Source organism: Cavia porcellus, unplaced genomic scaffold (assembly GCF_034190915.1).
Source record: "Cavia porcellus strain 051 isolate PalLab524CR breed Dunkin Hartley unplaced genomic scaffold, mCavPor4.1 scaffold_8, whole genome shotgun sequence".
Taxonomy (NCBI): Eukaryota; Metazoa; Chordata; class Mammalia; order Rodentia; family Caviidae; genus Cavia; species Cavia porcellus.
Window position 1 is genome coordinate 60,496,459 of NW_026947491.1, and position 271,928 is coordinate 60,768,386.

At 36.8% G+C, this 271,928-nt stretch overlaps 1 protein-coding gene and 1 long non-coding RNA gene across 2 annotated transcripts; one reads left to right on the forward strand and one right to left on the reverse strand.

Moving 5' to 3' along the window:
- Positions 1 to 67,224: 67,224 nt before the first annotated feature.
- On the forward strand, positions 67,225 to 191,007 carry LOC134477354 (uncharacterized). Its single transcript, XR_010049356.1, has 5 exons — positions 67,225 to 67,776; positions 84,729 to 84,928; positions 126,711 to 126,844; positions 168,134 to 168,218; positions 190,654 to 191,007. It is a non-coding gene; the product is annotated as an uncharacterized LOC134477354 (long non-coding RNA).
- Positions 191,008 to 224,871: 33,864 nt separating this feature from the next.
- Positions 224,872 to 228,792, reverse strand: Ifng (interferon gamma). The gene is given in 4 exon segments (NM_001172874.1): positions 224,872 to 225,559; positions 227,027 to 227,215; positions 227,310 to 227,378; positions 228,611 to 228,792. Coding segments are annotated over 4 exon segments (501 nt in total). The 5' UTR covers positions 228,725 to 228,792; the 3' UTR covers positions 224,872 to 225,430.
- Between the last annotated feature and the right edge of the window lie 43,136 nt (positions 228,793 to 271,928).

Sequence of the window (271,928 nt, forward strand, 5' to 3'; positions counted from 1 at the left end):
AAGTGCTCTAAACTATATAACTGCATGTATATTTAAGTGTATAAGATAGAAAATGATATCACAGAGTTTTATTGGATCATTGAACAGAACTGTTTGCAGTATCATTGTTGGAATGTCCACTCTACAAGCTTTAATTTTGTGACTTGAACAATTATTTCTAAGATGGCAATATGTAATCCATTAAGTAGTGATTTCCTACTGCGCATTTTTTTCTTCTGTAAATCTGTATAACTTGTACCCCTTCACTGTTTTTTTTCTTTTCTCCTTAAATAAAAAAAAAAAGAAAAGAAAAAAAAAAGATCACTGGGACTATTAGATACCAAATCATTAAGTCGCACCTGAAAATACCATATTCCATTGCACCAGCTCCCAGAATTTTGAGCCCCAGTTGTTTTGGGATATACATGCAGAAATGTGTGATGGTTCACATATTCTGTGTTCTCTGCCCCAATATATTCATCACCTTCCAAGCACTTTCTCTAAATGTAAACCTTTCATTTTTAGTCCTCGAACTTCTTGCAATCTCGATGTGTGCACTGCTTTCCTCCTCCTGCATGACTTATTATCTTCTTCCTGTCAAACCATCATTGCATCATCAAGAGCAGAAATGAGAAGTTACGGTACAGCCTACAGCAGAAGCAAGAGTAAGGACATTTTCAGGATTGTGACAAAATTACATTAAAACTGTGCTTCAAAGCTCTTTTTCCCTTAAAAAATATTTATGCTATAATAGTGTTGTCCTATAGAAAATAATATGGGTGACATATGCAATTTAAGATTTTGTAGTTTCTATAATTTTAAAAGCAAAAAGAAGCTATTAAAGTTAATTTTAGTAATATATTCTGCTTAATCCAATTTTCCTGAAGTGCTACTATTTTTTCATGTATCCCAAATCATAAAGCGTTACTGAGAAAATTCAAAGCACAGTGATTATTCTATGCTTACAGCACTTTATTACACTACAATGTCATACATGCCACAGGAATTTTTTTAGGTATTCTTTAGTATATTGTCCTGAAAGGTATTTTGAATGGCAGTGCTATTGTTATGGAGTCAATATTTACATTTTAAGAAATATATAGCATGAAATTACTTAGATAAGATTAAATTACTGATTGATTATATTATTCATCAGCAAATATGTATAGAGTCCTTAAATATGCTGTGCAGTTTAAGAAGTTTGTAGAGCCTCTAAAGGGTAGATTTAAATAAAAGGGTATTAAAGGGTGTTTATAATTTGTTTTTGCAAAATAGCTATCATCTTTGCCTCCTCTAGTAGTCTCCCTTGTCCATGGAGGATACGCTGTTAGCCCCCGGTAGAACCCTGAAGTTACAGACACTTCTGATCACTACATATGTTATGTTTTTTCCTATGCATACTTACAATAACATTTAATTTATAAATTAGACACAGTAGGAGATAAATAACTAACGATAAAATAGAATAATTATAAACTGCACTGTAGTAAAATGATGTGACTATGCTCTTCCTCTTCTTAAAATATATTACAATATTGCACTCATCCTCCGTGTGATGGTGTGAGGTGAAGAGTGCCCACCAGAGATGAATATGGTGAATGACACAGACATTCTGATGTAGCATTAGACTATTGCGTACGGGTTATTTGATCCCAGTGCTGGAATACTGCAACAGTCAATCTGGTAACAGAAAAAGCTCCTAAGTGTCTGACAAACAGGCAACAACAACAACAACAAAAAAGCCCAGGTGGGGCTGGGTGGATCGGCAAAAGACATCATCATGCTACTCAGAATGGCGCGCAACTTAAAATTTAAGAATTTTTATTTAATTTCTAGAATTCCATTTAATATTTTCAGACTTCTGTTGAATAGTGATAACCAAATCCTTGGCAAGTGACGTTGCTGTTAAAGGGAAGGGGCACTGGGTGCAGATATGATACCGTTTAGTCTCCATTATTCTTCTTTTGTAGAAAGAGAGCAACAAAACTTCAAATGAGCTTGAGTTTTCTCAGCACATATCCTGAGAAAAGAAAAGGAAAAATTCCGTGAGCTGAAATCCTAGGAAAACCTGTGAATACACTTTGATTAAACACTACCTTTAATGCTGACACTAAATATGAAAATAAATTTTATAGCATGCTGATATTTTTAATTGTGAAAGAAATTGTACGTGACTTTGAAATTACAGGGAAAAAAACAGAAAAAAGAAAGCATTCATAATTCAATAATTTATATGCACTTCCATTCTACATTTTAATGCATTTCCTTTCATCCAGTCTTTTTTAATACATGGCTAGTCTCACCACTTGTCCCAGATTTCAAAAGTATGAGGCCTGACAGAAGGCTGTGCTGGCCAACTTGTCAGGGTGTGAGCTCCCCAGCTCGGGGCACCAGCCTGATTTCCAGGACTTAGCTAACCCGCTTTCCCATGCAGACCCCTACTCTCTCAGGTGTGCTTCACTCCCACCAGCCTCTCCACACAGTGACATCCTGCTGCACCTCACTGTCCTCCATTCTCACCCCTGCTCTTCCAGGGAAACCAGTGTGTAGGTGGTATGTCCTTACAGTAGCCTGGCCGAGGACCTTCCTTCAGAAGTTCCACACTCCAGCTGCAACCAGACGCAGCAACTCAGGCTTTACGGACTTTCTTACAGCTAAGCACCCTCCTGGTGGCAGCGAAGAGCCAGCTCTCAGCCACCAGAGCTCCTTGGCATTTCACAGCTCAGCGCACAGAACCATCTTTACGCTCTAAAGGAGGCTGCCTCAGGTCAGCTCCAGAGTTAGCTCTTCCCATGGTGACTGGCGATTAGAAATCAGGTTTGTTTGTGGAAATGTCACTGTCACAGAAGGTTATGGACTGTTCTGAGGCCTCAACAAGAGAGTCACAGAAGTTCAAAAATCTAATGGTTCTCATGACTTACACTAGAGCATTTTTGTTTTTTCTTTTTCTGGTTTCTTTTCTTCCTATTTTTTATTTGCTTACCTAAAGATGGAATCTCCAAAACACTTTTTCTGTTGTAAAAGTATATATTTCCCTTGTGAGCCCTGAGAAAACCCAAATTAACAAAAAGCAAAGACAAATTCTCATGAATTTAGTGTTTTAGTGCTAACTGTGTAACTAATAACTTTCTATATCTTAAAAAAGAATCTTTAAGCTAAGGAAACCTCAAGTATTAGTGTCCTATGCTAACTCAGCAATCTGAAAGTTGGAACATAAATTAAACTGTGGCCTTGTTATAAGTTACTGTTATCCCAGTAAGTTTCAAGTATAAGAATGCATTTGTATAGCATAATAATTTTAAAATTACTTTTTTGTTATAATAACTATATTTGCTACTTTATTGAAAGAATTTAAAATGTTACTAACACTACATTAGGCTACCAAACCTGTGGCCAGAAAATTACCTAAAGGTGGAGAAAAATCCAAACTTGAACTCCTAAATTACACATTACTACCAGAAACATCATGTCACACTCAGTAAATGTAGACGTCTATTTGAACTTTCTCACCAACTATGGAGTTAAGGTTTCACCCTCCCACTTTCCTTTTGTGAGTTACTAAAAGTAATACAAATTGATAATTAAAAAATGTATAGTCCTAGTTGCTTACCTAGAATCCATTTTCTAGATGTCAAATGAGAATGAGAAAACCCACTTTAGAATACATATGAGGATAACATGAAATATTTGATGTTAAATCATACAATCATTTATATGAAATATGGTGCTATAATTTTTATACAGGTATGTTACCGGTTAAGAACTGGTGGTCAACTTAACGCCAGCTGGATTACATCAGCAAGGCATTGAGTGAAGATGCTCCACCTGAGGAGGGTTGCCAGGATAAATAGGTGGAGAAGAAAGGAGTTGAGAGGGTTGAGGCATGTGGGTTCTCCTACGAGTTGCTGTCTGAGCTGTTGGTTCTCCTGGAGAATCTCTGGTCTTCACATCGAGCATTGCTTCCTGGCTCCGGAGGGGAAGACATGTGCCCCTTGGTCTCCAGGATGAACTCGTCATGCTGCTTCCTGGCATGTACCCGACTGTGCTTGTTGTTGGAGGAGCTCGTGGCCTCCGTGTCACTGAGGATGGCTGTGGTGCCTTTCAGAGTAGCCTTGGTCTTTGTTGAGAGTGTGACTTCTCGGCTCCAGCCCAGAACCCTCATCCCACTAGCACAGCTCCTTCATCCTGCTGGCATAGACTTTCTGGCTTCCACCGCTGACCCTTGGGTCTTCTTGGCAGGAATCCATAAAAGAGACTGGCGTGAGTCCTTCTTGTGGGCTCTGGGCCTCCAGTTGGACTCGTGGGAGGCATTGTCCTGAGCTCTGGAGCTCATGTGGGACATTACCGTGGGGTTTAATCTGTGTCTTTGGTGTTGTGGATAGATTTCCTGCATTTTCCCGTGTTAACTTCCGGTGACCATTATAAAAATATTATAAACTCCATGTCCTAATCCTAGTTGTTCTCTGTGTACAACCCCTGACTACACCAACGTGCTTTTCAAGGGGCTTATTTTTTTACATGGTTGCTACCTTCACTAGAAAAATTTTGGTGAAAAATGACTCCAAATAGGAAACAATTATTTCGCATTGCTCTATTTTTGAGGACTGGGTTTTGAGAGTGAAGACATTCCAGTGACAAGCTTTGTTCTTCCCAACAACACCTTAATTCTAGACTTCCAATTTTAATCTGATACCATTAGCTTGGTTTTAGCTATCGTGCTTTTTAAATGACAAAATTCTGTTTTTGTAAGTAACCTAGACAGAATGCAACACTAACATTGGCATCACTGCCATAGTTAGACCTAGAGACATTTACCAGAACTTTAATTATAAAACTTCATGAAAAACTAGCAAATAAAAATTTGTTTTCCATTATTTCAAATGAAGTAGATTTTATGCTTTATAAACTTTACAGGGAACTTGACTAAGGAGCTAATGACCTCCTCATGGAAGGCACTGGCATATTAAAAATTTATCTGAGTGTATATAACAAAATCCTGTGCAACTCTAACTTTTGGAAAACAACTTGTTTCCTATGATGCATAGGACACACATGTCACTGACTGTCAAGGAATACGTGTGATTAACAGATTCATAAATATTATTTCTTCTGGTGTCTCAGATCCAAGGAACAAGCAACAACAGATATACAGCTGAAGCCATGTGGAATTGTGTGTGTGTGTGTGTGTGTGTCTCAGGGGTGAGGTCTTCACACTGCCAACAAACGCAGATGTTTTCTAGTTTTTGTATTTCTCCACTATTTTCACGACTCTCCATTTACCTTGTTAAAATAGCACCTGGCTAGTACCTTCCCAGAATGGCTCCTAAAATTCAGTTGCCCAGTGATAGCTACTGTACAATGTGAAGGATGCCAAAACCCTTCGACTTCACCATATTTTTTTTACTCTGCATCTCTCTGTCTTTGTCTATGTCTCTGCCTGCCTGCCTGTCTGTCTGTCCATCTGTCTGTCTGTCTGTCTGTCTGTCTCTCTCTCTCTCTCTCTTTCACACACACACACACACACACATACAATTTGTCTGAATAGAATGTATCATACTACGTTCTTCTTCTTGGAGTTAACTAAGATTCCTATGCTAAATACACATTTAAGGAAAGTCATTATTATCCCTTTTGTTTTGAATGAATTTATCAGACTACCCATTTAATCTGACTAAAGAAGATGAATCTGTACAGCCGTGAGGACACACTGAAGACAGGTATGAAGTACAGGGCACCTCCAGGGATATGTTAAGGATGCTACTCATTGATCTTGCCATGGCCAGGGGCTGAATGCAGTTTTAGACCAATGGGCAACTTGAGATGGGAGAGAAGCTAGGAAAGAGCAATCAAACCCGAGTGTTTAACCAGCAGACAGATGTTTGACCAGCATCCCTGTGAAGGCAAATCAGGTCAGAGGCTTAAGGTAGTCTAGATTTTACTCACTTCGCATTTTCTTTATGAAAGAAACTTCTCAGTAATGCACTAAGACTGTAAATATCAATGACTCATTAATTCAGTACTTTAAAACAGATTGTCAGAGAAACAAAAGAAAGACAAAAACCTGAACCAAAAGATGGTTTGAATTTCTTCCAGGGGAACTGCACTGAACACAGGGCAGTGAGTAAAAAAATAGAATCAGAAGAGAGGGAAGGATGCACAAATTATGTTATATATCTTCCTTTGTCTTTCTCCAAGGTCGTTCATTCAAATAATGGAAGTAATAAAGACTATCAACTGCTAAGAGAAACACTAAAAAGCAAAGGAAGCCAGAAAGTCAGTATATAGTCTGAGGATTTTGTGGCTCAGAGTTATGCTTCACTCACTTGCTTCAGTGATTAATGTCTGTGGGCTGGTTGTAGCTATCGAAACTCCCGATCTGTTTTTAAGACAATGCCCCTTCCTTTCTCCACTCATGGTTGTTAAGCTATCATTCAGTGTCTTGCTCAGCCTTCCCCTGCTTTCCCCATCCAAACACGCTTGCACACACACATCCATACACATGCAAGCACATGTCTAGACAAAGACACACAGCACAGCTCTTGGGGTGCTTGCCTTAGCTAACATCTCTTCACAGACAGTTCTGTGCTGAGAACCTGGTAGTCCACAGTGTGGAAAACAAACTAAATGGAGCCTTTCTGCCTCCCATGGGAAGAAAATCACAGGATCCCAAATCAGGAACGATGTATGGGCCTATAACACCAAGAACTATAATGGACTTTCAAGAGCATTTCAGTAGAACTTTCAAAAAACAAGGTACATGAGAGGTAACTTAGCCTGTCAACAAAACAAAATGCAACTGACTTGAAGCAATAGCAAGACAAATCAGATGGAAAAACACCACGCATCTCCTTCCTTTCCCCTGCACACATCTTGCGTTTAGAGTAAGGGATAATTGTCAGGGAAGATTGTGCTGGGAAAACATGAGAGAAGACAAAAGACAGCTGTTCCAGGGGGGTAAATTATCTGGCAGATACAAAAGTGGTTGCATGTCTTACTTGGGCACACAATGCACCATGAAAGTTTTTGAGGTTTCCATCTACTGCTTTGGTGCTAGGTTATTCTCAAATAAGAACTTGATGTTCGTTGTTTGTAGATGAACCTGTGTCAGATACCTCTAAGTTATGAATCAGAGGTATTTCTACGCTGAAGGAATTCACAGTCCAGAAGGAAGCTGAGCAGATACACAAGCTAATGAGGTATAAAGTAAAAAGTGCTATGGATGCTAGGGAAGAGCTCCCCAGGGAGCAGTTTCTTAGAAGAACTAGGCTGAGCCCTGAGAGACATGAGGCTCTGCTTTCCATGCAGAAGGAAGACAGTAATCAAATATGCGGCATAGTACAGGTGTCTATGGAAAGGCAGCTTCACATGGAAGGATCTCAAGAAACAAGAGCTTGTGGGCATTCATTTGAACACACCTTTGAAAGACCTTGAATGATATGTAAAGAACTTTGGGCTTTTTCTGGGAGCTATGGAAACCCATAAGGATCCAGAAATTCAAGGTCAATGTAGGCCTTGAGATTTACGGTTAACGAAGATGTTGACATGGAAGAGAGACATTTTAGAAGCCAATGAAGGAGTCAGGTAAGTAGGAGAAGCAGTGGAGAGTGAGGCTAAGAAAACAGCAGGAGATAGAAGAAATAAATGCATACTTATTGGCCTGATGGACCATGACTTAGGAAACTCCTCACCTAAACAAGCCAAGAATGGAAGGTTTTTTTCATGCATCATGGTCTCCAACACAGACAAGCTGGAGCTATAATGTGGTAACTGGAGATGATAGGAAGCGCCTGGGAATTTTCCTTTGTTCCAAACAGGCATTTTATATATAAGCTTAAAGACCTGAGGGTAAGCAATGTAAAAGGACACATTTAATCTCATTTTTAAAAAAGGGTCAGGATTGATAGGAAATAGAGTAAAGCTGCTTTGAGAGCAAAGACAAAAAATGGCATTGGGTACTGCATCTCACAAACAGGCAGACAATGAGCTGGCTTGGAATATTTGTGTCTTTCAGAAACACTATTTAAATAGATTTCACCTGAAAGAATAACAGTCTTTTTCAGGACTCCCTAGAGAACATCAGCAAACCCAGCATGGTGGCTCATGCCTGGAATCCCAGCACTTGGGAGGCTAAGGCAGGATTGTTGCAAGTTCGAGATCAGCCTGGGCTACAACGTGAACTCAAGGACAGCCTGAACTGCAGAGTGAGACCCTGTCTCAAAAAGACAAACAAATAAACAAGCAAACAAATAAAGAAAGACCATCAGGAAAGTTTTACTAATCCAAGGGAGCAGAGACTGGGGAAGTTTAAAAAATATAAACCTTGATCTGGGGCACTGTTTTGGCTTAATCCTACGAGCCATAATGTGTATGCTCATTTCAAGCATCATTCGAATGTGCCATGAATGTGATAATATATTTCTAAAAGAGTTTACATGGTGTCTAAAGTAGTTCTTATCTATGGCAAAGGAAAAACGGTCACTATGCCGAATGAAGGACTTTGCCATATCTTGGGTGGTAAAAAAATGGAAGAAGTAATTTATCTCTTAACTACTTGAATAGCTGGACACATGGGGAAAGGCAAGCTTTCGTTTGGCTCTCTTGGGCAGATCAGTTACCACACTGGACCCACACCAAGCACCTAGAAGAAAAAGATTCATGAGGTGTCAAATCTGAGTTGAATTTCCAGGAAGCATAAGAAGAGAATGTTTTGAAATCCTGCTTCATTGCCATAATTCACATTCTTTGTGCTTATGCATTTCCATAGATCTTTGCACACATGAAGCAAGTATGGAATTTTAAAAGTCCTACACATGGTGGGAGGCAAAAGAAGCCTCCCACAGTATCACCTTTTTATGATATTGCATATGTAAGGAGCAGAGCAATGCCTGTGTAGAACACGTTTGGAACTGAGTAACACATGCACATTAAAGATGTCAGTGTTGTCTGACTAAACCCAGTTTCTCATGCTAATATTGTTAAGTGCCTACTGTGTGCTTAGAGTTTATGTACATAATCACATTTAATCCCCACAGAAACCCATTAGAAGTAGTCATACTACTATCACTGTTTTGCAACTGAGAAAAAAAAGAAAGACACAGAAAATGAAGTGCAAGAAGCACATGTTGGGTTTGCTGCCTACCCTTAGTTGGGCTCTGAGAGCAGTCCAGCGCCTGTCCTGCTCATCCCTGAGACTGCAGTCTCTTCCTATTTTTATGCTTGAGTCTTCTTTCATTATTTCTTTTTAGCTATTATTTAAATGCATGTAGTTATGGGTAATATTGTCCCACCAAAATTTCTATGATGAAGTCCTAATCCCCACTCTCTCAGAATGTGACTTCATAAGACCTTTACACAGTTCAGGAAGTAAAAATATGGTTGTTAGTGTAGTCTCTAACCCAGAATATTTGATATGTTTCACAAAAGTGGAAATTAGGGGCATGTACTCACACAAAGAACTACAGTAGGAACATTAATTCAGAGATCAGGGTAGCAGTTCTACAAGCTGAGACATGACAGAAATTGCTAGCCAACCACCAGAAGCTAGGAGAGAGGAATGGGAGGTCATTCTTACACATGCCTTAAAATCAATACTGTCCACACCTTGATCTTGAGCTTCTAGCCTCCAGAACTGAGACAATATGTCTGTTGCTTTAGTCAGTCAGCTTGCGCTGCAAAAAAAAAAAAAAAAAAAACCTTAAAAATGAATCCAGTTATTCTTCATGGCAAAAGACCTCTATTCATCAAGCTTACCTCCCTTCCTCTCAAATGATACCTCTCACTTGCACACTGCCCACTAGTTAGCTAGTTACAATTGAATAGGCAGTTCAAACCATTTTTAAAGGGTTTTCCATTAGTCTTTCCTCTTTTGGGAACACCTCCACTAGTGCTGCAGATCAGCATCAGCTCTTACAGGAAGCTTCCCTTAATTTCCTGTTATACCCGATAACCAAGAGGAGTCAATCACATTGTTCTCTGTGCTATAGCTGCATCTTGTAGCTGATCCTGCATTTTCTCACACATTGCGCTGGCAATCTAGATATGTGGAAACCTAGATAGTTTGCTTACTTGTGTCCCATGCAAGGCTGTAAGTCAGTCCCTGGAGGGCAAGTGCCTTATTCCTATTACCCAACAATAATATGGTGCCAGGTAATACAGTGCCTTGAAACCTTTAAAAATGCCTTTTAAATTTTCCATTTCTAACCAAGGGAAATATAAGGTTGGTACTTACAGGAGGAAAGAAAATGATAGCTTCATAATCTAGTTATATTTCAAAAGCCCCACCTATGAATGCTCTGAGGTGAGGGACATCTCAATATAAACCAAAACACCTCTTGAAAAGATTCCAACACTTCTCAACACAGCTCCAATGGAGCTAAATTTAAACATGAGTTTTGGAGAGAACAACATACATCCCAATCATAACCCTGGATTTCATCAAAGTGTTGACTGATAAGGAACTTTAGTTATCAGGTTCACAATTATTTTTTGATCATACTGGAGATGCGATCTCAAGAGGTGGATACTTCAAAATTTCTTATATATTTGTTGTAAGGTCCTAGTTCCAGCCAGCTCCCCTTGTTCTGGTTTCATGCTTCCTAAATAGCTTCTCATTCTTCTCTGAGAAGTCCTTCTTTAAAAAATATGAGGAATGTATGAATTTCACATTTTTCCAGTCCCTGTTCTGTAAGTTCATTACTAGCAAATGAAGTGTTTTTCAATTCTGTATGGCTTTCAGCGCATAGAGAATGCCTGGATCATGTCAGTGTGAAAATTTCTGTATATGACAGTTACACCTGTCAAATTGAGTTAATAAATTATCATTCTGATAGTTACCCCAATCTCCCACTGGTTTTGATCAGCATGAGATAGTGAGTCAAATCAATCTTGGTTTGTATTAATTAGGTAAATAATAATATGAGCTGTTGAAACCATTTCTTTACCCTATAAATACTCATGATTTTAAAATAAAGTGATATTTTTCTCACTTATATCCTTTTATTGTCATCTTTGCAGGTTGGTATGGCTGAGAACTCTGCCCACATAGTAAGTAATTTAATCCTAGCTTCTCAATTTGTCTTCTTTATGAACCTAGATGCTGTGGGAAGAAATAATTTTGTTTTTATGCAGAAGAGAAAACAGGGACTTAATGACATATGGGTCTACACTGCGAGTGACCTGCATTACAAAAGTCTGTCCATGTCACTGGACAGAGTTTGGACTCATGGCCATCCTAATGCCAGGCAGACTGAAAATCATGATCAAACCAAGTATCTCGGCATAAAGAGAACTTGGCCACTGACCAGCCCAAGTGAATGCTGCTCAAAGGGCCCAACGTAGATCTTTTTTGGAGAAATACCACAGTGATTCTAGACTTGACCTTCTTTCTTCTGAATTCCACTCCTGTACCAAAACAGGAGTGGTGTATTTTCATCGAATAAATAAATGAATTTAACCTTAACCACTTTCCCTTCTCTGTCTACCACGTGGCTTTAGTGCTCACTTCAAAGTGGATGAATTCTCAGATATCTTCATCTTTCTCCCCTCTTCTGTGCACCATTCTTACATCTACAACTCTTGGCTGAATATCTTTGCATGAGACTCAGACAGCCTTCAGTTCAGCACATCACACTTTAGCTCAGCAATCACTTCGTTTACTGGGCTTACCTTTTCTTTCCTCAAGACCTAAGTATCACCTTGGCTGACTCACTTTCTATTCTTTTAAGTATCTTGTACATTTTTCATGCTGTTGCTTACCAGTAGTCATCTTTTGAGGGAATATTTCTGTAATGGACATATAAGTTTAAATCACATTGTGCTCCAATATGTAAAAAATATATATTTATATATGTTGTATGGCTCATTTGGTCTTCCTTACAAAGCTCTACTCCTTTGATAATCTAGTCTGGTTATAAAGTCACTTGCATAAGAAAATTAAGTCTATGCAGTGTGCTATCAGGCTACTTTGATTATTGTTGTTTTGTTTGTTATTTTTAATTCAGCCCTCAGGTGCTTTCTTCCTTTTCTCCCTGCTAGAGGGATCTGTGACTTGCCAAACCTAGCTGAGGCAGCCCAGCCTGCAAATTTTGGCTATCAGGTCTGTCTGTTTAATATAATCACAATCACTTCCTCAGTAAACCTGCCTTTACACTGTCTGCATGTGCCTCCACATGGTACCAGAATTTGAGAACGCTCAAGGGGAGCAGAGGGAGGACTTGGGGAATCTCATGCAGACTTCTACTGGCCTAATCATGCACTAGTACTAAGTCTACTCTGATGGGCCAAGCAGAGTTTTTATATAGGGGAGGAAGTATCTGTGACAGGGATTCTTCCCACAGTACCCACTTGGAAATGAGGAAGAAACTGTTCTGCTCTCTGCTTTTCCTGTAGCCTGACGCCCCAGCCCCTTCTGGAATATTCTTCTGGGTGTACTCATATGTGAGGGAGGAGAAAGCCGTAACATGCAAATCCACGCCTGCTTCCTTTTGTTCCTTCTGCAGTGCAGCAGTGCCTGCTTCTTCTCAGTGTGCTCCACTGCCCCTGTGCCATGTCACTGCTTTCTCCTGGGGATACTGGCTTGCCAACTTTCCCTGAGATGCACCGTGGGATGACTGCTGATAACTGTGACGTGAACAAGACAAAGTGAAAACCGTATTGAAAATATATTTTCAAATACAATAAACATTAATTATCTATCAGCTACTATTTTAATATGTTTTCAAATATGAACTCATTGAATTCTGTGACAACTTGACACGAGTTCTATAATAAATAACTTGTCTCAGGGCAAAAAGCTTAGTTTTAAACTCAGGAGGGATGGTCTGCAGTCTCGATTCTTAATCATTATGCTAAGTTGCTTCTACATGCATTTCATATATTTACTCCTAATTCAGCTTTACAGACAAAAGGATATTTCTTTATCACATTTTTCCAGGTGCAGTAAACTAAAATATCAAGTGAAGACTTCTCTCTGTTATAGGGCAAAACTCTGTATAATCAAATCCTAGTGTCCATGACCTACGATCATTTGAAAATGTGGTAAAACACGTTGCAGAGAGCTTCAAAGATATGGTAGTCTCTGAAATTTGTACTAGCTTTGAAGAGTTGAGGAAGTGTGACTTGTTTTTCCTTTTCTGGAGTTTCCTCTGAGCAACCCAATCCTGCATTTGTACACGTTTGTCATCTTACACACACACACACACACACACACACACACACACAGAGTCTTTAATGGCTTAAGCCCATGAGAAGTCTAAAGCCCTATTTTAGGATATCCAAGATCACCAGTTAGCACTGACAAGGCCATTTTGGGGTGCAGTGTCCAAGTAAAAGACGTCAACAATGAAATGCTAACATTTTTGAGTTTTCATTTCACATTTTAGAGATACTTGTGAGTTCTGCTCTGTCATAATATCACTATTTGCCACTTTTACTCTTTCACAAATAGGAGAAAAGGGAGAAAATCTATGTAGTGAGGTAGAAATTACACAAGCCTTGCTGTCCATCTTTGCTAAAGCCCCAAATGACTTTGATCCTATTGTCAGGATAGCCCGTGTTTCTTAAAAATTTGGTTTTTATAAGACACGCCCTTTGTATATGACACTAATGGGTTAATTGATGGGAATTATTCTTTTCCACAATACGTGCTTCGCAAAATTACATAGACCCATAACAGGTTTCTGTGAAGTAAGTTCAGGAAATTGTATTTTCTTTTTCCCATAAAGTCTCACATTGTACATCATCTTATGGAAGGCTCCAAAAGCCCTATGAAAAGAAACCTGATTAATTACATAGTGTGGTGTTCTCCAAGATAAGATTTTACCATGAAAATGTTCAACTTTTCACTGTATGCATTATCATGCTCCAGAAGTAGTGCTCCACTGAGCATTAGGGAATCTTGCTATTGATATTTGAAGCACATTCTTTTATTCTGAGAATTATTTCAGGTTTTTACAAGAGTCACCTTCTCATTGTATGAACATAGAGACACAATTAATGCTTGTTTTTTAGGTTGTTAGGCTGGAAATGACCCAGCCCATGGAAGAAAATGAAACTATGCATATGGACTTTGGTGTCTTCTGTGAGCAACATGCCTAAAGAAATGGAAGTTTCTCTGTACCTTTCCATCATTCAAAAATTCATAAAATAAAATAGGTGATTCTATGTGCAGATCTCAGCCCATTATGTTTACATTTATTCTGCACCCTCCTTCTTCAAGGCAATTGATTTCTGCTGTTACTAATGACATTCCAGGGAATAAAAAAGCATGCCTGCCACTTCTCACTACAAAGCTGTGTAGCATCAAATAAAATGAAGTATCACTGAAACTGACAGTTGGAGAAAACCTTGTCACTACAGTGACAATGTCAAGTGCATTGTGACACTTCTGTGTATGTGTGTGTGTCCTTTAAACCTAAGAACTCCTTTGCCAAAACAGACATAAATAATGAAAGAAAAGCAGCTTTTGCCAGCACAGAGGATTAGCTGTACTGCTGAGAAATCTTCAGGAATATTTGGCATGAGGTTGCAATTGTTAATTTTTTCCCCCAAGGATTATACATGATGTGTTTCTCTACAAAGCATTTAAATAGTTACTTTTCCTCACATTGGTCTTGGAGAGCATTGGAACATTCACTGTTGGCTCCGATTAATACTGCCATTTGATCCCAGAAGTGCAGGACTTGGTTAGTCATGGAAAATAGCTTCTGCCAAATTAAACACTCTCAAGGCCAAAGTCATATAATTCTGACATTACATATTCTGTTTTGACCCCTTTCAGTTTGCTCTTAGATTGTCATGAACTTAGAGTGTCATGGTCCACAACGAGACCATCCACCATGCAGCCTCACCTCTTGCTTTGAGAATTAGTATTTACTCTACTTATGTTGCTGCAAGTACTTTCTTCATGAAGCTCCTCTCAAGTGGACTCAGGATTCTCATCTGGATTATTTTCCATCTTTTTCCTATTTATTCACATCTTGGAACCAAAATAGAAAACTGAACTCTGAATCAAAGAAAACTGATACCAAGTGGTTTTTGGCATACTGTAACTTTCAGTTCTTATTTGTGAATAAGGGGTGTGTGCATGCGTGCTTGCATGCGTGTGTGTGTGTGTGTGTGTGTGTGTGTGTGTGTGTGTTTGTGTGTAATGCTTACATGTTTTTTCAGTCTTTTTTCCCCTTGGTATTCAAGATTGGACCTAGAACCTTTGCACTGAGTTATATTCCCATCCCTTTTCAATTTTACAGTTTTATAATTAGAGACAGAGTCCCTCTTATGGTTTATATCTTAAGATCCACCCAGAGCCTCACGGGCTCAGAGGCAGGACTTATAGAAGGTGACTGAATGTGGGTGTGCTATGGTGGCTTGCTGTTATGTGGTGGAATCTGGTTGGAAGAGGTAGGTCAGTGAAGTTCTTTCTCTCCATGGGTCCAACCTTGTCTGCTTCCTGTTTGCATGCTGCAAAAAACCCTCCTCTGCTATGCCCTCCTGCCTAGGAGTCAGCAGATTATGAACTGAAATGTGACCCAAAACAAACTTTTCAGCATTTGATTGTGGGTGCCAGATATTGGGGATTTTGTCTCAGTGAAGACAGAGTGATTAGAGCGGTCTCCCAAAGTTCTCTAGGCTGGCTTCAAGCTTTTGATCCTTCTGCCATGATCTCCTGAGCTACTGCAATATTCAGTTATTTATATCCAAGAAATGTCCTTCTTTGTGAAATGCTGTAGGTGTTATTTCAGATTAAATATTCTTGGAGGACTGGTTAGATATCTTCAAAACTAACAGGCACTAAAACACACTTCCCAAACTGTGTGTCCTAAAACATTAGTAGACAAGAACATTAGAAGTTTTATGATAAAAGTAACCACTTTGAAATAAGGTTGAGGGGCATTTTATTTTCAGTCCACTCTCAAAATTCTTTAGTGCTGAAAACAACTATAATAAAGAATTATGTTTAACTTCAACTCAGTGTGTTTGTAATTTACTTGGCTATGGAATGCAACATTCTTGTAAGAATCCATAAGCCAGATAAGTCTTAAAGATTTGCCAACATTCAACATCTTTGAAAAATAACACATAATTGGATAGCTAGCTAATCTCTAGACATGCACAGATCTCTGGCACTCTTGTACATTTAACTCTGTGGTCAAATAGTATAAGCTATTCTGATAAATTTCTGTGTCCTAAATTAAGTCTGTTCTCTTGCAGATACTGACTAATAGGAGGTGCCACCCACACCAAGGGTGGAGATTCTGTCTTCAGTAAATCCATTCAGCCACACCCAGAACTATGCTAATTTAATCAGTGAACTAATTTAATATCTCACAATTTAATTCCTATATCACACACCCCAGATGCAGCATCCCACACCATGATCTGAGGCAACTCTCAAATGCCCCACCTCTGAGGGCATGAGGATTTGGGGGACCACTAGATACAAATCATAGCAGCAGGTGTGTCCAACCTGTAGCCTGTTGGTCTCATGGGCTCTGGTCATCTAGAAATGCTTTCCAACAAGACTGAAAACTTTTAACATTATTATGTGATTTTTAGTGATATTTTTCATTACTCCACCTTACAGTACTCAAGATGGGATTCTTAGGCAATAGTGGGTCACTGAGTAGGGGAGGGGAGCAGGGCGGTGCTGACTTTACTTCTTGTGCTCCCCATAGTCAATAGAAGGAAACCTCATGTATCAAATGTTATATGAACTTGTGCAACTTGACAAATAAAAGGCAGCGATTTTCAACAATATTATTTTAACCTATCTATATGTGTATGTTTTTATAAATAGGTGCTTGTTGTTGTTAAGAAGCATATGAGTTTTTAATTTAATTATTAAACTTGGGCATTATCTCATTAATTAAATAATTAAAAGATAAAGGTGCTGTTTTACTTATATATGTATACTTAACTATATTATATATTATATATTAAACCTAAGAGAATGCCTTCTTAAAAGGTAGTCTAAGCAAGCCAAACGTATAGATACTTTGGTCTGTGGCAGTGTAGGATTTGAATGATAACTCTAAAAAGAAAGAAGCTATAGGCTCCTTTATATGGTGTTTTTTTAACCAAATGTGAAATGTCTATCGTAGTAATCTCAATTATCAGTTTGATGGCATTAAGAGAGGCCTAGAAAGGTGATTAGATTGTAAATGTACTAACCTCATAAACAGATTATCTACTTGATGGGCTCCTCGTTGAATGGGCTATTAATAGATAGACCCTGGTTGGAGGAAGTACGTCCCTGGAGCATGATATTGAAGGATATGATTTTTCTCATTCTTTCTCTGTCATTTTACCTCCTTGCTGCCATGATGTTTCTGTCTTGTAATCAGTCAACCATAGATTAAAGCCATAAGGCAAAAATAAACCTTTTGAGTACCTGCCTACATGTTGGAGCACAGTGAAGTGATTCACTGAGAACCAATTCCTTGGGCAGCCCTTCTTAACAGGTGGAATGGGGTTCTCCTATCAAATGAAAAGTTTACACTTTTGCACCTTTGAGCCTGAGATGGGTGAGGTCTTCTTGATTCCTGAGATACCTTCGAGCTATCTTTCTTCTTGTCCCTGTGCAAAATATTTGGTTCATTGTTAATGGCACTGACATCTTTAGCACCACACCTCCACTGACTCAGACTTTACACATGGTTTCTTTTGAGCCAAAATTTAAGTTTTTCAAATTTTTCTATTCTGCTTCTTATTTGCCCTGATTGTTTCTATTAATCTGGCTAAAAGCAGCTATCAGCACCCATGCCTTACCTTGAATATTAGGTTTTATTGAAATTCCTTCACCACACAAGTTAGTTCCCTGCTCTCAATTTCAGACTCCTGCAAAGTTTCAGGACATAGGCAAAACGCAGACACATTTTTTGACAAAATGTAACATGTCCTCTACTGTAGTTGCCAGTGTAGTCCTCGTTTCTTCCTGAACCCTCTTGAGCCTTGTCTTTACTATCCACATTCCCATCAACATACTCATGTTTTGAGCTCCAACAGAAATCAATAACCCATTGGACTCTGCTTGCAGCACAACGTTTTCTGTAGCCTGCATCTCCAAAACTTTCCAAACTCTTCCCACAAACCAGTTACAGAGACTTCTAAATCATTTGGTCAGGTACAATCACAGCGATGACTCCTCTTTTCTCTGATATGAAGTTTCTGTATTGGTCACTTTCTTATTGCTGGGACACAATGCTTGACACCCATAATTTAAAAGAAGAGAAGAGGAAGGGGCCAGGGACCAGACTTCAAGGTTATGCCTCTATGACCCACCCAGACACGTTCAGAAATGCATTTCACCAGTTTTTTGGATGATATCAAGCCAACCAAGTTGACACTTGATTACTTAATCATCAAACTTCTCTACCAGTATATAAACTCTGACTTCAGAAATTCACCTGTCCTACTCATTATTATAATCCTGCAACCTAAAACTGTCAGCCTCACATCATTTTCTAGGAACAAAACGTTCTACAATGTCTTAAGAATATTGTTAGGTCACTGAAATGATTCCACACTAAGGTTGAGGTGAGTTAAATGGCAGTAGCACTACTATTGGACATTTAGTCTCTAATCCTCACTATCTATGCTCCACTGCTGACTTCATCTGTGCCCCATTTACTGCTCCTCCGTGGTCTTGATGGCTAAGGCATCCTGCACCAGCAAATAGTTTCAGTGCCTTCTCCCAAAATTGTCTTCTGGTCACATAACTATTCTGCTTCTTGGGCACTCAGTATTTAGTTGTATCTTCAGAATGCACTCCATCTGTGGGACCCATAGCTTCAAGGACACCATGCTCTTCCCATGGTGCTTAGCCTTTTATTTATGGCTCATTCTCACATGGGAAGGAGATGAATATCAAATTCCCTCTCACTTGTCCCTTACTTTTCTACTTCTTCTTGTGATCTACTCTCAAATATGTTCATTGAATCTTTCCTCTGAATCCTTTGAGAAACTTTGTTGAGTGTTCCAACACTGCTCCCTACAACAAAGTGGTCTGATATACTGGGATCAAATTTTTTTGTAAGATGCATCAATACTCATTTTATTCATTACTCATTCACTTCCTAAAGTTCTGTGAAGCATAAAAATGTCAATATTGAACAACTGAAAACTAGGAAAATCCCTTTTGGGGAAATAATTTGTTTAATACTAACAAATATTAATATCAGCAGGAAATCGGAGTATGCGAGGAATACCCAGAGGGAAACTGCTGGTATATTTCTTTTTTAAGGCACCATTGATTCAAATATATTAGAATAGTAGAGATTTGTATGACAGACTATATCTAAAATATAATTGTGTAAGTATCAAGTATTTTCCCTCTTTTATTGATAAAGAAGTTAACCAAAACTGGGGATGGTGGTGCACACCTGTAAGTCAAACACTTCAGAGACTGAGGCAGGAGGATTGTCATGAGTGTGAGGCCAACCTGAGGTACAGGTTAAGCCAAAAAACTTACCTAGTGAAAATACTTACCATTAAAAGCAAGCCAATGATAGATCTTGGATTCTATCAGGTATTCTGACTCCATTTCTACTATAGCCTTACATTTTTTTTGCCTGAGACCCCCATTCCAGAATTGAGAAAGATTAGTGCAAGGCACAGCTGGTTGGGTTAGCAGGCATTGCGTGTTATGACAAGATCCTAGACACACGCACAGAACAATTCCCAAAGGACTGCATGTGGATTTCTTGTGTGAACTTGAGCAGGTTTTCAATAGGACAGCCTGGACCTGACATTAGCCTGAAACGTGAGATCCCAGCATCAGGACCCATATATAGAACCATGTGTTTCCTCCAGATGGGACAATATAAGGGACACCTGATGCCGTGAAGAGCTTGCTGTCATGACGCAGCGTTTACTTTCAATTTTGCTTTTACCTTCTTTTTTCCCTTTACTCAGCCCAAGCTTGATCCACAGAGTCACTTTCTCCTTCACGTTTCACTTTTACTTTCTCAAATAAACTTGGCCACTGATTTTTGCTTGTTTTGTTCAATTCTTTGTTGAGATAAGAAGAACATGGAATCCGGTTCCAGAGGGAGAGGCGAGAAACTCAGGCCTAGTAATTTTTAGTTGGCAAGTTGCTTTGAGAAGCAGACTATCCAATAACAGTATCAATAAATCAGAAACTGGAAAAGTTGAAAACAGAGCCTGTGAAGCTATGCCCAAGCTTGGGAAACTGAGAGACAGGAAAAAACAGTACAGATTCGGACAGATGAGATATATTTTGTGTAATTTAACAAGAAATACAGCACTGATTCAAAGTTGAACATATCCAAATGTCTCAGTCACTGAGACATGTATATGCCAGTTAAAAATTCTAAGTTGAAAACAATTTATGTCCATTTATTTTAGTACTGTACCAATCATGAGTCATCCAAATATCAATCATACATATCTTATTTCAAGTAGAGAGTGTCCAAAAAAACACCCAATAAAAGAAGCACATTTACCCTTACATGTTTCTGTGAACTAGAGTTAAAGGGAAGTATTTTAAAAATTAAATACATTTTAATCGTGCTGCATTGTAAACATACATCGAAACATCACATTGTAGCACATCCATATGCATATACACATTACCTACCAATTAAAAACTGTTTCAAATGTAAAAATAGAAAAGGAGAAATGAGTTAAAACCTGATTTCAATAAAATCAATGGATTCATTTATTGTGTTTGTCTGTGTGATGAATAGAATCTTATTCTTTACAACATTTGGGAAGAACAGTTCTCAGGGGTTGACTTTATTACAGTGTTAATTAAACTTAATTTTCCATTATTTCCTACAGTTATCCTTTACTTTTCCATTAAGATTTTAAACACATTCTCCTTCCCCAACTCTCTCCTTCCATAAGAAATGTAAGAATTTTTTGTTTTTAACTTTCATTATAACCTAACATTTAAAAAATGGCCAATTTATAGCATTGCATCTAGAAAGGATGTAATTATGAGAAGAAAAAGCCAGGGTCTCATGTCATGCAAATAAAATGCATGATCATGGCTGTATTAGATACCCCATCTCTGTTTGATGTACTTGAAAGGATTAAGATATTGTGATAGGAAAAGGGAGAAAAAGAATTTAAGGTCATGTGTTCTTATGTTTTAAACTAAGAAAATCTGTAATTATATATATTTTATGTTAAGCAAAACTACCCCAAATTTTAAAAGATCCTTAACTTTTTATTTTGAATGGATCATTGAAATTTGCATTCTCCTTTAATGGAACTCTAGCATAAAAATTTAGGGCCCACTTTAATATTGTTTCTGAATATTCTAATAACACATTTTACAAACCAGTAAAATCCTAGAATGTGCCATAGAAGGATATTCTGTGGTGAGAGTCATCTTCCCCTCAGTATGGAGTGATGATGCTGGATTTTGTCTTATAGCCAAGAAAAAAAAAAGTGCTGGATTGTGTGTATGTGGTTAGACTTGATCATATTTAACAGGCATACCAAGAAATTATCCCAAACCTGCTATGACCCAATGGATAGGACCACACTTAAAACCACCAGGACAAAAATTTCCAAACTTATTTTGCAGTTATTAAAAAAAATCTGAAGAAAACCATCTCTGGAGACTGAACTGACCTCATAGAATAATTAACATTATAATTAAACAAAACTAAGTAATCATAGGCCTATTTAGCCCTACAGTTCTCTCTGGATTACTCTGCCATTGGGAGATAGAGGAAAAAGAAATTATTTTGCAGGGTTTACCAGCATAAGGGAATTCCGTAGGGTTTCAGAGGTGTGAAGGGGCCAAAGAAAACCACAGCCATGTTCCACATAAATGATATTTCAGTCAACAATGGAGTCCACTGCAGTGGTGGCCCCATACATTTAGAATGGGGCTGAAAATTTCCTATCGCCTAGTGACATCTTAGGTGTTGCAATGACCTGCTACAATACTTTACTGATATGTTTGTGGAGGTGCTGGTGTGAATAAATCTAGTAAGCTTTTATAAAAATATAGCGGTTTTATAAAAATATGGCAGTTACATACAGTACCTAGTATTTGATGACAATTAATAACCACATTACTGGTTTACTATCTTTTCATCATTGTTTTAGAATGTACTCTTCCTCCTTATATATAAAAATGTTTACTATATGACATCAAAGTTATGTTTACTATGTTTACTATATGACCCAAGTTGCATTATGCAGTGTAACATGATGTATCTCTTGGAATCAAGAGGCTGTACTGAGCAACTGGCATAAACAATTCCATCTAGATTTGTTCAAACTCACTGTTTAGTGTTTACACAAGGATAAGATTAGCTAGCAACACATTTCTCAGAATATGTCCAAACATGTCTCCACTGTTAAGGGACAGGTCTGTAAAAACCAGAGGAGATGAGACCAAAATAATACCTTCTCCAATCTGTTTTACCGTCTTTGGCTATGTGGTCAAGGAAACTGAGCTCACCCCTCTTATCTTCAATTTCTTCCATCTCCAGACTTTCTAGATCAAAACAAGATGCATCACGAAGTTGTTTTAACCATGTACAATGAGTGCTACAAGCATATTTGACTCATTAACTTTTAATATGAGTGACACATGAAATGGGGAAATGAGTATTCTAGAAATGTTGAATAGGGTTAGTAAATACACAAAGTTAGGGTCTGATGGTAGAAGAGAATCTATGAAGAGTTGGAAATTAAATTGAAAAGCCTTTTTATAAACTGAGTAAGGTACTTTGGGAATGCAGAATGGCTTCCTCTATATATCACAAGTCACAGACAGCAGAAAGCCTGTCACAAATAAACCATAAGGTAATGAATCCTTTTCCATGGTCAAGTAGTATACTCTCCCACTTTAGAAAGTGCCCTAAGTCTCTAGCTTCATATCTTTTAAAAATTATTACTATGTTTTAAAAATCAGTAGCATTACATTGACTAAGGTGGTTAATATCACAATGCTAGAAAATAATAAGTATTGGCTAAGATGTGGAGAAACAGAACCCTTATACTCTGCTGGGAATGTAAAATAGTACAGCCTCTTGATAAAGAAACTTTGTTATTCCTCAAAAAAGTTAAAGACAGCTTTATGATATAACTCAACAATTCCACTCTAGGAATATGCCCAGAAAAACTGAAAACACGTATCTACACAAAAATTTGAAAACATTCACAGAAGCATGACTTATTTGTTTTAAATCAAGTATAGTACACAAATAAGATCCTTTAAGTTTGTAATCTAAGGTACTTTTACAAACATCTATATGTTAGTAACAACTGTAAAGTTATAGAATTTTCTTAAATTCAAGAGTTGTGGCTTTATAAGAGCCTTTCCACAGTAGCCTCAAACTGAACCCCAAATGTGTCTCAATAAGTACACAGATTAAAGACTTCCCTGTCACTCCTCCGTCTGTCACCCTAACCTGGACTCCAAACCTTAAGCCACCACCATCTGCTTTTTATCAAATCAAATTTTTAAAACAAATTTCATATAATATATACACTTTTGTATTTGATGTATCTTTTGGTATAATACTTGAGGGATCTAAAAGCATTATTGCAAAAGCTTTATTTATGTAGACTAAAAATGAAAACAAAGCTTTTGTAAATCAGGATGGGAAGATGGATTGAAAGAATAGGCAAATGGGAAGAAAATGAATCAAGATATATCATGTACAGATAGAAATTCCCTATGTTGAATATGATCATTAGGTATACTAAAATGTATCAACAAACTTAATTAATTAAAAATAGAAATAACCCAAAAGTCCATCAACTAATGTGGTATATAAATATGGTACAACTATTATGCAGTCATAAAAGAAATATTCTCCTTGAAAACATTATGCTAAGTGACAGAATCCAGACACAAAAGATCATATATTGCATGACTCATTTGTGTCAAATGCCCAAAATAGACAAATTTATAGAGCTAGAAAATAGATTAGTGGTTTCCAGAGGCTAAGAAAAGAAAGGGGCAAAGATTGGTCACCAGTGTATAAAGGACTATTTTTTTGAGGTCATAAGAATACTCGAAGTAGATAGTGATCTGTGTTCACTACTTTTTGTATGTAATAAAAAAGACTGATTTGTATCTTTAAAAAGTGAATTTATGCTATATGACTCAGATCTCAGCACAAAAAAAACTGTGTGAGAAAAAATTTGTACCCTCTTTAACACATTACATTAAACTAAATCAAAGGCAAATGGGAACCCAAGTTTTACAAATGTTTTGTGATCCTCACTGAATCACTTAATCACTTAATCAGTTTCTATTTCCTCACTTTCCTAAACTATAGGAAAAATAGAAAGACACTTGCCACCCTCATTGATGATAAGATCTGGATCTATTTTTGAACTACTTGTGATTTCCAGCATAAAGTTTACAAAAAGACAAGGCTTTGTCATTATGAAACAGGCAACACTGAACATTTGAGGGCTGTATATAGAACCACTGTGGCAGTTGAGCCTTAAACATACATGCAGGTACTCATTTCTTACAGTAAGGAGGGAATCCATTTGATGCACGTGGCTCTGTGTGGGTCATCCATGAAGACAAACCCTGGGAAACCCAGACAGACAGATAGACAGACACATTCACAGACTCATACACATATGTGTATACACTGCTTTAAGATTCAAACTCCGGGGCATTACCCATTATTCCAGTGGCTTGAATACTAAATTCTGTTTTCCAAATAGCCTACAAATAATCAACTCCCGTGACCCTTTTAGAAAATGAGGCGGTACTTAGTTACCTTACTAAGCAGAACAGAGGTGCTGGCAAAATTACTTTTGGTGAAATAAGAAGGATCTTAATCTTTCTTTAGTTTTTAAAGCGAGGTCTAAAAGATTAAGACTATGAAATGTGGAAAGGCAGAGTACTCCACTTAGTTCATAACAATCGTTAGTTCAGTCTTCCTTGCAAGGGAGGAAACACAGCAAATCCTCAGTTCCAGAGCACCCTGTAAATTGTGCCTACTCACAAAACAACTGCACTTCTCATCACAAAATAAATGCGCTTCTACCCAAATAACATTCCTTCCACTTCTCATTCATAAAGTACAAAAAAACCATCCAGGATTCACACAGTGTGGAAGCCAGAATTATAGCATCGTCCTTGGAACACTTTCTGGTTCCAACCTTGCCCCTTACTGCTGAGCAGCTGTGCGGAGCACAGGAGCCATGTGTTATCCTATTGTGGAGGACGAGTGCTTGCTGTCTGCACCCTAGTCTCCCTTCAGAGCAAGCTGTCAAAGGAAAGGTGAAGCTGAGATGCTCGCTCAGCTGTGAGGCTCAGGATCTGGTTTGAAGATAGGCAAGACAGGACAGCTAAAGTGGTCCACAATCACCAAGGATGGAATCTTTCTGCCAACTACACATACTTGGCCTGTAGCTTACATTTTCAGGGTCACCTCAAGATTTCAAGATATCCACTGCAGCTCCAGATAAGGCATTCACATTCTAGGCAGAGCAAAAAAAAAAAAAAAAAAAAGAAGGGACCAATACAAGAACATGCCTTCCAGCTGACTGACTGAGTGTTCCCCTGGGCACCCCACCCTGCACTCCTGCTTGCTCTTACTGGCTTCCTCCTGCTGCCTGGGAGGTTAGGAAGTATAGCCTACTATCTGAACATAGTGCTGGCCTGGAAGGGATCACACAAGGTCACAGTACGTCACGCAGGAAGAAGTAGACAATGACTGGTCAGTCTCCGGGAACTCTCATATTAGTCTCTTCTGCTCCTATGAGGACAGAATAGAAGATAGAAGTTAAGACTCACTTTGCAATATAGCCATAACAGTAAAAAAAAAAAAAAAACTGGCCAACACACCCTCTCATGATCTAAATAATGCCAAGTACAAAATGATGAATTCTCAAGTATAATAGAATCATCACTCTGTTTCAAACACACACACACACACACACACACACACACACACCAGTTATACCCATTTTTTCTGAACAAATACAAAGAAATTAGTAAGTTCTTTTCTTAAGTTTCCATATTTACAATCTCTTCTAGGTCAAATATTGTTATGTAGTAGTGTGCATATATGTGCCCATGAGTTAATGAGTGGTGGTCTTATTTTATTTAGAAGAAACCTTCACCTTTCCATTTACTTTCTTCTTTTCAAAAGGTCACCAGGGATCAAACTCCTGATTTTGCATTTGCCAGGCAGGCACTTACGCCACTCAGCTAAATCCCAGGTCCTGCCTCTCCATTTACTTTTACTTGTGTAAATTCAGTCTAACCTTACTGAGGTCTCATTTCAAAAGTTAATGATCCAAGTTAGGACACAGTGTGTTCCTATACAAGAACTTTTCTAAAGAACTGATGGAGATAACATTTCCTCTGAGTTCTATCACTATGTTACTTATACAAACGAATACAAACCCATAACAGGGTAAGACATCACCATGGAGGCAAGCTGAGCTTTAGTGAACAATGAGATAAAGACAGACCAGATAGGACTGGCCATCTAGAGCACCGCCCAGAAAATTCCCACCACCCCTGCCAACTCCAAACTGCCCATGTGAGGGATTCCTGCCGTTCCACAATCAGCTGGTTTATCTCCCCATGCAACGTGGTGAGAGAAGCCTGTCAGGGGCCCGGCTAAATCAAGTTCTTCAGTTGCCAAAACGGAAGCTTCTTGAAATATAGAGCTGAAAAACTAATATTAATGCTTATGCTGCCAGACATTATTTTCAGAAAAATGATGATCATATCATACACAAAGAATAATAAGGATTTCTGAGAGGAAATAGAGAAATTGTCAAGGCACCCTTTGGAGAAGTAAAGGGGCTTTCACGTTATCTTTGCCTCCAGTTGAAGAAAGATTACTTCATCACTCTATTAATACAGACACACTAGTGTGTCATTTCTGGAACTAAAATGTGTCCACACATATACACGTGCAAAAACTGATCTGTTTTAAAACAGGCAAATGCAAGAGCTGAAAAAGCTTGCTTATAAATCCAGGAAATGATACTGATTTTTTAATGATATGAACACTTGAATCTATGTCACAATGATTTCATTTGACACAAACTTAGGTGATGAATTTTAAAGTTGCATTTATTACTCCTCTTGAGTTATGTTTTGTTTTTTAGAACAGAAACTCACTATGTAGTTTAGGCTGTCCTTGAATGAATTATACAACCCAGGTGGGCCTTGAAATTGTGACAATCCTCCTACCTCCTTCCCACTGGTTTTTGATAACTATTTTACAATGTCAGCCCTTGAATTCAAGATTCTTATTGAAGATATGGTACTAAAATTTTTCTTTTCATGTACCTCAGGGAACTGAGGTTACAACTGCTAATATACATTAAAAAAAACTATGTCATCTGTTTCTGATAATAAATACTGTATGAAAATCTACTTGTAAAATTCTGGTTTGCAGATACTTCCTCTGCAGTATTTTATGACAGGTAGCTGTCTTTTGAGCTGCTCAGTAAAGGGAAGAAGAAATGCATGGTTCTCACTGAGCCAGCACTCAATGACCATAATGGTGTTCCGCCTAATGGAGCTTTGACTGTCCTGTAGGTAAGCATGAAATATTTTGCATCATTAGTTTCTGGGATCATCTCAGGTGCCAAGGACTGACTTATCCCAAGCACTGTTATTCTTTTGACCCTTCTAGACATCAGCAAGAGCAGTGACCACAAATTCAGGTTCATCCTGGTATTCCCAAGATTATCTTCAGGCATAAGTGCACTAGCACAAGTATAAAGATTGAGTATGTCACAGGCTTCCTTCTCTGCCCTTGGTGAAGCCCCAACTGCCCATTTGTTAAAGGAATGATTTGTGCCAAGAAAACCAATGCATTATATCAGCGAATTGATTTCTTTTAAGAGCTGCTCCACCTTTAAAGCGCCTGCTAAGGGAACTCAGGAACACCAGCTAAGGGGTGTGGTGAGTGCTAGGCATTAGATGTGTCCACAACTGATTTAAAATTGTCTACATTTGCTTCTGCTACAGGAATGCCAGGAAGAGGCCTATGGGCTGGATGAAGTCAGAGGAGATAGTTAGCAGCAGAGGAAGTATCCTTCTGCCTGCCAATTGAGTTGTCACCCGACAGTTCAGAGCACACTAGTGACAAATTCACATCTTTGTCTTTTAATTGGAATGGTTTAAGATATCCAAGAAATGTGTTTTAAAAATTCTTTGTGCATGAGATAAGTTGGCTTTACTTAAATGGGTAGGCGTTAGGACCCCAGCTAATTTATGGCTGATTTCACTTCTTATTCACAGTTGACCCTGACCAAATTTCTTAACCTCTCTAAATCTTAGTTTTTCCCATCCCTAGAATGGGAGTCTTGTAGGTATGGCAGTTTCTAATAAAACTCTATGTGTATATACTAAGAAAGAGAAAATAGAGTGCCCGATAAATGTTATATTTCCTCATCTCCCCTCAGGAGGAATATTTGTTAGTAGATTAGAACATAATACCATTAGCAAGCAGAGCATGCCTGAGAAAGCCAAGTTTTACCTCACACTTATCAAATTGCTTGTGTAATCTTTCTTAAATCAAAATCACTTGGAAACCTCATTAAAATCATATTGCATCACATCCCTAAAAATTTGAGTTCAGTAAGTTTTAGGAGGAAATCTGTATCTTAGCAATCCTACTGATGATTTTTGAAGTGTGCAAAACTTTGAAACTAACTAATATAGAGGCATAAGAAAAAAATAGTCATTTGGATTTACTGAAACGACTACCACTTAGATTAAAAGGTGCAGCTGGAGAGTTAATAAAATTTTATAACTGTAGATACTGCCTGATTTGTGCTTTCACTTAGCTAAGACATCAAGTATAAAACTTGTTAACTTCATAGATGCTAAAATTCTAGTTTGAATGTCAGGATGTTCAATGAAACCTGCCCAACAATCACATAGCCTCTTGTTAAGTTCATTAAGTCTTTGGTTGCTGGCTCTTAGCAAAGTGAACTTAAATTCATTGCATTATGCCTCCTCCATTTGTGATCTTCTTAAGGTCACAAATCTAGACATGAGACTAGCATAGTACCCAGTCTGCAGTAAATACTACATGAATGTATGGTGGTTTCAGTATGTTGTATGTTTCCCAAAGTAATTTATACTTATTTTAAAAATTAAGGACACAGAAAATTTAAATGTAACTACTGATAACATATTGAAATAATTATTTGACTCTGGAAGGATATTAAAGTAATTACAGAAATATATTACTTAATCTCAAGTTATTTCTCTCAAGAAGGAAAGTACAGTAATTTGTTTAGAAATTTACTCTTAAGTGTTTATTTAGCATCTTTTATAATCACAACTCCTCCTTTGCTGCACAACTGTTTTTAAATGAATTGGCAGTGGATGAATAATAAGCAGCTCCTTGTACAAACATTTGAAGACACTGTTCAAATAGGCATAACACAAACAAAACAAAACAAAACAAAACAAAAATCTTTCTACATCAATTTAGTGAGTAGTTATTCTTTCTAAGAGCACAAAATTTTAAAACACAAAACACACAATTAGGTAATCTCCTGCTGACAGGACTTGAGACTCGAGAGGGTTCTCATGAAATGCTTACAGGAATTACCATTGTGGGCAGACCGGCAGAGGACTGCAGGAGTGAAGGAGGCATAAACACCATGCTAAGTGCAGCAAGAGCTGCCCAGGGACTTCTGAACTGGCCTTTGTCCTTTGGGAACCCAGAGTGGTGGGGAAAACAGATACATGAGAATTAATTACCGTGTCAGAAGGGAGATGCCATGTGGGATAATACGCAGCTGTTTGTGAATGCGGAACTTCCTATGGGCAAGTTTGGCAGACTATCATAGAAAGCATTGGATGTGACTCTTGAAGGATGAATAGGAGTTTACTCAAACATATTTCTATTTGCTAGGCTTTTCCAGCCTATTTTTCAGGTAGTTCAAATCAGCACTGTTAAAATAGACACTGAAAAATTTAGCAATAAAATATAAGAAGCAATGAAGGGTTAGAGTAGGACTAAAGATGCTAACATCCCAGCCAGGACAATAGACCACTTAAAAATCCAGTTATGTTCATGAAAATGCAAGCAGCAGGATGCTCAGTTTAATGGAGGGAAAAAATAGGGGAGGGGGACGGAAGGACATGTAAAACAGCATTTATTAATTTTTTCCTATAAAGATTAAGACACTAAATGTGCTCTTGTTAATTTATGAACTTTCCAATTCATATTCCAAGGACTCATCTTGCTGTTTTGGAATAGCTATTACAGAAAATCTGCAGGATTTCATTTGGGCCACATGATCTTAAATTTTATTTCTGCTTCATTCATTTCCTTGTCTACTCATTTGGTGGAGCCATCAATTGGCCATTCAGTTAGATTACTTACCGACACCTAGTGGCAAAGCTTGGAACCAAGGGCTATTTCAGTTGTGTGTGCCTCTGACTTCATATAACCTTCATATTTTAGGTTCTATTTTCAACTTACCTTATCCTAATGATACTGAAGCAAATATATGCAAGCTGAACAACAACTGATGGGAGAGAAGGAAAGAACAACAGAGGAAGAGAGGCAAAGAGATAGCGGGCGAGGGATAAAATCATAGAAGAAACCAGGTTGGCAATAAGGGCTTTTATTTCTATTTATTGATTTGGCCATGTGCATGTCACTGTCTTTTCCATTTAGAGTTGAGAAATTAAAATAAATACATTCTCAATGACTTTGACATCTAAGACATATGCAGATTTAAAATTTTAACATAAAAGGAGATAATTTTGTCACACATTATAGAATACCCTTTCCATTTCTCAGTTTCTGTCCCCACCCTCCCTGCCCTACGTACCTTATCATATCAAATCATTTTCCATCTAGTTGGATGTCCTAAGATGGGAACATTAGTCTACAAGTTAATGCTGCTCTCCAAATACGGTGATGACCTGCTACCCTAGTATGCACTATCAAAGACCCAATCCACTAAAGTAACAGATAGAAAAAGAAATATTGCAATCAATACACTCATCTAAAAATATCCCAAGCATACTAGAAGACTGTAGGAGTGCATACCACAACTTTAAGTGAGTCCAAAGAACCAGTTCTAGACAAATTCCATGCAAGAATTCTAAGGGAAATCACATGAACCACTATTGCCATAAGTCTTTGACAAAGTACAGTGCAAAAGGATTGGACTCAAAAATAAAACAGACTTGTTATCACGCAGGCAAATGCAAGCAGACTTGTTAGCATGCAGCCACCTGCACTGTCACCAAGACACTGAGGTGGCTAATTAAGCCACGGTCTTTGCCTACATCTATGGTCCACCAACGGGTTCACCACTTACAAGCAGAACTCGTGTAAGGCTCTGAGCCTATTGAAACTTTCCCTGATACCAAAAGTTCTACTTGACCCTCGGATGTAGCTTTCACAGATGGTGTTATATTTAGCGGTCCTGATTCTTTGGCCTGAACACCCAGTAGACTCTGCTGCTAAGGTCCAAACATGACTCTTGCCAATCAATCCTTGCTCACCCATTTATTTATGTATTTATTTATTTATGGAAGTGTTTTCTCTTCAGTTGAAGTGACTATTTGATACATTGTTGTCTAACTGCAAGGTGCAAAGAAACTATTGCCTTCTTCAGGAATTTTATAACTTATCTTCCACTTAGTCATTCATTTTATTAATTATACTTCTGCAGAAATCTATGGATTTTGTTCATTCTACCACAATGCAATAATTTATTGACATCCTTCTTCTATTAAGCCATGAGTTTCATGGGCAGAGTCAGTCTTCAACTAGCTTACCTTGCTATTAATTGAATACTCATTGAACACCTATTATGCAATGATACAATAGTGAGTAAGATACAAATCCTACCCTCAAAGTGCTTATTACCTAGTTGAAAAGGCAAGCTAGACATTCTATCATCTTGGCATGTTCTGGAAAATTCTCAGATTGGGATAACACACTATTCTGGGGAACACAGAGTAAAGCCAGTCTGAGAAGCCTTTCCAAAAGAAAGCCTGGGGAAGAAGCATTGGAGGGCCCTCCAGGCAGCACAAAGGCACGAGTCGTGGTTCTTCATGATGACTGCCATTACACATAAGGTTTGGTGGTTTCTCTCTTGCTGGTCCTCATATTGTAACTAGAGTGGTCCTAACATGCAAATGTGAAGTCTCTCCATGATCAGATTTCTTTACTCATTCCTCATCACCTGTAGGAAAAATCTAGCTCATTCACAGAGCCTATAAATCCTATTTTTTCCCCACCCAGCTTCATGGAGTAGTGCCCAGTACATACTTTTTGAATGAATAAGTAAATGAATCAAGGGCTGAGTAAACGATTACTGAATTATAGGATGAAAAGAATAAGGAAATAATAAGGAAAGTTTCTTCCAGTTTTAAAGTCCGTAATCTTCCAAAGTGTGATGTTCTGAGTGATTTGTCAGGTAACTGAATACCATTAGGGTAGCAAAAGTTCCAAAAAGGTATCAGTGAGCAAAACTGTATTTTTAAATATTAGAACTAAATTTATTTTATAAATGGTGTATCAGAAAAATATTAATACATTTAATTTTTATACTTCTATTTCAACACTTATGGTATATAATAATATAATAATGATATAATAAGATTTTTCAATTTATCTTAGTAAAAAATCATACACATGCAATGAAAAATGTGCTATGGTAACCTCATTTTCCAACTGAAGAAACTGAGATTTAAAGAGTTGAAAGAACCAGCAAAATGTCACAGTTGATAATTGGCAGAGCCAAAATATGACTTGTCAGACTATAGCTCATGTTCTCAAATACTCAGGATGTGCTTAACAGATTGACTTTGTCTAGAGCTTTGCATGAATCAGAAGAAAAGGGAGAAACTAAAGCTATGAAATGAAAACTTATTCCAAGCAACCAGGCCTCTAACCTGCATCCCAAACTCAGGCTCCATTAAAGCAACTTCATTATCTATCTGCAAGGAATCAAATCAAGTAACTGCAGGGCAGTATGGGAGGCAGACTAAATATAAGGTTCCCTTAAGTTCATACTTATGTTTCAGAGATGACTTCTAGTTATTTATCTGTGTGAAGTGGCATCTGCAAAATAAACTGAGACAGCAGGACCCAGGTTCGAGACAAAGGAAAAGAAGTAAAGAAGAGAACTAGCACCACCCTCAGCACCCATCATCAAGCCAACTACAGATTCAATGAACTGCAGCAGGCAAAAAACAGATGAGTCAGAAAGCCCAGTACACTTACACACCAAGTACCTGGAAGCTGGCAAAAAGGCAGTTAGAGGGCTGAAGACTGATTTGTTTGAGCCTGTGTTTCTAACACACCAAAGCACCAAGCCTGTAGCAGCAAGACTCACCCACCGAGAAGATGTGTCATCTACTGGTCTCTTAGCCCCACAGAGTAAGACATGCTGACTTTGAATTATCAGCAAAGGATCCAATTTCTACAGCTGAGATGGACCAAGGAAAACAGGATTCTGGTGCTTTACCCATTTTCTCCCAAAAGAACATAAAGTTCAGCAGTGGGATTTTGGGCAGATTTGGGAAGTATTTTGAAAAGAGAACCATTGTATCCTGTTTTTAGACAATAGCTGTGCAAAAGATTCTTATTTAGGAAAACTTTTTGTTACTTGTATTTTCAAAATGTGATACTGAAAAAATGCCATATAATATCAACAGACACTACAAATTATGATGTGTTCCTTTATCATTTTTAAGAGCAAATCTTTTTAAAATTTATTTTATTTTGAGACAATAAAACCAAACAGAATAAAACTAATCAGAACAGAATAATCAAAGTGATATAGGACTTCAAAACAAGATAATAGGACATCAACAATGGCTACCATAACATCTCTTGTTTTCTTCAAAACAGCTGTCCATACCATCAGGCATAATAAAATCAAGCAAAGCAAAAAAGAATAAAATCAACCAAAGCAAAACAATTGTAAGTGTTACAGGACTTCAGCACCAGATAATAGGAAATCAACCATGGCTAACCATAATATATCTTGTTATCTTCAAAATAGCTGCCCATATCGTCAGACATAGTAAAATTGAACAAGACAAGACAGAATAAAAGCAAACCCAGCAAAACTATGAAAACTATACAGAAATTCAAAACAAGATAATAAGATATTAACAATGATTACCATTGTTCCTTTTTAGACATTTCCTTCCCTATCACTTTCACAATATCTATTGTACATTTTGCCTCACTACTTCGATTTTTAATGTGAAGAAGATGAATGAAATGATGTTCATTCATATGAATCTGAGCCATTTTACCCATGAGTACGATCTCAAGTGGCATCCATTTACTTGCAAGAGTCTCAAGATTATCCTTTATAATTGAGTAGCTTCCCATTGTAGAAAAATATCATCTTTCTTATCCATTTTGTGGTTGTTGGGCAAGCTACCCTTGCATTTTTCTGGTTCCCTGTTGCACGAAACAATCATTTTCTCTCCTTTGACTTTTGGTCTATCAATTTCCTTTTGAGTTAGATGTGTTTCCTTATACAGCATATTGGTGGGCCTTGTTTCCTGATAGACTCTCCCTGTGTTTCTTTTTACTGATGAATTGAGGCCATCTACATTAATGGTTACAACTGGCATGCACTGGCTCATCTCTGCAATGCTATCTTCCGGCTGTTGGCCTCCCACAGGAGAAACTCTGTTTAACCCGCTGCCCTGTTTGTTAATTCCCCTCTGCTGCTGTTCCTGAAACCATGGTCATCGTCATCTCTCTCTAGAATATCTTTTAATGTTCTTTGTAGGGTTGGTTTGGTGATCAAGAATTCCTTCAGTTGTTCTTTATAGTGGAAGTATCTTATTTTTTCATTAATTTTAAAAGACAGTTTGCTGAATACATCAATGTGGGTTGGAAGTTGTTTTATTTCAAGATATGAAACACTTCACTCCAAATTCTTTTTCACTTGATAGTTTGTGTTGAGAAGTCTATCATGATTCAAATGGGTTTTCCTTTATAGGTGATCTTTGTTTTTCTGTAATAGCCTTTAATATTCTGTTCTTGTACTGAATTTTTGGAATTTTGATTATTATATGTCTGGGTGTAGATTTATTTTTATTATGGGTAGTTGGAATTCTGTATGGCTTGCTTATATGTATGCCAGGTCATTTTCCCATGTTTGGGAAGTTTTCTGCTATTACTTTTATAAATAGTCTTTTTATGTCACTTGTGTTGACCCCTGATTTTTTGTTAACACTTATCACTCTTAAATTATTTTTCTTTGCTTCATCTTACAGACACTGAATTGTTATTTCCTGATTCTTTGTTATTTTAAGTAGGTCTTTCCTTTTGTGATCACTAGCGGCAGTCCTATCTTCAAAGTTTGAAAGTCTGCCTTTCGAGCAGTTTTGTCAGGTTTCAATGGAGTTTTTAATTTCCTGAATATCTTTTTGAATCTGTTTCATGCATCCTTCTTATATTGTTCATTCATGGTTTCCACCATTTTCCTATGCTCCTCTTTTTTTTAAAATCTATGTCTTCTTTAGATACTCTCAACAATTCTTTCATTATGTTTGTGATTTCTTTTTTCACCTGAGATATTATTTCTGATCTGATTACTTTTACAGCCACATGAAGTTGTTTCTTCACCTTAGCTGTTGTCCTTTCAGAAATTTCAGGTGTGAGACTTCTATCTTCTTCCATATCTATAGCTCCCAGACTTGTTCTGTGTGTGCCGGACATCTGAGGTTGTCTTTTGTTCCTTCATCTTGACATTTTCGTGGGTTCCTCCTGACAAGCCAATTGTGGTGTCCCAGGTGTTCTCACATTGGCTGCCCCTCTGTGGGGCCAGGGGATAGGCCAGGCACCTAGATTGCGGGGTATGGGGCATGTTTTCTAGACCCATGAGGCTACACTGAGGCTTCCTTGATGGCCATGGGTACATGGTGGCAGGGCTGTTTCTTCTCTCAGCCTGCATGGCTACACTGGGTCTCCCCAGGTGGTGGAAGTCACACAGGGGTGTGTTTGTCTGATTCTCCTGGCCCTCACTGGCTGCCTGCAGGAAGCAAGCATCTCCAGTGATGGTCTGTGGGTGCACAGGGTGTGTCTGGCTGTTTCTCTCTATCCACACTGGCTACCTGAGGGAAATAAGTGTCCTCATGGTGGCAGATATGCAGGGGTAGGTTTGGCTGTTTTTACCTGCTCACACTCTTAAAGAGCAATCCTTGGCACATGTGTTACTTTAATGTTTTCTATTCTTTGGCATAAATCTTGAATTTTAGGTATGCATGTTGTAATGACTTTTATTAATGCCATGATCACCTGTAAAATATAAACAGACCACAAATTTGTCCAGTTCAGTAAGTTTGCTTTATTAATTGAAAATAATTAGGTGATTGATACAAAGTTTTAAAAAAGCTAACTTAAAATGAATTTGTATTCTTTACTTTTTTGAGTATTCTAGAATAGAGACACCATTCATATTTTTGTTCCAGGTATACAACCCAACCATATGTAAGTCATATTATAAAATCATAAACAAGGTCAATAATCACATGCAAACTAATTCTCATTAGCCCGGCTTTAATAGACTGTTCCCAAATGATAATGGGCTAATAATTATAATTTATTAAATATTCTTTGCTTAAAGGTTTAATATTTTCAAGTTTAATTACATGAATGATTAAATATTTAAACAGAAATGCATTATATTATAGGGACAATTAATGTCAACCCTTAAATATCCATTCCTACAAAAGATTATATTGTTTTATTTCCTCAGGACAGAGCCTGACCTGAGTTGTCTTTTACTACAAAATTATTTTGATAATTTCTTAGTAAATGAATGATATGGAACAAAAACTTGTTTATCTGAACCACAATGTATACTTCAATATTGCATCATTATAAGCATTAATAATTTTTAATTTTTCATAGCCTGCTAAAAATGGAATGTGAAATAAAACATTATTCTTTAAAAAGCTAGAGCATAAGATTTTTCAAAATTATTTACTATATGTTTATTATCAATAATTTAAGCAAAACTCAAGAATGATTTCAAGGGATCTTTCACAGTCCTGAAAATAAAGGAACATGAAAAGTTCTTTTCAGTAAAGGACAAATTTACTTTAAATCTCAAAATAACTCAGGATATATACATAAAGTATATTACTTAAAGTTTTGAGATTATATATATATATATATATATGTACTCACTAAATTACCTTAAAACTTTATATATACATATACGTGTATGTTTTGTGCATCTATATAGGTACTAGAAGATGTAGAGAATGAAAGAAACTGAAAATACTTAGACAGCTGAGATTTGGTTTGGCTATTTTAAGTTAAAAATAAAACCAGAAAGCTTCTGCCTGAAATACATTGAAAAAAAGTCAGGATAGACTGTCTATATGCAGGATGAACCCCAGCATATACACTCTACATTTCTGCAAGAAAAACTTGCAGGGACTGATGGAGGAGCGGCCTTATATTCATTTGTTCTCCTTGGCTATGATTCAGGACTGCTGCTGAGGCTCTAAAAAGAGACAGACCACGAAGGATCCACCCATCAAAGATTTGATTCAGTAGGTCTGGGATGAGCTCTCTGAATCCAGAAGAGATTCTGTGCACAGCTGTTTCTGCTGACTGTTGCCTCCAAATGCAGACAGCAAATTGCTTCTTAGTCATGAAATCAGCAGACCTATAAATTTCTCCTTAAATTATTAGTCCTTGCCATGTTCTCCTCCCATTTTGTTCAGCTTTGTTGTGTTAGTGGAAAGGATGTTATTTTCTCCAAGGTTCCAATAAGCCATCATTTTACACTTGAAGAAAATGTATTTGAAAGACCTAATTGTTGCCCTTTCTGCTTTATTATTTGAAAGACTTAAAGTAGAGCAGAGTAAATTGTTTACAAAGAAGATGGACACAGGATGTACACAGGCAGGAAGAAGGGAAGAGAAGGACAGTGTCAGCTCATAAAACCCTTGAGAAATATTTACAGCTTGTATCATTTGGAAGAACTTTTCAAAGATTTGAGGTAAAATGTCATCAATCAGTTAGGTTCAGTAGGGGGGAGGACTGTCAAGAATTCCAGTGATTCAAAATTATTCTTACCATAATTTGTTAATGTCTTTTTTATTCTTAAAAAATGTCCTGGAGTTTAGATAAACTATATGACAGTCCTAAAGTGAAGAGAGCGCATTCTGAGTACCAGATTAAAAGTATAGATTTCACCAGTTTCTTAATCTCACTGCACCCTTTCATGTTCATTTGTAGATAATGACCTTGAAGTTCATAGCAAGGCTTAGATAAATTATCAGTGTGCCGTATTTGGTTGTGGATCTATTATGGTGTAGCGACTCAGTGAACAGTTGTGGTCAATATGCTTGCCAGTAGTGCAAGCTTGGAAGCTAACGACCCTGTTGTTAAATCAAGATGCCAATGTGCCTTAGCAGTGTCATCTGGAAAAACTCTCCTGCCATCTGTGTTCTCAGTTTCTTCTCTGTAAAATGTTTATAAGTAAGGCCTGCATAACAGCATGCTATAAGGATAAAGTGATCCACAGTACATGGTACACTGGCTAACACCTGACACATAATAAATAATAAGTATAATATTATTTTTAGTCCTAGAAATATTAGATCTTTACTCTCACCTAAAGGACAAAATGACATCTTAATGAAGATATCGTTTTGTGATGTAGAATAGGGTAATCCTAACACTCATGATGTCAGCTTTCATTTTTAACTTTACCATTTTCCCACTCTGTTATTTTACATTCATAAATTATAACTATTCTTTCACATTTCTGTTTCACATAAGTACTAGAACCTGTTCTGGTTCCTTTCTTTGGTGGCATTGTTGTCTTCATTTCCATTCTTGAAAACTGGATCCCAGGACTGCGTTTAGGCATCACCTGGGAGCTGCCTTCTCAGTGAGAGAAAGGTTGGACCTGGACCATCAGTTATGCATCTGTGTCTGGTAACCAAAGAGAAATTGACAGTCAAACACGTGTATCAACCAGAGCTTTCATCTAAAGGAGAGAAACAAAGCATCTAGGTACCAGGCTTAGCACACTAGGAAAGAGAGAGCAGAAAGCTCAACAGTTTGTAGGAAAATTCCCAAACTAATAGCTCATGATATTTCTGTCTCTTAAATATAAGATGGAAAGCTAATGTCACAGAATGAATTAATATTTATTTATGTAATTATATGAATCGAGAAGAAAATTAATAAAAATAAACATAGTACTATTGTCTGCATGTTTATATTCTCGCAAAATTCACATGTTAAAACTTAACTCCTCCTCCTCCCCCCCAAAAAACCTAATTCCCAAAGTGATGCTGTTTGGAAGTGAGATCACTGAGAGGTGATTAGAGCATGAGGGCAGTGTTCTTATCATCACTGGGGTTAGTGGCTTGTAAAAGAGCAATCAGAGAGCTGTCTTACCTTGTCCACCATGCCAGGACACAAAGAGAAGATCTACTTACAGACCAGGAAACAAGCTTTTGCTGCACACTGAATCTAGTGGTGTCTTGCGTTAGACTTCCTGGCTGCTAGAACTGTGAGCAATAATAATTGTTGTTTAAAGCCCCTCAATCTATGTACTTTGTTATAGTGACCCAAAAGAACTACAGTGTGTAGCATTGTTTAATTTGTCTAGTGACACAATTTTAAATTTTAAAATAACTTGAAATTTTTAAAATTTTAAATGTTTGAATTGTTTTGTGAATTACCCTAAATTATCAATATACGTATTTCTAGTGAATCCAAGAAACATATGTAAACTGTAACCAGCTATAAACTGTAGCCCTAATTAAAAGAGCTAAACTCTTATTAAGTAAATTTGTTTTTTAGCTATTCTCTCACTTGTTCTTCCCTGACCTGAGATGAAATTTTTACCATTCTCATTTAATTAGATCTTAAGTTTCTTTTTCAACACACACACACACACACACACACACACACACACACACACACATCTAGAAATGACATCATGAATGTTTTAAACTCTTATTCAATTTAAAATTTTCCTTTCCTTGGCCTGTATTGACTTTATCCCCAGGTACTTGCTGAAGAGGAGGTAAAGAGTATATTAGCTAAGGTTCTGTAACTGGTAAATCCTGAAATACAGTGGCGAAATACAATGGATATTTCGTTTTTTTCATAACAAATGGGGCTGGCTGTAGGGTGAGGGGCCATGGGGCGGGAGAAGGGAGTGGGAAGTACACTCAGCCTCACTCAGCAGTTCAAGGATTCAAGCTGTCAGAGGTTCAGTTGACCTTAATCATGTGGATTCCACAATTGCTCTGGCCTTAGCTAGGACTTCTCAAGAAACAGATCCTAAAATATGGATTTGAATAAGATGATTTTTGTTTGTGAGACAAATAGATAGTGAGGAAAATAAGCAAGGTAAATAAGACAATGAAGGTTACAGAGGAGAATGTGGGCTTTAATCTTACCTCACTCAGGGTCAAAGGATCTGAAATATTCATTCCCAACTTTAAGCAGGCATTGGCTTAAAGTTGTTCCAAATATTGGGAGACACTTATTTTCTGGTGTGCCCAGACTGCCATGTCTCTGGGTGAAGAAGACTCCAGTGGTAACAGAAAATCCTCAGGCAGAGAACACTAGGTGTTAGCAGTTGGAATATCAATTAGCATGTACTTAAATATTGAGGGCTGAGGGCACAGAGGAAGGAGGACATATACACTGTCTGCTACGCACTGGATATCAACACCAACTTATAGAATGGAGAAGACAAAATAAGGAAAATATTGTGGAGGTCGATGTTGGCCAGAATAGCAAATACCAGGCAACTGGAAATCCTTACTCCATGGTGCATAGCGGCTTTCCTAACTGATACACTTATGGAAGAGAAGCACAACTCATGGTAGACTTTTTTTTTTTTGTACAGAAAGATAACTTTTCAACTTAAAAATATGACAAAAGAATTTTATGTAGCAAATTGAAGACCAGAATTAGTAGCAAGTTTCTAAGGAAACATTCATTTGCCTTAGATAAGAAACAGCTTCCAGGTCTGGGAAAGTTACATCACAAACTTTGCAAGAACAGGGAACAATAACCATAACCGCAGAACTGTTCTGCTTTGAGAACTCTGCAGGAAGGCGACTTATCACGATTTTTGCATCCTAGTTGTAACAACTACTTGTATAACAATGTCCTCATTCAACTGTCTCACCCGGAACTGTCATTCCAGAGGCTCAGCTGGAAGAGTATTTTCTCTACTAGCTTGTCCTGGCTCTCAGGCTGATGGGGAAACCACTGCCGCATTCCTATTTACAATGCATTCAAAAGATTCATGACTAATCCAGCCTATAAAACAGCTGAAAGAAAACTTCACTTATTCCCTACTACAATCCTTAGGACTGAACCTTACCAAAACTATACTAAGTGCTGGGTAACTATTTATTGAGTTAATGAATCAACTACATCACTGTATCCTTCTTGATCTTTTCTCATAAGGCAAATTTTCCTGCTCCAACTCCAGAGCTACACAAGCCATTTTGTCCAGACATAGAGTTATTATTGTCTGGATGGGAGAATACTGAGATATCTTCAGGAGAGTATATGAGGTTTTTAAAAAAATTATTTTAAAAAATACTATATTTAGTCCAAAGCTCCAGCAACAATATCTAGAATATTCTTTTGTCACTCAATACTCCATCAAACAAATGCCACAATATGTCCCCTTAATTAATTCTTGATTTGGGGATTTATGCAAAAGATTTTTTAATTTTTCAAATAGACTTGAAGAGTATCAATTATTCTTTTCTATTTTCTAATTGGGGAAACAGGTTCTGAGAAGTAGGTTATCTTGCCCACAACCCCTTGGATGCTAGGTCCTAGGAGAGGCACTGAATTCCAGATCTGCACCTTCAATCCTTGCACATTGTGTTGGTATCCAAGGGCTCCAATAGCAAAGTACCACCCTGGGTAACATAAAAATTCGATTTTTTCCACTACAAGCTGGAGATCCAAAATTAAACTGTCTACAGTACGATATTCTCTCTGAGATTCCAAGTCAACCCCTTCCTTGTCTCTTCCTAGCTCCTGCTAGTGGCCATCCTGTTTAGCAGCATTTGCCCTGAAGTGCACCTTAAGCATCCACTTCTGTTACCTCAGACCTTTTTCCTGTGTGTCTCTCCTAACATTATCTCCCCATTTGAGCTCTAGTTCTATTGAATTAGAGCCTACCCTGTGGTCTCATTTTAATAAATGCATCTAAAATTATCTTACTTCCAAATTGGGTCACATTCAGAGATGCTAGGAGATAAGCCTCCAACATGTTTTTTGACAGATACGATTAAACCCATAACATACCTACCCACTATTATAATGCCTCTCTGAGAAACACGGGCACGCTTGAAGCTTGCTTTCATTAACGTTGGGAGCAGAGAGAACAAACTGTTCTTAAAAGGCACAACAGAGTAGCACAACAAATAGAAAGAACCCTAAAAATCACATCTAAATGATAAGGCATTATTTCTACTCTCTATCACAAGATTTCAGTCATAAAATATGCTCTCTAAACTATTACTATGTGTACAGAGCTGTTGTTGCCACGGTGAAGTTTAATAGAGGAAAAGCCTTACACTTTAAAAAGTGCTGATTTTTTCCATTAGGGATTTGACTTTACTATACAGAAAAATACTTTGACCAGTGTTAGGAAAAGAAGCAGAGAAGTGAGTCAAGTTTCATATGGTTGCTTGTCTAAGTTTAACCAAAATGTGGTGTAAATAGTAAGAGACAAAGCCAGTAAGAGAGAAAGTCGATAAAGGCCAAGGATAGGCAAATGAATGTTCCCTCAGAAATTTGCTACTAAAGCACAAGCTATCTGCGCCTCCTCCTCCATGGCGTGGACTACCACTCACCTAGGGTGTGTAAATGATGACTTCTAACCAGCAGGCTGTGGGCTAAGTGATATGTGCCCCTTACAGGTTTCAAGCTCTTGATTTCTTTATTTGATTGGATGTGAGGGCATCAAGGCTCTAAAGGCAGAAGATGGAAAATGTCTGGGGGACTGAATTACTATGGAGAGAAAATGATTTAGCGCTTAAGACACTTACTGGATCATAATGATTCGCAAAGTAACAGGTTAGAATTTATGTGTTATAGCAATTAGTGCTATTAACATGGAAAGTCATACTTCAAAACAGACTATTACTACAACTTTTAAAAATTACATTAACTTGTTGATTGAGTAAATGTAGGGAGTGAATACTTAGGCAACATAAACTAGAAAATGTAAATTGCTATAATTCACAGGAAAAATATTTGGTAATATTGACTCATCCTAACTGACATACCATATCTTCTGAGCATGTGGCCTGAGAGGAGATTGGAAAGAAGGTCAGTTTGCAATAGTCTTGCTACTACTTACAAGTATTATAAAACAAGCAAAAATGACTTTAAACAGAAATTGACTCACTTGAAATCATACTTGCAAGTGCATGACTTCACACGGCTGGAGAAGCTAACTCCTTGAGAATCTAGGAAGTAAAAGGCCAAAATCTAAAATCTCAAAGCCACTTTATTCACCATTTGAGTAACGTGATTTGTTCCATTGGCAAAAGTCAACACAAAGCTCTGGCAGTCCCATGCTTGTCTTTAAGTGTCTCTCCAAAGCAGCAGCCGTTAACAGAGAAAGACAGGGAGAGAGTAAACTGATAAACCAGTCACACAAGCCTACATTCAGGAGAGAAATTTAGGATGTGATTGTTGGTACATAGACTGATGAACAAACATGAGAGTGCTGCCGTGCGTCTGAGGAAGTCTACTGCCAAGAATACCATTAAAATAAACTGTCACCATTTAAATCGTAAAGCATTGGGAACCCTACAATTCCATAGATAATTCTAGATAGAAAACATGCTACAGACTCCTGCTAGAGCATATTTCCTAATGTCTACTTCAGATGAGCCATGGAAAACACAAGGAAAGGAAGAGAGATACTCAGAGACACAATCAGGTTTAATAGAGAACAAAGAGAAGAAAGTGTCTCTCAGACAGCAGATTCAGAGTCTAAAGCAGGAACTGCCCTCCCCTTGGGCTGGTTCTGATAGGCTTCTGGCATATCTTATTGTTAAAATCAGGTTCAGCTTTTCCTTTTTCATCTTGTGCTTTCCTGTCAGATAGCAAAATCAGCCCTAAAATCAGATATTAGTACAAGAAAACCAACTCCCTTGTCATGCAGAATAAAAACCCAGTAACCAAGATTTGGCAAGCCTCTGCAATCAGGATGTCTGTACTTCTAGACGCTTTCCTCAGACTAAACTAGAGTGGAATCACGGTGAGGGGGTATAGAAGAATTCTCTCTCTCTCTCTCTCTCTCTCTCTGTCTCTCTCTCTGTCTGTCTCTCTCTCTCTCTCTCTCTCTCTCTCTCTCTCTGTCTCTCTCTCTCTCTGTCTCTGTCTCTCTCTCTCTCTCTCTCTCTACTCTTTCTGTTTCTCTTTCTGTCTCTCTCTCTCTCCATACACACACACACACACACACACACACACACACACCTATTCAGCTACCTATAATCTCTATGTGTTTCTGTCATGTCCTAAAATCCATGAGTTTATTCTAAAACTTCCAATTGCACTCTAATTCCTCACATTTTAGTAAATGCTTCTGTCTAAAACAATAACTTCACATTTTTGCAATGTATTTATTCATTTATATTTTATGATGGTTATTTTTAAAATTTTGTTCAGATTTCAATCAGATTTCATTGGTACATTGTAAGTGTATAGAATGATCACATTCATTATGGGGAACTTGTACCTGTACATTATGTAATTTGATTCTTTTTTCCCATTCCTGTACCCTCCCTCAATCTTTCCTCCCTTCTCCATTTGAAAAAATTTTGTTTCCACTTTTCCTTTTTTTACTTTTCCCTTCTTTTCATTCCTGTTTCCCCTCTCTAGCTTCTCTACCCATTTGAACTTTTTTTTCCTTAAAGATAGTAAAATCCAATAAAACAAGGCAGAACAAAGCCAATCAAAACAGTGCAGCAGAATTGGTACAGAAATTCAAAGCAGGATACTGGGAAAACAATTGCTACCATAGTGCATCTTGTTATCTTCATAATAGTTGTCAATTCTATGAGGTATAGGAAAATCAAACCAAAAACAAAACTCTAAAAAACCAATCAAAACAGAATATTGAAGAAAGGAAAACAATCAGAACAAAGCAAAACAGGGAAAACAATATTTAATTTCAAAGACAAGACAGAAGGCAATCCCCCATACTTGTTATGTTGCATGCTGTCATCCTCCCAAGAGATGCCCAGATCTCTGATCCCAGGCCTGCATAATCAACCAACAATACAAACGTTGAGTTGCTTTATGTTCCTTAGTTGCTATCAACTCAGACTGACCTCAGAACCATTCATTTGCTTACAGGGAGGTGGGCCAGAATATAGACAACGTTTGATTCTCAGCCCACAGGCCAGCAGGTTCATGGCATGCATGCTCTGACTTTTCTTTCCCTGGAATATGCATCGCTTGCACAGCTTAGCAGGAAGGCTGGCTACTTGATTTTTTGGTTGGTCCCCTAAGGCCCAGGATGGCTGATTCATGTGAGAAGCTGACTTTTCTCTCCCCATTTGAACATTTTAATCCTGTTTCACAATACCTACTGTACATTTTGGTCCTTATTTTCATTTATGCTTTCTCACATCAGAGAAACAACGTAATATTTACACATATATGTTAGGTTTATTTCACTTAAGAGTATGGTCTCAAGCTGCATACACTTACCCAGAAATGTTTCAAGTCTAACTTTCTTTATGACAGAGTAGTACTCCATTGTAGAAAAAAAATCTCTATCCACTCACCAGTTGATAGGCATTTGGGCTGTTTCCAAGATTTGGCTATTACAAACCATGCTGTATAATCAGATGTATGCATGTATCACTGTGGCATGATGCTTTTAATTATTTTGGGAAGATACAAAGAAGGAGAATGGAACCTCTAGTCCTAATTTCTTGAGGATCTCCACATTGATTTCCACAGTGGTTACACTTGTCTACACCCACCAACAGTGGAGAAAGGTTCTTTTTCTCCCACAGCCCCACCACATTTGTTATTGGTTGATATCTTGATGCTAGTTGTTCTTTCTGGAATGAGATGGAACCTCAGCATTGTTTAAAATTGCATTTTAAAAATGCATGTTAAATGTATTTTTGTATACTTACTTGCCATTTCTATTTTTTCATCTGGGAAGTATCTATTCATTTCAGATGCACATGTTTGGATTGGGTCATTAAATCTGGGGAGTCTTTTTATTTTTTTTAGTTTGTTACATATTTTTGATGTTAGTCCTTTGTCTGAGGAACAGCTGGCATTTTTTTCCTGCACTGTAGATTGTCTCTTCACTCTGTTGGTGGTTTATCTTGCTGTTAAAAAGTTTTTTAAATAATATGAGATCCTAGCTGTTGATTCTTTATGATCTTTCCTGTGCAACTGAGATCTTGTTCATAAAGTCTTTGTCTACACCAGTGTCTTTGAGAATTCTACCCATTTTATATTCCAGCAGATTTAATGTTTCCACTAAGTTTTATATTTTTTACCCATTTCAATTTTTGTTTAGTGCATGGTGAAAGATATGGGTCTAATTTTAATCTTCAGCACATGGAAAGTCAGTTTCTCCAGGATCATTTATTAAATAGGCTATCTTTCTTCCAGTGAAAATGTTGGACCTTTGTCAAAGATAATGTGGCTGGTCTTTCCCAGTTCACAGCTCTGGTCTACACTTTATTCCCTTCCTCCATTTCCTCCCTCTGTCCTCTAATGCTTACTATGCAAATTAAAAGCATCAAAAAATATAATCAACTGATCTTATAAACAGGGCTAACTGCTTTAAGGACATTTATTCGTAACACTTTTAGCACTTAATAATGCTGCAGTTTGGTCTGCGAAGATAGTGGAACAGTAAGCAGCAGAGTGAATAGCCTCTCTGAGAGAAACAGTCCAGATCCTGGAATATAGCATGCTGGAGAAGACAAGAAGGAAAGAAGTGGGTCCCCTCAACCTAGGAAGAAACTAAAGTGAGAATTGAAGCTCACTGAGAGAATAAAAAAATGAAAAGAAAAACTTAAACAGAAGAAGGCAGTAGCTGGTGGTGCTTTCATGGGAGCCGGAACCACTACACCAGAAGCCCTGTTGGAACCTGGAAACACATGGGCACGGTGAAGGTGATGCTAGCAAGCCCAAAGGCCTTGGTGGGGAGTGGTGGTGGAGGGGAGCAGTGGACCAGAGAACTGTGCTGGCTGGTGGTGAGTGTGTGGGACTCAGTTCTCCCACAGAGGTGTGTGATTGGCAGGGCACCATTCTGTAGCTGGGCAGGATAAGCCTGGAGACAGAACTGCAGCTGGCTTTGTTCAGCCACTCCTAGCTTGAAGCAGATTGGTGACAATTGCTTGGACTGAGCTCCATCCCTCTGCACAGTCCAATAGCCACTGCCGAGGTTTCCCTAAAGCTTTCCCTAACCAAGCCCACCTGCCCAATGCACACTAACCTGGTGAAGACTCCCAAGGCTAACCAGTTCAGAAAGGAGGAGCCAGCCTGCCCTGCCCCTGCTTACACTCCAATAGCCACCAGCAGACTGGGGAAAGCAGCAAACAGCAGAAATCCCTGGCCAACACACTTCAGAGTAATTATAACCAATACAGGAAGTGCCGGTGACCCTGCCACCCACTTGTCCAGAAGAAACCAGGAACATGACAAGACAAAGAAGCAAAAGGCAGTCTCTGGCCTCCAACCCATGCAGTACTGGTCCAGGAGATGTAAATACAGAAGAGACAGGGAGTTACAAACCTGTAATTTTTGAAGCAACAGCAACTGAAATAAAGAAACAACTTCATGAAGCTAAAAAAGAACTTAAAATAGAAATACTATTACAGGTAAAAGAAGATATGAGAAACATAATAAAAGAATTGCTAAGCACCTCTAAAAAAGACACAGATGGAAGAATAGAGGAGCATAAAAAAGGGAGGGAAACCTTCAATGAAGAATATAAAAACAACTTAGAACACATGAAACAGATTCAAAGAGATTACCAGGAAATTAAAAACTCCATTGAAAGCTGGCAAAACTGCTTGAAAGAAACTAAAGATAGACTATGAGACCTTGAAGACAAGTTTGCAGCCTGTGATCGCAAATGTAAGATCTCTTTAAAATAACAAGGAACCAGGAGGTAACAATATAAAGGCTAGAAGATGACAAGAGGATCTACAACTTAAGAATAAAAAACACGAGAGAAGAAGCAGGGGTAAAAACAAATGAAATACAAAGGCTATTCACAGAAACAATTAAAAAGAACTTTCCAAGCATAAGAAAAGGAAATGATAGATATATGAGGCATACAGAACTCCAGCCAGCTATAACCAAAATAGATCTACACTCAGATGTATAATAACCAAGATGCCAGAAATTTAATACAAGAACAGAATATTAAAAGCCATCAGAGAAAAGAAACATAAAGGAAAACTCATCAGACTCATCAGAATCACAGTAGACTTCTTGACACAAACCATCAAAGCAAGTAGAACTTGAAGTAAAGTATTCTAGGTCCTTAAAGAAAATAACCTCCAACCCACATTGAGGTGTCCTGAAAAACTATCTCTCTGAATTAATTGAGAAACAAGATACTTCCATGACAAAGAGGAACTGGGGAAATTCTTGACCACCAAACCAACCCTACAAAAAATACTGAAGGACATTCTAGAGAGAGACAAAAGACACCATGGTTTCAGGAACAGTTGCAGAGGGGGCTCACTGGGTCAGACAGTGGAATGAAGGGAAAAAGTAAACAGCCAATGGCAGAAAAATAACATGGCAGAAATGAAGCAGAGAATGTTAGCTAAAATCCTTAACATGGATGACCTCAATTCACCAATAAAAAGAAACACAGGCAGAGTGGATCAGGAGGTAGGGTCTATCAATATGCTCTATATAAGAAACACAATAAATCCGAAAAAGGGTTTATAGACTGAAATTCAAAGATGAGAGAACAATGCTCTGTGTGACAGGGAACCAGATAAAAGTGGGAGTAGGTTGCCCATCAGCTGCAGATTGGCTAGAAAGCCATAACACTTTTATACAATGGAAAACTACTCAGCTATAAAGAAAGAAAACCCTGAAGCTCTTGTAGGTAAATGGATGCAACTTGAGATCAAGCTCAGGGTAAAAAGGTTCAGAATCGCTTAGGTGAATAGCAAGTTGCCTCCCTAATCTAAAAACTAAAGGAGTTAGTGGGATGCAAATTGTATAATACACCCTATGAAAGTGAAAGGGATGGAATTGTCTAAAAAGGGAAGGCAATGGCCATTGTTAATCTTTTACAATGACTTTAAACTCATATTTTTCTCATTGTTCTGTTTAGTTTGGTTTTATTCTGTTCCAGTTTGTCTATTTGTATTAGATTTGATGGCATGGACAGCTATTCCAAAGATAGCAGGATATATTATGGTAACCATTTTTGATTTCCTATTAACTTGATTTGAAGCCCTGTGTTGCTTCCACTGTCTTGTTTTGACTGATTTTACTAAATTTTGTTTTATTTGATGGTATCAAGTCTGAGGGTATTGGCAACTACTTTGAAGACAATAAGATCCACTATGATACCCATTCTGATTTGACTATTATCTTCTTTTGAAGTCCTGCAATGTCTTCAATATTTCATTTTTATTGGTTTTGTTGTACCTTTTTGTTCAAGTTTATTATACCTGATGATTATGGGCAATTCTTTTGAAGATAACAAAAGGCATTATGGTAACCATTGTTGATCACCTTGTATTTTGTTTTTACATCATATACTATGCCCATCTTTTTGTTTTGACTGACTCTATTTTATTTTGTCAGATTTCATTTTATTCTCTTCAGAATAAAAAAGTAATAAGAACTGTAGGAGTAATAAAACCCAAAATGTGTAATTGTTATTGTAAAAAGGAGAGGAAAAGGAAAGTGTTCTAAAGGATATAACTGCATGCATGTTTAAGTGTATAAGATAGATAACCATATTACTAAGTTTTTGTTGGATCATTGAACAGAACTGTTTGCAGTCTCACTGTTTGAATGTCCACTTTTTATGCTTTAATTCTGTAACCTGAACAACTATTGCTAAGATGACGATATGTAATCTATCAACAAGCAATTTCTTACTTTTTTTTTGAAATTCTGTATTACTTCTACCCTTTTTTCTGTTTTGCTTTTTTTCTCTTTAAATAAAAAATTTTTAAAAAGATAAGGTGGCTAAGTATGTCTGGAATTGTTTCTGCATCTTCTAATCTGTTCCATTCATCCTTGGGTCTGCTTTTTTTTTTCTCAATACTATGCTGCTTTTATCACAGTATCTTTGTAGTATAATTTCAGGTTTCGCAGTGTGATGCCCAATACCTGCCTTTGTTGCCCAGGATTGCCTTTACTATTCTAGGTCTCTTCTGCTTCCAAATGAATTTTAGGGTTATTTTCTCTAATTCTATGACATGCTGTTGGAATTTTGATCAGAATTTCATTAAATCTGTATAACAATTTTGAAGGTATCGGCATTTTCATTATGTTGGTTCTTTCTGTTTCCTGATATCATTTTCAGTATTCTTTTCTGAGTACCACAGTTTTCAACGTAGAGGTCTTTTACCTCCTTCATTATATTGACTCCTAAGTATTTCAGTTTTTGGATGCTTTCACAAAAAGTGTTGTTTCCATAATTTCTTTCTCAATAGTTTATTATTCATGCACAGGAAGGCTATTGTTTTTTGAGTGTTCACTTTGTTATTTGCTTATTAAATCTACAAGTCTTTTTGTGGATCTTCTATGTAGAGAATTGTGTCATCTGGAATAATTATAATTTAATTTATTTATTTCCTATCATTATCACTTGTATTTTTTTCTCTTGTCTAATTGCACTAGCTAAAGTTTCCAGAACTATATTGAATAAGACATGTGACAATGGACATGCTTGTCTTGTTCTTGATTTTAGAATGAAAGGCTTAAGTTTTTGTCTATTTGGTGTGATGTTGGCTTTTGTCAGATTAAGACCATATATTCCAATTTTCTGTAGGGTTTTTATCATGACTAGGTCTTGGACTTTGCCAAAACTTTTTCTTCATCTATTGAGACAATCATATGATTTTTGTCCTTGGCTCTGTTCATATGGTATGTTAAATTTGTTGATTTACCTATATAAAACCATACTGGAGCCCCTAAGATGCATCCTACTTGGTCAGAGAATATAACATTCTTGATCATTTGCTGCATTCTGTTTGCCAGTATCTTACTGAGGGTTTTTGCATCTGTGTACATTAGGGAGATTAGCCTATAGTCCTCTTGGTTAGTTGGGTCCTTCTCTGGTTTGGTATCAGGCTAATGCTTGATTCCATGAATGAATTAAGAAGTACTGTTTTGTTTTTTTTTTAATTTCGTACAGCTTAAGAAGTAGTGGTATTAGGTATTCTCTAAATTTCTTATAGAATTCAGCAGTAAATCTGTCAGGACCTGGGATTTCCTTTGTTGGTAGGTTTTTAATTATACATGCAGTTTCATGGCCTGATATTAGCTTATTTAGAATTTTTATATCTTCTTGATTCAGCTTTGGTAATTCATATGAATCTGTCCATTTCTACTGCATTTTCTATCTTCTTAAAACACAAGTTCTTAGCACTTGGGAGGCTAAGGCAGAAAGATCACCATGAGTTCGAGGCCAGGCTGGGCTGCACAGTGAATTCAAAGCCAGCCTGAACTACATAGCAAGACTATCTTTCAAAAAGTGTTATAATAATACAAGTTCTTTTTTAAAAATTTTATTTAAAAGGAAAAAGAGAAAAAAAAACAGTGTAAGGGTACAAGTAATACAGAACTACAAAAAAAAAAAAAAAACAGTGCGAAATCACCAGTTAATAGATTACACATTGTCATCTTACAAATAGTTGCTCAAGTCACAGGGTCAAAGCATACAAAGTGGACATTCAAACAGTGAGACTGCAAACAGTTGTGTTCAATGATCCAGCAAAAACTCAGTAATATGGTCATCTACCCTAGCACACCTAAACACACCTGCAGTTGTATCCTTTAGAGCACTTTTTTTCCTCTCTTTTTTACAACAAAATTTGCACATTTTGGGTTTTATTACTCCCATAGTTCTTATTACTTTTTTTTGAAGAGAATAAAACCAAATATGACAAAACAAAGCTGTCAGTCAAAACCAAGGATAGACACAGCACATGATATAAAAACAGAGTACAAGATTATCAACAGTGGTTACCATAATGACTCTTGCTTCCTTAAAAAGAATTGCCTATATCATTAGGTATTATAAAGTTGAACAAAACAGTACAGAACAAGACCAATAAAACCTCAACATTGTAAACATTACAAGGCTTCAAAAGAAGATAATAGTCAAACCAGAAGGGGCATCATAGTGAATCTTATTGCCTTCAAAGTAGTTGCCTATACCCTCAAACTTGATACTATCAAACAGAACGGAACAGAGTCTAATCAGTCAAAACAAGACAGTGGGAGTAATACAGGACTTCAAATCAAGTTAATAGGAAATAAAAAAGTTACTATAATATATCCTGCTAATTTTTTTATTTCCTCTTAATTAAAAAATAACAAAAATAAATAAGTGAATTGTTTTTAATGAATAAGGGAGAGATTGAGATAAAAGAGGACATAACAACATAACAATACAGGTCAAAGCATGACAATCTCAGCAACCCAGTGCTTCACCACCAAATAAGCTGACTTAATAGTAGTTACCATAGTGTCTTTTGTCTTGAAATATTTGAATATAACTTGGTATATATAGCATCAAACATATCAAGATAGTGTGAAACCATTCAAGTGGATGAAAGTATTACAGGGTATTGAGCACCAGCTAACAGAAAGTGAACAATCGTTTCTATACTATCTCTTTGCCTATAGCAATTTTTGTTTATACTATCACATATAATAAAATCCAGTAAGATACAACATGATAAAACCAATGGAGACAGAAGAGCAATAGTTTGGTGGTGCTTCAAAACAAGATGATATTAAATCAGCACTAGCTATTATGATGTCTTGTTTTCTTCAAAATAGCTGTTCATTTCATCACAGGCAATAATACCAAGCAGCCCAGAATAAAGCCATTCCAATTAATGAGTGAAAACTTTATAAGACTCCAACGCCACATAATGGGGAATCATGATTACCACATACTTTTATATATTTGAATCATTTCTTACACTAGGGAAACTATTTGTTATTCACACATGTGAGTTTGATTTATTTCACTTATGAGTATGGTCTCAAGCTGCGCCCACTTATTTAAAAATATCTCAATGTGATCCTTCTTTATAGCTGAGTAGTACTCCATTGTATAAAAATACCACAACTTTTTTATCCATTCCTCAGTTGATGGACACTTGAATTGTTTCCAAGATTTGGCGATTACAAGTTGTGCTGCTGTAAACATAGGTGTGCATATATCACTGTGGTATGATGCTTTCAGTTCTTCTGGGAAGATGCCTAGAAGTGGAATAGCTGGAACAAATGGGACTTCCAATCCCAGCTTTTTGAGAAATCTCCAGACTGACCTGGACAAAGTTTGTACCAGTCCACACTCCAACAAACAGTGCAGGAGAGTTCCTTTTTCCCACAGCCTCTCCAGCATTTGTTGTTGTTGGTTTTCTTGATCCTGGCCATTCTTTCAGGAGTGAGATGGAATCTCAGTGTGGTTTTAATTTGCATTTCCTTAATAATCAATGATGATGAGCATTTTTTCATGTATTTATTTGCCATTTGTATTTCTTCCTGTGAGAAGTGTGTTTCCATCTCAGATGCCAATTTTTGGATTGGGTCTTTGAATTTTGGGGGTCTGATTTTTTAAAATTCTTTATATGTTTTAGACAAAAGTCCTTTGTCTGAGGGGGAGTTCACTAAGATCTTTTCCCAATTTGTGGATTTTCTTTTCACTATGCTAGAGATTTATTTTTGACTTACCGAAACTTTTTTAATAAGAGGTGGTCCCAATAATTGATTCTGGGAAGTATTTCCTGTGAAATTTGAGTCCCGTTCATGAATTCTCTACCTACCCCTATGTCTTCAAGGTTTCTACCTAATTTATCTTCCAATAGATTTAGTGTTTCTGTTTTAATATTCAGATCTTTGATCCACTTAGATTTTAATTTAGTACACGGTGATAGACTTGGGTCGAGTTTTAGTTTTCGGCAAATGGAGAGCCAGTTTTTCCAACACCATTTATTAAAAAGACTGTCGTTTTTCCAGTGAACCTGCTTGGCTCCTTTATCAAAGATAAGGTGGTTGAGTGTGTTTGTAGTTGTGGTTGTATCTTCTAATCTATTCCATTGATCCTCTGCTCTGTTTTGATTCCAGTACCATGTTGATTTTACTACTGTTGCTTTGTAATATAACTTCAAGTCAGGGATTGTGATGCCTGCGGCCTTGCCTTTGCTGCTTAGAATTGCCTTTGATATTCTAGGTCTCTTCTGGTTCCAGAGGAACCTTAGGAGTGATTTCTTTAGATCTATAAGGTATGTTGATAGTATTTTTATTGGGATTGCGTTGAATTGGTATAACAGTTTTGGGAGAATGGCCATTTTCATAATGTTTATTCTTCCTATCCATGAACATGGGACGTCTTCCCATTTTCTGAGATCATCTTCAACTTCTTCTTTCAGTGTATTATAATTTTCCCTGTATAGGTCTTTCACTTCTTTCATAAGAATACTTCCTAAATATTTCATTTTTTTGCTTGCTAGTGTGAAGAGTGTGGCTTCTCTTATTTCCCTCTCTGTGATTTTGTTGTTGGTGTATAGAAATGCTATTGATTTATGAGTATTGATTTTGTATCCAGCTACATTACTGAATTTATTTATTATATCTAAGAGTCATTCAATGGAGTTTAGGGGGTCTTCTATGTAAAGTATTATGTCATCTGCAAATAATGTTAATCTAAATTCTTCTTTTCCTGTCTTTACCCCTTTTATTTCTCTCTCGTCTAATTGCTCTGGCTAGTACTTCCAGTAATATACTAAATAGGAGTGGTGATAAAAGACATCCTTCCCTTGTGCCAGATTTTAAAGTAAAGGCCTTCAATTTTTGGCCATTTAGTATGATACTGGCCTTTATTATGTTGAGGTAAAAACCATCTATCCCAATTTTCTGTAAAGTTCTTATCATGAATAAATGTTGGACCTTATCAAAAGCTTTTTCTGCATCTATAGAAATGATCATGTGATCCTTACTTTTGGCTTTATTGATATGGTGGATTACATTTATTGATTTACATATGTTGAACCATTCCTGCATGCCTGGGATGAATTCCACTTGGTCATGGTGTATAATCTTGTTGATGATTTGCTGCATCCTATTTGCCAATATTTTATTGAGGATTTTTGCATCAGCGTTCATTAGGGAGATTGGCCTGTAGTTCTCTTTTTTAGTTGGGTCTTTCTCAGGTTTTGGTACTAGAGTAATATTTCCTTCCAGGAATGACTTAGGAATGACTTACTTCCCTTTCAATTTCATTGAATAGTTTGAGGAGTGTCGGCATTAGCTCTTTTTGTATTTCTTGTAGAATTTTGCAGTGAATCCATCTGGGCTTGGGCTCTTCTTTGTAGGTAAAGACTTAATTACATTTTCAATTTCATTAATAGAGATTGGATTATTCAGCAGTTTTACATTCTCTTGATCTAGCTTTGGCACTTCATATTTTTCTAGGAATCTGTCTATTTCTTCTGTGTTATCAAACCTTTGAGAGTAGAGGTTTTTGAAATAGGTGTTGAAGATCTTTTGTATTTCTACAGTCTGTAGTGATTTCACCTTTTTCATTCCTTATTGCATGAATTTGAGCTTTTTCTTCCCTTTTTTAAAATAAGATTGGCTAGAGGCTTATCAATTTTATTTATTCTTTCAAAGAAGCAACTCTTTGATTCGTTGATTCTTTGGACTGTTTTCTTAGCCTCTATTGCTTTGATTTCTGCTCTGATTTTTATAATTTCCTCTCTTCTTTTGGCTTTGGGCTTGACTTGCTCTTCTTTTTCTAGCTGTTTGAGCTATAGCATCAGGTTTTTAATGTGTATTGGTTCTGTTTTCCTGATGTGGGAACTCAGTGCAATAAATTTTCCTCCGAGGACAGCTTTCATTGCATCGCACAGATTCCAGTAGGTTGTATCCGTATTTTCATTTTCTTGTAGGTATTGTTTAATTTCTTCTTTAATTTCCTCTGTGACCCACTGATTACTGAAGAGTGTGTTATTCCGTTTCCATGTGTTTGTGGGATTTTTGCAGTATCTTTTATCATTAATTTCTAATTTCAAGTGCTGTGATCCGATAACATGCAAGGGATGATTTCAACTCTTTTGCATTTATTTAAATATGTTCTGTGAGCTAATATATGGTCTATTTTAGAGAATGACCCATGTACTGCTGAGAAGAATGTGTATTCTGATGTTGTTGGGTGGAACATTCTGTGTATGTCTATCAAGTCCATTTGTTCACAGGTGTGATTCAGTTCTGTTATTTCTTTGCTGATTGATCTGTCCCTTGGTGTCAATGGTGTGTTAATGTCTCCTGTTAAACTGTGTTACTGATAATTTGAGTTTTCATTTCTGTTAATAGTTGTTTTATATAACTGGGTGCTCTGGGGTTTGGTGCATATATGTTTAAGATAGTTATCTCTTCCTCTTGGAGTTTTCCCCTAACAAGTATGTAGTGACCTTCTTTGTCTTTTCTGATCATTGTTGGTTTAAATTTCACATTGTCTGCAAACAGAATGGCTACTCCTGCTTTTTTTTTTTTTTTTTTTTTTTTTTGATTCCTGTTGCGTGAAGTATTGTTTTCCATCCTTTGACTTTCAGTCTGTGAGTATCCTTCTGGGTTAGATGGGTTTCCTGTAAACAGCATATGGTTGGATTTTGTTTCTTGATCCACTCTGCCAGTCTGTTTCTTTTAATTGGTGCATTGAGACCATTTACATTAATGGTTATAACTGTTATATGTTGGTTTATTGTTGACATGTTATCTTTCTGCTGTTGCATTTTTATCTTTCTGTTCTGTTTAATTATCTGCTTTGCTTAGTGATTTTTTTTCCTTTGTGTATCTAAACTGTCTTTCAATATTTTTTGCAGGGTGGCTTGGTGATCATGAAGTTCTTCAGCTCTTCTTTGTCATGAAAGTATCTTATTTCACCATTGATTTTGAATGATAGTTTTGCAGAGTACATCAGTCTAGGTTGGAAATCATTTTTCTTTAGGATCTGGAATACTTCACTCCATGCTCTTCTTGACTTTATTGTTTGTGCTGAGAAATCTGCTGTGATTCTGATAGGTTTTCCTTTATAAGTGATATGTCTTTTCTCTCTTTTAATAATCTATAGCTTTTAATAATCTATTCTTGTGTTGGATTTCTAGGATGGTGATTATTATATGTCTAGGTGTAGTTTTATTTTGGTTATGGCTATTTGGAGTTCTATATGCTTCACTGAACCTGATGTCGGTTTCTGATCTCATGCTTGGGAAGTTTTCAGCTATTACCTCTCTAAATATCCTCTTGATGTCCTTTATGTTGTCCCCTTCTTTTTCATTAATCCCTATCACACTTATGTTGTTTTTCTTTGTGTCATCTTGCAGTTGTTGAATTGCTATTTCCTGCTTCTTTGTTGTTTTTAAAAGATCTTTCCTTTCCTGTTCACTAGCTGCACTAGAAAGTGAAATTCTATCTTCACTTTCATTGAGGCAGTTTTTACAGCTTTCAGTGGAGTTTTTGATTTCCTGTATATCTCTGTGCATCTGCTTTATGTATTGTTTGTTTCTTATACTGCTCATCTAGGGATTCTGTCCTTTTGTTTAGTTCCTCCAATTTTTTAACTGTGTTTTCTTTAGATATGTTCAATATCTCTTTTATTTCTTTTATCATTTCTTCTTTTACCTGGGAGTTTATTTCGATTTTGAATTCCTTTAAAGCTTCTCGGAGTTGCTTGTTTATTTCAGTAGCTATTACATCTGATATTTGAGGTGTATGGCATATATTTTTTTTATATACATCTCTCCTAGGGTTTCTTCAGATGGGCTGGAGGTTTGAGGTTGTAATTTGGTCTTTCACTTTGTCATTTTCCTATATTTCTGTGTTTCAAGTGTTAGTTGAAAACTTCCTCAGGGTCTGTTGGAAATCCACTTCTATGTTCCCAGCTCCTGGGACTCTGGCACCCAGTTCCTACAGGCCACTGGGCCTCTGGAACCCGTGGTACTTGCCTGCTTGCTTAGAACTCCACAGTTCTCCTAGCGCAGCCCAAAGGGGGAGGCGGATGTAGGCGCCTCTGACCCGCCTAGCTGTTTCACTGAACCTGGAAGGATCGAGGATCCCGAACAAGCTGGGCTTGGGGGAAAGTACACGGGGCACTTACCCCAGGATGCTGGGCCTCTGGAAATGATGATGCTCACCTGCTTGCTTAGAAATCCACAGTCCTCCAGACACACAGGGAGGTGGATGCAGACGCCCCAGACCCACCCAGCTGTTCCACTGCACCCAGACGATGGGAGGGTCCCAAACAGCCTGGGCTCCACAGACCATAATACAAGTTCTTGAAGTAAGTATAGATGATCTGGACTTGTGCAGGATCTGTCCTGATTTTACCCTTTTCATTTCTAATTGCATGGATTTGAATCTTTTTTTGATCAAGTTAGCTAGGGTCTTGTTGATTTTATTTAATCTTTCAAAGAACCAAATCTTTGATTCATTGATTCTTGGCATCATTTTCTTAGTCTCCATTGCATTAATCTCTGCTCCAATCTTTATAATTTCCTCTCTCATACAAGTTTTGTGCTTTACCTCCTCTTCTTTTCCTAGAAGCTTGCGGTTCAGCATTAAGTTGTTTATTTGAACTTGCTCTATTTTCCTGATATGGGCATTCACTGCTATAAACTTTACTTGTAGGACTGAGAAACTTTTAGAATTAAAATTTCTTTACATTTCTGTTTGTTTTCCAACTGAAGATACAAAGTGATTGCACTATATTCATACATTGCTTATTCTTTCCTTTCACTGTAGTTTTGTTATAAATTTTTTACAATAAAGTTCATATTCTTCTATTTATAGTCTATTCTGAAGTTCTTTGTTCACAGCTTGGTTGATATGATTAGATACTGTGTTGTAGTATGTCCCAAAAGTCAAATTTAAATAATAAGGTACACTCAAAAGGCATCACCCTCTTCCCCATTTCATGTCTCCTACACTTTTCCTCTCCCACACCCCCATGGCAACCTATCTCACTTCTTTCTGGTCTCGCTTTCCTGTTTCCTTTTACAGAGAGTGTTGAACAGACACATCTGTACAATTGAGTACTCTGATGATATAAAAATCAATGAGAACTGTCTCTGTGAACTAATGATATATAGTACTCTGCTTTGCATGGCATGTTCAGAAGTGAAAATACAAAGTGCTAAAGAATATTAAGTGGATAATAAAATACAGTACATGCACCAAATGAAAAAGATTGTGTATTAACATTTATGTAAAGACCATAGATATATATTTCTACAAACAGAAAGGAATGATAAACCAACATCTGAGACTAACTTTCATAGAGTTATTCCTTTGACTACAGGTCTGCTTTTCTTATTTTTAATATGCCAGCTTCTTTGTTGCTAATGTTAGCAGTATATGTTTTTTCACTATTTTAGTTTTAGGTTTTCTGCCTGCAGCAACCATGGTGGCCACTCAGATTTTCCAGCCACAGTAACTGCCGCAGGCAGGTAGTTGACTGACAAATGTGGTTGTCACCTCTAGCCCATCATGATATATCCATGTAGGGCATGTCATACTTCGGGTACACTCATGCATTGACTGTTGACATTAGGAGTACTGGAACCAGGCCATTCACATTCAAGCTGGGAATACTCTAAGCCTAGTCTTTGCCATGCACCTTCCATTGGTCTGGCTGAGGCTCTCTCAGAACTACACTGTTTGAGGCTCTTTCCTCTTCCTGCCTCTCACTCCTGTCATATATGGTGGACTTATCTCATTGTCTGAAGATTCCTCGAACATCTATACACTTCCCCTAGAGCCTTCAAAGGAATTATTGGGTTATTTCATCCAAAAATCTCTTGTACATCTTAAGGCCTTCTCGCACTTGCTTTTCCAGAAACTCTGCAAGTGTATGAGCATGTTGTGTTCCTTGCAAAATAATTCAGATTTTACTAATTGACATGTAGTTAGACTTTAGCATTATTTCTGACTTCTCTTCTGACACAAATATTGTTATGTAACTATAAAACTTCAAAGTATAACAGTATATGTAAAGCTATGGTTTTTGACCAAAAGGTAGAAAAGTATAAAATGAAGCTTAATGCAGTTAGTTTTGTACATGAAATCCTATCTCAATAGAAAAAAAATGGCTATCATCAAGAAATCAACCCACAACAAATGATGATGGGACTTCAGAGAAAAAGGAACCCTTCCTCCCTGTTGGTGGGAATGTAAACTGGTGAGCCATGGTGGAAAACAACGTGAAAATTCCTCAAAAAACCAAAACTAGAGGCTGGAGATTTAGTTCAGCGGCATAAGCGCCTGCCTTGCAAGCAGGCAGTCATGAGTTCAATCCCCAGTACCGATAAAAAGGAAAAAGACCAAAAAACAAAAACAAACAAACAAACAAAAAAACCCAAAACTAGATGCTCCAATCAACCCAGTTATTCCTCTTCTTGGACTCTTCCTGAAAGATACCACAGCAATATATGCACATCCAGAACATAATTTATAATGGCTAAATCTTGGAAATAGCCCAGATGTCCATCATCAGATAAATGAATGAATGAAGTGTAGTTTTTTAAATACAACAGAGTACTACCTTGCCATAAAGAAGGTTAAACTTCAGACATTTCTAGGTACATGGGTAAACCTTGAAACCATACTTTTAAGTGAAATAAATTCAATACATGTTTAAATCACACATTTTTTCTCTTGTGTGAAAAACCAGCAGGGTAAATAAGGACCAAAATGGATGACAGATAATGAGAAGTAGGAAGATTATATTCAAATGGGGAGGGGAACAAGAGAGTAGGAAGGGAAAGAGAAAAAAGAGAATAGAAGAAAAAATGGAAACAAAGCTTTTGTCAATAAGGAGGGGAAGAATGGTTAATGGGAGGAAAGGAGAAGAAGGAAAAAAAAGAATCAAGATGTATATATGTACAGGTACAAATTCCCTATAAAGAGTGTGATTTATGTATATCAAAATTAAACTTTCAAAAAGCCACTTAAAAAACAGTAATCACACAGATTGGTACTATGCTATGCACGAGGCACTGTGTAGAGCACCAAGTGGTAAATTTACCACTACCAGTAAATTTAATCCTCATAAAACATGATTAATAACACTGTTGCTGGGTTATGTATGAGTAAGTTGAAAATAATTAAATGTACTCAAGGCCTACAGATAATAAATGGAGGAATGAGAAGTCAAAAAGAGACTGGGTAGCTCAGGCCATGATTCTTAGCCTGTAAGATATTTTATGTCTCTTGAATTTTTTCTTCTTTGTGTCTCAATATTCCTCCTTTGAAATCTGAAAATCTGTCTTTTTATTTATACAGTTCAAGAATTGTATTGTGATATGTTTGGTCACATGTTTTGTGGTTTTTTGTTTTGTTTTGTTTTTGTCACCAAACTTACTTGGAATCTATTGTCTACTTTTAAGCTACAAATTTCGGTTTAATTTAGAACAGTGGTGATCTCTTATCTGTACCATCAGTGCTCCTTACTCATTTTTGTGTACTTGTCTGTGAAAAAGGTATCACTTATAGCCCAATCAGCCCAACAGACAGGGTGGGAAATGGAGGCGAAGTAACATGCATTTATATTGCTCACTGTGTTTCCAGAATCTGTCATGCATACAAGGCAACTAAAGTAAGAGTAGGTAGCAATAATTGAATTCACACACATTCTAATATCTTTAGATTTTCCTTCATCAATTATTCACCTCATGAATTTGTATTGCTTTTATGCATATTTAATATATTAACTAATCAGAATATTCTAATTATAAAACCTCTGATATACATACCTTAGCATATACAATTGAACTGCAGACGACAATTATAAGAAAAAAAGGTTAAAGCCAAAAAGGGAAGGACAAGGGAAAGAGCATGCTTTCAGGAGTACCTTCATTCATACAGTTCTTTAACTACGGACCATTGGTGCAGCCATAACTCAGTCTATAAGAAGGGTCAAATTTGCTAGGTTTTTACAGAACAAAGCAAAGATTAAAATTCACGTGGAGCAAAAATCCTTCCTCTTTCTCCTTCTACTTTTTTAAGATCTCAAACTATTAGACATTATTTGGTAAATGCATCGTAATTTCTTCTTTTTTATTTAAAAGAAAAAAGATACAGAAAAGGAAGACAAAAAGCAAAACAAACAAACAACAAATCAAAACAGTAGCAGTATAGGTTTACAAAACAAGATGATAGGAATTTAACAATGGTTGTAGTATTGCATATTGTTACCTTCCAAAGCATTGCTTAGATTACCAGATATAAACATGTAAAATTGATCTAGTGAGTATTAACTGTTCTATTCCAAGAACTAATAAAATTAGTAGTATAGTCATTTTAGCTATCTTAGCTATCACACATTTATATCTTTTTCCTTTTCTCTTCCTTCTTTCATCTTTTCCCCTACCCCAGTTACTTTTTCTCTTTGAGCAGTTTCTTACCCTCACACAATATTTATTGTAGATTTCAGCTTCTACAAAAAGGTGAATTTAGCTTTATGTTGAGTTTATTTTTTAAAGGAGTTTCTTTTCTTCCTCTTGATATTTTTGTGAATGAATGATGTGCCAAGTCAGTCACTAAAGTAAAGATCTTCTTTATAATTTCCCAGGCTATGAGAGAAGTCAAGATGCTGATTCCTGGAGTAGGATGTAGAGTCTTGAATCCTGTTTGTCCCGTTAGTGATTCTACTTGAGAATATAGTTTGACTTTTCAGAATTTCCTTTTCTACTTCTGTTCAGTGGAGGTGGTAGCAGAAGCGTAGGTCTTAATGAATTGTTGAGGAGATTAATCTGTGTTGATCCATTTGAAGCATGGAGACTGTCTGGCACATATCAATGGAACACACTGTTTTTCTGGATTTTGTCTGGATTCCTAAGAGGAATCAAAAGGCTTTCTAAGCAAAAAATCTGGGATTATCAGAATTAACTGTATCTGCCTCAGAAAGCTTCACAAAGTAGAATAGATTCTAGTTCAGGTTAACTGGTTTTGGTGACTTATCAGTTACAATTAATTCCTTAATTGTTCTATAGCTCTTAGGAAGGCAGAAGTAACCTTTCAAGTTACCATGTGATTGAAAAAAACCCCATGTCTGGCCTTTAATGGAGTAGGTTCTGCTCAGAGCAAGAATGTTTTGTTCTTGTTGAAAGAAACTGTTTGGTGCAGTTTAAGATTAAATATCTTAATAGATTCATTGGTTTTTAAACTTCCCCTTCAGTCGGTGAAAAGAAAGTAAAAGTTTGAGATGTTTGTCTGCAAAAGAAAAGGTACATTTTTATTTCTTTAGAACTTTCAGATGTCACTTTGAATACACTTTTTTTAGACAACCAAAGGGCATGCAGTGTTTTACAATTAATGCTAGAAGGTCAGCTCATTTTCAGGAGATTCATTACAGACATCCTTGCAAGGAAATCTTTGTGGTAACTAAATAGACTCAGATTTTATTCTTGTGAGTGTTCTCCAATTTAATTTAACAAGTTTCCTCTAAATAGCTTTACTGTTTAGAATTCTGTCTTCTTTTCACCCAGTGTTCTTTGCCTAGGAGAGCCCTTTCTGCAAGCAATAGTTAATTAGTATGGCTTACACTTCTTTGGGCTACAGAAAGAATTTCACTTGCTGAAACTGAGTCAGAAGCATTTTTTTCTAAAGAGTTCTAGAACTCAGCAAGTGAGGAAACACAGTTATGAAACCTACCCACCTCCACGTTCATACTCCCATGCCTGTGAGTATGTTAGTCTGCTGATGGATCATTGTTTTGAAATAGATTGTGTGGAGACAGAAAGCTGATAATATATTTATTGTAACGCTAAAAAATAGATGTTGCTTACCCAAGCCATTTCTACCTCTTCTCTACAGATAGAATCCCCATTTCTTTAGATAGGTACATGTGCCAGAAGTGATCCAGAATTTAAAGCAGCTATTCTGAATCTCACACCCCTTGGGTTTCATTGGTCTGATGATGGCAGGTGACTTTGCTCAACCTATGAGATGTACAGAGTGGTTTTGTTTTCCTGACTAAAATGACAAAACACTAAAAAAATGGAAAGCTTTAACTTTCCCCCTTTCTTTATCCTTGGAATATGGCTCTCATGGTTGAAGAGTAGCAGATATTTTCAGTTATGAACAAAAAGCTGAAGAACAAAAACCAAAGCTGATGAAATCAAGGAGTAAGAAAGACCTCACTCCTCGATTCAATCAATGAGGAGTTGAATTTACTTTGGAAAATTAATCACCTATTCTTTTAAGTTACTGATATTAGGTTTGCTATTTTCGTAACTGAATGGGTGCTACAGGTGAGTTCTCCTGAGGTTTCCTGTGAGACTCTATTGCCAACTTCAATTATACCTTTTTATTATTACCTTTTATTATTATACCTAATTATTATACCTTTACTTAAATTGCCTCAGAAAAGTGTACCCTGAAATAAGAATTAAGGTAGTTTGTTTGAGAGATGAAGGAAATTTTGGGAAGGAGTTAGAGAAGTGAGACACAGAAAGTAACGAAGCTGATGCAAGGTGCCATGAAGCCAGCTAGTATTATGTAGACACTCTACAAAATCAATTGAGAACAAATTCTCAGGAATAAGAAAATGGGGACATTTTGTCATTTGCTATTTGAGGACTACTCCCAAGGAATAGTCATTGTTTGGCATATCCTTTATGACACCTAGGCTTGGTCTAGTCACCCTTGTCTTTTCCTAATAAATCCTCATAAATGTGCTTCCAAAGTCACTGACTCTTGTCTTCTTGTGCTTAAGACTGATGCTGAAATGAAAAAAAAATCATGTATTTAGTATAACCTTTAGCTATGACCTTGGCATAACGTGGCCAATGAAAGGAAAGGATTTAAACAATAGGTGAACAGACAATATATATCTTTCACCTATATATATGCACATAGTTCCTCTGTGACCTTCCTATCATAGTTTCATAAAGCACCACCCTACCAAGTTTGTTCTGTTTCCTCCTTTTTCTCTATCTCACCAAAATCTGCCTCCCACTGTAAAACCTAGCTCTCTTGTCTCATGATTTCTATCCCATACTAAATAAAAAACTACAATATGCTCCACTTCACAGTTATGTTGCACTACATTAATTTATGTTTTGTAAATAGCATGACATAGCTGGTAGAAGACGTACTGGACTAATTCTGAGGCTCAAACTCTTATACCAAATCGATGAATACACTAGCTAAATAAACACGTATAGTTCACTTACTTTTGCCTGAAGTTCAGTTTGCTGATAAAGAAAACTCAGAGTTTGGGGAAACCAGTTCTAGGGACCTTTCCAACTCTAACACTAATTTTTCAGTTGACTCAGGTCGTAGCTGTCTCTACATTCAGCTTGTTTTATTGGTTGTCACAGATTGTTCTCTTATAAAAGGCTCTTGATACAATTAGATTCAGAAGTCAAGTGGAAGCTAAAGGAATCCTTTCCTCAAATTCAAACCCTACTGCTTTGTACTCCACCAGAAAAAACTGTACTTTATCATGCTGTGAAGACTTGCCTATTTTACCATCATTTTGGAAAATTAGGCTTTTACTTTAATAAACAAATATCTTTTTAAGAGTTCATAAGATAGCAATAGATGGTGCGGGTAATGACAGAAGTTAGGAAAATGAAAAAGAACCAAGATGTGACATGAATATGTACTAATATCCCACTATATATTGCAAACATATACTAATAAATTGTTTTAAAAGTTGTATGAAGTGATGACCAGAAAAGAGAAATAATGACGCTGCTATCTATGGAGGAAGATATGGAAAAACAAACTGCTTAATTTGCTTTAATTGGGCTTTTTCTTTCATCTGAAATCTCCTTGACATGACACTTTTAGGGGATGGTGTTTATGAAAACCAGATGATAGGAATAACTATGAAATTAAGTTAAAATAGGTATTAAGTCCTTAATTTTTTGCAAAAAATAGCCTAATTACTTTCATTCTGAATAGATCTACATCCATATTTTGAATATACAATCACCATGAAATTTGAATATACAATCACCATGAAAACACTTGTGTTTAAAAAACATAACTTTCATAACAAATTCTGGAAGGACTGTGGTAAGGAAACTTTCTCTGCTGTTAGTAGGAGTGTAGACTGGTACAACCTCTTTGGAAATCAGTGTGGAGATGCCTCAAGAAACTAGGATTAGAGGTCCCATTTGACCCATCTATGCCCTTTCTAGGTGTCTTTCTGGAAGAATTAATGACATCATACCACAGTGATACATGCACACACATGCTTAGAGATTGTGCAATTTGTAACAGCTAAATCTTGGAAACAACCGAAATGACCATCAACTGAGGAATAGGTAAAAAAAGATGTGGTCTATTTATATAATTGAATACCACTCAGCCATAAAGAAGCATAAACTTGAGACATTTAAAGGTAAATGGATGCAATTTGAGACCATATTCATAAGTGAAATAAATCAAACTCATATGTTTAAAACTCGTATCATCTCCTTGGTGTGAGAAACTGAAAGAATAAATAACCAAAATGTACAATAAATACTGTGAAATGAGAAGAAACTGTTAAAAAGGAAAGAGAAATTAAGGTAGGAGAGGGAGAAAGAAAAGTAAAAGGGGAAAATGCAAAATAGTTATACTATTAGGTTGTTTTAGTTCACTGAAAAGAGAGTTGTGTTAATATCATTTGGAGAATTTTTTATGCCCATATTTTGTACTCTGTATAACTACTTTGATGATAACAATATGCAGTGTATTAACTATTGGCATTCTCCTATTATATTGTTATAACATTTTATTTTTCCCATAAGATTTAAAAAACACAACTTTCAGCAAAATATATACATTTATTAGTCTTGAAGTATTACTGCGTTTTTTCCTTTGCTTATAGAATTCCTGTCCTTGTACACCAACATTGCCTATACATGCTTTTAAAGGAGAATAGCAGGCTGCTTAGGGCTTCATAGCCTTTATCTTACAACCCACCCACCAATCAGCACACTGTCACTCAGTCAGAAAAAAATGCCATCTTATCTGTGCGATTTGTTCCCCAAATAGCTCTCTGCAACTCCTTTATTTCCCAGCTAGGATGGAAGTTATTTCACGCAACAAGTCAAACATCACTTTTCTAAAAAGGCCAGCTTGATACACTCAAGACCATGAGCATGTAGACAGCAAGATGCCAACAGCCACCCTGATGTGCTTTGAGCACTACAACATCTGCCTCTGATACAAGGAAATAGCTCTAGAATGGTGGGAAATCTATGGGCTGCTAGATTCTCTTCTCTGTACTGAAAGAAACCAGGAAGTGTTGCTGGGGTCCAAGTTCTATTTGTGGTTTTGGTGTGCATTTTCAGTCGGTCCCTGTTCCCCAACCATAACCTGAACATTCAACATTTAAGAAGGATTTTCAGGACAGCTGCTCTCCAAGTACACACACTCTGAGCTCTCTGTGTGCACAGCATTTGTTTATCTCTCCGGCATACCCCATGGGAATTCTTTACATAAAGACAAGAGACACAGAGAAGGTAAAATGTGAGGATGGGGACCTGAAGGAAAGGAGGCCTCCTCTACAGTCTGCCTGCACATAAGCAGATTTACTCTGATGATTCACTCTGGAAACAAAACTGTAAGTGCCCTTCATTTGCTTTGTTTTTCTATTAAAAAAATTCTTCTTGCATATGTTACATTCATAATACTTTGGACTTGTTTTCTGAAAAAAAGGTACAAATTTGAAAACCTTCAAACTTATTGTCATCCCTCGTGCTGAAGACGCCATGTAGATTTGTGATTCTTTGGGTCTTAAATTTGAATTTCTGTCCCATTGCATAGAAATAAGATGCTATACAGGACTGTTGAGTTTAAAAATTATCTAAAGTACTTTGTCAACTGTGAGGAAGGATGTGGATAATTGAAAATCTAGCAAATGCTTAGTATTTAACAAAATATGTCCTTCGCATCATTCACTTTACCTACAAAGATGGAGGCTTTGAAACAGTGGTACACACAGAACAAAAAGTTTTCAGATTAATTTAAATCATTAGACACCTGAGAACTTAAGTTTAGAGAGACTGGCAATATGTTTTATAACTAAAATCCTTACGCTAATGGGAAATAAAATAATCGTACATTTCACAAAATAGAGATAAATAATAAAAAGCTTGTAGAAAGTTACAAAATCCCAATCTGTGTTTTTCATAGATTGACTGTTAAATATATTCTAACGGAGAAATGATTAATAAAAAATAAGAGACAATGTGCTGATATTTGAAATATTTTATATTGAATAAGACTGTTTAAAATTCCTTACATAGCATGTTAAGGTTGTATTTTAATTTAATGCCATTCGGAAGCGCTCAGCTTTCGAACCATGCAATATTCCCAGGACAATAGTAAATTTCCAAGGAATAAATGAGCTTCTAAAAAGTCATTTCTGAAATTGTCCTCTGTTTCCTATTATTTCAATGCAATGAACTTGCCACTCAAAAACATTCATTAAAATATTTTTCTCTGATAAGTAATAACTTTGTTTGGTAGCAAACATTTTGATGGTATAATAGTAATTAATATTTGCATCAGGTTGTTATTTTAAATGGTTTTCCCATACTTTATGTTACTTAAGCTTCACAACCACCAAGCCAGTTTTACTACCCTTGGTTTTCAGATAAGAATATTGAGACTCAGAATATTTAATCTTAAATTTTAAGTCACAGAGACAGAATTCTAAACACAGTTTCAAAACTTTCTATTAAACCCCAAACTGCAATTTAGTTGAAGTATGATCTTTTAGCAAATAAACAAAGATAAGGCTTGCTGTCATGAGGATTGGTGGCAGTTCTTTTGTAAGACTTCAATTACTTTCCCTTAATTACTCCAAATAGTAGAGCTCAAAAACAGTTTTTATTTCCAATGTCAATAGAGAAACACCAAATGAGAACAGCCAGAAAATATGAAAAGAAAACATTATGTAACTACTAAAAATCAAATTCTGGGGGAGAGGAGAATAGGGATTTATTGTTTTGTGAGTACAAAGTTTTATTTTTTCAAAATGAAAAGAATTTTAGAAATGTTTTGTGCTAACGGTTAGACAGCAGTGTGAGTGTGCTTAATGACACTAAACTGTACATTTAAAATAGCCAATATGATAAACTTTGTAATATGTATTTTAACACAATAAAAACTGTATTTTAAAAAACAAACGTTCAACCTTTTGAAAAGTTTGAGCTCTAAAGAAATTAGAACTAGTAGAGAGAGTCCTGTTCTATTGAAATATGTCTTCATAAAAAACTTTAATAATAGGGAAACATTCATGACATAACATTAAAGTGAGGGAAAATGTAAGATATAGAATACCATAAAGTAACATCACAGTTTTTCCCCCTTAAAAATCTGCAGCATATTCAAAATAGATTGAAGAAAAGAGACCCCAAAATGATAATGGTTACTTGCAAAACAAGAATCAGCAAAATTTTCTAAAAAAGGCCAGTCAGTAGTAGAGCTGGTGAATTATGTAAAAACTCTGCATATGGATGTGTATTGTAGGTAATGTACAATTCCTTAACATTGTGGAAATCGTTCTCAGTTGGAGACCTCACAAAATAGGTCACGGGCAGGATTTGCTCTCAATTGAATTTTTCAAATAATGGAGCTGTAGATGATTTTTATTACTTTTTCATGGTTTCTTACATTTTCACAATATTACACAAGGACTAGGTCATACCTTTTTATAATTGGAAACCAAAACTTAGTATAGCTTTGTGGTTTTAGAGATCCACTCATGTTCATGTAATTCCCTTTTCCTTTATCCTCTAACATCATAAAGTTAATAAGGTGAAAATATCACCTATTATTTTTAAACAAACTACCCAAAGTCTGAGACCTTCTTTCAGGTGAGATAAACTACACTGAAAGAGGGAAAAATAACAAATACAGCCAGAATGTAGTGCAGAGGCCCTTTTAGAGACTGTAATGTTTTGCTGCTGGAATTCTATTAGGAAAAAACAAACGAAGACTAGAGGTCCCACCTATAGCAGATGAGATAAGGGTGCTGTGCTATAACTCAAGCCTGCAGGTTCTGGGGAGAGGGCTTCCCTTTGAAGCAGTAGCTCCCCGACATTCCCATAGCTGCCCTGTAGATGGTGGGCCAGACCCCAGTCTGCCTCTGGGAGAAGCAAATTGCACCGACTCAGGAGTCTAGGGCTGCCTGACAAATATGAGTTCCTTAGTAGAAACAGTGGTCAACTATATTTACTTTAACTTAATTTTGTCTTTAAAAATAGTAAGTAATTAAATGATAACTAAACATATATGTGGCCAAAGAAGTCAGAAAACCAAACAAATGTTTGTTTCTGTCTCATGATGTCATAAAACTTTTTTATTGTGATTAGAATACAGCTACCTCAGAGAGATGTCATTCTAACTTGGGCAGTTTTTTGCAAAGCTTCTGCCCTCACAAGAGGGACAAAAGACACAGAGTGTTAGTTTATTTTTATCTTCATAATACCTGCACAAACCTCTCGCAAATTTCTTTGCATTCCTTTTTTGCCTATTCTTAGTCTTGATTTTTAACTTCTTCAAATTATCCCAATACAAAGTATCAAGCTGAATGTAGTGGCTGATGCTTGTAATCTCAGGCAGGAGGATCACCATGAGATTGAGGTCAGCTTGGATTACAGAGCAAAATCCTGTCTCAAAATAAACAACAAAACAAAAACCTCAAAAACAAGGGATCGGAAACTTACATATCCTAAAACCAAAACTGATGTGCTTATCAATCAAGTTTTACGAAGGTATTATGTTAAATAACTGAATTCCATGGAAGGAAAATGAGAGGAACAGAACACTGTCCTTGAGACTCCTGGAACATAAGACTGACCAGCATGGTTTCAAGGAGATGCTAACCAAGTGGAGGCGTAACCTTCTCCGGCAGCCTCTGCAGCTGTGCAGATCAAAAGCAAGGAGTTGTCTGACTCAGAAGACCAGGCATTTTACTAATAGGGCACACAGGCTTTTCATAGTATTAATCACAGTCGTAGAGGAGATGCTTATCTCGATCCTGGGATTGCAGAGTCACGGCTTGTTAATTACTGAATTCTGTTTTCCAAGGGAAATAGGGAGGGCTGCCTGAATTAGCTCCTAAGTGTACCACCCTCTTGTATGCTTTGGTTGTATAAAATCTACACTAATTAAAAATGATTTCTGGAAATAGTCCTGTGATTAGAGGCACTCACGAGGATTGTGTTACTTTGAAATAAATTAAAGCATCTACTAAAACACACATTCCAAAGTGCCTCCTCCTTGACTATTTCATTCCTTCCCATTATATGAACTCACAGTGCTTTGAAAAGGGCTTGTTTCTGACCTTGTGCTTAGAGAACATTCCCCTTTGTCATTGTACTAAGAAAGGAGACGAGGTGGTATTTTTAAGCGAACTTGAGCGAATGAAGCAGCTGTATACTGCAACAGGCACGAAAGCAGAACCCCTCGGAGTTCATCCAGAACAGTCTCAGCATGGTCCGACAGGCTGTGCCCAGTCACAACCTGAAAGTCATTATCTCAAGCACATCTCTGTTGTCATCCTAACAAGCTCAGTCTGTAGCTTTTTCTTTTCTTTTGCTTTTTACAGCCTCAGAGCTTAGAAAAGGAAGTCAGTTTTGTCACTACAGATTCACCTACAGAACACACAGTACCTCATTGCCCTTTTTTTTTCAATTAATCTTCACTGAGTGGGCCTCGCGGGACCGTGTCTGCCGGTGATGCTCCAGGGCACTCCTGGACCGACCCCTTCTAGCTGTCACTCTTTCCTGGGCGGTTCGTTTATTCCCCTCTGGTTTCCCCTGGCAGCAGCAGCGTTAGTAATTGGAGCCACCTGTTTGGTGGCATGTCCTTTACTCCCCAGAGGATATGGAACTTCATGTGCTGCTCCCTTGTCAGTTCACTGTCATCTACATTTGAATCACATCGTAGAAAAAAAGGCACAGTGTTTACCTGAATCCAATTGAGCATCTGTGGTTTGTAAAACCAGCAGCTGGAGCAAGTGTATAAATGTTAACCTGCGTTCAAGTGGACTCTGATTTAAGCAACTCAAAGTTAGCAAAAACATACTGTAGAAAACAGAGCAACCCAAAGCTATGGCTGTTAGTAATAGAATCTTCAAGACTAAAGGAAACTTAGAAACTGCTCAATTCTACCTTTTATCTAATATATGAATTCTTTCAAAGTTCTTTGCACATAGTTCTCAAGATAATATGAAGCATATACATTAATAAGGAACACATTCTTTCAGAAAGTACTCCATACCATTTTCAGAGAGTTAATGCATTTTTTTCTGTATATGAAACTAAAATCTATTCCTTCATCCAGCCCATTTTCTTGAACACTAACACCTATAGCCACACAGAAAAATAAAATTTATCTCTCAAACGTCAACTATTAAAGACAACTAAAATACTTCACAGACATTCTTTCCTCTAGGCAGTATATCCTGTGTTTTAAACTTCCTCTTAATTTACAGATATTTTCTTGCTTTGTCATAGTGTTTCTTTTCTTCTCCCCCAAAATTGTTTCCCAGAACAAAACCAGTGATCTGAATGCTGAATGTAAAAAGGAAATTGTAACTTCTCTTACCAGAAACTATCTTCTGTGATTGTGGCCTAATATCTTGAACTGGATAGAGAAAGTCTTGTTTGATGTTCCACCAAACAAACTCCAAATCTCACCTGTGAAAAAAGCTTCATCATACTTAAGGAAGGGTATGGAGACAATCTCTCATCTTATAACCAAATGACTGGCTCTCTGGTTTCTGTGAGCTTCCAGAAAAAAGAAAATCCTACTGGGAAACACACCTTTCTCTCCATCAAACATCTGACTGTCTTGGCGTTACACCCAGATGACATCTCCACTGGCATTCCTGCTTGACATAATCATAAATTTTATTCTCACAGGAGTGCTTATAAGTTGGTATTTTCATTTCTCTGTTACAAACAAGGGAAACAGAGTTGAGAAAATTTAAATAACCCAATCATGGTCATATTGAATATTTTTAAAAATTGTCTAAATGTAAAGATGCTAATGTTAAAATTTAAGATGCTAAAGTTCTTACAACATTCAACATTATGAACAGAAAACATACTGATATTGATTGGAACTCTTAGAGATTCTCCAACATATCTCCATGTGACCCAGTATCTTCTATTTATAATAGATATTTTGCAATGTTTATTGACAAGCATGAAAGAAGATTCATAACAAAAGGTAATATTGTATAGACAAAACAAGACTAGAAAGAAATAAGAAAATTAAAGTAATTATATTAGTCAACAATTGCTGTGTAACAAATCTCAAAGTCTCAAGAGTTTGTAGAAGTAAATGTTTAGTTCTCATAAGTTTGAGAGTTAGTGGAGATACTTCTGCTGGAGAGACTCTGCTCCATGAGATGTTCATTCTTCTGCTGCGACCAATAGGCAAAAAAGCATTGCATTTAATGGGGGAACTGAAAAGTTACATGACAAAGATCTTAGATACAGAGAAGGAGGAACAGATCCACTAGCTGACCTACCATAACTGGAAAACTAGTAGTCCTTCAAGACTCTTAACTCCTCATCTAGATCCTGTTATGGCCTTGTACTAGTTTTATAGGGCTGCCTTAACTACATTCCACAGTGGGGTGTTGCATACACAACAGAAATGTGTTCTCTCACATCTGGGAGCCAGAAGTCTAAATTCAAGGTGTCACCCAGGTTCATTCCTTTTTTGAGGACCCTTTCCTAGCTTCTGGAGCTTTTTGCCTATTTTTGCTTTCTTTGACATATAGATGAGTTACTTCAATACCTTGCTTTATCTTCATAATACATTGTTCCTGTATGTGTGTCTATATCCAAATCACTCACATTTGTCCAGATACCAGTTTATGTTAAATTATTGGGTTACTTTACTCCAGTATGACCTTAACATAATTATATTGTCTATGACTATATTTCCAAATAAAGGTTGGAAATTTTTGATATTGAATTGTATGTGTTAATGAGCCAAAGAATGCTCAGTTGACAACACACTGTTTTTGAATATGTTTGTGAGAGTGGGGTATTTTGGGAAGAGATTAGCATTTGAGTCAATAGGCCTACTAAAGTGTAAGTAAGGTGTCCTCAGGATGAGTAGACATCATTCAGTCCACTGAGGGCCAGAACAGGAAAAGAAGATGGAGCTGGAGCCGGAGCATCTATCATCTCCCCTTGCATCTTAGCACTCTGGGTTCTTATATCTTTGAACTATGACTGAGACTTATACCATTCACTCTCCTCGTTCTCAGTGTGTGCAATTCAAATTGGAACTTGCCATTGGCTTTGCTGGATCTTCAACGTACACACAGCAATTCTTATCTTCCATAGTCAGAAGAGCCAAAACTTTGTAAAAATCTGTCTGGGCTGGGGATTCAACTGAGCCGTGTAGTGCCTTCCTGGAAAATGTGAGGTCCTGAGTTTGGTTCCTGGTACTCCCCACAAAAGATCTATCTGTCCATCTATCTTTCTGTCTGTCTATCCCTACTGTTTCTATTTATTCTAAAGAATCCTAATACAGGCTTTCCCATACACATTTTCAGGGAAGAGAGTGGGACATAATTCAAGTCATAACAGTCTCCCCTCCCTCAGTCAGCTTTGAAGTGTGAAGGGTAGGACGGATGAAGGAGAGGGAAAAATAGGGTCATAGTGTCTGCCCGCACAGATTGTACACCACTCCAGGACTTTCAGCCAAACCAGTGCACTTGCAAACTACTATGTAGCTGTGCCAGTATAAGATCCTTTTCTTACATGGTACAGAAAACTCACTTTTATAGAGCGGTGCATACTACCCAGGAGACTGATACAAATACACTAAAGGAAATGTTTACATAGCTGGGCCCAGAAGAGATTTGAAGAGAGAAATTCAAATGCATTGGTGACGAGACTAAGCTTTACAAGCAAACCAAATAACAAAATCTTTATACTCTCTATGAGGGAAAACTTCATTTTGCAAATAAATTATTTACAAATATATATTGAGTACCTTCTATGTGCTGTATATATTATCTCATGTTCTCACAGCAACCAGAAAGGCCCCTTCTACTCCTCCCATTTTATATGTGAGGAATGAGACAAAAAGAGACTGTATGTAACAAGTCTAATACACTTGTCTGTCCAAATCCAAGGATGCCTGCTTTATCTCAGAGAAGTTTATCACTGCAACTGTGGCTACATCTACCAAAACCAAGAAACTCACAGATGCCATTGGTTAGGAGACTATGTCCCCCCAAAATCCCGCTTGTTTGGTCACAATGCTCTCTATGGGGTAAGAGATAAGAGGACAGCTTTATTGTCCTGCAGTTTGTCTATGAGATCCATCTTTATAAGCAATCTTTAATTATTGATTTCCATCACCTAATCCTAGCCCCTTCCAGGCAGAATAGTAAAAATCTCATTTCTGAGATTTCTTCCAGGCTTATCTTATATTTTACACATGTTAATCATGTTATGCTTTCCTTTCCAATGAGACTACAATCTAGCATGTTCATTTGTCTTTGCATCTCCAATGCCTAGTAAAGTAGATGACAGTGATGTATTGTCCCAGTTTGTTCAAAGAACTATCGCATCTATAATTGTCATGCCAGAGGTATCTAAGGTACAAAGGATAAGGGGGACCTTTCCAACATCAATGCCATGTCTTCCATCTCAAGTCAACATCTAATTCCAGAACCTGGAAGTATGATCACAGTGATCTAAACCATTCTGTATGCTTTATGTACTTTAATTCTCATGACTGTTTGAAAGAAATATATTTTATTTCCATTTTCAAAAAGAAAAAGATCTTGGAAAATGCTAAACTAGTCGCCAAACTTCACACAGCTAAGAAAAGGCAAAACTGGAGTTTAAATCCAGGTAATTTCCTCCAAGGAATTCAGACATTTTCTTTGATGTATCCAACCAACAAATCAGCATTATTTACCTGAAGATTTTTAAATTCAAGTCATCAAAGAATTCTAGTTACAACATATACAGAACTATGCCTGTAGGTTCTTTGAAAATAATTCACTGATTATCTCCTTTTATTTTCCAAGTACCCTAACTTTGGAGGTTATTTTCAAGCAACAGTTCTTTTGCTTTTTGATGGTAAGAGCCATGGTTCTTGGGTTTTCACCAGGATAAACTTCTTTAAAGTCTTGTTATGAAAATGAACCTTTCAATCTTGGCAAAGTGCAGTGTAAATAATGAGGTGTTACCTGCAATGTTAATGCACCTCTTGAGAGTACATGCTGTTATTGAGTGGTTTTAGGGGCTCCAATCCTCTTCCCCTTGGAAGGATTTCATCTTATTACCCTAGATTTCCAGTTGTGTGACTATTAAAACTGGAAAGTAAGAGAAAGGCAGTGATCTGGGTCTCTACTATCTGGACAGTTTTGCTGTGCAAATTGAGGAAATAATGATATTATAGAAAGGCAAGACTGGGGACTCCCCTAACATTGCCTACCATAATACACATACGTCTAATGGTGACAAGCTTCAAAACCTAATAAAGCCTGGAGAATCATCTGAACTGTAGAATAATGACCTTGGATTCAGCTATGCTGACCCCCCACTCTGAATCTGCTCCAAGCCTTCTGTAGCCAAAAAGCAGAAGAAAGTGATAGAAATGTCCTCCTCATGCCCCTACTTCTGCACAATCACTCATCCAGCCTTGGGTACTTCGTTCAAAGAAAATAAGTGTATCCAGATTACCTACCAAATAATTCCTTTTCTAACTTGTTTCACTGAGAATCAGTTCTGTAGCTAATCCAGCTTCTCAGTTTTAAATGAAGAAACTGAGTCTACATATGTGTTTTTGTTTTGTTTTGTTCTGTTTTGTTTTTACTGTGAATGGAAAAATAAGGAAACTCTGTTGCTTACCATTTGCCTGGCTTTTTTGACCAGTTATGAAAACAAAGTCTCTGGAAAGCTGTAGAACAGAGTGGCTATAGCTCGTGAATGAGCCAGAAACACTCTGCAGTCCAGTTTGTCTTTGGTCAAGTACATATTTACTACATCATCAGGTGTGGTCTCTTCAGTGGAGGAACAGTGTTAACCTAATTAGCCAACAATGACACTAAATACATAGCCTGAGGTCAGTAGCAGAGGATGCCACACTTAGACTAACCAGCCACCAACAGTTCAGAGTGTTCAACTTAGAGGAGGAAATTTATATTAGAAATGCTTCCATTAAATGCATCACTAATCATGCAGACACAAACAAATTCAAAATGCAAATGTGAAATATGAAATTTGTAGGTAATTTTTGAGCTGAAACGGAATAGAGATACAATCATTTTTGTTTTGTCCTCAGTATATTTTTAGGGTCTATTTCAGGGCTTTTCACTCAATGCTGTTTGCTGAGTAAACTAATCAGTGAATCAAAACACATTCTTAATAAAGCAATAACCTACAAAGCTACACAAATCTGTTACCTCAAATATTCATTTGGTTGTAACTTCTCTCATTGCAATTAAAACTCAATTTCAATTCCCACACATCAGTATCACCAATGAAAATTAAAAATAGAAAAGCCGGACCTGGGGACCCAGGCCGGCTTCCCACCAGACTGGGGACCAGGCCGAACAGTGAGTGTAACAGCAGTGGCTGGGAGGTCCGCCCAGCCTGTGGGAACTTTCTCCTTGACTTGGGAACCAGGCCGGCTCCACACCAGACCAGAGACCAGGCCGGAAGGGTGAGTGAAACAGCAGCGACTGGGAGCTCCACCCAACCTGCAGGAACTTTCTCCCTGACTTGGGGACCCAGGCCGGTTCCCCACCGGACCAGGGACTAGGCCAGATCAGAGACTGTGGCAGCAGGGCTGGGAGCTCCGCCCAGCATGAGGAGACACTCTTCCTGGCCTGAGGAGCAGGCCGTAGTTCCCTGCTGGGTCCAGTGAGTGGGGCCATCACAGGGTACCCCATCCCAGGCTGGCGGATCTCTCTCCCACACCTGGAACAACACTTGAAGCTCCAAAATACAGGAAAATGACAAAATGAAAGTCCAAAATGCAATCTCAAACATCCAGCCCATCCCAAGAAAGCCCAGGAGCCATGTGCATAGAAGAAAACACATGCCACATGACTGAAATACCTGAAATAATGGTAACTGAAATAAAGAAGCAAGTATGGGAAGCCTTAAAGGAATTCAAACTAGAAATAATCTCTCAGAGGAAAGAAGAATTGATATAAGAAATGAAGCAGATGCTAAACATAGCTAAAGCAGATGCAGTTAAAAAATTGGAGGAACTAAACAAAAAGATAGAATCCCTGCATGAACAATATAAGAAACAAACAGAATACATAAAACAGATGCAAAGAGATATACAGGAAATCAAAAACTCCATTGAAAGTTGTAAAAACCACCTCAACGAATGTGAAGATAGAATCTCAGACCTCGAAGACAAGATTGAAACCAGTGAACAGGAAAGAAAAGATCTTTTAAAAATAACAAGAAATGAGGAAATAACAATTCAACACCTACAGGATGACGCAAAGAGAAACAACATAAGGTTGATAGGGATAAATGAAAAAGAAGGGGACAACATAAAGGATGTCAAGAGTATATTTAGAGAAGTAATAGCTGAAAATTTCTCAAACATGAGATTGGAAATGGATATCAAGATCAATGAAGCATATAGAACTCCAAATAGTCACAACCAAAATAAATCTACACCCAGACATATGATAATGACCATCCCAGAAATTGAACAAAAGAATAGAATATTAGGGGCTGTCAGAGAGAAAAGACAGATCACCTATAAAGGAAGACCTATCAGAATCAGAGCAGACTTCTCAGCACAAACAATAAAGTCAAGAAGAGCATGGAGTGATGTATTTCAGATCCTAAAGGAGAATGATTTCCAACCTAGAGTGATGTCTGCAAAACTGTCCTTCAAATTTGATGGAGAAATAAGATACTTCCATGACAAAGATCAGCTGAAAAACCTCATGATCACCAGGCCAACCCTGCAAAGAATACTGAAAGACAGCCTAAATACATTTAGGAAAAAAACACTAAACAAAGCAGACAGTTGAACAGAGCAGAAAGATAAACATGGAACAGCAGAAAGATAATACGTCAACAATAAACCAATTTATAACAGTTCTTACTATTAATGTAAATGGTCTCAATACACCAATTAAAAGAGACAGACTGGCAGAATGGATCAAGAAACAAAATCCAACCATATGCTGTCTACAAGAAACCCACCTAACTGAAAAAGATACTCACAGACTCAAAGTCAAAGGATGGAAAACAACACTCCATGCAACAGGAACCCCCAAAAAAGCAAGGGTAGCTATTCTGTTTGCAGACAAAGCCAATAATGATCAGAAAGGATAAAGAAGGTCACTACATACTGGTTAGGGGAAAACTCCAAGAGGAAGAGATAACTATCTTAAATATATATGCACCAAACTCCAGAGCACCCAGTTATATAAAACAAGTACTAACAGAAATGAAAACCCAAATCAGCAGTAACACAATTCTGACAGGAGATCTTAACACACCATTGACACCAATGGACAGATCAACCAAACAGAAAATCAACAAAGAAATAAAAGAACTGAATTGCACCTGTGAACAAATGGACTTAATAGACATATACAGAGTATTCCACCCAACAGCAACAGAATACACATTCTTCTCAGCAGTACATGGGTAATCCTCTAAAACAGACCATATATTAACTCACAGAACATATTTAAATAAATGCAAAAGAGTTGAAATTATCCCTTGCATGCTATCAGACCATAGCGCCATGAAATTAGTAATTAACAATTAAAGATACTGCAAAAATCACACAAACATATAGAAACTGAATAACACACTCCTGAGTAATCAGTGGGTCACAGAGGAAATTAAAAAAGAAATTAAGCAATACCTACAAGCAAATGAAAATACAGATACAACTTACTGGAATCTAAGGGATGCAATGAAAGCCGTCCTCAGAGGAAAATTTATTGCACTGAGTTCCCACATCAGGTAAACAGAACGAATACAAATAAACAACATGATGCTACAATCAAACATCTAGAAAAAGAAGAGCAAGTCAAGCCCAAAGCCAAAAGAAGAGAGGAAATTATAAAAATCAGAGCAGAAATCAATGCAATAGAGACTAAGAAAACAATCCAAAGAATCAACGAATCAAAAAGTTGGTTCTTTGAAAGAATAAATAAAATCGATAAGCCCCTAGCCAAACTTATTAAAAAAGGGAAGAAAGCTCAAATCCATGCAATAAGAAATCAAAAAGGTGAAATCACTACAGACTCAATAGAGATACAGAAGATCATCAACACCTATTTCGAAAACCTCTACTCTCAAAGGTTTGATAACACAGAAGAAATAGACAGATTCTTAGAAACATATGAAGTACCAAAGCTAGATCAAGAGGATGTAAAACTGCTGAATAACCCAATCTCTATCAATGAAATTGAACATGTAATTAATTCCTTACCTACAAAGAAGAGCCTAGGCCCAGACGGATTCACTGCAGAATTCTACAACAAATACAAAGAAAACCTAATACCAACACTCCTCAAACTCGTCAATGAAATTGAAAGGGAAGTAATCCTTCCCAAGTCATTCCTGGAAGCAAATATTACTCTAGTACCAAAACCTGAGAAGCACCCAACTGAAAAAGAGAACTACAGACCAATCTCCCTAATGAACACAGATGCAAAAATCCTCAATAAAATATTGGCAAATAGGATGCAGCAAATCATCAAGAAGATTATACACCATGACCAAGTGGAATTCATCCCAGGCATGCAGGGATGGTTCAACATATGTAAATCAATAAACGTAATCCACCATATCAATAAAGCCAAAAATAAGAATCACATGATCATTTCCATAGATGCAGAAAAAGCCTTCGATAAGGTCCAACATTCATGCATGATAAGAACTTTACAGAAAATTGGAATAGATGGTCTTTACCTCAATATAATAAAGGCTGTCTATGACAAACCAACAGCCAGTATCATACTAATTGGCCAAAAGTTGAAAGCCTTTACTTTAAAATCAGGCACAACACAGGTGTCCTTCATCACCTGTCCTATTTAATATACTACTGGAAGTACTAGCCAGAGCAATTAGACAAGAGAGAAAAATAAAAGGGGTAAAGTTAGGAAAAGAAGAAGTTAAATTGTCATTGTTTTCAGATGACATGATACTCTACATAGAAGACCCCCTAAACTCCATTAAAAGACTCTTAGATACAATAAATAAATTCAGTAATGTAGCTGGGTACAAAATCAATACTCAGAAATCAAGAGCATTTTTATACACTAACAACAAAATCACAGAAAGAGAAATAAGAGAAGTCACACTCTTCACACTAGCAAGCAAAAAAATGAAATATTTAGGAATTATTCTTACAAAAGAAGTGAAAGACCTATACAGGGAAAATTATAATACACTTAAAGAAGAAGTTGAAGATGATCTCAGAAAATGAGAAGACATCCCATGTTCATGGATAGGAAGAATAAACATTATGAAAATGGCCATTCTCCCAAAACTGTTATACAGATTCAATGAAATCCCAATAAAAATACTATCAACATACCTTATAGATCTAAAGAAATCACTCCTAAGGTTCCTCTGGAACCAGAAGAGACCTAGAATATCAAAGGCAATTCTAAGCAGCAAAGGCAAGGCTGCAGGCATCACAATCCCTGACTTGAAGTTATACTGCAAAGCAACAGTAGTAAAATCAACATGGTACTGGAATCAAAACAGAGCAGAGGATCAATGGAATAGATTAGAAGATACAACCACAACTACAAACACACTCAACCACCTTATCTTTGATAAAGGAGCCAAGCAGATTCACTGGAAAAACGACAGTCTTTTTAATAAATGGTGTTGGAAAAACTGGCTCTCCATTTGCCGAAAACTAAAACTCGACCCAAGCCTATCACCATGTACTAAATTAAAATCTAAATGGATCAAAGATCTGAATATTAAAACAGAAACACTAAAACTATTGGAAGACAAATTAGGTAGAAACCTTGAAGACATAGGGGTAGGTAGAGAATTCATGAACAGGACTCAAATTTCACAGGAAATACTTCCCAGAATCAATAACTGGGACCACCTCTTATTAAAAAGTTTCTGTAAGTCAAAAATAAATCTCCAGCATAGTGAAAAGAAAACCCACAAATTGGGAAAAGATCTTAGTGAACTCCCCCTCAGACAAAGGACTTTTGTCTAAAACATATAAAGAATTAAAAAAAAATCAGACCCCCAAACTTCAAAGACCCAATCCAAAAACTGGCATCCGAGATGAAAACACACTTCTCAGAGGAAGAAATACAAATGGCAAATAAATACATGAAAAAATGTTCATCATCATTGATTATTAAGGAAATGCAAGTTAAAACCACACTGAGATTCCATCTCACTCCTGAAAGAATGCCAAGGATCAAGAAAGCCAACAACAACAAATGCTGGAGAGGCTGTGGGGAAAAAGGAACTCTCCTACACTGTTCCTGGGAGTGTAGACTGGTACAGCCTTTGTGGAGGTCAGTCTGGAGATTTCTCAAAAAGCTAGGATTGGAAGTCCCATTTGTTCCAGCTATTCCACTTCTAGGCATATTCCCAGAAGAACTGAAAGCATCATACCACAGTGATACATGCGCACCTATGTTTATAGCAGCACAATTTGTAATTGCCAGATCTTGGAAACAACCCAAATGTCCATCAACTGAGGAATGGATAACAAAGCTGTGGTATTTCTATACAATGGAGTACTACTCAGCTATAAAGAAGGATCACATTGAGGTATTTATCAATAAGCGGGCGCAGCTTGAAACTATACTCATAAGTGAACTAAATCAAACTCGCATCTGTGAACACCAAATAGTTTCCCTAGTGTAGGAAATGATTCAAATATATAAAAGTATGTGATAACCATGATTCCCCATTATGGGGCCTTGAAGCCTTATAAAGTTTTCACTCATTAATTGGAATGGCTTTATTCTGGGCTGTTTGATATTATGGCCTGTGATGCAATGAACAGCTATTTTGAAGAAAACAAGACATCATAATAGCTAGTGCTGATTTAATACCATCTTGTCTTAAAGCCGCACCAAACTATGGCTCTTCTGTCTCCATTGATTTTATCATGTTGTATCTTGCTGGATTTTATGGTATGTGGTAGTATAAACAAAAATTGTTATAGGCAAAGACATAATATAGAAACCATTGATCATTTTTTCTGTTAGCTGGTTCTAAATACTCTACAAAGCTTTCATCCACTTGAATGGTGTTACACAGTCTTGATATGTTTGATGCTATAGCATATGAAGTTATATTCAAATATTTCAAAGAAAAAGACACTATGGTAACTACTATTAAGTCGGGTTATTTGGTGGTGACGCACTAGGTTGCTGAAAGTGTCATGCTTTAACCTGTATTGTTATGTTGTTATGCCCCCTTTTATCTCATCCTCTCCCTTATTCATTAAAAAATTATTTAATTTTTTAAATTTATTTTTTAAACTAAGGGGAAAAAATTAAAAATCTAGCACGATGTATTATAGTAACTTTTTTGGTTTCCTATCAACTTGAAGTCCTGTAATACCCCTGAAATCTTGTTTTGACTGATTAGACTCTATTCTACTCTGTATTAAAGTATCAAGTATCAGAGTATAGACAACTACTTTGAAGGCAATAAGACTCACTATGATGCCCATTCTGGTTTGACTATTATCCTCTTTTGAGGTGCTGTAAGATTTACAAAGTTTAGGTTTTATTGGTCTTGTTCTCTACTGTTTTGTTTAACTTTATAATACCTAAAGAGATAGACAATTCTTCTTAAGGATGCAAGGGGCATTATGGTAACCATTGTTGATAACCTTGTACTCTGTTTTTACATCATGTGCTATGTCTATCCTTGGTTTTGACTGACAGCTTTGTTTTATCATGCTTGATTTTATTCTCTTACAAAAAAAGTAATAAGATCTAAGGGAGCAATAAAGCCCAAAATGTGTAAATTTTGTTGTAATAAAGAGATGGAAAGAAAAGTGCCCTGAAGGATACAACAGCAAGGGTGTTTAGGTGTGTTACATAGAAGACCATATTAATATTTTGGATTGGATTACCGAACACAACTGTTTGCAGTCTCACTGTTTGAATGTTCGTTTTGTGTGCTTTGATCCTGTGACCTGAAACACCGTTTCTAAGATGATAGCGAGTAATGTGTTAACTGGTGATAGCTTACTGTTTTTTGTTTTTTGGTTTTCTGTAGTTCTGAATTACTTGTACCCTTACACTGTTTTGTTTTGTTCTGCTTTTTTTTCTCTTTTTCCTTTTAAATAAAATATTTTTAAAAAATAGAAAAGCCATGGATTTCAACCATGCCTTTGTATGTATTAGATTTTCCAAATAACCCTACCATTCAGAAGCTGGTTTGGGGGCTTTAAAAGTACTTGATTGCCTTGCCACATGCTCATAGATGAGCAGCAGGAGCATCTATAGACATCTCTAAGTGCGCTTCTTCCAGGAGTAAATCACACATTCACAGCTGCTTCCTGTTTTTTCAGACACCTTGCCCACCTTCTGCACACCAAGCGTGCATTCTGCAAAACCTGAGGCCAACAGGAAGCTGCCTGCAGCATCAGGTAGCTTTTCTGAGTTGAAAAGGAGTCTTGTGTACACATTCAGAGAAATGCCAGCAGAAGATGTAGTCATTCGGAAAGAAACAAGTCTGGAAGAAAATGCACCGCAGACCAGCACCGAGAGGGTGAGAGTATTTTTCTGTGAAAATACTGCTTTCAGATTATATTTTTAAACAAATAAATGTGTTTTCTTTAGATAGTATGCTCCTGTGGGTGGAATTAAGGCAACTGACTTTGTAGAACTGACCAAGTAAGAAGATGGTGTTTGTCATTTCTCTGATACGAGCCAAGAAAAGAGAAGAGGAAAGCTGAGGTGGAGAGCAGGAAAGAGGCCACATGGCTGGCACTTCCCAACCAAGCACAGGGGGAAGAATGACTCTAAGGCTTTGTCTGCTGAGATTGCAAAGCCACCTTGAAATAAGCTTGTAGAGTAACAATCTGTGATAGTGGTCACAGTGAGCTTTGATTGACCTAGCCCAGGAAATTTCTTCTTAACACAGTCACAGGTGGAATAGTTAGATGGGAAAGGCAGGCTGTGTACCAAGAATTTCAAAGAATTCAGAGTTGTGTACGGTGAGGAGTGAAAAGACACATATCTTATGTCTTAGGTAATCTTGACTTAGATTTTCTTTTATAATAACATTCTTAACAGGCAAAGCTGGTCACTTCTGTTAACTGTATTGGTTCAGCTCCCAATATGTGACCTTATAGTTGCTTTTGCTTTGTTATTTCCCATTCATGTGGCCAAATTAAGTTCAGTTGTGTGTTTTTGCCTTTTATGGGGTTATCTTTCTTTGGATTACAAAGTATCAGTATGAACCAAGTTTGGAAAAACAGGTTGTAACTGTGTAAAAATGGCACCAGAAACTTCCAGAAGTTTCCATGACAACATTCCTTGGTAGTTCTGGTGATGGGGTGGAGTTACCCACAAGCTTCCCCACCTCTACTCTTCTCCATAGCAAGTGGGAAATAATCAGTTATCAAGAGCCAGTTTCCCTGTTCTTCCTCAGGGTTTTTCTTTGCTGATACCTTCTCCAGACTGTGCTCTGCTGCGCTAACACCTGCAGGGAGAGCACCAGAAGAATGGCAGGAGTGAGAGAAATGTGTTGATATAAGGGAGAAAGGGCATCCACTGGGTGGGGGGAGTGGTTAGAAAAAGCTGCAGGCAAGGATGTCCAAACTCTTCTGAGTATGGTAGGGAGAAAGCACAGGGAAACACTGATAACTGTTACACTGTGACATTTTTGTTTATTAAATTGACTCTCTGGTGCTTTTTTGTGAAATGAAATTAAAATCAGTATCCACATAGTGAACAACTTCTATGTAGCCAAAGGACTTCATGGTAGAATTTTTCTCTTCTGGGATTCAAAAAAATATCTGTAACCTATCTTGGTCAGAACTGGCTTGCATAAATGCTAAACCAGAATAGACTTGACAATGAATTAAAGGAACAAATCTAAGACTCATCAGCTTCATTTTGCTTGTAGTAACAAAAACTGAAATACTTAATTATCTTAAATGATAAATGGAAACTTTCTAACTTTATATGTCTAAACATTTGTAACTTTAAAAACTACAAAACTGTCTACATAAGCATTTACACCTCTTTCGTGTGTTGTATGTGATTTGATAGCATACTATATGACTATGGGTGAATATTTGTTTAAGGGCCCAACATACATAGATTCAATCTAACTAGTCTCTGTCCTGAAGAAACATTTTCTTAGGGAATACATATACATAGCATTGTGGAAAGGTTACCAAATAATGATGAAGGATCTCTGTAGTCGAATCTTGGTTATATCACTTACCAAATGAGTTTCTGGGCTGTATTTTTCTTATTAGCATAATGAAGTAATTGGATTAGGTATTCTTTAAATCCTTATGTAGCTTCAAAAAAGATTGATTCATGGTTTCAAAGAAATTAGGGGGGAAAAAGCATATGTTAAGTGGCAGATGAACTCTAGGAAGAAAGAGATTGCACAGTGCTGGGCTGAGAGATGGGTCAAACTTAAGAATGCAGAAATGAGAGATCAGAGTTCACAAGTTTCAAACAGGAGATCAGGCAATGCTACATAGCACTAGAAAAACTCTAGAGCACTAGAGAAACTCCAGTCATTTGTTGCCCTAACAAGAGAGGAAAATAACAGTCATTTGCAGAAAAGTTTTTGAGTGCCTGAGACTGATGATCCCATAAACATAGTATCTTAGAGGAAAGGCACCAAGATGGACTGGATATTAAACCCATTACTCTTTCCAAAGGCTCTTCAGTGGTTTGATACAGGACAGTTCTGTCTGTACTTCTTAGTGCAACTATGCCCTCAATTGCCTCCTCTCTTTTAAATGGTTGGAGTTTCTTAACCACTGGAAAGAAATAAGGCTTCTTGGAAGAAAACTACACATCATAGCATGAGAGGGCCTTTCACTTTATGCATGGGAGGGAGTCACTAAGGACATACTGATGCTATCCACTAAGAGATCTACAGCTTCCTGATTTCAGGTGTTATCTGCAAGACTCCTGATCTTCACCCTTTGGCCCCAAGCTCTCACCTCTTTGTCACCCAGTCCCTGTATTGGGCTCTCGTGCCTCCAGACCAGCTCAAGTGCCATGGTCACTATTCTAGGCACTCAAACCAGCTCCCTAGAGCTGATCACTCTTTTTTCATCTGCTAAATCCTCTGTGGCACATCTATCCTACTATTTGTTGTTCTCAATTCCACTCCTAAGCTCCCGAGAATTGACAGATAATTGGAACTGTACCAAGTCTCCCATAGCTTTGTTCTTTTTGACTCAGTTGGACCATTACCATTATTCTTTTAAATAGGGTCTTCTTTAACCACTTTCTTAAAATATTAACATTCATTTCCTCTTTGAAAATTCTTATTGCTCTATGTGTCATTCTCTGAACATACCCTATCCCTATATTCCTGATGATTGTTAACTCATGTAAATTTTCTCTATTTTGTCCATTTATGCTATATTCATAATTTTGCCCTATATTCATTCAGTCAGGTACATATTTACCTGATATTTAGTATGTATCCTGGATTAAGTCCTTGCATATTATGCATTTCTGAATTTTTCCACAACCTTATAAGGTAAAGATTTCACAGATGAATAAGATGTATCTCGATAACTCAGCCAGAAATGAATAATGACATGATTTTAGATTAAGTAGTCTCAGTTTCAGAGTTTTATTTCTTTTTTCTGGCTCTGGGTATGTAGGAGTATTCAAATATAAATATTTCTGTGTAATTATGTAACTACATATATTCTCCATATACACACGTACATACACACGTGTGAACACACACACACGTACATATTTCTTCTATCCAAGATTATTTATCTTCTGAATCTGCCTTTTATCCTATCTTTGTTTGTCTATTTAAGAACTTTGTATCAGTTAGCTTTGGCTAAGTAAGAAATCACACTGAAACTTCACATCTTAGAATAGCAGGATATTAAAAAAAATTCGTCAAGTGCAGAGAAAAGTACTTAGATAAAATAAATAAGCATGTGCTTATCATATGAATTTGTTAAAAATGTTCATATTTTCTCATGATTTGTCTGGTTTTTCATAAGAAATACTAAAGATAATATTTAAGCTATTTATGTACCACCCTCCGCTCAATTCTTCCTCCGCTTTTCTCTTTCTCTAGCATTAAGCACTGCTTTCAATTTAATATTTTCATTCCCATGATTTTTCTATATTTATACCCCATAGATATATATAATAATGTTTATTGCTTTTTTGTGTGCAAATTCATAAGACTGGGGTCATATTTTGTGTATATTTTCGTATCTTGCTTTGATCATTCAGCGTTACATTTTAGAAGCTTACCTGTGTTGACTCAGATCATTTCATTGTTTGGCTTATTTATTTTCACTGCTATACAGAATAATAGTCCTCGATAATTATTCCAAAATTTACTACTCTATTCTTTTGCTGACAGATACACAGGTTGCTTCCAGTGTTTCTCTATGTTTAATAGAATCACAAGTTCTTTCTTTCCACAGGTCAGATCTTCCCTAGGATCCACTGTAGGACATGTATACTTTTAGTTTTACAAGACATTACATAACTGCTCTATGCTTCCACAGCATTTTGTGAGAGTTTCAATTTCTCAAATCCTTGCCTACAAATAATATTTTCATCCTTTCAATTTTTTGAACATAATAATGTATATTATTTTAATTTGCATCTACAGGCTGTATAAAGCCTTTTCTACCCCACTGCACACAATACTGAAGTAAAAGCTTTCTTTTATTTCCCATGCTATATTCCCCACTCTAATTTCTGTTAGTACTAATCTAATTCCTATTAGTTTATGGTATTTTGGCTGCCAAATTAGTCATCATTTTCCTCCAACAGATAAATCTCAAAACAGATGTCTACTCTGCAGAGTGCTAGAGAAAGACAAATTATTTGCACAAGTATAAGTACTGTAAGTGTGCCAAGATCAAGGTTTGGGAAGCGACCCTTTCTTTTTCCCTTGAATTTTTTTCTTTTTGTCCTCTCAACAGTGGATAGCTACCATTAATAGACAAAATACTGTATTTTAAGTTGTATTTGACATATTTGTTGCTTGGTTAAGAAATGAAGCCACCAAAATTTTGACAAAGATGCCTTTTTTTTCACTTTCATATCCTAATATAATAGTGAGAGATTTCAGATACCAGCAGGTCCCCATTGCACTGGAATTACTTTGGTTAAATTCAATTAAGCATCTAGGCTCCTGGGTATTTTACAAAAATGTAATACAAGTTTCTTTATTTGTTAATCTCAGGATTTCACTGGGTAGATGAAAGTTGTTTCATTTCTTTGGAAAAATCTCCCTGTCTTCATGTGTTCATGACATATTTTCCTATCTTATTCAGCCAGGATTTAGAAAAGCATTATACTTATCACAGTGAAAGCATCAAAATACCCAACACTGTCAGGTCATTAGATGGAAAGGTTTATAGTTATACAATAGACAACAAAAGACCTTTTTAAAATTCATTGAGAAACCCTAAATGATCTGGAAAATGTTCACGAGTTTTGCCTTGGTTATTTTTCCCTCCTTGCTGGAACAAAATACTCAACACCTAGAATTAAGGAAGGAAAGGTCTGTGTAACTCATAACCTCATTTGTGGAGGTTTCGGTATGTAATCAACTGGATCCAAGACAGAGTGGCATGACCGAGAGGGGAATGGTTCGTATTACTGAAAGACTGTAAAGCAACAGGAGCAAAAAGGAAGGAGAGCAAGCCTCTTTTCCTCCCTCTTATTGTATGCAGGCTCCCTCCTTAGGGTGGGTGAAATGCCCACACTATATCCATGCCCTCCTCTTGCACACGCTCAGTTTACTAAGTGAAGACCCTAGCCCCCTGATGAGTCACTTAGTTAAACTTCTAAAGTTCGCAAGGTGATATATGAATCAACCATCACAACATCCTAGAGTGTAAACAGCTGCCCTAGGACATGTCCTCTATACCCTAAATTGTAGAACTGCTAAGTTACTTAGTTAAGCTTCTAAACTTCTCAAATTGACACAATAAATAAACTACAAATGAGATAAAACTGATGATATATAAACTATATATCTGTAGATATATATGAATTACAGTTACATCTGTATCATGCATCTCTCTGGACAAAGAAAATATACCAAAATATTAACAATGCATGTCTTGGAGTAAAGAGACTTCAAATTATTAGTCATTTTAAATACTCTTCTGATTTTTCTAACAGTTGTACCAATAACATACATTATTTTTGTAATCCAAATTCATTAAAACAAAAGATACTTTTGAATAAAATGATTATGATGAAAGTTCTTTCTAAGAAGACTTTAGTATTATAAGATCCAAGTTTGATGAAGGAATGTAATCTAGGGTGTCTAATTATTTCCCTTTTGGCTTTGATTTTATTATTCTTTTTGCAAAATCTTACTGAGTTTGACATAGTTTTGTGTAAACAGTAAAAATATTATATCTTTCCAGATAATATAACAAAACCAAAAAACCTCCATACCCACAGTCTATTTGTCTATGTACAGGCAAGTTTGTTAGCCACCTATGGTTCATTTGCGTGAAGAACAAAGTGGGTTTTGGTAATGAAAAGATATTATTTTCTTAAAGTTGATGGCTGCTATGATCAGCCAAATATACCCCATCTAATGTGGGAATATTTTAGCCTCTCAAGCATTAAAAGGCATTCTGGTAGAGGAAGGCATTTGCCATACAGAAGTGGTAGTGTACACAAGCAGAATTGGGAGCTTAAAGAACTCAGTTCCCCCTTTTACAGTGACAACAAGCTCATTGTCCTTCTTTCAGAGAAAAATCATGGTCCTTAGGAGAGGATGTTGTGAGAAATTGAGTTAAAGGAATGCTTTATCATCTAGTGTTAGTACAAAGCAGTAAGTGCCCCAATTTGTTACTATCCGTCAAAGCATCCTTACATTCATCCTGAAGCATGATTGGGAAGAATGACAGAAGGTGAGCGATGTCATGGAGATCCATTCCTGCTCTTAAATTTCTATTACATCTATTATAATCACAATCAGAAATTTATTTACTGTATCAACAAAGTTACAATTTTAAAAATTACACTGCTTTTTTTCTAACCTGTTAAAACTCTTATAAGCAATTTCATAACTTAGAACCACACTAAACATTGTAAATACAAAAAGATAAAGACATTTGCTCCAAAGGAAGGTCTTAGGATCTCATTTGGGAGATAAAAGAGACACACATGGAACCCAAATAGAATCACTTATCTATGAAGTTCAGGCAGTTAAAGTATTGATAGAGAAAGAGCTCTTTTGTAGTTTGATAATGTGGACTCTGGAACTGGAAGCCCTTAAATTGATCTCAGTTCTTTTTTTTCCCTGGCTATGTCTTAGGGACATTAGACAGGTTACCTAAATATTTTATGCTCTCAATCATAAAATATTGAAATTAATATCGACTTTGTAAAAATAAACTATATATTTAGAAGAATGTCTTAATAAACAAAAGTTTTTATTACTATTAAATATCAAGAAAATATGTTTAAAAAGTACACATGAAACTTATTTTAGAATTGGACCATGCTTTTGACATAAAATGATACCTTTTTAAAAAAAAATCAGGTTCAGATTTGCAAAGAATATTTTCAGGTATGTTTTATAAATAGCTGGTGATTGTTCATCTCAGTGGAAACCAAAGTTCATTCTCATACAAAGAAAATGTGGCAAGAAAAATAAGAAAAATGTCAGTTGATTATTTCTTTTAAAAAATCTTATAACACTAATATGAAGTTTCTCTTGAGAGTTTCAAAAGTTTATGATAGCCTCACTCATGATGGTTACAATGCTATCGATACAGAAAAATCATTCCTCAGGCAGAAAAGAAAAAATATACTGAAGGGAGATAAGCACATACCAAGGAATCAAAAAAGGTAAGAAAACAACATTCGTTCATTCACTTTTTCAACAAACATACTATGTTCTTATTGTGTGTTTGGCATGGTACAAGACATAGAATCCAAAATTCCTTGTTAATCTCTGCTCCCAAAAGACACTAGCAAATAAGTGATTGCATGCAACATGGTAAAATTAATCTAAGGCAGGGAGCTGAGTCAGTAGAGGCCGTGAGAAGCAGCTCTGCCTTTACTGTGGGACACACAGAAATTCTCTGAAAGATTTAAACAGGAGAACAGCAATTACACCACGGGAAAAAGGGAAAACATGGAACAGAACTTAGATTTGATTAATTTTATCACATAAAAACATGGATAGTTTTCTGTGCCCAGCAAGAGCAATGATGTTCACTCCCATAGAGAACCTTGTCCTTTGTTGGTCCATTCCAGAGTTCCTCCCCATCCGGAGTCCTTCCCAACACCAGCTTCCTACAGCAATAACAGGACTGCAAAAAGAACTGGAGAAAACAGTGAGGAAAGAACTTGTTTTCTCTACTTTTTAACTGGAAATTCGCAGAGAACTCCAGGACTTACACGTTGAGGACAGAAGGTTATTCAATGGTTAACAGTGAGGGACCTTGATTTAAAAGCCTGTTTTGTTCATTGCTTGTTCTGAAACTTTTGGCTAATTTTTCAGCATCTCAGGCCTCGGCATCTTTACGATGAATAAAATTTTTCTCCTTCTATTAGGCAGAATTGCCTAAGTAGTATAAAAAAAGAACCAAATTCCAAAAGCTTAGAGTAATAAAACATGCTTTTCAAATCAAGAAAGCACAGTAACATAAACAATAAAATAAGTTATAAAACATCAGAGTAAAAACATAACCTACCAAAATTATTTTTTCCATTTATAAAAATCAGGTTAAAATATAATAATAAAAAATCTTCCTTCTTAATAAAAGATTAAATACTTAGGAATATATTTAAAAGAACATGAAAAATTATAGGAGGAAAGCATGAATAACAAAGAAGTAGAACTAAACAAAAAGACATTCCCAGGTTTTAGATAGCAATAATCAGTATCGAAAATATTAACTATAAATCAATATATAAATTTAACACAATCCCAGTAAAAAACATGAGTAAGCTTTTATATGAAGGTAGACAAGTTGATATTAAAATCACAAAAACATTCAAGAACAGCCAAGACTGAAAAGACTAGTTCTAACAGACAGTAGAACATATAAGATCTTATTAATTAAACATCTTAATTGAACAAACAGACTAAGAGAATAAATCAGAAAGCTCAGAAATAGATCAAGTATACAGAGAAATTTAGGATAGCATATGGTTAAAATGGCATAACAAATTATTAAGACAAAAAGTTTTTTAATATGTATACCCATGTTTATAGCAGCACAATTTGGTTTTTCTTTATTTTAAAGAGATTAAGACATAATAGGACATAACAAAGCAGATCAGAACAGAACAATGTAAGCAACACAGAATTCCATCACAAGACAACCTGTAATTAATAATAACTACCACAATGTCTTTCTTTGAAATAGTTGAATATAACTTCATATACAACAGTATCAAACATAACAAAATAGTATAAAAACATTCAAGAGAATGAGAGTATTAGAGGGCATTCAGAACCAAATAACAGAAAACAAACAATGGCTACTATATTATCTCATTTTCCATAGCAAATTTGTTTATACTTTCACATGTAACACAATCCAGTAAGGTACAGCATGATAGATCCGATGGAAACAGAAGAGCAAAAGCATGGTAGGACTTCAGAGTAAGATGATATTAAATCAGCACTGGCTATTATAATGACTTGTTTCCCTCAAATTAGCTGTTCATATCATCACAGATAATAAAATCAAACAAACCAGGACAAACCCTTTCCAACTAATGAATGCGATCATTATAAGGCTTCAAAACAATGTAACGGGGAATCATGATTACTATAAACTCTTACGTATTCTTACCATTTCTTACACTAGGGAGACTATACAGTATTTATACATGTGAATTTGATTTATTTCGCTTATGAGTATGGTCTCAAGTTGTGCCCATTTATTGGTAAATATCTCAGTGTGATCATTCTTTATAGCTGAGTGGGACTCCATTGCAGAAAAATACCACACCTTTTTAAATCTATTCTTCAGTTGATGGACACAGGTTGTTTCCAAGATCTTGCTATAACAAATTGTGCTGCTATAAACATGGGTGTACATATACCACAGTGGTATGATGTTTTCAGTTCTTCTAGCAATATGCCCAGAAGTGGAATAGCTGGGTCGAATGGGACCTCCAATCCCAGTTTTTGAGGAATCTTCAGACTGACTTTCACAGTGGTTGCACCAGTCTACACTCCCACCAACAATGCAGCAGATTTCCTTTTTCCCCACAGCCTCTCCGGCATTTGTTGTTGGTAGTTTTCTTGATCCTGGTCATTCTTTCTGGAGTGAGATAGAATCTCAGTGTGATTTTAATTTGCATTTCTCTAATGAGTAATGATGATGAACATTTTTTCATGTATTTATTTGCCATTTGTATTTCTTTATCTGAGAAGTGTGTATTCATCTCAGATGTCCATTTTTGGATTGGGTCCTTGAGTTTCAGGGATCTGATTTTTTAAAAATTCTTTATATGTTTTAGACAGAAGTCCTTTGTCTGAGAGACAGTTCACTAAGACTTTTTCCCAGTTTGTGGGTTTTCTTTTCACTATGCTGGAGATTTCTTTTGATATGCAGAGACTTTTTAGTAAGACATGATCCCAGTTATTGATTCTGGGAAATAGTTCCTGTGCAGTTTGATTCCTGTTCATGAATTCTCTGCCTACCTCTATGTCTTCAAGATATTTATGTAATTTATCTTCCAACAGATTTAGTGTTTCTGTTTTAATATTCAGATCTTTGATTCATTTAGATTTCAGTTTAGTACATGGTGATAGGCATGGGTCTAGTTTTAGTTTTTGGCAAATGGAGAGCCAGTTTTTTCAGCACCATTTATTAAAGGGACTGTCGTTCTTCCAATGTTTGTCCCCTTTATCAAAGGTAAGGTGGTTGAGTGTGCTGGTAGTTGTAGTTGTATCTTCTAATCTATTCCATTGATCTTCAGATTTGTTTTTATTCCACTACCATGTTGATTTTATTACAGTAGATTTGTAGTATAATTTCAAGTCAGGGATTGTGGTTCCTCCTGCCTTGCCATTGTTGCTTAGAAGAATCTTTGCTATTCTAGGTCTCTTCTGGTTCCAGATGAGTTTTAGGAGTGATTTCTCTAGGTCTATGAGGTATGTTGATGGTATTTTCATTGGGATTGCATTGAATCTGTATAACAATTTTGGGAGAATGGCCATTTTCACAATATTCTCCCTATCCACAAGCAAAGGATGTCTTTCCATTTTGTGAGAACCTCTTCAATTTCTTTTTTCAGAGTATTATAGTTTTCCCTGTATCGATCTTTTACTTCTTTTGTCAGACTAATTCCTAAGTATTTCATTTTTTTGCATGCTAATGTGAAAGGTGTGGCTTATCTTATTTCTCTCTCCATAATTTTGTTATTAGTGTATAGAAATGCTATTGATTTTTGAGCATTGATTTTGTATCCACCTACATTGCTGAATTAATTTATTATATCTAGAAGTCTTTTAATGGAGTTTTGGGGGTCTTCTATGTAGACTATCATGTCATCTGCAAATGATGATTTAACTTCATCTTTTCCTATCTTTATCCCTTTTATTTCTCTTTTTTGTCTAATTGCTCTGGCTAGTATTTCCAGTACTATATTGAACAGGAGCGGTGATAAGGGACATCCTTGTCTTGTGCCTGATTTTAAAGTAAAGGCCTTCAGTTTTGGGCATTTAATATGATGCTGGCTGTTGGTTTGTCATAGATGGCTTTTATCATAGACCTTCTATTCCAATTTTCTGTAAGGTTCTTATCATGAATGAGTGTTGGTCCTTATCAAAAGCTTTTTCTGCATCTATAGAAATGATCATGTAATTCTTATTTTGGCTTTATTGATATGATGGATTACATTTATTGATTTACATATGTTGAACCATCCCTGCATGCCTGAGATGAATTCCACTTGGTCATGCTGTATAATCTTCTTCATGATTTCCTGCATCCTGTTTGCCAATATTTATTGAGGATTTTTGCATCTGTATTCATTAGAGAGATTGGCCTATAGTTCTCTTCTTTAGTTGGGTCTTTCTCAGGTTTTGATACTAGAGTTATATTTGCTTCCAGGAATGATTTAGGAAGAATTGCTTCCCTCTCGATTTCATTGAAGAGTTTGAGGAGTATCAGCATTAAGTCTTCTTTGTAATTCTTATAAAATTCTGTAGTGAATCCGTCTGGGCCTGGGCTCTTCTTTGTAGGTAAAGACTTAATTACATTTTCAATTTCATTGATAGGAATTGGATTATTCAGCAGTTTTACATCTTCTTGATCCAGCTTTGGTACTTCATATGTTTTTAGGAATCTGCATTTCTTGTGTGTTATCAAACCTATAACAGTAGAGGTTTTTGAAATAGGTATTGATGATCTTCTGTATTTCCACAGAGTCTAGAGTGATTTTGCCTTTTTCGTTCCTTATTGCATGAATTTAAGCTTTTTCTTTCCTTTTTTTAATTAGATTGGTTAGGGGATTATCAATTTTATTTATTCTTTCAAAGAACCGACTTTGATTCATTGATTCTTTGGATTGTTTTCTTAGTCTCTATTGCATTGATTTCTGCTCTGATTTTTATAATTTCCTCTCTTCTTTGGGCTTTGGGCTTGACTTGCTCTTCTTTTTCTAGATGTTTGAGGTGTAGCATCAGATTGTTTATTTGTATTCGTTCTGTTTTCCTGATGTGAGAACTCAGTGCAATAAATTTTCTTCTGAGGACTGATTTAATTGCATCCCACAGATTCTGGTAAGTTTTATTTGTATTTTTGTTTGCTTGTAGGTATTGTTTAATTTCTTCTTTAATTTGCTCTGCAACCCACTGATTGCTCATGAGTGTATTATTCAATTTCCATGTGTTTGTGAGGTTTTTGCAGTTTCTTTTATCATTAATTTCTAGTTTCGTGGTGCTATGATCTGATACCATGCATGGGATAATTTCAACTCTTTTGCATTTATTTAAATATGTTCTGTGGGTTAGTATGTGGTCTATTTTAGAGAATGTCCCATGTACTGCTGAGAAGAATGTTTATTCTGATGTTGTTGGATGGAACACTCTGTATATGTCTATCAAGTCCATTTGTTCACAGGTGTGATTCAGTTCTGTTACTTCTTTGCTGATTTTCTGTCTGGTTGATCTGTCCCTTCGTGTCAATGATGTGTTGAGGTCTCCTGTTATAATTGTGTTATTGTTACCTTAATTTTTGATTTCTATTAATACTTGCTTTGTATAACTGGGCACTCTGGAATTTGGTGCATACATATTTAAGATTGTTATCTCTTCCTCTTGCAGTTTTCCCCTAACCAGTGCGTAATGACCTTCTTTATCTCTTGGGATCCTTCTTGGTTTGAAGTTCACATTGTCTGCAAACAGAATAGCACCCCCACTTTTTGGGGGTTCCTGTTGCATGTGATATTGTTTTCCATCCTTTGATTTTCAGTCTATGAGTTTCCTTTTGGGTTAGATGGGTTTCTTGTAGACAGCATATGGTTGGATATTGCTTCTTGATCCCCTCTGCCAGTCTGTTTCTTTTAATTGGTACATTAAGACCATTTACTTTAATGGTTGTAACTGATATATTGGTTTATTGTTGACATGTTATCTTTTTGCTGTTGTATCTTTATCTTTTCATTCTGTTTAATTGTCTGCCTTGTTTAATGTTTTTTTCCTATGTGTATCTAAACTGTCTTTCAGTATTCTTTGCAGGATTGGCTTGGTGATCATAAAGTTCTTCAACCTTTCTTTGTCATGGAAGTATCTTATTTCTCCATTCATTTTTGAAAGACACTTTTTCAGGGTACATCAGTCTAGGTTGGAAATCATTTTCCTTTAGGATCTGAAATACTTCACTCCATGCTCTTCTTGACTTCACTGTTTGTGCTGAGAAGTCTGCTGTGATTCTGATAGGCTTTCCTTTATAGGTGATCTGTCTCTTCACTCTAACAGCTTTTAATATTCCATTTTTATGTTGGATTTCTGGGATGGTGATTATTGTATGTCTGGGTATAATTTTGTTTTGGTTATGGCTGTTTGGAGTTCTATATGCTTCACTAATCTTAATGTCAGTTTCCATTCTCATGTTTGGGAAATTTTCAGCTATTACTTCTGTAAATAGTCTCTTGATATCATTTGTGTTGTCACCTTCTTTTTCATTTGTCCCTATCAATCTTATGTTGTTTTTCTTTGAGTTGTCTTGCAGTTATTGGATTGAAATTTCCTGATTCCTTGTTATTTTTAACAGATCTTTCCTTTTCTGTTCACTAGCTGCAATCTTGTCTTCACGATCTGAAATTCTATCTTCACTTCCATTGAGGTGGTTTTGACAACTTTCAATGGAATTTTGATTTCCTGTATATCTCTTTGCATCTGCTTTATGTATTCTGTTTCTTATATTGTTCATCCAGGGACTCTATCTTTTTGTTTTGTTCCTCTAAATTTTTAACTGTATCTTCTTTAGATGTGTTCAGCATCTCTTTCATTGTTTTTATCATTTCTTCTTTTACCTGGGAGATTATTTCTAGTTTGAATTCCTTTAAATCTTCCCAGAGTTGCTTCTTTATTTCAGTTACTATTATTTCAGAGATTTCAGGTATGTGGCATGTATTTTCTTCTATGCAAATGGCTCCTAGGCTTTCTTGGGATGGGCTGGATGTTTGTGATTGCATTTTGGTCTTTCATTTTGTCATTTTCCTATATTTCCATGCTTCAAGTGTTGTTCCAAAGCTTCCCTTGAGCCTGTTGGAAACTGTCTCCTATGTCCTGGGCTCCTGGGACTCCTCTGGTAGTGTAGCTCCTTCCTTGGGCAGCGAGGCCCCCAGACTAAAACAAGGTTACCAGGCATGGTCCAGGCAGGCCAGAATCCTTCCAAGCTCAATCTAGTGTGGCCAAAAGCTGGGTGGGTCCCCAACCACCCCAAGCAAGTATCTCAAACTCTCCCGGGGATTGGATGTTGTGCGGGGATCCACATCCTCAGGTGTTGAAGCTCCCCGGGCTGAAAGAAGGTCACCTGTATGGCCTAGGTAGGCCTCAAACCTCCTCCGCAGTGCAGGTCCCTCCTCTGGGCGGCAGCGGCTCCAGACAGAGAAGGGTGCCGGAAAGGCCTCTAGGACAAAAAGTTTTAAGAGAAGGTTCTGATATAACTGAATAGCCATTTAAGATAAAATCAATCTATATCATTCCTCATGCCATACATAAGCATAAATTCCAAATGGGACAAGATATACAGGTAAAAGTTTTAAATAAATACCGAAAGAGAGCCTGGGTAAATTTCTCTTTAATCTTGATATAGGAAAAACTTTCTTAACTGTGACTCATAATATAGAGCAATTTTTAAAAAATTGATAATTGTATATATAATTTAAATATTTTTGTAGGACAAAAACACCATAAATAAAGTTAAATATAACAGAAAACTTTTACAAGTTTGCAAAGTCAGTATATCTATAGGCAAAGTCAAAATGTTGCTAATATATGAAGACCTTTTCAAAAGTAAGAAGAGAGGTTTTTCTAAAAAGGTTTTTTAAAAAGGAGAAAAGACAAAATAAAACAGTTCACAAAAAGGGATATTAAAATGCTCTTTAAAGATAGCAAAGGATGTTTGCCCTCACTAATAATTAGAGAAATGGAAATCAAAGCTATTCTGGATATTATTTCTCCCCTTACCAGATGGGTAATTTTTTAAAAATAAGGTGCCATGTCATTTTGAGAAATTAGACCTTTCATACATTGCTTGTGGAACTCAAATTGTCACAGTATTTTGGAGGGAAATTTGCCAATACTAAGATAACTTCATATATGCTTATCTTTACCTCAGTTATTTCACTTCAAGGAACTTACCTGAAAAATATCCTACTAATAATACAAAAATACATTTACACAGGATTATTAATTGTGACAATTATTTGTTGTTGTAAAATATCCAAAATAACACGAATGCCCAAATATAAGACAATGGTTTTAAACAAATTATGTATGTTTACACAGCATAAGAAACAAAAAGTAACATTTCTGTAAACTAATTTGAATTGTTTTCCAGGGAAATTTAAGATAGTACAAAAAAGTAGCTATGAAATACTACTATTTATGAAAGAAAAAGACACATACCTATGGTATTTCCTTATGTGTTCAAAAAGAACATAAAAAGGTGAACTCTCTGAATGTTTTGACATTTAGAAACCATGATACTGTTTCCTATAGCAAAAATGTGAATAAATGGTTAAAATCAAATAGAATGAGAGGGCAACACCAAATTCAATACAGATAATAACAAATGGACCTAAATCTACTATCAATTATACTAAAAGAAATAGAAAAAAGAAAAGAAGAAACCTATGAAAGCCATTCTTTTGACCATGTACTCTAAAACTAAGGATAAAAATGCATGCAATAAGCATTATGCATTAGTCAATAAATTCTCCAACCTCAGAGACATGAGCTAGTAATTCTCTAACTAGTTCATGTGTATATTAGGATTTGGCAAGTAAATAGACTGTGGATAATGAGATGCACATTTCTTGCTCTCAGGAAAAAGAATTACTAGTGCATGTGGTGTAGGATTAAAATCAAATGTATTGTATGAACTCATGGTGGGGAAGAGGGAGAGAGGGAAGAAGAGAGAGGAGAGAGATGGGGCAGGGGAGAGGAGAATGAACTGACAGAGAAAGAGGGAGAAGGGGAGAAGGAGCCACAGATAGATATTTAGATAGTGTTTCTATGCACATGTTTTTCTAAACACAGAATTTTGCTAGGACTATGTGATAAGGCAGCCAAGAAGTAACGAGTCCAGGAGTCATGAATGCAGTAAACTTCCAGATGTAGGCTTCTAGATACCACACTTCATTATAATAAGCCAGCGATCCCTGGAGAAATGACTGACCTCAGTGTTACAAAGGGGAAAGAATAAAATCCTTACCTTGGAACATCCAACAATGCCTAAAAGGACAGAAGTGCCCCAAACAATGAGGACTGATCGCATATTCAAAAGACACTGGAACCAAGCTGGAAGGGTGACCAGTACTCAAATTTGAGCCAATCTGTAATACAAGATAAATGGTAAGAGTAATAGAGTCTAAAGCACACAATGAAATAAATATCCATGAGTTCATATACTTAAATTATGGAATACCTACTAAATAGATAAGGAAAGTTCTTTTTTGCTGTAGAATTCCAAATAATGAATGTCAAAGAAATTACAGTGGAAAAATTACCACGTGGAGTTAACTGGGGCAATATATGACAATAAACAGGATGTTCATATAGTCCCAAAGTATCTGTCTACATGATAATTATCATGTACAAAGGTAAAAGTAGTGTTTTACAGTGCAAAGAATCTGGCAAACGCCACCACTTTAACCAAATGTTGAAAGTTAACACCGTCACTGATAAAAATATCAATAAAATGAACCTCCCATGTTATATATATATACTAAGAAGTCCACAATATACATCTGTGTTATTCTTAGCAAATATCTATAAACTACATTGATTTCAACATAATCTGGATCCTGGATTGTAAAAAGGGTACTCATGTGACAATTGGCAAAAGTTTAATGGACTATGTATCTGTTAATAGTATATATTAATGCTAGTTTCCTTATTTTAGAAATTATACTGTGGTCAAATAAGACATTAGCATTTGGAGAAGTTAGAGTCTTTATGGGAGTCCTAGGTAATATGTTTGTAAAATTTGTGTGAGATCATTTCAAAATAAAGTTAAAGTTTGAGTATGGAGCTCAGTGGCACAGAGGCTGCCTGGCAAGTAGAAGGTCCTAAGTTCAATTCTGGGTACCCCCAAAAACAAAAAGAAAAAAGGCCAGGGATATAGCTCTACACAAGGTTGTGAGTTTGACACCTGGTATCAAAAATAAATAAATAAATAAATAAATTTAATAAAAATATTTAAAAGAAAGAAAAGGCAGTTAAAATTCTTCCCAACTTTGTTCACAAAATTTTATTTTTAAAAGGATAATTTCATACATTCTCAAAATAAAAGGGTATTTTCCCTTCTAAATAAAAATCTCAATTTTACTTTATGAAAAGCCAAAAAAAAAAAAAAAAGAAAATGTATTTGTTACCTATATTCTTTCCCTAATCAATATACGCCCTCTCTCTGAGTAATTTTCTATTACTCTTATTTCCAGAGAATGTGATTTAGGCAATGCTATAATTTTTTCTAAATTAACCCTAGTGATTATTTTATGCCTGTGAATTTTGAGCACCTTATAACATAACTTTATGAAACACTTCTTTTTAAAAAATTTTATTTAAAAAATAGAAAAAAGGATAGAAATGATACAGAATTTCAAAAAATTAAGAAATCAACACTAGTTAATATATTGCATATTATTATCTTAGAAGTAATTGGAAGAAAGGAAAAGATTATATGTATGTAGGTATACATACATATATTTAAATGTATGTATGCAAGATAGATTATTATACTACTAATCTCTGTTATTTCATTAAAAGGAACTATTTGTGCTGTCATTATTTAACTGTTTGATCCGTTTTTGTGCCTACATCTTATAACCTGTATATACTTTTCTACTCAACAGATTTCAAGCAGCTTCATTTCTGTCTAAACTAAGAGATGTAATTTAGCACCAAACACTCAACCCACGTGAAAAATTCCCCAACTATATGTCAAATTTATGTTGATGCAGCATTAAAACCAGTGCGTGCACGATGGCCTCAGGTTTATACGGCTCATTTCATGGATGATATTTTATTCTCATATAGTGATAGAAATGTTTTAGAAGATATTTTAAAAACTTTACCTCAATATTTTTCTCCGTTTGGACTTGTAATAGCACAGGATAAAATTCAAAAGGAAGAAGTTAGTCATTATTTGGGATATATTCTTACTAGACAAAAGGTGATTCCACAAAAAATGTCTATTAGGAGAGATAAGTTATCCACTTTAAATGATTTTCAAAAATTATTAGGGGATATTAATTGGCTTCGTCCCACACTAGGTATTCCTACCCATGCATTACAGCATTTGTTTGCTACTCTACAGGGCTCTTCAGATCCATCCAGCCCTCGTTCTTTAACAACAAAAGCCGAGCAAGAATTACAGTTTGTAGAACAACGAATTAAGGATGCATTTTTAATTAGGATTGATCCTAAATTGCCTCTAACTTTATATATTATTAATACTTTTCAATATCCCTCTGCAGTTTTAGGTCAAAATGCTATGCCAGTAGAATGGGTATTCACTAAAACTAAGCAATCTAAAAATGTTATGCCTTATATTGACATGGTTGCAGCTTTAATTATGAATGGTAGAGCTCGTTCTATAACTTTGATAGGAGAAGATATAAACAATATAGTTATCCCTTTAACTAAGGAACAATGGGAATATTTGTTGTCAATTACTGAAACCTTACAAATTGCTTTAGCAGATTTCATGGGAACTTTTTCATATCATTTTCCTAAAAGTAAATTATGGGATTTTTTTAGACGTCAACAATTTGTGGTTAATACCTTATTAGCTGTACAGCCAATTCCACAAGCTTTGACTATATTTACAGATGGATCTAAAAATAAAGCTGCATATTGGACTCAAAAATCTTACTGGGTACGTCAGACAAATTTTAACTCTGTACAACAAAATGAACTTTTTGCTATATTACAAGTGTTTTTAGATTTTCATAACCAACCTATTAATATTATAGCCGATTCGGCCTATTCTGTTGGAGTAGTGACAAATATCTATTCAGCTGTGTTATATTCTAATAAGCCTGCTTTATTGTCTTTATTTCAAAATTTACAAATACATGTTCAAAAAAGAAATCATTCTTATTTTATTACTCATTTACGTTCTCATTCTCAGTTACCCGGACCATTAGTATCAGGTAACAATGCAGTGGATTCCTTAGTTATGTTCACCACACCCGTTGAAGAACATCAATTTAATCATGCAAATGCAGGACATTTGCATCTTAAATATAAGATACCTTTTACAAAAGCTAAACAGATTGTAAAAGCCTGCCCTATTTGTAGACCATTACATTTAAAAATTATTCCCGCAGGTGTCAACCCTCGAGGAACTCAACCTAATGAATTATGGCAAATGGATATTACACATGTACCTTCTTTTGGTCGGCTTTCTTATGTACATGTAGTTATTGATACCTATTCTTCATTTCTATGGGCTACTGCTCAACAGGGAGAATCCACTAAAAATGTTATTGTACATTTATTGGAGACTTTTGCAGTTATGGGAATTCCTTCTAAAATCAAAACAGATAATGGACCTGCTTATACTAGCAGAACATTTAAACAATTTTGCGATCTCCATAATATTATTCATATTACAGGGATTAAATATAACCCCCAGGGTCAAGCTATTGTTGAAAGAGCACATGGCACTCTTAAGTTGCAAATTAAAAAATTAAAAAGGAGGAGTCAGGAGGATATTCAGATACCAATACTGTTTAAATTGCAAAACAGTCCAAAAACATTACTGCATCAAGCATTGTTTATTTTAAATTTTCTCAATTTACCACAAGGTGAAATATTAACTAGAGCTGAAAAACATTTTGAACAGCAACAACAGCCTTTTGTGATTAATGAACCTATTTGGACTAAAACAGCTCCAGAGGCTGAATGGGAGAGGGGCACATTGCTCTATAGGGGGAAAGGTTTTGGTTATATCTCCACAGAAAATGGAATTCAGCAGTGGGTCCCTGGACGATGGATCAGGACCCGCGTCTCCAGATCCTGTTCACCAGCCCCGGAGACAACTCCCCAAGGAACCGGAACCGTGCCTTCAGAAGCGAGCGCGAAACCAGCTAGAAGCTGAGGATGCTGAGTTTGTTCCTATCGCAGCCATGGCCAGATTACAGCTAAGAAAATCCCGCCGCTCACAGCGACCAAATTTAAATCCCCTCCCTACATAGGGACAATTAAAGAAATTGACCATAGAAGGGCAACGGCTTGTCCTTCAAGCAGGAAAGCCTTTAAACCCCGAAAACTTGTTTTTAGCTTTATGTGCCTTGCTCACCGTTGCATCGGGGACTGAGGTACCTCCGCATTCGTACTGGGCATATATTCCAAACCCCCCTTTATTAGAACCTGTAAAATGGGGAACTAGTGATATTTTACTTTATACCACACCTAGAGAAATTTTGTCAGCACCGTGGGCTGATTTAACCCCCCACAATCAAGATGATGGGACACTATTCAATTTTACTTATTATGGTAATCAAAGGCCTATTTGCATTGGGGAACCGCCTTGCATCCCTCTGGGATGGCAGTATTGGATTCAACATGGAATAAAAGCAGGCAACAAAAGGACAAGGCTTCAAGCCTTGGCTGCTCAAACCTTTAATGTTACCTGGAAAAATTTAACAGCACCTGATACAAATACATTTCCTGTATGCCCTGAATTCACTTATAAAAATATTTCTTATAATCCCATAATTTGGCAACTATGTATGGGAAAATTTGCTAAAAATATTGATGGGTATATTATTTGGGGACCATTTGGAAAATTCGTTAATGGATGTGCTGAATGGAATGAGACAAGATGTAATCTCTCTGTTGTGTATAGTCTTCCAGATCCAAAGAAAATAACTGACGGAGCTCCTATATTTCAACAAAAGACGGCTCTCTTGTGGTGGGGAGATGGTGGAATCGCTAACCCTGCTGTTGCAGCCGAAGAATACCCTCATCACCTTCAAAATCATATTTGGAAGATCCCAGCCGCTATGCAACCTGTAACCTTGTACAATGTTTCATATTCAGGGACTAGTCGATCTGTATCTACTACTTATAATTTTACTAGGTTTAAAATGTATAATATTACTGTTTGTGCACCTCTACCTTATGTCTTTTTAGTGGGAACTTTTAATTTTACACATTTTTCTTGTACTTGTTTAAATTGTCAATTGTTTACATGCTTAAATAGCACACTAAATTTCACTAAGCCTTATACAGTTATGCTGTTACAACAAAAAACTCATATTTGGTTGCCTGTAAATTTAACTCGACCTTGGTCTCAAGACCCGGTAATTTCTGTTACTACTGAATTTTTTAAACATCTGTTAAAACGTACAAAAAGATTTATTGGAATAGTGGTTGCTGTACTGTTAAGTCTGATAACTGTAGCCTCTCTAGCAGCAGTCTCAGGAGTAGCTTTACATACCTCTTTGCAAGAAAAACATGTTGTCGAATTATGGCATGAGAATTCTCATGAACTTTGGTTAACTCAGTGGCAAATAAACGCCAAACTACAACAACAAATAGACCTCCTTAAACAAACAGTTGAATGGATGGGTAGAAAAATATTGGCTCTTCAGCATCAAGTGTTTTTAAAATGTGATTGGAATTCAACTACTTTCTGTATAACCCAACGACCTTATAATCAGACAGAACATGAATGGGAAATGATTAGAATGTATTTAAATGGAAACACCTCTGCCCAGGAGGAAATAGAATCTTTGCATAATCAAATTGACAAGGATTTTGCAAAGCAAAATGATGATGAATCTCTAGCACAATTCGCGCAATTGCTTGCTCAATCTTTGAAAGGATTAGATTCCAAAGGAATCTGGCAGAGCATTACCCACACTTTTAGTGGCATGGGACTTAGTTTAATTATAGTTCTCATTGCCATAGTTCTTGTGTATTTTTACTGCATAAGACGAAATGCTATTAATAACCTGATCTTATGGAAATTGTTGTTAAAAAATAAAAAGGAAGGAAGTGTGGGGGATGAGGTGTCACTTTGTAGGCCCAACCCCCTCTAACCTGCAATTTACAATAGCCGCCCTGGTATGCGAGAAGGAGGTAGAACGGGAATGCCTGTTCTCAGTGAGCCCTCACCCTCTGGAATCCATACTGTGAGCTGGCTTTGTTTTGCAGAAGTCTTGAGGAAGTGGCTGGCCACCCTTTGTGACACTAACAGCAGACAAATTAACAACATTCTTGAGCTAATGAATTTCTTCCTGGGCTAGAGAAGTTGTGAGAACTGGTTGTGATTATTTACTTCACTTAGATAGTTTTAGAATAAACATTGTAGTCTGTCACGTTGTAGCTTGCCACAAAGAATGCCTTTTCACTACTTAATTATCTGGGCTCTGTGAATTGATCGGGTTTACTATATATGAATCCTAAAATAAAGATTGTGCGTACAGTACAGTGCAGTGCAGTGCAGTGTAACGCGGTGCAGACAGCAAAGGTGTCTCTCCTGTCTTTCTTTTCCAAGCGCTGTACCCCCCGTGTCCCGACAAGGCGTGCGTGTTTACCTTGCCCGGAGTTCAGAGTGCTCTAGACACTCACGACAGTTAATATATTGCATATTATTATCTTAGAAGTAATTGGAAGAAAGGAAAAGATTATATGTATGTAGGTATACATACATATATTTAAATGTATGTATGCAAGATAGATTATTATACTACTAATCTCTGTTATTTCATTAAAAGGAACTATTTGTGCTGTCATTATTTAACTGTTTGATCCGTTTTTGTGCCTACATCTTATAACCTGTATATACTTTTCTACTCAACAGATTTCAAGCAGCTTCATTTCTGTCTAAACTAAGAGATGTAATTTAGCACCAAACACTCAACCCACGTGTAATAAGTTCTGACATATGATTATGAACTTTTCTTCTCTGCTTTAGAAAGGAAAGTGGAAAAATGGAGAATAGAATAAAGGCTTGGCGTCCCTACTCTATAAATTTTAGACCAATTTTACAGACCACCAGACACATCACTGCTCTCGTTACCTCAGTTCACATTCTTAGTATCAGCTGTTATGGTGGACCCTCACTCTGTGTATCTGTCTGTCACCCACACACATGCATACTTACATACACACCCACTTTCAATCAGTTGCTAATTATGATGAATGCTGCCTTCTTTAGGAACAATGTATTTATTACTGGACCAGTCTAGTGCAGAAAATAAAAGCAAAGAGAAAAACTATTTTTCCATGAAAGTATTTGGAAATGTCCAGAGAGTGGAGATGTTTTGGCTTGGTATGGTAAGAGGACAGTAAGAGGCAGTGTGGTCTGGGTGTCTTATCAATTTCCTAGGAGCTGCACTAGTTTCTTCTCCAGTTGCTTCCTTAGAGTTGTACCAAACTTTATAACCAATTTTCTGCTGAGGGAGTCCTGTGAGAAATGGGGTGACTTTGGTTTTGTTTCTTGTCCAGGAATTTCTCTATCCTGAAGGTCTTGCTGGAATAATGAAAAATGGAGTCAATCACACACACACACTACAATGTTGTTGTAGTCAGGGGTTGTGTACAGAACAATTGGAATTAGGACATGGAGTTTACAATATTGTTTTATGATGGTCACCCAGAGTTAACACAAGAAATGCAGGAAATCTATCCACAACACCAAAGACGTAGAATATTTAGTCAAGGGCTTGAATCCCACAGCAATGTCCCACATGAGTCCAGATGAAGACCCAGAGCTCATGACAGTGCCACCCATGAGCCCAAATGGAGGTCTAGAGCCAACAAGAAGGACTCACGCCAGTCTCTTTTAGGAATCCGTGCCAGGAAGGCCCAAAGGTCGGCGGTGGAAGCCAAAAAGTCCATGCTAGCGGGATGAAGGATCTGTGCTGGTAGGTTGAGTTTTCTACGTTGAAGCCGAGAAGTCATGCTCATAATAAAGACCAGGGCTGTCCTGAAAAGCACCACAGCCATCCTCAGCGACACAGAGTCCCTGAGCTCCTCTGATGATAAGCATAGTCTAGTACATGCCAGGAAGCCAGCATGACGAGTTTATCCTGGAGACCAAGAAGCACACATCTTCCCCTCTGGACCAGGAACCAGTGCTTGATGTGAGGGCCAGAGCTTCTCTAGGAGAACCAAATGGTTCAAACAGCAACATGTAGGAGAATCCACAGTGCCTCAACTCAACACAGTAACTCCTACTTCTCTACGTTTCTATTTAATGCTGGCAGCTTTCTTCAGGTGAAACATCTATGCTCAGCAGCATGATGATTCAATTCTTCTGGCATTAAGTTGACCACCATTTTTTAATCCATAACAGATGTAGAAAAGAGGAACAAGAACTGGCTTTTGTTTCCAATGAACAATTTACTTTAAAGAATTCAAAGAAAAATACAGCAAAGAATTCAAAGAAAAATACAGCAAGTGATACGATGTTACCACCAGAGGGCATAAGACGTTAAGAAACAGGGCAAACAAAGCCTACTTTGTGATTTTCTGATTTTTGTGGTTTGATATTTCTAAGTGTCTCTTTAAGAAATGAAATCATGCAGAGTACAAATAAACTACCAACAAATGAAGATAAGAAAGGACTGGGAAGGAAAAATCTTTTTTTTAAAATAACAATACAGTTCATAACAGTGTTTGCAAAAGTGCTCATCACTATACATTTTATTAATTGCACTACTAATTTAGATTGAAGACTGAAATAAATTGGCAATGTTAAAAACATGATGGTTCCTCTCCTGGTGATGTTTGAGAAAAATATCAGCAGGTTAATACAATCTGTCTAGAAGAGGAGTGAGCTAGTCCAGAATCAGTGCAGCCAAGGTCTTGAGTTCAACTAACATACAAATCAGTGAACAGCTCTCAACATCAGGAAAATACCCTTCCCCTAACCAGTAATAGGTCCTAAAGGTCTCAGCAGGAGAGGTGAGGGATGGATACATTTAGCACAGGCCCAGTGCTTCACTTTCTACTGACATTGGGCCAATGCTTTCTTCTCATAAATGGATGCTATTTTGATTTTGGGCTTAGAAAGTAGTCAGAATCAGCCAGGTGGATTGGAGCACCCCTATCACTTCAGATGTTCTAAAAACTGAGGCAGGAAGATCACCATTTTAAATCCAACCTGGACAACTTGTGAGACCCTATTTTAAAATAAAATTTAAAAATTGGGTTGGGGATACATCTCAATGGCAAGATAGTTGCCTAGCATGCTCAATACCCTGGGTTCCATACTCAGTACCACAAGTAAAATTAGTAAATAGGAATCAGGCAGTTCAAACTTCTGTTCCTCTCACCACCATTTCCCTTTTTCATTTCTAATTCCTCCCCCAACCTAAGCTTCAACCACCTTTTGCTTTTAATAGAGTGTATACATGGAAAGGGTGATGAACAATTTGTTTCAGTGGGTTTAAAAATGAGGTCAATCCTGCTGACAGTCTTGTCAACATAGAAGTGCTTGTCTGGGCAGATGATATGGACTTGGACATGGCTGTGACCCATCCATCCAAATCATTTTCCTGAAATAGAACCCTATCTATTATCATGAAATCACTTCCTAACCCCGTGATCAAAAATTCCTAGCACTCACTCAATAATAGAGGAATTTTGAGATAAATTCTATATCTTATTTGGAATTCATATCATATTCCCATATTCAAATCAGCTTTCATGAGTAAAGGAATGATCATGATTAATACTACATTTACATGGTTGAAAATATCGTGAGCCATGGGTTTTCACAGGCTCTTTCCAAATCTCTCTAAACTTGGAGAAGCAAACTGGAAGATTGAAATAATAATCTTCATAATTATCCACCTACTCGATAAATATTCTGGATATAAGGGCCAAGTACAGAGAAGAGGAGTGTGCATTATTTAGAACGCTGATTTACACTATTCTAATATATCATAGATAATGGCAATGTTTCTTTCATATGCTTTATAATAATTGTAGACATAATTGCATTATATTAATGTTTTATAAGATCTCAAAATTACTACAGTCCAGTCAGTGTTTTAGCACATACCTATAATCCTAGCAGTTGGAAAGACTAAGACAGAAAGATCACAGGTTCAAGCCCAGCCTAGACAATTTAACAATAACAAGATCCTGTCTCAAAGATAAAGCAAATTTTTAAAAGGCTGGCCACGTAGTTTGAAATGAAGGTCCTGGGTTCAACCCCCAATATCAGAAAATAATTTCTCAAATCCATCTTTGCCCAAAATAGCTTAAAAGCTTATTTATTTATTTAATCATTTAATAACCGTGATTCCACCCCTGAGTAGGTGAAACACTCACACCACCAATCCAAGCACTAGACAATGAATCAAACTCAGGACCTTGTGCTTGCCAAGCAGGCACTTATGCCACTGAGCTACATCCCTAATAGTGAGCTAGTCCCGAAATAGCTTATTATGCCATTTTTTATTTCCTCATTTCTAGATTTTTAATCAGCCATCTATGATACAATTTAGTTTTTTCTTTAGAAATGGGTAATGTTGAACCCTCTTGTGTTTGCTTGATATATGTAATCATCTTTTGAGTCCTCTGATCCTGATTATTCTTATTGCTATGATACTTTTAGGAACCAAATTCTTCTTAAATGGAATTGAGTGGATTTTAAAAGAAAAGCCTGAAAACATGCTTGGACTCACCCAGGGCCTGTTCGCTGTAGGCCATGGAACCTGATCCTATTACCTTGCACCAAGCATTGACTAATTCAAGTGAATTCACATTGAACATTTCACCTGCTCACCTCGTCACTCCTTTGAAAGCCTATATACTACTTGGAGAATTCAGATCAAATGAACCTCCCTTCTCAATCCTGAATTCCACCCTTGCTGTGATACAGAATCCTACTTTTCTGGGAAATACTCAAGGGTATGTTCCTCTATCTATGGTAACAGCCTGTGGGCATTCTGAGTGTGCTTACATTCAAAAACAGATGGCTGTGGTATGTCTGAAAGAGCCTTGCCCCTGTGGGTTTCACTGAGCCTGAGATCACACCCTCCATGCTTTGATGTACTTAGATATATATATCTTAGATAGCAGGAGTGAAATATTTATTACTCCAATATGTAAAGAAAGGCAGTTATTTTTGTTTTCTATCATAGATTCATTTTTTCTCATAAACAGTCACCTCACTAGTTATGAGGCCATAGAAAACATTTTAAAATTTGCCATTATGGGGCATTAAATTCTCTTTTAAATGAAATTTTCTATGATATGCTTGCTTTGGGACAAAAGCTAAATATTTCCCCTTTCTCCCTCTTCCCATGTGCTTTCCAAAGACAGAGAGATTGCAGCTAATGTCACATACGGAGCAAGGGCAAAGACCACGAGAATGCTCAGGTGCTCATGAGTAGTCTGGTTCTCCAGGTAACATATCATTGGATCCATAGAAATCTTCAGACTGAGCGGATACATCCTCCTGTCCTGACCATTTGCCTCTGACTGTGCCTTCCCACACAGCAGCGTCTCTGTGCAGTCTCAGAAACAGTGGTCTGATCCTCTTAGGGCAGAACATCCTCTTGTTAAGGCTGAAGGGACTTTCCAGAGTCCCTGGGAATCAAAATTCTGCCCTGGCCATCTTCCAAGGCTACTGTTACACTCGAAGGCAAAGAGCCTTCAATATGGCCTTGTCCTCCAGCAAGGAAAGAGGAAAACTAGACTTTTTTTAACTTTTGTGAACAAGATACAAGTATTGAAAACCTGCTTCCCCAAGTCTTTCCTGCTTGACATTGAAAGAAAAACATCTCACTCCTTTTTAAGAAATTTTCCTTCCTAGGAGATGAGGTACTTAATCCATTTTGGAAAGTGGTGCAAGTCTATGTTCTTTCAATGCCCCATTTCTGAAAATGTATTTCTATACTTCCAGTCTTGGTTTTTCTTAATCTAGGTTCATGTCTTACTTTTTCAGAACTCTTGAAATTATTTGAAATTCTCCTTTTATACTGTCTTAGTTACTTTTTACTCGTCACTGAGACAAAATACCTGACACCCAAAGATAGGGAAGGAAAAGTTTATTTCTTACAGTTCTTGGAGGTTTCAGTTCATACTCAGCTGGCTCCAAGCAGCAGGGTGGCATGGTGGGGCTGCTGTTCATGCTGCAAACAGCAAGGTGGGAACTGCTGAGTGAGAGACACCTTCTTCCCACCCTTACATTATATCCTGACTCCACCCCTGGGTGGATGCAACACTCCCACCAACAATCCAAGTGTTAGACAATGAACCAATCACAAACACTACGTTTGGTTGAGTCCATAATTACATGAGGCTTGGGGACCACTGACATAAACCATGACATATACCTTCTTTACTAATACAGGTAAAGGGAAGCATATATGCTTTATAAAAGAACATAAACTTATTAGAAGAAACAGAAGACTCACAAAGGTCAATACTACTAGCCTTTCACAATTAATAAAAAATGAGATTTATCTATTTATGTTCATCTACTTTTTGTATTATGATATCTTTTGTAAATTCCATGTTTTCTTACTTATAATGTCATCATATTTCATAGTATCATGAATTTATTTTTGAGTAATTATTTTTAATACTTAAATTGTGACAAGTTGGACAGTAGAAATACGTCAAAGCTGACTCTTTGGTCTTTTTAGTACTATTGTGAGCATATTTTAAAGGACTCATATATTCTGGAAAGAATAGAATGTCCATTGAGTCTTCACAGGGTTTTGGTTCCTTGAATGGAGAATTATAATTGAACTATGTCACAGCATTAGATAAAATATATGAATTTGTTTTGGTTGTTCAACTTCCCTAGTGATAAAACAGTTTAATTTCCTACTTATATTTTTAATTCAACCATATGTTACTAAACTATTTTATTTTCTTCTTAAACTTTTATTCTTGTAACGTAATGTAACAGTCAAGCTGGATTGTCAAACTGATTGGCTTGGGAGTCACTTAGGAAATTATTAAGCATACACCTGGGTGTCTCTACATTGGTCACGGAGGCATAATCTTGGGTAATATATCTGTCTATATATTTGCTCTGTCTTGTTAGGGAATGTTCACCTGCTCTGTGCTTTCTGATCACCATGAAGAGAGCTGTTTTGCTCTACCTATGCCCTTCTGCCTTGTTGTTCCTGCCTTTCTGCCAACCGCTCATGAACAAAAACATCTGAAATTGTGAGCCAAAATGAATACGTCTCTCTTTAAACTGTATCAGACGCTTTAGCAAAAGACTGGAAAGCTGACGATTGATTACACATAAGTAAATACAGAATAGTGAAGAGTTCTTCAGAAGAGGTTCAAATCAATACGCTCCTCCCCCCAGTACTTCCCTATAGTTGAGCCTAAAACCAAAATCCCTTTTCTGCAGCCTCACCTCTATCATTTAGCTTAAAAGCTGAGAAAATTTTCACAGAAGAAATGACATCTGAGTTGATATTTAAAGACCTAGGGAATTTGCAGCAGGTAAGTTTGGTAATAAGGTTTGTCTATAATGTATAATGTAGAGGGTATAGAAGCATGAGAAGACAGTCAGAAGCAGGAAATGATAGCATGGCATGTTTCCTGAGTATCTGAGAGATCTTCATCTTTTTTATACAATGTACCTTGCCTTTTACCCCACAGAAGATTAATTATATGACAAAAATGATTATATAGTTTTAAGAAATGCCACGGGAAATGAATTGACAGAGTGAATGTATCAAAAATATCTTCAAAATCTTCATTTGTTTGCACCATCAGTCTTTCTTTAGGGTAAAAGGGTCCTGGGGAAAGCTTTAAAAAATTCATATGTAAAACTTCTTTTAACAAATCCTTTATACTTTCATGAACTGAGATCAATGAGTCAAGTCCAAATGGAAATATCATCAGTTGTGTAAGCCTGATAGTATTTACCCATCGTCTCATTCATAGAAGAGGGCATCAGATCTGCCCACACTGTTGTTGTCTGGCCCCATAGTCTCTGGCCCTGATGTTACATCCAAAATTAGGTTACATTGTATCAACGAATGAAAAAATGTTACAGACATAAGTCAAAAAATTAGTTTAAAAATCATCAAATGGGGTTAGTCATCTGGAAACATTTTTAAAAGAGAGTTTTAGGATTCACTTATATCAAAAAGAGATTCTCCTGCTTTCACTGAAGCAAGCTGCCATTAGTCCTACACAAACAAGGAAATGATTTCTTCTACCAACTATGCGAGCATAGAAGTGGATTATGAAACTCAGGCAAGATCTCAACCCTGGCTGAGACTTTGGTTGCATATTTGTGGGACCCCGAGCAAAAGACACAGCCAGGCTCAGCCTGGGCCCCTGACCACAAATTGTGAGATAGTAAGAGTATATTGTTTTGATCCCTTAAATTTATGGTAACTTGTTGTGAGGCAGCAGAAAACTAATGTGCCCTTAGAATGAGAAGTAAAGTCACATGAAATACTTATGTATAAAAATAGTCACTCTGTGTGAGGGTTAAAGGCACAGACTCTAAAACCGATTCATGTACAAGCACCACCAGTTTTCTGTGTGACCCTGGACATTTTCCTGTGGGCTTCCTGCCTCAATTTTCACATTATGAAGTGACAGTAGACATAGGGCTTAACTTATAAGCTTATTCTTAAGATGAATGAATCTAGAAGGGCAACTGGCACACAGAAAGCATAAACATCAGAACTCCTTACACAGACTTCTCTGTTCTTTATCAGCAGACCTAGATAAATCAGATGTTTTCTTCAGGTAACCTCCTAATGAACAAAAAGACCGTCCTATCCTAAACTCTCAAAGCATTTATGAAGAACTCAATCTTATCACTGAATTGAGTTTTAATAACCAACTTTAGTCAGAAAAAATTAAACTGATGAAATTATGTAATACAATACCAATTTCAAACTAAAATTATCTGGTAGAACCTAATCATTTCTTAATTTTACCTGCTATGAGTTGAGTGTGTTTCTCTAAGTTTTATTGCCAGGAGCTTGGTTCTGATCATGGTGATGCTGAGTGCATAGGACCTACACAACCTGAGGTCTGTAAAAGGCACTGGGCCATGCAGGTTGCACCCTGGGTTTTTCTCCCCAGGAAAGTTCCAAGACAATAGGGTATTTTAAGCCAGGCTGGCACCTCCCCTGAATATTTCCTACTTTCTATCTCAGGAAGTGATCTCTTCTACATGTGCTCCTACCAGTGTGATGCCATTTTCTGTAAGCCAAGCAGATCCTGGCACCATGCTCTTTAACCTTCAAGAAATGTGAGTTAAATAAACTTACTTTTTTGTAAAATACACAGGCTGTGTTCAGTAGTTGAGTGATTTCTTAGCCTGTGCTGTAATCTTAGCTAAGTATGTAAACCTTCAAATGTTTGGGTATTTGAAGAAATAAAATGAAAACAATCTTCAAATATTCAGAAATTTAAAATGTTAGTAATATAACCCTCAACTTGATATGATTGGTAATCTCTTATTATCATGTATTTCTACTCAGGGAGACTCAAAATATTTTTAACTTTTTCCCTTACAAATGTGTCCCACAGTGGCAAAGGAACTCTAAGAATATTTCTGAATTGGGACTCATTCATTGACATCAAATAATACTATTACACATGAGCTTAATGCTGCTATCAATTACAGACTCCTCTTTCCCTACTCACCCACTTCCCCATGCTATACTCACATCAGTTTTGTGCTATCCCTCTCAGCAACCACCCAAAATATATTCTGTCCACCTGACTTTCCTCATTCCATTCAGATTTAACACTTAGGTCTTGTTCCCGTGTGATAAACTCTTGCTGACCCGATAACCCAATCAGAGCCTGGTTCCCCAGACTTAATTCACAAAAGGCAGTCAGTGTTCTCACATCTGTAAAGCCCCTCCTTTTATGTTCTTGCTTTGGCCAGACCACATATAAAATGGGCACTGGGATACTCACCATGTGCAAGGCCTCATGAGCTTATTTTGCTTATTACTTCAGGACCCTTTGGAAATCATTTAAAAATTTTAGCTCCCTTTTCTGCCTTTGTGAAATGGGAATGGTAGTAATATTCTAAGGAAAAAGTAACAGTGACCATTTACCGAATTCTTTACTGTGTGTGCTTGGTTTCTGTCAAATATTATCATATTTAATCTTTATAACATCCCTGTGAGATAACTTGTTTAGACTAGGAAACTGAGACAAAGAAATGTTAAATAAGCAGAACTCTCCAACCATTGGAAGGTTTCAGGTGACAATGACTCAGTTGCTTTACCTGCTTCCTAAAGTACAGTAACAACAGGAAACTGCCGTGACCAAAAACACGTGTAAAATAAATACGACAGTTTTAATGTGCTCCGTTTAGCAACATTTCTGCGGTGATCCTTTGCCACACCAGCTCCCTTTACAAAAAGCCAGGAACCATAATCTTACATTTGACCTAGTTTAATCAAACTGTGGGTTGTGGTTCAATTATTCAACAATTGATTACTAAGAATTTAGTTTTTAAACAACCACTGTAAATGCAATCCTTCTTTTGTGGTCTGTCTTAGAAACTAATGTTTCTATTTCTTACTACCATGCATATACTGTACTTCCTTCCAAATAACCTAAAAATGCAGAAGCTACTTTTCATACATATCATGTTTTAAACAGCATGCATTTCAAGGAGGATCAAGGCATGGACATGAAATGGTGGTCTAGCTAATCCAAACTCTGTCATCCTCATGTTTATTAGCAATAATGTTGAACTCTTAATTTTGCTTTATAATAACCTGTAAAGCAGAAAGAGCCTAGGGGTGCTGTCGTCAAGAGAACAGAGGCCCATAGTGCAATTCTCACCACTACTCGTGCCATGGAGGCAAAGTGACTGCATCAGGAAGGACCAAAATTGACACTCCTGGGGCCTCACAGGGGCAGCCCAGCTTATGCGAGTTAAGAATCACCCTTGCTTTTAGGATGATGCTTCCTCATTCTAAGAGACAGGAAGCATTTCTCATAGAGAACGATTAAAGCAAATATGCGGATTCTTAAACAACAGTATTGCCTTCAAATCTTCTGTTTGGTAATCTAGACTGTTAGAACAAGTGGTCTGCTTTGAGTTTGGAACGGTTTAGTGTTCCTTTATGTGGGGATGTTAAATTTATCGTCATCAAAGAAAAGCCTGTCTCCTGTTTTTAGTAATGTAGCATGGAAATGCAACACATCTACTCTGATACTTGTTTTCTACCTCCTTTAGCTCTAGCCACCAAATTGTGGTTTATAGGTTGCTTTTTCTTTCTTTCTAATTGGTTCATACCAGTCTTCATACCAAGTGTGTGAGCCATTTTAAGGAGCTAATTGTTAAGTAAGTTGGAAAGCCGGTAGCAATTACTTGTCCGTTCTGGAGAGATGAATGTGCAAATGTCCACACCTCATGCTTTGTCCTATGAGAGGCTCTCCCTTCCCTCACCTGCATCTAGGGGTAATTTGTATGAGTTCAGTATACAAGAGCCGTCGATAAGGAAGTAAGTATGTAGGAACGTGTTAGCCTCAATAGAGCGGTAGCTGTTAAAAATGGGAAGCAGCTCTCCCCAACCACAGGGACACTGCCTCCGTTTCCCCTCCCTAAAATGGATACAAAGCAGCTTGCACAGGCAGCTTCCTTCTCCTGAGCACACCCCAGGGCAAGTCATGTCAAAGAATGGACATAGCCTGTCCCAGTGGTGTGACAGGCTGGAGAGCATAGATTTCTCCAGTTGGTTTAAATTCGACAAACGCAGTTCAGTTCAACAAGCATACATTTCTGTTCCACTCACCATACTTGCTAACACCACTTCTGGTGGATAACACAGTCCCAGCCTATGGGTGCTTTAATTAAAAAAAGACAACTAATGATGCTTAGAGGACAAAAAGACCTCTTCTGTTAAGTACAAAAGGAAAACAGCACGTGTCACACAAAAGCAACGAGACCTTGCTTTTTCTCTGACATCAGTCAGTTTGGTTTTGTTAGAGAGCTCCACTGAGGATAGAAGGGAAATATGAGCTGGCAAAAACAGGGAGCTTGAATGGCATGAAACAGAGCAACAGAGACACAATGGAAAGAAACTCTCAAGGGATGAAACTGACAGAACTAGAATGGCAGCGCTAAGCTGGGGACATCTGGACTGCACCGTGACACTGCTGCTTTTACTGTATCGCCCGTCAAAGCCTGGGGACAGTGGGATGTGGTAACATTGCTCCATTTTTTAAAAACTACTTAGCACTTAAGCAAACATTTCCATGTAATTCAGATCTGAGAGCCAGGTTTTTAGGATTTGGGATTTATAAGGAAACAATGGCAGCTCGCCTATTCCCCAGGTGTAGGCAGCGTTAGGGGCATTGAATGGGGCATGCACAGCAAGGGCCACTTCCTCTTCCACCCACAGGAATTCCTAAAAGCCCAATAAATAGCTTTCTTGAGCTCAGGAATTCTTGGAGTCAAGCAGATGAATGTGCAATAGGTGATGTATGGATAGGTGAGAGTAATAGGTGATGCCATAAGTATATTTAAATCTTTAAATTCTTCTCCTGTGCTTACCTTAGTTTCTTCTTTTCTTTTCTTTTCTTTTCTTTTCTTTTCTTTTCTTTTCTTTTCTTTTCTTTTCTTTTCTTTTCTTTTCTTTTCTTTTCTTTTCTCCAACCCATGAATACCTTCCATGACAGTGTTCTGCACAGTTCAATTTGAAAACCACTGTTATAGTTAATGTTATAGCTCTCTTTGCCCATACCTCACTGCTAGCTAGTTGGTTAGTCAAACATTACTCCAGATATTTCTGTGATGGTGTTTTTGGGTGATATTTGTATCACAAACATATAGTCTTTGACTGAATAAAACAGATTGCTCCCACAACGTGGGTGGGCCTCATCAAAACAACGGAAGCCCTGAACAGAACAAAAGGCCTCCTTCCCCCAGCAATCAGACTGCCTTCAGACTTCACCTAGATCAATCTTTCCCAGGCCTGCAAGACTGTCTGTGGACTTGAACTGCAACTTATCCTGCATCTCCTCAACCTTCCACATTAGATTTTTGACTCATCAATCCTTTGCAATCACGTAAGCCAATTTATTAAATATCTTTATACATGCACATACAGATGTACACAGACAGACAGATTCTCTGGAGAATCCTAACAAGTTAATCTAATGCAAATCTGCAAAATAGTAACAGGAGACTATTTATAGATGAATGGACTGATTATGCTTCACGGTAAAAAGAGCAGTAGAAGGGCTAAGGATACCACTCAGCTGTACAGTGCCTGCCTGGCCACTGTGAAGTCCTGAGTCCAACTCCTGACACCCAAAAAAGAAAAAACAAAGAGCAGTAGGAGTACGCATTTTTCTAATTTGCTATACAAGCAAATTTTGAGATAAAGGGCAATTAGAAACCCAGGTGTAAAAATAAACCATGAAACATGTCAGAACAAATGAAATGAATCTGTAAGAAAGCAAAAGTACCAACGTGAAACAAAGGGACCAAAACAGCAAATGAAAACTAGACCTTTACTAAAGCCTTATATAAGACAAACTAGACGACATCACTTAGCTGACAACCTGAGCAGGGACTTCACCTTAGAGTTGGGTTAGGGGCTGACATTCTAAAAGTGGAGTCAGAGAGAGAAGGGGACGTAGGATTGCATGCTTCTGCATAATAAAGGGACAGAAAAGACCTGAAAACAAGCCACTGCTGAAGGATAAAATTTATGTAAGTCTGGAAGGGAAGGACCTGAGACATGACCCAGATCTCTTGTTATTCGTTCTACCCAAGATGAAGTAAGACTCCAGGAACAATTATCCCATCCTTTCAGGCGATGCTTTGCCTTCCTTCTGTTAACACATGACACTTTTAAAGCTTTAGAGCTTCTGCAACTTGTGTATGTGATTTCCAAATAAACAAAGCATCATGATTTTCCCTGTGTCCATGGTTCAGTTAGACAACATTTACTGCAGATTGGTTTCCAAAACTAATTTCTCCATCAGCGTAGCCTGGGGCTGCTGCTTACTTGCTATGACCTTAGGCCAAGTTATTTAATTGCTCTGTACCTCAGTTCCTTATCTGCAAAATGAAGATAAGGAAAAAATAATACAGTTTTCTTAGAAACTGATTCAACTTCAAATTACCACTCATCTTTCTCTTTTTAACGCATCACAAGTTCCTTGAAAGATGAGACCAAGTTGAGAAAGGACAAGTTAACACTTCGTGCACCTTCTTAGATTGGCACTCTGTTATGTCTTCATCATATACGTATGAGAAAACACTTGTCAACTGTATAGACAATAGAGAGTTTGACAAGCCTCAAGGCTTGTGCATGACCCAAGACCTATTTTCCTATTGATGCATGCTAAGAAGTGATGTTCTACATAGTGGAACTCGAACCATAAGCAAAAAGTCATTCAAAATACTAAAACAAAAAGTCCTGGACTCTCAGTCAGGTCTAACTAACTATAACCCTTTGGTTAGAATGGTTTTCATAAACCACCTATCACTATGATTCCTATATATACTCACACTATTAGCTCAATGGTTCAGAGTATGGAATCCAAATACAGACTTGATTTAAAGAAAAGAAGAGATTAGAATAGCCAGAGCTGATTTAGCATCATCTCACTCTGAAGTCCTACTCTGCTTTTGTTTTTCTGTTGCCTTTGGTTCTATCCTGTTATATCTTAATGGATATTATTATGTGTGATAGTATAAACAAATTTTTTTATAGAAAATGAGATAATATAGTAGCCAATCTTCATTCTCTGCTATTTGGATCTGAAAGCCCTGTAATGCTTTGATTCTCTTGAATGGTTTTATACTTTTTTGTTATGCTTGATACTATCGTACATGAAGCTATGCTCAATTATTTCAAAGAAAGAGACCCTATGGTAGTTACTGTTAATTATGGGTTGCCTTGTGGTAAAATACTGTGTTACTTGCATTGTTCTGACCTGATCTGCTTTGTTATGTCCTCTTTTGTCTTAATCTCTTTAAAATAAAAAATTTTTTTTGAAAAATCAGACTTGATCCTGGTTTTTCCATGTTCCACATATGTGACACTGGTGCTATGGTTTGATTGCTTTCCTAAGGCCCATGTATTGAAGTCTTGATCACCAGGCAGTAGTGCTATTGAGAAGTGTTGGGTCATTTGGGAGATGGGGGCCAATCAATGACAATTAAGTCACTGGGAGTGTGACCTTGCACAGGATGTTGAAACCATAGCCCTTTCCTAGTTCTCTTTTACTTCACCAAGGGTTAAGGCCTTCTTCTTCCAAGTGCTCCCACCATAATGTAATACCTCACCATGGCCCCTAACCAACAGACCAATTCAACATGGACTAAAACTTCCAAACTGTGAGCCAAAATAAGCCTTTCTGTCTTTTAAACTCATTACCTCAGGAACTTTCTCAAGGTGACGGAGAGATGGCTACCACACTTGGAGATATTGTTTAACTTCTGTGAGACACTGTTTCACATCCAAAACATGGAAATAACCTTTAATCATAAGGTTGCTGAAGTGATTAACCAATGCATGCCAAATGCCAAGATTAGATTCTGGCATGTAGTCTTACTATTTTCTGCATATAACATTAACTTGATTTATCTTTTTGCTTTCTTACTCATCTTAAGAACTCACTGTATTTCATATCCTCCCTACCTTTCAATGAAAAGCAGCCAAGCATACGTCATCAGCAAGCTCCTTGCTGAATCCTGTCCCTCTTTTCTGATCTCACACAGTTTTTTATTCCATCTATCACTTATTAAGACTGTGGTGGACCTCTGCTGTGGGACATATACAGGTCAGCAAAAGGTACACGATGATGAATATATATATAGGCTCTACTGTTGTGGAACTCTTAAGCTTGTGCTAGAGACATTGATATCAATCAGCAAGCACAGATGTGCTTAGCAACAAATTGTACTGTGAAAGAAAAGAACAGAATCCCCTACAAGGGAATGACAGATAAGGGAGCCAGGGAAGGTCTGAGACCTCAGGAAGAGTTTTATATAGAAAGGGTCATTTCTAACAATGGAATGGCAACATTCCTAGACTGTTTTTCTTAGTCATGAGACATGGTATATGTCAATAGTCCCAGAACTCTGGGAAGTTGAGGCAGGAGGATCAAGGTTTGAGCTCAGCCTCTTCTATTTACTGAGACACTGTCTGAAAGGTTAAAAGAGGATGTAAAGAGTTTAGTGCAGATTCTTGGTTCAAGGACCCCGTACTGAAAGAAAAGGGAAGGAAGGAAGGAAGAAAGAAAGAAAGAAAGAAAGAGAGAGAGAGAGAGAGAGAGAGAGAGAGAGAGAGAGAGAGAAAGAAAGAAAGAAAGAAAGAAAGAAAGAAAGAAAAGAAAGAGAAAATGGGAAGACTCTAAGGTAGAAAATAGCTTGTCATACTGGAAGAAATGAAAGAATATCCATTTGGCTAGACAAGTGGCAGTTTTGAAGGATGGTATGAAATGAACCAGAAGAAAAGACTGAGCTAGCTAGGCAAAGCCCTTATAACTATGGAGAAGTTTTATATTTTATTCCAAGGACCACTGGAGAACACTGGACCACAGGATTATACCATGCTTGTGGCTCTATTTTGGGTCATGAATTTGAAGTGGGTAGGAAGGAAATCAAGACATTATTTAGTATGTGGTGTTTGAATCTGGCTGCTAGAAGTTAGGTGAGAAAAGGTGGGAAGATCCTCTACAGAGAACTGGGAGAATCTGGAGATGACTTGGACATAGAAAGCAAAGAAAAAGTGCCAGGTGTAGTGACTCCTAAAATTCAGGTGTGAGCAATGAACTGGATAATAGAGCCATTTACCAAAAAGACAAACTAAATCACTAAGTAGAGAAAGGACCAGCATCTTCATAGTTTTAGAAATCTCCCAGGAAGTTCTGATGGTTAATCATGGCTGAAAACAACAATCTAGGAAAGTTTTACATAAGTGTATATATATATATATATCATATATATAAATGTAATTTAATGGTCACTGTATATATATTTCTGTAGGTAGATTACCTTAATTAAATCTAGTCAATTATTGGTTATATCATTGGGCATGAGTATGCTTATTTGTAAGATGACAATAACAATAGATATTAATCTTACAAAACATTTGGAACACTTGCAACTTCTTTTATAAATCAGTTGGTTCAATAAACTAGATGTTTTCTCATCTCTAAGCTTTAACACTTGCACTGCCTTTTGCTTGATATATTTATCTCCTCCGCATTCATGTAGTGGTTTCCTATTTTCTTTCCAGAGGTAGCTTTCCTCCAATGATTTCCCTACCTACCACTAGCTCCCACCAATCATCTGGGCCATTTCTCTTGCTTAAGTGGACTCAGAGTTCTCCATGGATGCTTCCACTGCAAAACACGTTGTGTTATAGTTACCTGTTTATTGGATTGTCTCCTGATGGCCTTGTTTTGTAAGTTTATAATTATGGACTTGACATTGATATCATAATGAGACTAGAATAAATCTGTTGGATTTAATCTAATATAACTAAATTTAAAAGCATAGTACTCTCAGCGAGCTCATCTCACAATCTACATCTCTTGCATAAATGAAGTTAGATAGGGGATGAAGATACAGCAAGTAATACCCAAACCAATATATTTTAAAAATTGCCTAAATGGCTAATTGGGCCCAACCTTAAGCCTAAGCTAGTCATGCCAAATATAACACCTTTCTTATCTGCCTTTCACCTCTGCTTTGTTCTTCCTGAGCAATGTGGGGCCCTTCTCTTTCTGAGGAACAGAGGGAGGGTGAAGGCAGTTGGGGAGGAAGAAATACTCCCACAGCTTTACAAAACCCTCCTTCAACTCCTTGGTGAGGTAAGGAAGATAGAGATAGTGACATGGTTTGAGTCGTTCTTAACTACGTAGCCTTTCTACCAGTCCAGACACCAGCAAGCAGGTACTAGGAAGACTACATTCAAGGTAATCCTTCTCTGCCACAAATTTTATAAAAAGATCCAAGGCCTTTTAGGCCTTTATATGGAGGTAGAGTTTGATCTCTTCAACACTGTTTCTGGAACCATCAACCTCCAGAACAGAGCACGGCACAAAATAACAATGAAGAGTTTGTATTCTGCTCTTTAATCTCAAGGGAGATCAATTTTGCCAGAGATCATTTGATTTTCTCAAATGTCAATATGTTAAAATATACATTAGGACATTTCAATATGCTAAAATCTTGAGGAAAAAAGGCCAAAAATTATTTGTCACTGGAGTAAAAGGAGAAATAAATCTTTCTGACCTCAGCAAGAGATGAATCTAAGAATTTAGAATTATTAGTAAAACTTCCATGTAAAAATTTCAGATAGACATGCAGAGAAATGTAAGGGTGTAGTTATGTATATATTTCTTATTGGAGAATGAAATCTGGGCAGGGTGGATGGAATAAGCGATGTTTACAGCTTAAGAAATGCCTTACTCCACACCATGAAGAGCTAACCTTGCTTTCTTTGTATCAGCTCTCTATTTCCTTAAAAAGAAGTTGATAGTGTTGTGGAAAACTCACCTCCTGAAGACAGCAAAAACAGAACCCAAGATGAGTAAACTGGCGTTATGTAAAAGTGAGAAGTAACTGCAGTTTTTGCCCACACCCCCAAGAAAGCAAGGTGAAAGAATGCTTCAAAAGAATCAGATTTGAATAATAGAAAATAGCATGGTATTCCCCACGGTACACGTTCAGTCATGGGAAGGAGGAGTAATTAATGTAATTGCCAATACTAGACAATTACCACTAAAACAATTTCTACAAAGCCCTTCCTGAGACCATCCTTCTAAACAACACATATCCCCTTACTGATCATGTTTTCTCACATTGATCAGCCTCAGCGATCAACACAGCTGATAGTGCAAGTATCTGTTCCTCTCAAACTTGGCATATATATATATATATATATATATATATATATATATGTAGATGTACATGTACGTGTGTGTGTGTGTGCATGTGTATCTCCTTAGTTTTTCCCAGTATACTTGCAAGCGTTTTATAATATAGAAATATTGGAGCATATTTGTCTGTAATTTTTCCAATATGTCTTATGTAGCATATAAAACTAAAAGACAATAAGACAATTGTGATACCCAAATTTTTTTCAGTGTTGGCCATATATTTAGCATTGTTTCAAGAGCTTTACACTTATTAGCTGATTTATCATTAAAACTGTTACGTGAGATAGATGCTACTCTTCTTCCCAATTTAAACTTAAAGAAACTGAGGCAGAAGGAGGTTCATTATCTTTACCACAGTTGCTCAGCTAATGTTTGCTCTCGGGCAAAGCTCTGACACTAGAGCTTTGGTCCAATGTAGCATTTAATGTATTTTTAATTGTATTCAAATTCTAAAATGATAACAGACATAAATTAGAGGGTTTAGCTAGAAACTATGATAAGATTTAGGGTCAAGTAAAGTGTGGCCCTTAAGAAAACTAAGAAATCATTTTCCCAAAGGCTCTGGATTTGTGACCCACAGAAACAGTTTTAACATCTACACAAGGAAAACATGACTTTTGGATCTTTGGATGGAATCTTCTGCAATGCCTCTGTTTCAATGGGTTGTTACAGGATTTGAAGACAAATGTGAGTAGTCATCATGATAGTAACCAGAAAAAAACATCCTAAACACAACATCACCTCCTTACTGAAATTATAAATTTCTGTCACTTTCTAGTTAATTACTGACTGTGGTGGAAAGAAAGGAGCAGAGTCACATTTGGTGGCTTCAGTAGCATTCAGAGTGCAGAAAGGAGCACCATCAAGTCTTGCACCACCCTTGGACACCAAGTTCCCCTGTCAACTACCATGGTAAGTACCTTCCTTTTGATCCTTTAAAGCCAGCAGAGTGCATCCAACTTGTAAGTAGAGCTCAACTGTGACTACCACAGCTACTGTCCCATTTTGTTCTAGTTTTCAGCTCTGTGTTTCTGTGATCTAATCATGCTTCAACTTCAGTTTCTTTCAGTTAGAAAGCCTTTGATAATTTTGTTTTGACATCTCCACTCCTGATTTCAGAGATTCCAAATCTAACGTTATAGTTCTATCTCTGTGACTAATTGGCCCAGATGACCATCAGCTCAAGTTCTCATAGAACAATATTTGACAACAAACAATATCACATTAGAATACAAATTCTATACCCTCACTCCCATTACTTTTACCACACCAGAAACATGATATGCATAGGGCTTATTCTGTGGATCAATGGTAGTAGGGAGATTTTTATCCAGCTGAAGTCCTACTATTTAGGCATATGATAAAATAAGAAAAATAAACTTATCAGACCATTGTTCAACAGTTTACAAAGACGCGTACAATCCTGTTGACTCTAGTGCACGTGCCTCTTTGCAATGCGACTTTGCCACTTCTCACAGGAAGATGCAGAGTTTATCTCCTCTGGTCTCTGACTTGCCTCCACCAGTAGAACACAGCAGGCGGGACATCGCATGACCTCAAACCTCAAGTGCGAAAGATTTTTCAACTTCTTTTCTTAGGCTTTTGCTCCCACAAGAATACCACTTCTATAAAGAAGCTTGGGCCAGGCAACAAGCCACTCAGCCTACAGGAAGAATCAATTTTCAGACATGGGAGTGAGGCTACTCAGCCTCAGGAGAGCTGCTAGGTAGCTGTAGCCAGATGAGTGATCTTACAAAGACCAGGAGAAAAATTTCACACTCACTGCAGACCAAATTTCACACTCAGTCCAAGCTAGCAATTCATGAGCAGAAAAATTATAATTAAAAAGAAACAGGTTGTGATAAGGTTTGTTATGAAGAAATAACTAACAGATAAAAACTCTAAATGCTAACTGAGGTACATGTGAGTCAGTTTTCTGTTGCTCTAACAATTAGCAGAGATAATCAATTTAAAAATGAAGGTTCACTCGGGCTCACACTTTTGGAGGCTGTAGTCCATAATCAGTTAGCCCTGCTCTGCGAGCCTGCAGTGAGGCAGCACACCATGGAAGGAATATACAAAGGAGCCAGATCACTCACCTCAGGAATGAGAAGGACATGGAAAAGAGAGAAAAGAAAGGGCTGAGTTCCACTATCCCCGTGAAGATCATGCCTTCTAAATCCTAAAGACCTCATGCAGAAGCTCCAATTATTAGAAGTTCTTAAAGCCAAGCTGGGAACCATGTCAATAGCACAGAGGTCTTTGGGGGACACTTGAAAGAATAATAAAATCCAAAATGCACAAGAAATAGTGTAAAAATGAAAGGGAAAGAAAGTGCTCAAAAGGAAAGAAAAACTGGGATGGGGAAAGGAGAAAAGGAAGAAAAGAGAAAAGATTATATGTATATAGGTACACACATATTTATGTGTATATACATATATATATATATATATAATCTCTTAAATTCATTTAAAAAAAGCATGTGCTTTCATTGTTTGATCATTTTTTATTCCTAAATCCTGTAACCTGAACAACTACTTCTAAGATAACAATATGCCACATATTAACTGGTTTCAATTTCCTACTATTTTTTGAAATGCTGTATCATTTCTTTTTTGTTTTTAAAATTAAAAAAATCCAAACAATAACAACACACGAAAAGCAATACCTCTTATCATGATAGTGTGACACAAACATTATTACCATGATACAAACATACGATTTTCTTAACAGTCATAATTTAAGAGGTATGTGTCTAACTGCCCTTCTAATACCACTGTTTCTACCTCTATTATTGCTACTATAGCTCACATGTGCAAATGGGGGCACACACACTTTGGTACCCTGCCTATTTGCTCATATGTTCTTTGTGGTTTTTCTTTTCTCAGCGTCCGTGTTGCCATATTTCCAGCTCAGTACACTTAACGAGGGTCCTTCCCTATATCCACCTCTATTCTATGAGGAACAGCGATCACTTACTGTGCACCAGGAACTGTTCAGGCAGATAACCATTATTCTGCACAGTTTATACATGACATGACAGAGGTGTAATAGATTAATCCTGCTCAAAGTCTCTGAGCTAACAATAGATGCAGACAGACTGTAAATCCAGTCAAATTCAAGTCTTGCCCTTAAAAGGGTCACCATACTTACTGCACTACATTCTCTGGGTGACCCCTAGGCACCCCAGCATTTACACATTTAAATCAAAGCTTATCTCACATATCTGCATATTTCCTACTTTGATTAATGATTGCCACTTATTTAGCCAAGTTGGAAATCTCGCTGTCTTCCTTATTCCCCAACATTATAAGGAATGCAGGCTTCACTCTGTCTCACTGTCATTGCTTTACAAGAGAACACCATCATCTTTAACTTAAACAAATGTATAAGCTTGTTGCTGGTCTCCAAATTTATGGTTGAATGAGTCACTTTTTCTTTTTTCTGTTCTTTTTTCTTTCCAGTTCATTTCCACCTCACCACCAAAAATGATATACATTATCAACAGGGTCAGAAGTTTCAGAGGTACAAGACAGTGACTAGATGTGATTGTGAGTGCTCCTGTATGTATGTGTGTGCTTGTAGTAAATGAGTGTTGCTTGAGGGTAAAGTGACCAATTCCTTCTACTTTGTCCCAGACTTTCTCTGCTTTAAAACTAAAAATCTTATATCTCAAGGAGGCCTTCACTTCCAGGAAAATTGGAATGATGTCACTGGTCTTTAAAGAAATGTTTAACTAAGTAATTGAGTGTGTAAGGGAGGGAATGCTAATGCTATTGCATTAGCATATTGGAATTAGGACTTTCCTAACTCATAGCCTTTGTTTTCCCAGAGAGTTAAACACTCCTTAATTTTATATACCTTCATTTAAGCCACCTTTCTCCTGTATTTTGCAACAAAATGGTTCCTTCTTAAAATAATTTCTTCACTTGTTTTCAGCCATCACACTCCCTTGATTTCCCTCTAACTTCGATTTCTCAATATCTTTTGATTAGTTTTCTTCTATGTCTCTTATTGTAGAATACCCCAAGTTTCTGTTTGACCATATTTTCTCTAGTGTTGGCTACTGGACAACTGACTTCACCTACTCAGTTCTTAAGTGCCAAATCAATTATAGTGTAGGGATAGAAGAGAAGAAAAAGTATCCTTATTGTTTATTTTTTAAAATATTTATAATGGAAAGTGCTAGTGCTTTCCCATTCAAAGGGAGAAATATTTGGACAGCCACAATCCTTTTCCAGTACAAACTAGATGATAAAAATTCACAACAGGAAGAATCAGAATTTGCATATGCTATGAAGGCAGATTTCTCAGAATACACAAAATATAAACTATAATTGCTCTTAAAGTGACAAAGCAAATATGTTGGTTTCCCTCCCCAGGGACAAATGACAAAAGAAACTAAGAGTTCAGGATTGTAACACTAACAATATCTCCTGCTGGAACATAAAGACTGAGGAATATGTGTCCCCCTATAGCAAATATCATTTTATGCTACTGGCTTTGCTTTATACCTCCTGTCCCCACATCTCTCTGAGCTTCAGATTGCACATCTACCTGCCTACCCAGCCACCTGAAAGACCCTTTCCGTCGATTTGTATTACTCTGCTGGGCTACTACTGTAAAATAAGTCTGGGAAGCCTAAACAACAGAAATTTATTCTTTGATTGTTATGGAAGTTGAAAGTCCATGATTTATAATGCTCAAGGACACTTCTAGACCACAAAGTAATTCTCAAAAAATTTAAGTGGATTCAAACCACCAAAGTATGTTCTTGGATTGCAAGTGAATGGAATTACTATTATTTGTATTTAAATACAAATAAAAGCAAAAGTATCCCCAAATAATTTCCAGTTATATGTTAGCTAAGTACACTTTTAAACAAACCAAATATTAGAGGAGTAATTAAGAAGTAGTTTGACTGGAATGAAACTGAAAATGCAAGATACCAAAATTTGAAAAGTATATCCAAATTTGAAGAACTAGAACACTTTCATTAAAAAGAAGAAAAGTTTGAAATCGATAACCTGATTTTTTTCCTTAACCAACTAGAAAATGAAAAAAAATGAAACCTAAAGTAAAGAAAATGAGAAAGATCAAAGTGGGAAACAATGAAACAGAAAACAGAAAATGATAGAGAAAATCAATAAATTTTTAAAAAACTTGTTTCTGAGAAAATGAATAAAATTGATACTTTTATCACAAAAAAGAGACAAAAAAAGAAGCAGAAACAAAAACAGCAATCTGTACCACGAATGAGAGTAGTGATACTAAAAACTCTACCAATAAAATGCAAATAAAGAAGTGTTAAGAACAAATATATACCAGTAAGCTCAACAACCTTGATGAAAATATACAAAGTTCTTGCTTTGGATGATATTCCATAGAACCTTCTAATGCTATGGAAAAAACCCTGTACCTACTGAGGAAATATAGTTTTCTTTTAAAATTTATCTGGAAAGAAATGGAATGAAAATAATCCCACAAAGAAAATTCTAGGCCCAAATTTTTTCACTGGTGAATGCCACCAAAGATTTAAATAAGAGCTAAGATTCGTTCTCCACAAACCCTTCTAGGAAATTAAAGAAGAACGGATACTTTTTAACTCAATCTGTAAGGCTAGCATTACTCTGACACCAAAATCAAAGGTATTATAAGTAATGAAAACCACACACCAATATTCTTCCTGAGCACACATGCAGTTTCTCAATGAAATTTTAGCAAATTGAAAGGGACAACATAGCTCACATCCAAGTGAGGTTTGTCCTAAAATTAGGGTGGGAAGACGAAGATTTGCATAGCTAGACTGGAATAAGACAGGGCACTGATAGACTGGGATGAATAGGGAAGTGGGGAGAATGAATGCATTGTGAGGATCAAAGCATATGTTACAATCATTAGACTTCGCTGGTTCTGGTGACCCTGAAGAAACAGTGGGATGTTAGGTCCCTCTTTAGACAGACAAGAAACATTAGGACAGGGAGAGTAGATCACAGAAAGAATAATCAACTTCATTGTAAAAATGGGATTTTTAATCTGAGTGAGATATAGGGAAACTATTGCAGGGTTTTGAACAGATAAGAAATATTACCACTCCTATGTACACTTCACAATCTAGTTTGACAAGATCATATTGAAACAGATTAAGGCTGTAATCAAGGAGACCAAGCAGTATCTAAACTACGGTATTCTGTAAACTATAAGCCGTTCACACACAATAATTATTTAAATACTGTGATGAGAACTCCGGATGTAGGGTGACCCCTGAAGCTCGGGATGAGGGAGTCAACAAATCCTTTTATCATCCATCCCTGAGTTTTATTGTCACAAAGTGGGAGGAGCCTAAAATAACACTTCATTCTTTAGTATGATAGCTTGGTCTCAGCTTGACTGTGATACCAATGATGTGCAATATCTAATCTCTCTCCAAGGAGCCGATCTTCCTTGAATCATCTATCTATAGTATTGTTAATCTGCTTAACACTACAGAGGCCTCTTCAGGATCTAATTCCTACACAGCCAGAGAAACCTCCATTTACTCTTGGAAGCAGCAAGGCAATGGGCTCCCAGGAGCTAAAAATATTGGAAATGCTGTTTGTCTACAATATCCAGAGAGACAACTTATTAAACTTCCTTGTAGTGGAGAACCAAAAACCGGAGGCAACACATGATAAACAGAGCTGAGGATCAGGTACCATGTTCATAGGAAAGGCTGTGAATGGAGAGAATGCCTGTTTGTGTGTGTGTGTGTGTGTGTGTGTGTGTGTGTGTGTATGTGTGTGTGATTTTCAATAGTCAGGGTGGTATTAACCAATATGCTGTGTGCTTTTTAAAAATGTTCATAAGTCAACACAAGCCTAGTTTAGCATTCTACGTCACAATTATTCAATTTTTTTTACTGTCAGGTGTTTAACAGAACCTTATGCATGCTGAGCAGACCCCGTATGTTTGGCACACCCCTAGCCCTAATTTGTTTTAATATGCCTAAGAAGGCAACACAATAATGAGCGAATTAAGTCCCTTTACAAGTGGACAGGGAAGAGCTTTTTGGAGGAAGTGAATGCTGTGTCAATTATTGTCAGTTTCATCCACAGATAAATGAAGAAGAAGAGACACTAAGATACCCAGTGCTAATTCTGTAGCATTATGATATAAAATCTAGCAATACTATTATTCTCTGTTCAGAGTGATATTAGTCTAGTCTCTTATGTTCAATTTCAGCATACATAAAGATAAGGACAATTACTTCGAAGATAATGAGAGACATTATGGCAGTCATTATTGACTTTACCAATGTCAGGTCTTGAAGACCTAAAAAACCTTCATCATCCTGTAATGACTTGATTAGTTCTATAATGTTCAGTATGTATTCAATGTGTGTGAAGATGGGGACAACTATTTGGAAGAAAGCTAGAGACAATAAGACAGATAGTGAAGATCTCCAGTGGACTTGCTTTGAAATCCTTGTTTCTTAAAATTGTTTCCTTATGATCTGTTTTGTTATGTTTAATCTTACCCTCTTTAAAATAAAAAATTTTGAAAAGTCAGTTTGTTGACATGTAAATGCTTTTCACGTGTAGCCTCTGCAGTTTCTGTTTAGCACAGAGGCCTTCCACCTGGGAAAGTCCAGCTTGTCAGTGACATTTCCGGCTGGTTTTAAAGTCACTTTTGCCCTCTGTACGCTTCAGAGTGATGTTTTCTAAGCTGAACATTTTTTGGAAAACTGTATTTGCTCTTCTCTACTGAAACAGAAGTTATGAACCAACTAACCTACACATTTCACCTTGAAATGTTACGTGGAAATTACTGCCTACAAAACACACACACACACACACACACACACACACACACACACACACACACACACGGATAGGCACAAGTACAGCCTGTTTTCAATGTTTGCAGGTTCCCCTGAGTTCTATTAAATAGCTTTGGAATGTTTGAAAATCTAAAACGTTTCTTAGAAATTTGTATAACAAGATTTTTTTCTACAGAAAGATTTGTGAGATAGAATTATTTTGTCTTAGTTACATATTACGGTTAATAGATGTTTATTGACATCTACCTTTGCTACTTAGCATTCATAATGTTACAGCTGTGTACACCTTAAATCCTTGCATTAAAGACTTCAGCTAAGTGAGGGATCAAAGCAGATGCAAGCAGTTATAATTTTAAGAGAGCTAATCTGAAGAGTATAAACAAGGAACTTTATATTAATAAAAATATATTCAAAGGAGAATTTTTAGGTAATTATATTTATTGATTGACTAATCAATAAACATGCCAACTTGGTATTGATAGTATATAATAAAAATGTAAAATAAAATGACATTGAGATAAAATTGTTTTGCTATTATATTTTTCTTTTTTTTATTTTTTGTCTTTTTCATTTTTTTATCGGCACCGGGGATCGAACTCACGACTGCCTGCTTTTGCAAGGCAGGTGCTTATGCTGCTGAGCTAAATCCCCAGCCCCCTGTTATATTTTTCTAATTGATGCTATTTAGCCCAAATGTAAAGGTAGAACAGTGAAAAGTTTATGTTTGGGTAATCAGACTCTTACTACCCTTGTCTTCTTGATGCTTAAAAATTTTTAAAAAGTTTGCAATTATGATTTATTATGTTTATAACTGAAATATTAAAGTGACACTGATTATCTACAATAATTAAGAAAACCATGTTCTCAATCTGGAGTGAATGTATAATATCATACAATTAGCCTCAAGTATCAGAATTCCCACCAACTGTTACTAAAGAACCTCCTTAAGGATAACAGGGTCTTTAAGAAGTGAACTTGATATTCATCCATCAGCATCTCCCAAGCGTGAAGAAAAAAGCTCAAATTGTTTTAAAATACAGGTGTTACATAACCACGATGAGTCAAAGTCCAAAACTTTTATTATAGAAGTAAATGATGAAGGCACCAATGCACACTATCCAGCAGAGATGGGTGCTAGAGAATGCGAGGCGGCGTGACTGATGAAACAGTTACCAAAATACTAAGAACTTCACCCAGAGGTGGAATGTCTGTATTAGTGCTTCAGAAAATTTTATCTTTTTTTCCCTTGTCTTTAAAACAGAAAAAGAAATATACAGATATTTCAGTTTCCTTCGATAGTTTAGATACTTGGCAATGACTCCACGTGGTGGAGGTGGTAGTGGTGACGGAGGTGTTTCATGAGGGCCATTCTCAATGGCCCACTGAAATTCATGAGTGGATGGATGAGCAGAATGGGTAATGGGTCAAGAAATTTAGCACAGAGCTAGGGAAAGAGAAGCGTCATGAAGGAATCTCACCTAGTAGGTCATTCCTTGGGCTAAAAATTCTTCATTGCTTTCCTCCTGTTTATTTTTTTTCAGTTTATAGAAAATATGTGAGAAATAAAATTAAAGGCCATCCTTTGAAATTAGTCTATGAAATTATTGAACCAGCCACACCGACTAAATTTATTTGTCTCCTTGTTTGGGGACTATTTTGACACTACTGTTTATGAACACATTTTTTGGAATGTGGGACCAATAAGATCAGGTCATTCTAGTCCTGATTATTACTGAAAATACGGGTGGAGAAGGCTGGCCTTCAGGTTCCTATTCTGACTTCTCAAATCAATGCTGTGACATTGAAATGTCTTCCTGTCTCAGATCTTAGCCACCTGATAGGATACAAAGAGGCCTCAAAAGGCCACAGCTCCTCTTGTATCAGTAACTGTTCTTACCCTCTACAGATTGTAGGAATTTCCAGTGCAGGAGTTTGGAGGGTGTGCACCCTGGACAAAGCTGGAACTGAAGTCCTGACCACATAAGTGTTTGTATAGTTTTCCTTTTTCTCCTTAGATGTAGAAAATGTGTTTTAGGAAGGATGAAAATAATGAGCATGAAAGTAATTTGAACTTGTTTGTAAGAAGGTTTGTTTATTTGCTATCTTTTCTGTGTTTAACTCAGCATTAAAGGAAACCACAAAATTCTTCTTACAAAGCTGTGGAGAATCAATAAGCCTCTGATTTTAAAAAGATCAGAGCAAGCCAGATATGGTGGTACACTCCTATAATTTCAGCACTGGGGAGGCTGAGGCGTGAGGACTGCCATGAGTTCAGAGCCAGTTTGAACTATAAAGCAAGACCACCAAAATGATCAGAACAAATAAGTGTATATTAGGTAACATAAAATGAGATAATTAAGTGAAAAATTAAACAGTAGCTTTCCTTTATGTTTATTAGCAACAATTTCAAAAATGAAGAAAAAAGTTATTCCTCCAAATCAGGAACAAGAAAGAAAACCTGTAAGATACTTCGAAGGGATACTGAATAGAAAGATACTTGATAAAATAATCAGTCCTCCTCAAATTAATTAATAGCTAATGAAACTTTAACTCTAATATCTTACTTTAAATCATATAAAGTTATGAAATTATTGAAAAGATAAATGAGAGATATGACCTTTTACAAAGACTAACATACAGCCAGGCATGATGGTGTGTGCCTATAATTCCAACATTCTGGGAGGCAAAAGGATCACAAATTTGAATCCAGCTTGAGTAATTTAGCAACTTGGCAAGAGGATCTCTAAATAAAAAATAGGAACATAGCCCACTGCAAAGGCACTGGATAAACAAATAAATAAATTTTCACAAGGGAAAGTGGGGTACTTGGTGTATAGATATTAAAATTGTTTACAAAATACAAAACTAAAAAAAACTATTATAAACACTATTATAAAACACTATTATACTTGATCAGATTAGCATGACACCATTATAGAGAGAGACAAATCAGCATTATTAGGAAAAAGATTCAGCTGTCTATGGTAACTTGATATGTGACAAAATTAACATTTTCAATTTACTGTTTGTGTTGGAGGGATCCAAGCTATTTACTAAATGCTGTTATACTTCTTGATACCTTCAGGGAAAAACAAACTTTGATCTCTGTGCCAACTAAGCATAAAAATGTCAAACCAACTTAAGATGTATGGGGGCCTACTAACATGCTTATACTCATGAATTTATTTTATCTCAGCCTTAATGTAATGTATGTGTGTGTGTATATATATATATATATGTATGAATGCATATATAAAGATATAGGTAGATATCTTATTTAATCATCTTTAAATGTAGCGAATTATTCATTATGTAACTAATGTCTTTTTGCTGGACAACTGGCTTGGTTCCATTTATTAAAGGGCACATTATAGAAGAAGAATTAATAAGCTGAAAAATCTGAACATTTAAAATGTTAGTAGTATTGGTAAATTCCTGGCACAAAATTCTAGAAGAAATTCCTCGCCTACTTTCTTTTTTAAGGGATTATTTTTAGTTGATTCATGTCTTAGTTTCCACACTGTTGTACTTGATCAGGATACTAAGTATTGACTGAGCAATTTTTTTGCTCTTGGTAGAGAAATGAGGAGTAAACCAGGAAGCGTAGGAAGACTGGAGAGATACAAAAGAAAATTCTTACCCATAGGCTTTTCCCCAAAAGTAGAAAAAAAAAGGATGTCTAAGTACTAAATTGGGTGATAATGCCTATGATAAATGCTTTAGAAGAATCAGGGGTAAAATAAAATATTGTTGAAAAAATTTGGTTATTTTCTCCAAAAATATTCACTCAAATTTAGCCTTAATATTTATGGTGATTAAAGTTGATAATAATATCCAGATAACTGACTGAATGAAATAAGTTCTTCTACACTCTAGAAAAATAAAACCTCATATCACATGAATGATCCCAGGACAAAGTCAATGAAAGGAAAGAGAGGACTGCGAATACTACAGCAGTATTTATTAACCAGATAATCCATGCCAGTGCTTTGATCCCATTCTTTTCTATTTTATTCACTTCAGACATGATATGGAAAGAGAATATTTTCCCAACAATTCTCTAAAATAAGAGGTAGTTTTAAGGACGAAAGATTTAAAAAGTTACCACCTACAGAGCTCCTACTGTATCATAAGCACCACGCTGGAATCTTGAAGCTCACTTGCTTCCCTTACATGCTTAATACTCTAACACACAGGCAAAGATGCTTTCAAACCAACTGCTGAATAGGAATTCCTCATACCGAATGGAGTCTTCAGAGGCACAGCCTTAAGGTTTAGCATTTTTATATTCAGAGCAGAGGTTAACAGTGTATGAAAGTGGATCTTAGCTGACAAGAGCCAACCCACTCAGACAAGCCTGTGAGATTATCCTCCCATCATCACAGTCACTAGGCGCCCTGCAGCTTCACAGCAGCTAATGGAACATAAACCACTGTGCTTCTAATCGTGGTAACTCTCCAGTACCATTTATGCTCCCAAGGCCCCGCTGATCAGGCCAGGACTGGACTTTCCCTGAGACCATCTACTTGATCAGCAGTGTGCCCTCTTTTGTTTTGACTCCTTGTCTCTGTGGCAGGATTTTGTGTAGAGCACCCCATCAAGTCATTTAATCTGAATCTTTTTTTCAGTTTCTGCTTTGGAAGATCCAAACTAAGGTGAAGGAGATTTGGTACCCTATCCACATTTCCATTTACCAGAGCTAATAGTTTTTAATCTTCACAATGACTCTTCAAAGTAGGCAGAGCTGTTATTCAGGCTGGCATGCTGAGCCACATTTAGCAAAAGCACGTCCTAGAAAAAACAAGAGTCAACTGCTTAAACAGCCAACAGAGGCTAGCTTTATATCTATATCTATTTGACAATCCAACTTTCAGGTCGTCTATTCTGACTTGCAACAAAGTTGTACCTTCAGAGGAAACTTAGAGCTGAGAAGACAGAAACTGTATGTTTTAAAAAATATAACAATATCACTGGTCTAAATATTTAAAATTAAGCACAGTTATTTTTAATGCATATTATATAGAATATATTAAATAAGCATTTTTAAATTAACATGCCTGGACTCTAAGACCTCAGTACTGTAAGTTCTGTAGGCTTAGAGTCTTCACTACGTGGAACTTCCCCTACAGCTAAACTCATATTCTCAGAAGAGAGATTTTTAAACTGAATGCTGATACTATTTATGTACTTCACCTTCCAGTTAGGGAGGCTAGGACCAACAATAGAATCATAACTACACAAATCTAGAAATCTGAGATAAAATTCTAAGTGGATTGGATCTTTCTGAATCAGTTATCCAGTCTTGAGGTAAGATTTCTTATGCAAGTATGCACTAAGGGGAAACTGTCAAGCTTGGTCAGATGGAATAAAATTTAATTAACATGGGCTTGATTTTAAAGCAGTTTGAACATCATTGTATGTTGTAGCTCATTGTTGATTGCCATATAATAGATCTACCTAGTCAGGCTGGTAACTAAAACTGGACTTCTCTCACTAATCCTACACAGTAGGTTCATAGGCTTCAGTGGTCTCTTAATGAGAGACTGCCTCTGAATCACTCTTGGAAACCTAGGTCCTATGCCTCAGAAATGGAGTGAAGTGTAGCAAATGACAGAACAGGGCAATACAGGTGAAAAAGAATTATCTTTAGTGATAACCCACCATTGTAGAATAGTAGGTCCACCAGTCTATCCTCACATCTAGTTTTCTGAACATCTTTTTCACTGATGAGCTGTAGATTTATAAATGTAGTGGAATGCTGAAACAATTGTTTCTAAGACTTCTTTAGAAAATTTCTCACAGCACTACATTCATAAGGCAATGACCTTGTCTTCAGCTCCCTCATAACTCAAATGTTTTTTGAGAATTTCAGAATATGCTTCATATGTCATTAAATCCAGAACATGTGTATTTTCCCCTTTCTGAGTTAGTTCCTTTCAGATGACACAATGGAGAAGGGCTGTCAGAGAAGACACTAATTATACTGTCGTAAAGATGTCATTTTTCTCCCCAGTGCTGGAAGGCAGTCAGGAATGAGCCGTGACATCCGTCTAAGAGACATGAGATTTATAACTACAGAGTTCACAGTAGAAAGTGCAGAGAGGGAAATAGCAGGACAGGTGAATGCATTCAGCTATATTATAGCACAAAAAAAGAATAAATCTCTTATGTCTGTCAAAGCAGATGGATCTAGAAAGAGGTCAGTCTTCAGGACCACGATGATCAGAGTAGTTTATTTTTTCCACAGATCTCAAGTCTATGATGTTTTTCAAAAAATCTTGCAAATCAAATAACCAATATAAAAATATTAATACGGGAAATAATGTTAATAGTTAACTTCAATTTCTCCAGCACAGTACTGACTTTAGATCAGCACTTCTTGGATCCAATCTATTTGCATCAGAATCATCCAGGAGGCTTCTTAAAACAATAAAAGTAGGCACAGGCAAATCTATTTAGTCATTAAAGAATCTACATTTAAAATAATGTCCCCCAGTGATCTAGGTTCACACCAAAGTTGAGAACAATGACTTTGCTCTCAGTAATCAAGATTAGAAACATGCAAGCTTGGAAAATGTTTTTATTTTTCAGATCACTTTCTTTCCTAGTACAGATTTGGTCTCAGAAAACGTACTGACTTTCTTGCTACATCCTTGGACTCGTTTTTTCTATCATCTGAGAAGTGGGCAGGTGCATAGTTCTGCTAAGAAAGATCCCTTCACTAGAATGCGCCCCAGATAAAGCACTCTCGTATTTGTACCCCCTCTCCTCCTCCCACTCAGTGGAAAAGGAGGCTGAGACTTCAGTCTCATCTCTTAGTGCTCAACGTGAAGGAGAAAACCAGAAGAGCAGGATTGAATGTGTCAGCCTGGGAAGCTCAGCCATTCTCCAGTTCCTCCTGGGGAGGTCATCAGCAGTGGCTTTGTGTGAACCTGGGAAGTTTTTTTTTGTTATTTTCCTTTGATGTGCCACAGGAAACTAGACAGTCTACAGATAGAAAGAAAGAAAGAAAGAAAGAAAGAAAGAAAGAAAGAAAGAAAGAAAGAAAGAAAGAAAGACAAGGACAAAAGAAAAAAGAAAAGAAAAAGGAACCTGGGAATAACAGAACCCATTAGAGAGACTGATAGAGTTTAGCACTGGTTTTCTCGCCCCACCTTTTATTACTGATCACGCCACTCTAACTTCCAGTGCATACAAACTTGGCAAGAATGTTTTTGAAGCTAAGCCTAGAGGTTTCCCGGATGTTTTTGTAGGAACATAAACACATAACCCTCCCCTTTTATTGTCCCATACGTAACTTGAAAGCCTTTTATGTGTTTTATATAAAAATCTAAGCTTCTACATATCTCTCTATATTTTGAAAAATATTTTTATTTTAAGAGTTACAACTCTGCTCAGAATAACAGCTCCAACGCTCCATCTTATTTTTTGGGTGTCTTTAAAGCACGGCATTGTTTTGTATAGTAGAACTTTTTCTTGGATAAAATAAAGATGGGTTTTATTCCTTGGGGGTTAATGTGGTAAGAGAAAGTCTAAAGCTACTCAGAGCTGAACACTGCCTATTAAGCATTATAGCCACATATCAGAAGGCTGTATTATAAACTGTGGCTGTATTTTAATTATGAAAAGGATATTTGAGTCCTATTTGCTTAGCTGACTAATCTACTTCTTTGATAAGACCGATTATTTTTTTTTCTGTATAGTGAAGAGGCAAAGAGATAAAGTATTGTTTAGTTCATTCATTCACTTCAATTTTTACAAAAATGATCATCCTGCTTACAGTATAGAGGATAGATTAGAAAAAGATCTCTAGTGGGGAGACTACTAAGGCAGCTAAAGCCATAATTCAGACAAAAGACAAAAACTAATTTGAAAAGCAAACTTATTTCTACAAGTTACAAAATAAACAAGTATCACATAGATGTCTAACAGATCTATTTTTTCTACTGAAGGAGAGACGAATACATAAGACTTGCCTGAGTTCAAATTCCAGCTTTCCCCATGATAAGTCCTTGTTCGGCAAGTTACTTGATTCTTTGTTTCTTAACTCGTCTTTAAAGAAGGTAAATAGTAGTATCTGCCTCATGGAATTGCCCAAAATAAGGAAAAAATTGTATGTGTTTAGAATAGTTCCTTGCAAGCAACAAATGCTATTTTTTTGTTTTGGTTTTGATTTTTTTTTTTTTTTTTCTTTTTTTGGAGATAACACATATAAACAGGCAATGCAGCTAATGGCCCCTAGAGGACAGCAGAGGAATAAGAACAGACGTGGAAGTGTACAATGATGCTCATATTTGTATGATGTACTGTCTGATGAGAAAATAAATACATAAATATATAAATGCAGAAAGAAAGAAAAGCAAGGAAGGAAAGAAAGATGCTGTGAATCATACAAAATGGAGCCTGAGCCAGAGCCCTTTATATCCTGGTGACGGTGCTCTAATAGTTCTACGATTGTGTAGACTTAGATAACTCTAGTAATGAGAATCCAGGCCTTCCTGAGAGGACATACTTCCAAGAATCTTGCTCATTATTTATCAAGCTGATGCCAATTGCTGGGTTGGCTTGAGGCTCTGTTTCTTCCTCCTGGGTTTCTCCCCATCATGGGATCTGGGTTGCCAGGATAAGAATGCTGCCATAGGCGGAAGCAGCACCACATTTGATGGCCTGCCTTCAGGTGTGATGTGTATCCTTTCTACCAAGGCTATAGAACAAAACCCTGCTAGGTTTCACAGACCCAAGATACAGGCTTCAGCTCTTCATGAAGGGAGTAGCAAGGTTCTAGAAAAGCACATGCAATGGGAAATATTGTTGTAGCCTTTTTTTGTAATCCGCAATTGACCCCCAAGTAGAAATTTATTAGAAATTTACGGTATATATATTTCTGTCTATCATTGCCGCACACATAACATCAAGCATGTCCCTACAGGTCTAGCTTTCAAGAAAACATCCCAACCTTGGTCTGATCTCACCATCTCCTTTCCCTAAACCTTAGGCTGAATCATTTCTCCACCTAGATTATAGCAAAGTCTAGTATCCTTTCAGTGTAAACCTGCATAACCATTGTCTTAGTTATCTTTCTCATTGCTGAGACCAAATACCCAACACCCAAAGTTAAGCAAAGGAAGATTTCTTTAGCTCCCAGTTTGTAGAAGTTTCAGTCCATAATCAGCTGGCTCCAAGGTAGGGTGGCACAGAGGGGTAACAGTTCATAGCTGTGAAAGACAGCAAAAACAGTAAGAAGGAAAAACAAGAGTCTTTCTTCCCCTTATTTATATGTCAGTTACCTGCCCTAGGGTAGGTATAGCACTCACACCTTAACCCTAGCCAGAACTATGCCTAACCAATAGGTGGAGTGATTTACTAATCACACACCCTTAATCTCACATCACCCACCTCTTAAAAGTCCTCTACCACCCATGACTGCCTGGGGCTTTGGCGAGACATCTAGACACAAGCCATAACAATGTTAATCTAATCATATCATTGATCATTTTAGACTACTCAATGGTTTCCTCTTCTGCTTAGAATAAACACCAGATATCTAAATGTGGCCCCAGAGATCCTCCCTATATGGGATCCTGTTTATCCTTCTCATTTTGTTTTCAGACTCTCAATCACAGCACTGCACTCCTTCTCCTACCCCAAAGTTGTGTGTGATTTTTGTCTCAGGTCTGTCTCTGATCTCAAATCTCTTCTTACTCTTCCTGTCTCATCATTTACATTTATGCTCAAATATCATATTCCCAGACCACGCAATACAAATGAGCATTAGTTCAGTCACTCTGTATCCTTTGGGCCTCTTTTATTTTCCTCACTGTACTAATCACTATCTGAGATTATATTTTTTGGCATTTGACTCCCTATTAATCATCTGCTTCTTCCTCTAGCATATAAGCAACTGGAGGACAGGACTTCGGTTTCATTTACTTATTAACAATGCATACATATATTCAATAGTTAGGTCCAAATACTATGGCTATTATGATTTAAAGCCAACAGTTTCCTGTGTTCAGAGATGAAGATTTTGTGAAGTAATTGGATCATGAGGGCTCTAACTCACTGAGGATCAACGAATTGATGAAATGATAATTTGATGTCATTACTGGGAGATAATAACTTAAAAGGTAAAGCCTAACTAAATGAATGAACTAGGGGGCATAACCTTGGGGAGTATATTTTGTCCCTGGCTCTTCCCTCTCTGCTTCTTCCCCTTATTTTTTGCTTCCTGTCTGCATAAAATGAGCAGAGTTTCACCACCACACCATCCCACCATGTTTTTGCTCACCACAGACCAAAAAGCAAAGGACCCAACTGACTATGAACTGAAACCTAGAAACAAAAACCCAGAATAAATTTTTCCTTTCTAAGTTGTTTTCTTGGGTTTTTGATCACAGGCACAAAAAGCAGACTTAACACAATGGCCTTCCAGATTGGGGGTAGCAAAAATTAAGACCGACTTTCATATGATGAAGACATGCCTGTGCTCCTTGCTAGATTTGGGTTCTTCTTTCCTCTGATGCTGTGGTTTAATGGATTCTATTTGAGGTGTCTATCCCTTAATAGAGTTTCAGTTTTGGCCTACGTGTTTCTAATGAGGGTTCAATCATGTCTGGTCATTTTTGGTGAATTGTTGATAGACCACATAGAATTCAGTTTTAATAAAGCCTTTACTTTTAATGGAAGAGCAGACAGGAGACTTTCTGGTCAGAGTTGGTAGGAGGGATAGGGAAGATCGGGAAAAAAAGAATCTGAGAGTGGTAGTGACCAACTGGACATGTCACTTTACCAGGCTTCTCAACACAACTGAACACCCTTCCTACATTTGGAGAATTTCCTGCATCCATGGTAGCTAGGACTTTGGACTGTGTCACATGTACCTGAGCAAGGATTTGAATCAGCAGTACATGTCGCAAAGAAATAAACACCATCTAGAATGCACTGTGGTTAAAAAAAAAATGGCAGCAGGTAAGGCTAGTTTCCAGAGGGAGGAATAGTCGTGATCTTGCCAGAAGCCAGCCCCAGCGCTGAGGCTGAGCATAGAGAAAGAGATCTGGTGTCACAAGAACAGAACATCCGTTTTCAGGTATGATTCTGGGTGTTGAATTGGGGAACTTCCAGTCTGGCTTCTGGACTCCTGGAGCTTTAATAAATTCCTGTCCTGCTCATACTAGATCTCAATCAGTTGTAACTGAGAATTCTGACAGCAAAAGGTAGGGCATTTAATTCCAATTTACCTCACAGATCAGTTCTGTTTTGGAGAAAGGAACTGAAAACCAAAATGGCAGGGGAGTATTTCAAGAAACATTTTTGTTAGAGTTGGAGTCTGAACAGTAGTACCTGACACCTCAGGTGCTGAAGTTTTACATGTAGCAAGAAAACTAGCAATTTCCTCTTGTTCCCGAGAACACAACAGAGTCCTAACTCCATGGAAGCTCTGGTAAAATAGTCCTCAAACAACTTTTAAGAGACTGAATTCTTCCTCAGTGAAATCCAAAGCAGAAACCCATTATGAACCAGACAGAAGTGGACTACTTTTTTTAAGATGGCATTTGGAGCCCTGCAGTTGTGGTAGCCTCAGAGATTGCTTCTTGTGCCCATTCTCAAGTCAGTCCCCAAGACTCAGCAAGAGAACCTGGCAGCAGATTCACAGAATGTATGACTCTGCAGAAAAGGGAGAACCTTCTAAAATGACACCTGGCAAATGTTTGTCAGAAAGACAGTAGTCCAAACATGAGTAGATGTACCTATCTCTCTGCGTACTCTTAAGGAGTCCCAAAAAGACTGGTTGGGAAAAAGCCTTGCAGAGACTCTAGAGTTGTTTCAAAGAATTAGGCCAATTAACCATGTAATTAATATTTTTTATGACATCATTTAGCAAAACCTGGAGAAATTTTGGCTGCGTACCTCTTAAAGCCAAGTCATATTAGTAGTATGACCTTATACATGTTCAGGTTATTTAAATTGCCTCCAGCCTTTGCAAGTTCATTCACCAATTTCTGTTTTAAACTCAGTCTTGATGGCAACTGTCTCTTGGCCTGGCTCTTTAGGGTTGTCTTTGCCTGCATCCCGCATCTCATGGGCTTCTGAAAACTTCCCAAATAGTGCTGACAATTTCCCAGCAAAATATTCTCCTGATCCCATATTTGTTCCCTGACCCCTAACTAAACATTGGCCACAAAGAAGAAAACATGGTTTCTCAAATGCAAAGACTCCTTGCTCAGCCATGTCTTTCCATAGTTCATATTCTTGAAAGACCCCTTATACTATTGCTTCAAGATAACTGCTGCATCCTTCTTCTCCACCAGACTGGGTCATACATCCTTCTCTGTACTTTTTATTGCCATGCTGCTCAGTCCTATCACATTCTGACTGCACTATGGCTGTCATTAACTTGATTGTTTTTCCTCTAACTGTGAGATTCTAAAAGAGACAGTCTTGTGTTTCATCTTTAGAGTCTCACTGGATATCAATGCATTTTTATTACAGTTGACCCTTGCTATCCTTCAAAAAATGGTTCCAGACCTCCCACAATGCCAAAATCTGAGAATGTTCAGTGTTCAAGTCTCTCCTATAAAAATGGCATAGTATTTATATATAAGTTATGCAGTCTTTTGTATATTTTAAGTCAGCTATAGGTATTACTTATAAGACAATACAAGGTAAATAATATGCAAAAAGTTGTCATACCATTAGGAAATAATGACATGGGAAAAACTCTATACATGTTCAGCACAGATGCAATTTTTTCTCAGACCCATTGGCCTTCTGATACGGACTTGCAACAGACACTGCCTTGAGCTCCAGAGCTTGAACTGAAACTTTCAGTCCCCAGTGTGCAGACACCTTCTGCACACTTCCTTGTCCTACTCTGTGGCTGAACATCATAAGCCAATCTTATAATTTCTTATACATTTGTGTATCTAGTGTTATATCTGTTTGTCTACTATACTAACTATATTATGTAGCTGAATTTTGCATATGCCCAATATTGCATGATAAAATATGTAAATGGTCACTAATAAAGCTAGAACACTTTGTTAAGATCAATATGGATTCTTTATTTTATGAAAATAGCACAGACTTTAGTATTAACTAAGGGAAAGTTCCTGGATCCTGCCTTTCACTATGAAATACTGGAGACCTGCTCTAATCTAGTCATATGCAATTCCCCCCTGCCTACTGAAACACACACACATGCCCATAAAAAACATCAGAATACGAGTGTGTATGCTTATAATGAGAAGCACCACTCTGTCATGCCATAAACACTCATTTAGTATGATCAGTACATTTTTATGTGTAGTCAGATTGCATACGAATTATCAGAAGCCTCATTATTGACTTTTCATTAGAATTCCAAGTCAAGAGGGCTGGCTGCCTGGTTTTTGCAATGTATTATAGAACAATTATAGAACAATATGTAGGAAAAATATAAATCTATCTTTGGCACATAAAGAATGCAAAAAGGAAATTGGGAGCACTTCCCTATGTAGACAGACTTGCACTGAACTCAAAATTTGCTTGGTGTGAGCATAAATTAAAAATTAAGAATATTGGACAAAATGAAAATTCAACAAAGCAAACTCTGTGCTTCCCACCATCTTCAGTAGTGTCCAAAACACCCTAGTAAATCTGGGGCCTCTATTTCCCATGCTCACGCACTGATTATGATGCCATTTTCCAAGCAATGACTCATGATCCTTTTTGGAACACGCAGACAGCCACTAATTAGATTGACACTGTGACAGTTAAGCTTAACTGTCAACCCAATTAATTTGGGAATGGCCTGGAAGATGGGTGGAGCACACTTCTATGCATATCTGGGTGTATTATGAGGAGTGAACCTGGGTGTACACCTGGTCCCTGGTCCTTTCCTCTCTGGCACTGTTTCCTTACTCCGGTTTCTGACCACCATGAAATAAGTAGCCTTGTTCTGCTACATTCGTCTGCCATGATGTTTCTCTCTTGGAGCCACTAACCTTGGCATTCCCTGAAACCATGATCCAAATTAAACCTCTCCACCAGAAACTGGGGTTTTGCATACTTTGTCAGAGCAAAAGAAAACATCTAATGCAGCGATACACACTAAAGGTTACCATTTGAAATTTTTGATTAATGGAATTAAAATCTTATCAGAGATGACCTTCTATTTCTACCCCCAAATCCTCAGCTCCACTTGGAGTGGCTTATATACTGCCCCCTGAAATGTTCCATACTACACACACAAGCATTCCACACTCACGGGCTTGTCTGTGTTGATTCAAATACTCCATATGCACCCATGTGCACCAACCTGCAGTGCCCTTTGTTCTTTACCATGCTTGAATCAAACCTTTTCCATAAAGCTTTTCTGACCATTACTAGCAGAGCTTCTATTTCTGTCTTTGAAAGATCTGATATTTATCTGTCATTTGGCATTCACTGTCTTGCATAGGTAGTTACAGTCTCAAGAATTTTTGTGTCATAATCTATGTGCTTTTTAGGTTTCTTTGGGACAAGATTACACTTCAGATTCTTTATAAAGCTAGCATCATTTCTCACATAGTAGATATTCATTGGTGTTTCTTATACTTAGTACTCGACACAAAATATGAAAAAATCTTTTAATTATGAGAAAGCTTATGTGTCATCTGCTTTAAAAAGATCACAAAGAAATGAAAACAGAACATTTCAGAGGATATGTATTCTAATTTCTTTTCAAATTTTTCATTTGTAAATTGTGTTGTACTTGGGGAGATATGGTTGATATGAAATGTATTAAAGCAAGCCAAAAGGTAAATAGAGACAAGTCCCATGAATTTTTTTGCATATTTTCTTTCTTATGCATAAAGCATTTTGAATGAAAATATCAGGACAATAAATTACATAAGGGAAAGTTATATTTATTTTTTGTATTTACAAATATTTATTACCTTTATAATGTCTTCTTTTTTTTTTTTTTTTTTTCTTTTTGTCTTTTTCCTTTTTATCAGTACCGGGGATCAAACTCACAACTGCCTGTTTGCAAGGCAGGCGCTTATGCTGCTGAGCTAAATCCCCAGCCCCAATATTTTCAATTACAGAAAGTTCAAAAAGAAAAAAGAGCCCTCAGAAATCTTACCACCACATATTACTGTTTTAGACAGTAGGGTCATGTTTTCCCACCCAGGAATCTGTTGTGGAGATTTCCTGCATCAACATCTGTTGCTATGCATCTTCCTTTCTAGTGTCCATCTTGTGCTCTTGTATGTTACCGGTTTTAAGTGGCAGAACCCAGAGCAAACAGCTGTTTATTTAAAAAGAGACAAATCAGATCATGAATGCATGAGGCAGTGTCAAAGATATCGCAGAACCTGAGGAAAAACTGGAACCAGAGACTCAAAAAGACCGAAAACGTCTGTACTTTCGAATTATTTTCTACCTTGATTCCATTTAATGTCCTGCCACTGCTGTGTAGCATTCTCTACACACAAAAAAAATGTTGCTCTGACTATAATTTAGAGACACAGTGTTCATAGTCACAGAGAAGAGACTCACTGCTGAAATTCCAATGATTCTCCAGTTAACTAATAGAATATAGCAATTTCCATAGAAGGGCAAAGGCATTTTCAATGATAACAGAGCTAGGCAGGCAAAATGATAGATATTTAGCAAAATCTTTTTAATCAATATCCTATTAGGGGGTACAGAGGGAGCTTATGATTTTTATAACTGTTTCTCACTAATGATGCTTGATAAATACAGAGCCTGCCAAATATATATACACACACTTCAGGAAAAGAAAAATAGCATGATGTTTTTTCCACAGATGATGTTACCCTCATACAGGGAACCTTAAAAGATGTCTTAGATCATACAAAACTGACTACACTGCTGGCCCTTAGAGAAGATGTTGAAAATGACAAAGTTACCCGAGCAGCAGTTTGCCATGCTAATAAATGTCTGGACTATAATGGCCACCACTTTGAGCATTTTTTATAATTGCAGAAGTCAAAGGTAGCTTGTATTAATCTCATGATCACTCAATAAATTTAGTATTAAAATATATATACAAGTTTTTCTTTTCCTAAAATGTGTATCATTTTTTGACAGACTGTATTTTTAGATTACTATGAACTTTTTAGGACATCTATCGGATTTAACATATATCTGATTATGCTACATTCTTAAAAGTTGGAAATATTCAATTATTCATTCAAGAAATATTTTTATCATCCACTGCCTTCCAGGGTCTATTCTAGTTACTAGGAAAACAGCAGTGCATAAAATAGAGGATTTTCCAGTTTTATAGAACTTATATTCTATATCAATAAATGAGTAAAATATTTTGGGAGGATGAAGATAGCTATTTTTAAACCAAGTATGGAGGGAGGGAGGTATGAGAAGAGAGACATTAAAGCAGTGAACTAAAGAAGCAGGCAAGTATTGTGACTTGTCTAGGAAAACATGTTCCAGGCAGAGAAAACTGCAAGAACAAAGCCGGAGGGTATGAAGATAAATGACTGGTCAGGGAGGAGCAGGGGGCTGGTGTGTATGGGGTCAATGCACCAGAGAACTCTAAGAGCAGAGGAAAGCCCAGAGCATGGAGGGAGTTTCCATCGCCGCAGGCCTTGTCTGCTACTGAGCTGCACAGGGAAGCCCCTGGAAGGCCTGAGCAGGAAACAGCAAACATGCATCCTTGTGTTCCCCAGAGTGTGACCTGTAGGTCTATCTCAGCCTATTAGGGACTTGTTACAGTCCCTAATAAAACAAGTCCAGAATTTAAAATAGGCATTTAGAACTTGTTATAGAAATCTATATTTCTTTTATTATTTTCTTCCTTTTAAAAGTGATAAGTAAGGTCCAGGGATCCAGCTCAGTGACATAGTGCCTACCTGACAAGCACAAGGTCCTGAGTTTGATTCTTAGCACCAAAAATAAAAAATAAATAATTATGATAACTAAAAATGGCATGTTTATAGCAGCACAACTCGCAATGCCTAAATCTCATAAACGGCCTATATGTCCATCGACAGATAAATGATTAAAGAAAATGTAATATATATACACAATGAAATACCACTCAGGAGTTAAGAAGAATAAATTCATAAACTTGAGTCATCTGTAGGAAAATAGATACACCTTGAGACCACAATAATAAATCAAACACAGAAGGTTAAATATCACAGGATTGCTCTTAGAAATATAAAGTATAAATAATTTAAAGACCAAACTGAAAGACGGTAGGAAACAAGAAGGTAGTTAATTTTCATGCAGAAAGGTGATGTAGGGATAGAGGGCGAGAGGAGGGGAGAGGGAAGGTCTGGTGAAAAGCGCTGAGACAAGACATGCATATGGACCAGCTGCCCATGATGAATGTATCCATTATGCATCACAAACATGTAAGAATAAAAAGTTAAGTGGCATGCTTTTTTTAAGTTTTAAAATGAAAAAAGTAAAAAGGTAAAAACTATGATACAGAATTTCAAAGCAAACTAGAAGATTAATAATAGTTAATGCATATAGTTGTTTTCAAAGTTGTTTAGATTACAGACATAATTATGAAAAAATGATCAGTGAATGCACAAACTGTTCCTTTTGTTGAGCTAATAGAGATTATTAGTGTATCATATATATATATATATATATATATATATGTATGTGTATATTTTCTCCTTTTATTCTTGTCTCCTTTCTCAATCCCAGTTGTTCTTTCCCTTTTTAGTCACTCCTTCACCTTTCATTTTCACAATATCTATTGTTCATTTTGGATCCCACTAACTCCTTCAGTTCTTACACTAGGCAGACAACACCATGTTCACCCTTGTGAGTTGAGTCCAAACCATTTCACTCATGAACATGATCTCAAGTTGCATCCATTTACCTACAAGAGCCTCAGGATTATCCTTCTTGACAGCTGGGTAGCTTTCCATTGTACAAAAATACAGTGTCTTTCTTATCCACTCCTCAGTTAATGGACAATCTTCCCATGATTTTTCTGGTTCCCTGTCACATAAGCATCAATTCATGAGGGAATGGAGGTTTTGTAAATAGTTATTTTTCATGGGTTTGAGAAGTAAAGCTTTTCTCACATTTTCAAAGGATTGCTTTGGCTTTCTACATTGAGAACTAACAAGGATTTTGACCTCAGCTCCCTTTTATTTAGGACTAGTGATTTCTCCCAATCCCTCATGTGCGCACCTGCAAGTTGTCACCATCTAATTGGCTCTCTGGCCAGTAATCTTAACCTCGAGCACCTCTGTCTACATCCTTTCTGATCATTTGATGTCTTCTTGTCCCTTCATGACAGATAAGTGCGCAATAATATTATGATGCTAAACCGAGAACATAAATACATGTGTATATGTGTAGGTGTACGTGCTTTACACATTAAATAAGAATCCCTTAGATGGCTGCCCCTTATCTCCTTTGCATTTTATCAGAGGTGAGTGAGGAGGCTGGTTTCCCTGGTCTTTTATGTTTCGGCCTCCTCCTTGCTTTGCGAATTCTTTCTGATAAATTGTTATGGTAACTATGTTACCTGGTGCCTCTGGGTGTAATTCCTCTTTCTTTTGTCTTTCTCATTGCTCTAACTGGAATGTCTACTTGTAGAGGCAGAAGTTGCTTTTAGTAAGATTCCATATAAACTGGGTGTGGTGGCTCACGCCTGTAATCCCAGCACTCGGGAGGCTGAGGCAGGAGGATCATTTCGAGTTCGAGACCAGCCTGGGCTACAAAGTGAGTTCAAGGCCAGCTTGAAATGCATAGAGACCCTGTCTCAAAAAAAGAAAAAAGAAAAAAAAAAGATTCCATATTAATTTTTAGTAAAGCCTATCTTGTCCCTTCCTAGAAGCCAGCTACCCAGTTGTCCCCACACAAAGATGTCCACATTAGAGAGCAGGGCTCAAGAAGAAAGTCCTAGAGTTAAGAAAAGGTAGGGAAAAGTACACACCAGTTATCTAGGAAGTCAAAGACTTAATGGACTAGATAAACAGTATCACTGCCAGATAACATTAAAATCTCTTTTAATGAGTGATCTGATCTTGGACTTCAAGTAAACCCAGCCAGACTGGTCGCCTTTCTCCAGCAGTGTTTGATTGTACTAAAACAAGCCCCAGGAGAGTAGAATTTTCCTGGGTCTTTGGTTTTCCCAGTGACAATGATAGGGGGAGAGAGTGAGACGAGAGGGTTGAATGTGTGTGCTAGAAAGCAATTGTAATAATGGCTGGTGCATGGCTGTCTCAAACCCTGCACACTTTAAAAGGGTCATTGAAAGCCTAAGTGTAGAAGTTTCCTATCACTGCTGAAACAAGCTACCACAAATGCAGTGGCTTTAAAAACCACAGTGATTATCTTGCAGTTCTGTAGGCAAAATGTTTGACCCAAGTTTCATTGGGATAAAATCATCATATCAGCAATATTGCAACTCTTTCTCAAGGTTTCAGGGGAGAATCTGTTTGTTGAGCTTTTCCAGCTTTTGCAAGCCTTCTGCCTTCCTTGGCTCAGAACAACTTCCTTCATATTCTCACCTTCTGACCACAGGTCAAGTCCTTCTCTTCTTCTGCTTCCCTCTTCCACTTTTAAAGACCACTGTGATTACAGTGGGTACAGCTCACTAATCCAGAGTCATTTTCTCTTAAAGTCAGCTAACTGGGAATCTCAGTCCTATCTGTAACCACAATTCCCCATAGCCTGTAGCAAGACAATAATCATTGGCTCCAAGGATTAGGATATGGACACCTTTGGGTATATTATTCTGTCTATCACAATACAGGATGCCAAAGAAATCTGAAGAAACACAGCAGGCTCTCTGGTGAGGTAGGAAAGGGCCTATTCACCACAACTTGATGTTTTCAGATACTGTTTTTCTTCATTTTGCCTGCCTGTTAACAATGATGCCACATACTGTTTTCATTTGCATTTATGTGACTTCTGTAGGTGTGTGGTGGGTTCTGTTTTCTTGAAGATTCGGGCCCTTTGCTTAATTTTTAAAACTCTTTATCTCTTTGCCTTTTTAGGAATTAAAGCATAGTGGCTCTTTATGTGCTGGAAATACATGAAAATTTTTTCTAGCTTATCTATTTTCTATGTAATTTTGAATATAATGCTTTTTAAAACTATTATGAATAAAATTTGTCAATTATTTGGGTTTTTAGTCTCTGTTCTTTTAAAAAAATGTTCTTTACCCTCATGAAGTAAAATTTCCCTTGAGTCCAGAAATGGTTGACACATTGTGTCAATTTAATAAGTCTAGAAGTTTAATGAGCAGTTCTGTACCCTGGAGTGTAGAGGATATGACCTTACCTCTCTAGGATGTTGTTCATTGTGTCACATTGTGAAGTTTAGAAGTTTAACTAAGTGACTCATGAGGAGGCCATGGTCTTCATTTTATAAATAACCAGGGCCTGTGCAAGAGAAGGGCTTGGCGATGGTGTGAGTGCTACACCCACCCAAGGTGAGTAGCCTGTATACAATGCAAACGGGTAAAAGAGGCTTGTTCTCCTGACTTTTGCTCTCATTACTTCGCTGTTTTCTTCTGCCTCAAACTGTTCATGCCATCCTGCCTTGAAGCCAGTTGATTATGGACTGCAACCTCCACAATCTCTCAGCTAAATAAACCTTTACTTCCTTAATTTGGGGTGGTGGTTAATTTGTTGCAGCAATGAGAGAAAAACAGCCACGACAGAATTTGGTATCAGAGAAATGGGGTTGTTGCTGTGACTATACCTGACCATGTTGTTCAAGAGCCTTGGGGAATGGTGTGTGGCAAGAGTCTGGAAAGGTTCAGAAATGTTGCTTGAAAGGATATCTCTGGAACATCTTAGGCTGTTCTGTTTGGGAGTTTCTGGTCAGACTTCAGAAGACCAGAAAACTGGTAAAGACCAGGCTTGGGAGACTTCTGTTGGGAAGAAGGATTACGTTGTTTGTAATCTAGACAACATGTGTTATGACTTGGCAAAGAATTTGTCTGCATTTTGCTTGTATCCAGAGACTTTACCTGAGGGAACTTAGATTAAGGGCAGCGGACTACTTAATCTAGCAAAAGAAATGTAAAGGCAGTCCAATGTTGAGGAGGTGGCATGGCTATTGTTAGGAAATTTCAGCCAGATTTATGTTGTGGAGAAGAGCAAAAAGCTCAGAATAATGATTTTAAAACATTGTGAGTTTGGCCAGAAAGGAAGCTCCAGTAAAGCTGTGGACTGCAAACATAGCTGATGTTTGCTAAGATGGAATAGGAGAACATAAAGGGTATCACAACATTAGGGTACCATAAAAAGCAACAGAAATCACCTTTTGCCATCTCAAAACTGTGAAAGCGAAAGACTTCACTTTGAAAAGAAAGCTGCAGAGCACCATGTTTTAGAATGGTGGCAGTATAGAAAATTTGTTCCTCATATCTGGATTCAGAGTGCTCAGTGATCCAGAAACTCAGCTCCTACAGAAAGAGAAGAAAACCTGGCTACTGCTCCAGCTGGCAGCAGGTCTTGGCATAATTCATGTGGTGCTGATTTTAGGTGCATGAAGAATGCAAGAGTTGGAGTTAAGGAGTCCACCTCAATTTCAGAAGGCCTGGGAAGTCAGGCAGTGTGCTCCTAAGTGTGTGAAGCCAAAAGTACAGTGGAGACCACAGAAGTTTGGAAAAGCCAGGGATAAGGATTGTCTAAGGAAAGCTGAAAGGAAAAAACAGAGAAGAACTAAGAGAGAAGCCATGGGAACTATAACCACCAGAAGTGCCATAGGGGTGGAACCACTCAAGCCCTTTGGTGCTTACAATTTGCCACAGATTGCTTCAGATGCTGGGCATGCAGCTACAGAAGTACTGTTTGCCCTGCTGAAATTTGGACTCGCTTTGGTCCCAATCCTTTGTGTCCCACTATTTGTATCTTGTGCCACTGAATGTTAGAAGTGTTTAATTTTTTATTTGTACAGGGGCTTGCAGCTAAGAGTTTGCCTTACATCTTGGAGAAGACTTGGGACTTGGACTCTTCAGTAATGATGAAACGTTAGGACTTTGGCAACTCTTGCAGGTGGACTAAATGCCTTTTGCAAAAAAGGACATGCATGAGGATTTGAGAGGCCAGTGGTATAATGTTATGGTTCTAATGTAACATAATGTTGGCAGACCTAATACTGGTTCTCAAGGATTGTTAAATCTTTGTTATAATGTTCAAGTTGTAAAATGGTAAGAATAAGCATATCTTAATATCTGGAATCTGGATTTTTAAAAATGTGTCTGGTTGCCAAGTTGACTAGGGGTGGATTGTTATGGTTGGTACATTATGTCAACTTGAGAAATTTAGAAGTTTAAGCCACTTAGAAGGGAGCTAGGGTCCTTACTGTGTAAACATCCTCATCCTATGCAAGAGGATGGCATTGAGATGGTGTGAGTGGGTAGTTCTCTTGCAATATAAGAGAGAAAAAGAGGCTTGCTCTCCTCTTTTTTGCTCCTGTTGCTTTCACTGTCTTCTACCATCCTGCTTTGGAGTCTTCTACATTCCTGATTATGAACTGAAACCTCTACAAACAGTGAGCTAAATAAAGTTTTCCTTCTTTAATTTTTGGTATCAAGTATTTTGTCTCAGCAACAAACGTAAAGTAACTACAATAGGTTTTCACTGTTCTCATGTTCTGAGACATAAAGATGTGCTTCATATAGTATAAGCATAGGAAGTGTTTAGTTTCACTTCCTTTAGAAGGTTGTTATTCTGTGCACACCATGAAAAGTCAATTTGTAGCCATTTTTTTTAGTTAATTGCTCTAATCCAAGAAGACCAAATGGTCACAGACTGGACTGGTTTTCTAAATAAAGCCTCAAAGTCTAAGGAATATGGATGTTGTACCTCTCTTGGTATTTATATTTAAATGAAATGACATCGAGATTTTGGACACATCTATACAAGATAAAAGCTAGAAACACCGGAGGTATCTCTGGCCCTTAGAAAGATGTAGTTATGCTACAAAATCTATAGGGAGAATCCAGGATCCTTTCCAGATTTCCCTAAGGAGTAAAAGAGTTTTGGTTTATTTACTTGTTTGTTCTGGTCCCTCTTGAGCTTCTTTTAGGAGAAGAGAGAATCAGTTGGCTCACTCGCTCTCTCACCCCCCTCCCCCTCTCTCTTTCTTTCACTTTCCCATATAAAATTGGAGGAAATCCACTGTTGTTTCTCTCTTGCTCCATTGCCTGTGGAAAATCCATCTACACTTGTAGGACATTCAACTTTACTTTTACGTAATTTCAGGGATATGACCCTGGGACTGATTCATTAATTATTTACTGTAAGGTAATGATTGTAAGACAACTGGTTTTTTACTCATAATTCTTCATAGGTACATTTGAAATAAAATAAGTAAAGATGAATATTAAAAATCCAATGGTCACCCCAATGTTATAAAAATATTTTATCTCCTGATGATTTATAATTTCATTTCATATGTTTAAATATTGATACATATGTACTTTATTTAATGAATGCATGGAGTGAGATATAAATTCAGATTTTTTTTTTTCCTGCAATTGGCCCTCTGATTTCCATAAAGTCACTTCTGGAGATAAGCACAATTTCTTCTGTGCTTTGAAGTCTCAGTGGAGCGATAAGTACAGGCATAGATATTTTATTTCCATTTTATAGCTAGAACACTTAAAACCAGAGTAGTTTAATGATTTCAGGTTACCAAGAAACACTGATAAGCCAGAACTAAAGTTTATGCTAAAGCCTCCCCTGCCCTGCAAAAAATGTGTTCTTATAACTTCTTTCTGGGAAAAATATTGCTTTATGCTAAAAATGATCCATGGGGGAAAAATAATGGAAAGACAATGCCATGATGTGACATGTAGCTCTAATGCTTACACTGGACAAACAGACTCCAAGTAAGTACTTTACTATAGTTTCTTCTTACTGCAAGTTTCCAGAACCAATTCTATGCAGGTCGTAGGTCTATAAGCTATTTATTCAAACAATCTTGATAAAATTTGAGAAATTTGTAAATATGCAGATAAACCACTAGGCTTACTTGAATACCAGATTAAAAAAGAAACTTCTGTAAAAAAAAAAAATTTGACTTGTTCCCTACATAAAGAGTGTGCCGTTTGAAAATAAGCAACCTCTAAATAATATATTTTCAGAAACCATTATTCAAACTCAAGAAAAAGGAATATTTTCAATGCCAGCTTCACACAGTCATAATTTATTTTTTTCTTTTCAACCTTTAAAAATGTCCATAGCAAGGAGATAATCTTTTTCAAATGCAAAGGGGATCAAGAGATAGAAGAAAAAGAAGAGAGGAGGAAGGAAAGGAGATTTTAAAAGGAAGGAAAGGGGATGAAAAAAAGAATTAAGGTGTTTTATGTCTATGTACCGAGTCCACACTAGGGATGTTAACTTTATGTATTGTAAATATGTACTAATTTTAAAAAGAATGAAACAATTACTATGCTATAAAAACTATAGCAAGTCAGAGTGATTTTTTCTGATTTTCCTTTAAAAATAACTTATAATTTTACCTGAAATGCACAAATAAAATAAAATAATTCAACTTACGCAAATGTTTCTACCTTGACCTGAACACAAAGCCAGTAACTTACACAGCTTATCAGAGAATCATTGGCAATATGAGATGTGTAGAGACCCCACTGTCCATCCATATGTTCGTCCTGCCTATTTAATTTTAAGTAAAAATGTAAGAATGTTTGATCAATTTTTTTCTCTTTTTCTGTTTGTTCCAGGAACATTATAACATTAAAAATATTAAATTAAATGGAAAAAGACACATGCATACCATGTAACATGCGTACCATTGTAACATCACAATGTTTGTTGTTGTTGTTTTTATCTCATTCAACCAGTATGATTGAACATTTGTATTACATTTCATATTGGTGTTGTTTAAATATATGTAATATATGCTACAATCTGTTAGTAACAATTGTCTATTGTTCTTTATTTTCTTTGGGGTATGCCCTGATATATTCTTGTATAATTTTCCATGTAACTTAATAAAAACTCAGTTGATCTAATTCTGAAAAGAATGATGTCAAAGCTTTGTTAAAGTCATAAACTAACTTGCAAAATTATCATCTTTATATGACTTGATTTTATCTTCTACAAAATAGTAGGTAATTTTATCAGAGATAAAATAATGATGTGTAATGTATAACACATGAACTGAAAATCTTAGTCTATCTAGGAATTTAATGTGCGCTGTGAGTGATACATATAATAAACACATTGATTTGGAAATTTGAAATCTAAATACTCATTTACAAGTTCATTTTTAGACATGAATTTTTTGTTTTTGTTCTTTAAAAAAAGAGCTTTCCATAAGTGTCAGTTTGATGCTTGGGTATTCCACACAAACTGTTTCATAATGTAAGAAATACGTAAATAGGACCTGTGCTCTGTAAAAAGCACCCTGAGGTGAAACGGACATAATTTGGAGGTTTTCAGAAACGAAAGTTTCCTCCTGTGACAAGGGGACTGCCTTTGCTGCCCCTGTGAACTCCTGACTACCACCTCAGCCAGAAATAGTTCAGCAACTTCACCCTCCAGGGTCAAGCAGAGGAGCATTAGCTCATCTGTCATAGTCTTGAAATCTACTAGTCTAAGACATGTGAATACAGAAGCTTTACAAGAGTTCATAAGCCTTTTAACTGCTCATATTGTTTTTGTTCCCCCTACTTTTCGTATTGTTATTTGAGTCACCCTGAAAAAATGTTTAGGTTGAAGGAACACTGTCCCCCCATTACCAATATAGTGAGAGGAGCAGAAAGGCTACTAATGAGCCTCTGAGAGCTATCCCAGGGCATGCAAAAGTCCTGAGCTCAATCCCCAGCATGAAAAAATCAGAAAAGAAAGAGAGAGGAAAAGAAGTTCTTAGGATATCTGGGGACCTGGTGAATGGTAGAGTCCCTCAAGAATCCAAAGATGGGGAATTTGATAAGTTCTTTGGGACTAAGATAAGGCTAATGACAAGAGCTTAGGGGTGGCAATTCTATCACACCAGTACACACTCCTGTGCGTCAAGGGCAGGTGGATTTGTTAACCAACATCCAGACCTAGGATGTGAGTGGCTTCCCTGGCATCTCCAGGAAGATATGTCTTTCTCTCTTGATCACTTCAGATCACTTTTGCCCAATACTAATCAGGCAATTAAGTTATTTGTACTCGAATGACCAAGAATTTCGTGGGTCATTGTAGAAAGCCCTTTCCCATCCTTGTCACAGCCCAGGTAGTTTAGATCCGTAATCACATGGAAATGTTATTAGAATTCTACCAAGTTAATCCAGGTCTACCACTTCCAGTGCAACCCACAGGGAAAATAAGGACACTAACACATATTTACAACTGTGGAGATTCAAAAGGTCCTGAGTCTGGCCCACATGAAGCTTCAACAGAGCAAAGGCCTCAACCCAAATCGTAACCTGGATTTTATTAATTGGTGCAGAAGGCAGTGACTTGAGGATGAGTGACTGTGAGAAGGGCAGGAAATACGTGAGTCCTGTGAGCTGAGCTATGGAGGAGACCTGAAAGCACCTCTGCAATACGCAGAAAGTCTATCTAGAAAGCCCAATTTGCAAAGCACAATTGAGGTAGCATTTAATGTTTAGGGGGTGGTCTTCACATCAGAGCTTCAGCTGCCCTGGGAAGTCATAGCCTCTTATCTTAAGGCTCAAACCCAGTTGAGAGCGTAGTGGCTTTACACCTCGCCAGGCTCAGCCATGTTTTGATGGGAGCCACAGGGCAGGGAAACAGCAACTGTCACCTAGCTTCAAAGATCATGCATCAGCACCTCTTCTAGCCTTGTTTTGCATGCTTAGAGCCAATGAAAGGAGAAGGAAATGGCTTAGCCAGCTCTGTACATATCCGTACATGGAGATAGGGCCAAGTTCAAGGAGAGTCATCCAGTGGTCTCCACAGGTCATGAACACAAATCTCATCAGCACAGTTTCAAGACCTTCCTTCCATCATCACCTTTAGATCTAACTTATACTCCAAGAAACCTTAGAGAAAAATCACACTGTTCTCAGGACAATTCTTATATTTTTTCAAACTCCTGCCAAGGATGACAAGGCTGCTTCTGCAGAGGATGCTGCTGGGCCAGATAGAGGCATCCTCAACGAATGACCTTCTCATACCTGCAGGAAACTGAGTCCTGGGACAAAATGAGTGAGAGAAAAAGAGCAACACCATGAACAGTTATGTGCCAGCTTTTTTTTTATCATGTCATCAAAGCAACAATGCTTGAGCTCAGTTTCTCACAAAATCATAACATAAATACAGTGTTACTTGTGAGTGTTCTTCAATGATTCCTCTCTTACTCCTCTTCACTTGCACAAATATTATTACACTTGAATTATTTATCAATTTGATTTGGTACATATCCAAGAACACTCAGTCAACAGCAGCTTTTTCAAAATAGAATTTATTTTTAGTTCATGCATAAAGGAAGCCTAAAAGCCAAGACTTCTATGGTGGCTTTGTCAACATCACACTCCTACTTCTCTGCTTCATCGTCTTTAACAGGTGCCTTCTGTCCCCAAGATGACCTCAGGGTAAACTTTCAGTTTGCAGTTCTGGCTAACACAGTCTTCCTCTGGTTTGAGAAGAGAAAAAGAAAGAAAGGTATAACCCTCAGCAGAGTTACTTTCATTTAAAGAAATACCCCATGTGCCACTTCCAATGAGGGGGCAGGCTGGGAAATATTGGTTTGTTTTAATCTTAATACAGATCTATCCTGTCAATATAGGGGTATATTGCTAAGGAAACAGAGGAGACTTATGATTGAGTAGATAAATAGTCTCTGACCAAAGAAAATGAGGCTAGTAGGGATTAAATGACTCAGCCAGGGTAACACAGCTAGTTGGTTTCTCAGATATGTCCTAAGAAATCAGTACAACTCTCTTCTGTAGTTGCACAACACTGAGGGACTTCTTGACATCATACTCTATCTACACGGAGCTCTTCACCTCTTAAAGTTGTACAGAGAAGATATTGGGAAGTTATAAATGGTGATCCATCTCCGCATTCTGCAACTGGTAGCATTTTGTGTTCAAGTCTTCTCACCCCTAAAACCTGAAATCTTGTCTTATCTATGCTAATCAGTCAAAGCTTAATATTTATTGCTGCATATCCTCCTAGAAGGGTTAGGTTGTTGTCCAGTTGTCCATTTTCTGGGGACTCCTTTTCTGCCCAGGGGTTAGTAATCCTCCTTTGGTTTCATCATACCTAGTTAGGGCCAGTTCTGATTAGAAGCAGCAGTGGGAAGAGATGATCATCACTTCCATCTGGTAGCTGAATGAGCGAATCAGGTTGTTTGCATTACAGTCCTGATTTCTTCAATTTGTATGAAAGAAAGGAATTATATTAATTATATTATATTATAGGTCAGTTTTTAAAGCCCCTACTTGTTTACTAAAAGACAACTATTTTAGAGGCTGTAGGTCTTTTGTTAATATTAACAAAATAACACTTTGATTTCTTTCTACCTACGATTCTTATGTGTATGTTTGCTTATTTAGAACCTTGAAGGATAGTAGGAAACAATCACATTACCACTTTATTATAAATAATGGGAACTAAGTTTGTAGACATATTTTTAAAAACTAATTATTATGCTTTGTGGATATCATAATAGAATACTTTAAATGTAACTAAATATATTCCCCCAAACAGTTGCTCTTTTCCTCTTCCCCTAAAACTTGAATTAGCAGTGAGGGGGTCACTAGCATAAAGATTCGGGTTATAGAGGGTCTATTATTTGAGGCTGCATTATGTTAGTTAATGGCGGAAATACTTTGAGATGTTACTTTCCTATGAAATAGGATGCATCTTTTCATACGTGTAGAAATACACTTTTAGAAGATGTGATTGCTCCAGCCTAAAGTCAGAAAATCAATAAATCAACAGTCTTTCTCTGTCATCTTGGGGTCTTTCAGTAAACAGAAAGTAACTGAGTTAGAAAGGAATCTCCAAGACAGGCCAGGGGAGTACCACCAGCCCCACACTACAGAGAAGTTCAAAGCTACACTACTCAGAAAACAACTCTCAACCACAGGGCGGATGTGCTGCTTTTCACACCCCAAGTCATTTATCTGAAAAGCAAAGGCAGTAAATTCTGAAGCCTTAAGTGTGTTAGGATTGCTTGAAGAAAACAGGTGGTAGAGAACACTAAGCCTCCCCTGCAGGGTCTCCCTGGCTCCCTTGTTTCTCCTCTGCAGATCCCTTAAGCCTTTTTCCTTACATTGCAAAGGGAAACTATCAAATTAAAATCATTATTTTAAACTCAAGGGATATTTATGTAAGAATATGTCTACTGTTTTTGAAGATATCCCTGAGAAGGAAATGCAAGAGGTTCTATGAACAAGCGACAAAAGTAATATTCCTTGGCTAATGCTGCTGCCAAGTCTTGAATCCCATATATATTAAATTAATAAGTAATATTCCAACAAGGGTTCATTCTCAAGAAAAGACAAAATAGAATAACCAATACCAATAAAAACATATCAATTAAGTGAGAAAGCAAAACTGTTCAAATACCTGTTGGTGTATTGTTGTCATTAATTTTTGCTATGTCTCGTTTGTTGCCTATGAATTAATGTTAAAAAACCATTAAGTCATCTCACATATGCATCTTGTTTAACAAAAGCAAACTTGTCCAATTCTTTACTCAGTTTGAGTAAGACTTAAAATCTATTCAAAATATTTCTGTTGAAAATGTATAGAATGAGAAGCCACTAGGGAGGAAAATGTTGACTAGATAAGTGGTTAGTAGAACAGCTTTTGCATCATTTAGCTCTTGCTATAACCACAGAAATGGGAATGGAAATTCTATACATTCAGCTAAAAGATTTGCATTCAGTGGCTATATGCAAATACTTGACCAGAAGCCCAGCACAGGTCTCTTGCATTTCCCACAGCCTTCTCTGAACTTTTATGTCACTTATGGTCAATACCACATATATCTCACTACTTGGTCACGCAATGTCATTTGTTTGGAATGCAAACAGATCAGAAGCTCTGTATGCAGTGGCATCCATTGTTATATTTATCACGTATCCATCATGATGCCTCATTCAAGTAATGGGTACTGATAACCTATTATGTAACCGAAATTATCCTACCATCATCCTCAGAATATGTGAACAAGTCTCTACTTTTGGAGGGTTTAAAGTTTAATGAAACAAACAAACAAACAAGAAAATTAGCAGAGGTAACAAATATGATAGAATAAAAATAAAATACGATAGAATTTCTAGATGATAGAAAGGAACTGAGTGATTACATTAAATGAGGAATCAGAGAATATCTATAGCCAATATCTAGAAAAAGACCTAGATGACCAAAGGCCTCAATGATGGTCTGGGTTGGCATGAATGGAGGAACCAGCACAAGCTTTATGGTGAGAAATTAGGAATATATGAATTGAGGTTAGAAAACAGTAAGAGAGAGTCCTCAGGATTTTAGAGATCCATAGTTAAGCATGTGGATCTTTATTCTAAATGCATCTCTGGTTTATAGCCAGTAAAATCATGTGTTCTGACTTAGATTTTAGAAGATTTTACTAGCTATTCTGTGCAATGGGAAGGAGAAAGAGAGAGAAGAGGAAGAAGGGAAAGAAAACAAGAAAGATAAAACAAAAAAGGTAAGTAATTGTATTATTAAAATAATCCATGAGAAAGATTTTTTTATTTGAATAAGGGCAGTATTAACAGAAATAGAGGAAAATGGATTAAGAAAATATTTAAGTGTTTATAATCAAGAGGTTTTGCTGATTAATCTACTGTGGGGGAATGATGAAAAGAAGGGAGTCAAGAATTGCTCAGATGTTTGCCAGAGGCAACAGAATAAATACTGACTTTTCCTGATCTGGGGCAGAAGCAGATGTGCAAAAGGCTGGAAGGGGAACCAAGGGTTCTTTTTCATGCAGCCTTGAAATTAACAAGGCCCCAAGTGACTAAAGAAACTCCCTGTCCTGCCACTGGTCAACATCACCTAAATATGAAAGCTGAGCTCTACCTCCTGGGACTCTATTTGCTCCACTTGCTGCCAGGAATTTCTTGACTCCTTCCCCGCACCAGTGGCCTCCTCACCTTAAACCTTTGAACAGTCTTATGTTATGAGGAATTTTCAGTCTCCTGCAAACCTCTCCATGCCCAGATGATGGTATGTTTAAAAAGAGAGAGTGAACAGTTTCTCTTTGGTTTGTGATGCTAATTGAAGACAACTAGGTAAAACCTTCAACTATGAAACTTAATGTAAAGTCTCCAAGTGAACTCATTGGTCCATATTAGTATTTGAAACCATAGGACCACATGAGGTTACATTCAATGTTTACATAGATAATTTAAGATGGGCCCTTCATAAACAAATAATAACATTGGTTATTAGAACATGAACAGGCTAACCAAATAAAGGTGTAGAGCAATATATTTTCACAACTATATAAATATACACACACACATACACATATATATATACACATATACACATATGTCAGAAAGTAGAGAAGAATGTCAACAGTGTTCTCCTCCCTCTTTTAGCAAAAATGATACAGAGAAGTGTTGATATCTTTAACAAGTCATTTAGAACAACCTCTGATCAACATTACAGAGTACTGGAAAAATTAACAAGGTAGATATTGGATTTTCATTTCAGTTAAATATATGTATGTTTCACGTATTTCAAAAATTAGACCTTGGATGATCATATTGTTATTAAATATAAAATCAGTGTTACATTCACCTCAGTGTGCTCTGTTAAGACCCTTGAACTATAAAACACAAAAAATAAAGCTCACTGGCATTTTATTTGTGATAATACACAAACACAAACTAGAAGATGATGGAGTAGGAAAGTGGAGTCCTTCCCTATAGAGAAAAGTAAAAGTTTGTTTTTAAGAAAGCTTATTTTTCTGAGAAACATAGATTGTGATTATAAGAATATAAAATATAAAACTAAAGGCCACCTTGACAGCATCCTCTATTTTCAGCCTGTTCCTATAAACAATCATTTTTCCAGCTTAGTATGAATCGCTTGTGTTCTTTGCTCTTTTACATATGTGCTCTTATGTGTGGGCTTGTACACACGTGTGTGCATGTGTGGGGATGGTCTGAGGGAGGATACAATAGGTACAGCCGCTGTTCTCACTGATCCCTTTATCTACCGCTGTTAGGGTTCACTGACAGTAACTAAGGGCTTTCCCTTTCTCCGGAGAACAACCCTTGACCTGTGGTGGCTCCAACAGGGCATGCAAGGAGAGGATAGTGTTCACTTGGGCAATTGTAGGGACACAAATGACCTCCCAGCGGGACCCACTCTAATGCAGTTAGTGCTCCAGAGTAGCTTCACAAGATCAGACTGAACAGGTTCCCCTGTGAGTGTATATTTTTGTCAAGTGTTCTTAGCCTATCTTTTTTTTTTTTATATTTAAGAGGAAAAAGAGAAAAACACAAAACAAAACAAAGCAGTGTAAGGTTACACATAATACAGAACTACAAAAAAAAAAAAATAACAGTAAGAAATCACCTGTTAATAGATTACATATTATCATCTTGGAAATAGTTGCTCAAATCACAGTATCAAAGAATACAAAGTAGACATTCAAACAGAGAGACTGCAAACAGCTGTGTTCAATGATCCAAAAACATTAATATAGTCAGCTATTTAACACCCCTAAACACACTTGCTGTTATATCCGTTAGAGCTCTTTTTTTTTTTTTCCTCCCTCTCTTTTTTACAACAAAATTTACACATTTTGGATTTTATTACTCCTTAGTTCTTATTACTTTTGGGGGGGGGAGAATAAAGTCAAATATGGCAAAACAAAGCTGTCAGTCAAAACCAAGGATAGACATAGCACATGATGTAGAACAGAGTACAAGGTTATTAACAATGGTTATCAACGTTGTCTCTTGTTTCCTTAAAAAGAATTGTCTATCTCATTAGATATTATAAAGTTGGACAAGACAGTAGAGAACAAGACCAATAAAACTTAAGCATTGTGAACATTACAGGACTTCCAAAGGAGACAATAGTCAAACCAGAATGGGCATCTTTGTGAATCTTACTGCCTTCAAAGTAGTTGCCATACCCTCAGACTTGATACTATCGCACAGAATGGAACAGAGTCTAATCAGTCAAAACAAGATCGTGGGAGTATTACAGGACTTCAAAACAAGTTAATAGGAAATCTCTACTGCCCCCTTTTCCTGAGAGCACTTTCCCAAGATTGAAAAGGAATTACCATCTCAGGCTCTACTCTTTTGGATTGCAATTTAGACTATATCCTTATGTATCCATATTACACACAAGAAAGGAAGATTTACACAGATGTTAACATGACATTATATTATTACAAAATCTTCTAAAGTAATTTTCCTAGCAATTTTTGCCTATGTATGCATAAACTTCTTATATTGTTTTTAACTTCTGTAAATATTACATTGTAAAGAAATAGGGATAATTTATCAAACATAAAATGTGGCCTATGGCAGTAAGTAAATGTTATCTTTGTTGGTATATGTCCTGGATTACCAGAAGTAATCTTAAATTGGTTCATATTTTTTGCCCATTTTTCAATTAGACCATTTGTCTTTTTTTTTTTTTTTTTTTTTTTTTGTCTTTTTCGTTTTTATCGGTACCAGGGATTGAACTCACGACTGCTTGCTTGCAAGGCAGGCGCTTATGCCGCTGAGCTAAATCCCCAGCCCCTCATTTGTCTTTTTCTTATCATCGATCATTTATTTATCAATCCTGAATAGTTCATTTATTCTTAGTATGCTACATATATTTTTCCTATGTATAATTGTCTTTTATAGGTTTTTGTGTGTTCTTTTGTATTATTCAGAAGTTTAGTAATTTGTTGAATATAGAAAGAATTTTGCATTTTATTTTTGATGCATTTATAAATTTAAGACTGTACCTACCATAAAATCATAAACATACTCTCTTGTATTTTTTCTAACATTTGATAGTTTCATTTGTGTTCTTATTCTTTTAATCTACTTTGATTTTTCAGTTATGAGCATTAGATAGATATAATTTTGTTCCTTGTAAAATTTATAACTACACTTTAAAAAATGCTTCACATATACGTGGGCTCATTCCTAAACTTTCAATCCAGTTTCATCAATCTTTTGGGAGTTTCCCACTCTAGCATCACGTTATGTTTATTACCACAGGTTTGTTAATATTTAGATTACTGGAGGTAGTCTTCATTTTTGTTCATTTTGTTTCTTAATTTATATTACTATTCTCTTGTATATATTCTTCCCTACTAATTTTAAATTAGTTTATAAAATTCCTTATAATTTCCTTTTACAAGTTTTATTGAGATTGAATTGAATTCATAATACAATCTGAGGGTTTTTTCCCTCAATTTTTCAAATGTGTTTGATTTTTATCCTGTGATGTTTTCTTTCACAGCACTTGAAACACAGACTTTGCTTTTCAAGCTTCTATAGTTGCTCTTGAGAAGCCAGCTGCAAACCTCAATGTTGATCATTTTCAGGTAATATGTTTTTTCTCCCTGTTGGCCTTTACCATATTTACTATCGAAGTATTTTAATGCTCAGGGTTCAGCATTATTTCTGTTGCCATTTTGTTACTCCTCCCAGGCATCTCAGTCAGTCTCATAATTAGAAATATCACTTACAGATCATAAATCCAAAAACTGTATCTCCCAGGCAGACTTCTCTCTTTAACTCCAGAGTAGCATACTCAACCACCCACTGAACAGCTCTTCTTAAAATATCTTGGCTATAATCTATCTATATCTGACCTCATGATGTTCGTGTCGCTCCTGAAACATGTTCCTCTAACAGTTTTTCTCAACCTAATAAATGGCATCGCTATTTTTACAGTATCTTCGGTTAAAAAATAATTCTTTTTTTTCACCTCACACTCGGTTCTTTAGACTACACTGCTTGCTCTACAATCAAAATCTATAGAAAACTAGTTGCCTCTTATCCACCCTCCTCCAAGTCACTGTTATCTTTTGGTGTGTTACAACAGCTACCTTGTTTCCTCCCTTTTATGCTTGACTTGATTTCAATTCGTTTAATCTCAATATGGTAACCAGAATGGTACTGTGATCCATGAATTAGCATCATATATCTGCCTGAAAACCTCCAAAAGTTTTTCATTTGGCTCTCAGTAAAATCCAAAATAATTTTAATGGTCTGCAAGGTTCTTCCATGATCTGGACCCTCAATAGTGCTGATTTCATGACTTACTCTTCTTAATGAGTTGATCTAGTTACACTTACATCCTGAAATTCATCCAGCATAGAAAGCATGCCTGTGCTGCAAGTCTTTCACAAAAGCATGTCTCTAGTCACATGACTCACCATTACCTTTTCCAGGGCTTTGCTTAATGTCCAAATTCTCAGGGAGACATTCCCCGAAAGCCATATTTAAAACCACAGCTGTTTCCCTTCCAGAAATTTCTACCTCCTCTCACTGTTACATACTTTGCATGTGGTTTATTACCAGCATTTATACTATATATTATAATTAAATACTCAGTGCCTATTTACTCACTCCTCTCTCCCCCTCCAACCCTACCTTTTTCTATCACACTCCATATAGTGTGAGCTAAGAATCCACTTTCTTATTTAAGTATACATGCCAGCACCATTTATTAAACAATTCCTTCTCTCTCCAATGAACTGAAATCTAATCTTATTCTCTGTCATGTTTCCTTAGACATTATGGTTCATTGCCATGGACTGTCTTGTCTGCCATTTTTCTTTTTGCTGTTATTGTTTTGATTGGCCATGTACAGATATTACATTATCTTAATCATTATATATTAGTAAGTCATAAGATCTTATGAGACAAAATGTCCTACCAAGTTGTTCCTCACTAGCACTTTAAGGTTTGTTTGTCTTATCTTTCTGTATTAATTCTAGAAATTTTACAGTGATTTAAGCAAGCAGAAAACCAGTTGAGATATTGATTTAAATTACATTGATTTTATAGATTAACTGAGAAAAGATTAACACCTTTAAAAACACTGAATCATCTTGTCAAATTTGCCATAGCACAGAATTCTAACAATGTAGTTCTTTTTAAAGTCTTTCAATATAAAATATTACATGTGTCACACATCATCCTCTATGACTCCTTTAATAATAGATTTTCAGGTGACCTTTTCTTTCTGGATTTCATGTGTTTGAGTCTCCTGCCCATGAATATGTAATCAATCTTTGTAAAGTAAAATTTACCACAATATTTTCAGGCTCAAAACTCATGCTAATTTCCTGTTGCCTATGAAATCAAATGAAAACATCTCAGACTGGAATTTAAATAGTTCTTCCCATCCAACCAACTTTATATCTTCCTGGCTTTTATCCCATTTGTTTTTATCGAGAAATACTACAGCATAAAGATAAAGGTAATGAGTCTCCATAAAATTAGTGTACAATTATGGCTCTGTTGCTTTCGAGCAATGGCTTAGATTAAGTCATTTAATTATCTTCATTTCTATTCTAAATATCAAAAAAATATAAATACAGAATAGGACTGTCATGACTGCTTTTTTTATTTTATTTCCTTTCTTTTTTCTCTCTTTAAATAATAAAAAAACGAATAAATGAGAGTGCTGTAAGTTGTGTAGCACTTGTGATTTATTAACATTAAAGACTACTGGAATGTTAATATTATCATTGACACATTGAAAAGGAGCAGATAATTTCATATTTTCTCCAAGTAAATAACTATAACTAGCCCTGCATTGAATTTTTGTCTCACTAAAGTGTCTTTCGCTATATTTGTTTAATACTGAGCTGGGTCTGGGAGATGAAATATGCTTGCTTCCTCATTTAAACAGCTTTCTCATCACTGAGACAATATCTGACAGCCATGGTTTAAAGGAGGAGAGATTTGACTTGACTCACAGTTTAGGGAATTAAGTCTTTGGCCAGCTGGTCCCAAGGCAGAAACATCATGGGGGAAGGATATAGAGGAACAAAACTGATTAGTTCATGGTAGCTGGGAGGGACAGTAGGGAGGCAAAGCCAGCAAAAAAGGAACAAGCGACCAGATAAAGATCTCAAGGCCACTTCTTTATAAGTCACCCAGACACAATCAGATATGTGCTTCACCAGTCCCCTGGTGGATCCCAAAGCCAGTCAAATTAACACTTCACCCTAACCACTTAACCCTCAATGCTTTATCAGTAGTTAAGTAACAAAACTAGAAAGAAGTAGACTATAATATGGAAGCTAAGCTAGCTTATAACTAACCCACGGCATACAGTAGCCAGCAACCCAAAATCATAAATAAAATGAGTCATGTGTCACAAATAATAGATGTCTCTGTGCTGACCTCAGCATGAAAGAGAAGCCAACTGTATACTATTGATCATAAGAGGGCATGAGCTACCTTGTATTTATAACACTCGGAGTCTGGGTGAGTGGACAGGTTGCTAGTCCAGACACTTCAGGGTTTGGTGAGTACTATCTCCTGTGCTGAGGGTTCGTAATGGCCAGACATATTGCCAAGCTGCCTTCCATATTGGATTGGACTTGGAGTATGGCTCAAAAATAGGAAGAAAATACCTAATTCTCTTTTTTAAAACAGTGCACTCATTCATATTTAGCAATCCCAGCAAGAGTACATAAGAGATTTCAGGTTCACTTTATACCAAAGCTGGCCACTCCCTTTCTTAGCACTTGGCTAAAAAAAAATTTAAATAAAGCTGCAATGCTTTTACCTTTGTAGTCTCACCTAGTATATAGTACTTCCTACTTTGATGAGACAATGCATGATGTGACATATCGTAGAAAAGGAATATAGATGACATATGTGAGAGTCGGATAATGGTTGCCCTAGGAAATCTGTTCATATGCAGTAAGAATTCCCACCAGAGATAAATGCTGAAACCACACTGTCTTAATTACTTTTCTCTCATTGCTGAGACAAAATACTCAACACTCAAAATTGAAGGGAGAAAGGTTTCTTTACCTCACAATTTATATATGTTTCAGTACATAATCTCCCGGCTCCAAAGCAGGTGGTTTGTCAGAGGGCCATCACAGAGGAGAAACAGTTCACAGCAAGCCGAAGACACCAAGAGCAGGTAATCAAGGGGAAGACAAACCTCTTTCTGTCCATATATTGTATACAGGCTATTGAGACTAGGGCAGTGCCGAATCAATCAGTGGACTGCTTTAGTAATTAGCCACCCTTCATCTGCAGTGCACCATGAATCAATCACACACTACATTCAGTCACCTCTGAAAAAGCCCCACTTATGACTGCATGAGGCTTTGGAGGGACATCTAGACAAAAGTCATACACACATCTAGGAAAAGAAGACTTATAAGAGCTAAGCAAAACATTAGAGTGCTGGTTCCTACTTGGGATTAATGGTGGATCATCATAGAAGCATCCGTAAGCCACCAGAGAGACAAGGCAGGTCATGATCAAAGAAGCCTACCTACTAAGGCCACCTTACAAGGAGGCCAGTAACCTGTAACTCAAATACCATGACAGATCCAGGGACTGCATCAGAAAGTGGATACTGGTTCTGGTTAGCAAAATAGAAACGTTCTTCTCATCCTTTAAATGATGATGCTACTGGGCTTAATGTTTAAGTTCCTACCATTAGTCAAATATTTACTATTGTAAAGGAAAGAATAAAAGTTTTAAAAGGTAGAGGTAAGTGAAAATCATAAAGAATCATTTGTTCATTTGCCTTTTCTCTGTTTAAAAAGAAAGAGCCTGAAGCACATTTGAAGAGGGATGGAAATAATCCTTGGAGGACCCTGAGGAAGTCAGAAATGGGATGAAAGTCTTGGGGCTGGGGATTTAGCTCAGCGGCATAAGCACCTGCCTTGCAAGCAGGTGGTCATGAGTTCGATCCCCGGTACCAATAAAAAAAAAAAAAAAAAAAAAAAGAAAGAAATAGGATGAAAGTCTCAGATGAGCTGTAAATAGAAGAGAAGAAACTTCATTGTCAAAGGGCTAATTTAGCATCATTCCACACATCAATCTCACTCCTAGAACTAGGATGGACAGTGGGTCTTGAGAATTGCGATAAGAATTATCCAGTCGTAGCATTCTGTCCTGAGCTCAGCTGATGGCAGTATCATCTACTAAGGAGACTGAAACTCAACCTGACATGGATTTTTGTTTCTTAGATTGCAGCTTAAAATCAACTGAAAAATAGTTTTAAAATGTCAATAGAGTCCAAGTCTGTGGCCTAACCTCCCCCCAACTGGGGTTGGGGATTTTCCTTCAACACATTACCCTGACCATTTATCAGTAGCATGATAAAACCTTCACCAGAACAGTAGTCTTTTGAAATGGGATTTAAAAGTCCCACTGGAGTATTGAATTTCTTCACATTTACCTGGCCTCCACAATATTATCCCAGTGACAGCTGAGGTGATAGTAGCTAGGCTGGTGGTATTGTTTTCCCTCTCATAACTTAAGACCTAAGCACTGTGGTGGGACCTGCTGAGAAGCTGGCTTCCTGTTGGTGCGCAGTTTGCTAGAAGCAATTTTTTCTTGGGGCTGCCAGGGCCTGTGGTCTGAACTATGTGACACTAACGTTTAATTACTGTAACATGTCTGTTTAATCACTGACATTTCCAGTAAACTTGTTGTGGGTTCAGTATGCTTTGAGGCTAATCAGAAAAGCTTTAAAAGAGACTAAGCACTTTATTGACAAATAGTTTACCTTAGAGTTGTCTTCTGATTTATGCTGAGCTAAAATACACAGGTTTCTCTTTAAAGCTGCAACAGATATTGCAGGGATAAGTGTGGTAAATGTGTTGAATCTTGGAACCCACGAGGTTACCAGTGTTTCTATCTATGGGAAAGATTTTCAGTGCTGAAGTCCAGGAAAGCACTTTCATAGTCTTTTGGGATTTTCCAGTGGTCTGAAAGCAAATAAGCTCCCTCTTATGTGCTGCTTTAATCAAACCTTAATCAAGCCCTAGTAGATCCATGAAACCTTCTGCCCTTTGTCATCAGCTTGCCTCACAGGCACAGAATGCTGAATATTCTCCACTTGCTGTAATCAACAGAATTTGTTTGGGATGGGAACAAATATTAATTTTTCCACAAATTTATTAAGTCCTAGATATAGGCATACTTCTACTAAGGAAAAGAATTAGGAACATGAAACTTGTAAATACTATTTTCTTCAAGAATCTCCAAGAATTTTTTCTCTTTCACTGAACATTTCGGGGGGGATTATCTCTTTGCCTTCCTCCAGTTCTGCTGGAATCAGACAGGTCATAAAGATTAAATCAGACCCTACAAGAATTCATGGGTCTTGTATTCAAAATGCCAAGTTCAAAGAATAGTAAGGAAATACAACAAAAGCTCATAAATTTCTCTATTCTTCAAAGATGTAGAGCTGATAAGTTAAATAAAAATGTCCAATAGACATATACACTGCTTTGGGTAAATTAATAGAATTTTAGGATTGTTTTGTCTGATCAGTGAAGCACAACATGGTAGGTCACTTGTCACCTCATGGTTCACTATGAAATTCACCATTGCATTTGATGTTCACACACTCTTATTTCCAACACCACTGCACGAACAGGAAAAAATATAGGGGACTTCAGTGACAAGACCAAGAAATAAGAAAGACTGTACCATTGAATCTCATCTAGTTGCACCACAGTTGACAGATGCAACTTCAGAATGTGTAGAACATGTAATTTTCAAAATTTAACTCATCTTTTTGGTGAACCACCTTTTGTACCATAAGTGACCTAAATGTAATCTCTTGAAAGAACATGCTACACTGGCCTATGCTATTCACAACTTTACAGCCGCACTCAGTCCCTCTAACAGTGCTTCACTCTCTATGTTACAATGAAATTGGTCTCAACACAGTGTATGACAACCTTCTTGTAGCCCAAGACAATGAAAATTTTCATAAACTGACGTTACTTGAATTCTTGTGCCAGTTGCTATTCCTCATTCGTGACATTGTCTTCTTCCTTGGGACCATTTTCACTGGGTTTTCTTGGGACAGGCACTTTGGGGTGATTGAAAAAAAATCACTGGATTTGGAATACTATATTATGTGGGTATAAATCTTAGATCTGCAGCTCACTGGCTTGAGCCCTCAGGAAATTAACAAGTCTCAGCAAAAGTAATAAATAATACCACAACTACAAGGCAGGGAGTTTGGAGATCAGCAATAACACGTGGAAATTATCTAGTGTCCAGCCCATTAAAAGGCACTCAGTGAACGGAGTCTCCTTCTCATCCTTTTTGTGTTGAACTCTTGTTTTTTAAATAAACCACACATACACTAGTAAGATTGTCACAGTGAGTGAACGCAGGCAGTATGGAAAATGACAAAGATCACTCAGAAAGGAGCCTCAGTTCAATCACTGAGAGGCTCATACAGTTTTATTATTCTTAGCAGGGTAATAAAATAAGATATGAAAAATAAAATTACTGGGGTACTGATCTGTCTTAAGTCTGCTCCTGTTAATTCATTTACCTCTGCTCTCTGATGGAACTGTCTTTGATGGTATTCTGTAATCATTACTGTCCAAGATGGAAGATACAGGCTACGCTCAGTATTTGGGGATGTAAAATGTGGCTAGTACAACTGAAGAAATCAAATTTTAAACTTTATTTAATTTTAAATAATTTATTTAAGTTTAATTAAACTTTATTTAATTTTAAATAATTTAATTTAAACTTTATTTAAATATTTAATTTTTAAATTTAAATAATAAATAAATTTAAATAATTTATTTAACTTTAAATAATTAAGTTTAAATAGCCATGTGCAACTAGTGCCTACCAAGCATACATTAGACACCACTACTGTATACTTAATTTCTCTGAGTAGCTTTATTCCAAACCATGGCTTTGGCTATTGTTCAAAGGATTCCAGCTTTGCACTCTTGCACTGATTTTCACTTTCCTTTCAGCCATAACTGGGCATCTTACAAGCATTCGTAATTTATCCTATTCATAACTGAAATTTTACCTCTTTATGGGTCCTTTTCCCAATGAATAGAACTACAGTGTTCCTAAGTGTAATGACTGACATATTGTGTCAATTTGAGACAGTTTATAGGTTTGATGAAGTGACTCAGCAGGAGGGAAGGGTCCTCACTTTGTAAATATCCTCAACCTGTGCAAGAGGAGGGAATGGTACATGGCATAAGTGCTACACCCACCCTAGGGCATGGTAGTCTGCTTACAGTACAAGGGAGGAAAAGAGACATATTCTCCTCTCCTTTTGCTGTTGCTGCTGTTTCTGTCTTCTGTTGCCTTGAACTGTTGCCCCTGTACCATGCCACTTTGCCTTGGAAATTACTAATTATGGACTGAAACCTCCACAAACTGTGGGCTAAATAAACCTTTCCTTTCTTAATTTTGGATGTTAGGTATTTCATCTCAGCAATGAGAGAAAAGTAACTAAGACACTAAGTGTCCTGGTCATGAACCTGCACTTACTATTGATAGTCTCTTTTCCCACCAACCTCCATCTATAGTTAACTTCGATCTTTGATATCTATTAAATGCTATTGTCTGTCAATTCATGTTTTCGTGAGCTTCATATATGCACTGATTACCATCGCCCAAAGAAATATTATAGAAGTCAAATTTGTTGATCTGCTTTCAGTCACACCTGTCACCCAGCCCTCAGCTATCTTCTATAGCTACCAGAGTGTTCATTCATAGTTTTGATCTTGACTCATACTTACTCAAAATTTTTCAGTAGTTCTAAAGAGATCTAAGGTGATTTGCAATGGCCCATTCCATATGCAACTCCCTAGGCTTGTGTACAATCATAAACCTTGTATTCAAGGTGTCCTGGTTTCTTTGTAACTCCATGAGAGCATCAAGTTCTCTTGCATTGTAATTGTTTCACATATTCTCTTTCACCTGGCCATCTACCCACACACATTAATATATACAAACACAGAGAACATCTGTGGATACTTTAAGAATTCATTTGAAAATTGCTTCCTGAAGGCGACCTTTCACGAACCCTCATCTTTCATATTTCTTTTGTATCCTGCACATATCCATCTCATGATCCTAAATGCTCACTCCTACAAAGTGACGATTGACTTTTCTGTATCCTCTTGAATATTCCTTGTATAGGCTATATTTCATCTCTGCACAGCATCCATTACTGTACACAGCTACTTCTTAAGAAGTTAATGTTATTGATAAATGTAGGCTGAAATGAAATTGGAAGACTTGATTTCAGAACTGACTATTGAAATTGACCAAACTAAGGTAATTCTATCTCCTCTTCTCCCTAAAACAAAAACAACAGAGAATTTTTAAATAAGTGGATCATCATCAGTGGAACAAAGAAAGAATAGAACCTAGAACTACAATCTATATATAGTAACAGCCAATTGAGATAAAATTTAAACTAAAGTAAAATAAGATACACTTCTAATTCTGTAGATGTCAGTTAGATTCCAGGACACTAATCTTGAAGAATCACTCCAGCAATATTTTTCTTAAAATACAAGTTCAGAAGCCACTGATGGGTTCTGGTTGGGAGTATTTTAAGATATATATGAGACTTTGGACTTTTGGATAGCATGGGACTAAATTAGGACTGCACAGACCCGTCATTATTATAAAAAGCTGTGAGCACAGCTAGTATGAAGAGAAGACTTACCAGTGTTGTGACTTAGATCTAAAATGTTCCCCAAACATCTCCTTTCAGACATGAGGCTTCTGGAATGTGATTAGATTAGCCGAATGTGCTGTAGGAGGTGGGACCTGGTTGGAAGAGGCAGGTCACTGAGGATATGACCTAGCTTCTCCTTCCCTACTTGCTCTCTCCTTCCTGTCCTCCATGAGGTAAGCAGCTTCCCTCCACCATGCCTTTCTGCCATGCTTTTTGTGTCTTGGACTCACCCAGTGATGAACTGGATCTCCTGGAAACTATGAGCCAAACCAAACCTCTCCACATTTAAATTATAGGTGCTGAGCATTTTGTCCCAGTGATGGGAAAGTGACTCGACTAATACAGGCAGAAGTCTTCTATTTAGCAGCTGCTCTTGGTCTAATCAAGAGAAAAAATTACCACTGAAAGTTAGACAGAAGCACTTAATCAATCTTGCAATGCTTGACAACTCAAACTAAAAATAAAAATGACATAGAGCATTTAATAATCTAACTAGGAAGGTAGGTCCTACAGGGCCAGAATGGCATTCTTTTATAGTACCTTATATCTACAAAGTTTGGCCATTTATTATTAAACTCACTATCAGTTCTTTAGGGCAGCCATAAGAAAGCCCAACCAAATAGGTTGCTTAAACTAATAAAAACATACTGGCTCATAGTTAAATCACAATGCCAGCAGTGCTATGCTTCTCTGAAGACTGCAGGGAGGATTCACCCCTTCTGATCCTGGCTTCTGGTGATTTCAAGCAAATGTTTGCTCTCCTTGGCTTGTAGGTGCACTTCTTGAACCTCTGCCTCCAAAGTTGTATGTTGCTCTCTGAGTATGTCCCTAGGTCATTGGATTATGACTACTCTGCTCTAGTAGCACCTCATCTTAACTTGATTACTTCTGCACAGAACCTATTTCAAAATAAGGTCACACTCACAGATAACATGGTTAGAACTTCAGCATATCTCTAAAGGAAATAAATTTAACCCACAACAGGCAATATAGGAAACCTCAGTACCAAAATCAGTAATAATATAGATCAAGAGTCCCCAACTCCAGTCTGTGGTCCATTAGGAACCAGACTACACTCAGGAGGTGAGCAGTGACAACCAGACAAAGATTCCTTTGTAGTTACAGTCACTCCCCATCACTCACATAAATGCCTGTTTTGCCTCCCGTCATATCAGCAGTCACAGTAGATTCTCAGGAGTGTGAACTCTACTGAGAACTGCATATACAAGGGATCTAGTTCCCACACTCCTTGTGAGAATTCAATGCCTGATGATTTGATGTGGAGATGAGGAAGTGATACCAGCATTGGGGAGCAGCTGCAAATGCATATTAACCTTAGCAGAAAGGTTTCAATTACTTATAGACTCATATCAAAACTCTATCAGTGAATACCAAGTGACAATTATGCTGCATCTTGTAGCAAGTGAGTTGATGCACTTCAATCATACAGCTATATTTGGTGTCAAGCTTTAAGCTAGAATCTAACATTTATTTTTAGTTCACCCATGGCCTGCCTGTTATTTTATTTACCACTTCCATTTGTGCCTTTTTCCTACACTAGATACTTGTCACAGTCACAGCTGTGGTAACCTCACATGCTAACTCTAGTAAAATGAGTTAGAATCAAATATAATGCAAAACATTCTTTGAAAAGGGAGGAGCATCCAGTGATGAAACCACAGAAGATGCTAAGATCGCCAGCAAAAAGAAGATACCATTTAAGAGAAAATATCAAAAGTACGACTTTTAAGTGTTCTACTCTCCAAGCTCATTTTGTAGAGTATGAGACACCTGGTTGTCCAATGAAGCCTTGAAATCTTCAAAACGTCCCACATGGAGAACAAACAACCTCCATTAAAAGACAAGCTTTTGGGGTTTCTCAAAAGAAAGAAAATACGAACACGGACAATTACTGAAAAATATCATTTATTCTAATTTGTACTGAAAGCATCATTATTAGCTAACCATATTACTAATGGTTAGAAGCACTTTACTATTAATGAATAGTAGATTATTCCTGCTGCTAAAGACATTTGTAAAATTTTAGGAGAACCTGCAGTTTCAAGGGTACTACATGCTCCTCTTTGGCTAGCATCATAAATAAACAAATTGATGAATGGTAGAGGATTTGGGGGCGCAATCATTAGGGGGGATTAATGAATCACCATGGTATGCAAATCAGGTTAACAAGTCTACTGATATTGAAAAGAAAGCAATGCTTATTTAGTATGATATATTTTCAAGAAGATGTTCATAAGGATGAATTATGTACTTTGTTTCCCGTCAATACCACAGCTGCAGGACTATGTAAGCTGTTGAATGATTATGTATCAGAAAAACTTAATGGATCACTTTTTGTTAATATATACACATATGGAGAGGTTACAATGACCTGACGGCTTTCAGGTTTCACTACTCAGGTCAAAGAGATACCTTCTGACTATGAATCTATACTATATCACTGTGCACTGTGTCATCTAAAGAGAAAGCTGTCTAGCTGAACAATGTAATCTGCAATTAGTAAGGCTTTGCAGATTGTAATTAGAGCTGTAACCAGGCTAAAGTACACATCTTTGACTCATATCTGTTGCAGTTCTGTGAGGAGATGGATACAGCCCACATACATTTTTTTATACAAAGAAATAAGGTGGTTTTCTAAAGATAGATTATTAGCAAGAGTATTTGAGATATGAGAGTCCCTCCAGGGATTTCTTTTAGAAAAACAGTCACCACAAGCAATATATTTCAGTGTCATAGAATAGGTTGCAAAATTTGCTTACTTATGTCACGTGTTCAGAAAGCTGCTCAGCAAACTGAACAAACTTCAGGGGAGAATGGCAAATGTTCAAGTCAGCAGATAAAGACACTGCATTCAAAGCCAACCTGGGATTATGAATGCAATAAGTGAGCACTGGGATTCTTGACCTATTTCAAACATTAGCAGAAATTTGGAAGGAGCTTGAGCCCTGTCCTTATTTCTCCTACCTAGTGCATTATCACATATCTCAAATTTCAAAACAGTTTGCATTATTACCTTCTAACCAGAAAGATCCCAGAAGTAGGAAAGAAAGATTCATCACTCATTTTCAAATAAGCCAGGTGAACTTACTTTGTGTGTGCTAGATGAGGATCAACTGCTTGAGGTTTCAAATGGTGATGGCCTTATAAGTACATTTGAGACAACTTCAAACATCCATGCATTCTAGATTATGGCCTACGTCAACTACCTTGAGATTGCCACAAAAGCACTGAAAAGCCTGCTCCATTTCTACCAGTCTATCATTGTGAATGGCATTTTCTGTCATGACAGAAATCAAAACCAAATAATCAAGTAGACTAGACATTTTGTATGTAAATGTCTCATATCATCTCCAGAGGGGACAATCTTCCTGCAAGAAAACAAAGTCAGGGCTCCCACTGATTTTGCATTGCAGTGGGTTTTATAATAAATCCACTATATATTATTATGTAATAATAATATAAATAAAGTGTACAACAAATACATTTGAATCACTCTGAAACATCACTCTCACCCCTGACAGCCCTCCTGAAAACTGGCCCCTCATGCCAAAAGAGGCTGGGGACTGTTTGTATAGAACATATTCCTTACTCATGCTGTAGTAAAATTAGAAATTAATAACAAAAATATGAATACCTTCTCATGAAATTTTTAGTATAATTCCCTTAATTTATGAGAAATTCAAGGTAAAAATTGAATCTAATAATGCAGAATCCCTAAAAAAGCAAGTAAATTTTAATCTAAATGTAACTCAGATAAAAATGCATAGCCTAAAACACAAAAATTATTAGACAAAGGGAAAAAAAACAGAATCTAGCAAAGAACCTCAAAATATTAATAAGGAAATAGAATAAGATAAATACTATGGATAAAACTCAAAATTAATGAATCAGAAAATAAAAGTAATATATCAAATAAATATATTAAAAGCTGTTCTTTGTAAAATGAACAAATATTAAAATATATAAACCATGTGTTACCTTATCAACAAAAGTAGGAGAAAAGAAAGTTGAGAAATGACCACAGCCATAAAGCAGAATCAGAAAAATAATTCGGATAACTTTGTGCACAGAAATTTAATGACAAAAAACATATGACTTATGACAAACTGCAAAATTTTTAGATTGATTCTGTAATTAATTTCTAGGTCTAGATAGTAACTAGATAAACAGTTCATCTATACATGGTGCAGAGGATGAGCAAAAGTCATATGGATACCACTACATGTTTATACCCTTTTCCTACACAGTTACACAAAGGCATGCCAGGTTTTCCAGAAGTCCTGGCCATTACTCACCAAAGACTACTAATTTCTTCCATTACTGTGATAGCCACAGAAATTTCTGAAAATGTCTCCTGCTATAACAATCTAATTGCAAGAAAAACCAGTGAGCCATTCTTAGAAAGGAAAGATAAGAGGGGTTGGATACAAGCAAGATGAAGAAGGACAGAATTTTAGACACACTAACTGTAGTGGTTAGGAAGTGATTTAAGAACCAGATGGAAGGTAACACAGAGAACAGTGAACAAAGGGGAGGAAGGTATTATGATTAGGAAATCAGGTTGCAAGTAATATCATTAGGTGGAGCAGAGATGGGGAAACACTTGGGAGTGGATGAAAAGTCCAGATAGTTTTTATTCTATTATAGATATCATATATTTCATTCTCATATATACTTGTATTCTATTATATATATAACATATAGATATAGATACATATTTGTATAAATAAAATACAATTCCATCACATATGGCTTCCGAACTAGTGACCACTGTGTTGCTGTGTAAATTAAGATATTGTATTTCATCAACACTTTACCAAGAATTGTCACCTCTTTGAAATATCACTTCACCACAGCCATGCCCTTTATGGTGTTTGTATCACCAGTTCTACCCATTTCAGTATATGTGGATTTAGCCACCTATGGCTCAAAAATACCTGAGTCATTTATAACTGCCTCACTATGATGAATCAACATACATATGTAAATGCCCTTGTTGAGTCCTTATTTCAAAATGTCAAATATAAAGAAAAGGTGTGATCAATATTCATTTGAATATAATCTTATTCTGTTAAACCCAAACTTATTTGTTATAAATTAAATGCAGGCATTTGATTACTACCTCATTGTGTCTAATGTAGTTGGCATTAGAATATTGTGCTGATATTTTGAAATTATATGCCTAGCAGGATTATACTTGTCTGTGAATTTCATTTCAGGAATATGAAAGGAGCCTTACAAAATAATACTTCTGATCATTCTCATCTTTCCTTCCTGGTGGCCTCTTTCCATCCCAAAGGTACTGCTTCCAAAGGGCTCAGGTCTTTGAAGAATCTAAGAGTACTGTGTCAGTCATCAACTGTCCTGATAGCCATAGCCTTTTTCTAAAGACACGAAATTGCCACCCTCCTTCAAAAACTGCCTTCACTAAAGCTTACAGCCATGCTACTTTAGAGACAGTGTGGAATGGCAGAAACTGTCTTATTCTCTGTGCATACAACACAATCCTCTGAACACCATGGAATGGTTTACGGTATGGGAATCAGAGAAGTAGTACAATTAGTCTATGATAAGCATTGTATATAGCAACTAAATGGAAGAAAACAAATCAGCCAACTACCCTCCTTCTCCCAAACCAAACCCAAACAAAAAACAATAGGAATATGGAAATAGTGTGTTAGAGTCCACACTGTCCTACAGAGAAAAGTCCACTTCACATGTTTTGAAAAAAGCTGGTATTTTTAAAAGGCCAATCCACTGCATTCTCTAGAACCTTAATTGTCCAGTTATGCATTGGGCAGGCAAAACTTCTGGTCTCTGCACAAGTCATATATGTTACCAAAATGATATCATCATCTTAAATTTCTCAAAAGAGAGAGTGCTTTTTTGTCCATTTTGCCTAGCCTACAATAGTTCACTAAGAGGGTTTTGCCTACCTTTGGTAAGAAAAGTTGGCAAGTCACTGTGGAAACTTCATTCACCTTTAGAGCTATAAATAAAGGGTGGGAGGACATTTGGGCATGAACTCATGGAACTGAAGTGCTTGTAGTCTTCAATAGGATTGGGCAGGTGAGGGACAGATAGTAATAGAGGACAGGAGCAAGTCTCACAAGTAAACATCATCTGTGATTACTCTTACACAAGCCATTCCAAGACCCCTTCCAGGTCCCAAGGCCCCAAGACCCCTCCCAGGTCCATAGAAGTTCAGTATATACAATGGTATAGTCGTGGCATGTAACCTAAGCTCATGTTACATATATTTGAAGTCATTCTAGATTACTCATAATACCTACTACATAGATCATCTTTACAGTGTAACAGTTTGGGGAGCAAAAAGTCTAAACAGTAAAGATTCTTTTTATTTGAATAAAGGTTTTATATCCTTTCCTAACAAACTGCTTATAACTGACATTCTTTTTATTTGAGGGTGAAGTCCAGTGGTACTTTACCACTAAGCTAAATTAACAAACCCTTTTTATTTTTTTATTTTTGAGACAAGCTAGGCTAACCTCCAACTTGCCATTTTTGGTCTTCTAAGTGTACCACAATGCCTGGCTCAAATTTAGCCATAGGAGGCTAAATCCACAGATGTGGAAGTACAGGACACAGAAGGGCCAAATGTATTTGAAAAGTCTTAGCAGCAAGCTCAGAAAAGAGAACACTGTATACTAGGTTAGAGGGTGTGCACCAATCAGGAGGCTGCAGAAAGTATACTGGCCTATGGAGGGGTTTAGATTTCTTTCCAAATCATGGAATAACTAAAGAACTTAAATAAAGGCATCGTAGGGCCCATGTTTCTTACTTTTCTATGTATAACGTGAAGTATTTTTCTTCTTTTACATCTCATAACTTCAAGAATATGCTTCCTAACTACAGGGCACTTGACAGTTTTGCTAATTGCTAAATCCCTAGTGCAAAAAGAAATCAATAACTGGCAGGAAGTAGACACTCAGTGAATATTTGTGGCATGAATAAAGGAAAGGATGGATGAATGCATCAAAACCCAACACACTTCTAGCACGTTTACTCAAAATGTTGGCCAAATGGATATTTAACATGTTCCATAGTTTAAAGAGATAAGTTTTCATTCAAAATGCAAAACATATTTAGAAGCTCTAACAGATCTAGTGTTACTGAAAAAAATAAAAGGCAATAAATTATAAATTAAATTAATAAAATGCATTTGTTTTACCTCATGAGAGTCAATTAGATTTTTCATATGGTGGCTTTGAATGGTTTTATATCCTTCCCTAACAAACAGCTTATAACTGACATTCCTAGCATCTAGGGCTAGTGCCCAGGAGGATTTTCTTACTTCACATCTGGTCTAATCTACAAAACCTGCATGTTTCCTTTAATATAAAGCCAAGTTGATCAATTAGGAACTGTTATGTCGGTTACATAGCTTCTACTTGGTATTCAGACACACACCCTTTCTCCTTTCTGTGCGTATCAGGCTTGGGTAGCTCTAGGTCACTTTTCCCTGCCTAGGCATTAAACCTAAGTTGGTGATTAAACATAAAAGCTGCCGTGTTAGTTTGAGGCTTTACTTTTTGAATTGAGAAAGGATTGAGAGTATAAGCAACTTTTAGCAGGTTTTTCAAGGTGCCTTACTGCAATAAAGTTATTGATGTACACGAATTTTTTTTTGTAATCAATAGATATGGGAATTAGGCTCTACACTTGGTAGAAACTCAGCATGTCTGAAAACAGTCAACCTTGTGAAGGTATCTGTGAACTTCCAACTATGACACCTGAGATTCTGAACTTCCAACTGTGAGATCACAGATTAGCTGAAGACTGCCCTAATTTGAAATGATGGGATAAAAATCTCCTACAAAAATGTGTTAATTTATTAGAACTGTAGATACAAATATTATACCAAACACCCTTCCAGATACAGATTTAAAATGGAGTTTTGTTAGTCCTAAAATATGAGTTTTTCATAGACTTGATGTCTTTGAATATTAGGCTGAAGTGATATTTACAAGTTACATTCCTTAAATAAACTATGTTGCAGTTGATGAACAGATATAAAAAAGATTGCACCAACAAATATTAAAATGTTAGACAATTTTAAATGAAAGAAATCTTGAAGAGCTGAAGAAATTAACCCAATAAATATTTTTAAAATATTTAAGAAATAGTAATGCATGACATTTATTAAGCACATTTTGCAGTTTACTTATAAAAGTAACTTATAATTACTTTTAATTACTGTTAATTTTACTGTCTACAATTTACAGATAAGAAAACTGAAATGAGAAAAGATAAGCAACTCCTTTAAGGTCATCCATTAGGACGTAGAGGAGCTGGTATCCAAACCTGTGTACACTTATCCCAGGCTGAGCTGGTGCACTCAGGATGGAATTCCCATCCTCTTGTAACTTATATTATGGGAAACACAGAGGTTGTCAACCACATATTCCCTTTTTTGTCATATTCCCCTTTAACATGTCTGTACACATGTCCGTTCATTATATAGATGTCTCCTGGGAGCTTTCAGTCTATACAGCTTTTAAACAGATAATCTTGCTGCATCTCTTCTTCTCCATCACAATGCTCATCTGCTCTCTCCATAAGTTTTTGGATATTTATCTTCATGTTATCCCTTACCAATGACTTTTTCCCTTATATTATGAAATGCAAAATTCATTGCCATTACTGGGAGAACACAATTCTCTTTCTTTACTGATATCCAACATTTGCTTTTTACAAAAACATAAACCTCTTGAAATAATACCCTGCATTCATTCCTCTGTATTTTCTCACTACCTGTCCATCTTCCATCCTTTCATTGGCTCCAGCTTCTACAAGCAGTAAGCAATTGCTCTTCATAAAGATCCAACATCATCTTCTGTTTGAATTCTGTCCTGTAGACCTTCAGGACTTTCCTTACCTTGCCAAGATACTTGACCACACACAACTCTTTCTTTCCTAAATCGTCTTAGGTATTCCTGTCAATGATTTTTTCCCTATCTGCCTTCTTGAATGTCCATCCCCCAGTCTTGAAGCCTCTAGGGTTCTAACCTTGAACTCAATGTGTTTTCCATGATGATCTTTCTCTATGGATATTTCAGACCTGAATTATCAGTTGCATCCAGCATCACATTCATGATGTTCCAAAAGTTACCCACACAATATGATCTAAGTCAAACCATTGTTCCCGCTAGTGAATTAGATGAAGACTCACTTTAATCATAGCCTCTACTGGGACTCTTCCCTGGCAGAGTTAGTCATTTTTCCTAAACTCTTACAGTTTTCTAATCACATATTTACTGTCACATTTTAACATCTTCTTGAATGCTAAAAATGTAATAATACATTTATGAATCTGTCATTTTCAGTAGATACTTCTATGAAAGTCTTCAAAGATGGCACCCAGAAAACCATATCTTCTGGAGTTCCTGCCTTTGTTTATTCCTGTCTCTCACTGAACCTCGGTTGGCATATGCCAGTGATGTGCTGTATCCAGCCTGTACCGGGTCTTGAGAGCTGATTGCAATCTTCTATCTTCAACTGTCTTCTGTTATCTCACACTGGTATCTTGAAATTAGCCAGTAGGAAAATCACCAAATGCTACAAGTCAGTGGAGAATGTATCAATTATTTGGAGAGGTGGTTTACTAATGCACCTCAGTTTATGGCTCATGATAATCATCAGAATGCACTGAAAATTATGTTGTGTTTTTCTAGATTCAGCTTCTAACAAAACTTACAACTCCCATTTCCTCCATCTTGTAATGCTGATTTTGTCACCTTTAAGAAATATCGCTGGATGGAAGACATCTTGAGAAAATATTAAAAGAGAGAAAGGCCCAGTCATCTCAGTGACCCAAAGCTCCCACCCACAGTCATAATTTTACGAAAGTCACATAAGAGTCACCAACAAAGACTAGCAGAAAGTCTGCCAGGTCACCCACAGAATTATGAGAAATAATCAATGGTTATTACTAATTTAAACCACCAAGCTAGTGAAAGGGTGGTTAGAAAAGTAATTATATTATCCCAAATGTCAACATCCATATTTCTTGTGTCTCCACAATGCCTAGACATGAACAGGATGTGCTCAATAAGGAATGAATTTATGTATTCTCTTTAGTGCTCTCTCTAAGGCAATACCCACCTGTCTGCTGTTGTCTGGATCTGTTAATGTCCCCCTGTCTTAAAGATTTCGTTTCCTTATTGGCTCAATTGTGAGGTGGTAGAAACAGTGGTAGACTCTTTAAGAAGTAAGATCGCCTGGGAAGTGCTCCAGTCATTGGGGATACATCCTTAAAGGGAATAGTAGGTCTTTAGTGCTTCCTCTTTCTCTCCTTTTGCTGTCCCACAAAAAAGTTACCAGATTTTCTCTACCACCCACTCCTGCCATGATGTGCTATGCTGCTCCCCAAATAGAGACCTAAAAGCACTAAGCCAACTTGCCATGGACTAATATTCTAAAGCTATTAGTTAAAATAAATCTTTTGTTTTTATAAGATGATACCTTGGGTAATTTTTAAAGTGGCAGAAAGCTAACATACTCTCTACCTCGGGAACCTATAGGCTGAATATTTGTGTCCTCCCAAAATTCATATGTGGAAACCTAACATCCAGTGTGATGCTATTCTGGATGGCATTTAGGAGATGATTAGAATATGAGGACACATACCACAAATGGGATTGTTTTTCTTACCGAGAGGATCTCAAAGGGTTCCTTTGTGAGAAAGTAGCAAGAATATAATATCTATAAAGCAGGAAACAGGACATTGTTAGAAATGGAGCTCACCAGTGCCATGCTCTTAGATGCCTTAGCTTCATTAATATGAGAAATAAATGTTTAACTCTCAGCCTACAGTATTTTTATTATAGTTACCAAAATAGACAAATACAAACTGAAGAAATTTCATAATAATATATGACTTATATGATTGCATGACAATAATCAGAGAAAGAAAATTAGTTCCTAAAAAGATAGATCATTACTGGACAAACACTAGATCCCTTAGCAATGCCCCATCGAAATACTTTTCTCAAAAATTACTGAAACATCTACTTCTCTTCTCCTGATAAGGATCAAAGTTATCTCTTTTCCTACCTGACTTTCTCGAGAGCCTCCCTTCCATTTTGACCTCAAAGCAAGATATCTGGAAAGAGTAGATGTCTGAGATATGAGTAAAAGAAAGTTTTTGGTTCTGCTTCTGACTGTGCAGGTCTTAGGAAATGACAAAAATCTTATCTTGAACTTTGAACCTTTGTGTTTTCTTTACAAGAAAATCTATGTCTCTCTCTCTCTTATTTAACCATATGGTTATTGCTTCTCTGATTTGTTTTGGTCTCACATATATTTTTCATGCTTTCATGTTTCTTGTTTCATAAGCTGCCCTGCTCCCTGCTACTATAACCTATCTATAATAAGTTAAGTGCTCTGCAAGTTTCACTTCACATATTATCTCCTATAATCCCTTTACCAGCACCATGAGTTGGGCTTATAATTTTTAATTCTACAGATATGAAAACATGAATTCATACAGATAGGCAATGGGTTCCAGGATTCACAACCAAAAGTTGAATCAGATTTTTAACCTAGACATGTTTAGCTGGACTACAAGAGAACTGAGAGATTGGGGAAGGAGTTAAGCACTAGTTACTTCATATCTTTAAAAAAGGAGAGAAAATTTAAGACAATTAGCAGATGTATATTTTACAAAAATAAACATGGAAACTGAAACTTGTCAAGCATGGGTCAGACAGGATTACCCAAGAAGAATGTTTCCATCTCTACTTGTACCTGTCTTTTTTTCTTAGAACCTTAGCACTGCAGGGTCAAAATGAGTAAACAATGGCCACGTAAGTGAGGAGGTAGATAAAGATGTGCTTATAGCTGCATTCTTGTGGTTGGCATAAAATTCTGTACCACAGTGATACATTAGAAGCAAACTCATGGAAACTAACAGATAAGTGTTGACTTTGTATCCAGCTATGCTGCTGAATTTATTACTTTTAGCGGTCTTTTAATGGAGTTTTTTGGGTCTTCTATGTAAAGTATCCATGTCATCTGCAAATAACGATAATTTAACTTCTTCTTTTCCTATCTTTATTGCTTTTATTTCTTTCTCTTGTCTGATTGCTCTGGCTAATATTTCTAGGACTATATTGAATAGGAGTGGTGATAGTGGACATCTTTGTCTTGTTGCTGATTTTAGAGTGAAGGCTTTCAGTTTTTGTCCATTAGTATAATGTGGGCTGCTGGTTTCTCATAAATGGCCTTTATGAGATGGAGGTAGATACTGTCTATTCTGAGTTTCTGGAGGGTTTTTATCATGAACAGGTGTTGGACTTTATTGAAATCTTTTTTTGCATCTATTGAAATGATCATGTGATTTTTATTTTTGGCTGTTGAGGCGGTGTATTACATTTATTAATTTGCATATGTTAAACTATCCTTGCATTTCTGGAATAAATCTCACTTGATTGTGATGTATAATCTTCTTGATGATTTTCTGCATTCTATTTGAAAATATTTTATTGAGAATCTTTGCATCCATGTTCATTAGTAAGATTGGCCTATAGTTCTCCTTTTCATTGGGTCTTTCTCTGGTTTTTGTATCAGCATGATACCTGCCTCCAGGAATGAGTTGAGGATTGCTTCCCTCTCAATTTCATTGAAAAGTTTAAGGAGTATTGACATCAAATCTTCTCTAAATTTCTCATAGAATTCAGTGGTGAATCCATCAGGGCTTGGGCTTTTCTTTGTTGGTAAGTTTTTAATCATATTTTCAATTTTGGTAGCTGATATTGGGTTATTCAAAATTGTTATATCTTCTTGATTAAGCTTTGGTAGCTCATATGTTTCTAGAAACCTGTCCATTTCCTCTGTATTTTCCACCCTATATGAGTAGAGATTTTCAAAGTAGGTGTTCACGATCTTTTGAATTTCCATGGGATCTATAGTAATTTCCCTCTTTTCAGTCCTTATTATGTGAATTTGAGTTTTTTTCATTCTTTTTCTTGATAAGATTGGCTAAAGGTTTGTCAGTTTTGTTTATTCTATCAAAAAAACCAGCTCTTTGATTTGTAAATTCTTTGTACTATTTTTTAAGTTTCAATTGCATTAGTTTTTGCTCTGATATTTACAATTTCTTCTCTTCTTTGAGCTTCAGGTTTGACTTTCTCTTCCTTTTCTAGAAGCCTGAGATGTAGCAGTAGGTTGTTTATCCGTGCTTGTTCCATTTTCTTGATGTGATAATTTATTGCTATATATTTCTCTTAGAACTGCTTTCATTGTGTCCACAGGTCACATCACAGTGATATATGTGCACCCATGTTTATAGAAGCACGATTTGTAATAGCTAAATTTGGAAACAACCAAAATGTCCATCAACCGCAGAGTGAATGAAAAAGATATGATACATTTATACAATGGAATATTACTCAGCTATAAAAAGGATGATCTTGATGCCTTTATAGGTAAATGGAGGCAACTTGAGACTATCATCATAAATGAAATAAACAAGACTCACATTTACAAATATTACATTGTCTCTGTAGTGTAAAAAATTGAAAAAGTAATAAGACCCAAAATGTATAATAAATATTGTAAAAATGAAAGGGAAGAAAAGTGCTCTAAAGGATATAAGTGTATGTATAAGCGTGTAAGATGACCATATTATTAAATTTTTGTTGGATCATTGAACAGAATGGTTTCACTGTCAATGTTTGAGTGTCTGTCCACTTTTTGCATGCTTTGATTTTGCAACTTGAACAACTGTTTCTAAGATGACGATATGTAATGTATCAGCTAGTGATTCTTTAGTGTTAATCTTTTTTGTTGAATTCTGTATTATTCTTCCTTACTTTTCTATTTTGTTTTTTCTTTTTTTTCTTTAAGTAAAAAAAAAACTAATAGGTAAGGTTCCTCTAATTGTGCAACCTTAGTTCCACACTGTTGAATTCCTTCATCCCTGCTGTGGCCTCTGCTCATCACAGTGGCAAGGAACTGTCAAAGTTGTTGCCATGGGTGCTACAGCACTCAGAGAACTACTCTAGGGTCATCAGACATTCCAGGTTGTTCCATTACTCAACTACAGGTGGGAATCAGAACTCTAGTAAGCTGCACAACCACCAAATTCCATGAAACCAGAAATGGGACTCAAAGTGTTTTAGCTTTCATTATGCATTAAACGACCATGAAATACTATTGTAAAGCCAAAGTACAATTTATCATGTACTTATAATGTACTTATGAATAATACCATTGAATGCTTACTACAAGGGAGGAATTCCACACACATCATTTCATTTCATTCTCAAAACAGTCAGTACAATTGGTGTTATTACACACATTTCACAATAAGAAACACAAGCTCTGAGATGTCTAGTGTATTTCTTAGTCATCTCATCTGTAAGTTGGAGACTCAGGTACGATTCCCAGTCGTTCAGTTAAACAAGCAGGGTTATACAGTGATTTAAAATCAGGATCCCGGACTTGGATGGCTTAGATTCAGATCCTGGTTCTGCCACATGTTAGCTGCATGTTCTTGGTCAAGTCACTGTGCCTCAATTGCCTTTTCTGTAGTGGCTGCCTCATATTACTATTATTATATCATGGTGGGAGTTAAATTGGTAAATAAACACAAAACACAGTGCCTGACATCTATGCTATATAAACATTACCAATTATTATCATTGATTCCCAATCTATTGGTTTTATGTCTATACTACCTGCCTTTATATGTGTGTGCATGTGTGTGTGTGTGTGCGTGTGTGTGTGTGTGTTCCCATGCGCACTGAAGCTCTAAAATTTGGGACATAGCTGGAACAAAATGTCTTAGAATAAAGGAAGGAAGAACTGGAGATGGCAGCAGAGAGCTTCTAGCATTTCTCTTCAGATTCATTCCCTGGACTGAAAAAAGACTTTGGCAGTTCTCTGAAGCAGGAGAACAAGAAAACTAATTTTCATAGTCCTGCTTTGGACCTAGTTCACTAGGTACAATATCTTCTCCTGACTAGGAAATGGATGAAAACTACAACTCAGCCAGTGTAGGTCTTTGCTGAGAAAGTGGAATCAGAATGAGATCACAGTTAGCTCAGGAAACTCTGACACAAGTCAGGTCACAAAGTTGCTTGAGCTCAGTACCTATGCCTTATCTTAAACTTTGCCCACTTCACCCACTGTATGTACATGAACCTTGTTTTTAATTAATGATTATTTTAGGATGTACCTCTAAAAATACAATTAAGTAAAAGCATTTAACATTTTAAGTCACTGCAATCATACAAATTAACAAATGCTTTCTGAAAAGTTGTGTCAGTTCACATCAGGTCATCTACGCCCAGTTCCCAGTGAGTATCATGATTGAAGAGGAGAAATCACTGCTAATCTTAAAGAGGAAAATAATATCGACTTGGCTTTATTGTTGTTTCATTCATCAATACAGAGGTCAACTGTCTTGTATGCAGAAGCCAGATTTCCGAAGCCTTAACACATTTTTTTTTTCTGTTGGGGAGTTATGTTTTACTTAATAATTTATGAAGCCCTTTTTATGATGATAAAAGTATTCCTTGCTTAGGTTGGTGCAAAATGTTTTTCTCAGTAAGTTATTTGCCAATTAATAGATTTTTTTACAATATTTTCTACAGAAGTTTTTAAAAAAATTTTTTCATTAAAATTCAGAAATTGTGGGGCTGGGGATTTAGCTCAGCAGCATAAGCACCTGCCTTGCAAGCAGGTGGTCGTGAATTTGATCCCTGGTACCGATTAAAAAAAAAAAAGAAAAAGAGAAAAAAATTCAGAAATTGTTATGCTATATGTTCTTGTACCAACTGAGGTCATTAGAAAACAATTTGACTCTTATTTATCCTCTTTTGGGATATATATATATATATATATATATATATATATAATGTCTTTAAAAACACACACAGGAATGTAACTTTTAGAGAAGTTCTAACTCTTTGAAGAAAAAATCTTGACCCTGTACAATTAACACTGTGCTCAGCACCTATAACCATCCCTTGCACATGGTAGATGCTCTGTTTGTTAGAGCTACAAATTATCATTATTTTTTCCACTTGCATTAAATTAGGAAACCAGAGTCCCACAGACTTTGAAGGAATAAAAGACAATGGATGCTGGCATATAGATTCTCCAGAGAGATTACTAGATTTTCTGGTCAAAAGTGTATTTTGTTTCTCAAACTTTAGAACATGAAAATTGGGAATTTTTTGTTCCTTGAATTCCTAATTTTTTCAAAATATATTAAAAAATCAAAATTATGTGTGTCACCTAAAACCTACCAGATGCATATACTTCAAATGTGCCCACACCTGCCTTTGATCTCCACCTTGCCTCAACTGATTCAACCTCACCCTAACCTCTGCTTTGCTTTACAAAACTCTGTCTCCCAGCCAGATTGTGAGTTTATGAATGTAGGGATGGACATATTTTGTTTATTATATATCTTTAGCATCACAGTCTGATACACATTTGGCACTCCATGAAAACAACCTGAATGAAGGAAAGAATACAGCTCAAAGCTAGCTGAAGGCCACCCTTCAACAAGAAGCCTTCCTGGCTTATGCTAGACCTCTAGGTTAGTGTCCTTTTCAAATACCCAGTAACACTTGTAACTATTTATTTTTCTCTAGAGGATGCATTGCACTGTAATAACTAATATTTCTTGTTTTCCTGGCTACAATGACCTTTGAGAGTAGGATATGGCCTTCAGCTACTTCTGGAACCCAGTTACCTTTCATGGTCCCTTTCACTGCCCTGCAGAGATCCCTGATCCTTTACTGTCCCAGACACTCTCACTACATCCCTATGCAGAGGCTTAGCTGTTCCCTCTCTCTTCCGTGGGTGTTTCCTCCTATTCATTTAGCCTCTATAAATATTTATTAAGCTACTGAATTTCAGCTCCAAGTATAGCCCAAAGTTCTAGATCAGATCAAAAAGAGCATGGATAGACTTTAACTGTTTAAGAAGCAAATCCATTCCTGGCTTGAGGAGCCTACCTAAGAGGTGGATGGAAATCCTGAATGCATAGGTAGCTTTTAATTCAAAGAGACAGCTAAAAGGATGAGGAAGCTGGGGTATTGTTTTACCAAAATAGAAAAAAAATGTGGAGTGTCGTGGAGGAGAACAGTCACTTTATTTGGATGAAAGAAAGAAATACTAGAATCGTAAGTATCGGAAGTCTTTGCAATGGCTGTGTGACAATCAGAAAGTCGAAGTCCTGGATGCTTATCCCTTGGGGGACTGTGACTCTGAACAAAACACAACTTCTGGGTCAACAAGTGGCTCAGGGTCCATGCATAAACTGAGGCATGCCATGCAGTGTTGTAATTAGAAGATTTACAAGGCAAAAAGAATGAACCAAGAGGAGAAAGAGAAGGAACTATGGATGAAAATAAAAAAGGAAACTGATGATGTGGGGTGACCATGTTGATAAGACTCTCCCAATAAAAAATTATTTCCTTTGTTAACTGTAGCTATCAAAAATGGTTACCCTAGCTCCCAAAAGGGAAAGGAATTGAGATGTTTCACATTGAAAGCCATTCCACAATCTGTAAGTTTAGACCTGTGTATGCATGAAAGTATAAATGAGATGTGGCTTTTAAGGACTTTTTAACAATATATCACTAACAACTGTGGTGAATTATGATGCATGAGTTTTCTGTTGTTTGGTTGTCTGACTCAGAAACAGCCCCAAATTATTTCTTCCTCTATGCTTGACCCCCTGATGTGAGATTAGAATTGTTAGAAGTTTAATATTCAATTTTTTGGTGAAGAAATAGCCAGACCCATAAAATTATCAGGTCTAATCTCAGAATCTGCAGTCATCTGAAACAGACCGACCCCACCTGCCTTAGTTACTTTTTACTTGTCATTGAGACAAACTATCTGATGTCCAAAGTTGGGAAAGGAAAAATTTATTTTTTACAGTTTTTGGAGGTTTCAGTCCATACTTAGTTGGCTCCAAGGCAGGGTGGCATGGCAGGCCGCAGTTCATGGCAGCTGCAAACAGCAAGGCAAAAACTGGCAAGAGAGAGATACACGTCTTCTTCCTGTCATTACATCACATCGTGGCTCCACCCCTATATGGGTGTAGCACTAACACCATCAATCCAAGCACTAGACAACGAACCAATCACAAATGCATAATGCAAAGGCATGGGGCTTGGGGCCACCAACATAAACTATGACACCACCATTTGCCATTTAACTCAGCTCATCAAGCATTCTGTCCATAACATGCACAAGAAGGCACATTCAGCCAAACATCATTTAAGAACAGAGATACACTATGAGAAATGCGTTGCCAAAGCAATCACTATTAGGTGGCAGCATCATGAACATCATAGCATATACACTACTTTCACACAATAAGATAGCTACATCATGAGGTGACATAATTTTGTGGGATTGCTATTGCATGGTGAAATGTCATTATGCAGTACAACATTTTGTTACTTTGTCATTCAGTCATTAAATGATATATGGTCTAAGAATTTAAAATTCCAAGGTCCACATAATTTAGAGTATCAAAAATATGGCTAATATACATATGCATATATATGTATATAAATTAGTTCCTTTATACTAATAAAAATCTATTAAATTAAGATTACTGTATATTTATTTGGCAAGTATCACATCTGAGAATCACAGAACTGCTTGGTGACAGGTGACAAAAGACTGAAGGATCCCAAGGACTGCTGTGGAGAGTACTGGCAAGGTTCAGAAATGAGGAACAGTAGCAGCTGTGAGTGCCTGGTCAGGCTCATGATCGGTAGTAAAGGATCTCAGTTCTTTCCTTTAAGAGTATTCATTTCAGTTACGATTAGTTAATTACAAAATTATATGGTCAAAGTCAGTCTTTCCAGGTAAATTATAGATCCTTGAGATCCAGGATGGCTTCTATGATCAACACAGATTTGTTCAATAACCATATTAATAACCATCTATAGTAAGTGGTCAATAAATAGTTGTTAAAATGAAGAAAACAGAATACTAGCTACCCATACCAACATCTTTGGGATGAAGAATGCACAAAAAAAATTAGAAAAGGGAAGTAGAAATTGTTCATCTTTCATGTCATTTTGCCTTGAACAATCTGTCACAAAATATGATGAATTTGGAAGACTTGAAATTGGAGGAAATTTGAGTATTAATAATACTATATAAAACAAATTTGCATCCAAAATAATATCATATCCTTCTTTTATTTTTATGATACAACTGCTCCCATTTCAAGAACAAAACGCTGAACCTCAGGGAGAAGATCATTTGTCTAGTACCCCAAGCTACGAAAGCACGGTGCCAGGATTCAGACCTACATCTCACAACTCTAAGTCTGTTATTGTTTCCAAATGGCCTACATTATGTCAGAAGCAAATGGAGGGTATAGCCATTCTAAAATTAGCAAGATACTCTATCTTCTACACTATCAATGTGTCTTGAAACTGTGGCAGATAGTCTCTTTGTCCTGGAAAAAAAGGCACACTTGAGAGTCTCTACTGCTACACAGGGGCTGGGGATTTAAGCGCCTGCCTTGCAAGCAGGCAGTCATGAGTTCGATCCCTGGTACCGATAAGAATAGTCTACTGCTACACAACAAAAAGCAAACATCTGTTCTCTTTCACAGGGAAGGCTGGGACAACCTTAAATAACCCTTGTGCTGATGCGTCCTATATCTGCTCCAAATTTACTGTATTATCTCATCAGTATTTCACCATGAAACACTCTATGCCATATAATAAACTCACCAAGGAGTATCTCTTAAATGTTTATCCCTACTTATTCAGTTTCAGAGAGAAACACGGTTGGCTCCTCAGCTGCTGTTTGTCTCCTCTGTGGTTCCTTCTGAGGCTTTTCCCTAAGTGAGTGTGTTGATGTTGGAGCTGAGGGCTGGGAGGACACACAGGGTCTTACCTCACTCTAGGCTATGCTGAAGGAAAGACCAAGAAGGGGACTCCAGGGAGTTGGTGCCCTGTGACTCAGGCTGGGGGGCAGAGTCCATGAAAAGCTGACTGAGAAAGAGCCCAAGTGAAGAGCATTATTTCCTGTTTCAGATATTCTGATGATTAGGTCCAGAGTCTTAAGATCCTCCCAGTCAGGCACTCTGGGCAGACATTAGTGACTCTCATGAGAATGCAGGGGATGGGGTGTGATGGGCATTGGATTGAATGTGAGGAGTTTATTTCCTGTCTCTGGGACCTAGAGGAACTTTGGAGTTTTTCTGAGACTTGAGAAGTCTAGAGGTAGAACAACTGGGGCAGGGAGGTCTCTGCCTAGTAGACGGAGCTAAGTGACTTTCAGGACCACAAGGAGAGTCGTAGACAGAACAGTCGTGGATTTAAATTCAGCCAAATATATGTTTGGTCTCAGTTGCATTATATGGAATTATGCAAAGACCTGCCTAACAGTACAGGCAGGCTGGCAAACTCCAGAGCAGAGTTTCTGTCCCTGAGGTCAGGAGAATTTGAAGGTTCTTGGAGAGAAATGGCAGCTGTGATCAGAGTAGCCTAGACCTGCAGGCTGGAAACAATTTAGGGAGATACAGTGAACCTGAGAGACAGTGGCAGAGACACTGGTCACTGAGAATTGAGGGTAAACCACTGAGGCAGGGAGTGCTAATTTCCATCATTTGGGACCAAAACAGGGCAGTTTATAATTTAAGCAGTTACAAAATTAAAGTAACAGAACGTTTCTCATTTGGATTCACATTTTGAGGACTGAGAAACATGGGCCAAAGTCCTCTGTCCCTAAATGCTTCACCTACTCCACCCCTCCCCAAAACACAAAAAAAGAATTCCCCAAGGAATAAAAGATCCAGTAACCCCAGGACTGAGTCAACAAATGACTTTATAGATAACTAAGTCTATGTCTGAAATAATAAATTATGTCTTCAAAGTAATTCACTATCCTTTGGGTTATCTCTCCTTCTTAATCATTATACTTCCTTTTTCTATTACATTTTATTTATTTATTTTACACATTGTGCTTTCAATGGTTAAGACTTCACTGACTGTCCCAGTACTTTCTTCTAGCTTCTGACATAGGAATCTCTGGGCCCGATTATGAAGTAGGCACAGCCCAGCTTGCAGCGACCTACACTGTGTATTCTGCCTACTGAAATGGTGCATCCTTGGACTTGAAATTCAACAGAGATTGGCCACTGTAAAGAATTAAAGAAAGTTAGATATTTTTCACATAGAAAAAGAGTAGAATGCCTCCTTTCTTTCCAATATTGAAACCAGGGTCTTTACACTGGGGTATAGCCCCAGGTCTTTTAATTAATTAATTAATTAATTTTTTACTTTGAGACAAGCTCTCACTAAGCCACTAAAATTTCCAGGCTTGACTTGAATTTCCCATTCTCCTGTCTCAGTTTCCCAGAGAACTGGAATTACAGTTGTGTGCAATCTGGCTCACATTCATAACTTAGTTGCAATTTAGAACAAAATTTAAATAAAATGGACAAACTTTTACCATATATATGCAAATATTAGAAAATCATATGGAAATTATGTTTAAAGTCCATTTATTTCTACTTAACACCAAAACCTCGGTAGTATTTCATTTGTTAAGATCATAAACTGGAGTCAAACTTAAGAACATAGACTTGAAACAGCAAAAGAAACCACAGAGTGAACAGATAATCCACAGCATGGGAGTAAATGTTTGCTAACTATTCTTCAGATAAAGGATTACTATCTAGAATATATAAAGAACTCAAAACAATCAGACCCTCCAAATTTAAAGACCTAATCTAAAAATAGGTATCTGAGATGAATAGACACTTCTCAGATGAGGAGGTACAAATGCCAAAAAATATGAAAAATATTTAACATCACTGGTCATTTGAGAAATGAAAACTAAACAACATTGAAATCCCATCTCACTCCAGAAAGAATGACTATCATCAATCAAAAACAGCTGGCGGAGCTATGGGGAAAATTAAAATACTCCACTTTTGGTGCAAGTGTGGCCTGGTACAAACATTGTGGAAATCCAAGTGAAGATTCCTCAGGAACTAAGACTAGAGGTCTCATTCGACTTAGCTATTTTCCTTCTCTGGGTATCTTCTCAGCAGAATTAAAAACACTAAACCACAGCAGTGTATGTGCATCCATGTTTATAGCAGCACAGTTTGTAATGTCTAAATCTTGGAAACAGCCTAAATGCGCATCAATCAATGAATGGATAAAGATGTGGTTTTCTAATACAATGCAATACTATTCTGCCATAAAGAAGGATAGCCTTGAGACATTTCTAGGTAAGACCATACTCTGAAGTGAAATAAACGTGACACACATGTGAATGTCACATTGTTTCTCTGATGTGATAAACCGAAAGTGTAAATAAGAACCAAAATGTATATTAGATATTGTGGATTAGGAATAAAATGTTGAAATGAGAAGGGGAACTACAGCGGGAGAGAGGGAAAGGATGGAAGGCCAAAGAAAAGAAAAGGAAAAATGGAAACAAAGCTTTTGTAAATAAGGAGTGCAAGAGGGATTGAATGGCAGGGAGGGGAATGAGAAAAAAAGAGGAATCAAAATATACTGTGTACATGTACAAATTTCCCTATGATGAATGTGGTCACTATGTATATCTAAAATACACCAATAAACTTAATTAAAAACAAAACAAAGGAACATAAGCTTGAGTCTGACCTGAGTTCCTGTAATACTCCACAGTGGATTCTCAAGCTAACTACTTCCTGCCCCCAAGTCTGAACAGCCCCAGACTGAGATGACACAATATATAATGGATCCCTCGGAAGGTGGCAACAGGGAGTAAATAATACGTGTAAAACATTTAGAAAAAATGCCTAGCACTTGGCTTAAGTGTTCAATAAGCATTACTGTTCATATTTCAATATTTTTAAAATATGCTAATGACTGAGAAATGGCAAAGATAAGAAGGAAACAAGCAGCTATTTTCTAAACAATACAGTAATTGCATTTTGACTTTATCACTTGGCCCTTCCCTCCATCACTTGTTTGGTAGCACATTGGAAAACCAGCCCCAGCGCACTCCAACGCCCACACCCAGCAGCTCTCTAAATCAGTTGTTCTTAAATGAGTCAGCACACACCCAGGCATCTTGGTCACTCATCGGAAGTACACAGGCTGCAGGTTCCCAAACAGGCTTCAGCTGCTGCTCTGAGTAAACATTTTCTTGCAGCCTGCCAAGGCAGGATGGGGTGAGTTCACAGGAAAGCCTCTTCTCAGGCCTGGGGTAAGATTCTGTCTTGTACAGAAAACCAGCGGGTGGATTTACAGTTCCCTTGACTGCTGTGCAATAAACCAAAATAGCAAGGAGGTGATGATGCTGCACCCAGCAGTTTGCCCCAGCCGCATGGAGGAAGAACCTTCTGCCCACACTGCACCTTACTGTAACCAGCACTAGAAGTCGCACAGTTTCATGACCACCAACTTCACACAAGTAGCTGAGCTACATACAAAACTACTTCTGTCTAAATTTTTCTCCTTGGGACATGACTTAAAAGAAAATAGCTGTGGGTAAAAATGTCTAATTTTAGGATTGAGAAAGTTATAACACACCTGACAAGAAATCAGAGGGTCTGAATTATATTCTATGGGCATATTACACCCAAGGAAATATACACCTGGCAATTTTGGTCTTCTCAAAGATAAAATGAAAATAGTTATCTATCTCATAAGAATGACAATTGCATGGTTCTTTGTAAAGCTAAAAAAAAATGTGAACTGTACTGTCTCAAGGGAATAGTCAGGCATAGTCAGGCTAGAAAATCTCTTGGTTCGCAAAAATTTTCCAGCCTTTTGCCAAAAACTTTTGGAAAGATGTATCCACCCATTGAATCAGTATGCTGCAATGACAATTTCAATTTGAGAATTTTGAACCTGGATATCAAAACAGGGTACTGAGTAATAACATGACTTCTGATTTGTGGTCATTTACTGTTTAAAAATGTAAAAAACTGATCAGTGGACTTCCTGCTAAAAATTATAGTTCACTTTTTTAAAAAGTGTTTTAATGAAATCAAATGCAGTTTTTGTTTTCCTTGTGTGAAGGAACAGATATATTTTCATCTCCGGTTCCCAAGGAAAAAGCCCAGAGAGCTCAAAAGGTAAGGTCTTTGATAGAGGTTTAAAAGTGAACAATTATGAAATTGGATTGCAGAAAAAATTTGGAAATTTTGTGCTTAATAAAGTGCTTTTTAAAAGATGTGATTGTTAAAATTAGAAAGACCCTAGCTGGTTTAAATTTTTTTTCTTTTTTAAAAAGTCAGAAGATCTTAGTCTACATAATAGACATGAAATAAACATGAAAACCCAATATGTGTAACATGCTTGCTAAAAGGTAGCACTTTCCTAACTACCACCAATCTGCCCTGGACTGACATATCTGTGTAACATAGATAAATGAGATCTGTCTCTTCTTTGTTGTTTTCCTTTTCAAGCCAGTGCTTTCTAAGCTCTGCCCTGCAAGCCCACTGGCACTTCTGAAACCATGACTTCCAAAGATGAACACAAATTGGCAAATGAGACACCTTAGTCTTAGTACTTGCCATGTCTCATCACCTGATGTCACCAACAATGCCCTCTTCCTCAGTCTCTGATGCGGCTGCTTTTTTGGTTCTGATGACAATCGTCTACCTTTTCTCAATCCCCTCTTAACTTCCTGTCCCTGCAGGTTACTGGCAGTGAAGATTTAGTCTTTGTTTCCTTCTTTCACTCTGCCCACACTGTCCAGGGATGGCAGCTACTAGTATAACTTCTACCACCACCACAGAGTGGTAAGCATGAGGTCTTTCTATCTGGTCCAGACCCATCTCTGAGCACCAAACCTCATGTTTATCTGCATCTCGATCTTCCTACTCCTCCAGCTCTGGCTCCTTCTCTCCTTCCTTTTTTCGATACTTGCAAATGTTGCTAAGTAGCCTGACTATTCACCAGTGGTTCAAATCATAAATTTAGTACTTCTTCAAATTCTTCCAACCCCTTAGCTATCATACTGAATCAACAACAAACATTCTGGTCTCCTGAGCTTATTTGGGATCACCACTTCCTTCCCTCTCTTTCTGCACTATGATTTACACCAGAGCAGGAAGTATCCCTGGTTCCTGTCTTCTGGCATGCAAACAGACCACCTTTTGGGCCATATGCCTCAAAACCACAGTATTTTAAGAATCAATAGTCTTTTCCTGAAAAAGTTTGACTTCCTATATTGCTACTATAGAAAATACTGTGATAAAAATATTTTAAGGAATATGGAACAAATGATAATGGGAAGAGGAACAAGAACCCCAATTCCTTTATTTTAGAGCATTTGGTGGAACTAACCGAAATCACAACCTTCTCAATAACGCAAGATGAGTGGCTATTATATATTCTTTCTTTGAACAAATATTTATTGACTGTTTTGTGCTAGTAATTCCTCTAGTGCAGGCAGGTCAAGCTGAGGTGGACTGGGCAAAGATGATAAACGACTACATAAATGAAAAGAGATCACTGCTCCTAAAGCTATGGAGAGTGATTTGGAAGCCTCTTTGCATTAGGTTAGGAAAAGGTGTCTCTAGAGGATACTGTGCAAAAATTGATCCCTCAGTGATAAAAAGGAGGCAGCCAAAGGAGCATCCGATTCCAAGGGATCTGTGTGGAAAGTGAGGAGGATCAATGTACAAGTGAGAGGTGCGGCCTCATTTATGGGCCTGAGGAAATTTTTGATTTACTTTCCTGGAAGGGAGAAACGTAATTTTGTGTAATTTTTGTCTTGAAGCTGCAGTTTTCTTAAAAGCCGTTTTAAAATTTCAGTTTTCCTTTTTTTTACGTGTCTTTTTCTATTTTATCCAAAATAACTCCATGTGCTTACTCATATTTTTACATTTATCTATACTTGTGAATAATTTATAGATGTTGATGTTTTTTAACTTCATGTGTATTTTCATACTGTATAAATTATTTCTCACATGGAAGAAGAGTTGAGGTAGAATAATTGACAAATTAGTGAAGATAAATATTTCTTTCAGGTCTATTCATAATCAGCCAAAAATGGGAGCAATCTAGAGGTCCTCTGGTGGTGCAAAAATAGGAAGTTAACATAGGAGAGAATCAATGCTAGAATATAACTCATGGTGTTATAATTAATATGTATTTAGGTAAACATGTGTGTGTGTAATACATAAGTGATGCTTCTGCTTTAGTAATTAAAATTGTGTATATTTCATAATTTTCTTCTTTGTGAGTAACCAGGAACAGTGACCCTTTTGCGGCATTAGCACACACAGCCCCAGATCTCATTTTTTAAACTATCATCAAGAAGTAAGTGGGCCTGACTGATTCTACTGCTAGTGTTGCCAGGTACTCTGGTACTGGTGATTCCTTCAAGAGATTTTCTCTAGGTTCTTTCTGTCCTGAACAAAGAATTGCACAAAACAATCACAAAAAGTAATGAGAATTTTACATTTATTAAAGGTAAGAAAAGAAATGTGCTTTGCAGACTGAGTGTGGGCAAACTAAAAGTAAGAAAAGATGGAGCAGACCACCGTGACAGACAGCACAGTGGTCATGATCTTGGCTGTATTTCATATCTCCCACTCCTCAGGTTGATGTCAGATCCAGGCAGCCTGTCAAAAACCTGTTTGAATTATCATGAGAATTGAAAATAGCATTCTCTGACTGGCTCTAGGTGCAGAGCTTTTGGAACCATTTGTCTGCATATTTCTTGGAGCTCTGTGATTGACAGTCCACACTCACTTGCCCAGCTGATTGGTCACACTCGAATCTCTTACCTCACTAGGACAGTGAAAATGTAAATATAAATGATACTTGAATGTCTTGGAGTGCCAGAAAATAAGAAAATACAAAAAAAAAACCTTATGAAAATCTGGTTGAAGGGGTACAGCAGAGTATAATTTCAGGAGCTGCCACTGCCATTAAAAATTTCAGTATCTGAAAAATACATGTTAATACTATTGAGATAAAGTACAAATAATAAAATAAATATATGAATCAATATTAGTATAAATGTTTAATGAAATCAATAAATAAATAGGAGACAAGGAACAGTTCCTCCAAGAAAAATTTCAATTAATAACCAGAGAATAAAGAAAATTTTTTATTTTTTAATTTAAAGAGAAAAAAGACATAACAAAAATCAAGAAGCAAAACAAATCAAAAAAACAACAGATGTCAAATGACAATAACAACAAACAGAAATAGCTATGTAGGTTTTCAAAACAAGATGATACATTAACAATGGTTGTTATATTGCTATTGTTATCCTCAAATAGTTGCTCAGATTACCAGACACAGGAATAAAAAAAAGTAACACAGGACAAAACATTGGACTTCAAAAACAAGACAGAAGGAAAGCTCCCACAGTTACTGTAATGTATATTGCTAGTCTCCAAATAGATGCTCAGACTACCAGCTTTAGACCTGCAAAGTCAACCAAACAATACGAGCATTGTTATTTTTTTACTTCTGTTGCTATCATCTCAGCCTGACGTCCTCTCAGTCAGTCCATTGGTTATGGCAGGAGGGGGAAGGTTTGCTCTTCTTGTCTCCCAGCCCACACACTGACTGGCTCACATGAAGATGTGGTTTTGCTCCTTGGTTCTCTTCCTGTTCCCCATAGTAGCTGCTCTTGACTCATGGGAAGGTATGCCTTGACTTCTTGATTCTCTTCCCATTCCCCATGGTGGCTGCCCTGGCTCATGGGAAGCAAGAAAAAATTTTAAAGCATCATTGTAATACCTCAGTAATAGCTGTCAGAGGCAGTATCCACAGTGAAGCATAAAATGAGTGAATCAGGAAAGTACGATACAATCAGTAGTTTTAAAATGAAAAGAAATCAATACTGACTGCTTTGAACACTTAAAAAAATACCTATCAAAGTATAATATGAAGAGAGAATGTGTAGAGACAGAGACCATGGCATAATGGTCCAGGGAAAAGATGATAGTGGCTTGGATTGCAAAGGTAGCCATGGAGATGGAAACAGGTGGAAAAATTTAATAATACATTTTGGAAGCAAAGAGGATCAGAATTCCTAGTGCACAGGATAATGAGACAGTAATTAGTAACAGGCAGAAACTGAGGATGATAGCTAGATTTCTGTGTAGAAGAACTGGACAGAAAGAAGGGAGGATGATAATAGACAAAAAAAATGGGTCAAAAATATCAAAGGTGCTATTTTAGATACAGATCCTGATAGGAATGAGAGACCGGGTGTTGAAAGATGTGAGCTCGGTCACTGGGCTGGGTCTAAGATGGCACATAGGCTGAGATGAGAGGTTTAACCCACTCTAAACATAGAAAATTTGAAGTTGCTGATACACACACACACACACACACACACACACACACACACAGACTTTTCAATAATAGTAATAGGCATGGGAAGGGTTTTATTATGCAAATATCCAAAGTACACACTCAAAGAAATAGAGCGCAAGTCCAAAAGAGAGAAAAGCACATTTTGAGCTAGTTCTGCATATATTTAAGGGATACTGGAGATATATTTAAAATAGATGATCTAGGATGTGTATTCTACTGTTTGTTAGGTTATCTGTTTGGCAGACTATGTCAGAATGAAAACCATTTACATATGTTTGAAGTTGAGATATGCTGTCCACTGATACTGCTTCTTCCTTGTGGTTGGAAGAAACACAATTTATAGGTGAAATGGACAGGTTCAGAGTCCAATTTATATACTTACTGTGTGTTTAAGTCCTTCGGGAGTTTTTTTGTTGGTGGTATTTTTATTGGCAGGGAAAAAGACTTGAGTAACTTTTGCATCCTGAAGGTTTTTCTTAAAAGCACAGTTTTAAAATCTCAAATTGATTGTCTCTTTTTGCTTATTTTTTAAAATTTCTTCAACCCTGTCTCAAGATCTGCAAACACATCACAGTTTTCCTTTCTCCATTACCTTTTTGCATGCTGCTCTATATGGCTACATCACTGGAGTATCTGCAGAAGGAAGATGAAATACCTCCTTAAACACTTGCATGGAGAGTAGAAAGCAAGCAAACTTCCTGTTAACTTGTTAGCTTCCAGTTTATGTACAGCCCACCACAGTTTAGCAAGAAGGAATCTCCTAGCTCAGTTTTTAAAGTCCCCTCAGGTGGCCGTCCATCCCAGACTTTCTTTCCCTTGTTGAAAATGCTTCTCATGCTTCTGCTTTTTGCCTACTGCTCTCTTCCATCCTGTTCCTTTCTGTAGATAATGGGGAGAAATGTAGATCTTCAATAATACAAAAAAGTCTTTCCATACTGCCAAGAGGATTTTTCTCTTTGGGCAACTCTCATGAATGTTATCATGTTATAAGTCTGTGTGTGTCATCACTTAAATTGTTGTAAATATTAATTTTCCTGGATATCCAATTACAGAAGGGGAGAAAAACAAATCTATTGTCCTATATCTCCAAAGCCCTCCCTCTTCCATTTCATCTAACCAACTTGGCACCAGGTTTCCTTGTGCCTTGTTCCCTTAGTACATTATTCATATCATCATCACAAACATACCATAATCTTGTATTTATCTATCTGTTTATCTGCCTTTCCATTTGCTCAGAAGTGTCACAGTATATATATCATTGTGCTGGATTATGTACATGTTCAATAAATTTTTGTTGAAAAAGATGATCTATTTCACTTTCTTACAAGCTTAAATCTAGTTGTGGGGTAAGGATGGCAGCAACTGAATTTGTTTCCAGTGTAAAGCTTTTTGAAGTGGTCCTGAGGCATATGATGAAAAAGATAATACTTTGATTAAGATCAAACCTTTCTTTTAAGGTTTGAACTATATCAGGAAGATGGGGTTGGTGATATGTAACTCTTTTAGGAGAAAAGTTGATTGAGAAAGAAATGTAAAAATTCTTTATTTCCTAAAATATAGCTTAAGTAAATATATTTTCATATTACTTTTTGAGTCTCTGTCATTCTGTAGATTTTTCTTATCATTTACTGAAAAAAAGATTGTAATACAGGATCTTATCTGCATCATTGACTCATATAGCAAAAGGATAAAGAAAAGATTCCTTAGGACAAAATAAATTAAGTAATATTCCATTGTGTATAAATACTATATTTTCTTTATCCATTTATCTGTTGATGGACATATAGACTTCTTCAAATATTTAATTATTATTAATTGTGTTCCTATAAACTTGAATATCATGTAATATGGGTCTCATGAACATCATGTATCATTGTAATATATTATCCTTTATTTCTTTCATGAAAATACCTAGAAAGGGAATAACTGAGTCAAATATAATTTCTAGTTTTAGTTTTTTGAGGAATCTCATACTAATTTTCCTAATGATTGTGCTAGTTTACATTTCCAATTACAGTGAGAAGGGGATCAAGAGATGAAGGGAAGGAAAGACAAAGGATAAAGAGTTACAAAGTGTTAGGTACATGTTAACAACTCCCCATGAGAAATATGATCATTATGTACTAAAAACAGGTAATAATTAAAAAAAAAAACAAAACTTGAGGGGGAAAAATAGGCTGATTAAAACACTGACAGAGATTTGCAAATTAAAGGACATCTAACTGAGGTCCCAAACTGTTCCCAATTATCCACTGTGTAATCATTAGTGCTTCATTCTTTTGCGTTTGTGATACTTTTTTAAAAAAGAATACTATTAAAATGAATTTAGCTTTCCCTGGAAAATATTAGCACTTAACTCTCAACAAACTTTATAGGAGCCTTTCCTTATATATCTGCTTGTCAACTTTTCATTAGATTAGGAAGTCCTTTGGGACACAAACCACCTTTTAGAAATATCAGTGTCAGCAGTGCATACTACAGTACTTGTGTGTGTAGTGCTCCATAGTTCTCATTGAAAATACTCCAGTGGCGCAATCGGTTAGCACACGGTACTTATATATAGTTTTTGTTGAATAGATTAAAACATAGTAGGGGCTGGGGGTTTAGCTCAGCAGCATAAGCGCCTGCCTTGAAAGCAGTCAGTCGTGAGTTCGATCCCCGGTACCGATAAAAAGGAAAAAGACAAAAAAAAAAAAACATAGTGCATTTTCTTTTTTATTTTCCCCCTTTAAATTAGCAACTAAAATGGTCTATAATTATCATGTATAACATAATGTTTTGGTCTTTCATTGTGGATTGGTTAAATCAAGCTATTTAAGATATGCTTTGCTTCACATACATTTCTCATGTAGTAAGAATCTTGCAACCTACCCTTAGCAATTTTCAAAAATACAATATATTGTTAGTAACTGTAGTCACCATAATTTAACTCAAGGTCTCTTGAATTTATCCTTCCTAACCAACTAACATTGCGTCTATGACTAATATCTTCCCACTCCCTTCCCCCAGATTCTAGTAATCACTATTTCATTCTTTGTCTCTATGAATTTAATGATTTTAGATTCTGCATATAAATGAGATCATGTTGTATTTTTTTTCTGTGCCTGGCTTATTTTATCTAACATTGTGTCCACCAGGTTCATCCTATTGTCAAAAAAGATACAATTTCATTGATTTTTAAGGCTAAATAGTACTGTACTGTGTATGTATTTGTGTGTAAATGTGTAACATTTTATTCATCCCTTCATCCATTGATAGTGGTTCTGTATCTTTCTTGACTATTCTGAAGAATATTGCAGTGAACATAGGAATGTGTATCTTAGGCATTTTGATTTTATATTTTTGGAACATACACTTACCATAAGATTGCCAAATAATAGAGTAGCTATATTTTAAAAGTTTTTAAGAACCTCCATATAGTTTTGTATAATGGCTAGATTATTTTTTATTCCTACCAAAGATAAAAAAGAGCCCCCTTTTCTCCATGTCTCTGTCTCACTGGACCCGTCTCTTGTCACCTCAAAAACTGCCATTCTGGTGTTGGGTGACCTCATGATTTTAAGTTTCATCTCCCTCATGATTTCTGATGATAACCACACCTACAGGCCATTTGTATGTTTTCCACTGAGAAATATTTGCTCATTGTCATATGGATTATTTGTTATTTATTTTCATTCTCTTGGGTTGTTTGTATTATTGAGTTTCATATATATTTTAGGTCTCAATTCCTTGTCAAATGTATGGTTTGAAGATATATTCTCTATAGTTTGCTTCATTCAATTGCTTGTTTCCTTTGCTATGAAGACTTTTAGCTTTATGTAATCAAATTTATCTGCTTTTTTCTTTCTGTCTTTTATGATTTTGGGATCAGGGCCAAAAAATATTTGCCAACACCAAGCCATGAAGCACTTGTGCTATGTTTTCTTGTAATGGTTTTTTACAGTTTTTCTTTTTTACAATTTTAAATCTTATATTTAAGTGTTTAATTAATTTTGAGTTGATTTTTATATGTGATACAAGATGATTTCATTCCTCTGTGTGTGGATATTAAGGTTTTCCAACAACATTCATTGGAGAAATTATTGTTTCTCTATTGTGTATTGTTGACAACTTTGTCAAAAATCAATGCAGTTGTGTGTGTTCATTACTAGGATCTCTGTTCTGTTTCATTAATCTTTATGTCTGTTCTCATGCCGATTTTATGCTGTTTTGATTACTATAGCTTTATAGTAGATTTTTAAATAAAGTAATATGATTCTTTTCTATTTCTGTAAAAATGTCATCAGAATTTCACTAGAAACTGTTATCAATTCCTAGCAATTCTTCTAATCTGTGAACACAATATTTTTCCATTTATTTCCATTTCTTTTACAATTTACATTTTAGAGCACATTTTCTTCATTAATTCATTGTTTGATATTTTATTTTGTTTTACTGTTATTGTAAGTGGTATTTTTTTCTTATTTTTCAGATAACTATTCGCATGTAGAACGCTACTAACCATTGGGTTGATTTGTAGTCTGAAACTTTTAACTAGTTCTACCAGATTTTTAGTACAATCTATAAGATTTTCTACACATAACTATGTTATTTTCAAGTAGAGATAATTTAACTTCTCTTTGCAATTTGGATGCCTTTTATTTCTATGTCTTGTCTGTTGTCTCTGAAAAACTTACTATATGTCTTAGTTACTTTTTACATATCACTGAGACAAAATACCTGATGCCCAAAGTTGGCAAAGGAAAGGTTTATTTCTTACAGTTTTTGAAGGTTTCAGTCCATACTCAGCTGACTCCAAGGCAGGGTGGCTTGGCTGGGCCACAGTCCATGGGGGCTGTAAACAGCAAGCTGGAACCAGCAAGCAAGAGAGACACACCTTCCTGCCATTACATTGAATGCTGGCTCCACCCCTAGATCCAAGCACTAGACAATGAGCCAATCACAAATGCATAATGCAAATGCATGAGGCCTGGAGGCAACCGACAAACCGTGGCACTATACTATGTTAAATAAGAGTTGTGAGAGTGGACCTTCTGGTCTAAAGAGAGATCAATCTCTGCTGCTTCCCAGGTTTGCTGCCCCAACAGGATGCCCCAGACTCTGGAACCTACAGTTCCTAACTCAATTTCACTTCTCTCAAGTGAGGTGTCCTAGAGGGCAGTCCGATTTCTGGAGTCAGGCTGCTTGAGTCTGAGAGCTGGCTCTGTATTTACAAGATGAACAATCTTGACTCTCAGTCAATAATACCTTTCTTGTAAAATTCCGCGTGGAGTTTAGTACCAATTTTCAATTCACTATGGAAAGTAACTGCACACATAGAGAATCCAGAATAAATGTTTGACAACATTATTACTACTGTGGCTACCCCAATTTATTATACTTTAAATAAGTATTAAATAAGAAGGTGCTTTGCAGCTATCAATGGGTTAAGAAAAAAATCCCAACTGAAATGAAAAATGACAATAATAAAGTTTTCACTGACTGTTGATTTTATTCTAGGCACTATGCTGAAGATTTTTAGTAATTTGCTCTTTCAAACAAAAACTCTGGGTACGATAAGCTGAAAAGGTGGAGGAGTCTGAGACACACTTTATATAGCCATTTCACAGACACATTTAACAGAAAGTCCAATGTGCTACGCTCAATTGCAAAGTCTTTTTCAGGGATGGGATATAACTTATCTCAACCAACTGTATTCTCTGGGTCCTTTCTACTGAAGCCCAGCAAAGCACCTTTAGGGATTTTTTATTGAATTTTGAATCTATTAGTCTACTTTCCTACCCCCACACATACCCCTACTCCCATCTGATAAATCTAAAATTGGCTTTCATGTCCCTTCTGAGAAGCTGTTTCCTGTCGTCTCTTAAAGTCTGTCTTTCCCTACTGTCTCTAATAAGGAACAGAAAGCAAATGTCAAGTCCTCCTGGTCAGTGAAGTTAGGAACCTGATTCTCAGCACACACCTGAAGTTCCCATATTTCTGAGAGCAGATCTCCTCATGTTTTGCCACTTACGGTATAACTGTTTTGATGAATTGTGTGCAAATCAGTTATTAACAGCACTGTTCTGAACTAGTCTTCGAGATAGGAAAAAGATGAGCATAAACATGTTTCCACGTTTTAAAGTAGAAAACCTAATCTGTGGTTTACCTGGCACTGCTTGCTAGGTTATTTAACACTAAGCCAGGGAGGTCCAAGGCGTACAATTTTCCTTATTTGCTAGGCTAATGTTCAAAGATTTTAAGAACTGGTTTCCTTGGTAGCATTTGATTTTGATTTTACTGAAACTTATGTGGTTAAAAACATTCATATGCTATAGATATGTGACCTTTAAGATATTTGTCAGGAAAACTTTCTCATAAGAACAGACACTTGGTTTCCCGACTCACCGTCTTCTCACTTCAGAAATCTCTTGAAACGATCCTTTCACTGAAGATTCTCTGAAATCTTTAAATTCCTATTTTCTCCTCTTCTTAGTTCAAGGAGTCTAGGTCAACTGTCCCAATGCTGGAACTTGTGTTATCAGCCAATAACTGTTTTTCTAAATTGTCTGTCTTTGTGTCATCCAACTCAAGCTCAGAAGCAATGAGCATAGAGTAATGCAATCACAGCACTTACCTCTAAGAGCTGAAAACTAACATTTAGGAAGAAACCAAACCACAATTGAATAAGACCACTTACTTTTCTCTGAATATACACATTTTAAGGATCTAGCAACTTCATCTCCTGGAAAATATGCAATGTCTAAGATGTTGAGACTACTGATTGAAAGTCATAGGGGCCCTGGGGTGGGCTACAATTTGTGAATGATTCTGATGTACTCTTCTTTATGGTTGCTTCCCTAGCATGAATTTTCTGCCACTAGTTGTTCTGAGCAAAGATAAAATAGAAAAAGACTCAGATAAACAAGCATGCTTTGACAACATTATGACAATACCACTGATGTTATTCCATAAACTGACTGGAACTGTTCTTGTGCCATGTAGACACAGGCTTACTTGCAGACTGATACGGTTTTAGAATCTGGCTCCTTCAGTTACATTTGATGAACCCCAGTGCGTTCACCTAAGGAAACTGACACTGGGGATTTTCTAACTCCTGAGCCAGAGTTTCCAGCATGTCATTTTCCAATTACACAGCATTTTCTCTGGTCTAAGTCCCTAAGTGACAAAAACAAACACAGCAAACACTCAGTTACTCAAAGTTCTTGGTGCCCCCCCCCAACTCAACCAAAGTTAATTACTTATTTTATTACTGTGTTAGCCACTTTCTCATCACTGAGACACAATACTTGACACTATAACTTTAAGGGGGAAATATTTATTTTGGCTCACACTTTATAGTGATTTCAGTCTAAAGTTGGCTAGCTCCAAGACAGGGTAGTACGGCAGAGGTTAATGGCAGAGAAGAGAACTCATGGAATGATAGTGAAAAACAGAGAGTTCAAGAGAGGAGGGAAGGAGATAGACTCCACCCGGCCACACCCTCAGTAACCCACTTCCTTAAAGCAGGCTTCACCTCCCAGCCTCAAGTTACACCCTCATGATCCAATTACCACCCCAAGTACTCACCTGTGAGCATATAATGTTTTGGGGGGCACACCTAGATGTACACCGTAAGAGTTAGCTTCATGTCACTAATCATAAAATACCTGAGGTGATTAATTTATAATGAGGAAAGATTTATTTTGCTTCTGGAGGTTCCAGTTCAAGACTGAGCAATCCTATTCCTTTAAGCCTCTGGTATTAGAAGCACATCATACTGAGAAAGCAGGGACAAGAAACCCACTTATATCGTGAACCAGGAATCAGAAAGAAATAAAACCAGATGAAGTCTAAGAAGGCTCTGCCTTCCAAAGGTTCCATCCCCATAAATTACTATAACACAAGGGACATTTGGGGGATACTATCTATATTCAAATAATAAAACTGATATTCATGATCCCTATTCTCCCAATGTCTTCAATACCTTTTGTGTAAAATTTTTCCTTAACGAAGGGAAAAAGATTAAATGGAGGATGCATGAAATGGTCTTGTGTCTTAGTTTTTTTTCTCTTTGCTGAGACAAGACTTTCCAAAGTTAAAGCAGAAAAGGTTTATCTAGCTCACAGTTTGTGGAGGTTTCCGTCTATAATCAGGGAACTCTACAGGAGGGTGACAGAGGGCAGCAGGCAACCATGCGTGTGGCAGAAAATACCAAAAGGAACAAAAAAGGAGGCTAGACCAAGCATCTTTCTGTCCCTTGTACCATATGCAGACTATCCATCCTAGGACGAATTTAGCATTCATATTTTTAATACCGGCATTAGATCATGAATCAATCATAAACTTTAGCCTTATCCACCTCTAAAAACCCACACCCCATGACCACATGAGTCTTAGGGGAGGGCATCCAGACACAAAGTGTGACATCTTGTCAAACTCTTCGGAAGACTAATCATATTGATCAGAAACAAGAGAAAGGCAAGGATGCAGAGTTGTAACTTCACATATATGCTGTTAGAAGGTTTTTAAAATTCAGTTCTTAGGGATGAATGGCATCTACCACTCCTTTACCCAAAAGTAATTTTGAAAATATATATGAACATTTTGGATTGTCACAATCATTTCAGAATTTGTACTAGAGTTTCACTGTTGGAGAAGCAATGATTGTTGCAAATTCTGCAATGCATGAAAAGTTTTGTCCATGAAGAACCATTTTATGTCTTAGGCAACTTATGCACATCATCAATTTTAATATATACAATAACTTTATAGGTACTGTATTTACCTCTATCTAAAAAAGTTATTCTGGAAGCCAGTATGGAGGTTTAACCTTTCCTACTACTTGAAAACTTATTTCCCTAGAACTGATCCCCTCAGTTCACTATTGCCAGACAGTACTTATCCTTCAATTCCTTTGAATTTTTCGTATCCCCAGGACATATGAAGTCACTTTCTAGAGACCTACTACCTGAAGGACTCAGAAATCATCTTGTACTCAAGAAATCTCCAAGAATGAAAAGTCTTGTTATTTTCAAACTCTTGTTACTATTGTTATTTTCAAACAGAAGTAAATATGAAAAAATACCTTGAAAATTTGTGTAAACCTCATGACTGTGTTATGGTAACTTTGAGCCACTATTCTATTGGGACACAATAATCACACATTTGAGACTGTCCAGGAACATTCTTTGTTATCAAGAAGCAAAATCTTACACAAAAGATTCACTTTTTTGCCTCTAGCAATTTAAAATGACCACACTTGAGTACAGGTATACAGAAACAAATAAGTTCCATCTTAATGGGATTTATTTTCTTTTCAAAAGGTAATATTTAAGTATTGGAGTAAATCAAGGCATGAAAATAAATTATGTTCATGACAACATGTATACTAAGACAAAAACAAATGATAACCCAAGTGCAATATACAAGAAATTATGGAACATAATGAAAGCTGTCCCAGGGGGGAAGTTTATAGGACAAAAATCAAGTTCTCTTTGGCTTAACTAGAATATAATCCACATCTCATCATGGTCTTAAAATGTTTCACAGAGACCTGGGTTTTTGGAAGTCAAATGAATCAATGTAATTAAACAGATTATGTCTCATTTGTCAGATATGAGAGCACTATAACCACCTAAATTTAAGAATGAATAATAAAAATGGAATCTGATTACTCATAAATATCTTAATGATCAAATATTAGAACTGACCTGAAGTAAGTGCTGTATTATTGACTGTGACTCCTAATGAACTGATTTATCCTATTCTGCCCCTTTCCATGAGCTCTGCACTTAAAGAGCTACCCCTAGCACAGAGCAAAACAGATATGCTTTTCCATTTCCTTAGCTCACTTCACTTTCCCATCTTTGAATCTTACTGTGCGAAGGCTTCTTTGTTTCATGTCCTTCAAACATAGAGAAAACTCTTCACAGAACTCAAATGAAGACCATTTATAACCATACAACACTACCTTATAGGTGTTTAGTACTTCTTTTAAAAAAAACCCACAAAGTTAATTTTCTCTGTACATGAAAGATCATTAGTGTACCAACTTAAAAAATCATGTAATCCACCAATAAATGCCTTAATTTTTGGAAGAACTTCTATGGTCTGTGGAAAGTCCCCAGAAATCTTGAGCAGCAAAGAAGATTAACATATGCATAAAGACCCAGAATTAATATAGTACCATGCTGAGGCAGCATAAGCTAAAATGAAAACATTGACAAACAGTGCTTCCTAGAGTGCAGTAAGCTTCCTTAAGGCTGAAGATATGCAAACAATCTCAGCATTTACTAATGAGTATCCTCAAGCAGAATGCAGTAACAAGAAACTAACTTAGAAACATTGCTATTGGATTCCACCAAAAATGCACTCCAGCCACAAAAGCGTCTACCAGATATAATCAAGTTTCTGCTGTCATTTGTATACTATTTTTTCTCTCTAAACTAATGAGAGTCTTGATGCACACCAATGGCAGTCACTTAAACATACAGAAATTTCATTTTTTCTTTATTTTCTTACTTGCTTCTCATCTCTGGAACAAAACACCCAACACCTACAAGTTTAAAGAGGAAAAGTTTACTTTGGTTCACAGTTTGGAGAGATTTTAGTCCATAACTGCTGGCTCCAAGCAGGGTGGCATGGGAGAGGAACAAAGCAGAGGAGAAACAGCCCATAGCAAGGCAGTTAGGGAACAGTGAGACTTTCTACTTCTTTCCCTTTTTATGACATCTAAGCTGCAAGCCTTTGGTTGGTGCCACCCACACCTAGAATGGGTCTTCCCTCTTCATTAAATCCATTTCCCCCACCCAAAACTGTGCTAGAGCAGTCAGTGAACAAATCCGGCATCACATGCTCATTATCAGTCTTTTCCAAATGCCCTGCCTGTAAGATCACGAGGCTTTGGAGGGACATCTAGATATAAACCATAACATTTATCATGAATCACTCTTCTTACATCTACAAAGCAGACACATTATTTTGTAAGCACTGTTGTGACAAATAAGAGTCTCAAATCTTAAAATATGAAGAGAGAACACAAAATCATATACTAGTGTTTGGTGAAACATTAACAGATTTTTTTAGCCTTAAATAGAGTTGGTTTCTCAGATTACCCTGGTGAAATTAAAGAAAATAATCTTTCGAATAGTACTATTTGTGTAAGATCAGGTTATGTTTGGTAACTTTGTTCAAGTAGAAGCCGGGTGACCTAAATATGGAGATTCCATTCTGTCCTCATGATTCCTTCAGATCCAGTTTGTTATCTCAGAGTTCACCAACTTCTTTCCTCTATCACCTAATTTTCAGTTCTCCTTATTCCTTTTAGCCATGAGAGTTCTTCATTAACCTTATTCTTGTCTCTCATGATGCTTTCTCCCAAACTGTTTATATCATAAATTATCTTTTATTTTTTAAGATCCTAAGCTTGTGAAACTCCAGCAGGGAACTTAGTTTTTCTCTATTTTTGCATTGTTACATTACTTCTCATTCATGGAATGGCCTATTTAACTGAGAAAAAAAAGCTACCAGATCAAACAAATACAGAGAAAATAAATGAGAAAATAAACAATACCGTTATACATTCTTAACATAAACCACAAAATCCTTCTTAGGGCAAGTTCTGAGAGTAAGAGTTGACAAGTCTTTCAAAATACAAGAAATTAGACCTTAATCTATCATTTAACTTCCCAAAGAAATTCAAGGGATTAAAATTCTACTGTATTTCCTCATTTCACATGATTCATACAATTTGGCACCTGGAGAACTACAGAGTTCCACCTTGGAAATGTGTTACCATCATAGATCACATTTACATAGAGCATTTAATTATTGTCTTAAACACATCCAGTTATTCTGAGTTAAATAAGACCACAAAATTGGTAACAGTGACATACTCTTATAAATACTTGATATTTTTGGAAAGAAAATGCTCCAAGAATGATAACCTCAAAGTTTTTATTCCCGCATGGCCACTTGAACTTCCTGCAAAGTTATTTATGATTCACAGACCTTTTCCCACCTACAGCATGTTGCCAGGTTCTCCTCTTTGCCTTTCCCAGCTTTATATTGTTTCAATCTTATCCTCCTTATGCCCTCATCCCACATAGCCTGAGTCAACACTGTTATGGGTAAGGCTTGTAACTATAACATAGCATTTTAACATCCACAGAACCTTAGCAGTTCAGATGCAACAGAAAAGTGCTCTGTCACTCTTTAGACCTCTCTAGCTCCAGGACTCCCTGGCCTTCCTTCTTCACAAGTTGCTTCAGGGCTTGATCATATCAAACTCTATCATACACCTGGAATAATTCCCTGAGCACTTTACCCTTATACTAGCTTCACTTGCTTTTCATGCTGCCCATGAAGACCCAGGTTTTTAGTAGTGGTGTAGCTTTTTATGGATAGACTGTTCCAAATCACACTTAGCCATGCATGTCTCCAGAATTTGGATTGCGTGAATCCTCTATCCTCAAAACTTCTGTGTCAGTGTAACATTAACTTATAGGTGGCTTCTTACCTTCATGACTCAAATCTCTGAATCTAGGTCAACTTTGCAAGTCCTGTCTACCCCAACCCCAAATTTCACTTGTGGATGACCCCAAGATGTAAGACTTCACAAAACTCACAGAGTAACCTAAGTCATGATACAGTATGACAATTAAAACATGGGTGAAATAAAAAATTGTAATTTATTCCTTGACCATTTGCTTCCTCTGTGCTTCTAAGAATGGGAAATTCTTCAGAACATGAAATACATCTCAGACCATATAGAAAAATCAACTCAAAATGGATCAAAAATCTAGATATAAGGTAAAAAAACCACAAAACTACTAGAAAAAGACTGTATTGGGTTGCTTTCCCACTGCTGAGAAAAACACTGATACCCACAACTTAAATTTATTTGGATCAATGTTTCAGAGGATTGAGTCGGTAGTTAGCTGGTTCCAAAGCAGAAACCACTGGGGTGGAAGGTACTGGTGGTAAAATGCTGCTCACCTCATGGAAACTACCAAGTAGAGCATGAGTATTATGCCAAAGAGAAAAGGACTAGGAATTAGATATAGCCTTCAAGGTCATATACTTATGCCCTATCCAGACACACCCAAAAATGTGCCTCACCAATCTACTACATGGCTCCTAATGCAGTCAAGTTGAGAACCACTAATAGTCACAAAAACACAGCAGAAATACTTCAGAACATTGGTATAGGTGAAGAAATATTGTTGAATAAAACTTTAATAACACAACAAATGCAAAAATAGTCAAGTGGAACTACATCAAACTCAAAAAGTTTTGCACAAAAAAGAAGAAACAACATACATAACAGGTAAAATTACATGCACACTACTTTCCTGCCAAGGAGCTAATATTCAAAAGGTACAAAGAATTTAGCTCAATAGCAAAATTATAAATAATCTAAGTAAAAAATGGGCCAATGACAAAAATAGATATTTTTCAAGAGAAGAAATATAAATGATAATCAAATATAGGAAAAAATGCTCAAAGTAAATAATCATGAAGATAAACACAAATCAAAACTGCAATAAGGAGACATCTCAAACAGATTGGAATGACTACCATCAAAAATACATAAAATAGCAAAATATGCTGGTGAGGATGCAGAGAACATAAAACTCTCAAACACTGTTGGGAGGAATGTAAATTAGCATAGCCAGTATGGGAAACAATGTGGAAGTTCCTTATAGAAACAAAACTAAAGCTATAATATGATCCAACAATCCCCCATTGGGTATATATCCAAAGGAAAAGAAATCAGAATGCCAAAAAGATACATGTATACACGTACTTATTTACCATTATTCACAATAACCAAGATTTAGAATCAACAAATACATTCATAAATGGCTGAATATATAAAGAAAGTGCAATGAAATATATTCAGCCATCAAAAAAATTCCTGTCATGTGAGGAAACACAAATAAGCCAGGATGACATTGTGTTTAATGTAATAAACCAGGCACAAAAAGACAAGTACCACATATTCTCACACATACACAAAATCTAAGAGAGTTAATCTCAGAGTTCAGAGTAAAATACTTATCAGAGTCTAGGGAACACAATAGGAAGGATAATAGAGAAAGGATAGCTAACCAGGACAAAAATACAGGTAGTATCTGGATGTGGAGGCAAATGCCTATAATCCCAGCACTTGTGAGGCTGAGGCAGGAAGATTGCCATGAGTTTGAGACCAGCCTAGGCAGAAAAATTAGTTCAAAGTCAATCTGAATTGCACAGTGAGACCCTGTCTCAAAAAACTGAAATAAATTATATACATGTGGGTAGGATTAATTTATAGTTTTCTACAGCACAATGGGGTAACTATAATTAACTATAACATTACTGGATATTACAACATAGCTACAAGAAAGGATTTTGAACATTCTTAATGCAAAGAAATGGGTATGCCAAGATCCTCAATTGAACACAATTGTCAAAACACATGTATAATATATTTATCAATACATCACACCTAATCCCATAAACATATATAATTACCACACATACTGTAGAATATATGCATTATATATCTACCAAAATAGGCCCCATGCATATGCTCAACTTAAAATTTATAAAAACTGAATAAAATTTGTTACTATAAGGAGGTAATAACAGTGATTTGTTGTATAGTTACCATGCACAGAGCATTGCTCTTTTTCTCCAAGCATTTTTAAGTATTTTTTTACTTAATCCTCACAATTGTCTCATGAGCTCCCATTTTATAGATGAGAGAAGGAACACTTAAGTTTTCCTTTAATGAAATCAAGATTTACCTGAGCTCTGAACAAGGGTTTATACCTATGTCACATGACTGGTTATTGCACATCCTTGGGAGGACTGTACCCAGGATGTCAATGACTCTGATGTGGCTTTACAGCTGCAGTTCAGGGGGAAGTTGGCACTTTCACCTTTGATCCTTCATAAACATCTGACCAAAGAAGGCCATGTCATGGAGCAAACAGAGTCTCATTCTAGATAAAAAGAGCAACATAATAGACTCTTGGTCTTGTATTTTTTGTACTGAGCACAGTACAGATAAGCCAAAATTCCTCAATTCTTACCAATTCTTTCCATCAACTGTGACTGATTATGTCTAACATGTAAAATTACTGAGAAAGATTTAAGGAAATAAAAATGTAAAAGAAAATGTTTTTCTCAGTAGCCAGGATTCCATATGAGCTCATAAGAACTGAGACCATCTACATTCACGTCACTTAGCTAGCTCAGTTGAGACCTTAGGTCACTTGAATCCAGAAGACTTCACTATCTGTGGCAGAAAACCCTTTTCCAAGAAAATAAGTCTACATACAACAACGTTGTTTGCTTTAGCAAATTATTAACCATCAGTTTATCTGAACACATGTTTTGTTTAACTGAACAAGCAAACTTATCGACATTAGATTGCTCACCTGAGTAAAATGATTATTAATAACTGCTTATGTATCAAAAATCACTTCAAGAACCTTTCCCCACTATTTCTACTAGACCTGAACTACTATATCAAAAAATTCTCCATCTCAATCTACCTTCATTGAAAGAGTTCAGTTGAGTACAGAGCTGCAAGCTCCATAAACACCCACTCCTAGCCCCCTTCTCTGAGATTCTGGTAAGATTTTGGTCATGATTTTCTCCCCTTACTTCAGTGGTTTTAATAAATTTATCTTTAGTTAATTCTCAGGTATTTTTACTAGAAGAGCAACGGGACCCATGTGAAGCCTGATATCAAATAGTCAATAAGTGAGGTGTCCTAAAGTTTATTTTCAAATCTGTTACAAGAGAGACAATGATTATCACATAGATAATCCAATATGACTTCCTTAGCCATAATCCAATATAGACACAAGGGCTCTTGCAGTGGAAAAGGAAGGTGGAGGAAAGAGCATCAGAGAGATAACAACAACAGAAGGACTCAAACCAACCATTTCAACTATGAAGATGAAGGCAGACCACAAACTAAGGAGTGCAGGCTGCCTCAGAAGCTGAAAGGGTCATGAAACAGCTTCCTTCCCGGTGCCTACAGAAGCAGCATGAGCTGCCCAACACATTGATTGCAGCCCACTGAGACTAATTTTGACTTCTAGACATGTGAAACAATAAATTTGTATTGTTTTAGGACACTGAATTTGTGGTAATCTGTTACAATCACAATTGGAAACACTAGAATTGTACATAATTTCTGTGTTCTTTTCTAAGTGGGTTTTTTAAAAAACTTTTTCAATTTTTTTCCTTTGTCTTTGTTATTCTGCAATTTAAATATGATAGTCCTTGGGGAAGTTTTATAGGAATTTGTTTTGCTAAATACTTTTTTGAGAATCTATAGTTTTATCTCAGCTGTCTCTAAAACTGTCTCTAAGTTTGGAGCTGTTCTGTCTTGGTTTTATGACATTGTTTTTTTGTTTGTTTGTTTGTTTTGTTTTGTTTTGTTTTGTTTTAACTTTTATTTCATTTTGGCTCTTTTTTCTCTCGGCATTTTAGTTCGAGAAATTACTTTTTACCTATTTCCAAGCTCACAGATTCTTTCCTTGCTCTGTTGTGCCTACAATGGCATTTTTCACTTCTATTAGAGTGTTTTCTATTTATGTTACTTCCTTTCAAGTCTTTCTTAGAATTTCCATCTCTTAGCTCGTTACCCATTTGTTTTTTCACCGTATCTACTTTTTTCATTCTATCCCTTAACATAATAGTTGTCATTGTTTTAAATTTCTTGCCTGATAAAATGTCTGTGTCCTAACTCTGGTTCTGATGCTTGTCGTGTCTCTTCAAGCTGTGGTTTCTCTTCCCTTTCTGCAGTGCTCTTCTTCACGCATCCCTTCTTTACTTTGAGATTTCCTCTGTTCTCCATCTCAGCAAGAGTCTGTCTTGCTCCTCCCACACCGGTGAGTAACTGTCATTACCAAAGCCCTAAAGGAGTATGGCAACTCTCAATGTTACCTACCATCTGTCTATTAAACCTCCGTTTTTTAGATGGCATAGGCACCCAGTTTTAGGACTTAGGTCTTCAAAACTGTTTGTTTCTGGGCCGGGGATTTAGCTCAGTGGTACTTGAACACAAGGCCTGCCTGGCAAACACAAGGTCCTGAGTTCAATCCCTGTACCAAAAACAAACAAAAACCTGTCTGTCTTACAGAGCTTTGCATGAGACATGAAGGGGTTGAAGATAAAAGAATATGTTTCCCTCATGCACTATTACAAGACCAATGAAGTCTCTCCTTCTGGATATTAGATCTTGTTCCTGGAGACAGATTTAACAAGCTTTTCTCTTCTCTTTCCCATGCCAAAGCCACAAAGGGACTTGTTATCAGATCTTGCCAGTTAAGACCTCCTCCCTGTCTTACTGTCTGTTACTATCATATCACAAGACATAATTTATATCTTTCTGTCTCAGAGTCCAGCTCAATTTTTACCTAGACCTAGACTATAACTCTGACTTAAATTTCCAATTACATGATTAATTACTTCTCAAGATGATGAGAAACAAGAATTATTAAAGCCTTACATAGGGGTATGATCTTCTATGTTTCACACAAGATAATCTCACAACAGCCCTCCATCTGTAGCCTGTAGTCCATATCACTCAATCTTAAGTATTAATGAGAATAAAGACAATAACAAGACCAGTAACAATCATACCAAAATTAGCCTAGACAATTTTCTATTTTTCTCATTAAATATGTAAAAGTTTTGGAATTAGTTTTCATCCACTGTCACTTAATTGCTCAAAAATCAACCTAATTGCCATTGATTATTGTCAAAGACTAAAATGATCCCTTTACATAAATGATTTCCCTAGATTCTGCTATTATGGAAGGGTCAGTTGAAACTGTTAATCCAAATACCTAATCTTTTCAGTCCTTGACAATTTCAATCTTTCCAGAACTGTCCCAAAAACCAAGAGAAATAATCTCAATATCCACATTGTCCTTGTTTATGTCAGTACTCACATTCCTCATTCGTAACCTCCTGTCTTAACTTCTATTTGCTGAGTCTTCTGTATTTCACAGTCTACTGAATTCATTGTAACCCTAAGCTCCTCCTACATGAAGGACACACTGGTTCTTTCCTAAGGCTACTTCCTCTGTATCCGCTTCTTTTGGAACCACTAGAGTGGTCTTTGAGCTGTTCTGTTAACATCAAGCAAATCTTCATTCTCGAGTTTTTTTTTTTTTTTTTTTGCAGAGTATTCCTCTTGCTGTAATACAAATAGAGTACCTTTCTTACAAGTGTTTCTTCAAATGTTTTCACTTCGATAATAGCAAGTATAGTCACTTGATTTAAACCTCTAGCCCACTGACTTTCCTTCACTTACACTATTTCTAGTTCCTCCACTCTTCACTACTTTTATCTTTTCCCTGCAGCATCAGTAACTTTCTGACATCATGCAATTTCCTTATATATGTTTTTTCATTGTCTATCTCTTCATTGCTCAATTTGAAACTTCCCAAGGAACAGAATTATTTGGGTTTTGTCAACCAGTGTATTTCAAGCATTTAAACACATAGTTAGTAGGTGTCTACACTAAGTACTTTTTGAGTAGTAAAATAAACTCTCACTACAATATTACTTCTGGTTTACAGAGAAGAACACTGAAGTTTAGAAAATATGGATAACTCATTAAGAATCATATTCCTTGCATTGTCATAGCCCAGATTCCAATCCAGATTCCATTCTCAATGCTATTTGCCGGAGCAGAGAAGAGAGACACCAAACTGAAGGAGGAGAAGGAGATAGAAGAAGGGGGTAGAAATAAATTTCCATGTACAAACCTAAGCATCTTAGACTATTATCCACAGCAGAAACTCTCAATAGAATGATGTCATAATTAAATCTATTTCTTGGACACGCAATTCAAATAACTGTCAACTGGAGCAGTGAAAGCCAATAAATTACTAGCAAATGAAAACATCACATTGAAAAGAGCCTAAGGCAGCCCGGAGATTTAGTTCGGCAGCATAAGCACCTGCCTGGCGATTGTGACATCATGAGTTCGATCTACAGTATATATATTTTTAAAAACCTAATGCAATGCAGAGATTTCCATTGCTGTCTAAAAATTACTGTATTCCTTCTTAAGTATTCCTAAATATGTAGTTTATTCACCCAGGTCCTCACAAAGAACAATCTGACATAACATGAGTGTTTGTAAAATTATATTTTATTTATATATATTAGAAATCAATAAACTAAACAAGTGAGGTAATTTCCATTTGAGTTCAATCACAGTTGTCAGCAATATTTAGAAGCACCAGATGTGACATTTCCTGAGATGCTGTGTTTTTACCAGGGTACCAGGCCATTTCGCCTGACATATTCAAGTGCTGTCTGCCAGGCCATTAAAGCACTGGCTCAGAATGCAGAGATGTTCTCAAATAGGCAGCAACCAGATGGTGTTATTTAATCTATAAGTATTTCTTGTATCATCAAGTGAAATAAATGCACAACCCTCAGGGTCTTGCTCAGGTCAGCTGCTTAGCTGGCCCCTGAGACAGAACTGGATCATCACATGGTCTTGTTACTTAATCAGAAAGGATAAAGGACAAGAAGAACAATGACAGGATTCAGGAATTATAAATAATACATATATTAATAGATAATAGATATTCATTTTCATTACATTAAACTTACTATTAAATACTTCTTTGATTAATGAGTAAAAATATATTCTCCATATAAATAATTTTAAATATTAATAAATAGGTTTGATTTAAAAATTCAAATATTATAGGCAGAATGACTCTTATTTGGATGCTCTCCGGCTCTGAAACAGCATCTGAGTCCTTCTTCGTTTCCTCTGGTTCGGTGACAGGTCATCTATCACTTTTTTGAGTTCAATGATCGCTTGGCGCTGGACATGCTCGTCATTGACCTAAGGTAAAACAAAGAGAAAAATTAATTTCAGGAATGTGAGCCATCAAGATAGTCTCCTTTCAGTATTATTATCAATGAAAATGGAAGCATTTCTTTTTAAAAGGTGACTCTGAGTAGTAATATATTATTATACAATATTCACTTTTTAATCAGTTAAGGCTACAATGATAAATTGCCAGTTTCATCATAATGTGGTGAGATACATCATATGTCCTTAACTTTAGTGCTACAGAACTTTCAAAATTATACAATGAAATAAGCCCTGAAGCCAAGTGTTGGGAGAAGAAAGGGTAGCATTGAGTTCTGTGCATGCAGTAGCTTTGAATCTGTCATCAAGGCCTTAGAGACTTATCTAGGACTGAAAAGCAAGCCAAGACAGCACTGGATCAGAATCAAGTGCTTCCTCAGTCTCTGGCCTATGACCCAGGAAAATCTGGTGCCATCTCCCTTTTTTGTCACTGGCAACTTACACAAGACAAGACAGAAGCAGATCCAGGTATAGTGAAAGCCGAGCACAAATCCTCAGGTGCACAAGCCATAACAAGAACCAGGACCCTCTCATTTGAGCCCATTTATTTCTAAGCCAAAGTCAAAGGATTTTGGAGGGTTTGTCTTATAGATGAAGTTTGGAAAACATAATGCCTTTATGCTTTAAACTTATCATGCATATTCTAAAACCCTTAATTTAAGGACTCAAGACAGTTTCATAAGATAAAAATGATAAGCCTAGGGATTTCTCCAGCTGAGATGATTAGAATCTAAAAGCTCATAAAACAATCCCTTAATAAGTTGTAAATTCTATTTACTTTCTCCTAAAAATAAAGAGCACTTTTAATTGGGCTACACATCAGAGGTGACCAGACAGCACAGTAAGATGACCTTGCTGCCTCTGCTCTCAAAATTTATACCTTTCTCTGCTCTCATTTTCCACTCGTGGCACTGCGAATTTTTAGAGCAAGGCAACAGTAGAATTTATGTAGTAACTCAAGAGGCTCCTTTTGAGATGAAGAAACTGACACCCAGCCAGGCATGTGATTCAGTTGATGCCACAGTACTTGATGGCCAAGTTAAGAGGAGAACAAATTTTCTCACCCCCTCCTACTGGTCTTTCCATTAAGACACATAACCTTTCCTCCAAAGCAAGAGAATTTCCATCACACAAGCAAGGAACCAAGAAAGAACTTCCTCTACTCCTTTCTCTACTTCCTCCTCACTGGATTTATCTGTTCACCTGTCTTCTGTGTCATAGTTTCAATCCCTGTTTTCCGAAATAACACATTTATTTTATTTCTGGATTGACTTGAAAAAAATCATCCAAAATATGCATGAAATTAGTAAGGAAAAATTGTAGCCATTTGTTCATTTCATAGCCTGAGCAAATGTTAAGTAGCTGGTTGCTGCTTCCTGAGAGTTAAATTCTGGGCAAAAGCTTCCACCATGAAATGAAAAATTGAAATATGCTCACCGAAATTTGAATCAGGTTTTTGAAAGCCTGCACCTTGTTGCTGCTGTTGTCTTTGAAGAACTTAGTAATGATTTGTTCCTTGATGGTGTTCATGCTATTTTGGACAGTCTGATTGTCTGTAAAATGTTTTTCAAAGAGTTTGAAGTAGAAGGAGACGATTTGGCTCTGAAATATTTTTCTTTCACTCTCCTTCGGAGAAAAAAAGCATAAAAAGAGTACATGTGAATTTATTCATCAGAAAATAAGCAACAGAAATACCAGCCAGATGGAATATTCAGCTTACCTCTTGGCAATTCTTCAAAATGCCTACAAAGAGCGTCCCATTGTCTCCTACATCTGAGTTATCTGCATTCTGAGAAAAAAAAAATTAGTCTATAAATTGTCCTAAAAATACTGTAAAGTTTCACTGAACTCAAATGCAGAAAACAGTCACTGATTTCCTTCTCAATCCTTCTGTTTTATTCTACCAGTAAATATTTCTAAAAGCTTTTACACTAGATTAAGCCAAGGACTACTGTCCTCTTTTAGCTTTCTTAGTTACTGGTGTGACCCTTAAATTGCAAAGTTACAAATGATCTCAATAAGGCTGGTGACATTTCTAGATGTCCACGTAACTACAGGTAGCAGTTTAAATACACACACACACACACACACACACACACACACACACACACACACTGTACCTTCAAGCTTAGGTAGGAAGGAAAAAACACTATAGCAAAACCATCCCACTAAAATATACTGCCTCCGTATGGTACAGAGTTCTATAATATCTACCTGTACCCTCCTGCAGGATATTATTATACATCTTTTAAAAGTAGTTCCAAATACATATGTATGAGAGATATCTAATTTGCATTGTAAGAATAAAATAAATTGTGAACACTTGAACATTATTATAAAATCTAAATATTGGACAAATAATAGATTATTTAAAATTCAAAAACTACTTGCATTAACCATGAAAAAGTTTAAAAAGAGACTTATAAAACAAAATATTTTAAAGCTCTGATCCAGAACCATCACTCTTAAGAAACCTCAGCAAGTGACTTTCTTCAGTAATACTTCATAGGTATTACACACAGAGCACTAAAATTTTGAAATCACTTCTTGAAGAAAACAGTTATAAGCCAAAACTTCAAAAACTTCACCTTCTTTAACTTTAATTGATAAATTCTTTCCTATTGATATTTTTACTACTAATGATGACCTTTTACTGTCACCTTCATAGTAGTCTAAGAAATCAGAAAGTAATAATAATTTTTTCAATATCGGACACTATTTGGCTTATTGTATCTGAATAAAGTTTTGCCACAAAATTATCAAAACCATTGTCCTTTACACCCATATCATGCTCATCTCTTGGAGGGTTCATGAATCTCCTCTCAATCTCTGTAGCAATTTAAGCAGACGGTTCAACAGTCTATAGATTATTTAATCAGGAAACATCCCACCAACAATCTGCAAACATTACATCTACTCAAAAGAACTATGGACTAAATGTGACAGCCTGTCAGGCACATAAGTCAACATTCAGTCATTTCCTTTCACCATAAGCAAGTATTATTAAAAGATCATACTTACAAAGTAGTTCTTTAGAATGCGTATTTCATTTGTAAATCTTGACTGGCAGTAGTAGCTAGAAAAACTCAAAATGATACAGAACTGAAGAGCCAAGATGGAACTTGTATACTTCATTGTTTCAGAGAGTTGGGCTAAAGAAGATGAAATCAGTAGCTCTTGTATTAAGTCGATCAGGTCCAAAGAACTTCACTGATCTTCCTTTTCTAGTGACTGATCTTCAGGTGATCAGAACAATGTACTGCATCTCCTGTTGCTTCTGATATTTATACCTAATTGAAGTCTCATCAGGATTACGTATTTTCACAAGTTTTTTTTTAAGATGAGATGGTGACAGATAGGCGGGGATGCAAGTTAGTTTGTATTAATAACTATGGTTTTGTGGCATTTTGGTGCTGTAGTTAGAGTTTCCTTTCAACTCTTTGGATCCTTTGACAGTGAGACAGACCCATTGTGCCCACTTGGGCCATTCTTGTGAGACCCTTTGAAAACACTTTTACTTCACACCATTCAGGGACTGGAAATTTTTCTGCATCTCCCCAATTTGCCCTTGTAGAGTTGACTCCTCATCCACAGAGCACATTGATCATTTGCTTGTGGTTGGGAACAAGTGAAAAAGGAAATTCTAGGGCCTCACAAACCTTCACAAAGAGGAAGCCTTTTAAAATTTTTCTTGCAAATGATCAGAAAGCAAGGAAAGAATATGGTTAAAAAACCAATGTGGTAAGGAAGCCCTTTATCAGAATTGCTTAGTAAAATCTCTACCATATGTTTCAAATTACTCTAGTCCAACATTGCCCAATAGATTTATAATGCAAGTCACACAGGTAAATTTAAATCACCTAGGAGATTCATTAATATGAGTGAAAAGAACCATACAAAAACTGATTTTTAAAACATTGCATTTAAATCAACATCTATAGAATCATTTAAATATATATCAGTATCATTATTAAGTTACTTTCCATTATTTTTGTCACAGTAAACACTTATTTCGTGTGCCCAGTACCTCTTGATTTGGACTAGCTTCTAGGAATGTATTTCAGTAGTAGACCACTTGCCTAGCCTTCATGAGGCCCTGGGTTCAACCCACAATGCAGAGAAGGAAAAAATGTGAACTATATTTCAAGTGCCCAATAGCCACAGTGGCAAGCAGCCACTTTATTGAACAGAGTCACTCTAGACAATTGTTCCAAATAATTACTAATAATGGAGAATTTTTTAGCTTTTCATTTTATTTGAAAAACACAGAATTCCTTCTCCCTTCTTCAAAATTTATAAAATATAGCTCTTCAGGACTGCGCAGCAGGCTCTTTGGTTTCAACTCTTCTCCCTACACTGCGTACACTGAAGTATAGAGGTTATGGGGGAGACTGTCAGTCTTAGTTAGACTACTGTCTGGCTCTGGGATACTAAGTAAGCAGCTCTTTTATGACTCAGTTTCCTTAGCTGTAAAATAGGCTTAATGACAGTATCTCCTTCTAGGCTTCAGCACAAAGGGTCAGACGATCCACCTAACATGGTCAGAATTTTCCTTGGCATAGTGTAAGCCCTCAATAAACCTCATCCATTGTTACTGACAAACACTGAGTGACCAATCACTCCTTAAAAAAAATACCTTGAACTTTACTCATGTAGTTTCTTTGGCCTAAATTATCTTTTCCTTCACCTGTACCCATCAGGGTAATAATACCCAACCATCCAGGCCTAACCTAAAAATCATCATCTCCATGAGTTCTCCCAAAATCATCTTGCTTAATATTAATCCCATGCCCTCTGTACTGATCTAGCACTTGGTTCGTACAGTCCTGATCCCTCAGTCTGAAATGAGAGTTAATTACTCATAAGTCTTTCCCCACTTTTGAGTCCCTTAAAATCAGAAATTGTTTTGTTGCTTTTGTGACATCTTTTCTTCCCTATGACTTTCTAGTGAGAAAATTTTCTGATAGATAGCACTGAAATGAATGTTAATTTGAATGCTTGCTTAAGAATCTAATTTGAGATCTTGCCTCAAGTTCTAATCCCAATGTTATAAGGCTCAATCTATAGAAAATTTATTTTTAATTAAATAAGATTATTATTGCTAGGAATATGATGCTATATTTCTTCAACCAACACGTGCAGACTAGGATAATTCCATATATTATTTTAGGCTTTCAAAAAGCCGGTTTTATGTTAAGGAAAAAAAAGAAAGGTCTTTAAGCAGTTACCTTCCCAAATAATCAAGTTTTTTAAAAAAATCAGAACATAGCTAGGAGATCAAAGCCTACTGTTCATCAAATGAAGAATGTGGAAATTATATTGCTTCACACAAAACTCTATTGTTGCTCTCTTAACAGAAAACATGGTCCAGAAAATGTGCTTCCAGATCCCACCAAATCTTTGAAACAGATGATTGGCATTCAGTACTTTCCTGAAAACCAATACCCTAACTGAGTCACTTTCTGGAGATCAGTTAATTATAGCCTTTCCTCAGTTCAACTACTAGAATATAGTTTTGGGAACGAGAAATTAAGAATAATGGTACCTCTGTGGAAAATTATATATAGCTCCAGCGTTTGTAAATTCAGAATGCCTATTTGGAATTATACAAATACATTAAGAATATTCTTATAATGTGACCAAATGTTTGAGTTACTAACTACATGGCTGATATCTAATCTCTGACAACTCTTTTTTTTGGTCGTCTAACAGTTCTTGATGGCGTGATCAAGCACACAATTACAGAATTACAAACATTATCTATTCCTTCACTTTTTAGATTAGTAAATCAAGACCCAGAAAACCAGTGATAAGTTTAAATTCATTGCTGCTTACAGCAGAGCTGAGTGTAAAACCAAAATCTCTTCCTTAATTATTCCATTTGCTAACTGATCAATGCCTATTAGATTTATTGTATATTCCTCTAATTATGTTACATATTAAGTTCAAATATTGAAACTCAATCAAGCTTTGAATTCTGGGATTTTTTCCTCCTGTAGAAATTATGTTTACCACACTTTAATTCTTCAAAAATACATGAAGACTAAGAACAAAAATTTTGAAATTCTTGGCCAGACACCGCAGCAGACTCAGAGTCACAGGCCTATACCCTGTTTCATCTGTCAGGAAATTTAATTTGGAGCAACTCATACATGGCTTAATGCTCTGTTGCCCCCTTCTTGAAATTCCTAATCATTTTGGTCCTGTATTTTAATTTTTTATTAGTTCCTGCAAATTATGTAATTAATTGGCTGTGTCCAGGTTGAAAGTACATTGCTTACTACTAGCTTATCTTTGAACATAGTATTCTTTAATTTAGAATGTTGCCACTATAATAATACATCCTTTTATGATCTTTTCCTGTCTTGTTCAATTTTGCAAACTTTTCTCCATGTAAAACACCTTACGTTGTACATGCAAACTAGAGGTTTCACACCTTTTTGGTTCAGCCCATCCTGAGACTGCAGAATAATTCACCATCAAGATATCCTTTAAGTTTTTCAAAGCCACCAGGAGCCAAGGTGTCACCATATTAGTAAAACAGAGGGGCTAAAAACTTTCATTTTTCTTTTCAGCTAGACTTTCTTTCTGAAAACTGGCTATGGTTATGCATTATGCATCAGCAAGATTCAGTTGATTCTCATGCTACCGTCAGTCTTCACTGAGTAGTCAGTCAGACAAAACTTACACCTTGGTTGCCCTTTTCCTCTATGATCAGCAGTCACGTCCCTAGCAGTCACAACCAAATTACTTCATCCTAACTTTGGTGTAGATTCTTCCACTCAGTATGAGTCAGTATTGGATCCATGTTCCCCCGCTACTTTGACTCCTGGAACTCTTGACATCATGCGGGCTGAGCCTGCGGAAGAAGCATACACAATGGAGCTCCGTGCGGAGTCAGAATTAGCCCACAGTTTGACTCAGAATATCCTGCCAGTTGCAGGAAAGTTTTCTAAATCCCCCTTTTTCCTTTAGATCATCTAGGACTTTGAAAGGTCCTTCAAGTAATTTTGAAGATGCTGTAAGGTACAATCCTCAGTTTAAAACATTGCCGATTTTATGCCAGGTGAGATTGTACATGACAATCTGGAAACTCACGATTTGCTTTAAAAGTCATAGTTTTACTCCTTAAGAAATTCTACAGTACTTGCTGAGTGACAATTATTAAAGAAGAATGCAAAGTTCTACTGTGAAAATATGTCACTATTCTAATTTCAATTAACTAGAATCCTCTTACTGAGCACCTCTTACTTGACCTTAACTTCAGAGGTTTCAAAGAAGTTAGCAGTGAGAAAATGTAGTAGCTACAGATAATTCTCCTGTTCCAGGAATAGAATAGAGAGTCATATCCTCTATGTATTTTCTTCCAAAGAAATTCATACAGTCAGAAGGACTGATTATTGGTAACAGTAAAAATTGCACGTTTGACATAATGCATGTATTCACTGTTCTTATGCCAATAGCAGATGTCAACAAGTTACAACGTTCTTTCCCATTAGATTCAAATATTAACACTGAAATCTCAGTAAATACTGCTTCAAGATTTCAGTACCTATTTGCCTTCTTGTTGCCATGTCTCTTAGGTAGATCTCTGAATGAGTTATCTTGATTAAAAAGAAACAAAAGACATGATCTCTCCCTTCAAGAAAATTAGTATTAGAGAAAATATTACAACCTGTGAATTAATGTAGGAGAAAGAATTTTGGCCTAAAAGCACGGAGTCCCAAACTCTGGTGTTGGGTCTGTTTTTAATACCACATGGGACTTTGAGGAAAACTTCTATCCATGCCTGACATCTCAGCTACATCATCTTCAAAGTGAAAAGATGGATTCAGTGAATGCTAAATTTCTCTCCAATTCTATAATTTTGCTTTTATGGAAATGACTTCTGACAAGTATAAGGCGTTACTAAAGATTAAGGTTAAATGAGGTAAAGGTTATAACAGATTTAGAGATTCAAAGAGAAATAATTATCAGAATGATGGGAAAGTTGGGAAATTTTTACCAATGATGAGTTTGAATTTAGGCTAAACTGGAGCTTTTAAATTTGAACTTCAAACAAAATACATAGAATTTGTAAGAAAAGATAGAATACCACCTAAAACTTGTACATAAGCCTCCAGTCATATGTTTTATTAACTAGATTATCATAGGTAGTGGTTGTCCTCTGAATGTCTCCTAAAAATGTACTAAGCTTTAAAATCATGTACATTTTCCAAAAAAAAAAAAAAAAACTGGTTACCTCCCAGCATAAAATTTCCATACAGAAGACTGGCAGATTCACATTTTTCCTTAGGCTGTTTGACAGAGAAATTCCGAATCCATGATTCCATGAATAAGACTTTTTCTCATAAAGATTTGATACACCATTAATTACTATGTCCCTAATCCCTAAACTAATTCTTGAATTAATTGAAACAAATTCCCATTCATTTTCCAAGGAGAAATATTTTTAATGACTATAAAACTATATAAGATCTTTTAAATTAGAAAATCAAACAATACAAAAAATATGACAATTTCTTATGATTTCATTGTTCATGGGTAAACACTGTTAGCATCTTGGTATAAAATGTTTCATTTTTTTTTCTAGGTACCTAGTGCAATGTCATACACAAAATTGCTCCCCAATAAACTTTCATAGATTTTTTAAATGTGAGACAAAATGAGTCTGTGGTTAAGTCCTATGCTTGGAAGTCATGCTGTGTATACTCAGTCAGAACTTTGTTACTCTGTTGACTTTGAATGTTTTTTAAATTCTCTGTGCTTCAGTTTCCTCATCTATTAAAAAGACAACAGTAGTGGACTGAAAACTGGGGATCAACTTAGCATCCAGCTGAACTAAATCAGTGTGGTGCTGAGTGTAGATGGCCTGCCTGAGGATTGTTGCCAGCATAAAGGGGAGACCTAGAGGAAAAGAAGTGTTGTTGTAGTGATGTGTTGTTGGTTCTGTTACCATGGGTTCTCCCGGAGGAGCTCATTGAGCTTCTTTTCTGATACGAACATGGTGGTTTCAGTGTCAGAGGATGTAGGGACCTTGCTGTTGTTGAGAATGGCTGAAGTTCATTTGGGAAAACTCTGGTCCTTACTTTGAGCATTGCTTCCTGGCTCTGGAGGAAAAGGTCGGGTGTTGTTCACGCTCCAGGAGAAGCTTGTCATGTTGCCTTTCTGATATGAACTCAGTTGTTCTCCTCATTGTCACTGAGGATGGTTGTGGTACTTTTCAGAGCACCTCTGATCCTTACTTTGAGTGTCGTTTTATGGCTCCAGGGCAGAGCCCTAGCCCTACTGGCACAGATCCTTCATCCCACTGGCACAGACTTCTAGTGTCCACTGCTGACCTTTGGAACTTCCTAGTGCCGATCTGTGAAGCAGACTTGCATGAGACATTGTTGTGGGCTTTGGCCTCCAGTTGGATTCATGAGGGCATTGCCATGGGCTCTAGGGCTTCAGCTGGACTCATGCAGGACATTGCCATGGGATCCAGGCCCTCAGCCAGATTCATTGGGTTTTATTGTGTGGACAGATTTCCTGCACTCTTTCTTTTGTATATGACTCTTGGGCGACTATTATAAAATAATACTATAAATTATGTGTCCTGTTTTGTCTTGTTCTCCTTGCAATCACTGACTACAATAATAACATAAACAGCAGCTGTATCAAAAGATTTCATAAGCATAAATTATATCAATGTGTAATAATGCAATGCTGAACATATAGTCAGAGTTCAATAAATGTACAATCAACACTCCAACTATTTTTTAGACATCCAGATCTAGTCTCTTTCCTAGAAAATAAAACACTTCACAGCCTCTTTTATCAAACTTGTTTCTTGTGAGTTTTCTGACCAGTTGACTCTAGGCCTAAGTAGTATGGATCATTCCTGGACCAAGACCAAGGAAAGCTCCTGTAATTCTTCCAGCTCTCTCTCCCCTTGTTATAATAATGATGGAGATAACATGTTTGAGGACATGAAATGTGGTGTATAGAATACATGTTGCACCTCTCTTCCCTTAGAACCTCTAAAACAACAAATACATTTTTTTTAAAAGCCCAAAACGAAAAACATGAATGAGGTAACATCAAATCAGAAAGATGGAGAAAAAGATGATCAAGTAGTAATTGACCTAAATTTTAGATTTTTTTTTACTGCAACAAACACCCAAGTAGAAAAATTTAACAAGATGAGAGTTAGTTTACATTGAAGGTTAGCAGAAGACTCAGGAATTGAAATATCAAATACCTCAGAAGGAGTAAGTTCAGGTAGGGGTTTAAAATGGGACAATTGATTGCAAACATATAGATAGATAGATAGATAGATAGATAGATAGATAGATAGATAGGTAGATAGATAGATGGATGCAGTTAGATTCTTTTGCGTTCACTCAGCCGTACCACTACTCCATGACACCTAGTTTGAAGACTGGAAGTCTATCTTCTAAGTTCTAGATATTTAGCATAGCTAAAAAGGAAGGGATAAAATTAGAAATAAACTGAAAATCATCCTGTTAAGCAATAAGATCACTAGGCTTCTAGAATGTTAACTAATGGATGACTAGAAGAAGATACCTAAGATACCTCTCCAGGAAATGGCCGGTCCTAAATATACTAACAGGGATTCCATGATAAAACACATTGATTTCAAGTATAATGTTATAAGAAGCCATGTAGTCAAAAGACCCAATTTAGAAATATACCTTACCAAATCTAGCAAATAGGACTTAATAATACAACACAACATCCCATCATAAACAGGTGAAGATGCAATGCAAAGTTTAAAAAACACAAAAATAACAGAAATAAACTTGAATGAAATAAAGATAATGTAGAGAAAAAAACAATAAAAAGGGAAAATACCTTAAAAATACAATTCATGAAATAAAGTTTAAAATACAACAGAAGGCTGAAAAATAAAGTGAAGAAATCTCCAAGAAAGAAAAAAGTGACCAAGAACTAGATAAGTATTAAAAATATAAGGCCAGAGATTTAGCTCAGTGGTATAGCACCTGCTTGGCCAGTACAATGTCCTGAGTTCAATTCCTGCTACACAGACACACACACACACACACACACACACACACACACACACACACACACACAGAAAATAAGGAACTGATTGAGGAAGCCCAACAGCTGAAAAAAGTAAGCTCCAGAAAGAGAAAAAAGTGAATGAAGAAAGAAAATTATCATAAAAATTATTTAAAATTTCTCACAGCTCAAGAACATGAGTTCACAACAGAAAATCCTTATGAATACCCAATAAAATTAATAAGAAAAAGACCGATCCCAGGATGTACCATCAAATTGAAAAGAATCTTGAGTAGAAAAGACACTTAAACTTTAAGAAGCAAAAACCAAGTTTCATACAAAGGTGTAGGAAGTACAATGTCCTCAAATTTCTCAACATCTATACAGAACATAGAGATTGAAGGAGCGAGGCCTTCAAATAGCTTAATAATTGTGAATAATATATAGTGTCCAAACCAGAATTTCACACTCAGCCAAACCATTAATTAACTGTTAGGATGAGAACAATATTCATTCATGCAAGAGTTCAAAACCTCATGTTTTCTATATCCTTTCTCATGAAGCATTTTGAGATGATCTAGAAAGCTTCAACCAAAATAATAATCCAGGAAGAAGAGCTGGATTCAGAAACAGAAAAACCAACACAGAAAAAAAGCCATGAGAATTTCCAGCAGATTTTCAGGGACATCCCAAGAATATAAATGCATAGCAGGTCTCAGAACACCTAACACTGGGTGGAACTGAGGGACTAAGAAGCCCAGGACAGGTATCCAAAAACAATAAAGTCACTGACAATAATACTGCAAAACAACTTCACCCCATGAAATATTGAGGGCAGGGTGATAAATTAGCGATAGCTATGTGAAAAACTAAGAAAGCCAGTCAAACAACATCAAGTACTAACTTTAAAAACCACACTGTGCATGGAAAAAAAATGTTATTATGCATAACAAACATTGTGAACAATGTTCAATTGATCATTCTAATGCATATTTTGATCTCAAAATGTAATGTAGTTATATTGGGAAAACAAAAGGATGGGGAAGCTTACATATGTATATAGGATAAAATAAGTAAATCGTAATTTTCTTTTTTTATTTTAATATTACTTTATTTTTTATTTTAAAGTGAAAAAATAAAAATAACAATAAAATAGAACTTTGAAACAGGTTAGTACAAGAGTTACAATAATTAATATATTGCACATTGTTGTCTTCATAGTGGTTATTCAGTGTACAAGATATAGGCATGATATCTTGTCCACACAATATTAGCACAAATCTTTCCTTTCAGTGAGAAACCAGCTGTATAACTATCTTAACTGTCTTGTGTATAAATATATTTTTTCCTTTCTTCCTTTCCCCTTCCTCCCCTCACAATTTGTCTTTTCTTTTGAACAGTTTCTTTTGTGGGCAGCTGGTAGATACTGTCTGAACCCAGAAAAAAAATCAGTACAAGAAATTTTTAGTGATATAGGACTTAGAAATTGAGTTAAGAAATAAGGCTTAAGAAATTAAAAGTGATTTTTCAGATAACTCTTTTAGAAGGTTAAGCACATAAACCAGAGATCTGTTAAGTCTTTTGTTTTGAGCCTTTATTTGTAGAAGTCTTCAAGGTGCCCTTAATTTCTTAACCTACTGCAATTTCAGTGGCACCATGACAACCTCCACGTTCAAGAGCTCATTATAAGGACTCACAGAACTTAAAAGACATTCTATTCATGATTACAGTTTACAACAGCGTAAGAACACAGACTAAAGCCAGCAAAGAGACACATAGGGCAGGATCCAAGAGCGCTCTGTGCTTAAAACTTTCAGTTGTCTTTGATCCACAGAGCAAGGGAAAATGAGCTTCTTCCAGCAGTGATGTACAAAAACATGCATGAAGTATTGTCAACCAGAATTCACCCTAGACTTGGTGTCCAGAGTTTCTGGTTAGCTCCATCACACAGACATGGGTGACTGCCCCATAGGACTGGCTCTAGTCTCCAGCACAGAGGTTAATCTCACACTTTGTGGCCCAAGTCCCCAGTATAATCACATCGTTAGCATAAACCACCTGGCATGGCTCAAAGGTCTCAAGTAAAGAGGAACTTGCTTATTAAGCAGGGAATTCCAGTGACTTAGTATTTATGTCCCAAAACTAATGGCAAAGATCAAACCTCTCTTTGGACAAAATTTTACTTCCCCTGAAATACCTGTATTATTTTATTTTCTATTTTATACAGCTTAGTCTGCTATAATATAAAGAGGATTCTCTTATATAATTTCTTTATATTCAGTTGATGAGTAGGAAAATTATGTTAATAAAATGTGGAATAAATTTTGGTTCATAACGGATTTTCCAAGCATATTAATGTTTTAAGAAAACCAAGTACAGTTTTTCTCATGATCAGTCAAAAGCCTTAGCAATATTTGATCTTTAAAAAGTTACAGAAATGTTTTACTTTAACACAAGAGGTAGTTTGCTTGGTCAATTCAAAAATTGCTAAAACTGCTTCCAGGGTCCTGTATATTTGCTTACTGTGTTATTATTGTGGTTGTGGGATAAACATGCACTAAGGAAGCAAATACAGAGCAACAGAAGCTGATATTTTTTTCTTTGTATACATCAAGCAGCATTAGAAGTGACCAGGCATCTTTTTTAAAAAAATCACAGTTACTTCTAAACCAGACTTCATTTCTATTTGTGTTTTATGTGCCAAACTCCAAAGTGTATTGAGCTTGAATCATTGAACTCTGTAGACCCATTAAAGGACTGATCTGATCATCACAAATTGTAGCGCCTGAAAATATTCTTAAGCCGATTGTCTTAAAAAATGGAAGTTCTCCAGAGTCAAAATAGTAACAATTGCTTTAATGAATTACAGCTGAAATGTCTGTGGTTCCTTGGAAATGCTACGCTCTTTGTGTTGCCCGTCATTAGTTCAGCCTGTATGAAAGCGTGTTGTTCACAGATCTTCATGTTCGCATTTTGAAATTAAGTTAGTTGACCTCCTCTCTCAAGCTTGGATTAATTTGTAATTTTATTTTGTACAGTTCCCTGTCCCCTGCATTTAGAAGTATACACCATATAAACCTATTAATTCTCTAAGTCATACTTACAATTATGATGTGACTCTAGCCTATCCATAAATTGCTTAAATAAACCTTATATGTACAAAAAACAATCGCTAAACCTTTAACTACCTGCAAAATACCAAGTACAAAGAAACAAACAGAAAAGACTGAATAAAAAAAAGTGACTAATATAAATGGCTGAATTTTTAATTGAGAAATTATCTCTACCACGAGCAAATGTTATGAGACCTTATATTTCAAAAGAGGAAGCAACAATCCAAGTGATAAGGTTACAAAAGATAAATTCACTGTGGTGATAGATGAAAACTCCCCTAGAAACCTAGCTATGTGTTATTTTGATTCATATTTTCTTATTTACGTTAATGATCTGACTTTAATGCTCAAGAAGTACTAAATAGTGTGTTAGTCCATTTTCACTATTATAACAAAATTCATGAGGCAGGTTAACTTTATACAGGAAAAAGGTATATTTAACTCTATAAAGCTGAAATTCCCAACAGCATGGCACAAACTCTGGAGAGAACTGCCCCTTAACACATTGGCAGATGGCAGCGGTGGAAGCTCCAGTGGGAGGAATATATTACACCTTGGGAAAGGAAACCAGAGAGAGACTGAGATCGCACAATGTCTTTGGAGTATATGGACCCAGTGATGTAGGGACTTTTTACTCAGCCCCAGTTCTCAAAAGCCCCACCTCCCAAAATTGCAGCGCTAAGGATCAAGCTTTCAGCATAAGAAGGGACATACATAAACTGTATCCAAACCATAGCAAATGTACTGTTCCGATCCTAGTTAGCCTGTAATAACCTACTGCTTTCAGCTTGAGATTTTGCAAAGCCTATATGTTATCATTTCCCAAATTAACTTAAGCCATTATTAGTCAAAACAATGTATAAATTGAAGGCTTCTAGTGTTATCTTGAATATGACAAGGTCCACCTGAAAAAAACAAAACAAAATGAAAAATCCCACCAATTGGTTCAGTAAAATACAGCTTCAGAGTAAGTGTATAGCCAGATTTTTTGCCAATAAAATAAAAAATACATAATAGTAAATGACAGCTGCCCATGAAGTAAGTAAAAGCCCATCCTCTTGTTTAATTCTGACAACTAGCTAAGAAAGATAGATTTATTTCCGTTTTATAGAGAAGAAAAATGAGACTCAAAAAAAATGAGCAACTTATCTAAAAATCATTTCACTAAGTGACAGAACCAGGAGCAGCTGAATCCCTGCTGGCTGTCTTAACCATCCTGTTTCAGCCAAGCTACTGGCTATTGTCTTAAAAGCTTGATACATTTATTGTTCTTTGGTCACATATTAGAAAACATCAGACTAACTTTATCTATAACACTTAATGCGGGTATATAGACAAGCTCGTGTGTAGAATAACCATGTTCAAAGTCAGTCATCTGTTCCAGACCGCTCAGAAGATCTCAGCTCCTAAAGCTATTCCACATATCTTGTGGGGTGTCGTGCAAGAACAAATCAGTAAAATCCATGTTTTTGCTTCCATCCTTTTACCCCTCGACTCTGCTCTCAAATCAAAACTTTGGAAGTGAATTTAATTCGTTGGTCGTGGGTAAGGTGAATGTCCTGGCATGAATCCTGTAGCAAATTATTAATGCCAAGAAAAATATGTGATAAAAGGGTCTTCCAAATACCCTTTGGATTTCATGACGTGGGTATATGCAACTCCGATTTGCTAGCCCATCCTGAATCCACTTCCGACAATGATAGGATTCCTCAAAAAGTCAAAGTAGAGTGCCACCGGGCAAGAGGAAGATGTTTGGCTGCTAAAAAAGCAAGAAAATAACCTTAGTGGGACTTTCAAAGAGGTTCATAGAATGGCAAAACCTTCACTGGAATGTACAAAATATCTTTCTTTTTAAATATTTCTTGCCACTGTGAATACTCTAATGAGCAACAGCAAAGATATCAGCGTGTATATTTCTCGCCTGCAAGCACATAGGGCACAAGAACAAAACCCACTGCCTCTCCCGGCACAAAGCTCACTCACATTTCCCAAACTCCTTTTCAGCTAACTAAAGACATTGGACTGAGCGCCGGCCCATGAGGAGAAGCACGGGCCATCCTCTAAGAGCTACCGTCTACCCCTGTCCCCACTCACCATCTTGATGAAGGTATGCACAAGCTTCCCCACAGCCCAGTACTAAAGATGGTGAAGCTGCAGAATGCAGGGCTGGCTGTCTGCATAGAGGACAAATATTTGTCTCAGACTTTACCTGAGCAAGAAATGAATTTCTGTCTGGTATAAACTATACAATTTTAGATCCACTCATATTATCTCACTTACTATAACTACTGAAACCACTTATCTTGCCTGCTACTTTGACCTAAATAAATATGTATATTCCATATTTTTAACTCATCTTAAGACGTTAAAACAAATACTATTGCTACATACCTAGACTTACATTACTATAAAACTAACCCTTTGTATTTACTATAACATTGAAGTATGTTTGTTCATATATTTTGTTTTTAGAATTGTCTTCTTAACAATTATGTTAAGAACATCATAAGGCCGCTTTATCTTCAATTCATCAAAGTTTTTCATTTTGTTTTTGTTTTTAAGATCCTACTCTTTTATTTTCTTTTCCTTTCTTTTTGTCTTATTTGCTTTTCATGGTGACTGACAAAGGTTTTGTATATTCCTTAATTGTGGAAGCAACAGGTACACAACCCTAAGTTTAAAAAAAGACTGAAGTTATCTATTTTTCTTCTTTGAATTATCTTGCTTGAGATTATACCACAGATTTATTATTACAAGTAATTCTAAACATATATCAGTTTCTTTAATTAAAATTTGGCATCCTTAGACTTAATGATGTATAGCTTGTCCTACTTGAAAATTAGACTCATTTGCTAATTATAATCATGGATAATAATTTATGTACTGGTCACAGTTATGATTTTATTAGGAAACCATTGCAACGATGACATCAACAAAACGTGTCCTTCATTCAGTCACATTATCTTCTCCCTAAAAAAGAAAAAATAAAAGAAGAAGAAAAAAGAAAAAAATTAGTCACAGAGGGGAAATCTAAAAGACACTCCGTTTACACTTCCATTAGGAAAGTGAAAGAACTCAAGACTGGGAAATATTTCTTGTTACCCAAGGTGGAATTTGAAGTCTTTTTCTAGTTGGTTTTTTTCTGCAAGACTATGTTGTGGTCAGGGGTTTCCCCTGAAGTACCACGCATCTCTCGCCAATGAACAATAAATTAGGAAGTCAGGTTTTCTTTTTAGTCACCTGATAGGATTTCCCAGGACAGAGGTGTGAAGCCAGAGTATACCTGACTTCCCATCTACTTCCTGTCGGTCACCCAGAGAAGGAAATCGTCCTTTTTCACCCCCCTGGCACTGATGTCACTTCCTCTCTGACAGCCCTGCCGTCTGATGTGTGCAGAAGTCCTGCCTCAGAGGAGAACAGAGGCTGAGAGTGACAGATGCAGGGCAGCTGCTCTGTCACCGAGTCAGGAGGCTTTTGACTTCCGCTTTTCTGAAGAATTATAAACCACCCGCAAAGCAAGACAATTTTTCATCTTTCCTCTTCTGCATAACCACACTCCCATCACAGATGCAACAGTTTAAGTCAAAAAGCAGAAACTATAAAAGCATACAAATTTATATGAAATTAAACTTCTGAAGAAACTCAACTGAAGTTCTTTCGTTAAAAAAAAATTCAAGGTATCCTTGATGTTTGTCTCACCCACGAACTTGTAGTGTCCTAGAGAACTGGTACTGTATCTTTGTCTCCCTGCTTGCTCCAAAATGTCATTTCAGTGCTTTTCATGAACTATCCAAACCTATTTGACCACCAGGCCTGGGGCACATGCCAGCAAAAGCTCGTGGTCAAGTCTGCAAGCTCAAAAGAATTCTTTTCTCAACTCTTTAACTCCATTTGATGCTAAACCACATAAGGAACAGGTTGGTACCTCATCATATATGCTGATTTTAGTTTCCAATTATACCTCTCCTCTGTCATCCTGAGGGTTGCAATGATATCAGTCATAGAAGATGCTGCTGGTTGTTATTCACTGTCAGACACTAATGATGAATCACTTTCATGAACAAATGATTCATGCTAATTTAAAGAGATTTTTAAAAGTTTCTTCAACTCATAACTACTCTAATATGTGATAACCCTACTGTACTTGAGTTTATAGTGATTCCAAATTTCATTATTTTTCTGTACTATTCATGTATGGTACATCTGTGCAATACAAAAACAATTTAATCATGTGCAATTACTTACATAATATCATGCCCTTACTGTTAAATCATCTTTTTAAATGTGCTTTTATCACAGTATCATATCTCACAGCACAGACGTAGAAGTCACTCTGAATTTGAATCCTGGCTCCATTTTTACCAGCTATTTAGACATGAGAAAATTTCTTAAATACTGTGGAATTAGCAAACAATAAGGCATCTACCTCACTGAGTTTTCATGAAAAGCAAATGAGTTATACTTGAAGCTCTTAGAATAGTACTTGGCCCATAATAAGCACAATATGTGTTCATTATTTTAACTTTAGTTTTATGAGTTTGTTCATTTGTAACATCATTTGCAGTAAATTGTATTTGAGCATTTCTTCATTTTTAATTACTCACATCAAATTGAAATATTTTACATAAAGAAACTTAGACAGGGTTACACCAGAAGCAGAACCTAAGCTGAGGATTACTTTGATGATGATTCTAGGAGCACCAGTAAGGAAGAGTCGAAATGATTCAGGAAGGAGTAACACAATGATTAACCTTGATTGTCCACTTGATTGTCTTGGAGACATGTAGGAGATTAGTAAAGCACACACTGGGTGTTTCTGGGTGAGTTTGGAGACAAGACCTTGGGGACTATGTCTGATCATTGTCCCCTTCCTCTCTGGCACTCTTCCTTTGCTCTGATTCTCAACCATAATGATATTAGGTGCCTCCCTCTTCCAGGTCCTTCCATCAATTATATTCCTGCCTTGGAGCCATCTGATCACAAAATGACACCTCTCAAAAACTGTGAACTAAAATAAACTTCTCCTTCTCCAAGTTGTATGTGATATTTTACCCTAGCAACAGAAAAGCTGACTAATGCAGGCAGAAAGTCAGGATAGGGTCATTAACAAATTGGATCACACTGAGAAATGGGATCGTGCCCACTAAGGCCCCACCCTGGACTTCCTCAAGGGAGACTGAAGCTGGTGTATTTGTCTGCCACAGTCCTCACCACTACCTGAGAGTAGTTTACAGGATTTTGACCCCTGGCACTCTCAGCTATTCCTACACAGAGACAGAAAAATACCTCAGGCCAAGGATAATGAATTGTTACATTTAGAAGCAGCAGGGCAGCACGTAGGGACAGAAATGAAAGTTGCTAAGAGATATGGGCAAGGCTGCATGCATCACCAACCACCAATATTTTGTAACAGTTGGTACAGTCTATCAATTTGAAAAGTTTAGAAGTTTAGCTAAGGGACTCAGTGGAGAGCCAGTGTCCTCACTTTGTAAACATCCTCGTCCTGTGCAAGAGGAAGGCACAGAGACTGTGAGTGCTACACCTACCCTTGCAGGTGGAGGGGGATAGTCTGCTTACAACGTAATGGAAGAAAAGAGGCTTGCTTTTCCCCCTTCTGATCTTGCTTTTGCTGTCTTCTGCCACCTGTTTCCCTGTGCCATGGCACCCTGTCTTGGAGCCAGGTGATTACAAACTGAAATTTCCACAAATCGTGAGCTAAATAAACCTTTCCTCCCTTAATTTTGAACGTCAGGAATTTTGTCTCAATGGTGAGAGAAAAGTAACCAACACAGTAGCACTGCTTGAGTTATTTCCAGAGGTTTCTTTTTCAGTTTTCATTATATCATTTATTGTTCAGTGTCACTAGCATTACATTGTTAAGTTGCATTTTACAGGACTTTCTGAGCAGCAAGAGATAGAAATCTCAGCCATGCTACTTTAATAAAGAAATGTATTTTGAAAGGACACAAATATCACAAAGAACAGAGGGAGAACCTCAAAGACAGCTAGAATATGGGATCCAATTTTTGACAGGCCTTGTCTGACTACTTCTCTTTGGGGGACATCATCAATCTTACATACCACAGAACATCATCCTCCAGAGGGAAGAAAATTGGACTGCAAAATTTCATATTTCATAAGTTTTGTTCCCAACAATAGACTTCCTTTTTAAATTTCAGATTGAAACAATACTAATTCGTCATATACTTGTTGATCTTATCATAAATCCTCAAATTCAAGTGACCATTGGAAGATTAACAGCACCAAGTGGAACAAAAGGCACTCTCTCGCTGATGCTATATATGCTTAGGAAGATGACGATCTCTCAAAAAATTCTGGCCACATGATCTATTAATCCCACTCCTTGATGTTTATCTGAATATGTTAAAAGTTTATATTCTTACAAAACTCTTCATCTGACTATTTATAGCTTCATTTAAAGATCTCAAAACTTATAAACAATCAAGATGTTCTTTGGTAGCTGAAAGGGTTGTACTTGCATACTGTGGTATGTCCATGCAATGCAATATTATTCAACAAGAAAAAGAAATGATCTAGTAACCTGTGAAAATAATGAAGGAATGTTAAATGCGTATTGCCAAGTGAAAGAAGCCAATGTGAAAAGAATGTATAGTGCATGATTCCAGCTATATCACATACTGGAAAGGAATATATCCTCCTCAGTGATTGGTGGAAATTGGTGAGGGTAGAATGGATGAAAAGGCATCACACAGAGTTTATTAAGGAGTGAAAATACCCTACATGTTACCATAGTGAAAGACACAAGTTATTAAACATTTGTACAAACTCACAAAATGTACCACAGCAAGAGCAAACTCTAACAGAAACTACAGACTTTGAATGGTAATGGTGTGTCAATGTACGCTCATCAATTGTGACAAATGCACTACTCTGATGTGGGATGAATAGTGGGGGAGGCTACACATATAAGGAGACATGTTATGGGTATATGAGAAATCTGTGAACTGTCCTCTTAATTTGCTATTCTAATACACATGTAGTGTATACTTAAAAATACTTGAAGCACTAAACATCATTCTAACTCCTGGGGAAACACTAATGCTTAAAAAGATATACCAGATGTGGTGGTGCCTGCCTGCAATCCCAGCACTCAAGAAGCTGGGGCAGGGGGATCATTTGCAAGTTTGAGACCAGCCTGAATTACAAAGTGAGGTCAAGGCCAGCCTGAACTTTGTAACAAGATCTTGTCTCAAAAAACAGACAAGAGAGGGAGAGACGGGGGGGGGGGGGGGGGACGACTCCTGACTCCATAGATCTTTTATTATGGCAAGGTACTAAATATAAATAAACAAGTAATTGTGCAATATACTGTGAAGTAATGAGTAAGATTTGAAAAATGAAATAGAAAAATGGATAAACTCCTTTAAAGGGAAGCTGAATTTACATCTTCTAAGGAAAGGATATTTAAGCAGAGCCCTGACTGAAGGGAGGGAAGAACTGAGTCATGAACATGTATGGGAATAATGTTCTATGGTAGAGCAAAGAGCAAAGTTGGGGGTAAATGACATAAGAATACAGGAGCGTCTATAGCCAGTTTACCATCATAGCAAGGAGCAGCTGATCAGGTTAGCATGATGGCCAGGGGCAAAGTGATGCCCCAGGAGAGAACTTGGGGTTACTTCTAAAAGAAACTGAGTAAACTCTCATGCTGTAAGTGAGACTACCATGATCTGGCAGTTTAAAAGGATCATCATAGCCAGTGAAAAACAAGGCATAAGGAGCAAGAGTAGAAATTGAATGATGAATTAATAGGCTCTGCAGTAGTCCTAAAAAATCCAAGTGAGGGATGCTGTTAGGCCAGGAAACCACATCAAGTACTCAGCTCAGAAGCAACCTACCAAAAATACAGTGATTCTTCCTGCTACCATCAAAAATCATGTATACAGTGTGAGGCAGGTTTATAGAATAGGGAAATTGCTACAAATAATCAGGCCCATCTCATATTACATCATATTACAAATTACATCATAAAAGTGTATTTAAAATTTAGACACATATTCTGTCAACTCAGGATATTATCTCAGCAGTAATATGTAAATTCAATATTGAGATTTTTGAAGATAAAAATGTATCTTCTTTCTAAAATAACTTTTAGGGCTTTAAAATATTTCTATTTGACATGTAATTGTACAAATTTATGGAGTACAGTGATATTTTAATGCATGCATATAATGTGTAATAATCAGAATGATGTGCACATACACCACCTAAAAGAAATTTATTTCTTCATGTTAGGAACATTCAAAGTCCTGTGGACTAGCTCTCTCAAGTAAAATTTTTAAGGAAATATTACCTTAATGATGGCATTATTATCCTTAAAGTGCACATGCTTAAATTTAATTAGTTAACTTTTATTTTTTTCAGAATGGTATCTCTCTTCCTGACCACACTAAACTCAGACTCAGGAATCTTCCACCTCAGCATCCTGAGTAGATAAAATTACAGGCATCCACCATATCCAGCTTTAGTTGCTAATTTTTAAATTTTATAACTCAGTGTACAAAAATGTATAACACTATCAGAACCAACTAAACAAGCAAGTAAAAACTAAGCTCACCAGTATTAATAGTAGTCATGGAGAAAGTTATGGTTTGTGTTCGGATGCCCCCTCCACAAACCTCATGCCATCATGGGCATAGATGAGTTTGGCATTCATGATTGGTTTAATGACTGGTGCTGGGATTAGTGGTGTGAGTACTGCACCCACCCAGGGATGGAGCCAGCATATAATGTAAGAGCAGGAAGGAGATGGGCTTTGCTCTCTTTTTTGGTGCTGTTCATTCTTGCTGTTTGCAGTGGCCATAAACGGCTGCCCACCACGCCATCCTGCTTTGGAGCCAGCTGAGTATGGACTGAAACCTCCAAACTGTAAGAAATTTAGGGCTTTAAACAGATAATTATGGGCTATAAACAGATAATTATGTAAAACCTCTCCTTGCTTCACTTTTGGCATTAGATATTTTGTCTCAACAATGAGAGAAAACTAAGATAGAGAAGGCATTCAAAGTTAGATTTCTCTTCATTCATTAACAAGTAGCATTCACAAATTCAAGGTGTTAAGAAACAAACCTGCAAGAACCATAGCATTTATTTTAAAAGGCATGTGCATTTATATGTGTATATATCCTACTCATTCTTCCATATTTCACACTCCAATTTTACTTACCTTTTATAGAACATTGATTTCCTTTTCTATCACTGCTAATGTATCTTAAAGATTCATTTATAATGAATTTAATATTCATATTGCCATTTATTTTGAGTAAAAATCATTGCGTGAGCTCCTCCATTCTCAATTTTATTAAGTTCATATGTTGATGGGATCCTAATATCTACCTCAAGAAAAGATCATTCTCCAGAATCTTTGACCTACCTTTACCATGGCTGCATGGACATCTCTGATCAGATGCTATCTTGCATAAGATCCCTTTATTCAGAAGAATTACAAATCAACATAAGCTACCTTAAGCAAAGAAAGATTATTCTAAGGGCCCATGTCTTGCTCAGAGAATCAAAAACATAAGTTTATCCATAGTTCAAAAGATGTCTGTCTCTGTCTCTCTACCTCTCTGGCTGTGGGAGAGGCTACATGATTTCTCATTTTCACCTTTCTGTGAAAGTTTGCTTTTTTCTCTTCCTGCATCTTTCCCTACTTCTCTTCTAAGCTATGATTTTTTTTGTCCTGTTTCCAGCCAGAGGCAGAGACTCAACTGTACTTGAATCATAAATCAGAAGTTTTAGTAGGAACTGAGTGATATATAGATTGGCTGGTGTCACAGAATCCAGACATTATTCTAAATTTTGTGACACAGTGAGACCAAAGATACATTCTTCTGGAATTCTCTTCTCTGTACATTTCTTAGAATTGAACAATTAAAACACTTTCAGGAAATTCAGAAGGAGAGGCCATACTCTGGAAGCAGTACTGTACAGACATTTCTCATTTAAAGGCCAGGTTCCCTTCCTGCAGCTAAGTTGTTAAATGAGTTTGTCACTAAGTGATGAGTTGTATATATTATGTACATTAGAATATTCTGAACACAGAAATACTTAGAGGAAACACCAGTTTGATGACTTAGCTTTAATTTACATAATTTTCACACATAGTACTATAAAGTATAACAGAACATAAAATTCTAATACTTTGTAGTACAATAAGGAAAGACTAAAGTACTGTGTAAACAAGATGCACTGTACCAAAATAAGACATTGCGGCTCTATCACAAAGATGTGAAGAACTATATATTAAAAAAGAGAGAGACAGATCATAAGTCTAAATGTCAGATGGCAAATGTGGGAGACCATCAAGACTGTGTTCTCCTGAAAAATGAAGACCCTTGCCTCCATCTTTCCTGACCTTTGCTTCAACTCTATTCACTGAGATATGCAGACTGGCTATTTAGAAACAGATGTTCTTTTAACTGGCTAAAAAAAATGTGACCAAGTCTGGTTGAGATGCCTACTGTAGCATCAGCAAAAATTCCTCCAACCACAACCCGGCTAATGACAGAATGGGGACTCAAGCAAAAGCCTGTAAGATTTCAGGCTCAGACATGTAATAACATCTCAGCTGCAGCCATGGAACTCAAAAAAAATTACACTTTCCTGGGAATAAAAGTATCAGCCTCGTGTACAACAAATTATACATTGCACTGCTTATTGGAGAGCCTCTGTGCCTGGTACAAAACTGTTCTGTTTTTCCTTATAGCCAATGCCTGCAAAGCTTTTCTTCGCTAACACTCTGCTGTGAATCCCATCCTCCTCCCTAGTGGAAACCAATGAAATCTATGAGTTTTTAGACTCATGACCTTTCATTTCACACAAAACATTTGTCATCCCAGAGCTCTTCAGCTGCAGAATATTCTCTTTTTATTTTGCATCCGTGTATCATTGCCAAGTGGGTTAGACTGACACTTCTGTATGAGTTTCAGCAGTAAGTCTGAAAATTTGTTAAATAGGTCAGTAGTTAAACAAAGAAGGTGTATATAAGGTTCAAAGCAGCTTCCAGGCAAGCTTCCTGAGAATTACCCCCATTAGTGCTGCAGACCAAAGTGGTTCATAGGAGTCTCTTGGAGATTCTTGAGATTGGCATCTGCTTAGAGCAAGTCATGACAGCGATATCATTCAATGCTGCCAGTTGATACTATCAGTAGCCGCTTGCCTGACTATGGGTACTATAGTGTTTGACTCATTTTCTTAATTCCCTCTAGTTCATGACATACATGAAAAACCTAAAGTGCCTTCTATTGTACCTTAGTAAACACTGACTATTGTACCTTAGTAAGCCAATAAGTAAGGTTTCCAACGTTAGGGGGTTTTGTAATCACCTCCAAAATAATCTACCCTAAGCCTCTTCATCTGTTTTCTCTCTCTGTGGCAGTAACAACTCTACTACATACACTGAGAGAAAATCCATGTTGACTCAGCCTCTTAGATGTACTAATCTAATTTCCTAAACTGTCTAATATCTTTAGTCTCCTGCCCAAATGGAACAGGTTTATTATCTTCCTTAAGCCCTGTCAGCTGCTGAATCAGCTCTTGGTCTCTGTTGTAGCTCTCTCAAGTACATTTCTGAGAGATTACCCTGAAAGATAAATACAGGTATAGCACGTATTTCTTCATGTAACAGCTACTCATCCCTACAAGTGTTGTAAAGTAATGCAAGAGATCACCTGTTGGCTTCTGTTCATCTTTCAGCAACCTCCACTCATGTCTGAGCCTCAGTGTCACACAAGTGGATTTCATTTCCCAGCTTGTGCTAAACCATCTATCACCTAATGAATTCTACTTTTAGGACTTAGCTTGAACATTTACCTGTTGCAGGAAGCTTTTGCTGACTCATTCAGGTTGAATACAACTCTCAACCTCTGTGTTCCCTCAGAATATTGTATATATCTCTACCACTATATTTATCACATTATATTATAATTATTTTTATTTTTATTTTCTTCAAGAAGTAAGAGGTTCTTCAAGGCTACTATCTTATTCTCCTTTATTCTTAACACCTATCATCATGCCTACTACATAAAAATGTTAAACGTAACTTACTATAAATAGCTAATGAATAAAATCTGAGATTTTCACACACACACACACGACAATTGGCATTAGGGCTACTGACATGGTTTTCATAAGTCTTTAGCCCCTCCAATTTGTAGCCTCACTCCTGCTGGATTCCAGCCCACTGAAGATTTATAACCCATTTGCCCCTGGCTCAGGCTTTACTTTATGCTCCTTACTCTTCTTTCAAGCATTCCTTTTCCTCACATTTTTCTTAGCAATGAGGTCATTTCTGGAGAAGTCTATGCTCCAGCTAATTTCTCCACCTGAGTTCTCTTTCGCCTAGGAAAAACTTTTAGATGATCAATAATGATAACTCCAAGCATATATAAGTATCTATCTATTCATTTTGGACTATTGACTTGGCACAGATGATCAACTTAATGATCTGTTCCAGTTGAATGAAGTTACTACATCTCTGTTTTCAACTATTTCTCTTTTCTACTCCAGATATTATTTCCAAAAGATTTTAAGTTCTTAAAATCTGGAAGTCATGCTGAACGAAGACAAATTTTATTTACAAAAATGATCCTTATAATGTTTTGCTTGAATCTTTGTGTGTGTGTGTATACCGAGAATCAAACTCAGCACCTCACGCTTACCAGGCAGGAAATGTGAGACTGAGCTAAATCTTTGGACCTTGCTTGAATCTCTTCTTTCTTTAGTTTTTATTTTTTATTAGCACATGTTTGCAGTACATGATTGCATTCCTTGTGAGGAGTTGGTTCATGCATATAACACATCACCATTCTTTTTTCATCACTTTACCCTCCATTTCTTGATATCTTGATTCCCTTATCACTTGAAAAAAGATCTATCTCCCTACTTATTAACTTTCCTATCACATATATATATTATATACTATTATATTATTAACTATCCTATCATATATTTGTGGGTGTGTGTATAATATAGAGAAAACACTTACATTATAAGAGAATATAATATATTACCATATACAAGAATATATTATAGTCTTTATTCTATTCTAAGAGAAACTGCACAACATTTAAGCTTGTCCAGCTGATTTATTTCACTCAACATTATGATCTCAAAGTGCACCCATTTTTCTACAAATGGCATAAAATGTACAATAAATCCGACGTTTTCTTTTTCTATTTATCTATTGATAGACAATTGTATTAGCTGCTTCCAAGACTTAGCTATTACAAATTGTGCTGCTATAAACAATGCTATGCATATATCGATGTCATATGCTGTCTTTAACTCTTTGGGGGAAAACACCTAGAAAAAAAATACCTGGGTCAAATGGAATTTCTAGTTTTAGTTTTCTGAGGAATCTCCATACTTACTTCCATAGTGATTGTACTACTTTATATTCCCACCAACAACATAGAAGGGTTTCTTTTCCCCCATTGCCTCATCAGCATTTATTACTACAATATTGGCTTTCTAGATTCATTTTTTTCTGGAATAAGATGGAATCTTAACATTATTTTACTTTGCATTTCTCTAACAGCCAGCAATGATGAATATTTTCACAAAATTTTTGGCCACTTGTATTTCTTCTGAGGAGTGTCTATCCACTTGACTTGCCCATTTTTTAATCAGGTCTTTTATTTGGGGATAGACTAAATTTTTTAGTTCTTTATATATTGTAGATATTATTCTCCTGAGGAATATCTGGCAAAAACTTTTCTGTAAGTGTCCTTTAACTCCATTGTTCATTTGCTGTGCAGAAGATTTATAATTTGATATGATACATTTATTGATTCTTGGTACTATTTCTGGTACCACTGAGCTTCTGCTCAGAAAGTCCTTGCCTACATTTATGTCTTCAAGAGCATTACCTATTCTATCTCCTAACAAACTGTTTCTGTAACACTTAGAACTTTGATCCACTGTGATTTTTACTTTAGTTCATACTGAGGTATATGGCCTAGATTCAAGTTACTGCATGTGGATAGCCAATATTCCCAGTAGTATTTGTTAAAGTGACTATCTTTCCTCCAGTGTATGTTTTTGGAATCTTTGTCAAAGATTAAATAGCTACATGTGCCTGGGGCTGTTTCTTCATTTTCTATCCTGTTCCATTTATATACCTGTCTTTCTTTTAGTACATGTTTGTAGAGTTGGTGCATGTACATAGCATATCTTAATTCCTTTTCTCATTTCCTCTCCTTTCTCTCCCTTTTTGTACAAGTGCCATAAGGCACATGAGTCTTAAACATGACACCCATCCTATTTTTTACCTGATAATTGGCATGGTGTTAGAGTAATGAATATATCAGGTGAGATTCCAGGGCTTGCTTAAGAAATATTTTATTCCTAATATAATTCTTTCTTATCCATGGCTTCATTTTCCATGGTTTCCATTAACCATATCAACTGCAATCTGACAATGTAACATGGAACACACCAGCATAAAAATTCATAAGTTGTAAATGACACCTCATCCTGAGTAGTGCAGACATCTCACACATCCCACTTCATCTTGCCCAGAATATGAATCATCCCTTTATTTAGCATATCTGCACTGTTTATGATCAGTAGCCATCTCAGTTATCAGATCAATTGTCATTGCACTACAGTTCTTGTGTTTCAGTAGCCTTATTTTACTCAATAATGGCCCTGAAGTGCAAAAGTACCACTGACACTTTAGATATCTCCAAAACAGCCATAAAGTTCTACCTTTAAGTGAAACAGTAAAAATACAGTAAGATATTTTGATATAGACCACATTCACATAACTTATTAGAGTATATTTTTAGAATTATTGCATGTTTCTATTAGTTGTTAATCTCTTATTGTGTCTAATTTATAACTTAAACTTTTACATATATTTCTGAAACAACAAACACTTGAGATAACTGAATTGTAATGGGAAAAGTTTATTTGGGCTCATGGGTTTGATGGCTTCAGTCCACAGTGGGTTGGCTTTAGTGCTTTTGGGCTTATGGGAAAGCAGCCTATCACAGCAGGAGTGCATGGCAAAGCAAAACTACTTATCTCAGAGCCTGGATATGAAAAAGAGAAAAAGAAAAAGGCATCTAGGATCCTCTAGCTCTTTTAAAGGCACTCCCCATGACCAAAAACCATGAATGAGGCCCATCTTTCAAGGTTTCTACCACCTTCAAACAGCATCATGCTGGGGACCAAGGCTTTAGCAGACGGACTTTTGAGGAACACCTCAGATTCAAGCTATAGCAATCTGTATGCACAAGTAGAAAGAAAATATAGCATTTATAGGGTATGGTTCAGACATATCCTGCAGGTCTTGGAACATATGCCCTACAAGGAGAGAAGTACCACCTTTCTTTTTATCATTGTATTATTCTACTTTGGCTGTCATAACAAATTATCATAAATTTCATGGCATAAAACAAGAAATATCTTCTCTCACAGTTTGGTGAAGTCTGAAATTAAGTGTGAGGAGGAACATGCTCCCTCTGAAGACTCTAGGGAAGAACCCCACATTGACTCATCAAGCTTCTAGTGGCTGCTGGCAGCCTATGATATTCCTTAGCCTGCAGCAACATAACTCACTCTCTGCTGCCATCTTCACAGGTCAAAGTGTGCATCTTCTTGTAAGAGTAGTAGTCATTAAATTAGGGTGCCCTAATCCAGAATGATCTCAATTTAATTTATATCTGCAATGATTTTATTTTCAAATAAGTTCACATCCATAGCTTCCAGTTAGTCATGAACTTTGGTAGGACATTATTTAACCAGTACACTCTTCATATACCTATACCTGTTTCCTCTGCCAAGTACATTTTACAAAGTAATAGAGATAATCACTTGTCCTCCAATTAGAAATGATAACAGGCATTGCTAAGCTATTTAATGAACATTTACTATATACTAATTATTTGTATTAACTCATTTAATCTTGTAATAATTTTATTAACTAGGTGCTATTTTCATTCCTGTTTTGTTTATGAGAAAAGAAATCAGAAAGAGTTTATGCAAAGCAAATATTGCTGTTAGCTAGAAAGAAAAAACAAAGAGAGTAGAGGTCCCTTCGTGTTTTGATGGTTTAAAAGAGGAAAGCTACCCAAGCTCTGGAATGGGGGGAGGACAGTGATTGAGCAGTTGAGTGACAGATGCTTAAATTAATCTCCAAGAAGTGCTCCTGGGGCCAGGAGCCACCTAACAAGTGGCCAGCACCTGAAAGGATTGAGCATTAGGGGCAACACTGTTGAAGGTAGATAGAGCACCCCGGCAGCTAATCACAGGGAGACTGAAATCACCTGCCTTGAACTGCTTCCGTGGCCCAACAAGAATCGAGCCAGACTCACGCATCACTCCTTGCAAGACCACAGTGGCACTAAAAGCAGGTGACAACTCAGCAAAGAGCAATGCAGGACTGCTTTATTGGAAACTATCGTTTTAGGTTTAAAACCTCCTGAGGTTTTCCTATGAGGAAGTTTTCAGAAGTTGTAACAGGGAAATGCTGGATCTATTTTTTCTGGAAAAGTAGGTGAATTTTGGAGTTCACTGTAACACCCGATGCATATTAAGCCTCTTTTCTCTCTGGTTTTGTGCCAGTTGAAAACTAAGACAAAAGATTGACAAGATAAATATTATCTTTTTAATGATAGCACTGATGTTAGTGAATATTGCTCAAGTCTATGAGCAAGAGGGAATCCTAAAACAGAACCTCCAGATTAGAAACTGGTGCCAGGCAGAATGGAAGGACAAACATCCCTTCAGACCCCTAGGAGAGGAGAACAGAGCCCACTCTCCTCACAGGCAATTTGTTCCCAGAAGGATAAAAACAAGGAAGGGGATAGGATATGCATGCCCAGTTTTTCCCCCAAACAGGTGACACAGAGAGCCTGAGTTCCACCCAACAATGGGACATACCAGGGAAGACATCATGGAGTCTGCACGGTGAATTTGTGACTTCACATAAAGATGAGTCCAAGAAGCCGCCTTTCAGGAGCTGCTTTAGTAACTGACTGCTGGCTCCCTATATGGCACACACTTATCACGCTGCATAGACACGTCTACCTTTTCATTACTTGTTTCTTTTTTATTTTGTTTCGTTTGATTCGTGTACTGTACCTTTATGATTGAACCCGAACTGGGGGCTAGTATAAAATAACAATTAAGAGCCTAGATCTTAGCAACAGAGAATCCTTGTTTAGCGTCTGTTCTCTTACCGTAGAGCAGTGATGGTGAACCTTTTAGAGACAAGCACCCAAGCTGCAACCCAAAACCTACTCATTAATCGCAAAGTGCCAGCATTGCAAGTAAACCTGAATCCTGAGGTTTGGGGTTAGAAAAAAAATAATACATACATTAACATCTTGTTCCTAAAGAAAAAACAAATAACGTATATGCCATAGGTTCTTCACCTCTGTCCTAGAACTTACACCAGGTCCTAGTTCTACCATCGTTAATCATATGACTGAGCACATTTCTTGCCCTCTCAGTGCATTACTTTTCTCAGTTTAAAAGTGGAGAAGAAATTAATACCTATCATATAAGATTTTGTGCAAAATAAATGTGTTGATATTTAGAAAGCATTCAGAACCCTGCCAGGCATAGAATGAACTGTAGGATGCTATTGATCATGATAGTTGTTATCATCATCATCATTGGCACTGTCCTGCCTTGAAAACTTTAGTTTGTAATCCAAGTCCTATTGTTAGGTACAAAGTTAAATCCTCGGAAGCCTGGAGATAGACAGCTGGGGGGCTCCTTGAAAAGCAAAGAAGAAATGTTTTCTGCCCTTTGCTTTTTTAATCATTAGGTATAGGTAAAATCCACACAAGCTTGTGGCTTCAAACTGTAGCTCAAGAGAATGTGACCTCTTCTGAGCATGTTAATATGGTCAGGGTTCATACATGTCCAGACCAGAAGAACGGTTAGATAAACCTCAAGCTTTCAAAGCAAACTAATGGAAAACATCCATCTAAGGAGTAAACAAAGACCTAGTTGGTCACCACCACCATTTTTCCTTGTCAAATAACGATGACCTTTGAAGAAGATGACTATTTTCTTGAAAGAGCCAGTAAATCATGTAAAATGCAACCTGAGATCTCATTCAGGGTAACTGTCAACCTTGTGCTTGCCCACTTGTACACTGCAAAATGTACTTTGTCTCTTGCTCTGGAAATGTTTCATTTTGTGATAAACTCTATATACAGTTGCCTGTGTGTCTTGTTTGAAATCTTCCTTCAAAAACAAAGAATCAAAGAATCAAAGTTTGCCAAAGGTTCCTTGCAGTGTGAGGACCTGACTCTTGGTAATTTCATTAAAAAATAAGTAAATTTTCCTTTATAACTCAGTTATTAAATGCAGAGCTCAAGATTAGCAGAAGAGAATGAATGATTAGGATCTTGCCAGGAAAATTAGGAAGAAAGATAAGGTAAATTTTAGACAATGGAATTTAGACTGGACCATGTGGGAAGTAAAGGAGTAAAAAACTGTTAGTATTAGTAGACTGTCGTCTCACTGGAGCCGAATGATTGCTGAAGTGGATTCTAAAGGGGACAGACTTGAAAGTTATAGAATAGGATTCATGAGACTGAGGTAATGTGATGAGGGCAGTCACTGTTGTGAAGCAAATTCTAGGTTGTACCCATGGGAAGAACTGACTGGGATAAGGACAAGGTCAGGATGAGAGCATGTGATCGATCGAGATATCTGCATGAGGAAAGCATCGTCCAACGGATATCGGAGTTTGTGATTAGGCTGGTGTTAGTTATTAAAGAAAATGACCTTGAACCAGTAGGTAAAATCTGTCAGAATGAGGAGTAGTGATAGAAGCATCAGTAAGTGATGACCACTTCAGACTTCTGGTGGGTGATGTAGTCTGATGACATGATAATTTAAAGCAGGAAGAAGTTAAGGAGATCTATAAAGAAGAGAAGAATGATGTGAATTTGATGAAGCACAAGAAGGACATTGAAATGATCTTATGCCCAGGGATACAAAACGAAAAGGAAAAAAGTCAGACTCATCTAGAGGAAGCTAAAAGGGAACCAGGTCACCGAGAGATAGGTCAGTCATAGGAAAGTGAATTTCAAGGAAAAGGTTAAAAGTAGAATTTGTTGGTAACTGGCAATGAGTTAGGAGGACACAGTGAAGGGATTTAGAAGTCATAACAGATAGGAGAGACAGCCAGGGAAAAGAAAATGCATTGACTTTATAGAAATGAAAACCTGGGGCTCAAGGGTCACCTGGGCTTCTTGGAGCATGTTTTAACACAGGAATAAAGAACATCATGGAGTGGGAGTGGGGCATGAATGTTAAAGACTCTTCTAATATAGTTATGAGTCCTCCCTTCATTCCTACCAGTGGCTAACAGGAGGCAGAGGGTACAACGGTCCTATTTCCCAGCACTATGGGCTCCTTCTGGATCACCAATGGAAGAAGATGTTTATATCTGCCTGGATGCCAAAAGATAGAGCTATGGGTTCCTAAGAAAGAGACACCACACAGAAAAGCAGTGGTTACTATGCCCCACACTCACTGGCCCTTGTGTTCACAGCCATAGGAGGTAACAGAGCTATGAGGGAGCTCAGGAATCTCTGAATTGAGTGTGCTCATTTCAAGCAGGAGAAAACAGAGACTCAGCAATGGAGAGCAAACCCATTATTGGTGGGAAGATGTGTAATAGTTCCCAGAAAGCTCATCTTTAAAAACCTTTATCCAAGAAGCAAATATTGGGCCACTTGAAGGAATATTGACTTAGTATCTGGAAAATGTTGATGGGAAGCAAAACTTGCTTTAAAACATCACAACCTGCCTAAAATTTGGGCTGCAGCACTATTATTAATAGCTACTTCATTAGCAGCACTAGGAAATACACATTAAAAAATAATAGGGTTTTTTTGCATTTGGTTTTGTGTCATAATTACTGTCTCTGGAGCAGAATATCTTAGAATAATTAATGTAGAATTTACCATCACAATACTCTTAGTATCTTTTTAAAAACTATAAAAATACAAGTGAATGTATTTACTTATTTATTTTTAATTTATTTATTTTTATGTAAAAATACAAGTGAATCATTTAGCACCTTCTTAAAGGCTCTAAATGATACTAAATAATTCTCAGATTTTAATAAAAAAGTGTAAAGATAGTAACATAAAACCATAATTTTCCTTAAACATACTTTGTTTCACTGGTGTTTGTAAAATTTCAGAAACTGAGATAAACCTAACTTTCTCTGGAAAGCACTCAATTAAATGCTATTATATTTCAGGAACTACCTTGGCTATTTCCGTAACCACAACTCTCTAACACAGTGTAGGCTTTTGGAATTCTAAATTGATACTTAGAGGTCCAAGGTAATTCTTACCATAAACAAAAGCAGCATTTGCAACAATTTTTAGAAAGCACAAATTGATTTTATACAGAGTGCCTTTTTGAGTGTGTTTTTAAATTTTATGGATGTTTATACAATTTATAACCTGATTGCTCTCAAAAATCCATCTGTTTTTAAGTGAGACAAGCAATAGGATCATGTAAGTTTTGTCATAACTCGCTCTTGTTCATTGATTTGGAGAAACCACATTCAAGATAATCCTCTTACCAAGAATTGGCCCCAGTGTAGCAGCAAGGTGCCATTAACTATCATTTCCACTGACAGCTGAGGTTGTGGTTTTGCATACAACACTTTTTTCCTTGTGTGGAGTGTAAAATAAAAGATATTAGTAATGTAGTAATGTGAGTAATCTACTGAACCCGGGATTACTACCACCATGAAAAGTTCTCTTTCTCAGTAGAAGGGTGTCATTGGTCATTCCCAAGACGTTATGCATGAACAGAAAAAAAGTGAATATTCTTGGCCCTTACACTTTGTCTAGGAAACAAAACTTAATTCTTCACTTGTGGTCAAAAGCAAGTTACTGTGGTGACTGGCGCCGATTTTGTATTAGAGATGAGCTAAGCAGGAAACAGCAATCTAAAATGTATCATCAGTGAACTTTAAACTTAGGATACTCACTTTGTTTTAACATTAAACACTAACGTCTATGTACTTGTGATATTTTCTTCTTCTAATATCCTCAAAATAACACATGTAATATTAATGTCTCGCTTCCTTAAACATTTTCCTTTAAAAAAAAATCCAGTATTTGTTTTTGTTTTCCTCATCATTGATCAAGGCACAATGATTCTTCTATTTTCCTACTGAACTAAAAAAAGAGAATTTGAAGACTAGCCTCTTTGATTTTAGAATCAAGCTTTATTCTAGAGCCAGGAAAAATAATTTGAGATTGGATCAACTCAGGAGCCTGAGTAAAGTACACAGTTGCTAAAGCAAGGTCACTCACTAATAATCCTCCCACCCAGAGGTTTCAGTAGCTAACCTTCCTCCACCTCCACTGCGTTCACCTTGTAAACTCGCAGTCTGCAGTCAGGACAGAGAGTCAGAGGGCACGGCACAGTCCCATGGGATGGTAGAGCCCCTCCATACATTTTGCCAAATATTTTTATTAACATCTCTGCCTACCACCTTCTAAAAGCCAAAGATGATCTTTTCTGCAAGTATCAGGGTTTGGCAATTCCCTGATGATAATGGTTTTATCTGACTGACAATACTTGGAACCACTAATCTTTCTTACGAAAATGGAAACAGCCAACGATATAGCTCAGTGACACAGCACCTGCCTGGCAAGCAAGAGGTCATGAGTTTGATTCCTAGTACCAAAAAAAAAAAAAAAGAAAGAAAGAAAGAAACAGATAAAAAGAAAGAAGAAAGATAGAAAAACAAGGAAAGGAAAGGAAAGGAAAGAGCACTGGCACTACTCACTTGATGCAGTTAGGGGAGTCACAGCATACCATGAAGAATTCTTGCTAGAAACTCCAAACTGAATCTTCTCATGCCTTTGTATCTAATTGCCAGTTTATGGGAAATTGGGAAGAAAGGACATTAATTGTCCCTGTGGGGATATTAGCATCACAATTTGGAATGTAGAAAACTCTCTAGGAAAAATAATCTGGTTTATTCAACAACTACTAAATGGGGAGGGGGCTTTTACAGACTAAAGAAATGCATCTATTCATTTATTTTGAGTTTCAACTTAAGCAACGTAAGTATGAAATGACATTTATGAACTGTTCAATCTGATGGTATTAAATGATTATTCATTTTATGTGTGATAGTGATATTTCGGTTGTTTTTCACAGTCCTTATTTCTTAGACATGCATAAGTATATCTGAGTACTATGGATAAAATTATATCAGGAATTTTCTTTAAAATAATCTGGAGGGCTGAGGAGGCAGCTTAATGATACAAAACTTGTCTAACACATGCGAGATCTTAGGTTCAATTCCTGGCACGAAAAATAAAAATGATTTCGAAGGGACCTCTCCCCTGAGGAACAAGGAGAAGCAACAGGCAGAGGCATACGTAGTGATGTTAGCCAGGCATGGTGCCACATAGCACTCAGGAGGCTAAGGCAGAAAGAGCTCCATGAACTCAAACCTGAGCTATATAATTGAGTTCAACGCCAGCCTGAACTACATAGTGAGGCTCTAAATAAATAAATAAGTTTGCTTATTTATTTACTTATTAATCTGGGGTAGGGGAGTGGAAAATATTAATGAACAAAGGTGACCAACTACTAAGAACTTTTTAGGCTGAGTGCTGAATGTTAAGGTTTGTTGTTCTGGATGATTTTTTCTTGTTTCTTTGTTTTATTTGCTTCCTTCTCCACTTCTTTGTAAGATTCCAAATTTTGTAATAAAGGGTTGAAATATCAATAAAAATATAAGCGTAGAGAATAAAAGTTAAACTCCTCACTCTGCGCCACTACCCTGCCTGATCAAGTTGCTTCTCCAACCCCCATCTTTTCCCATTCCACTGCTATTGTGCTTGCTGCAGCCCCTTGGGGCCCTTTTCTTGTCTTGGGTCTTTACCACTCTGGGGTCTGTGGCGTTTACCCTCTCCCCTGCCTGCCATGCTTCTTCTCCAGCAACTCACAGGGCTCCCTCCACTGCGATCAGCCTAAAATCTCAGCTTTCACATCTAGGCCATTGGAAATCTGTCCTGAGCACCCAGTCTAAAAGAGGCCCTGCATACCCGTCCACCCCCCATCAATTCCTTTCCGTCTTACCTTGACAGTTTCCTTCATAGCACATACCACAGTCTGAAACTTGTCTTTTTCGCTCGTACTGTTGCTTTTATTTGCTTGTTGCTCCCCCCATTAGACTGTAAGTGGCTTAAGGACAGGCTTATTGTCAATTTTGATAGCTGTTTTCCTGTGATGGAAAACAGCCATGCGATGAGTACTCAATAAGTGGATACTGAATAAATAAGTGGGTCATTGAAAATTAATGAACAACCAAGAGAGAGAATCAGTATGCAAGACCATAAATTAGCTAATCAACTGAGTATTGCTTCAAACTAAAACTTAGGCAGCTGGAAATGTAGTAATGAAGATTGCCTGGATAGATGATTCAAGAGAATGGCTCAGAATATTCACAAATGTTCCTTTTAGTTGGCCCAGAGATGACCATCCTCTAAACGAACAGAAACTGCTGAAACCGTGAGCCAAAATAAATCCTTTGATCACAGCAACAGCAAAATAACACACTGGTTTTATAGCATCTCATTTACATCAAGAGGATATGATGTTCTTTCGTTTCATTACTGACCAAAATGTATGCTCCAGCATGACTGAATGAATTCTGAGTGAATTCCCATGGCCACTTGCATGGGTCCTATGTGGCCTCAGCTATTCAGTGTGATAAGGACACTGACCAACCTCTGTACCCACTTTCTGCACTTTTCTTCTCTATGTTTAACTTGCTTCATATCTCTGATCATCCAAATCTTATACACTTGTATTTGTCAATTTGTTGCCTATTTCCTACCAAATTAATACGTTCCATGAGGGTGGAAACTCTGTTCCTTGTGCCTGGCTCAGTAACTATTTGTTGAATGAGTGCAAGATGGAGGACACTGTGAGTAAGGAATAGCGACTGAAGAAACAGGATGCTCATCCTGCTGTGACAGCAAGTCAGCTGTCAGTACGACTGTAGGGTCCTGGCCAGCTCAAAGCAAGGATCCTTTTTGTGAAGGAGACATTTCCACACGTTCATAGGCTGATGAAAGAAACCCAGGAGGCATTGAAGTGGCAACTGTGTGCTCTTTTCCTAAGATGCACTTGGAGGAACAAATTGATTTCCGTCTCTTATAGAGCAAAGCAGGTGACACATGCTTGTAATCCTAGCACTCAAGAGGCTGAAGCAGAAGAATCACTGCAAGTTTGAGGCCAGCACAGGCTACATAATGAGTTCAAGGGCAGCCTGATTTCCACAGTGAAACTCTGTCTCAAAAAAAGAAAACAAAAAAGAAGCAAAGCAAAGCAGTTTTAACTTCTATCTTTTCTTCCTTGAGTGATATCTAGAGTTAAGTCAAAAATATTCTTTTCTAGCTCTGCTCTGTCTCAGGATTATCATTTATACTGATTGATATTTCCAAATTGTCTTCTGTGAAAGAAAAAAAATGTTCTTAAGTGCCAACACTGTTACCTATTCTTAAAGAATACAATCTTCTAGAAACTTGGGTTATATGAAGTGGAAGAGTTGAGATTTTTGTGGGGAGTGGGGAATTGTATTTTTGTCCTTGTTTTTTGTTTTCTTGACTGTATAGTTCAGGCTGGTCTTGAGCTGATTAGGTAGTCCAGATTGGCCTCAAACTCATGGTGATCCTCCTGCCTCAGCCTCCCAGTGCTGGAATTACAATCATATGTCACCACATCTGGCTAAAAATACTGTTCATATGATGGAGAAATGCTTAATGTGCCATGGAACAGAGTGCAAAAAACTGGTTTCAGGCACATCTTTGCCTTTTCTTTGGATCAAGGAACCTTGCAGTTTGTGTTTACTACTTGCTGTTTGGTCCAAGGGACCTATGCTACTATCATGGCCATACTTTATTAATGTAGTGTCAACTTTAACTAACTCAGTCCCATAAAGCACTTTGGATCTTTTCAGAGTTTCTTGTCCAATTTTCAAAAAATATATTCACTAGCTATGGAGAGAAATCGTTTGATCCAGAGAACATCATTTTCCTCAGTTAAGAAATTCCTGCCATGCACTGAGTTACCAGATAACTGAGACTCTTCCCTGAGAAAAAATAAAGCCCAGCAGGTAACTTACAGAAGTGTAAAGTCTTTTAGACTGGTCTTGGTATTCTTAATAAACATCATGTAATATAATAAAAATATTTAACCTTCCTTAGTCTAGCCTGTTTCCACTTCCACGTAAGTTATAAAAATGCAAAATGAGCAACACAATTACTGTATATCTTGGTCACTGTGAGATCTGTCGATTTTGCTCATCATTTACCACATTCTTTAAACAGAAAATTACTCCCTGACATCCCCTTCACTCCCCCTAAATTGGTTTTTGTTTTCTTTTGTTGCAGTGTTAGGTGAACACACTGTTTTCTATTCCAGTGAACCATATTGCCAGCTTCTCTTTTCTTCTTGATGCTTGCCATCACCTGACATATTTTGTATTTCCTTCTCCATTTTTTTCTTGTATATGTTCTCACAATTAGACTATTTCACCTGTTTAAATGTTAGAGTACAATCTGACACATAATAGGTAAACAAATATATCTTTGTTAGCTAAATCAATAAAAAAAATGCAATGGAATACAATTTGAGAAATTACCTATAAAACTATTAAATCAGCAAAATTGAAGTAATATCTACAAAAATCAGGTATATTGTGAAATCTCAGAGTATGCATGTATTAAAATTTTGATTACCCTGGGGAATTAACTGAAAGGGAACTCTTATCATCAGCTATAGTAGCCACATCAGACTGCTGGCCAGAGAAGACCATAAAGAAAATATAGAATTTGACTGAAATAAAAAAGTGACAACATAACAGGGAACAACGTGGAGATGGAAGTCATCGTGGGAGGCTTGGGTTATTAAAAACAGACTGTCCTCAAGGGAAGTGTACATGACAAAGGGTGTTGATAGATGGGTTTGCAAAATCATGGAGCCACTGATACTGAACCTCAGGATGAACAACCACGAAGTCCTGAGGAAGGGCTTCCTCAACGTCAGGTCACCACTGCGGAAATGCTCAGGGTGTCTCATGGGGTTATTTTAAGGATTAACAAAATAGTGAACCCAGAGTGCCCCATTGGCCACTTTTCTCCGTGACACTAGACATCATGGTCACTTAGCTATAGACTGATTGTGGCATTTTATCTAGATGACCACGATCAGAGTATTTCTGAAGATTACCAGTGTGTCAGTGTGTCAAAATTTAGAAAGTACAGTTGTGGGGAAAGTGGAAAAGCTATAAAATAGATTTGGCATCAGCAAGAAACAGGCCTGTTTTGTGCTTTAAGAATAGAAACTTTTAGGAACAAGTTATAAAGTTAACATTTCCAAGACTGAACCCAGACTCTAAAAAATAAAACAAAAAAAAATCTATTGAGAAACTAATAAAACATTCCTCTGTTACCTCCTTTAGAATTTGCTGAATAGAAAATTATAAGTGAGTAGAAAAGAGGTGACTGAACAATCTAACGTGTACTGGAAATATTTAGGAAAAAAATAAACCTATGTCACAAATCCTCAAAGCCCCCTCCCTACCTTGAAATTTAATAAGCAAAAATAATGATTCTCAAAAGACCTAATATGAAAAATTATTCCTATTTATTATTCCTTATTTTCAAAACTTTTTATTCCTGCCTCTTTTCATTTTGACAAACTTGTGAAAATCTTTGCTACATGTAACAAATAATGTCTAATTCATCCATTCGACTTTTTTGAACACCTACTGTGTCCTAGGCTGTTAATTAAATGCTGATGGCACAAAGAATACAAAGTTATACTACCTGCCCTCAAGGAACTGAGGAGTTAGAGATTCAAGATAAAGGAGTCAGTAGGTCAAAGGCTCCAATAAGTGTGAAAGCAACAGATCAGGAGCATTTGGTATTTACATGGCAGAAGGACGATTACAAAGAGGAACTCTAACTGGATCAGTAATAACACTGAGAACATGACAAGTAGCACAAGCGAATAGACAGGAAAGGTCACAGCTAACATGAGTGAGACCTCTATTTTCATGAAGCTTACATTTTAGAAGAGTCAAAAAAGGAAGATAATAAACAAGAAAATCTGTAAATAAATAAGATAATTCCCCAGACTGCAGATAATAGGAAGGAAATAAGCAAAGATGGCAGGGGAAATGGTAAACCTTCTTTGACCAAGTCAGGAATGTCATGCCAGAGGAAGGGACCCTGGAGCTGAAGCCTAAATGAGGAGCCAACTGTGCAAAGAACGGGGGAGGCTCTTCTAGGAGAGGAAGTGGCAAGTTCAAGTGCTCCAGACAGTTGAACTGGCACTTCTCAGGAAAAGAAATGTCAACAAAGAGATGGGGTCAGAGAAAAACACCAAGCAGTCCATGTACTATTACAGGATAAATTTCCAGAAGACCAGACATTTGGTCTTCTTTGGCCAGGTAATAAGATTTATTCTCATTGCAAGGGAAGCTGTCAAAAAATATGAAATAAGAAAAAAGTATACTTTGACTGACACTTGCTAAATTCTTGTTGGAAGCTGTGATGAAGAGGAAGAGTGGAGACACAAAGACCAGGCAGAGGAAGGGCTTGTAAAGTATCCAGGGGAGAGACGGCAGCAACACACCCAGAATATTCGATCACTGTAGGAAAAGCAGAAGGACTTGGGGTCTACTGGGGAAGTAGACCTAAAAGGAGGTGCTGATGGATTTGGTCTGTGAAAGGATTTTGGTCCAGATGGCACACTGTAGCCAGTAAAGCCTTGGAGGTGGAACCAAGGAGCTCTATCTTCCTCGCCCCCTAGGAATTTGCCTCGGGCCGAAATGAATGCCAATGGGCTACCTGTGCATCTCTAATGCCCCTCAGGCACCACCTCAAACCTAAGCTACATATATGCCCCCACTCCACGCGTCTGCCAGAGAGAAAGCCAGACTCCAGTGGGGGGGGGGGGTCCTGTCTTCCGTTCTCAGAATAAAGGCCTCTTTTGTTTTATACTTCTCATCTTTTGGACGCACCACAATCTTATCAGTCTGGAAGAGAGAAAAAGAAATTAAGAACCTTTGCGATTGCAAAGTATGACTCTAGCCATTGAGTAAGGGGAAGTTTATCATCAAATTTGTATTATATGCTCATCTTGACTCTAATCACATCACATATATTGCCTCATTTAATCTTCACAAGCATGGTACCATCACCTTCAGTGTACAGATGAGAAAAGAGAAAAATAAAGGAATTAGGTTCACTCAGCTATGTTACAGCCTATATTTGAATTTAGGTCTGATTAGCTTCAGAATCCGTGTGCCTGAATATGATAACAGTTTACTATTACTAAGTTTCCAAATGCAAAATGATGAATTGAGTTTAGAAGAATAAACAGAATTTTTGGCTTTAACATTATTTTTGTGATACCTGATATGAAAATATCAAACACACAGTTAAATATGGAATTCAAAGAATTGGTCAGCTTTAGAGGTTTTAGCACAGTGACCGTATTTTCAGCTATGGAACTAAAATTGAATAAATACAGAACAGTAAAATACAACGATACTAGAAGACACCAAAGACCTAACCCTGGATTCTCCAATCTATATCATGCCAATAGAAAAGGAACTCATTTGTGGGATCAGGAGATAGCATTCAAGTAAGGAAGAAAGAATCCTGGAAGAAGGAATCCCAGAAACCGCGTGATGTGTTTGTTAGTTGATTATTAGCTGAGATATGTGTTCCCCATGGTAGCAAGATAACTGCAGGACTTCCAGCCTATATCCTTTCAAGCTTCAACTTCATAGAAAAGAAAAATACTTTTCCAGAAGTCATTTGCCAATCCTAGAATTCAGCTCTGATTGGGCTTTCTTCGGTCACAGCTTCATCCCTGAATATGCACCATTCATTTGGATTAGGGTCCTTTTGGCAGTGGCCCATGCACAACATACAGATGAAGAGCTGAAGCTCTACCATTCACTGTGCCTTGTTCCTTGATGGAAATTATCATCAGAACTTTTTTAAATTATCATGACTGAAAATTACTAGAGGAATCTGAGTTCTGTGAAGAGAATGCTTTCCTACAAAAGTATAAAGGACTATCCAAAGATCTTTTTACTATGTGGAAGTTAGTGGTCTTTGAGGCTCTCTCTAGCTAACTTTTTCAAGCTAAACCACTCTAACCTAATCATAAAGGACTCAATCATAAGTGATGTGGGTAAATGGAAACCAGAAAGTCACTAGAACTTCAGTGTGAATCAGCTGCTCTGAAAACCATTCTGTTAAAGGAAATGTGACCACAAGTTAGGAAGCCATTTCACCCACTTCTCGAAAGAATTTCTATCCTGTCATAGAGGGTGAGGTTAGGGAACAGACAGGGCTGGGATTTTTAGCATCCTTAGCCACATGGTCTCTCGGTTTTTCCCCATTATCTCTGAACACACCGTCCACCCATTCATTCAACAGAAGTTTGTTGACCATCTTTTCAGGTAAGACCCTAGTAAGATACTGAAGATAAAAGAATGAACAAATCAAATGAAAATTCCTCATATCAAAATTAAATTCTAGTAGAGAAAACAGATGACACTAAATATTTTAAAAGTGAGTAATTTACATAGCATTTTAGAAAATACCTGTTATGAAGGAGGAAAAGGAGGAATGAATTATGGGAGGTTTGCAGTTCTAAAGAGGAGGGAAACCTCTACACCTTCCTATCTTTATTTATGAAAAACTCACTTATGCCAACTACCTTTATTTACTAAAATATTTTTCTTAGTAAAAACATAAAACCAGTTACATGTGAAGGTATTTCATGCATGGGAAAGATGGGGTTCTAGAAGTCACCATTGGGCCAGCCTGGACCCTTTGAGGAGGCTGGACGTGCATGGATCTGAGTTCATTCATCAAAAAGTACAGTAGGCATCACTCATCTCAAATCCACTAGGAATATCTGATTATTTTGAGTCAGAGATTGGGGAGAAGAGGGACCTAAATAGCAAGCAAGGAAAAGTTTCCTTAATCCCCCAGGATGCTGCCTGTACTCCTAGCTCCCCCTCACTGCTGAAGCAAATCACATCTGTGGCTCAGACTCTCCCTGTCTCATAAGCACTTAGAGCAGGACAAAGCTGGTACAGCAAACTCTCAGTTCAGGCAGAGGATGCAGAAGTAGCTGTCCTCATAGCAATCCCTGCTGAGAGATGTTGGCCTTGAAAGAGTAGAGAGGGAGCACAAGGTGCTCACTCAGGGTGTGTTTTCTTCAGTAAATTTTTAAAATGCAAATTGAAGTCTACCATTTGTATTTAGGTTCAAACAAGAACTCAAACATTATTAAATAAATCACCCATAGGCCATTTTGGGGTATAGCTTTAAAAAAAGGAAACGTAAACGGAGATTACATCTGAATAGAAAATAAATTTGCACTGTTTTAAGTGGAACACAAACTAAAACAATGCAATATTATTTTCAAACATCAGACTAATAAAGTTGCAAATATATATCATATTCAACACTAGCAAGAATGTGTGGGAAATTAGTAAAAAACAGAAGCCTTAAAAATAAATTTGGCAATGTTTATCCTACCTTCTGACCCTACAATTAAGCTTCTCAGAAGTACTCAGATAAAAATAAGAGGACAGATCAAGATATACACATCAGGATACTCACTGTATCCTGTGGCGCATGAATAAAGAAACTGAAACAACAAACTAAAATTGTTGAGCAAATTGTACTCACACATGCACACAAGCATGCACCCCTAGAAAGATGGCTCTGGTTTGTTAAATGGAATAGAGCTAGTCGAAAGGTAAATAGGGTGACATCATTTATGTTTTCTTAAAAAAGAAAAAGACTACATACATACATAGTTTTATTCATTTCATTAAAAATAGAAAACAATTGTGGGATGAGCCCTGACAAACTGGCCTTGTAGGAAACCGGAGGTGGAAAGGCAGAAAGATATGATTATTTTTAGTTTACATGCTTTGATGTTAATTCAAATTCACAAGCACATGGTTTGGTTCAGTTTTGTAATTTATAAAACCCCTAACACGAGGAAGGTAAAAGCAAGGATGTGACTAAAAAAGCATAGCCCAAGAACTCAACAAAGATTTATCAACCCTGTGGAGATTGAGGGTCAGGTGTTAGCCCTTAAAAATATATAGGAAGCGCTTGCCTTTCTCAGATTAACCATGCTCTCAGGAAGGTTAAAAACAATTGGGAACGTAGAAACCAATAAACATCAGCTGTGAAAGTTCCCTAACCATGCTTTTAAGAGGTAGAAAGGACTACAATTATTTAACCTTGAGAGGAAGATACAGTGAGAGAATATGATGAACCCAGGATGGCAACAAGACAGAATCACTGCTACCTGTAAATATTAAATAGGTGTCTACCTTACCTAACATCCATAATCCTACTGATTCAATTTTTAGCTGGATGCATGACTGCCTACCCAGAATAAAGCCCACAATTGCCATCTTTCCTGTAGCTTTGTGTGACTATACACCTCAGTTCTGATGCTAGGCTGTTATATAAGCACAGTGTATGCAATTTTCAGATTACACTTTTAAAAGGATAGAACCAGACCTACTAACCAATCCACCTGAACTATGAGATAGGTTACAGTTGTCCCACACCTCAAGTAATGGAAGTAGAGAAAATGTGTAAGTTTCAAGAGGATAGATTTAAAGTCTATATAAGCAATTTCCTAATCAACAGGATTATTTAGAGAGGAGAATCTGCCAAAGCTCTCTTCTAATAGTCTCTCTTCAAAGTAAGTGGTCAAATATATGCTGGATAGAGGTAGTTTTACAAAGAAGATTCTGCTGTAAGATGCAAGTTGAACAATGTGATCACACGAATTGTGAGATTCTTTACATCTAGGAAATCGAATTCCCAAAGCATTTCTTTTTTGCCAAAATGAGATTCTGGAATCTCTTTGCAATGTATTTTTATGAGTCTTTATTTGCTACAAAAGCAGTAGAAAATGTAAAACCTTAGAGTCAGCCTAGATTATTTTCTCAGCACTTGTGACATTGAATCATGATGGCTAACTTGACTAGATTGAGAAATGCCTAGCAGATTAATAAAGCACACTTCTGGGAAGTTCATATGGGTCATAGAGTATGACCTTGAAGA